The 257,643-nt window shown below is 39.6% G+C and overlaps 6 protein-coding genes and 1 non-coding gene across 19 annotated transcripts; 4 read left to right on the forward strand and 3 right to left on the reverse strand.

Moving 5' to 3' along the window:
* The first annotated feature begins 20,003 nt into the window (after positions 1 to 20,003).
* SNRPF (small nuclear ribonucleoprotein polypeptide F) lies at positions 20,004 to 21,655 on the forward strand. Its single transcript, XM_053979058.1, has 4 exons — positions 20,004 to 20,220; positions 20,400 to 20,525; positions 20,899 to 20,963; positions 21,540 to 21,655. Exons 1-4 carry the CDS (start codon positions 20,218 to 20,220, stop codon positions 21,604 to 21,606), a joined length of 261 nt encoding a protein of 86 aa, XP_053835033.1. The 5' UTR covers positions 20,004 to 20,217; the 3' UTR covers positions 21,607 to 21,655.
* Positions 21,656 to 26,146: 4,491 nt separating this feature from the next.
* AMDHD1 (amidohydrolase domain containing 1) lies at positions 26,147 to 33,887 on the forward strand. Its single transcript, XM_053977821.1, has 9 exons — positions 26,147 to 26,315; positions 26,850 to 26,956; positions 28,247 to 28,311; positions 28,908 to 29,185; positions 30,735 to 30,960; positions 31,625 to 31,749; positions 32,604 to 32,697; positions 33,095 to 33,255; positions 33,631 to 33,887. The coding sequence occupies exons 1-9, from the start codon at positions 26,173 to 26,175 to the stop codon at positions 33,743 to 33,745; spliced, it is 1,314 nt and encodes a 437-aa protein (XP_053833796.1). The 5' UTR covers positions 26,147 to 26,172; the 3' UTR covers positions 33,746 to 33,887.
* Positions 33,888 to 36,350: 2,463 nt separating this feature from the next.
* On the reverse strand, positions 36,351 to 47,654 carry HAL (histidine ammonia-lyase). Its single transcript, XM_053978805.1, has 20 exons — positions 47,320 to 47,654; positions 46,828 to 46,888; positions 46,631 to 46,658; positions 46,259 to 46,333; positions 46,088 to 46,160; positions 45,937 to 46,003; positions 45,733 to 45,770; positions 45,523 to 45,648; positions 45,101 to 45,240; positions 43,588 to 43,635; positions 42,837 to 42,984; positions 42,657 to 42,752; positions 42,483 to 42,541; positions 41,634 to 41,714; positions 40,872 to 40,937; positions 40,622 to 40,787; positions 38,395 to 38,529; positions 37,714 to 37,822; positions 37,551 to 37,620; positions 36,351 to 37,128 (listed from the first exon to the last, which is right to left on the reverse strand). The coding sequence occupies exons 1-20, from the start codon at positions 47,564 to 47,566 to the stop codon at positions 36,979 to 36,981; spliced, it is 1,983 nt and encodes a 660-aa protein (XP_053834780.1). The 5' UTR covers positions 47,567 to 47,654; the 3' UTR covers positions 36,351 to 36,978.
* A 2,078-nt stretch (positions 47,655 to 49,732) lies between these two features.
* On the reverse strand, positions 49,733 to 65,029 carry LTA4H (leukotriene A4 hydrolase). 2 transcript variants are annotated; one of them, XM_053978507.1, is made up of 19 exons: positions 64,658 to 65,029; positions 63,570 to 63,700; positions 61,366 to 61,486; positions 60,841 to 60,909; positions 60,059 to 60,163; positions 57,661 to 57,713; positions 57,053 to 57,125; positions 56,603 to 56,743; positions 56,358 to 56,381; positions 55,328 to 55,398; positions 55,103 to 55,214; positions 54,120 to 54,264; positions 53,939 to 54,042; positions 53,514 to 53,584; positions 53,227 to 53,281; positions 52,300 to 52,395; positions 51,703 to 51,785; positions 50,869 to 50,973; positions 49,733 to 50,556 (listed from the first exon to the last, which is right to left on the reverse strand). In XM_053978507.1, exons 1-19 carry the CDS (start codon positions 65,027 to 65,029, stop codon positions 50,436 to 50,438), a joined length of 2,052 nt encoding a protein of 683 aa, XP_053834482.1. In that variant the 3' UTR covers positions 49,733 to 50,435. The 2 variants fall into 2 exon arrangements, with proteins under 2 accessions (XP_053834482.1, XP_053834483.1); XM_053978508.1 differs by lacking the exon at positions 64,658 to 65,029 and adding an exon at positions 64,292 to 64,554.
* Positions 65,030 to 65,088: 59 nt separating this feature from the next.
* TRNAD-GUC (transfer RNA aspartic acid (anticodon GUC)) lies at positions 65,089 to 65,160 on the forward strand. The gene has a single exon. It is a non-coding gene; the product is annotated as a tRNA-Asp (tRNA).
* A 40,960-nt stretch (positions 65,161 to 106,120) lies between these two features.
* ELK3 (ETS transcription factor ELK3) lies at positions 106,121 to 143,316 on the forward strand. Of its 2 annotated transcripts, XM_053977036.1 has the most exons (5): positions 106,121 to 106,537; positions 123,447 to 123,655; positions 131,933 to 132,724; positions 137,688 to 137,810; positions 140,425 to 143,316. In XM_053977036.1, exons 2-5 carry the CDS (start codon positions 123,449 to 123,451, stop codon positions 140,521 to 140,523), a joined length of 1,221 nt encoding a protein of 406 aa, XP_053833011.1. In that variant the 5' UTR covers positions 106,121 to 106,537; positions 123,447 to 123,448; the 3' UTR covers positions 140,524 to 143,316. The 2 variants fall into 2 exon arrangements, with proteins under 2 accessions (XP_053833011.1, XP_053833012.1); XM_053977037.1 differs by lacking the exon at positions 131,933 to 132,724.
* On the reverse strand, positions 121,932 to 237,014 carry CDK17 (cyclin dependent kinase 17). 11 transcript variants are annotated; one of them, XM_053977025.1, is made up of 18 exons: positions 236,587 to 237,014; positions 200,506 to 200,654; positions 195,897 to 195,935; positions 187,111 to 187,275; positions 180,790 to 180,923; positions 164,008 to 164,133; positions 160,058 to 160,114; positions 157,989 to 158,103; positions 157,358 to 157,452; positions 156,640 to 156,702; positions 153,838 to 153,961; positions 152,739 to 152,859; positions 152,163 to 152,260; positions 151,789 to 151,894; positions 150,950 to 150,992; positions 149,990 to 150,080; positions 149,682 to 149,759; positions 121,932 to 122,123 (listed from the first exon to the last, which is right to left on the reverse strand). In XM_053977025.1, the coding sequence occupies exons 2-18, from the start codon at positions 200,621 to 200,623 to the stop codon at positions 121,954 to 121,956; spliced, it is 1,743 nt and encodes a 580-aa protein (XP_053833000.1). In that variant the 5' UTR covers positions 200,624 to 200,654; positions 236,587 to 237,014; the 3' UTR covers positions 121,932 to 121,953. The 11 variants fall into 11 exon arrangements, 10 of the variants coding, with proteins under 10 accessions (XP_053833000.1, XP_053833003.1, XP_053833002.1 ...); XM_053977028.1 differs by lacking the exon at positions 236,587 to 237,014 and adding an exon at positions 236,487 to 236,505; XM_053977027.1 differs by lacking the exon at positions 236,587 to 237,014 and adding an exon at positions 236,033 to 236,236.
* Positions 237,015 to 257,643: the final 20,629 nt, after the last annotated feature.

Genomic DNA, 257,643 nt, shown 5'->3' on the forward strand with positions numbered 1-257,643 from the left:
AGACTGAGCATTAAATTAGGAAATGTCTCATCTTGTACAAGAAGCAGAGCAGTGAAGGCTGAAGCTGATGAAGGAGATGGAATGACTGCCAGGCCAGAAAGGACGGAACAATTTGGGATTAGATAATTTCAATCTGGAAAGAAGATTATTCTCTGGAAATACAACCCACAGATGAACAATAGAGAAGGATGGGAAAAATCTATACCAAAAAGCACAGATTCTATGCCACAAACATATGTATTTACAGATGCTGACAGGCACCAGTAAACCAGTGTCTTCTACTGGGTCACCTTTTAATGCTAGGTTTATGCCAAAGCCCTGCACTTATTTCGTAGGGTTCCTTTTGGCATGCCAAGAGACAAAATGACCAAACCATACTTTGGACAATGTTCCTGCAAGAGCTGGGTACGTATCTGGCTTGTCTTCCAGCCCTTCCTTGCAAGCAGACACATTCAGTATATGTGAAGACAGACGTATTTCCCAGCATGGACTGGGAATGTTACTCAGAAATTTCCTTTGGTATATTCAAGCAGACATCAAATTAAACTATACTCAACCCAACACATGGCCTCACTTTTCCTTTCCCTTTTTTTGAAAGGGATTTAATCTAATGATAAATTCATTTAACTGTCAGGCAAAACCACAAATGGGAGAACATGACAGATTGATGTAGGCAGATGGAATAATGTTTGTTTTTATCCACAATCAGTGGGCACAGCAGTGACAGCCTTTTAATGCTGCTTTATAGGAATGAAGTGCTCTGAAACTTGACTGGAATTATGTCATGAGAAATAAATAGCCCAGCTGGAGCCAGAGATAACAGAGAGTGTAAGGTAATGGTGGTGCAAAATTGCTTAAGGGGAAAAAGGCATCCAGAAATCATTGAATGTAACAAACCCAAGGACTGAGAGGAATCAGCTGACCTGAGGGAATGTTTCGGCTGTCACTGACTGCTTGTAGGCCAGCAATGAGGTTTCTACCTATCATTCAGGAGCAGTGAAAAACACAGCAAGAGTTTTCTTAGCAAGTGCCACTTTTCCACTGCTACCTCCCCTGGCCTACTTTTCCTCCTCCTGCCTCACCATCAGCTCCAGATGCAGATCCCACAGGGACACGCACCCCACCATCCACGGCCCGTCTCCACTGCATGCACCCACTTGCTGGGGGCTATCCACTGACACACAGGGGCTTTGCCTTGGAGCAGGATTTTGTATCAGGGCAGAGATTTAATTATGTGACCTCTGTTTTATGGTTTGCTCACTGCCAGATTTGAAAAGAGGAATCTAGACCACTGATGAAGTTCTCCCCTCTCTCCCCACTGGAGCCCCTGACTCTTTTGTCACAAAAAGCCATAGCTGTTAGTGCTCTCCAAGAAAAGCAGCAGTGTTGTGCTAAATGTGCCGACTGGCAGCAGGTTGGCATTGGGTTTCTTTGTTAAAAGATAACAGAGCTTACGTTTTCCGGGAGAAAGAAAAGTCCTATTGATATAATAATATCATGCCAGGCAGACAGCCCTGCTTGTGTAATCCGCTTTGAGCACAATGCCGTGTTGTGGCTCGAGCATTGTTTCCAGCTGAAAAGTGGCTGTGATTTGCCTGGTCAAGGACGTTATCCTGACTGACGGCTCTACAAAAGGAGACAGCATGTGTGGCTGGTTCAGAGGCCAGGGGAGTCCACCTGAAGGGTGAAGGGATTGAGCAAGGATTGAGGCGCAGGGACCGCTCCATGTGTGCACCTCCTGTGGGTCAAAAGGGTGCCAGGGGCATTCCATGGAGCTGGGGGAATCCCACGGTGCTGGTGGCATCCCACAGAGATGGGCTGCAAGGGAAGCAGTGATATTTCTAAACCTGACAGCATTGTATAAATAGAATTAGACACCGTTTGCAAAACCTCTTGATTTTCACTTTGTAGTTTTTGCTGTTTACTGGCTATTGAAAGGCCAAGCTGGTTTACACTTTCAAAATGCATGATGAATGTGAGAATGTTTCTAAACAAAGAGTTAAAAGATGGTACTATGTTGTAGGCAGCAATCTGCCTTAGGTTTAAGCCTGTAAATTGCCCCTTCACCTTCTATCTCTTCTTGACAATTCATGTGAAATCAGAAAGACACCATCACTTCCAAGTATTGATCCCAGCTTGCTTTGGATTACACATGAGTTTTGTGGCAAATATGATGAACCTTGTGGGCACTTCTGTCACCTTATGGGTTAAGTTTTGTTTTTGCAATATAGCTATGAAGTTAAAGACTTTGTAGCAGAAAGTCTGCTGTGAAGCATTGCATGTATATCTAGTAACTCTCAAGTTGTAGAGCATTTGCCACTGGCAAAATTGTGTCTTCTATGTAAAGTGGTTTATTACGACCACTTGTGTCATAATGACCACCCCTAGGCTTTTGCAAAGCCTTCTTTAGGGCTAAACTCATCTCTCAGGTATATAATGATAAATCTGGCTGATACAGAAGTCTTACAGAAGTCATTCAGGAGTCCCATGCTAGACATTTAAACTGAGGGTGAGTTTCACTCATATGTGAAAAGTGTGGAACAGCAGCATGGCCAGATGAGTGTGGGAATCAGATGGATAAGCAGGACAAAGAATGCAGGAAAGAAGAGATTTGTTCTCCTCTTTGGCTCGTGATACTCAATCAGCATCCTCTCTCCAGCAAAAAGAAAAATTTCAGTATTTTACTGATGATAAATGAGCACCTGCAGGACTCCAGACCAAACCACCTCATTTTCATTACATATACTCAGGGAATGGCACTAGGAGATAGTGCCATGCCAATGGCCAGCACATGTGTTCTGCAGCATCAAAGTGCTTCTCTGTTCTCTGAATAGGAATTTCAGGATTCAAATGCCAAGTAGCTCTGTGCTGGCCTTCAAAATCAGGCTGGCTTTCTCTGTCCTCATGGAAAAATGGGTGTGAAATGCTATGCCTGTAATGAAATCAAACTTTGCTCTGGATGTTCCAGACTGACAAGCTAAGTGTGGCTGGGACAGTAGCTGATTACTGAGAGAAGTACATCACCTGCAGCCTCTGACACCACTCCTAAATAAGGCATATAATTTTTTGACAGCTTTCCATCTGGTACTGACCAGGCCTGAACATGCTTAATTAGTGAGATCTGATGAGTGCTAAGCCTGAGGTTGTATTAGTCTTGCTTCTAAATTTGGACACATGCTTTGAACTAGTAATACAGGAGTTAAAAGCATCATGTAAACAGGATTAGACTTGGCTCCCAAAACCTTGGCTTCTTCCTTGTTTGAGGGAATAAGAGACAGCAAGAAAGCATGCAGCAGAGCAGATGCTTCAGACAAAAATGGCTAGTGACTCTAAAACACACCTTTCAACATCTGTCTCTGAGCATGCAAGAACTTGGTATGCCTGGGGTCCTGTGATGGGCGTCAGCACTTGCAGGTGGGACGGTGTGCCTGGGAAAGCAGTGGCACTCAGCAGCAGCGGGGAGGGGAGTCTGCCTACAGCCCCACGAGCACACGCGGGCCTGGCTGTGCCGTCAGGAAACACATCCCATGGACGGCGCTGCACATCTGCGCTGACTGCACTGGAGCAGCCAGTGCTATGGAGCAGCCTGTGAAGGCACATCATGATCCAGCCTCCCTGCTGAGAGGGACATCGGGACATCCACGGCCCTTATGGGGAGCTGGCAAAAGCCATCTGAGCAAGACTTCCAGATGGAAAACAAAGAAACTCTCCAGGAAAAGAACCTTGTAAAGTTCACTCTGTGGTTGCAACACGGCACTTAGGTTGTTCCCTGGATCCAGGGAGTTCCTTCTATTGCTGAACTGCAGAGATCACGGACCAGGCAACCACTGCCTCCAGCCAGGGTACAGTGCTGACACAGTGAGCACTGAAGGAAATAAAATATGAAAGCCTTCCCCTCAGTGTTGTGGTGCAGGCATTTATCTGGGGATTTGCAGTCTCAGCAGGAGTGCACAAAGAATATATGGAGCTTGATATGTTTGAAAATATGTCAGATGGCACTGAAACCCTTGCACTGATGGATGTATGCAACTCAGCATGTTTCACATATCTGAAGTATAGCTCCATGAGGGGAATTCAAGCTCTAGGGAGCACGGTGATTTTCCAGACGAACATCTTCATGTGTGTAAATTCAGTCCAGAACACTGAAATACAGATTCTGGTCTGATCTCTCGACATTTCCCAATGTAATTATTAAACAATAATTTATTATGTCTTGTGAATATGACCATGAATGAACCCCAGTTTTGGAGCTCTAGGTAACATGAATGCTCTGAGAAATGTATGTTCATATTGTTCCCATCCAATATCCAGCGTCCCTGAGCAGGGATCTCCCAGGCTAGCTAAAATTCCTTAATTTGCATTTCTGTTTTAGAGAGAATTAAATCCCCTTTATGTGCTATTTTGCCCTCTTTTCTTTTTCTCATTTATGTGTAGATGTTTCAGAATTTGAGTAAATTGCTTAGGAAAAAGTCTCCCAGCTAATAAACAAAAGACAGCATTTAATTCAGTCACTTTCAAGTAAACCAGGCAAGCCATTCAGATGTTTGTAGCCTAACAAGATCATCAAGGCTAAGAGGCTCATGTTGTTCTGGTGAATTATTTGCCTCGTACTTAGAGCAGTCTGTGAACTGTTTCTCTCTATATAATGAGAAGGAATTTTACACATGTAAAGAATTCTCCATGCTTCAGTTTACAGATGTGATTTTACAGTCCTTGCCTTCAGAGAGCTTGATGAAGAAATATCTGAGGTATCTAAAATATTATAAGAGGGGTCAGAAATGGCACTGAGAACTCAGGACTGGCAGCTTTCTGGACTCATTTAGCCTGCTGCAGCAAAAGAGGTGCTTTGAGTTTTGGAAAGTGTATTTAGTGGGCTTGGAAAGAAGTGTACTAAAGCCAAAAACATCTTCTGGAGACTTTGAAAAACATCCTCTATTCTTCTTTATGTATTTGTTTTCCCATTGAAAAGTAGTTTCAGCGGAACATATCAAAATGGCTTGCTGTGAAGGTGTTCCAAACACTATGAAATACTTTATATATAGCCTCCATATCATAAAGTGGAAAACCTCATCTTCTGAAACCATTTTTCCTTGTCTTGACTATTTCCAAATGAACACGCACACAGAAAGTGGAGCTCTTCACACACTAGGAAGAGTAACATCAGCTCCTTCCTTTGCCCCAAGGAATATCAGATGAGCAGCTCTTTCTTCTATTCGAAGAGATGGTGGCCCTTAAGCATCAGTCTCCTCTAAGGGTTTCTCCACTCCTCTCTGAATTCCTCCTCACTCACCTTCTTCCAGACTCCTGCATTTTACCAGTCACTTTTATCTTCAAACATCAGACTTCACCTCACTTGCAAACCTGTGGTCTGGACCACAGAAGAATAATTAGTGCAGATAATTATTAGAAGAATATTTGGTGCAGATACTTTATTTGAGATTTTAAGACATGGGTCACTGGAGGCTATGACCAACACAGCTGCGTTAGCAGCTCTGAGATGCAACACTGAAATCTTTGCTCCTTTGGACTATGTCTCTTTTGGCGCAGTCCAGATTTATCTTCCTTTTTCCTTAGTCTTGCTGAGTCCAATTCAAATTCAGTGCTGAAAATGAATTTGGAAGAAAATAAAGAAAATAAATAGAATGTGCATTTTCACAGTCATGCTTTTTTTTTTTTTTGTTTTGTGTTTTTTTTTTTTTTTAGTTTTTTTTGCTTGTTTGTTTGTTTGTTTTTTGCATAAGCAATTTTTTTGTAGTAGAGGAAAGCTTCTTTAATATTAGTTTGGTAGGCCAGGGTTCCTTAAAAATAGATAATAAACCTTGTTCCCTGCTATGTACTGTGTTCTTAAAGCAATTCAGGAATATGAATCTGGTCCAAAAAACTGGGCACTGGTGTCACTGGTGAATCCCCCAGAGGAAGAGCCATATGTGGCTGCCTCCCTCCCAGGGTTGTTTTGCTGTATACAAAACCCCAGCTGCACTCCTCTCTACACCACCACTCATAACTCCTTCTTCATAAAGTCAGAGTTTCTCCCTCAGCAACAGAACTTTCCTTGTGGGAAGGACATAACACTTCTGTGGTTTATCCCAACAGCAGACTCTGATTCTCCTTGTCTTTGACAAAGCACACATCTACATCCATACCCATTTCATTCCTCTTCTGTTTTAGTCTCCCATGAAATTCGGCATTTAGGGATTTTTTTCACAAAATTCTCAAGACAGCTTGGGAACAAACAGGTGCCTTGTTTACTTAGCAGTATCTTACTGCAGCCTTAGACCATGTCAGACAGTCTTTTAATTTTGATTAATTTAGTTTCTTTCTCTCTCTTTGCACCTTTTCCTATCAATAGCTCTCTTTGAGGCCACTGGGACAGTACCAGCTGTCACTTGCCAGCAGATGATGTCACCGTCACTTACATCTGCTGGGCCTCTATTTTCACAACAGGTAAGTTCCTCTGGATCTCTAGACAAACCACATGGTTTAGACTGCATCTGAAACCTAGAGCAATATATTTGACCTTCTTTTCAACAGCTGTAGTTCCTGAAATTGACTGACTTACTCAATTCTGCCCAGATAATTTTAATCTTCACATTTGTCTTAGAACAATTTTTCTGCCTGCATCAGATCCAAACGTAACATTTTCTGCTAATGTCAATGACATGCTCTTACCTCCAGCTCATTGACAAAGCTGTTAGAAAACTTTTGTTGGTCCTCAGCATGATTTACTATGTGTTGCTGCTTCTCATGACTAAGCGGGGCTATTAGCAGGTCTGGAACATCGCCAGTGTGCCTGGAAATTTTCTGTGTCTCCATAGTTAAAGTCCTGCCTGCAAGACAAGCTTCTTAGAAGATAGAAACAATATAATAACATAGTTTTAGACCATGGCCATTTCCTCCCTTCTGAAACAGAAGTTGCTTCTTTGTGATTTTACATACTTCTCAATACTTTAGCAATAGCAGTGAGCTTTTCCTGACCACAACACTTGAGTACTTAGAGAGCTGTGGTTCAGAAAGTCTTTCTTATTTCTAAAGCAGCTGAGCTATGGGAACAGCACACTGTGATGATTCTTTTTATTTATTTACTTATGTATGCTCTGAGTTGTTTTTTCTTTCTTTGCTGTCACAATTAGGTCTTGCTGGCATTTGCTTTAGAGTGACTGTTTCCAGTCTTGATAGGTGGCATTTCTCTGCAGTAGTGCTGCAAATTGTTTCTCTTAATGAAACCATTTAATGTTTCTTATTAAAATTTGCAAAAAGACCTCATTAAATTTTCATTGTCTACCAGTATGCAACCAGTCAAATACCTTACAAATAAATGGTTTTGCTCTTTTTGAGTCAAATTATTAAACCTGAAAACATCACTTAGAGGACATACAGTTCAGGGCTTCAGTTTGCATAGAAAATTCTCTCAGATATCACACAAGATATATGAAATAAAAGTGAAATAAAATTCCCCAAGTCTTGCTCCTGTCTCATTAGAAGCAAGGGCATCTGTTGCCTGTAGCAACCAATCTACCCAACACTGCTCTTGTTGGGGGCTTTGGTTGAAGATCTCTTCTTTGTAAGCATCACTGTCCAAGCTGGAGATCAGGTAATAGCATTCCGTGACTGCCAGAAAAGAACAGCTCATCATGGACAGCCCTCCACACCCCTTCTGCCAAACCAAGCTGAAGAACTTCCAGTTGCTGATTTTCACACACAGACGAGTTACATCCAGAGCATTTCTGCCAGACTCAGAGGCTCCCTGTCTACCACTCCAGTGACATGGGGGAGTGGACAGGATTTCACGTGTAGTTCCTGACAGGCACAAAAGTCACAGGACAATTCAGTGCACCGGGATTTTAAAAGACAAACTGCAGAGAACAGTGAAAAGCAACAATTAAGAGTATTCCCAGTTCTTTTATTGATTTCTTTTCCCAGACTGATGCCTTGATCAAGATGTCATGAGGAAGCCAACAGAGAAAGAGAGACAGCACTTGAGAAATCAGACCAGGACCTCAGAGCTGAACTGCTGCCTCGAAATCAGCCGATGTGTGCATGCCTGAGCCCAGGGCTGCCTCCCATCTCGCTGAGCAGCTGTAGTTTCAATGTGGTATCATACGACCCCCTGCTGGCCTCATTTTTCTCCTCAGCACTTCTGGCATTCCAATTTTTCTGGTTTCTCTCTCCTCGAGGATCTCCAAGGTGTCACCTCCTGCAGGCACTCCTTTCTGAGGATGAAAGTAATGTTTTTTGGGAAAGGATGGCCTCGAAAGGGCCCGACCGGTGTTGCCCAGCATTGTCCTGCTCCCTCTGCAGCGGTGGTGACTGTCCCTGGCAGGAACCGACCGTATCTCAGGCTAATGAGTTGTCAGAAACCCGTCCCCGTGCCTCGCCTCCCGGGCAGGTTATTATTATGAAGGCTGTCAGTGGCGGGTGAGGATGGGGCAAGCAATCCATTTCTGCAGCCAGCGGGGAGCTGCGAATCTGTTCACAGGGGATCAGCGGGGTGCTGTGGGAACCGGCCTGCCCTGCAAGCGTCCACCAAGGGCTACCATTCAAGAGAGCACTGTGGGTTCATGGCGAGCGCAGCGAGCTTGCCTCTAATGTATGCCCTAATGAGTCAGCGGAGGGTGTTCTGCCTGCCTGAATGTCTTTAGTGTGGCAAAGCGGAGTGGACATTCCCATACAATAGTGGGCTTAAATTCAGCTTCTCACCGATGTCTAATTCATGGGCGGAACGGCTTTTGTAGTACCTATAGAAGAGAAGTACAGTAGGTCATTTCTTCACCTAATTGGAGTTGACAATCCCATATCTATCCATATCTCAGAGCCATTTGCACGCAGTTGGAAAGGGAGGCATTTCGTCTTTGCTCATGTGGTCAGCCACCGGGAAGAGAAAATAATGTATAATGTGTTTCTGCTTCAGGCAGTCACAGATTTGCAACAAAAACTAACATAACCTAGCAATCGCTTTTTCGCTTACTTAATGGCAGGTAGAGCAGTAAGGGTTATCTTTCTTACCTTCATTCTCCAGCTTTAAAACGATGCTTCCTTTCCCCTACCCATGGTGCGATATCTCTGCAGGGCACCCTTTTATGACTGTCAGCTGCCATGCAGCACAGAGACTCGATCGTGCACAAGTCTTCTGGGTGCCATCATAACCTCAAGGGCCAGAATAATACAGGAGTTTCACAACTTGCTAAAGGCTGCTTGCTGGACTCTTAGCAGGGGTAAGACTGATCCCTGACCCCAGGCCAAGAATGATAAAATGCATTTAAGATGTCACGTGTTTTAGTCTTTTCGAGCATGCATGAACTTCTGCTGCTATCAACACTTTATCCACTGCCTCGTTCAGATACAGTGTTTGAGTGTACACAGAGATTATTAATGCTTCCAATTTAATCTGGCACATAACACCTGAAGAAGAAAATTTCCCAAATTCTGTGAGGAAGCCAAATGGGTACTTTGCAGTGATGTGCCAGTTAAAATTGGATCCTCTCCTTTCTTCAGTAGACCATTTTCTCCTCAAATGCATCAGACACAGATCTAGGTCCCATCCCCTCCCCACCTATGGCAGTGTTTGGGAAGAATTAACAGTGGTTTGAACCAGCTTGGAGGATTTTTTTTTTTTTTTAATAAAAGCTTGGGTTTGTCCACTTGTCATGGTAAAACCTCCAGACTTGCTCAGTGGAATCCTCAACTCTGTTAACAGTATATGATGAAATCATATAACTGAATTACTTTTCCACTTACTAAAGGCTAATTCCACATGAGATCCAACATGTAGAACATGGTAATATTGCCTGGTTGGTACTTCATGCTGGGACTGAAAGAGACTGCAACACCACCAGGCTGGAGACAAATAAACTTTACACATCAATCCTCTTGACTTAGAGGTCATTTAGTTGTTCTTGATTTGACATGGAAGTTTTGTAAGATTCTATAGAGCTGGGAAGCAGAATAAAGCCACACAATAGATAAAAAAAGGATGAGATAAATTACCACTTTATTTTTCTAAATATGTTCATTAAGGATATTAATTTACTTATGAGGAGAAGCTTTACTATGTTTTTGCTTTTAAAAAATAATGATCTGCTGGAAGTGTGGGAAATATGTTTTAAAAAACCCAGTAAATGGAGCACACGTCAGTAAAGACAGCTCAATTTCGTTACGGTGGTGTGATCACAAAAACATTTTCTACCATGCAACTTTTAATTAGTCTCGCAAAAAATTATTCTGCTTCACTTATACAGAGTACAGTAAATGGCTACATAAATGCATAAGGAATGAAATAAATGTGCTTTGTTCAAATGTGGTGACCTTTGGGATATAAGATGATAAGAGAATGAAGTTTCTTTCAGTTTCCCCCTGTATTTATCCTGTGGCAAGTCAATGTTTCTCCATGAAATACAGTAATTATGATAAAAAAATAAACTGCAGTGAACTTCTTCACTTCACACTTCAACAGTCTTCCAGCCATACAGATGCATTCATGCATGTATGGCTGTCATTTCCAATCCAGACAATTTTTGATAAGCTTTAGCTATTCTGAGGTGCTGCCAGTTTGAGTGACAACCTTGATACCTGCAACTAAATGGTTAATCTGTTCACCATTGTGAATGTAATCAGTGCTCTCAGACACAGTGAAATCCCACATTTTTCTGATGTCTCAAATAAAGTGGTTGTTAGTAAATAATATAAAGCATATGTACATATAATGTCCAGCACATAAATACATATTAATATGAATGGTACTGTCTGCATGCATTCTGTGGTGTCACATATATATATACACACACATGTAGCAGTATTAACCACACAAAATATGGAAAGCAAAGCATATTTTTAAAAATATAAAAAATAGGTTTGCCTGTGCTATAAATAATAAAAAAAAAAGTGATGCTTTTCATTACAGCAACATTTCAGATGTGCAGCTCGGGTCTGAGTCATGTGTGCTCTATGACTGTTCGGTATAATTTAGCATCCAGTTCCCATGGAACTCAGGAGCATTCTGCCCTTGAAAGCACAGTCATTACTTCCATCCTGCTGCTATTTAAACACACTAGAGGATGATGTGTACTTCCAAACGTGAATAAGGCAAAACCAGTGAAGGCAAAGGTTATGCAGGCAAAGGGTATTCAGCTTCCCTCATTTGCTAAAGACATTAAAGCTCCAACCAATGTGCTGAACTTGCACCTCTTAGTCCATTATCTGAGGTTGGAGTCAACTTGACAACATCAAAAAAGGTGTATTTTTAATTGGTATAAACAATTATATATTAACATGTTTGCTCAGCACCAGAAACACTGGTCTGCAGTATTTTCCATCTATACTTAGCTTACTGATGTTGACTATTCATGGAAAAAAAATCCATTTTCATGCAAATTTTGAGAATAAACTCCCTGAAATTCTTATGTGACCCATAAAGAAAACATATTGTATGAATAGTGTATTAGAGGAATGGTGTTTCATACATATAGACTCTAAGGTACCTCACAAAACACAGGTTCTTAAATCTGGTAAATGTTGCCCTCCAAACGCCACAAAAAAAGTAGAGCTTTATAATAAAGATCTTTGCTGACATAGCCTGTGGGAAAGGCCCTTCAGAGGTCTAAATTCAGGTAATTATTAAATGGTGACAAAATATCATGGCATTCAGGTTTCCAGACACTCTTTCAGATGGGTAAAGTGTCTGCCAGGGTCTTCCAGTAGGAGCTGGTGTCTGGATGCTGGGACAGGAGCAGTGCCACACACTGCCACAATTGCACTTCACCTCAGACAGACCAGTTCAGGGGACAATGGGAATTGCCATCCACTTCACTCTACTGAGAATTATCTTATCAAACACTTAATGTAAAGTCATAGCTCCATTAAAATTCTTGGTGTCTCAACATGGCACTATTGTGAATCACGCTTAAACAAGACTGTTCAGCATTGAACTTTGTGCCTGTTTTTAAATAAATCTTTAATTGTATAATTTAATCCTCTAGATCTCCTTTCCCTGAGATAAAACATAGTAAGAGCTTCTTCCTGAGCATTTAAAGTAAAACCCCACAAAACCACAGATGAGCTGATGTGTTTTATGTCCAATGCACAGAAGTATGTAAATCCATAAAGTGTCACAGGAATGAACTAGCCCTTTCCCCCTTATAATTATGTATCTTTTACAGCCTGTCAAAACAAGTAGTCACTTGCCTTACTTGAAGTGTCATAGGAAAGGAACACCAATATCAGTCCATTGCAACCTGCAACTGATCAAACAACTTTCAGAATTGTTTTTAAAATGCATCATTTGCCAAAAAATACTCGACATTGTGTCAGGCTATGCTACATTGTGGCTTGCTGTGCAGAAAAAAAAAGGGTACAAAAGTTTAATGTCAAAGCTAGCATTTATTATACAAAATCCATATCAAATGCATCTGTTTATTAAGTGCAGTTGGCAATGCTATTATTAAGGTTTCAATGTTTTCCATTCTAAGCTCCTCTATCTTTGCTGCTTATAACTTTGGCAGTCTTTAATTGTTTGTATAAACATTTACAGGAGGCAGATCTCTAGAAAAGCTTTCCTGGAAGCAGGAAATATCTGCTCCAAGCTGATATGTTTCAAGAAAATTTAGAAGGTCATTTCCAAGAATGATGCTTGGGAAAAACATAGATTCCTTTCCCTCTACTTAAAAAAAAAATTAAATAAAACAAGAAAAAAAAAGTTTTGGAGCAAAGACTTGAGTGCTGCAGAAAATGGTCTTTGTTAAAGGTACACCTTTTGCTGTGTTTGCGAGATGTGGCCATGGTCTAACCCTTGAACATACCCTAATCCTCCAAATCACCCCAGTTTGCACGCAGTGGTTGGAGAGAGCCAGCTCAGACACCACAATATGTCTGCTGGCAGAGAAGCAGGCTTTTCCTGATTGTTTTTATCACCAAACGAGCTAAGTGTCTCTATCCTGCATTGCAGTAAACAGTGCAATCGGGGCACGATCATCCCTTTGCTGGCCTGGTCAGCACCCATCAGTGCAAGTGTGCTCCTCACCGCATTCCTGGGCACAAGAGGGGATCCCCTACTGACCACCCCTGGGTCCTACGACACGAACACGCACTGCTTCACCATCTGGGCCTTCCCATTGCCTGCAGTGCAAATTGCCACAGAGAAGACACTGCTCTGGAGAAGGAAGGCACCAAGTGGATGTGAATGCCTCTAAGAGACCATGCTATGCTGCTGAGGACACTCACTTGAGGCCAAGTGCAGACAGCAGCAGTGGCTGCTGTAAAGGATTCAAAGAACAGAAAAGGACTCGAAGGAAGCAGTGTGGCAGTAGGGCCAGGTTATCTGGGGCATGCAAGGAGCATCAGGAATTGTCAGTGCACTGTCAGAAGCACTGAAATTGTTCGTAGTATCTCTCCAGGGTCTTGGCCCAGGCAGGGAAACCCCGAGCACATCAGCTGCCTCCTCAGAAACACCTGCTGGGCAAAAAGAAGCCAGCTCTCATCTTCTGTGCACTTTGGAAAAAACCTAACAGTTGTATAATTGATCGAACAGAGTACTCAGCAAAACAAAAGCAGAAATGCCAAACTAAATGACAGCTTGCAGCTTTACAGGAAACAGTTGTGTCAAGGGAACACCAGCACATCAATGGACTCCTGACTAAAAATGAACCAGATAGAGCTGGTCTCTGTGAGCTGCCATTGACATAATGCAGTGGAAACTTCACTGGCCAAAACTCCAACTTACTGAGCTCTTAGACAATTCTCAAAAAAGGCATTTCTGTGATTCCACACTGCACCCAGCACATACAGCTGGGCACTGCCCCAAGAAGTATGAAAGTCAAGGCAGTGTTAATTTGGGGATGGTTGGCATATAACCAGTGTAAACAGCTATAGCCATGCTCTCTCTCCTGGATTTGTAACAGATGATGTGTGCTGAACCATGGGATTTTGAGTTATGAGCATACTGCAGTCTTTTGTGCTGCCTGCCTTGGCCATTTGGTCCTAATTAACTGACCATCCCCACAGTTAATTCCTGGTTCCTATAGCCCTTCCTTCTTGGGCAGGCTAAGTCTCTGGGGTTTGCAGGGTTTGAGAAAAGCCTGTCCACCTACACAAGCTCGGACTCCTGCTTGTTTCAGACAGGCAATGAGATACTCCAGGGTTCTGGTAGCTGACCACAAACGGGCTGCATGAAAGCTTCTCCTCCACTCTGCTCCACGCAGAAGGTCGTACACACACATTTGCCTTTACAGTGGACCTTGGCAGTCCCTCCCCAAGAGAGGCCCTAACAAAGGAACACAATTTAGCAGAGAGGCGGAAGCCACTGAAAGCCACTGGTCTCAGATGCAGGGCAGTGAGTGCTGCCTCCAAGATGAGATGTGGGCCTTGGGCTCAGGTACAAGTCAAACAGGAATTGCAGACGTCATCTCTGGCACATTTCCAGAGCACAGGAGGCTGGGTTTTTTTTCTGTCTGCAGCTCCTTCCTGGAAATGAGACTCTCTGGCCCATATAACTGCAAATAACCCAGCAGACTTTGCAGAGGCTCCAACCCCAAATCACTCTTCCTTCTGGCTATCAGAAGAGTAGATGTATCTGGCCAAATTAATAGAACCACGGCACATTAAAGCCTCGCTGTGTAACGAAAGGAGGTCCGGACATATTCATCCCTGCAGCTGCCTTGATCACTCAGGTTGGTTTCTTTGGGACCTGGGCTCCAATTTCTCTGCCTCATGTCTCCATAATATTGCTTGGCCTCAGACAGAGTTTTCTAAGAAATTCAGGAATCCTAGATTTAGCTGCTCCTTTTAACCCATCATCATTTATGTCTCTGATTTTCTCCTATCCAGCTAGTTTCCTTCTCTCTCTGAAATGGTGAGGGCAACCTATGTGCCTGTTGTGTAATAACTCCTTTCTCTTCTCCCTTCCCACAAGATTCACTGTTAAAAATGGCAGCAGACGAGGTCCTCTGATATGGCAGAGCTTGCCACAGAGAGCCTCCGACACCAGCCAGACTTTCTGAGCTCTGATCAGACAGATTTCTCAAAACACCAACCCTTAAACAACTTTTGGGATTTGGAGCCAGTTATTAATATCTATTAAGATGTTTATGTGAAAGCACAGTTTCCAAACTCCTTCTGCACAATACTTGATCTCCTTTTTTTTGACACACACGAGTACACCATTTTATTATTTGTACAGATCACTTTGTTTTTCTCAGTACAGAATTTCAATTCCAATTCATTAATGTCAAAGCACAAAAGAAGCAACCGCACATACAGCAACAAAAGTTTGCTAAACCCAGAAGATAACAGCTGATAATTAAGGAAATCCCATTATTTCTTGGCAAAGGAGACTGTGTTTTCAGAGACACATTCTTAAAGGGCCTCTCTTTAGTGTAGCTGCATAATTTGCATGAGCATTATCTGCACAGAAAAATAAAGGTTTTCAATATGGATAAAAGGAGGCTTTAATGTGCCCATAATTTCTGTACAATACCCATCCCATGCCCCTTCTTGTTGGCACAGCCTGGCCTTGTGACAGGTTCACAGAAGAGTCACTCTGGCAGATCTTTGATGGTGTGGACAAAAGATCTGGGCTTTTGTTAGCACATACCTGCCCCCCACCTCCACCCTCAGCCTCATTTTATACTGACATCATTGGAGAAAAAAGACATTGTACTGATCTGAAACTGCACATAAATCCTCTACCCAAGAAGAAACCCTTCATTTCTATCTTCCCAGGCTCACCTCTACCTCCTGCCCTGGGCGTTGTTCACAGCATGGTTTCCTGCTTACTGGGCAAGTCCATCCCAAACAGACTTTTGCATTTTGTTTGTGTTCCCTCACATTACTGTTGCTAACCACTGCCAGGCATGCAGGGCCAATGGAAAGTCTCCTGGTTTTTGTGGTTCCCCTGTGTCCTTCCCTTTGGCTGTTTCCAAGTGTTGTTCAGCAAGACTGAGCCTCTCTTCTGGGCTACAGTCTTACACTGAGATGAAAGTCTGCCAGCATGTGGAAAAAGGCATGTTGCTTGGATGAAGCCTGAAACAGGCTAACCACTTTTGTGCCTTCTAGTACTTGGATCCTGTATATCCACCCTTGTAGCACAGTGTGGCTTTGCTTCTGTTGATGAGAATCTCAGAGAGAAATTACAGCCCCCTGTTCTTCTTAAGTCTGATGTCACTACCTCCTGACTCCCAGTCACAATCGGTGGTGAAGGTCTGTGGTGGATGGTTATGGCCTCACATGGAGAGTTGATCAAAGATGGTGTAATTAAAATGACAATCAGCAGAGAGGAAAGGTGTTTCACTGGAAGACATTTCTGAAAAAATACTGCTTGAAGCAAAACTGTTTTACTCTGGCAAAGCCCCATAAAGTCAGGACTATACCTCAGGTGAAGGCTGTTGGCAGTCCACACAATACTGCTACAGCAATTCCCAAGTTACCAAGAGTTGATAAATGATACAGATTTCCTGCACGTAGAGAAAATCTTGTGTTACTTATTGCAAAAGATTTTTTAGACAAGGTACTCTCTACAGACAAATTGTGGGCAAGATCTGATTTTTCATTCCAGTATGATATCTAATGGAAAATCTTCCATTATGCCTATTCCTGAAGGAAAAATAAATGTTCTTCATGTCAATACTTGGCCTGAGTCCTAGGTCCTCTTCATATTTTAACAGCGTTGCTACAACAGCAGAACTCCCCAAGGGTGCACAGAGCTTCAAAATCCTCCTAAGTGCACAAGAGTCATAACCACTGCATCCCAAGAAGTTAGAACACAGAGCTTGTCAGGAATCTGCTACTGCTTTGCACAAGCCTACTTAACCACGGTCAACCTTAGACTGAGGTATCACATCACCTAACAGCTTCAAGAACCAGACCTGGCCTGGGAGTCTGGCAAGGGGGAGGAAGGAAGGTGGTATGTCTTTACCTGGGACAGGTTGTATGTGGAGAGCAACAGGTTCTTACCTGGCTTTGTCAGTTATGAACCCAACAGAAGCAGAAGTTCCTCTGCCACATAGCAGGGCTAATTCTGTGCTGCTACACTGGATCCTTCTTGATGCAAACCTGTCCTTTGAAGGTGCTGTCTTCTGATGGAGCTTCCAGTTTGTTAACTCAGCTCTGCCCACTTGCAGTTCAGGGCTGTGCTTTCATGGCTGCTTTAAGTCCTTTGACTGCAACTGGTGCCCATGACATGGTGATGGCAAAGCTGATGCTCTTACTGCTCTGTTGGACATGACTGCATGGTATCAGAAGTAGTTTGCCTGATGTGGAATAAGAATACAGCGGAGGAAACCCACACTGACACTGGCATATCACTAGGAAAAGGCATGGGATGGTCACTAAATGTACAGCCTAGAAACTGGAACATGAGGCAGCTCTGAAAGTTTCCTTAATAATGTGTTTATGGCAGGCAGAAACAGGTCATTGCAGGGAGTTCCTGTCCAGCAAACTCAGCTAAATCAGGAAGGAGCTCTGGGCCGCCGAGGTTTCTCTCAGCAGTGTGATGGCACAGGGGCCCTCTCAGCCTGATTTTATGGCAACACAGTGCATTAGTGATGTCAGTGAGCAAGTGCACCTACACAGACAATGCCATCTAACCAGCCCCTCCACCAGAAATGCTGCTGCCCTTGAAAGTCCAGCTGCTTGACGTGTTTCCTTAGGAACATAGGCATTTGTGTTACAATCCCCTCCCCCCCCCCCCACCCCCGAGCTGTAAGAGAAAATCCTATCCATCCACCCAGGAGCTAAGGCTTGGATTAATTTATTACAACAACTCTTTCCTGTTCATTTCCTGTTGAGCAACAGCCTAAATACCCTGACCCAAAGGCAGAAAAGAATGCAAATTATTACTTCCCCTATTACATGGGAAATACAAAGAGGACAAAAGGTGAACTTCACCCCTGTGCTGAAGGTCCAAAGATCAGCGTTAGAAGACTGTCTCGGAGTCAGAATGATTCAGTCAACAAGGTAAACAGCAAATTCCTCACAAGGGCCAAAGAAAAACATCAGCTATTTCGTTTCCTGATTAACTGACTTAGTTAACTACATCAGATGTAGTCACGCATTCTGTGCTTTCAGTACGCCTTCCTACCCTACCACCGCACAAAATTGCTGCAGACCCAGTCTCCAGCTGATGTGATTACTGACGTGTGAATTCATGGACCAATTGTGAAAGTAGAAGTCAAGCACTCTCTCTCTCTCTCTCTGACTTCTACACCAAGATCCATGACCCTGGGAAATGCTTGTTTTTTGTAACAACAGGGCTGGAATATTTACTCACCTGAAGAACAGAGTGTATTAAAAGAGAAATCTAAATGCTTCTATTTCTTGGTACGCAAAAAGTTTTCCCAACATGAGTAGGAGACATTGTGGTCAAAATTGGTTTCATATGTAAAAATAACTAGTGCTATTTACAGATAACATACCAAACCTTTCATATTGCCATTCACAGACATACATATTTATCCTTGTCAGAACAGTGCAAAAATTGCTCTTACAGTATGATTTTATTCAAGACACTCACTCTAACCTCATTGCATTCTGCAACATTATACACGGTATCATGTGAAATCAGCTATTCTGTACTGCAAATGGCATGAAAAAATTTATATATATACCATTTGCCATTGTGTTCATATTTTTCTTGCATAGTCTAACCACAGACTTTCTTACAAAACAAATCTTATAAGTTAGTTACTCTTTCAGCTGGCCCATAGTGAGTCCTGCTACCAGAAAGATAATTAGCATTATTTTGGTGTTGTTTCGGTTGTCCATCCACTACACCCTAAAATAAAATCACACTTATTTCTAACAGTCATGCAAATGTGCATCTAGATATCGTTTCACCTCAACACAAGGAAGAATTTCTTCATGTTGGAAGTGGCAGAGCACTGGAAGATGCTGCCCAGGGAGGTCATGGAGTTTCCCTTTCTGGAGACATTGCAAACCCACCTGGACACGTTCCTGTGTCACCTGCTGCTGGTGACCCTGCCTTGGCAGGAGGGTTTTCTGGATGATCTTTAGAGGTCCCTTCCAGCCCTAACAATTCTATGATTCTGTAACTGCACTTGTGATATATGCTAGTGAACAGGAACTACAATTTCATCTGTTTCACTGCTACACATCCACGGTGTGTAAGGACAGTCTGGACCTGGAGAAGATGGCTTATTGCATCAACAGCTTTAAATGTGCAGATTTGAGGAGGCAAGAATAGTTTTGCTTTCAATACCAGGGCACTAGAGTCACTTTTGGAAAGTGAAGTGCACGCAACCCGTAATAGTTCTGTTACTGAAAGATTACGTTTGCTGAATGTGTGTTTTCCACATTCAGCACCCAATACACTGAAGAGCAAGGGAATATGCTGTATGCAGGAACGGAAATACACATTGTGGCACGTGATTAATTTATCCATAGAGCAGTGGAAGGCATTAGTGAGGATGTGACAAACGGGTAAACGGTACAGGCGTTGGTGCAAGCCTGTCAAAGGTTAAGACATAAACTAGCACTGATGTTTCACGACTCTCTCTATACCCAAGAACATCTTTGCCTGGGAGTAAGAAGACACTGACAGGGAATTCGCGCTTAATGTGCCCGATAACCTCTTAGATTTTCTATCCTTGCGTGTGGAATCACGAAAAGGCGCTGGCCCGCGGATTTCTTCTCGCAGACGGATGGACGCCGCCAGGTTTCGCCGCCCGCGGCTCTCGCCGGCACCAGCAGCAGAGGCTGCCCGAGCCCTCCCGCCCGGCGCCACGGCCACCGCGCCGGGCGGGCGCTGCCACCTCGCGGGGACGCGTCCGTGCGGAGCAGCGAGGAGCCGCGCGCGGGGCGCGGGGCGGGCGCGGGGGCCGCGCAGCGCTGCCCCGCGGGCACGGGCACGGGCACGGGCACGGCGCACGGGGACGCGCACGGGGCACGCGCACAGCGCACGGGCTCACACCCCCGCACCGCCCACGGCCGCGCGGCCGCGGCGCGACTCGCGGCAACAGCGATTGGTTAGGACGGGGGTGGGGGGGGAACTGACTGGCCAATGAGACAGGCCCGCGGCACCGGCGAGCCAATGGGCAGCCGCGCCTGAGGCTCGGCGCGTCGGCGCCCCGCAGCCTATGGGAGCGCGGCGCGGGTGAGAGGTCGGAGGTGGGAGAGCGGCGCCCCCGGAACGGGAAGCGGAGCCGCTTCCCATCGCCTCCCGTTGTCCCGCGGCGCGCACGAGGGGTTCCCGCGTGGGCCCGCGCTTCTCCCGCCATGGTGAGCGGCAGCCGGGAGAGGCGGGAGCCGGGAGGCCCGGGAGCCGGGAGATCCGGGAGCCGGGAGGGGGCGGGAACCGGACGCTGCGGGGGGCGGGAGCCGCTCCGTTACCGGCCCCAGGCGGCCGGGCGAGGCGGAGCGGGAAGCGGGTGGCGTTGACCGTGTGCTTCCCCCGCCAGAGCCTGCCTCTCAACCCCAAGCCGTTCCTGAACGGGCTGACGGGGAAGCCGGTGATGGTGAAGCTCAAGTGGGGGATGGAGTACAAGGGCTACCTCGTCTCCGTGGACGGCTACATGAACATGCAGGTGAGGGGCCGCGGCGTGCCTGGGGCGGTGCCGGCCCCCGGCGTTGTGGATGACGAAATCGTGGATGCCCCATCCCTGGGAGCGTCCGAGGCCAGGCTGGATGGGGCTCTGAGCAGCCGGGTGTAGTGGGGGGTGTCTCTGGCCGTGACGGGGGCTCGCAAGGAGATGGTGCCTAAGGAAGGACCTTTCCCGGCCGCAGTCGCTGCGTGCTGGGCTGACGGGCGGTGGGGATGCGGCTCAGGGCGGGAGCGGGGCCGCTCGGCCACCCCCGGTCGCTGTAGCCGAGCCCTGGGCTGGGGCAGAGCCGTCTTGTGCTTTGCGGAGCCGCTTTTATTGCTGCCCTTCTGATTTTTTTTCTCATTTTCCTTTCAAGCTTGCAAACACAGAGGAGTACATAGACGGCGCGTTGTCTGGACACCTGGGTGAAGTTTTGATAAGGTAATTGGGGTATTTGTTTATGGTGGAGGAAGGCTCTAAATTGCCTCACCACTTGCATTAAAGCTTATACTGGTGGATGTTGTGTTTCTTGTCTAATTAAGATGCCAAGTGTAGCTCTTACAGGAAGTCTATGAATGTGTCTTCTATATCAAAGTCCCTTCTGAGAAGAGGAAAAATGATTCTTTGAATATATTTAGAGAAGTATTTACTATCCCCTTTGTGGTGACTAAATACTTTTCCACAATATTGTATATCTGGGAATCCTTTGGCATTGTAAACTAGTGCGCTGCAACTTGAAACATTTTGCATGCTTGGAAGCATTCAGCTTGTCTGTAACAGTTCACCCTAAAGTAAGAATTTTTTTTTGTACAGCATTGTCGAGCAGTTATTACATTTATGAAGTTGCACAATTTAATGTACCGTGTGGAAAAGGTGTACAAGGGCAACAGCAGCATTTTGTTCTGTAGAATTTGGCTGTTGCCAGGCTACATTCGAGCAGAAAAATGTTTAAAGCTTGTTTTATGTGGGGAAAATGATAATGTTTATAGCTAAGGGAACTCTTGGTTCTACTTACAGGTGCAATAATGTTTTGTACATCAGAGGTGTGGAAGAAGAGGAAGAAGATGGAGAAATGAGAGAATAGGTGTTTTGTATTTCTGAAAATAAACTTTTTTTCTTTTTTGTTTTTCATACTTTTGTAGTAAGATGTTTATTTCCGTTGTGTTTTAGTATGGGGAAAATTAATCCTTTAAAGGTCTTTAATATTTTACTGGTGTCTGAAAAACTAATGCTGGAGGAACAACAGGTATTTGGTTCAATTGAAAAGTTGAAAATATTGAAATGAAAAGTGAGGTATTAAAAAATACCTTAAAAGTTATCTTCCCATCTGAAATACAGGAAGACTTGGCAGTATCTATATTTTACAGTATGTACATCATGGCTATTTAAATACATTTCATCTTTAAATCTGTTTATAAAACATTTGGAATTAGCTGGGAAGACTTCACTGCAAGTGAGGTGTGGCGGTCTGTTATACCCCAGTTTCTCTCGGAAATATTCTCCTGCTTTGAGTCAGGAAGCTTGAAGTGTGGCTATATGGTCATTAAGGAAGAACAAACTTATATCAACTTAGCAGCCAACAAGCCACACAGACAGAAGCCTCCTGGCAGCTGCAGAGATCCACAGACTTCAGTGGCATTAAAAGAGTTGAGACAAGAGACTGCAGAATGGGAGTGAGCTTTGTGAGTCTCTGCTGAAGAATGGAAAGGATACCGCGGTCCTCCTCAGCGTGTTTTGAAGATGTTCTGCCTAAAAGCTGCACAGGTTGTGACTGCAGTAGGTGCCTGTGGAGTGCAGATCTCCAGCCCTGTTGCCTGGGATCACACATCCTTTCAGAGACAACCGCAGTGGGCAGTGCTGGGTGCTTGGGGCTGCGTTAGGATAGAACACAGGTTATGTGAACTGTGGGAAGGATACCAGCCTGTCAGGGTAGATCCTGCAGAGAAATACCTCCCTGTTTCTCTCTCATGTTGGAAGTCATCCCTGGAGCTATCCATGTGTTCCTTTAATATTTACATGTGTAAGTTTCCATAAAGAGTGAAAAATCATTTTGGATGTACTTGCGCAGGTGTTTCTTTGCTTAAACCAGACTCTCTTTGGCAGTGTGGAGGCTTCGCAGCTCTGCTGAAGTTCCCAGCAGTCCCATTGGGAAAGGGAAAAGAGCTATTTAAGCTAAAATCAGTACTATCACAAGGATAAATGAGTACTTTAAAATTGGTAATGAGCCTAGGAAACCTCAGAACAGCTAGATGTGTTCTGAGTGGTGGCGGGAATGAGAGGCAAAAAAGTGTCTCACCTGGTTTGCGATGCAGCACATCTTGTTAAGGACTTCATGATGCAGAACAGTGCCCTTCCCGTGCTGCCACTGATAGTGCTGTCAGCATAGGAGGAGGAACAGCTGTGATTGTCACCTTATTATCTAAGTCAATTGCAACGGGCTGGCACTGATCTGAAAGCTGCTCTTCTTCATGAGGAAGTGGGACTGGAGGTGAGTTTGTCATGTATTATCTGAATGCTGGATCAGCAGATAGGGCCATCACTATAACAACTCACCAAGACTGCAAAACCACTTATTAAATATGGTGAAAAGGTGGTCAAAAAGAGCCTAGAAGTAGTGAGGCATGACAGATACCACATGTAGTTTCGAGCTTCTTTTTGTGTTTCTCATTTGGGTATTAGGTTGTTTGCTGTTTATTTTTTTACTTGGAAACTTTTCCCATTCCTAGGGAATGGGAACCTACCTGAGAAGACTCTAAATCCTTATCATTGCTAGGAGAAAAGCTGCAAACTCAAGTTCTGTATTGTGCAGCTCACAGACTGCTCACAGAAGGACAAGCTTTGGCCATCAACCCAGATGCTGGAATTTTACCAGGTGCCCACATCCCACACAGGTACACACAAGCTCTCCTTTTCCTTTGCTGCAGTTTGTGTGAAAAGCAAACCAAGGCATGTAGGTTGGCAAGGTTGCACTGTGCTCAGGGAGAACCAAACTGTGTCCCCTGAGGCAAATTGTGGTGTTCCCCCGAAGGTCTCCCCCTCCCTGGGCCATTATGGAATTTGCCAAAGACAGATCTGGGAACAGAGGATTCAGAAAGCTCATCTGAGCAAATGCAATGTTTCCATGGTTTGGAGATGCAAAGTTCTTCTACACAGAAAAAAAAAAAAGCAGAATTCACTTTTGCAAAACTGGGCAAGAAGTATTTGTAAAGGTGATATTAAGGTCAATCCCACATGAGGGAAGTCAAAGGTATGTAGCAGATTTGCAATTTAGTTTGGATCCATTCCACATTTGCACGTCACTTTCATCCAAATGATGCATTTTCTGTGTTTGATCCTGAGGGTTTACTGACCTCTGCTGCTTTTGTAAACAGGGAAATAGCATTCAGTAAATTTCACTAGGAATTAACTTGTGTTGAGGCATGCATAGTGTCCTCTTTGAGGGCATTTCATCATGCTATGTGTATTATTGGAAAGGTCTGGTTAGTGGATGAAAAAAACTAATCTACAAATTTAAGGAAAATGTGACCAATATTTGATCTGAGACTCATCTCTAACTTTGGGCTTCTCATTTTTAATTACAAGTTGTTTACAAGAACAGACATTCTAATGTAGGTCTGACAGTGTCCTGGGGTCCTTGAGGAATAATCGTATCATATTCTCATGTAAAGCACAGCAAGAAGATATAAAATCCCTTAAATCAATAACCTGATACTCAACTTTTTATCTCTACTTTTCCTGGGATTTTTTTCTCTCATTGAAAATGCCCCATTTAAAGATTATTTTCAAAAAGAATTTTCACTGGAACTTTAAGGTGACTTAAAAGTTCTAAATTTAAGAAATTTGGGCAAGGTTCCTTTAGCACCCTAGAGTTCTCTGTTTACATCCAGTGAATTGTGTCAACATTTTAAAAATACAGCCAAGTATTTAGAATCTGTACTGTTTGAATCAAACTCTAGAATTTCCTAAGGATGCAACCTAGAAACCATTCCTGCACTTACCTTTCTGGGCAGTATTCTTAAAAATAGCATGTCAGAAACCTGACTGTAGTGGATTGACCTTTTTTCATACACTGATCTATTACAGAGAAAATTCTTCACCAGAAAAGAGCGAGGGCATATAGAAATACACAAGCACATCTGTAAATTTTCTGCAAACAGAATTTTAGTCTTAGAACAAAATACACTCCTAGCTTACTAAGCATAAAATCTTCACCGATCCTCAGGTTTTACATCAGGATCTGACCTTGAATCTCAGAGAAGCCTAGATCACAAAACTGATTTTTTCTTTTAAAGTGTAACAACACAGCTCACAAGTATGTTGATCTTTCCTTTTTTTCGCCGTCCACTGCAACATGCTGTGTTTCATTCCTGACACAACAGCTCTCAGCCCATCACCATTGTTTAAGCATCCCCCACAACAGGATGTCCTTCTGTGCTTGTTATGATGCTGTTGCCAGGTTCCTCATTGATTTCTGCTTTCAAACATGTTATGATACTGCTGGGGAGTGCCAAAGTCAGCAGCAGGAACTCCTGGGAGGGGTAAAACATCCTCTACCAGCTCTCCTGTCAATCTTCTGCATGCCTAGGTGAGAGTTCAGGGGGAAGGCAAAGGTTATGTCGTGGTGCAGCATTATGCCAGTGGAGAAGCATCACAAGGTAACACACAATTTTATTGTAGTTTTACTTACTTCTCAGGTTTGATATTAAATTCAAATTACTGGCTTTAGATTCAAATCTTGCCTCATTTCAAACAAGACTTCACCAGAAGGGCTCATTCAAAGAGCCAACATATCCAACTGTTTCTGCTGAACAGGAGTATGTATACGCATATAGATATGCTACCAGCATTTTAAATCAATTCTTCTAAAAGAAAAGAAGGTGTCTAAAGAAGATTGCCACCCCGGGAGTAGTGTTTGAGGAACCACTTGTTTAGAAAGTCACTCTATTTTCCAGCTGGGGAGTACTGGAGTCCTATATACGCTGTGAATATGTGAAGAGAGAAGAAAACCAAAAAATCCGTGTTGGGAGCAAATATTTGCTCCCTGATTCTCCCATCCCTCGTTCTGTAGGGGGCAGCAGAATCGCACAAACGTTTCGTTATTGGAATCGGATAAATTAATATCTGCCTGCATAAATGAATGTCTGCTTGAACATCTGGCGCGGTGGGAGGTGTTATGGTCCCTCGGGGGTTGTTGCTGAGATGCGGGCAAGGTGGTTGGCGCGGCCGGGCAAAATTATGGATGCTGGAGAGGTGAAGGATGCCGGAGAGGGGACACGTGGGCAAACAAACACTGCCAAATCAGAGGCTCCTATTTTCTTGGCAAGGGGAAATCTCCAGGTGGTGATGTGAGGACTGAGAGCTCCGGGAAGCCCCAGCTGGAAAACCCGGTGCTTCGGAGCTGGTCATGAACCAGCGCGATGCACAGATGTTGTCACGTTATCCTGGACCGAATCCAGCACAGCATCCCGCGCCTGGAGCGGGCTGCGGCAGAGTCAGGGCAGAGCAAGCCGGGCAGGGCCGAGGCCGGCTCCGGAGCCGGGGTCGGGCCGGTGCCGGGCGAGGCGGGGCAGCACGGGGGGCGGGAGGGCGGAGGCAGCGCCGCCCCGGGGGACTTTGAGCCGAGCGGCCCCGGCACTCGGTGGCCGCGGCCATGGCGGGCCGGCAGCGGCACCGGCTGCTGCTGGAGAACGCCGAGCAGCTGGTGCTGGTCTGCGGCCGGCGAGAGCCGTACCTGCGGCGGGACGGCGCCGCCAGCCTGGGCGTGCTGCGGGCCGCCAGCCTGGTGGTGGGGCTGTGAGTGCGGGGCCGGCGGGGCGCCACGGGCTCTGCCCTGGTGCGGGGCTCTGCTTCGGCCCGGCTGGGATCGGGGAGCAGGATGGAAGGCATCCCCCAGACGCAGTCCAGGCTTCCCGTTACCCTCCTCAGACTCCACTGGGAGAACCGTCCCAAAGGGGCTGTGTCTTCCTGGGGCATGATCCGGGTCCCGGCCATGGCAGTTTGATTTGAGTGAGGGGACGAGTGCCCTGCGGACAGATGCTGTGTGCTCGCTGATCCGCAGGAGGGAAACAGTGTTACCTAGCAGGAATTAGAGCGGGACAGTACCGAGGTGTCATCCAGAGGGATCTAAGCAGAGGACAGTGTTATGGCAAACAGCTTGAAACGCACGGCATTACCCCTGTGTTTGCTGTAAAATGAGCGAACCGCCTCCACATGTGCATCTTCAGTCCTCCTGAAGGTCCTGGCCCTGTTGTTCCAGGAGCTCTGTCGTCGAGCACTTGACTTTTAAACAGGCTCACACGTTCTTTGGTCGTTGCCTGTGTTTTGCAGGGATGGTTGTATCAAAGCTGTGGGCCAGGCGGATGTTATTCGCAATCAGTTTTCAGAAGCAACGTTTGAAAGGATAATTGACTGCTCCGGGAAGTGTGTGTTACCAGGTAGGTGTATTTTTATGATACAAAGGAACAGCACTGCCAGCGGTTCGAGGGACGCGATGCTGGTACTCTCTTCAGCCCTGGTGAGACACATCTGGAGTGCTGTGTCCACTTCTGGGCTCCACAGTACAAGAGAGACATGGAGCAGCTGGAGGGGGTCCAGTGGAGGGCTACAAAGATTATGAAGGGTTTGAAGCATCTCTCTTATGAGGAGAGACTGAGAGAGTTTGGTCTGTTCAACCTCAAGAAGAGACAACTGAAAGGGGACCTCATCAAAATCTGTAAGTATCTGAAGCAGGGGTTGCCCTGAGGATGTTTCCAGACTCTGCTCAGTGGTGCCAAGCAATAGGACAAGAGGGAATGGGCAGAAACTGATGCACACAGGAAGCTCCACCTGAATATGAGGAAAAACTTCTTTACTGTGCAGGTGACTGAACACTGGAACAAGCTGCCCAGAGAGGTAGTGGAATCTCCTTCACTGGAGATATTCAAGGGTTCTTTTGGGCTTCATGGTGGAGCTCTATCTCCTCTTGTTTTGTCTGTAGATCTGTTCCTCTGTATCATAGATCACAACAGAAATGTAGCTGACCCACAGAGTGGCTCTTAAGATCCACTGCTCTTTTCTGTACTCTCTCAGCCAGATCCATTCGGCCACAGAGCTCAGTCTGTCCATTCTGCCCACAGCTGTTCAGAGGCAAAAGGGATTTAAGTCACAAATTGTGCAACTTTGCCTGATAAAAAAATCCCCAAAAGATGGGCAAGTCTATTGCATGTTAAACTCTCCAAGTGGTGTTAGTACATGAGCTGTCAGACCTTTGTTTCTCTTGTAGTGGCCTTGCCATTCAGCAGTGCCAGTTTCAGAGCTTGTAGAAAAGGCTTCCACTGTAAGAAATGTTGCTAGAGGAAGTCTAGTGTGCTAAGCCCAGCCTAAGCAGTTTGCCTCTTTTTAAAGAGTACAGGCTTAAAGTCTAATGAACTCTTTCAAAGATTGCTATTTATCCTTTCTTCCATAGTTTGAAAACTTTATCAAAATAACATGACACACTCAGCAACTGATGCATTTACCTGGAGATATTTTGCCTAAGGTGTCAGACCTAAAAAAATTTGAAAGAAAATTAATAGCCTCTGAAGAAAATCCTAGATATTTGGCCGGTTGGATTTTTTTTTTCCCTCTAACTGATAGAGACGTTTTAGGGGAGCTTTCTCCTGTCTATTTAATTTGCTTGTATGTTCATAATATTTTCTCTTCCACAGTGAAGTAACTCAAGTGTACATTTACTTTGTTTTCTTTAGGCCTGGTAGATGCACATACACATCCAGTGTGGGCTGGTGATAGGGTTCATGAGTTTGCAATGAAGGTAACAGCATAATATTACAGAGATGGATTTTTCTTCATCCTTTTTTTTTTTTTATGAATAACTGTTTCTACTTCCTAGTGACTTTCATCTTTCTTTTATAGAAAAATACATAATTTCTGTCAGATAATCTACCTGAGGAAGGAGGGATGATTTTTGAATACTGATAGGCTGAGAGAGGAGTGTACCTGCATCCTTTGCAGCTACCTTTGGTATATTTTTGCATTAATTGAAGCAATACAGGAGTGCCACCTTCTATTACCATCTAAGTCTTGATTTTTTTTCCTTCCATTTTCTTTTCCAAATAAATGAATTTTGAGTTAGAGATCAGTTCTTCTGCTTGGACTCAGGGGAAAGCAAATCTTCAGAGTAATTCTCTTTATGCTGCTTCTTACAATATTTCTTCACTTAAGTGGAAGGGAGAGAGAAGAAAAGGGGGAGGGAGGAAGAATTAATGGGGATTTTTTTCCTCCTTTCTTTGTCTCTCTCACTGTAAAGAGACCTCAAGGCACTTTCCAGTATCTCTTGAATGGAAAACACACTTGTTCATAGCTAATCGTGTGGGGGGGTGGTTTTTGTTTTCTTTTCTTTAACCCAAGCTGGCAGGTGCATCCTATATGGAGATCCACCAGGCTGGGGGAGGAATCCATTTTACCGTGGAGCACACTCAGAAGGCCACAGAGGACGAGCTGTTCACCACCCTCCAGCACCGCCTTGGCCGCATGCTCAGAGCAGGATCCACGCTGGTGGAGTGCAAGAGTGGATACGGCTTGAACTTGGAAACGGAGCTCAAAATGCTCCGGGTGATCGAACGTGCTCAGAAATCCATGGATATCGGCATTTCCTCCACGTACTGCGGAGCTCATGCCGTGCCCAAGTAATAGCACTTGACTTCTCCTTCTCTTGTTAAGTACTGCTGCTTTGCACTGAAAATTGGTTTCTTCTGCTGCACTCCTAAAATACAACATACTTGTAAAACAACAGCCAATATTTATAGGAAGCTCTCCTAAATTTTAATTTGAAGGAAGGCAGGGCAGCATTTTTTAGTGACTCCTAAATGCCAGCATAGGCTTAGCACAGAACCCCTGCCTCCAGGGCTGATGCTCACACTGAACATAACACAGAAAGTTCTTCTGCTTGCATTTGCTGCTATCCTTCAAGCTTGGGTTGTCATTTTGACAAGGGGGAAATCTGCAGCTCTTCCATAGTCTCTCCAGTCATCATTTTGAATCAAACTCGTGATTTGGGGAATGTTTGATTTTTAAAAATCATTATAATTTTTTATTGGCAAGTGATTATTGGATCATTTTCAACTTCATAAAGAAAATTTTTAAGTGTTTTCCTGAGCAGAAATCGCATTAAAGCAACAGCAGTTTTGTTTTGCATTTTGGGTCATTATATCCCTCAAAAAGTGAAACCATTTCTTAGTGTTTCCTTCTGTTTTGTCTTGGCTCTGGCCCTAATCTTTCAGCCCAAATTCCTCCAAAGGCTGCTGAATAGAAAGAGAAAAGGGAGAAGCCTTGGCGCAGTCAGAGGCTGAACAACCCAGATGACTGTTTCAGTGAGAAGGGAATGGAAGAAGGGCTCTGCTTTATAACCTTGTTTATAAATTCAGGCAGAATTTGGCTTCTTGAGTTTATTCCATTGCATGGCTCCCAACTCAGCCTCGTGTGGCACTCCGTAGTGCCAGTGTCTGCGTGCTGTACAGTGCCTGAAATGAGCATTCGGATTCTCAGGCATTTAGCTGCAGCACATCCCTTGTCCTTAGGTATTAAAATTGGAAAATGCTACGTCAACTGCATATTTTTGGGATTATTTGCTCTTTGTAAGGCATTTAGTGATATCTCCTGGGTTATCTTTATGTAATAGAGGATTCATAAATGATTCTGACTTTGGCAAATCAAATCTTGGGAAGCACCTCTGATTAGAAACAGTTGTCTCTCCGTCACTCTGAATTGTGTAAAAGGAGGAGAGGTAAATTAAAAATAATGACCTATACTGCATATCCCCTTTGAGCTTTGATACTTGCATAAAAATATTGTATTAATACTATTTAACATATTTAAATGCTCATTTACATATATTAAATAGTTATATTTTAGAATACAGTATAAAGAGGTCAGAATATATGAATAGGAAAGCAGAAAAAAATATTTTAAAGTATCCCATATCTTTGTTAGCATCCAAGATGCCAACATTATTAAAAACATTCAGTAACACAATCTAATATTCTTTGAATGGAAAGTAACTCATGTTGGAGAATACATGAATTACAATGGGGCTTAATTTTTTAATTTGAAGTTTTTTTGAGGGATTCATATTTATATAATTTCCATAGTAATTCAGTAATTGCATGTATGACTTGAGTGTGTGCCAGACTTCAAGGATGTTACTCACAAGACTCTGTAACATTTTCTTTTTGTTAGAGGGAAAACTGCTACTGAAGCCACAGACGACATTATCAAAAACCACCTTCCTAAACTGAAAGCACTCAAACTAAGTGGTGAAATGCATGTTAACAATATAGATGTGTTCTGTGAGAAGGGAGTCTTTGATCTGGAGTCTACAAGGAGAATACTTCAAGCTGGAAAAGATATAGGGTTACAGATTAACTTCCATGGTGATGAACTGCATCCAATGAAATCTGCTGAGGTACGTCTTTCTTAACATTCATTTTTGCTCCTGTGAGAGCCCGATCTGTGAAAGAATTGCAGTTTTCAGAACTGAGATTATCTTTTCTGAGACTTTATGAAATAGACCATCTGATAGAAACGGGTGCCAGGAAGAGCAGTCCATGTGCAGCTTTGGAGGTAAGGACATGGGAGGAAGCCTTGACCTCTGGGACTAATGTGCATTGGCTAATCAAACATTGACTTTGCTTATCTTCCACATGAGATACAGATCGGGAAGGTGGATATTCATGCACCCAAGAATGACCCAAAATTATAGGTTTAAAAGCCTATTTGGCTTCCCCATGGAAAGCAGCATTCAGTTTTGTGAACTATTTTCTGATGGACGCTTTATGAACAGGAGTTGATAATATTTTCATCCACACATAGTTTGTGTGTTAGGCTGGTAAAAACACCGTTGAAGGTGTGCTTCTGCTCTGTGGGTGGGTAAAGTGATCAACTTTTCCTGCAGTAAATTAACAAATATTTTGTCTTTGTATTCTGATTGTTCTTTCAAGCATTCTTTACTATTTCTCTTCTGGTATATTTTGCATTACTAGTAAATTGTCTCTTCCAGTTGTTTAGAAACAACATTTTAAACTTAATTAATTGAGACTAGTGAGTAATTTGCTTGAAAATTTCCTTAGCTTGGAGCTGAACTAGGAGCCCGGGCCATCAGCCACCTGGAAGAAGTTAGTGATGAAGGTATTGTGGCAATGGCAAGAGCTAAGTGTGCTGCTGTCCTTCTGCCAACAACAGCCTACATGCTAAGGTAAGGCCACTAGATTGAAGGGAAACTTCTGTAACTGCAAATCCATGTGTGTAGTTTGAGGGTCTTTTAATCTAAAAGCATAAGTGTGTATCTATGCCTTAAGGATCAGTCTGGGTCAATGAAGGCAATCACACGTACTGAGATCTGAATGAGCCTCCATCCTTATGTCTTATTTCTGCTGGAAATCCTCAAAAATCTGTGAGATTGCTGAGAAATCTCACAGTAGATTTTGGAGTGGCTTTATGGCAGCTATGGCTAAAACTTTCTAGAGAGTATACTTCCAAGTGCCCACCCTGCAAACACCTACACAGATTAATCCAAGGGCTGAACAATTTTGAAATGGCTATTCCAGATATTGAAGTTACTGAAAACATCTTTTGCATTATAATTGCTAAGTGGAAAGATCTGTAATACATGCAGACTAAACTCACAGACTCAAAGATCGGGAAGGGACTATTGCATTGCATGTGCCACTGTTCATATTTTGGAGCCTGTCTTTGAAGCTGTAAGAACTAGAAAATTAGTTTTTTTCAGAAATGAAGATTTTCATCTTGTAAATTCTTAAGTGGCTGAGGTCTGGATAAATGCTAGAATTTCAGTGGTCTGGAGCCTGATGGTTGACACTAGCTGGTGCCACATGCAGTTACTGCAAAAGCCGTGGCTCACACTTCCCATTTATGTTGTCCATAGGGTGACAGGTAGGGATGCAAGAGGAGAATTTGAGCTTTCATCTCCATTAGGATCAGCATAACTGAATGCATGAATGTAACCAAACTGAGAGATGACTTTTGCCCTTGTAAATCATTGTATGATAACTAAGCAAATTGTACTGATAAGTTTATTTTTCCCACTAGACTGAAGCAACCTCAAGCTAGAAAAATGTTGGAAGAAGGTGTTATAGTTGCTCTTGGCAGTGACTTTAATCCTAATGCATACTGTTTTTCAATGGTAAGATAATCCTAACACTGAAACCATAGAATTATGAAATTTCTTACTAGTACAACTTGTGTGTAGGTCTTGCACACTTCAAACTGGTTTCATGTGCACAAGAAGAGCTGCATGTCCCATGCAGAGAGCTGTCTGTGTTTGTTTCTGTGTATTGATAGTTTTTGCCAGAAATTCTTGAAACCAGAATGGGTTCCATCCTTCATATGCACTGAGAGGCATATTCAAAATGCTCTCAAAGCTACTGATTTTAGAGTTCTCATTTTGGATTTGGCAAAATTTATGTTGTACAAAACAGCTCCTTCCGTTGTGCAAGGAAGAAGAAGAGTGCTTATGGATTTGAAGTATAAATAGCTTTGTGTTCCTGGTAACTCCCATTGTCCCCTTCCTTGCCTCATAGCCTATGGTGATGCATCTGGCCTGTGTAAACATGAAGATGTCAATGAACGAAGCACTGGCAGCTGCCACCATTAATGCAGCTTATGCTCTGGGCAAATCAGACACACATGGCTCCTTGGAGGTTGGCAAGCAGGGGGATCTTCTTATCATAAATTCATCAAGGTTTGTTCTTCAATTGGCATTTGAAATGTGCTTTAACCTTAGTTATCTTCACTGAATAAAGGGACACTGGTAGCATTTCAGACCCATTTTCATTTTCCTTAATTACTCCAGTGGAAAATAAAGCCTTAGATTTTGGGGCTGTTATTACAAGTAATCCATGCCTAACTACAAATTACCTAGAGATAATATGTATTTATTTTCTGGAATAAATTCTCTACTGATAGACTCACTGTATTCATGCAGCAAGAGACAACATGTAGACATGCAATAGTGTTTTGCCATTTTCAAGCAAGTCTTATAAAATTGCCAGGTATGCTGGGCATGTGACCTGCTCTTATGCAAGTTTACATATGCTTAAACATCTTGTCTTTTTAGGTGGGAGCACTTGATTTACCAGTTCGGTGGACATGAAGCATTGATCAACTATGTTATAGTTAAAGGAAAAGTCATCTATGAAAATGGGAGGTGTGAGACAATGAGCAGTTACTGAGAGAAGGCAGTAGTTTAGTGAGCTACTAAAATCAAATTAGCATGGAATATTTCAAAGCAACAGACAAATCAGATTTGTATTTACTGGTAAATTGTTTGCCTGCTCGCCTTACTCTTATTCAAATAAACCTTACCAAGCATTACCCATTTGGTGCATCTCCATGTCCATTGTCCTTCTCTCTAGCACAATAAAATAATTTCTAATTGTATTAATCTTAAATAAGACAGTTTCCAAAAATGTTTTTCTATTAAATTAATCTATAATCTTATAATATTTGAAAACAACCCAAACAAACTGGCAATGAATAAACAGAGACTGGATCCAGGTAAGATTTACTGGGGAGTGTGATAAGTAACCTGTGACAGAGGGCCAGGGGCTCAGGCATGGACATTTGGGATGGTCCTTGGATATGGTGGGAGAAGATCACATGCAGTGTCATACAGATGTTGCAGAAAAGACCTAATTTTATTTATTCTAGGCTGAATCTGAAATAACATTAGACTTATTTGTTCGTGGAAGTTTGAATGTGATTCTGGTAAGTTAAGTATGATAACTTTTACTCAAAGATGTGTTGAAACTTAGGAGCCTAACTTTTTAAAGGCACTCTTTCTCTTTCAACTAATGTTTTTTTCCCCAGCTTGTAACATCATTTAGGAATGCAGTATGTAGAAATGTTCTGGCTTGAAAGCAAAACCAGTGAAAGACTCCAAATCAGAAATACAATTTATTAGGAAAAGGAAAGAGAAACAAAATACATGCAATAATACAAAAGAAAAATCACTGACAGAGTCAGAAGACAGCCTGACACCCTTTTGGCCAGCGTGTTGGTAGCAGTCCAAATTGGAATGGCAGCAGTCCTCCTGGAGTGGCAGATGTGGTTCTGTTGGAGCAGTGATCCTGTAGAAGGGCACAGTCTTCCTCTGAGTGGAAAACCCCAGATGTTCCTCTTGGGAACCAGTGGAAAGGCTGCCTCTGATGTCCCCAAAACCCAGATTATATCCAGTTAGGAATGCTTGGCTCCTCCCTATGGGCGGAGCATCTCACAATGGGATGTTATAATTCCTATCAGTCACACAGTGACATTCAATAGCCTACTATCAGCAGATGTCTCCCCTGAGAGAGGATTGGTGAAAGAGATAAGGAAAACTGCTCACTTAGCAAAAGACAACTGCTACACAGATGGTAATGGAATACACCTTCTCAATCTGGGACAAGAAAAAAGGATGATACAGCTCTGGAGAGTTTAAACTGTTGCAGTATCTAAGCAGAGGGTCTGGAGTAGGAGGGTCTCTGAATACCCATGGTCTAAGTATTTTCTTCAAATTTTCAAATGGATGATGTCTGCAGAAGCAAAAGGGATTTACTTTCTGAAGGTGAAGTCATAAAATTGCACCTGACAAGCATGAAGAACTTCACATCAAAAGTAATTATTGATAAAAGCAAGTGACATAACCTGTGATACAGAGCAGAGTGTTTTAGTGAACCAGACCCTTGAGGAAGGACAATGGTCTCATTCTGATTAACAGGTATTTGAAAGCCATCACGAACATGTATGAGCATTATTATGACCTTCTGATCTCCCTGAGCCTTGGGCACATCTGTTAACACCCAAAATCTGCAAGCCATCCTCTGTAGTATCTTTCTTCATGCTTTATTTGATCCAGGCTAGCCAACCAAATCAGTTTTTAAAACAATGTAATAGCATTCCTGCCACCTGACGTGTTTTCCTGCAAGCAGATGTTGTACCAGATGTGGGTGTGGAACTTTGTTTTTATAAAGCTTGAAAGAACATCCCAAGTATATGATTGCACAGTCCATTCTGCCCAAGACAGCCTTCATAAATAATGTTTATACAAGGATTTGGGAAGGCTGTCAGGGAAGGAGCACAGGCATTTCTTAAGTGCAGGGTGCAGGCAGAGTGGTGCCTCTCAGCTCTGCACAGGCACGGTGCAAAACCTGAGTCCATGCTGCAGTGTGTGCTGGGGATCCCTTGGTCCCAGGCAGCCAAAAGCAGAGGTGAGTGGGAAGCAAGGCCCAGAGTCTCTGAACTCTCTGAATTCAGAATTCTCTGAATGTTCAAGGCATTTGGCAACCTGCTAGGTTGCCAGCAGGCGTGAGCACTCTCCTCAGGGCACAGTTTACCATGGCAGGTGTCAGACACTCAAAGGCAGCCCCACACTGATGCTTTGGCTGTCCCTTGCAGCATAGCCAATAGCCTGGGGATGCTTTCAGCTTGTGCTGAATGCCCTTCAGCCAGATCAGTACTGCCCTGTCATCACTGCAGCATGAGGTGAAATTCATGCCCTGACTCTTCCCTTGCAAAATAAAGCCTGTGCTGGAGGTCAGTGTTGTCAGACACAGAACACACTCAGTCATGATCCCATCTATGGGCACAGGGCCCCTGGCAGACAGGCAGAGACCTGGAGAGCCATGGGAGCGTGGGTCTTGGTGCTATCGCCTCAGCACTGGTTCACATTCACTAGTCCTACACCTCATTTCCCCCCTTTTCTAGCCCCTGTGTCACCTATTCTACTTACTTCAAAATTAAGCTTTTGCTTTACATTTTCATCATCACACAGATGACAGGAAAATAGATTGCTACAACTGTATGTTAAGCCTCAGTTTATTGATTGCAGGTGTGAGTCCACAGCTCTTGGAAAGCTGCATTAAACGTAGTCTATCACCAGAATATATTTGTTCTGGAGCAATGATCTCCATAGCACATTCCTGTGCACACAGCTTTCCTGATTTGTGAAGCACCTGCTCTAAAAATGCTCCTCTTATACAAGAGACTATACCTCACGTATGATCTGCAAAAGAGAAAAGAACTAAGTGTAAAGATAATCTTGCTTGTGGCAAAATGAAGGGGATCACAGCAGTTACCCAAAAGGGGAGAAAAAAGGTAAGAATATCAAACTTAGGTTGTTTGGTATCATTGGCACTGATGGAGATAAAACAAACAAAAAGTTGACAAAACAAATACTGGTTCTATCAGGAGTCTGAATGATTTGTATTCAGAAGTTCATGAAATTCAGTCAAAACCACACTATCATGACAAAGTTGTCTTTTACACATGAGGAAAGCAGTGAGACTTTTCTTTACTATCTATTTGTGCTTCTGAGCTAGACAGGTCCTCTAGGTTGCCTGGAGAAACCACATTGATTTTGAGTAGAACAGCCATGCTCAGGTAAGGTTCTGGAAAGGACCTGCTCTCTTCCAGAGGATCACAACTCTTAAAGTTCATTCTGATGCCTGTGGTCATGACTATCATCTGCACCCATTCTCAGCGATCCCAGGGAGAAAGCTGTAGGTGAAATGGGTCTTGATTCAGGGATGTGTTCCCTCCTGTACTTTTCAATGTAAGGTTTAGCCACTTCCCACACCTGTGGAACAAGAATGTGAAACAGCAGAGTCAGAGGCAAAGAAAAGGTCATCGAAGACATTAATGCATCAGTTCAGGAAACCCTGAAGAAAAGTTATTGTGTGGGATATGCTGTATGGGAGGAGCAGAACAAGAGAGGCAGGTATAGCAAGGTTTAGGGAAAAGCATGTGGTGGGAGTTGACAATGGATGGGAAAGAATAAAGCTCCAATGGGACAAGATGAAAGGATTCAAGGCAAAAATACCTTATCTTGTCTTGTTACCAGGCTAATGCTCTGTGTGCAATAGTTGGGAGAGAGTCACTGCCACTTGCTACAAAACTACTTGACCATGAAGAGGATTGGGCAGCAAAAACAGCAGCTAGCATGGACAAAGAAAAAGGGTTCTAGACAATCCTATGCACAAGCCAAAAGCCAGCACTCGCCTTCTGCTCCACGAGCAGCCTGTGAGCTGCTTCAATGTCTGGGGCCATGAAGCGATCCTTTATCCAGGGCCTGTAACGAGACATTGGGCAAACATTAACCCCCACTGGCAGCAGCTGCTCTCCAGGCAGGCAACCTCTGGGGAAAGTGTTTATCTGATCTTACCTCACCACGGAGCGCACAAGGTCGTAGACCTTCTCCAATGGGGTTGTCGTTCTCAGAGGGCGGAGGAATTCAATGCCCTGGCATGCGGCGAGCAGCTCAATAGCCAGAACTAGGAAACCAGAGCAGCCAAAGGGATGTTTGGCAGGTACAGCTCAAGGCGAGGTTTCCTGTCTAAAGCTATCCCTGGCCTTTGTTCTCACTAATATGATATGGTTCAGGCAACATGCAAAACCAGTGGATTCACACCCTCCAGAGAGCCAGCCCAGTGGCAGGATCATTTCATGGGTGATGCTGAGGGCAGTATCCAGCATTTCAGCAAGCAGATTTTGGGTGCGGTTGTACAGACCTTTCAAGTGTACCAGGAACTCCTGGTCACCAGAGTCTTAAATCCCTAGGAATCTCTTCCAGCGTAACTTGAATACTCAAATTAATGTCCATCATAAATCAGAAAGCTTCTTTTGCACTGAGAAAAGAGGGGCCTGGGCTAAAAATGAAAGTTCTCCCTCTAAGCTTGCCAGAGCCCACATGAAAACACCAGGAAAATGACAGCGCTTTGGAAGAGATTCTTCTGTCTGGAGAAGTTTGCATTGTATCTGCCTACCTTACACCTGATCATTATTGATATTAGCCCCTCATTTTCATGATTCAAAGTCTGTCTGGAAATCAGAATTTTAATTTTACCTTGTTCCACATGTTCAATAACTCTCAAAGCTTTTCTTGCAGCCCATCCTCCCATGGACACGTGATCCTCTGTAGCAGCACTGGTTGAGAGAGAATCCACAGAAGAGGGGTGGCACAAGGCTTTGTTCTCAGACACTGCAAAAACCCAACACAATGAATGAAGGACAGAATAGGCATGAGACAGCAGAAGCAATGGACAGCATGTAGATAAGGGCCTGTCCATCACCTTGGGTCCAACTACTGCTCCTCTTTCGAGGATGCATCAGCGTTTTACCTGGACTGAGTAATTTGCAATAACCACTTTGAAAACTACCATTTTTGCCTCTGAAAACACTAACCAACAGCAGTCTTTAGATGCAAATATTAACCAAATATGGAATGACAGCTCACTCTTCACTCCCTTATCTCCAGTTTGAGTAGCTGTGGCTCAAAGGCCTGGAGGAAACTGAAGAAGAAGAGCAGACAGCATAATTGAAACATAAGCCTGGTTCTGCCTGTTGCTCTGGGGCAACTCTCTGTAAAGAGCATTGGCTCCCTCTGCTTTTGGTCACGAAGATCACCCCTCCCCTGCTTTCAAGAATACAGCTAGAGATCAGCATCTGGTCTGTTCATTGCAGCTGAGGTACTTTCAGAACTTCCTCTAGAAAGATGGGGGAAAGCAATACAAACCCTCTCCCTCCCTCACCTCACTACAAGGCTGCCCATGTCCCTGGGGGTGACATACTCCAGCTTTGAAAGCCAGGTGTACAGTCTGGAGTAAATTCTCATTCTGCACCCAAAAACAACAGGCAAATGGTTGCAGGAGAGGCCTTAGGAACCATTCAATGACAATTTGAGGTTGAGAACTACTCTTTAAAAGAGAAAAAATGATGTCTGCATTCACAGCACTCTGGCTGCACTTGGCCTTTTCTTTCTGAAGCCCAGCGGGATGCCGTGTAATGCTCTCGCCAAATTAGCGGCTTCAGAAAAGCAACAGGAGCAACAGAGAGGTGGTGACACCAATTGCAAATAGGCTGGAGTGACAGTCTAGGACCAGAGCCCAGCTGGCACGTTCAGGCAGATGATGGCAGGTCCCAGAGAGGCTGCATGTGATCACTGCAAACAGCTCAGTCTGGCAGGCACAGAGCTGCTGGAGCGGGGGCAGACATACACATGCAGTGGTGTTGCAAAATATCTGCAATTTTTTTTCAGATTTATCTATTAACCCTGGGAGTGAAAAACATTAGCTGGTACACAAACAACCCAGAAACTGGTAGAGTGATTTGAAAAATATTGGTGATTAACAAAGTTAAGAAAAATAAAAGGAACTCAAACTTCAGATAAAATCCTGTCTGTATGGATCAGGATGAGATGATTTTGACCCATGGACTTCTAGTGTCAGCAGAGGCAGGGCTATAATTTTCATTTCCCACAGCAGAAATCACAGACACCCTAGAATCTGCCACCCCAGTTTGCAGAAGTGTGCAATGAAACCTGAAGCCATGCAACCAGCTGAAGCCTGAAGCCATCCTAAACTCTCCCCAGCCAAAGGTAAAGCTTCCAGCCCTTAAACAAGGGGATGAGCATTCAGCTCTCTTCCAGACCCACTTTCCAAACCAGCCTCTAAACAGGGTTCCTTTAGCCCGCTGATTTAGTTAATTCATTTGTTTTTCTGCAGAATGTTTATCTACACATTTAACTGATATCCTCTGTTCCTGTGTTTGTTTGTAACTTTTAAAATTTACTCTCTTCTCATAGCATGTTTATATTGGCTCATGCTTCCCTGAACCTGTGAACTGTAGTATGCCAGCTCTTGTTGCCTTAGCCATGAGTACTAGAGGAAAAACTGAAGTGATGTTTAATTTCAGTGTGCTCCCCTGCAAACTCCGGTCTTGTGAGGACTGTGGGGTCTGATACTGATGTGCAGACCAGGCTGTCAAATGGAGACAGCCCAGTACTGAAGGCATTAAGCCACCTTTGAGACAAGCCTTCATACCAAAGTCCACTAAGAGTTTGCATGCTCAGAGCACTGAACATGCCCAAGGGTTGGTGCAGAGTAAGGAAGTCTGAACTGAAATAATTGCAGCTACACCAACGCTCATACTTGACAAGACTGCACAGAACACATGGAGAAGAGAGAGAAAACAGGAGCCAGATACCTTTGTGTCTACTATCAGACTGCATCAGTCTTGAAAAAAAAATCAGTCTTTCTAGCTTGTTCTCTCTGTGGTATTGCTCAAACACTCACCCAGGGCAGCTGCTGTGCAGTGAGCAATCATGAAGCCTGAGTTCAGACCTCCTTCAGTGACTAAAAATGCAGGCAGTTCACTGAGAGAGGGGTTGCAGAGTCTCTCAATTCTTCTTTCACTAATTGCAGCGAGTTCATGCACACCAATTGCTAAATAGTCCAGAGCCTACAGAAGAAGATCTCATTAAAGCAGAAGAAAAAAAACAAACCAGAAAAAGATTTTTTTGCATTTCTTCAAATGCTGAATTACCTTTGCAGGATATTCACCATGAAAATTTCCTCCAGAAATGGTCTCTTCTCTTTCAGCAAACACCATCTTTAAGGAGAAGTTAAGGCCCACATGAGTGAAATACAGTTTACATGAGTGATATCTGCCAGTAATCAGAATATCTTAACTGAAGGAATGTTTGTGCCAATAGGCTTTTATTTGCAAGCACATGATATTTCATCCACACTTCCACTTTTCAGGAAATGAAGACACAATCTCAATTCTTCAAATTTGTAGGTACAATTTTGACATGTATTTTTTTCAAATAAGCTACATAAAATGAGGTCTTTGATCGAGGGTGCAAAAAAACCCAGCTGTTCAGATCCTAGCATAGATTTTCAGTTCCTTGATAGATTCTTTCCATGGCAGTTACAATTTTGACACTTAATTAGTCCAAATTAGAATTGGACTAATTCCAATTCAAAGAATTGGATTAGATTCTAATTAATGGTAAAAAGATGTTTAGAAGATTAAAAGCAATAATGCTTATCAGCAGTTGATATGATGCTATGTACAGCATCCTTGCAGTGCTGACAGAAATGCAGCCCTGCATTACAGAGCTGACAGAAATCCTTCAATGCAGTCATAGGGAAAGGAAGAGAGGTTGCTGTTGCAAATAATGGCAGTTATTGACCAAAGCCAGTTATGACATTTTTTGCCTCCAGTGTGAGTAACAATACAGAAGAAAAGAATAAAAAAGGCCAAGCAGAATTTTATATAGTAACAAATTAATCAAAAAGATACAGGGTTGTCTGTGGCACTGTTGATTTCCGTCGTCATTATGTCCTTCACAAAAGCAATTGTATCATTTACAATTCCATGGACCTAGAAAAAGGACATTGGTGTCTGAGCTTAGTATCTGCGCTTAGTTCACCTTCAGGATGCTGACTGCTCTGCAGGGACCCTCTTTCCCACTATCCCACTTGACTTTCACACATGGAAGACTGTCTTGGATTTGCTTTTAACATCAGGAACATCACTGCCAATCCTAGACACTTCATTATTATGGCAGTTTTGCCAAAAGAGTAATCTGAATATGACATTCTTTACATATTTGGGTTGGTTTACCTAAATGGAAGGTGTTTATTCAGTGGCAGAAGTGTTATGAGGGAAGAAGTAGCCTTACAAAGACTCACAGAAAACAAAACCTCTTATTAGATAATGAACTTTCATTAATTCCACTGGTTTAGTAGCTTTGCTCCTGTTAAAACCCATAGGACTGAGCTCTTCCAATATGTCTGAGATACTACATTCTGTTGGCTTTTGGAAGCACCCAGTTCATGTTATTAACAACAATGCAGAAGAAAATCCCTACAAAATCTGCAAGTATGGAAAGCAGCACTTTCCCTCTGCTTCCAACCTCTGGCCTCTCCCAGATCTGGACACAGCTTTGTTAGATGCTGCCTTATGTGTACATGCACATGATCAAAAAATTGCATGTCTCCATTAACACTACTGTGAAGCTAAGAAGAAGCAAAATAAAGCCACTTCGTCTAACAGTGTCAGACGGCACATAACTGACTGTATTTCTGAGGTGGAAATTTCCCCATCATTTATCTATTGTTACGGAAGGATCTAGAAGTCAGTCTTTACCTGAGGGCAGCAGCGCATTGTGTACGCGTCCTGAACTCGGTCACAGAATCTATGGCTCTCTAGAAGACACAAGGAGGGCAAAACCCAAATATTGCTTACACAAAAGAACTGTGTCCTGTTGAAGGACCCAGCCTGTCTTGGTAGTCTGAGAGGGTGAAGGTTAAGATTGTTCACCTGCTATTTCTGATGGATGATGGTCAGAATCTAGAAGGGACCTGAATCGAAAGGCCACTTCAGCCTGCCCTCGATGCGGGCGCACTGCATGTATATCTAGTAAGACAAGTTAGACTGTCAGGCTGTGCCTCTCTTGTCAGGAGCTGTTAAGCAAACAGAGAGGGAGAGCCCAGTACCCACCAGTGTCAAAGGCCCTCGTTGTACCCTTCAGGACTTCCAGTGTAAGGGCAGCAATGATGTCAGCTTGCCTCGCTATAGCTCTGGCTCTTTCAACCGCCTCACATCCCAGTGAGGTGATCATTTGTGTCCCGTTGATGAGGGCCAGACCCTTCAAAGGGAGAGCAGATGTTAAGCAAATTCATTGCAGCTATTCCACACGCTGTGACAATTCCCCATGTCTGTGACAATTCTCCTCCTCACATGAAGGAGTTAAAGACCTTTCCCTAGCTTTTTGGACCATCCTGAAATCATAAAATGCACAGCTTGCCTGAGCATCTTTGCTACATAAAGTTTTAATGCTCATGACCCCATTAAGTCACTGCAGACACCCTTGGAGCACCAGTAGTTCCAAGCCAGTCAGATACCCGCTTCAAGTCAGTCATCTGACCTCCTGTTATGGCCAAAGGGCAGATAAGGTACCTTGAGGTGCCTCTTAGACAGCTGTTTCAGGATGGTATAAAGTGCTTTCTGAAGAGGCCTGTCTGTCCCCACTGACCACAGAGCCAATCTGAACACCAAGCTTGGGTCTGTCATTTCAAGTCAGGTGACACTAAGAGTGGTGAATCCCACTCCTGACAACACTTCATCATTATCTTTCTAAAGTTTGATTTAAAATTATTATTAATTCATGTAATGCTTTTATTGTACATATAAAGCAGATAGTGATTGACTATGCTCTTTTTCATCAGCCGGCGTCATTATACTTTATTACCTCTTTTGGTTTCAAGGTAATTGGTTTTAGTCCATGGGCTTCCAGGACCTGTGAAGGAGTTAAATGCCAAGGCAGTTAATGAAAAATACTTTTCAGTCACTAAAGTCATAAAATTAAGTCACTAAAACTTAAATGTTTCCATGAACAGAAATATTAACAAATTTCTTAAGTGATGGAAGAAAAAGAGCTTTATATCACAAACATATCACATATTTTTTTCTGCTGGGCTAAATAAAGGGCTTCCAAAATAGCACCTCACTTCTAGTGCCAATACAAGAAGGTAACAGGAGTACTGAAGCAAGATATATGTCACTGTCACAGCCCATTAATATCTACCATGTTCTAGATGATGGGAGAGGGCAATAGGAAAGAAGGCTGGAAGCCTCTTGGGAAGGCAGTTCTGCCTACACCCTGCCTCATAGCATTTTGGCTTGGCATAAATTATTCCTTTTTAAATGATCCCTAATCCTTTCTATAGAAAATCTCTAATGACAGGAGTCGTCCCATCCAGTTCATTCTGTACATGTCTATTCTATAGGGCAATTACTCTTGCAGGAAGTGGAGAAACAGCATAACTTATTTCTCATTTAATCCTCTCACCCTGTCCAATAGAAGAGGTAATGCATCTCAGAAGTGTACAGCTATAACTTCTGGTCTTGAAGGTCCAGGACACCCTGGTCTGCTTCCTCCTTACTCCTCTCCCTGTGTAGTCCTCAATCTTTCTTCAGACTATAGCGATGTACACGTATCAATCCATCAATGAGTCTGGTGTTCAAATATTCATGGATAGGAGTTATAGGTGTAGCAGAACAAACTACCATGAAAGACTTTGGGGGGGCCAGACTTGGAGATACTTAACACAAGATCAATCTGCTGATGTGTTGGTGACAGAATAACAATGGATTAAAAATTAATTTCATTGTAACATTTCCATCTTGTGAAGGAGAATGATATAAAGGCTCCTTGTAATCCTAGTTAATTCATCAAAAATGAAATATCCAAGCCTGTGTATTTACTTAAAGCCACTATAAAATCAGTAGAAATTTTACTGCAAAGATCTTGCCTCCAGTAAATCTCCAGGTACACTCAGCATTTGAGAGGTGATCTTGGATTTTTTAGAAAAGTATTGATGCTCATGAAGCTGAAGATACAGTAATAGTTCTTTCATAGCTGGTATCATATCCTCTCCATTTCTCCAGTTCATATATTATGTCACTGTGGTATCTTGTATAGCAGTACTATGGCATGATATTTCTTTAGGGCTCAATAACAAATCTATGTCTGCTCCAGTGACATGTGGGTCAGTTCTTACATTTTCCATGGATCCACCTTACTCAAATTAGAGGATAAGTAGCTAAAGGCAACCTAGTCCGAATTCAAACTGGTAGAGAAAATCCAGACTTGTACATGTTACTAATCTGAGCAAAAGCTTTCTTTCTCTCAAAGCTACATGCAGTTTGAAAAATGAGTCAGCAAGCTAAAAAAAAGAAACTATCAGCTGCACAAATCTTACATATTTAGCATCAGCCCAGCCACTCTTCGGGGACCACATCTTTCCCTCTCCAATTAATCCCAGAGCAAGATGAGAGAGAGGGGCCAAGTCTCCGCTGGCTCCAACTGTCCCTTTCTCTGGGATATAAGGAAGGCAGGATGCTAGAAAGAAAACAAAAATCATTCCTTTTAGAGCCTTCCCTTGATAAACTCCTTGGAAAACAGAAAAGCTAGCTCATAAGTTTGGCCACAGTAACAGCCTACAATCATGGACAATGGCACCAACAGGACTACTCTTGTTGCAGCTCTAGTCCTGATCTCTCTCAACTACCAAGTTGAAAGACCAACAACATCTGCATCTTGACCCATTGAGCTACACCCTTTAACAAAACAGTTAAAAGGGAAAAAAAGGGAAAGGAAGATTTTCTTTAAGCATCTTTTTACCATTAAACACTTCAATAACTTGCTCGAGGGTTTCTAGGGATATTCCACTGTATCCTTTGGCTAGGACATTGATTCTCAGTGCCAACAGCATGCGAGTTCTCTCTGGGGTCAAAGGTTTCCCCACACCTGAAACAGTAACAGAACCCTCTCGGTTACTCACCCACTACCAACAAGCACAGAAAAGGGAAACACCAAGCAATCTCTCATTACCTGCAGAATGTGAACGAACCAAGTTCACTTGAAGCTCCCTACAGAGAAAAAGAAAATATGTTAAACCTCAAAAACGTCTCATCAGGTTTTATTTTGCACAAAACAGAAGGAATTTCTGAAGCAGTTCTCTCATTTAACCCCAACTACAGGGTCAAACTGCTCTCCTGAAAAGAAAGGACGGAGAAGGCTGCACACACAACATACCTCAGATTACTGTTTGGGATGACAGTCCTGGCAAACTTCCCAAAACCCGTGGTGATTCCATAAACAACTGCAAGAAATGTACACTGCTGGTTAAGGAGGGAACCTGATGAAGTCTTCTAAAAAATTAATAGTTAAAAGCAAAAATATTTACCCGTCTGTTCTTTTACAATCCTTTCAATCACTTCTCGTGATTTTTTGACTTTAGTTTCAGCTTCAGGTGTAAGCTAAAACATAAGTAGTTTAAATATAAGCTTATTTGTCATTATTTAGCCATAGAAAAATAAACATGTAATTTTTATCTGCATTTGTTCAGAATTTTTACCTTTATCTTGTAGAGTCCCTTTCCTAAATTGACCAAGTCCTTCGTTGTTAAGCTGTTGCCATCTAAAGAAATATACTACACCAAAGAACCATCTTTTAGTTTGGGATATGGATACATACAAAGTTGCTTAATAATCACTATAAATAAAAAATATGGTCACAACTCAGCAATGACAGGAAGCTTCTTCAGGCTTATTCATAAGACAGGAACCCGGGTAACAAAAACATAATAAGCACATTGTAGTTTAGTTTCCTAGACCCAGCCAATCTAATAGCTCCTGCTTTTGTGAATGCTGCACTGGCTGAACTCTCAGCATTTTCTGGTGAGTAGCAGGGTTTGCTATTGAGCTGTAAAATAATTGGTGATTCTTACCTGTTCTGGTTCTCTGTATTTGCTGTATCTGAAAAGTTTGTAAAGGTAAAAGGGCAGACAGGATTTCACAGGCAGTGACCACTCAATTACAGCTGGCAATGTGTTTTAAGAATGAAGGAACTCTAAAAAACCCAGGCAATCTAGAAAACTATAAATCTGTAATTGTAAAAACTTCACAAAGCACTCAAAAAGGATACAAATGAACTCCTTCTGGCTGAGATGGTATGAAATCTGGAGACATTATATCTCCTTCTATAACTAGAAGAAATATACAGAATAAACATGTACAGGATTAAATTGCATTATTCACATAAGTTAATTTGTTATTTATTACAATTCACAGCAATAAGAATTCTAATTTCCAGTTATCAGCCCTGAACATACTTGCATGCTTCTGGGAAAATAACAAGGAACTATGTATTTATTTAAGGTATTCCAAAGCTAAGACAGAACAGCTTACGCTATATATTACAGCAGATATAGAAGATGCATATAGAATCCTGTACTTTCTAGCTTTTATGTAGTTCTGTTCCTAAAATTTAAATATTCTTAAATTATTGGGCATTTTTCCATAAAAACTGTAGACAATCTCTCAGGTGCAATTCTAGATTAATCTAGATAAAGCACAGTTTTCCGGCTCAGATGACAACACAGTCACTCTACAACGCAATACTTCAGGCTTTGCTTACCAACTTCAACAAATTCATTGTCTTCTAGAGCATCCCCCACGGTATCATCAAGATCCAGCAAGCCGAGTCCCTTGCACCTTCGAATGTAAAACTTCACTTCTTCTGCTGAGGCAAATCCCCCATTGTCAGGTTTGTTTTTCATGTACCGTCTCACAGCTTCCTTTCCCAGCCACTCAATGGTGTTCGTGGAGCTCAGGCATGGCACTGCCAGCCATTCTCCTCGGACGTGCACCGTGTATCTTGGCATGCTTTCTCTCCAAAAATTGTTCCTTGACCAAGAAGGGCTGCAGCGTGCAGCAGCCTCACATTTACCATGTGATGATGGCCTGAAGAGCTGTGCCTATCTAGAGCCCAGTGTTGCAATCGGATAGAGGGAAAAACCAACCCTCAAAATCCTCACTTTTGTAAATAAATGAGATCAACGTGTTTGGCTACTTCGTCCAATCAAACCAAACCTAGGGAACACACCCTTTTCACAGAAATGGCACACCCCCCTAGCTATTGCCACAGGAATTTTATTCCAAAGATCACATCGGGAATATAGAAATTAAAAACCAGGAGCTGAAGCTTATGTACCAGGAATAGATAAATTGGACTAAGATGCAGTGCAACTGTTCTAAAAATGTAAGGGTTTAACAAGAGTTAACAGTTATCGCCCAGCACTAACAAAAACCAAGGGACAGGGCTGTAAGAGAGGCACCTTGGGAATATGGGCTGCTCATGGCTGCTAGGACTGAAAGAAGATTGTATTATACTTTTACAGCTCTATCCAGAGCAGGATAAAAGCAGGTAGTAGAGGCAGCAAGCCTGCTTTAATCAGTCCCATGCTCAAGTTGAAAACATTTTTTTTTATTGTAGGTAAGAAAAAGATTAATTAATTTCTACAACGTTTTTCCTTATACTCTGGAAGATGTTACAAGAACAGGTATCAACAAATACTAGGCCATAGCTGCACACTATCAAGCCTGGTGCTGCTGTGTCATGCTTCCTTTGCAGGCAGAAGATGCAAAGAGGAAAAGATACGGAGATAGCTGTTGAGATGGTGACAAAAAAAAGTTTAGCAATAATCATCTACACACAGAATTTGAAAATACCTCTTGTTTTAAAGGCAAAATGGTAACAACACTCATAGTCCATGCTTGCCACACTAGTGTTCCTAAACAAAGGGACTACCTAGGGTTTAATTATTGTAGGAATGTTATCTTGGGATCAATTAGTTGGAGACACTGTCCCAGCAGAGCTACCTAGGACCATGCCAGAGAAAGCCATGCCTGAATCAATTTTCTTTTTTCTGACTCTGACAGCGAGAAACCAGGATTATCTGGCAGCAGGAACTCTAACTGCCAAAGCATTGTACATGAGAAATGGGCTTTTACAACAAAATGCAAGTTACCCCGAAACTAGTAACATAAGGCATTTATAAACAAAGGACAGTTTTCATTGCAATCTGATAACCAGAGCCTGTTAACATTACATATCCCCTCCTCTGACCAGAGCTCATGCTCACATATGGAGCTGCGAGAAGAAGGAGGAAGCAGGGGGATTTTTGGGGTGATGGCATTTGTCTCCCCGAGTAACCCTGCTCTCCTGGAGATGGCTGAACACCTGCCTGCCTATGGGAAGCACTGAATTAATTCCTTGTTTGGCTTTGCCTGTGTGCAGCTTTTTCTTCATCTGTTAAACTGTCTTTCTTTATCTCAACCCATGACTTTCCTCAATTTTACTCTTCCAATTCTCTCCCCAACCCCATCCCATGGGGGAGAGTGAGCAGCTGCATGGGGATAAGTTACTGCCTGGGTTTAAACCACAAGTTGAAAGCATACATGGATCAAAACTTGGAAGGAAATTAGGTGACAGGCTCCCTGCTCATCCTAAGTGCTAGGATTAAACCAAACCTTTTGCCACAATTATATTGCCACTCTCCTCCCCTAAACCAGCACTTTTTGGTTTTGTGTGTCACTCCTTCATATGGGTTATCCCTATGCCAACAGATTTAACTCATGCAAATTGTTCTTATCAAACTCGCTGCAAGACTCAGCCTAGAGATGGCAGCATTTGCCACAGCATCATTTAACCATTGGCTGGAACTGCTGTAACAAATGCAGGAAAAACAGCTCTCCCATTGTTTTTGAACTTATCTCCAGTTGTTATATGAGCACGAGGGGTGGTGCCCAGAACTAGTTAAAAAATCCAAATATTAAAAGAATCAAACTGGGTAAGGAAAGACTTGGGCTTTAGCCCCCCCTACAATAATAAATTTTGAAAATAAATAGTGGGTTGAAAAAACATTTGGTCTTCGTTGTCCTCTTGGACTCAAAATAAAAATTTCTCCCACAACAAAGATGAATAAATAAAACAGAACTATTAAATCAAAACTTTTTGTACATATCAATATATAGACAAGACAGACAAATAGGGAATGAAAAGATTTATTTTTTATTCTTTAGGTACTTGAAGTTTCAACCACTGTGCTATGGAAAAGAATGCTGTGCACAAAGAGCCATACCATCCACCAATTAATTTTCCAAGTTCTTCAATTCTATCACTAACAAATGACCCCATCTCAGAGCAGTTTTTGTGTATTCTAAAAATTGCTTGCAATGAAAACATTCTCTCAATTCCAGAGATGTTGCCATTTTGCTGCTTTAGTTGGAAATGCAAAATAGAAAGTGTAGGAGAATGGATTGCAAGCAGCCTTGCCCCTGATGAATTACAGCTGTGCTAATTATCAAAGAGGAGGAACTGCCTTGCCCTTACTGGGACACGGCTGTGTCCAATGAGGACGGATGCTATAAAAGAGTAGCTTAGCTGGTTGAGGGGGAGAGACAGAAAGGGAAGAGTTTTTTTTGCTGGCCCTGCTGCGAGGGGCTGTTGTTGGAGCCTGCTGGCATCAGTCTACAAGGGAAGCCTGCAGTCAGTCTGGGAGTAGTTGGAGTCTGCTGGCAGTGCTATCTACTGCAACAGTACTGAACTTGATTTGGAAAATTAATTTTAAGTTACATAAGTACCAAAGCAGTAGAGCATTTTATGGCATAATCAAGCACGCATATCAACAGTTTGGGCAATCCGTCTCTTCTTTCAGCAACACAAAAATCTCAAAGAAATAAGTACATTTGTCACTGGTCCTGCTTCAAGTCTTTGCCCACAAGCATTGAAGTGACGGGGTGCATAGAGGCCCTATGCTCCAGAAACGTCTTGACAGCCAGATCTCGACTCTTGTCAAAATTGTAAAGGTCCCTGTAAAAGAAGGAGCGGGGGGAGGCATAATTACAAAAATCCAGGAAAATAATACAACATAGATTTTCCTAAGATTTCACTTTTCCCTCAAAAGCCTTGCCTTAATGTGCATCCTGGGACTAAGCTTTCTTCTATGCAAAAAAATGTCAGCAAGTGGAAAGAGCCTCTGAAGATAAGCTTGTTCACAGTACACAGAGAATTCTGTATTATGCCACTTGAACATGTACAATAAATGCATTTCAAGTATTATACATTCCATTATACTAGAAATGCCAACAGCATGAGCTCCTGCAATTTGGAGATTACTTTTACCTGAACAATGGTCGAGTAAACTTCATCCTGCCCTGATCTGTTGCCATTTTTAAAGCCAGAGGAATAGCTTCTTCCCACTTGGACCTGATACAGAGGCGCAGCCATCTGGAGGTGGAAGAAAAAATTTGCACTTATAATTTCATTTGTGGTAATGTGGTGGTTGGTTATGTAATGATTCTGTTCCCATAAATGCTTTGAGCACTGCTGTGTATCATGGGAATGAGATTCTAGCTGAACATAAGATATTTAGTGTTTTACTAGCACATTACATACATCAACTTTTTTGTACAACAGGAGAAGATTGCAGTCAAGTTCCTCCAAAATGGAGGATTATTTTCTGCAGCTATGTATTTTTTTATATTACAATAGTGTCCAGTTGCATCACTCAGAACTGAATTATACAGCACTTGTCCCATTTGACCAATGGATCAAACAACAAACCAACCAAATGAAATGTCACCATGGGTGCATGTGCTTATTTTGATTTAAAAAGAAATTGATCTTGTTACAAGAAGTAGAAACCATACAATATGTTTAAAATACTTTGTTATCAGGTCATCAGGTTCTTTTGTTAGCATGCCAGGTTAAAATAAAGAACAGCTTATCAGCTGTCCACTGAGTTATTCTACTAGACTGTATTTGCCCAATTCATGAATAACATGATACCACTCTAGTAAGCATGATGCCTGCACATGCATTTACAAAACCACAACAAGAAAAACCCCAAACCCAAACCCTGCCCCAGTTTTGTAAAACAGGATGTCTCAGGTGAAGTAGGACAACTTGTTTTATGAAAACATTTAGTATTTTAAAAGTGCCCATACTAGAACAAACCTGAATCTTATTTCAGAGTTGTTTATAGCATTGAAGTTATATACTTCCTGCATGCGTTGGACATGTGACAATGGAAGAGGTGCCTGAAAAAGAAATTGCAGTCAGAATAAGCCAGAGGAAGACTTCAAGCCAGACATTTCAATAATAAACAGAGTGATTCAAGAAGATAGATGCTACAAAGAAACTGAAGTCCTACCATGACAAATATTTTATTTATTCCTTTTATCTTTTCAGTGTATGGAAAGGGGCAAGGAATAAATATTACCTAATTCCCGCATTCTGTACTATTGAAACATTCAAGAAAAAGTATTTTTATTCAATTTTATTTATAGCTTATTTGCTATAACATCTGGTACAGACCGATTCAAACACCTCATGGTTTTGTTTTTAGCTTCCAATCCAAAACACTGTGTGCTGTTCATTAGCTGAAGAGCCAGACATATTAAGGGAGGCAAGGCTGAAGTTTTCAATAACTATGAGAGCAGATTAATTTAGCAAAACATAAAAGAAAAAGATTAACTTAATTTCAATGCACAGTAGAGCTTCTATGTCTGCTTTTGTGATATCAGAATCAAGTCATCCCAGGTGTGCATTTACCTCCAGAAGCAACAGTGCCAGGAACTCAATTAACTGATGAGATGACATTTCCTTCAGGTCTGCTGAGCTGAATGAACCCAAATCACTTTCTTTTGCCTAAAAGAGAACAGTTACTTAATTTTTAATAGGTATTTCAAAATACAATCAGGTGTAATTTTCTGTTTTGATATTCACACTGTTGAGCCATTTCACTTAAAGAAGATACTGATTTGTATCTGTGCAGGATGTTACAATAAGGGGAAGGGAGAGACTTAAGCTGCTGATGTTTGTACTCTTCACTTATTTTCTCTCCACTGATGTTTTTATCCCCACTGTCTTTCTGCTAGTTAAGTGAAAAATCAAATATTTTTTATAAAAATTAACATTCAGAAAAAGAGATAAAAGATAGGATGTAAGTACAGTGAAAAGCTACAGAGGTAACAAAAGGAGGGTATGCTGAATTCTTTATTAGTTGTATGACTTTTATGCTTCAAACTAGGAGAAAATTATGTGGTATTAATTAATATACTTTATGTACCAGTTTTTGATGAGAAATATACTAACTCCAGTATACCACAGACGAACTACTGCTAATACAATAATCAGTAATGTAGAGGTACCCTGGTATTTGTTTTTAAATCAAACCATAATATCAGGGTTTCAAAAATAGTATTTTCTGTTTGGTTACTACATATGTATAACAAAAAGTTGGCTCTGTACCTTATTAAAATATGGACTGCACTTCACAGACAGAAGTCACAGCTAATTCCCTGACTCTACAATGAAGGTCTAGTCTAGGAAATGCATAATCCATGGCAGCCATACTGTGACTATAAATACACACACTCTCAACAAATGAGAGATTTCAGAAGAGAATGGCTCTCTTTGTGTAACAAAAAATACTAGCTTTTCAAGACAGGGACACTTCAGCATTCTTTAACCACTCACTTGGATCCATCTTTGGCTCAAGGCAATGCAAGCATTTGATAGTGTCATGTCATACCTGTCAAATATTAAAAACAAAGGTTCACATAATGAAATAACTATAGAATAAAAGACTGAAAGCATTAACAGTGACTATTTTTACTGCTATATACACCTACATAGAACTAGGGCATTTTCCAATAAAACATTTATAAGACTTTCACCCTGTTTACAAACTGCTTTATCACTGTTAGGAAAATCACATGCAATCTGGAGAAGGAAAAGTTGAACTACAGAAGAGTGCAGCTTACGTAGGCTTCACTGGTGGCATTCCTGGAGCATGAAACCATGAGTTCCAGTCAACTTTATCAAGAATATCTACCTACAAAGCAACACAAAACCTTATTAAATTTTAAATCTGATTTTAGGATTTTTTTTGAGAAAATGAAATCTAGTTTCAATCTTTTTATTTGTTTTGATAACATTCTTCCAATTACCCCAAAGAATTCTACACAGATTACTTCAAAACAAAGCATTCCCCTCTTTGAAAAGAAAAAAAAAATAAAAGGCATCATAATGCAAACCCATCTTCATAAATGCCAGATTACATCATATTAACTTCTTGAAATAAAAAAAAAAGAAATATAAAGAATGGGTCTTTAAATAAGTTCTGACCTAAGTCAGAATTTCACATAATTAAAGGGTTTCAAGCAATCAGTTTTAAATATTACCCAACCTTATCCTTGAAGTAGGAGTACAAGAACTTCTTCCAGTCCTCCGTTACGATGCTCTTATAAGCAAACTTCTGAACATAAGCCTTCAAGAAGCCAATGAAGACATCTAACAGAAAAGAAAATGTTTTAGTGTTTGAAATTAAGGTGGAAAACAAAAACATATAAAATCTGACTAATGCTTACCTGGTCCTCCAAGGAGCTGTTCAAGGTAAAAAAGCAAAGCAAAGCCTTTCTCATATGGCACGGATGAATAGGCAACATCAGGATCTACTTCATCCAGATTAATGACGAGGTTGGTTACAGGATTTTTATCTCCAAGAGTATTTATCTGTGCCAAAGACAAAAGAACACATATCAGCCTAGGAAAACTGGCACTCCTGCAGATCTGTACTAATTCTATTTATAAATTCTATATATAAACCATCCAAAACTGAGACAGCTTCATTTCAAAGCATTTTCCTTCTTTTTCCTGAAGTTCTGAACCTGCACAAACCTTAAATTACTAAAATTTAGAATCAACCACCCTGTGCTCCAGATGTCTCAAAGCAGGTAATTACTATCATGCCTGTCTAATCATGAGCACCTATTAGTCTGGCTATATTTATCCCCTTATTAGCAAACTATTTGAACTACGTCATTAAGCCTTTGAATTTAAAATCTATGTTGACAGAAGGAGACGTGCCAGCAAAACTTCAGCTCTGGATATGGGCAGAACAGACTCTAGGCTGCTCAGGGAACTAGTAAGATATCACAGACTAGAAATCTGAAAAGTAAAGTTTGGTTATGCTACCAAAACACAGAACTAAACAACCCTCTTAGACAGTAAGAAATCAGTTGCTTGCATGAGGCACTGTAAATTCTGATGATCATGGCTGCAGATAATTTTGATAAACTTTCAGCTGCTTACCAGTATGCTAACAGGTAATACTGCAATTTAGTGATACCCAGAACAACCAGAAGAGTCTGTAAAGATGTTCATCCTCACAGAAAAGCTTAAAAAATTCAAAAAGCTTTATCTAATCTGAGTACATGAAGCAATCAAACACCTTGGGTAGCAATCAAACACCTTGGAATCAAAGTTGTTCATCCTCTAATAAGAAAGCATTAGGAAAGTGGATAAAACAAATTTTATTTGTGGGAAACCCATATGATGACTTTATATTTACCGTATTCTGCAGTTCTCGCCAACCTCCTAGGGCCTGAAAGTGCCTGAACTGCTCACCAAACAACCGACCACCGATCCTGCGTTCCAGGTACACAGTATGACCCTCATTCAGCCTGGAAAGACATTGATGAAGTCAGCACTGGTAGGATGGTAAAATGAATTTGGTTAGTCTCTTTGCAGATTAAATTTAAAATATGATTTGCATTGCACTGAACATCATACCCACCAAAAATGCTCCCATGTTTTGTTGGTTACTAAGTTTCCTGTCCAGCTATGAGATATTTCATGTGCAATAACCTAAAACAAAAACAGATCCACCATTTAGAATCCACCATTCTCCTCTGGAAAAAATGCATCAGATCCCAACAGAAGGAATAAAAAGTTGATGAGATCTCATTTGCTATGTTATGTTCACCAAGTTAGCATTCACAGTTCTGCAGATCTAGCCATATAAATTTTAAGCAGAGGACCAATGCTAACCTAGCTAACAGAAACAATTTTCAATGTCCAGCCTGCAAGCCATAGAGCCATACTGATCAATAGCTTGGTGTAGGTAACTTGTTTATGAAATCAGATCTCAGAATACAGAATAACAAGTGATGGACTAGTCCTGCTTTCTCACCTAAGCAACTTCTGTAGTGGGAAAGCTAACAATGCATGACACATTAAAAAGTACCCATGTCAAATATTTCAGTATTCTTCGTTTAAGACAATCTTTTTTTTTTTTTTTAAGTTTAGCAGTACATCAATCTAGTAAAAAGACATAGGCAATAAAATTGCATTCAGAGTATTCAACTTTGCAGAAAAAAAAGGATTTATTCAAAATTATACTCATTATTTCCACTTTGAAGAAATCTGTATATAATATGAGTTCTAGTGCACAGACACATAGAGGAAGAAGTTATCTCCAAATTATTTTGATGAGACCAATTCAGTTGTGATTTTTAATGAGATATCTATACACAGATGTTGTGGTTTAACAGGACAGGAAAAGAGTTATGGAGCAGCTAACCACAGTCAGCCTCCTGTGTATACAGGCACCCATGTTATTTCTATCTGTCCATTATACAAAATAGACACTTTACAGAGTTTACTTCAAATTAACACTCGCTTTTGTAAGAGTTCCTGAGTTACTGCCTTAACTTTTAATTTCCCCAATGAAAAGAGACCAAGTTTTCAGGTATTTATTATAAAGGAATTCAGATACATCTTCAAGTTGTGTTCTACTTGAAGAGATGAATCTATTTTTGACTTACGTTTGATAGAGATCGATCACCTGCCTAAAAAGAAAAGGGAAAGCCAAGTTAGTTGTTAGGTTCAAGTCAGCCTCAAAATAGATCACTTCATGCAGTTGCTTGTATGATCCCTAACTCCAAAGGAGGCAGGAACATTTACAGGTCTTTCTAGGAAGAAGACTAATCCAATTTGTGCATTACTATCCATCACCTGATTGACATGCAAGCCCTAAGGAAAAGCTGACTTTTATCATTGCTATACTTACCAGCAGTGTTGGAGTTACAAAAGTAAGACAAGGATTCTCCATACCACCATAAGGAAAAGAAGGTGGTAAGACTAACAAATCATACTGTCCCCACACATAAGGTCCTGCCAAATCTTCTGCTGTTTTCAGCATAGCTTCAGCCTGAAACAAGAATTCAAATTAGTTTCTAAGATGATTTCTGACTACAAACACTGAACTAAGCTACTGATCCCATATTTCATTCCCTTTCACCTTGCCAAGTCCCACATGTAAAACAAGTATGGGACTGTATCAATATGTATTTTCAGTACTAAGTTTGTATTGCAATAGAATAGCAGCATTTTGTGGGATGGGAGGTAGACAAAGGAGAGCTACAGATGATCAAAGCAATGAAATGTAGTCTGTTTCTTTTCCAATACTATGTGAAATAGTTATCTTACAATACTGTTTTTGTTGTTGTTAATTACTCACCTCAGAAAATTCATAGGCTGATTTATCCACCAGTTCCTTTTCAGCCCACACCAGTGTCCTTGGGCCAATCTTTCTGTTGAAAGTAAAAATACATGCCAAGAAGACAGTATGAACCAGAAGTAATCCTAAAACTAACACAGATAGCATATGTGTAACTGTAACCCATAGCTCTTGAGTAACATTGCAGAGGAAACTCATTAGAGAATCTTTGTCTGCTTTTCCTCTCTGTTGCTGAAGCAAAGCCTTAGAAAACAAAACAAACATGCAAGCATTATTCAGCAAAAAAGAACAGGAAAACCACTTACAGATTTTTAAAGCCTTTAACAGAAAAGGCTTATCTGTTAACTAGGAAAGAAGATCTATTCCCTGTGCTAAATTTTAACCACTAAGGGCTTTTTCAGGTCTGAACTCTTTATGCTTTCTCTAATTTACAGCACAAGTAAAAAAATTATTCAAGAGCAAATCAAGATACATGCAGTTTGATACAAATAAACAGGTTAACTGAATCTCTAAGACCCTTTAAATTTAGAAATAAGAAAGAGTTTTTTAAAAAGCTCAAAAGATTTATTGTGGTTATTAATATTCACACATTGCACAGATTCACTCACCTACTTTCTAAAGCTCCAACCACTAAAGCAAACAAGTAGCAAGGTACGGGAACCTGGTGAAGAACATAGGAAAAATAAAGAAATCTTACTTCTAATGTCAGTTATCAGACTACTGACTCAGAGAAGAACAAAAGTATATAAATAAAGAAGTTTTCCTCCAGAGTTTCCTGCCTTAAAGGCAGGCACTGTTTTTTCACAAACACTGTTCTTTCTCCCCAAATGATACTCCTTTATCTACAGGATGTACTTGCTTCACAGATGTTTCAGGCAAAACCCACAAAACTAAGTATTTGAAAAACTTACAAAACCCACAAAACTCTAAGTATTTTTCAAACTCTAAGTGTGAAAAAATCTGCATACAAAATTCCTGCTGGTTTGGTTTCTCTTCAAAAGAAAGTCAGTTTTCCATATTCATTTCAGTTCCACTAAATTTTATGGAAGGAGAAGTTAAGAGATATTGCTCAGATAAAGGGCAGTTTTATCACGCAGAAAGATGCAGGAAGAGCCTTAATGAACTAAACAAGAATATTTATGGATATAAATACATTAAAGAAAAAAGATTCAGGAAAAATCAAAATGTATATATTTGATTTCCATGTTTGGAATTTAAAAAACTCTAAATATTTATTATTTCAATGAGAAAAACTCCTGACTGAAGTATCTTTATAGAGAACTGCTTTCTCCAAGTGCTCTGGAAACAAAAGGGGATAATACAGCTATTCCTGTAAAAGGTCCACTTCGTCTGAATTTAAACAATGTTAAATAAGTAAGACTTAAAATCATAATTAGTTGGAGACACAATTTCAGAAAAATTTATTCCACTATTATCCACAAACCATTCAAATAGTGTTTATTAAAATACCCGTATCATTACCTGTGTTTTAATTTTACCTATTAACCTGCAGAATATACTATGGAAAAGAACAAAGTCCCTTAACTTATGTTATAGATAAGTTATGAAAAAACTATCAATACACCTCTACATTTTGATGTCCAATTTGCTAATCTGACATTTTGAAATTCAAATGTCAATGACTGTTGGGTTGTAAACTCATTTTTACAGAGGTTGCTCTCCACTACTCTTCTTTCCAGCCTGGCTATGCAGGAGCAGAAAAAGGAGTTTTAGGTAAGCCTCAGCACATATACATATCCAAGAGCTTGATGCATTTGCCTTTTTCATCTGAGGAAACAGACACCTCTTCTAACAAATCAGTGTCAGCATCAGGCGACATGCATGTGCTTTTCCATGTCTTTTTTCATTTGTGTATTTTGTGCTTAATGTGTTTTCTTTAAAGAAAAGCATGTCTCTGTAAAAAAAAGTAATGGTTTTATGTATTAGAAAGTGTAGTATAATTTCAATTACACTAAATGTTATTTCTGGTGTAGGTCCATCATGCTTATCAACAGTGTATTCCTAGATAACATTCATCTCTGGATTACACAGACAACATAGAAGACTTCTGTACTAGACTGAGAGTGGCAAATGTTTTGGCTCCACAGAGAGGGCAGAGCACTGCTTACTGATGTGCTCTCAGATAAGGGAACTGTTTTTGCCCCTCTCTCAGGTTTCACACAGCAGCCAAATCAAACCCGACAGCTGCTGCTGCTCAGAGTACTCTAAACCTCTCCTCTCCTCCAGTCACATCATGTCATTCCTCCTTGCAGTTATACAGTGTCAACAGTCCAGATTTATGTTCATTTTATCTGCTTGTTCAGCAAAATGAACTGGGATCACCAAAAGAGCTCATAAACACCAGAACTGTAATCCAAAAAACTGTGAGAACAAAAATGCCAGAAGAGTAAATCAGGACTGCTGCTTTATGAGCAGTGGAATCATTAGACTAGTTGCACCACTTAATAAAACTTCCAGAGAACAGTAATCTTTAATTGGCTGGAGATACTTTCCATAGAAACCAAAGTTTTCACATTCCAAAAAAAAATTTTAAATCTGTTGTCAGAATTTGCCTAACTTCAAGCTAAAAATTGCTTCTGACGCTGAGTTTCACTGCTTAGATGAAAGCTCTTGGTGAGCTTAAAATTTGCAGGGTCTGTTTTCCAAAACTTCCTCCCATATTATTTGCATCTTCACTATTTTCCAAAAATCAGTGCAGACAAAAAGTTGTGACAGGACTAGTTTTGAGTATTGAAACATTTTCAAAACTTGAATTTGGCTTTTCTGGGAATGCCAAAAACGACCAGTAAACACCAGCAGCACCAGCACTTACTGGCTGTCTTCTCAGAGCTGGAGTTCCATAATGCCTCACATTTCTAGAGTGGCAAAGACCTATATGAGTCACATGATTTATCCATGACATCAAAACCACACCTGAGGCGCTTCTGAGCTGCACAGGTGAGGAATAAGACCTCGTGCAGCCATTCCCTAGCCCGGAGCACTTACGTTCTGGCTGAAGCGGTAAATCTTGTGAGCGCTGTCCTCCGGGTCGGGCGCCTCTCCGTCGCGATTCGCGCTCATCAGAGCCACCAGCTCCCTTGGGACGGATATCTGCAAGGGCACCCAACCATAAGCAATGCAGCAGGCACTCAGCATTATACTCCATATTACAAGCAGCTGATAACAAAGAGTAGCCCAGATTTGTTCTGTCGTTAGGTCATCTCTGTCAAGTAGAACATAAGGCATATGGAAAATGTTGTCTTTAAGACAGGCAATATTGAATTAATCAGAGGAGTATCTCCAACAGAAGTAAAAGGCTCACTTTCTTCAGACAACTGAATTGTAATGTCACAGTGCACATCTATCTTACTTGTTGCTTCCTTAAAACTATTTACATCAGGACTACAAATATCCCCTAACTATATACCAGAATATATTACTTAAGGCCTTTTCAAGTGTTTTTTACTTTACAGCACTCTTTGCTGTCTTACTGTCAGCTTTTCCTTCATCTTTCCAGCATCTTTCTTTCTTACTACTGCATTTTTACTTCCTTTTGCAAATAGATACATAACAATGAAAAAGAGTTGACATATACAAAAAAGGAAGTGGTAAAGTTAGAGAACTGCCACAGGGAAGATCAGCTCTTTCCTCTCACGTTAAGCAGAAAGTCAATATTCTGGTTTTATATTAGGCCACATGCTGGCAGCTACCAAAAAACCCTGCCCAATATAAATTCACCCATTGTAGCAGCTGTTTTCAGTTAAGACACGTGACTTAGGTTCATCTACCTCTGCATAGTAGGTTAGTTTCACAGCAGGTGTGTCTTGGCATGGAAAAATGGCTCTGCAGTGGATAGCCTAGAGAGGGAGAAAGGAAAAGAAGATAAAACAAAACTGTCCTTCTAAGGCAGAGGACTAGAAATAAATCAATTAATACACTATAGTGCAAGTCTATACAGCTCCTCCAGAGAATTCATTATCTATAATCCAGTACTTCTATCCTTTAGAGCTTACAGGCCTTTGTAAAAGGAATAATAGTAGGTAAGGCAGATAAGCGACAAAAGTATTGGTTGTAAAGGACTATATGTTCTTCAACAAGGATACTGGAGTGGGTAAAACAGTTCCAGCATTACTAAATTGTAAACATATAATAAAATCTCAACAACACCCTAACATTAAGTGTTTTCATTTAGGACCTTTGACACACACAGCTAGAAGTTACAGGCTACTGCCCTTCCCCTTTCTCTCCAGTTCTTTAGAAACCAAGGGAAAGTACAGTGGTATGTCAACAAGTTTGGAAAAAATGAACTCAACCTGGCACTGGCTGAAGAGAAATGGGTATTTCTTTCCAGAAGTTTGCTCTGGAGTAAACCACTGGAGAGCTGAAGACTGTGGAGAGCTTTCAAAAGAGATTTCAACAATTGCTTCTTGTCCCCTGTATAATAAAGAACACAGTCAGACTGTTTTGACATAAATCCTGATCACACTGAAATTCCTCTGCAAAGATGTCTGAAAAACAGGTCTGCAGCACTGTCTCAAAAGCATTAAAAATGAGAACAAGTGTCATATTAAAAGCAATAATTCCCTTTCAATTGTGGTATTAAAAATGGTTAGCTTATTTCATTTTTACATCCCAAGGCACTTTTATTATTGTTTTTACTAACCAGAAACTTTTCCTCTTCTCTCTTCAAGGAGAGGACAGACTATTTGGGGCAGCTACATGTATATAGTTTTGTCACAGCTAAGTTACCTTGTACATGTAAGTGTAAAAACCCCTCTGCAATACACAAACAAAAAAAGACCCTACATAAGTGCAAAATCCTACATAAGAAGATACATGACTGAATAACATAGAAGTATTAAGTATTCTGTGCATTAAAAATTTAGATTTTGTGTCTGATGTTAATGTTCTGTATTATCCTTAAGAAGCAAAAAACACCCTGAAAATTATCATTAATTGTAGAATTAACTCCTATTAACAGTAGGGGTTAACAAGAAAAAGAAATAATTTTCAGATTTTATTTAGGGTTTCAGAACTGGTGTCAAGCAAAAACTAACAGTTATGTGTAAGACAGGAATCAGTTTGCTAATGAGGGAACACACACCAACCTGACACATTCATACTCTTATTTATTAAAAACATATCTTAACCATCACTGACACCCAAAGTACATGGAAGTACTTGCTTCTGTTCTCAGAAAGTTCCAGATTATACATGCAACTCTTGGAATAAACAATCCAGCCATAAATCAGAACAAACTTCAGCTAATCAGAGGAGTTGGACACTAGATAAGCTGACCAGGTGTACACATCTGGTTTATAACCAGTGTTCCAAAGTACATATTAGACAAGAAAAGAGAAAATAACTGGTATTACCATAAGGCATATTGCTTTCTGAACAATCAGACCTCCAGTTGTAACTCCCACCCTTTCCTATCACTGTTTCATTGATAGTTACATGGGGGACTATGTCTCACACTAGATGATGAATTCTTACGGTCACAACACATACCTCTGTCTTTTTTTTCTTACCAGGAAATTTAGAACTTAAAAAAAAAAAAAAGCAGCTGAAAGTCAAATAAAAGAAATGGGCCTATATTTCTGATGTGGCCTGTTTGCTCAAGTATTTAATTTCATAAGAGACCAGAAGTGTTTCTCCAGAAGGGACAACTATTTTATGACATTCCTTTCTCTTCCTCATTATTTGTGTTTCTTAACTGCACTAATTCAGAGTACAACATTAAAAAGAAAAAAAGCTTAAAAACCAGACTAAACTGAAAGAGTTTTTAGAGGTAGCAATGAGTTCTAAAAACCAAACAATAAGAAGTAGGAAGCAACTTAATATTCAATTGTATTCGAACAAGGGAACTTCCTTATACAATCACAGCTTTCAGCTTTGGCACCATGGAGGACTGAGATACCACTGAGTTACAACATACAAAGCAAACTGCCAAAAAACATACTGTAATTTGGCAACAGCTTTTTAATTCATATACTTTAAGAGGTAGACCATGGTTAGTTCACTCTCCATCATGCTGCTAACATGCGTTAGCGCAGTCAACAAAATAAAACTTTGATTATTTGAAAACATGCTCGAATCTAATCATAGTGGTAACCTGAAGTTCTACAGAAATGCAGAACCAGCCCTCGTATAAAAGAAGACCCAAAGGGGGCTGTATCTCCATGTGCTCTACACTGTAACAATTCTGAACCAGGTAGTTAAAGCAGAGACAATATTACTGATGAAGCACTGGAAAAATTGTGATACATTTCACATCATTTTGCTACTCAGTTCAGTGAGCAATTTTGTACCTGATACAAGGTCTGGGGACAGATGCAAACACTCTCAAAGTTTTGAGTAATGAAAGGCAAATATGACATTAATCTACAAGATCATACGAAAAGTACCCTGATTCTATTTTATAAGTCTCTTTGCAAGCTTTACTCAACAACCCTACAGGCAGACAAGCTACAGAGCATTTTGAAAACCATCCAAAGGAGCAGGGAAGAGTGTGTACCTTCTTAGTTCACTTGGAAATGTGATTTCTAGAGGGGTCCCCTTGAAACTGTGCTTTTCTCCAAAAGCAAATTGTGCATCCTGTCCATTTACAGTCACTTTAAATACCTTTACATCTTTTGTGTCCAGGACCTGTGATAAAGAACATGTTGGATACCAGTTAAATAGTGTAAAATAATAAATGCAGCACAATGAAATCTTAAACACAAGTCCCTCTGAAGGAAAAAGTATTTTCTAAATAAAACCAGAAAAGCTGACTGCGTTGACCACTGGGAACCAGCATTTTAAGAGAGCAGCACTGAACTAAGAAAGCTGGAGGGGAAAGAGGAAGAAAACCAACTTCTAACCATAGAAGTGATTTTATTAAGAAAAACCACAAAGGTAACAACTCCACAGTACTGCTATGAAGTGAGGAGAACGGTATAAAAGCCCCTACTAAGGCTTCTGTTGGAACACACCACTGCAAATCCAGACCTTCATGCAATGGAAGGTGAATTAAATAGTGCAGTACTCATTTTTTAGCACGAACGAGGCGTTACTCTTTTTACTAATAGGACTGGGCTTTTTCCCTAAAAAAATAAGCGCCAACCACAAAAGAATTTTATGGAGTCCGCATGAGAAAACCCCAGAACCCCCGAACTTCGAATATAATGCGAAGTTTAAGAGGTTCACACGCTTATTTGCAGAGATAACAGAGAAAGCAGCTGGCATAACGAAACACACAGGCGAAAAAGCCCTAAATCTAGATTTCCAGTGATTTATTCCCATCTTTTCGGCAGCATGCTCTTCGCCGCTTTAAAGGGAAGACATAGTCTTGCCCTTCCCTTGCGCCGGCTCTGGGGGGCTAAGAGAGAACCGGGGGCTGCGAGGCGCTGTCAGGCTCCAGCCGAGCAGCAAGCAGGGGCGGCGGGTCCGGGAAGGGCCGAGCGGCGGCAGGGAAGGAAGGAAGGACCCGGGACGACGGCCGAGGGGAGGACGGGGGAGACGGAAGGCGGCACCGGCGCGGGCTCCGGGCTCGCCCCTCACGGTCCGCGGGGTCCCCTCGCGCCCGCCGCCCTCACCGCCCCCCCCACCCCCCCCCGCCGTTACCAGGCAGCGCAGCGCCTCGCGCTCCGCGCGCGCGGTGAGGGCGGCCGTGCCCCGCAGCACGCGCGCCTCGAAGTCCGCGCGGCAGCGCAGGTGGAGGTGCCGCGTGAGGCAGCACGCGGGAGACGCGAACGAGCTCGGGTCCGCCATCGCTTCCGCGCCGCCTGCCCGCCCTGGCCGGCCCTGCCACCCCGTGCGGCACAGAGCCCGCCGCGGAGAGGGGAGGGGAGGCCCCTGGGAGGTGTAGTGCCGCCCTCCGCGCGGAGAGGGCGGGGGAACGGCGGGAGAAGTACAACACCCATGGTGCGTTGCGAGAGAAGGGGGGTGTGACTGTGGGTGAGTCAGGAAACTTGGTTGGCTCGAATTGGCTCTCATCGGGATGCGGGAGACTAAGCAGAATGTGGGCCCTACTGGAAGGGAATTGAATGTACAGTTCCTCGTTAGTATAGTGGTAAGTATCCCCGCCTGTCACGCGGGAGACCGGGGTTCGATTCCCCGACGGGGAGGTACAACTGTTTTTTCTTTCTCCCTAGCTGCTTCTACCGTAAAGGCAAAATCAATTTTTCGGGAAATCAAAGCTGTTCCCAGACAGCCGTAGTAAAACCGCTCCGACTCTAAAACAGAAAGAACAGAGCAAAAGCTATCCGAGTCTGGCTGCCTAGCTGCTCCAGGGCTGAGGTAGCGGCAGGGTCTCACAAGATCAGCTGCAAAACTGAGAGCAGGCACAGGGAAAGCATTTTCCTATTTTAATGGCTCAAACAGCTGAACAAAAGGGTTAAACCTTTCAAAAACATTCACCCTTTTTCTTAAACTGGGATGGAAAAAACTTAACCCAGCCTCACCTGAGTCAGAAACAATGGGAACGCAGACAGGTTAAACAGGCACAGGAGAAGAAGGAAGGTGGAAAGCCAGAGGCCATGTCCTGGCTTGCAGTAACACATCCTGGCATTTTTGTCCTCAAAATGAGAGCTTCAGCGATCAGAAAGCCCTGAGGCTTCACTGGATACTGCCCGGAGCACACTTAGCTATGTGCACCAGCTAAGAGTAGTTTGCAGAACAGCTGTGAGACTCCAGCATCCCTGCTTACCTTTACTTAGTATCACTGAAAGTGCTTTGTTAAGCACCCCCTCTTTTTTAATCCTTTTGCCAGAAATTTATTTGCCTATTTATTTATTTATTGCACAGTTCAGCACAAAGGTACTAGGAGAGATCTCCTGTCTGTGGGAGGTCAGCAGATGCTGAGCAGTAAATATGATTGCCCAAATTTCCATTTTTCCAAGTCAGGAAATAACTCCACGGCCAATTGCACATAAAAGGAGTAAGGAATTAAGACCCAAGGCAAAAGGCCAAGACACCCAGCGGTGAGAATGCATGTGTCTGGTGTTCAGAGCAGAAGGCTGGTGAGCCCTGCTCTGGCCCTGGCTTTGTGCACTCTGGCAGTTTCAGTAAAACTAATTTGATGCCTGAACTGCACACTGAAAGCAGACAGTTCTGTGCCATGAGCAACCTTGCATCAGCCACCCAACCAGCAGCAAGCACTCAAGTGAGAATATGCACAAGAGAAATTTTCTCTGTGTAATAAGAGCTAAGAGGCAACTTGACAGAAAAGTTTGGCAACAAAGGGCAATTACTCTTAACACAGCATTGCTGGAAACCATGGACATATAATGCCAAATCCAGAATCTAACCCCTGTCACCCTCAGAAATTTGTTTCTGAAGCAGCACACCTTCAGCCCAAGTGTGGACAGCCATGGGGGCAGCACACCAAGAGCTGTGGGGAGCTGAGACTACAGGAGGACTGCTAGGCTTGATGTACTGTGCAAGACCAAGAGATGCTTTCTGTGTGCTCATCAGCTGATGGCAAAGCACATAGGCCTCTCAAGAGCATCCCACCACCCCAGCTGTCCCATCTGGATGTGAATCTGAGATGGCAATGTGAGAAGTACATGAAGAAGAGGGGATGTGAGCACCACCCACAGTGATACCCTGGAGCTTTGTATAAGCTCCTAGACTGCTGCCACATGCCCAGACAAACTAGAGCAGGACTAGGAAGGAGTTTCAGTAGGTCTGTATTATAGAAGGGAGAAAAAATAACCATAACATTTTCCCTTTCGTGATTTCTGAATTTCCTGCCACACTCACTTCTCTTTCTCAAAATCCACATATATATGTCATCAGAAAATCAAGGGAACTTATTTTGCTTAGTAGGCAGTTTGTTTCAAAACAGAGGTCGGACCATAGTTGTTCATGTGTGTTGGCATCCAGTCAGGCAATTTCAGCTGTCATAAAACAATAAGGGATAAGAAAAGCAATTAATTCAAAACAGAACTCTGCTGACAGTGTTTTTAGTCATAAAAAAAGAGTCTTGTAAGCAATTTCATACCTGCTTAGTCGTGGTTCTTGTTTTCAGATTTAGCTTTCACAGTGCTCAAGCCACTACTCAAGAGGCAAAGTTTTGCTGTAAGCACACAGCTTCTGAAGTCTCAGAAAGGCATTCTCATTGGTGCATGGGCAAAGGTGAAAGGAAGAGGAACAAGGAGCTCAGGGCACTGAGCAGGGTTTTATAAGGTCAGCCTCTCTCCACCTGCAGCGTACTTTGTTCTCACCTAAGTCATCCAGCTCAACCTCTTTCCCTTCTCCTGTGCTACCAAACCCTTCCCACCCCACAGTGCTGTTGTTCCCCAGCTGGCAGTGTGGAGCCAGGACAGCTGGAATGCCAGCAAGCCCAGACACAGCACCCCACATGTTTCAGACCTTCCTGAGAATGCTAGTGCAGTTCAGGATGGCTTCCTCATGGGCAGTGTCCACAGGAGGCACAAGGTGAGGGATCCCTTAGCTGGAAGACTTCCTCAGTTTGCAGAAGCACAGTTTGAATGAGCACTAATGAAATCTGGAGATGCAAACAATTCAGTATTAATAGTAGAATTCTTTCTCAAATGCCTCTTTAATTATCCACACACAGCTTTAACCTTCCTCTATTTTGATGCTTCTATTCCTCCCACTTAGCTTGCCATCATGTGTGTGATTTATTACCCTCAATTTATCAAAAGCTCATGGAGAGCCAGTATTATGGCTGGTCTGTGGCCAAACCAGCAAGACAAGAGCAACTTGGAGAGCAAATTACCAGTTCCAGTCTTGCTGAATTCATAGGCTGGTACCAAAGCAACACTGTGGGGAGGTGTGGGCTGAAATATCAGAATAAGCATGTTAATGGCATCTTGCTAAAGCATCTGTTTTAAGTGGGTTCAAGTCCTGGGGACTGTGTAATTTCAAGCATTTTGTCCTCTGAGGGTTGTAGGTGTATTTATTACACCTATTTTGGTGTATTTAACTAAGTCCATTTTATGTACCCTTAACTCTGCCGAATGTTTCAATTAACCTTTTTCAAGGTGATTTTTGAAAAGCAAAATATTGCTTGCAAATGTTAAAAGACCACTTTATGTCATTAGCAAATGATGAAACACAAACTAACAAGAACTGAGTATCTTGGAAGTTTTATATTGGTGATTACTCTAAGGACAAGGAAAAGAAGCTAGGACCCCTTCTCAAACTTAATAACTTATGTTAATTGCATATCACTTGGAAGTAAACTAATCAGTAAGTAGGGAGATGAGGAAGAACATATTAGAAAATGTCTCTATAAATGGTCATCAAGGGGTAATAGCAGGAATAGACAATGACAAATTGTTCGCAAGCTTTCTTGCAGGTCAGACATCCAATGTAAACATGTTGAACTGGCCATTTAGGAGGATACAAGCCCTTTACTCCACCTTGGTTCTTCTACAGAGACTCCCAGTGCTAAACCTTTTGGCTGCTAGGAGAAGAGGGGTATCTTGGCCTGTCAGAAGGTGCTGAAACACTTTGCAGTAGTAGCTGCTGTTTGCTTCTGATCCCTGCACAGGGTGAACCGGGGATCATATAAATAAGATAAACAATGTAAAAGAATTTAATCTTCATTGGAGAAGTTTCGGCTTGTCATCATTAATATCCACAAACTTTTGGCCCCAATAAGCCCAATTTGTTCTGCAGTCTTCTCTCTCCACTGAGGAGTCTAGCTGCCAGCGGCCCTGGCCAGCTCTGTGATGCTGCCAGCCTTGGATCAGCTCCTAGGAAAAGAGCTGTGTGAGGGTGACAGCTGGGCCATGGCTGTCCCCAGTCTCTGCTGCCATCCCTGCCCCCCTCACCATATGCAGGTGCTGTGGTCTGTGCCCTTGCTGGAGGCAGCCTGGCCCAAATGCCCCCAAGGAGCAGCCCACTCCTGCAGCTCCCTGGCACACAAACAATCACAGAGCAGCATGTGGGCCTGTGAGCACAGAATGCCACCAAGGAGCTGGCAGTTGAGTCCTCTCATTGAGAATTTCCAACATCTTCACACAGGTCTGGGCATTCAGGTGCTGCGTGTTCCTGCAGCTCCAGTCGGGCCACTGGAACAACAGTAATATAAACTAGATGGGATGCTGACCTACCTGTCAATTAAAATATACCCAGGCCACCATCAGGCATTCAACTCCACTGCATTGTGGTTTTATAGCTCCTCCAGACTACCCTGGCATTTTTCCACATTCGCTTATAAGAAAGGTAAATTAGGTAAATTACTGGAGAAAGGTCCACTTTTTCTCCAGTAGCTCTTAACATCTTGAGCACTTAACACTTGAGCATAATGATGTACAAGGTGCTGTTCCATTTTGTACATGAATGACCATTAATGAATCCAGTCTCCTGGGACATATAAATGGAAAAATTTTTAAAGCAATATCTTACTAGTAGTTTGTTCTCCATTTATTTATTTTTTACACTGCTTGAGAATGTCCATTCCATTTATTTTATTTTTCCTGATCAAGACAGTTCCTTAGTGCTGTTTTCTTTGTAGAAGTGAACAAACACTTCATACAGTTCTATCTCTACCTGTCAGATGGTCTGTTAAATATAATTTTCATGTTGCTAAACATGCACACAGATTATACCACCAGAAAAATTAGCCTCTGCTTTTAGGCTATGTTTTTTAGGATATGTTTAAGCTACTAGAGAGACCTGATGATCAGATTCACTCATATTATTTCAAAATGAAAGCATCCAAAAATCACAATACTTATCTGATAACATTAACCTACAACTTTGGAATATACTATTTAAGAAACTAACTTTAAAATTGCTACTTGAACTGACTATATTTATATTTATACACAATTATGGCACAATTCCTTTTTACCACTTCAGGGTGTGCAGTGTGTTTTCTTCTCCAGAGGATGTTATTTAACTATGCATGGAGATCTGGCAGCCTCAGGATGTCCTCATGGCTGGCTCAAGTAAGGATAATTCCTGCCCCAAACCCAAAAATCTAGATGATGCACAGTTAACTCTTCTGCTAATTTGATGGTAAATTCCTATTACACTATTTTGCCTATTCAGGATTTTGCTTTGTCTCATATTTTTCCTTTGTTAAATATTTTGAAATACCATGGATGGCAACACTTCCTCTTTCTGGTCATGTTACTTTCATGTAGCAGCAGTGGGTTACAATATCCTTCTCTATCTGAAAACCCTAGCGCATACAAAAGTTTTTATACAGACAGCATTGTGGTATATGAAGAAATCATCTATGTTTTTCTATAGCTGTTACTAGCTTCACAGTCTTCTCAGTCATCAATTTTAAAAACTTCTGTTTCTGGGTGATTGGGTCCTTTTTGTTCCATGAGGTACCAAACAAAGAAGCTCATACTAACTTTTAAGCATCCAAGATCTAACGCTGAAACAAAAGAGATGGTATATAGGTTTCACACAAAGCATGCTCCCTTGAGTAGTTTGCAGATGCTCATCTTCATGCAGAATAAACTCAATGATCACAAAAAGGATGTTTTTTTTTTCTGTTGTTTAATATCTAAATCTTTCCAAGAGGAGATTTCATGCTTCTTTACTGAGGATTCAGCTTTGAGAGACCTTTACTCTGGAGATGGATATAAACTGGCCTCTGGATAAATTTGGGATATTGTTTTAGAGTTAGGAGCATTGAAGGATGCAAATTGTTGATAATTTTATTAGTTATTTTGCTAGTAGCTGGTACTGTGATGTGTTTTGTCTTTAGTATGAGAAGAATACTGGTAACACACTGATATTTTGGTTGTTGCTAAGTAATGTGTATCCTAAGTGTAGGACTTTTTTGTTTCTCATGCTCTGACAGTGAGCAGATGCCCCACAAGTGTAAACCACAAGATAAGGAGGCTACACCTCTCAGCAGAGGCCACAACTTGACAATATAAGAGCAGTGAATGGCCTGCCTGCATGGACACAGGGAAAGAATCCAGTAAAGTGTTAGAAGACCCCAGACCAAAAATTACAATTGGACCAAGAAAAGCATGTGATGAGCATGGGGGAGGGGGGCAGGAGGGTGTCTCTAAAGGCATTCAGCTCAGGCTGATCTGCTGCTGTACCACTCTATGAAATAGTTTATTTTTATAAATTCTGATGGCTGAGACTCTTCCATGAGAAATCTAGGGTCCAGCCCAGAGGAGGAAATGCATCTGAGAGTGGGGGGATATGTGAGCGATGAGTTGAAAGGGACACCCATTGCTCATGGAGCTTCTCACTGTCAGAGATTCCAGTCCCAGGAGTTACAAACTCAGGTGGTGTGTGCAGCCCCTGGAAAGGTGTGAGAGTGCTCAGGCAGTGGCTTCTCGTCTAACAGGAGTGCTATGGAGTTGCACCTAAATCTGGTGCTGACTTTCACCAGCAGATGCACAGAAAGGCATCCATCACCTCCTGCTTCTGCACCAGGCCATGCCATCTGGTGACTGTAACATGCAGCAATTGGGCTGCTCTTGAGTTCATTGTCAGGCCCACTTCTGTAGATCAGTATCTTGGACATCTCTTAATTACGCTTGATATTTTTTTGCTTTTAGGTTGACTTCTTGGAACCTTTCTTTGATTCTTCCAGGAAATGGTGCAAGTAATTATTTGGATATTTGTCCCTCATATCCATATTAAGAGCAGGAATGCAAACCAGAGCAAAAACACAAGCAGAAACAAAAGAATTGTGCAGAAAAAAATACTTCATTACTCAAAGACTTAATCAAAAAGCATAAGTCTTACACATCTCCATTAGAGATGTCTTTATTCAAGAGTGGGAGCAGAGTAGAAATAAACAAAACCAGCAAAAGTTTCTATTACAGTTTTGTAAGAAAAGTTCAGTCATATGCTTTCCTCTTTTCAGTTAGGGCAATAGTATCTCTGTAACTTTTGAGATTGCAGAGGCATTGCTTATTTCTTCTGCCTGGTTTACTACAGGCATACCATCTGCAGCATTCTGCTGTTGCTGCAGCACCAACCAATGGAAATTTTTGCAAACCATTTGATATTATATTTCTGCCCCTTCTTATGCATAGACTTGGAATGTGAGCTGAAGACGACTCATTAGAGCAATGTTTACATGACCATGCAGCCTTATGTGATGTTATCAGTCTCTCCAAATTTAAAAAGCTCTGTGTCAGATACATAAGAATTTAATATTTTTAAGCCTGAATTTCCCTCTGTGTCTTTTCTGCTAGGTTTTGCCTGGCAGCAGCATTGGCCTCAATTTGTAGAGTTAAAGCTGAAAAAATGGAGTTATTCTATGGCAGTACTTAGCAAACTCTGCTTTTTCACAATAAGCAATGAAAGATATTTAATCAAACAATATTATAGAGGAGAAGAAAGAAAAAGAAAAAAAAAGAGAAAGGAAGCAAAAGAATTATCAGAAGAATCAAACACAAATGCTTTCTCCAAAATCACTGAATGATAATGGGAATCTTTATGACTCCTCAGTGAAGCGCTGTAAGGTTGTGAACAGCAGCTGCTTGCTCTCAGTTCGTTGTCTTCCATTTCTCAAACCCAGGCAAGCCTTTCCTTAGCCTCATTTCAGTTGCTGGTCAATAAGTACCACTGTTTACTCTGCATGAGCTACTCCCTGCAATGCTCTTCATTACTTGTCTCTGCTTTTTCTTTGCTCCGGATATCTCAGCTCCTTTGCAGAAATACCCACAAAGCCCCCAGTGTTCTGGCCATAAAGTGAAGTGTCCCTAAATAGATGTACTTCCCCCTTTGTCTGTATGTGGATGCCCCATGTCTGAGAACAACTGGAGACCCTTACCACAGGCACAGCCAGCTGCTCACAACAGAGGAAGTAATTTCCATACTTCTTGCATAGTTATTTTTTGCCATGGTTATTTCACAAGGCAAAAGTGTCTTCCTACTTCTCCCACAATTTATTGCATAACATGGAACATAATACATGAACTGATTAAATGTGCTATTCAGGTGGAAGTCTCTCCCCTAAAAATCTGTGAAACATCCCATAAATCCAGGTTTCCACACATGTGGTGCTCTCAGTGGAGGCATTGATCTACTCTTTTTGGCCCACTTTGCATAACCTCAGCCATGTGACATTTCTACAGCGTGATCCCTGCAGCTCTCTCTGTGCACAAAGAGCTCCAGACCTGGGAAGCAGGACCTTCTTGGGAAAGGCCTCACACCAAGAGAAAAGGTCCTGTGCAGGTTTGATTCAGGGCCATGAACTGCAGACCTTTCCAATTCTCCTCCTTTCTGCTGAAATAGGTGGAGGATATCGCCGATGCAAGGGAAAACCTTGGAGCTACATCCTTACTCCCTGAGTCTGATTAAATTCAGATAACCAGGGGTGGATTTTTTACTTTACTCATCACATGACCTCAAGGAAAGTCTTTGCTGAGTTGTCCAAGGCCATCTTCAGCAGAGAAGGTTCAAGGGAGCCCAAGAGGCCCCAGCTGAAAAGTCTGCCTGAACAAGTATTGCACTGAGATATAGGCAGTCCCTCAGGCATGTCAAGAAATATTTCCTGTAACTGTTGGGGCTCCTTAGAGGTATGGGATCCTCTTGTCCTGAACACACACTGCAGTGCTTGGGCAAACACTGTGCAGCCTGGACTGAAGAAATAGCATAGGTAGCTCTCTTTGGCAGAAGCTGAAGTAATTTTGGCTCAAATAATCTTATTAAGGGGAAATAATAAGTCTGAAGTACTTGGGCAGAAGACATGTTCAAATACATTTATTTTGCAAGAGCCTGACCTCTGCAGGTTTCTGGCTGAAGTCCCAGGGAGCACCTTTAGCTGTCTGTGATGTTTTCAGGCACTCGGTGGTGGCCAAGGGGGCTGAATCCCCTTTGTAGTTCTGGGAATTGGCATTTTCCAGGATCAGTGGTAAGACTGATTCCTTCAGCCATGCCCTCTGTGAGCCAGGAGAGCCAACACTCAGGGATGCAGGATTTGTGATTTTGTGAGGAATGCAACACCCCAGCTTCCCCGACTGACACCTTTCACCCTCTTGCCCCCCATTAGCCAGGGCTGGGCTGTAAGGAGCACTGTGCAAGGCTGATGGGATAACCCAGCCACTTTCCAAGGAGCCCATGGACCCACTGAGTCTTGGCCATCCTCACCAACATGGTTCTCAGAAGCAGTGCAGACAGACCACATGTGGTCTGCTGCAGGTATAGCAGCTTAAATCTTCCCAGTATCCCTTCTCTCCTGCTTTTCACAAAGCACAGCATAAGGCCTTCTCCACATCACCCCACACACAGAATATGAAAAGTACCATTTCTACTAGGAATCAATAGATTTCTCTTTTCAGTTATGGGGTATTTATTTTTTTTTTTTTTTTAGCTTTTGTTTCCTGTGTGATTGCCCTCATTAACTTACCAGCATCTCCTGTCAGGGTAAATTTTACACCAGTGTATGGGCTGTCAGAAGTAGGCTAAAAGTGTGCCAAGCACCTCAAAGAAATGAACAAACAAGCAAGGACAGATGTGATGGGCAGTCTCTCTTCCCACTAGGGCAGGAATGGAATGGAATGGAATGGAATGGAATGGAATGGAATGGAATGGAATGGAATGGAATGGAATGGAAAAAGGAAAAAGGAAAAAGGAAAAAGGAAAAAGGAAAAAGGAAAGGAAAGGAAAGGAAAGGAAAGGAAAGGAAAGGAAAGGAAAGGAAATCCTGTGTATGACCTTTCACACTGCCCAGCCTCTCTCCCAGAATTTAAAGTAAGCAGCTACACCCGGTTTCGACCTCTGCTTGCATTTAATGCATAACTGCATGACATTCATATTCCCAGCTGACAGCAAACCTCAAACCATGGGATGAATCCCCATGCACACAAAGAGATACTGGAAGGTAAGTCACCCTTTGGGGACTTGTGCCCACTGACAGGTAATATTTTTAAGCCATCAGTCCAGCTCATGGGAAGTGCAGTGCTTGCCCTTCTTCCGCTGCCAGTATCCAGTGGGATTCCCCTGTCCCCCCGATTTTCCTCCAGTTGATCTCTGGAGTACCCTTAAGTGTCTGAGACAGTCCAATGAAGGATGTATTCATCCAGTTTGCTGTTAAATAAATACTTCCCACCAAACCCTAAAAGGGAGGAAACAGTATTGCCAGACAAATACACAAAACGATGCAAGAGGCTGAGCTGAACATATTTACTTTTGTTGCTAAAATATGTAGCTGGACAATAGCCACAGCAAGCTTCAACCCAAGTAATATGAAACAGGTTTTATATTTCTGTGAAGACACTGATGAAAGCTCAGGGAATGTATTTTTAAAATAGATGTCTATAAAATCGCAAGTGGTCTGGGGAAGATGAACTGGGAATGGTTATTTATTGTTCCTCATAAAAGGAGAACTAGGAGGCATACAATGAAATTTTTGGCAAGCAGGTAAGAAAAAAGAAAAAAGCAGTTTTCCCATGCAGTTCAGTTAAATGCATGGAAATGCATTTAAACTATGAAACTCATTGTCACAGGATGTTGTGGACACTAGGACTATAAACAGACTCAAAAGAGTTAAACAGTTGTGAAGTCTAGATCTAGCAGTGTTTACTTCTGAGTGGTTACAGCTTCCAACTCCTGAAATCTTTAAAGTGCAGGTTTCCATGGCCTGGGAGATTATGGCAGGGGTAAAAATCACTCCATACATCTTAAGCTGTTCTCCTTGAACAAGACGAAGGTACTGAGTGAGGTGAGCCTTTGGTTCAGCCTGCTTCTGGACTTTCTTAATCAATTTCTGTATCAACTGTATTCCTAATTAGATACATTGTTTTTGTCCCTGGCAAGCCATATATCCCACTCAGGAGTATAGCGTCTGACTGGAAGGATATGGGTCTGCTCAGTGCAGATCTTGTTGCAGACACTGACTGGGATTTCAGAGAACATTGTATCATGCTCATCTGGGCTCTGCCACAGGCTCTGTGTGTGACTCATTTCAAAAGTTTTGCTAAATGATAGTAGTTTCCCCTTCATCTCGCTTGTGATTTTGACTTCAAAGCTTTTTTTGGGAAGGCATATGATTGCAGGCCCTAGCATCACAGGGTCCCTGTAACCTCTTTGGATACCACTTAATAAAGGACCAAGAGAACATGGAAAGGAAAGAAATCCCTCTAGCTTTCTCCCCTGATGGGAGAAGGGTGAAAGGTAGGAAGAGAAGATTCCAAGAAATGGGGCTGCACAGTCTCCAGCCAAAATTAACTTGGCAGCGGCAGTCAGCGTGACAGAGCACTCACCTATCAGCAAGAATTACAAATAGTATTAATTTCACATTGTGACTCATGTTCTCTCATTCAGTCACTTGTTTATGTCGCTAGAGAAGTATCAGTTACAGGAAAAAATTGAACCTTCAATTTCAAAGAAAAAACTTGGTTTTTTTAAGATATCGAATAATTGGCAAGGTGTTGCTGGTTACAGTCAGGCAATTCATGCCCTGCTGTGGCCACTATGCTCAGGGGTCTGGAGCCTTCCCACTCTTCAAGGAGTGGGGTCAGGCAGCAGTTCTAGGAGCCAAAAACTTACTGTCTTTGCTTGAGAATTTGCTTGGAAGCCAAGTTTGCACATACCTAAACTGGTGGAACTAGACATTTCAGCCACTGTTAACAGTTTACTATGAAAACTTCTGCTTTAAGTGTTTAACTCCATTAGAACTTCAGTGAGGTTTACTGGCCATGCCTGTAATTGTGACCAGTTAACAAATAATTTTGGTATTTCCAAAATCTGTTTTGCCAAGCAGATGACACTTGTATGTCCCAGGAGTAGTGTTGTACCAGTGTTCAATCCCCTTTTGTACAATTTTTTCTTGTGGGGAAGGTGTAGGGCATTTTGATACGTGAGGCAGAGAGGAAAGAACACATTTCCAGCTCTGTTTTCCTCATGGAACACAATTAGCCACCTTAGCCCCATTGCCACTTTGGCTGCTGTGAACCCACAGACAGACTCTTGGCCTGTTGGACAAGCACGGGTGACGTGAAGCCCAGGTGCACCACGTGCAGATACAGTGGCCAAGGCTCAGATCAGCTCATTCCAGCCAAATGAGTCCTGAGCAAGGCAAGTGAGACATTGTGAAGGCCAGGTGGGAGCCTTGCTTTGCAGCGTTGAGGCTGAACCTACACAGAAGTTGCACCTCAATGTTAGGAGCCTGAAACCAAACCGTTCCAACAATGCCAGGGACTTCCAGGATCTGCTCAGTCTCATCCAGTGCCACTCTTGCTGTCTGCTGCAGTAACTCTGCTTGTTAGCCAGGAAAATCCTTTTGTAGGAGTAGAGGAACCCTTAAGAAAGAAAGACTGCATCTGTTATGTTAGATGAGAGTTTCTGTTTTACCTCCTCAGAAATCTGCTGCTGTGTAGTGGTGACACCTAATGGTAGTGACACAATGTAAGACAAGGACACAGCAGGGATGAAAATGAGGTAAAAGAACTGTGTCACTCTTCATGGATAGGAAGTCAATGTCAGGATACTTTATGCAATTTGCGCCTCCAACTGTGTAGAATTTTGATGCAATTTTAGCCTTGGCTACCTCAATGTAATGTATTTTTAAGATCTGCTCACAGAGACTTCATTTCTAGTTCTGATATTATACTAGCTTTTCCCCTCCTGTGTTATCCTCTGTTCTGCTAACCCTTTTTATTAAATCCTGCAATTTGTAGCTTGTCTCAGAGCAGCTTGTTCAGATTAAACTTGCCTAGGGGCTAGTTTAAATTGCTCACATGACTCCTCATAAGAAACATGACACACATGTTAAATTCATGAGCCAAAGAAGGCTTGTGTGTGGAGCACTTTCCATTTCCCTTTGCCCTTTCCAGGTGCCTTTTCCCTAATTTTTCATGCCTTTCCTGCATTCCCCTTTGCTTTCCCCCCCTGCCCTTCTGTGCCTTTGCATGAAAAAAAAAAAAAAATCTCATCTTTGCACAAAGATATACATCAATCCAGTCTGACTATTTAAATATTCAGGTCTGGAATCTGTCCCTATCAAATCCATTTTCAGGTAATTATAATACAAACTGCAAACATAGCTGAAATGTGGAAAGAGAGCAAAGGGAACTATCCACATACCCAGTGCATTTATGAAAGAAGGAGGCATTTTTGCCTCTTGTTCTGGAAACACAAAACAAAAGTGGTTGTTCCCACTAAAATTTTGTTTCAAATTGTCCTGTATTGTTCTTGGTGCAGAGAATAGCAGCTTTCCACAGTCTTACTCTCACTATGGCCCCAACATACTCTCCAGAGCTGAGAGTAGGACCCCCAGTATTCTGATTACTTGGGTACCTTTCCTGCAAAGAGCATCCTTAGAGGGTCACAAACACCTGCTTCCAGCTCTTGTTACTCAGCTATATCAGGAATACAGCTTTCTTCTAATTTTGGCTTCTTCTCTCTCTTTGCTGGAAGACTAGCACATGCTATGCTGGTGCAGGCAGACAGATTTATTTGTTTGTTTTGGAGGTGAGCATCTACAAGATGAAACCACTCTTAGTGTGTCTGAGGCTGGTCACAAGCAGGGGAGTAACAACCAACTATGCTTAGCCCAGTTGCTGTGAGTTGAAAAAATGGTGCTTAGTATAATTAAATGAAAATAAATAACTGGGGACGGAAGAAAAATCCTGCTAGTGCCTCTATTGAGGGCAAGGCTGTGACATTTTGCCCTCTTTAGGCATCATAGAAGAGAAACATTATGAACCATTTCGTCTCAAGTAGAGGAAAATCATTTACTGGAGTCCATGTCTCCTTAGATTCCGATAATTCAAACATACCAGACCTTCATAGTTCCACCTCACACAAAACTACTCCTCCTGCATTTAGTTACTGAACAGATCATGTCTGGTGCAAGTGTAAGTGACAATACAGCAAAGCCAGTCACCTGTTCCAGCAGCAGAGCATGAGCAGAGCATGTTTCCACAGTGGAGAGAACTGGCTGAAGGAATGGCACAGCCACACCATTTCCCCATCTGGATGTAATCTGAGCTGTTAGCACTGTATAAAACTGGATGGATGGTAAATGGTTTAGAGGCTGGTCTTGAAGGACCATGTCTTCCTCCACAGACCTCCATGGAAACTCAGAAAATTGGAAGTATTTTTCCTGAAAGTCTGTAAATGTTCATCCAGAACACGAGTAAATTTCAGCATGACTACAGCTGTGCAACACCACCCTCCCAGCAACCTGATGGTCCTTACTGGTGTGCAGTAACACATACCTAGCTGATATCATGCCTTGATTCCACGTTTGAATCAGCTGTCCTAAGCAGGCTAGGAAGTTGCTGTTGTGCTTTGTGCTCCTTTGATATAATGTTCTTCCAAAGTTAGAATCCAGCTATAAGAGTCCCCCACCCAGGAACCTTCCTGCCCATTCCTAAGACTGGAAGACCTCTGCCAGTGGCTCTTTGCTCTCCTGGCTCTCCCACTCCCACTGCTTTCTGCTTTAATGCACCTCTGCTTTTAAAAGAATTACTGAGAATTCCAGAAAGTTCTTTTTGAGACAGCCATCAAAGAACAAATTTGTCCCAAAACAACTTGCTATCAACTAGGCCCTCTTCATTCAGGACAGCAAAGGTTCTTCCTACACTTTTTTTGGTGCTGGGTTAAAGCATTAAAGTCATGAGGGCTTTCCTTAGAACATCCATGATGTCATTGGACAATGAGGATGCAAGTATGCACATAATTGCTGACAGTAAATATCTACTTACCTTTAGTGTGCCTATACATTTTTTATGTATTTTTCCTTGCTTGCACACCCATGGGGGTTCTGGAGTTCTTAGCCACAGCAGCAAGAGCACAGCAGTGGACTGGAGCAACTGCATGGTAGGTAGAGATCTACTGACATTGAAAGAGGGTAGCTTATCTTCTTCAGGGAAGACATTTGATTTACTGCTGATAATAATTTTAATTGAAACCATCCAAACCATATTCACATGGATTGGGATATAATTTGTTAGTGAATAGGAGTAAACAAAAATTTAATACAGACGGGGCAGTATAGCACATGCTGTTCCACATGCTTGGCTGCAAAAGCTGTCTGGTGTGTTGCATTGCAATATACTTGGAAATGTCTTTACTATTTATTGTTGTGTTAGTGGTTCTTTGTTTGGACTACACAAAGCTACTATACAAGCCTATACAGAGAATACCCATTATCTGCTAATATGCATCATGTTAGAAGAAGACCATTTCCATCTCCTGACACCCCGCCTGGTCCAGCCTCCAGTAACACTTCCTGATGATAGACATGTGATACCATGTAGACGTGGTACTTCCTGGCTACATTTGGTGTCAGATGGATGAATATTTCACAGAAAATGGTGACTGAATTTGCAAAGTGGCAGAAAGAATGTTTTGAGAATTTAGGCTTCTGGGTTATAGGCAAAAGCTCTCTGAGTATTCATGAATACTGTTGGCATCAACATGGAAAGAAGACAGTATTCAATGAGTCATAAATGATGTACTGAAATACAGGCAAAAGTATTCTTAATATTTTTACAATGTTATAATTAAATATCCCTTTAATTTATGTTCATAAATATGTGCAATGCAAGTTATTTTTATTATATTTTTATTTACCAGATGACTATTGCACAAATTGTAGACATACCCCTGAGACTGGACATACACTATTCCTTATGGATGTCTCCCCAGAGAGACAACAATCCAGTACATGTTGTTGTGTTCATTCAAAGATTTATATTTCAGTGACATTTTTATTGGTTCTACTGACTTATTTGATGCTGTAAATGTATTAAAAAAAAAAGAAGTATTTTATATTTTGATGTCCTGATGGTGGCAGCAAGAGGTTTTACAACAGAGCTTGCAGGAAGAAACAGTGACCCAGGAGTAAACAGCTTCATTATGTCTTCAAGAGGAAAAACTGCCTAACACATTATACTATTACTTATTTTGTTCTCTCTATTCAAACACAAGTGCTACATTCTAATTTACACAAACCAGATAAGTACACAAGGAATCATGAGCTCTTCCAGAAGCACTGATGGAAGTGAGCAGTTGCCTAATACATATATTTTCCTCTGTAAAGTTTTCTTATGAGGAGAAAGGAAGAGATGTAAAGAAAGAAGTGTAAAGGAAAGGGATAGCTGCAGAGAGGGCATCCCTATGTATGCCCTTCAGATAGAAGACCAACCATCTCCATGAACATTTTATTGCCCATGGCAGAGTATCCAAAGTTCTCCTCCTTGGGGAATAGAAGGAGTTTTCATCTATGAAGACCAGAGGCTGTTAGTGGCAGAGGGAAAACTGTCACCTACATGTGATTTGTGGAGGAGGCAGGAGCAAACCTGCTGTGCTGCAGACATGCGGCACCAATGTTCTCCCAGTGTTCTTACCCTCTTCACAGCTTGCTGCAGCCAGGCAGTTGAAGACAAGCCCTTTTTTCCCACCCATGTTCTCTGCTGCTTGTGTGTACTTTGTTCTCTGGCACTATATCTAACTTTGCTCACTTGACCCATGTTGGTCATGGTGGAGGCCTGGAGTATTGACATGCCACAGGCAGAGACAGAGACTCTTGATTTTGCAGACCTTATGGTTCCAGTGAGTCCATGATGCAATGGAAGCAGGGCTAAAGTGACAAAAAACCTGGTAAGAACAGGTACAAGCATACCACAGAGAGACATGTGGGTAGATGCCTGGTGCCTACCTCTGCTGCCCTCTTCTGCATTAAGCTCGCAGCTGATGCAAGCCGTGCTAACTTGGAGTGATTAATAAGAGACTTAAGCAGCTCAACCAGTCTGCCTTCTGTCCTTAAAAATTAAACAACAGTAACTAAAAGTAGTAATAGGGCTTTAAGAGAGATCAAAAAGGAAAGAAAACATTTATTTTCACTGAACTATCTTAAAAATTATATTACAGGAAATTAATGCCTGTGAGCAGAGCAGAATGGATATATTCATACCCATATCACAGAGGCAGACTCTGCTGCACAGTTCCTAGGGAATATAAATTGTAAATATGAATAGCCTGATCCTTATCCTGCACTTACCAAGGTGTAAAGGAGGAGCCATTACACATTGAGCTCAGAAGTTAAACCCACTCTAAAATTCATTTGCACGAGACCTGAATCACCCTGTGTTGTGGCCAGCACAGAACAGTGAGCTGAGATTGACAAAACTTGCCAAGTCTTGCTCAAAAAGCAACTTCACACAAAATAGAGATACTACTGAAAATTAAACAAAAAAAATGTAGGACTTTAATAACTGGAACATGCACCAGCTATTGTTTCACAGACTGAAATCATAAACCTGTATTAAGGCTATCAGAAAACGAATTTGGAGCATTAAAAATTTATAAAGCCTTTTGAATCCCTGGAAAGATCATTACTAGGCAACATATTGCTGTGGTTCCCATCACAAGACACAGAGACAGCACAAACCCGGCTTCATATCAGCCCAGCTCCTTCCACCCTCGTGGTGCAGAAGAGGGAGCCTTGTGAACTCTTTGGGGCCATAAAGTGCCTTTGTGAGAGAAGATCTTTGCTGCTGTGAGGAGCATCAAGTCAGCAGGAGTTTGCTGAGGCACACAGGGTGGGAGGACTGCGGTCTCCAGTTATCAACATTCCTTGGGTTGAGCTGTAGACAGCCTGGTTATTTTCCACATTTGCTACTCTGTGCAGTTTTGACCTTTCCCTTAATGTGAGTTAGCACTTTTCCCCTCTATTTAGCAGGCTGAATCGGACTCAAAATGCCTCATGAGAAGTACTTCAAATGAACAGGTTTCATAAAAATCCTTTGACTCTAAAATGGCTTAATATTTCAGAGGTACTGCTACTGACTTCATTCAGAGTGACTACGCTTTTTATGGTGCATGCAGTTTTCTCATCTACTGCTGGGTGGTTTTGTGGCAAAAGCACTCCAGGGACTCAACATCTCCTCAAGGCTCTGCCTTTCTCTTTCAGCCGTAACACCGAATGTGACACTTTCTCTGCAATAGCTCCTGTAGTTCTGAATAGGGAAAATAATACACTGTCTCTCAGAAGTATTAAAGGGCTCTGATCCTCCTACTTATGAAGTGCTTTCAGTTTTCAAGAGAAGGTGCTGTAAATGCAAATTATTTCTAGGTATTACTCAACCTTAATGAAAGAGAATATTTATTTTGCAGGTCTCAGATGAAGTGGAACAGTAATGTCAAATTTGCTGTGTTAGTAATAACTTGTGAAAGGAAAACCAAGACCCAAGATGTTGGGATTGCTATAAAATCTATACACAAATGTATTTTTAGAGGCCAGCGTTAGGACTAAGGCTCTGCCAAAAGTTAGATGGGATTTACTAGGTTGTTACTCTCCTGTCAAGATATATTGCCAAAAGGCTGATTTACTTTTACATCTTTATATCCATTGCTTTATATTGTGTTGGTTGTTTAAATATTTGTGTGCATTCAGGAGCAGCAATTTCATCTCTCTAACAGAAAAATGTTGCAGCTGGCAATGGCTCTGGGCCAATAATACACAGGATGTTTGAACAGCCCTGTGTTCAGTGTTCCTCTGCCCCAGCAATCTGGAATATGTTTTTGTGAATTTATTTGATCATAGCGCTCATGAAAATTACAAATTAATGTCAGTAAGTAGGAGCTAACGTGGTCTCAGTGTGTCTCGAGTACTCTTTGTCCTAGCTCTTCTCAGCTCGGCCCTGATTGCTGTGCTCCTTCCCTTCTCCAGGTTATGCTCCTTTCCAGACTGGCAGGGATGGTGCACTACAGAAACTACAGATACTACAAGAACTGAAGAATTACTTACTTTGTGTAATTTAAGGCAAGTGAACCCACTAGAGTTTCTTACAATGAAAGGAAAATGAAATAATAATACTTCATTGCTGTAATAACTGGCCAACAAGCAAGAATTTCATTAAAGCTGTAAGCATTTTAGAATATACTTAGGTACATCTCTACTTTGCAATGCATTCCTATGTTAGTTCAAGCCCCCTCATTCACACAACCATATTAATTGTTTATGCTTTAGGGAAATATGATTGTAAGATTCAGTCTTTAGGTGAAGGGTGTGTTAGTGACTGAAGACTGATACAAAGTGGCAAAATGAACCTGTTTAAGCCTGCAGTACTAATTTCTCCCACCTGCACACCCACATACACCCCCACCCCATCTTTAATTTTAACCACTTTAAAAAGTGACTCATTTCTGCATTTGGAAAAATATCAGTCATCATCATGGATTTTGGCAATACTGAAAGAAAATAAGAACGAAAACAAAGAGCAACAAAAATTCAGCATCACATAGTAAGCTATACACACTGTGCATGCACTCAGATGACATCCTAAACATGTCCCAAAGGAATGCAGTGAAACCATTTACATGAGCAAGTCATTACCTTACAGTGTTTATGTTTAGATGATGTTCATATATAGCTATCAGAAGGAAAACTGTCATTTGCCCACTGAGGAGCTGTCCAGTAGGTTAGAGCAAGAGAGATCAACAGAATCAGCTTTTGCCTTCATTTTCATCATGACCGCTTACAGGAAATTAAATTGGATTTAATGTAACCTGAAACACACCATACTGCCATTTAATTGAATGGTAATATATAATATAAAACACTCCCCAGATTTGACCTGCTAGTTCATTTGATTAATTGAACATATAGCACTTCTTCCCATGTCACCCTACCCTCTGTTCCCTCCTCTCCAAAAGAAAAATTGATCAATTCATTCATTATTGGCTCTTGCTACAGGATAATTCTCTGTCCTTTCCAATGCCAGAATACAAGTGTTCCCATCTGTTAAAAAAACCCAAATCAACGAACCAACAATAGGAAGATGAAAGATATTTTTAATGGAAATCACCAGCTAAGAACTGTAATGTTTGCAGAGACGAGTACACTTCAAATTTTAACATTATCCTCTCCTCCACTCCTGTGACAAGGCAAACAAATCCATGACATCCACATGGCCCACCTTTGTGGGTCAGGCTGACCTTCACTCTGCAATTGCTGTACCAGTGAGTTTAATGGGCAGGACAGTTTGCTTCATCACATCCACCTTTCCAGCAGCTGGGCAGGAAGACAATCTGCCAGCACACTCGCAGTTTGGGGCTGTTGCTGCCCTCTCCTGCCTTGGTATGAGTGCACTCAGCAGCATGCCGAGCAGCCCCGAGTGGGGCTGGCCTGTGTCCCTCCTCTGCACCCCTGCTGGCACCTCCCAGCCAGTTCTACCCAGTGACATGGGTGCCAGGCACTGCTCCTTCATCAGGAACAGCTTTAAACACTTCAATCCATTCCTGAGAAGTAAGCTGCTAGCCAGGTGTTCTACGAGGAATGAAATTTGAAAATGAAAATTGTAGTCAAGTCTGGGTCTTCTTTTTTATAAGAAGAATAGAAAATTTAGGAGTAATGAGGATTCACAGAAATGGATTTCCCCAGACACTTCCCTTTTCCTCTCAGAAATTATGCCTAAATAGATGTTAAGGCTTGTCTCAGATATCCAGATTGATAGCTATAATTGATTATGCACCGCTATGACAGAGCTTAAACTACTAGAAGATTTGACCATAATATTCGATTTTTACTTCACTATTAGAAGGTTGCTCTGTACCCTTCTGAGAGAGGTCATATGGGAATCAAGTGGAAAGCAGAAAGCATTGCAAAAAAAATTTCAATACCATAATAGTATTTTTGCTAATTATTTAAGGACACAAGCCCTCTAAGCCATGTCTACCACTTTTTGTAACTCAAAATGCTCAGGTAGCAGCAGACATCTGACCCTGGAGTAGCAAATAATTACTAGAATGTGATACAGGATTTTGCCTCAAATCTCTGCCTGCATAGCATTAAAAGCCTCATGAATTGGCAGAAAGTAAAGGACCCCATGCAGAGGAACTGTGACCATATTCAGTGGAGTGCTTTTGGCAGGTGACAAGATGGGGTAGTTGTTCAAGCTTCACAGAGCCCAATGCACAAGCGGTCTGATTTCCTGTGAGAGCACTGGTCCACGTAGTAAGTAAAGAAAGGCTGGTTTATGAAAAGACATTGCCATGTTGCTCCAGTGGCAGCTCAAGATGTGAACAGCAGCACTGTTTATTCTTTTCCTTGAAAGACCACCTGTCCTTCCTGAAATGTAAAAATTCGTTGTAACTTAGTTTTGGACTCTCTTGGGAGCCTTTGAGCAAGACTACTCTGTTTACACAAGGCAGAACAAAAACACGCAACTGACAAGTTGGAAGCTTTTCTTCCTCAGCTTGTAGAGAAAGCACTGAGCTCCTTTAGCTTTGCATTTAAAAATTTAGGTTTTCACTTTTCACAGTAGATCGTTCACATCACAAAGTCCTCCTGTGGGAACCCCATCCAGCTGTGCCCCCTCCAGGTGGGAATGGAAATGGGAGAGGAAACTGTCACCAGCATCATTGCAGAGGCTGCTGATGAGAGAGCCTGTGACACCAGGTTCAGGAAACTCTCCCCAGGATAAGGCAGGAGGAATACCAGCCTCCAGAAAAAAAAATTTGTCTGTCCTCCTACTCCCCTCACCCGTAGGACTAAGCTTTGGATTACTGCTTGAAACTCCCTGTTATATGCCTAAAATGCCACTAAAGGAATGCTGAGTTAAATAAATTAGATTTGCCTTTGGTTTCCTCCTGCAAACCCTGTAGTTGTTCCTGTCTTTGGTGTAGTAAGGGATATGGTATAATCTAGTCCTGGCTCTTTCCTCCTATTGGAAATAACACTGATGCTCCAAGAGGATGCAAATGTTAAAGCCAGGTGATGGTACAGACAGAAGGAATTACCTGGTCAGGAAGGACTGAAGGGACCTTTTTTACTAGTGTGCAAGTACAGCTACACCTACAACAAATTGCAACTACTGGATGAATTGCTGATGCTAAAGATGTTCTGACACTGTGTCCAGAAGTCCAGCTGGCACGATATTACAGGGTTGCAATTTTCTCATCAGCTACAAAGTGAACATGAAGTTTTAGCTGTCTTGAATATTGGGGTTATTCAGAAGCATCCAGGAGTCTAAATAGGTCAACATTCAATAATGAATACTTAGGTCATATGTATAGCATTTATCAAGATGGCATCAAGGCTTTATCACAAATTGGGAGATGATGCTGAATTTTTTGTGCTGCATATTCCAGAAAGATTGTGTGAATGTCACCATTCATGCATTGAGTTCAGTCGAAGATAGCCAATTTCTGCCATTTTTTCCTCACTCTGGAGCCTCCCGAAGGCGACCTGTACTGAACACCCTGGAGGCTTTCTGCAAGATGGGGCTGGATGGGGATGACCTGGAAGAGGACACTCACCAGCATTTCAAATGCTGTATCTACACCATGGCTCATAGAAATCCAGCAGTGAGGAGGGTGTGCTGGCACCTGGGTTTCAGTACCAGCAGACCTCCTAATGGCAAAGCCCTTTCAGTTGTAAACCAGAAAGGCAAGAGATTTTAGTTGTCTCTGAAGGAGACAGCATTCAATGCTCTCCTTCTGTCTAGGTCCCTTTTTCTGTGCAAATTGTGCATTTTTTTTCTAATGGGAAGAGGTGATATGCAATCACAACTTGTCTATTGCCATCTTTGTTAGCTTGTAGGAATAAAATTTAGACTTTCAGAAGGTAATAGTCAATAAATATCATTATCTATTTCACAGGAGTGAAGTACTCAAAAGAAAGAGGAAAAAAATACATAGTCTAAATCAAAGCTGATGATTGGAATAAAATAAACATCACAAATACAGCATGTACCAATGTTCAGATGTGTTGGCTCATTTGTCAGAACCAGTGGTTCTTGAATATAAAAATGACAGATTGAAGGGTTTGTAAATCAATGTTTAAAGGGCCTTTTATGGTGAACAGAATGCTGTGTAAACATCACCCAGTGCCAAAAGATTAAAATATGTGGTCACTAGAAGACCACATATGTACCACCATCATGGGAGCAATAAAATAAAGAGATGTAGGAGTACAGGTGGAGAGGAAAAAAAATTGCTTAGAGGAGTCAAAAAAAAGACTGACAACCAATGTGCAAATGCTGAGAAGTGATCAGACTAACAGCAAAGGACAATGAACTGCCTTCCCACTTAAGATGAAAATCCAGCCACAGAATCAGTGGAGATGCCAGCATGGCTGCTACCCTTGGCAAGTTACCTTAGTGACTCCAGAAAACATTTCAGCTACCTTCAGCTGGCTCACTTACCAGTAGATGACACTGCTGCAGTCGCTCACACACAATTATGATATGTGCAACAGAAAAAAAAAATACCTGTTGAAAAGAGCACTTACTGAATTTCACACTTTGGGCAGCTCATCTGCCACTGTAAGAAGATTAATTGCTTGCATGCTCGGTTATTATTTTTAATGTTCTTCAGGAGGGGAATTATTCAGGATTAGGAAACAAAAACTACTGGGCAATTTTGCAGCTCTGACTGCCTCTTCATAGTGATAACATTTTTCAAAATCTGCTGAAGTAAACGTCTCACCCACTGAATCCTGTGTCTAATCTAAAATGGTCCATAGTAAAACTTCCTGTAGCTTGAAAACAAAATGAAGAGGGAAAAAATAAAAGATGACCAAGAGGAGAAAAAGGAGAAAAACACAGCAGATATTTGAATTGCTGTTTTTGATTATAATTTTTTGAGAAAAAAATATTTTCTCAGGCCTATTTCTAGTATGTCTTACTGTCTCAGAAACCCATACTGAGGATTCAGATACCTGCAGGATAGGTACACAATAAAATACAAATGATCATGTCTTTGTGGCAGAAGAGATTAGGCCAAACATATTAAAGTAAATAAAAATCTGGTGTTTTCAACAGGCATTGAATTTGGCACAAAGAAGGTGGTGTGGAACTATGGGGTCTCTGCCACCTGTCCAACTCTACCACAGGACTTCCAAGTCATCCCAGCAATTAATTTATGCTTTATGCTTCAGTTTCCCTACTTTTCTGAGTCTGCTAAAGTTTCTGTCCAAAGGCATGGTCAGGCTTAATGGCTTATAAGGTGATTGTAAGATCCTAGGAAGTGCTGTAGGACTGCAAGGTACTCCCGCTACCCAGCAAAAATCTTCTTTTATGTCTGGTTACACACTTAATGTTTAAGATATGAGGGGCTGGTGAACACAAGGGTTAATTACAGGTTCCCACGGATTATGTTTTCTCTCGTGGGCCTACTTTGAACTTCACTCTCATGTTTATTTAGCTGTGCATATGTGTGTGCATGGCCCTGCATGTAGCAAAGGGCCAGAAGGGCCGAGCCCCTCCCTGAGGAAGCTCTGACAGAGGATCTGTGCAAATGTGCTTCCTCTTCCTTTCACTCCCCAACCTTAAGGTCAGAGGATCTGGAAAATCCTCCTCCACCCTGTGACTTGATCTGATGATTGTAAGAGAACTGCGGTTCCCCGGGCCTTCCTGCTCCTTCCGCTCCCCACCCTTCCCTCTCACAGCCTGGTAACCCTTTCAAGCCTTCTCCAGAGTGATGCCTGTCGATCCCAGGCACTGGAGAGGGACACAGGAGAGTTGGATTGTCGTGTTTTCACAGGATGAGCAGCCCTGGGCTATCCCAGTTTGAAGGCTGTTTCTGTAACCCCCATGGGCCAAGGTAACATATAAAAATTGAAGTTTTTCAGGGACATTCCTTCCTGTTCTCTGACAGACGAGACAAGCCTGGAAAATGCATCAATTATTAACTCAATTGCGAAGAGCTAACTGCTTTTAAAAATTTTTTTTCATTTTAAATCTCAGATTTTTGGATTCAGGACAAGTCAGGAATTCCTGCCTTTGGCTTCCAGCTTCACTGCAGCATGAAGGGCCCCCATTGTGGCTAGTGCTGGTGGCTGGCACAGATGGGAGCATCAGGGCTGCAAGGATCCTTCTTCCAGGCTTCCTGCTTTGAGTGGAATTCTCCCATCAAGGTGCTTTTCCACAGCTGCTGGTGCTGCTCTAAAACAACTGCTCTGAGGACTCTTAGGCTTTCAAGGTCCCCCATGTGGAAATCACAGGAAAAAGGACAGGTGGCCAGAGATGTGTCTCCATGCCCAAAATATGTGCCCAAATTGGATGCCAAACAAAACCATGAACAACCTCAGCTCCAGGCACGCCTCATTCCCAACAGGACAGCACACTTTGCACTGCCTGGATTGTGAATATCCCAGCACTTGGCTTTGGCTGCCATTTTTAGTGTAGCTGCAGTAAAACGGAGTGCCCAGCTTCCCAGCAGAGAGAAGCCACCGCCCCGTCCCACCGCAGCCCAGAGGGCTCTTGTTGCCCTGCTCTCTGGAGGAGGGGATCACATTCCTGCCTGTCTGCACGAACAGACCTCATGGTGGTGGTGTGATCACAGGTCACCTCTGTTGGCCAGTCAGCTGGGATGGCTCTTCCTGCACGCCTCTCCTTGCAACACCTGGAGGTGGAGGAAGGGACACAGGGAACAGGATGACTTGGTGTGTCTCTGATTCCACCCTTTGCAGCTCTGGTGTCATTTCAGCAAGCAAACGACCTGTCCTCTCTAGGATGGGACAAGGGAGGTGGCAATGTCTCACCTGCTGCTCGTATTTGTGGTGGACAGTCTAGCCAGCAATTTCCAGAGACACTAAATGCACTCTCAAACTTTAACACACACAAACCTGATTATTTTGTATTAATTTAAATTATTTTAAAGGAGTCATTTATTATCACTTGTTGCTTTTGTGTGCAGTCTGAATTTCTGATGCCATATGTAGATTTTGCCTCCTTAATAGGAGCTGAAGGTGCTCCCAAAGGGCACATTCAATGTGCTCCTTCGTTTCCCTGCTCAGTCTAGACTGAGCAAACATTTTAGGTTCTATCAGTGTTTGTGGTCTGCAATTAAGAAAGCTGAGACAGATACAGGTTAGTCTAGTTCTTCTGCAGATTGATTCATTACAGACCGACAGGTCAGGGCTGCAAACAGCAGCAATGCTGACCCACAGAATAAGTACTTTCTAACATTAGCATTGACCCAGGTATATTACAAAGATGCCTACGTAGTTATGCCTCATTGGAAGGCCTTTCAGTAAACATATCTATGTATAAAGCATCTTCAATTTAAAGAGCACAAAGTGCCTTGGGTTTTATTCCACTCTGTGTACAGTAAGGTGCTATTACTCTTCCATGGAGGTGAAACTATACTGGGCTTCAGCCTGAAGAAAACCACAGGTGTTTGTATCCTACAGCAAACATTTCTGGATTCCTATACTAGTGTTTGGACAGGTAACCATGAAAGGAGTTACCAGGGGGCCACAAAACTGGCTATAAATATATTCATAAATTTCACATTTCCTGAAGCAGGAACTGCTATTTATTTTGTACAGCACCTGACAGAATGTAATTGTGAGCTGATTAGGGTTTCTGTGCTGTCCTGCAGCAAAATGGTAAATAAAAGAGTGATAATGATGTCCTCTCCTTTCCTTCTGCACAGAATGATTGCTGTGGTGTTTTGGTTTAATGGGTCTAATTAGCAAACTTCTGGAGTTGCTCCTGAATGAAAAAGGATTTCAAGGAGAGCATAATTTGTCATTTGTGAATCCCATCTACTTTAAAACAGGGCATGGATTTCTTGAAATTTAAAAAGAAACATAACCATGGTTTTTACAATAGTAGTGAATTCTGTGCAGTGTAAAAGGTCATATGAAAAGCAGTAGGAGGACAGGATGCTGGGATAAAGCACTGAGCAGATTTACTTCCTAAATTAATATTTTTCTCTCTCTCCTTTTTTTTTTTCCCTACTCTCCCTGGGACTTTGTGGAATAACAGCATCTTGTGCTAGGCAAAGGAAATGAAAGAGCATTAAGTACAGGTATACTGGAAATGTGGTAGGCAAAATATTGTGACATTTCTAAAAAAAAAAAAATCAAAAGATTCCAAAAAGGAATTCAGATTTAAGTGGAAACATGCAATTCAGCTTATCAACAGCTTTACATCTTACTCATTTTCAGATGTACTGGAAAGATATTAAGAGGACAAGTGTATGTAAAAGTTGTCAAATACTATAAAGACAATGAAGTAATTAAATTTAAGAGAAACTCATGTACATCTCTCCATGCAAATATGAAGTAAGGCTATTGCACCCCCTATAGATCTCCTGATTTTGAAGAGACTCTACCAAATTATTTTCTGTCACAATTTCATCAGTCTTCAGACATTTATTATGCTCATATTTGCCTGGTGTAAGTGCCTGAAAATATAAGCTCCAATAACACTCAAACCCATCAGATGTAAGAATGTTTGTTTTAATAAATGTAAGGGTCACAAATTCAAATGTCCAGTATGTGTGGAATACATTTTAATTGGAGACAAGTTTTGCACTTTGCAGCACCTAATGATATGCTAGTACAAGGTGTTTGACATGTATCTATGGCAAAGCATAAAATGTCACAACATAGACTTTGAAAATATTGCCAAGTTTACGAGAAATGTCCATCTACATTTGCCCCTTTGCTTTGCTAGCTAGACCCTTCTGCCTGATCCAAGGTCCCAGGAGGATTCTGCATTCAGCTGCCCCAGGCCAGGAGGAGCACTGGGGCACAGTGACAGTGAGACTCATCTGCTTGGTTGTGGGAGTAATTTATCTCACCGTCCAGCTGTACATTTTGGCTTTTGCAACAGGGGGTCAGCGCAATTCTTTGCCTTTCCCCGTCCTTTGACATGCCAAAGAGATGTCAAATTTATAGTTCTGGCATCTCTGCCCATTCTTCTCTTTTAGCCTCCTTATCCACCGGACTGTTTCTAATTTCTTGCCTTGCTGTCACACTTACTAGGCACACCCATTTGTCCTCAGGTTTCTGTGGGATAAAAGGAGGATCAAGTTACCTCTTTTCTATTTCAAGCAAGAATTTCAGAGCTCTTTCCTTTCTTGAGTCCCCTGGACTCACTAAGGATAAACTCTTGCAGAAGAGAGGAAGCAAAGAAGACCACCATAGCAACAGCACTCCTTGCCCTATCTCTCTGAATCTCTCTGTGTAAAACCTCTGGATTTTCATCTGCAGAATGGAAAAAGATAAGCTTTGCCCCATTTTTCTTTCCAACAGGCACTCAAAAATTATGAGGAGGGCTGGGGGGCGTATAAAAGCATAAATATAAATAGTTTAGGAAAAACAGATTAAAAACAAAACATAAAAACCCGCAGGCCAGAGAAGAATGGGGGGGGGGGGCGGGAAGAAAAAAAAAAAGTATGAAATAAGAAAGAAAATAAACCAAAGGTACAGAAATGACTTCATGATCCCAAGTATTTGCATAACTGAGGCTTTCACTTCCACAGTACTATGCACTTCCTAGATTGGCAATACTATGCAGGAGTAATTGTCCTCATAAACACTGATTTCACACATAACCAGTTGAAAGGATCACAAAAACCCAGTCTTCTGTGAGATATCTGGAAATAGCTATATCCAAGTTACAATTCAAGAGAACAAGGAGAAAAAGTCAATACAGAGTGGTGCACTACATCGTGTTTCCATGTTCTGCCTGGAATTGCTCCCCATGTACCTCCTACTGGGATAATTTAAAACTTTTGACATCCATGACCAGTGCATACAAATTGTATTCTCCTTTGCTTTCTCTTTATCATCTTCCTCCCAACCTTCCTCTTAGTTCTTTGGGTCAAAAGGGCATAACTTCCTGTCTGCCTCCTAAAGCCATAGTCTTTTTTATTTTGAAAAAAATATTGAGTTGAAGACTAATTTTATTTTGCAGATAACGAAACATGAAAATATTTAAAATCTATAGGAACAGAATTGGAGATCTTTTTTAATGAAAAAAAATCAAGCAAAGTGGTTCCCTCAGAATACTTGCAAAAAAAGAAACATATGTAAAAAAACCTAAATGTGAATATAAAATAAAATCCAGACCTGTAAATAAGTTGTTTTTTTTTTTTACATATCCTCAAAATATGGAAACAACTTACTTGGAAAAGTGAAAAGTAAGGTGAAAATACAGCATTATAGGCCTAAAAAACAAAATCAATGAAAAGAACAAAGTGAGTGAGGATTTGGACAAGCCAAATAAATGCTGACAGGACTTGAGGAGAGCACAAAAAATAATCCTACCCAGGAAAAGATAGTCTCTGCATCATAGCTGAAAAAAAAATTGGAAAGATGACACTTCAAAAGATGATCCGTTATCTTCATCAGGAATTTCCTAAATTCTTACCCTAAACAGGCTGTAGTAAATAATTTCTGCAGCTGATCAGCATGCTACTTAAAAGGATGTTTGTTTATTTTCTATAAATCTGAGACCAAGGCTACTTTGAAGTTTCCAGACAGTAACACCGCATATACTCCCTTATGGTGTGTGGGTTGTTTCCAGGCTGAAAGGTTTAGAAAGATGTACAACTGAACTCCTAAAGAGAAAATTCATCCAGTCAGTTCTGTAAGTGAATCAATTTAATAGAATAACACAAACTGGTTTTTTTTCTCACTGTTTTGAGGAAGAACAGTAAAAGCCACACGTGAAAAATTGTGGGGTTAGAGGCTTCATCCATATATGTTGAACACTTAGCACAAACAGCTACAATCTTATTCCCTCTAGGAAATGAATCCTCATTCTCAGTGAATTTTAATGTTCAAAATTCAAAAATCCCAAGTATGTGTCTGACAGAAAACAGAGGTTTGGTTGATTTTCTTCTTCATAATTTTAAGGTATGTGAGATGTTGCACAAACGGGTACAGATTCTAGTTCTTCAAATTAATTTGGTTTATAATATGCAAAATGTCAACTGCCAAAAAATGGAAAAAAATGTGACAACGGTTACTGTTTTACTTGCAGAAATTTCATTAGTACCACTGACAAAAAAAACCCCCAAACTTTTAAAATTAGGACATCAGTGCAAGGTCTTTATGAAACTTCCTAAGCAATGATGACAGCCCAAAGCAGACACTTGTAAAATTTCTTCAGTTCATATCTCACAGACCAATAATTTTCTGCAGCCTCTGATGTTGGACCCAGTAATGCACTGTAATCTCATACAATAGCACAATCAGTACAGAGCAACCCAATACATTAGCATTAATGTTAGTGAACACATGGAATATCCACGGGGTGTATAACTCACAAATATTTGAGGGTATAACTCCTAAATTAGGATATTTGTATACATAATGTAAACTGTTAAATATAACAGAACATGGTTTGAATCTCTCCTCCCTTCCCTTCCCTTCCCTTCCCTTCCCTTCCCTTCCCTTCCCTTCCCTTCCCTTCCCTTCCCTTCCCTTCCCTTCCCTTCCCTTCCCTTCCCTTCCCTTCCCTTCCCTTCCCTTCCCTTCCCTTCCCTTCCCTTCCCTTCCCTTCCCTTCCCTTCCCTTCCCTTCCCTTCCCTTCCCTTCCCTTCCCTTCCCTTCCCTTCCCTTCCCTTCCCTTCCCTTCCCTTCCCTTCCCTTCCCTTCCCTTCCCTTCCCTTCCCTTCCCTTCCCTTCCCTTCCCTTCCCTTCCCTTCCCTTCCCTTCCCTTCCCTTCCCTTCCCTTCCCTTCCCTTCCCTTCCCTTCCCTTCCCTTCCCTTCCCTTCCCTTCCCTTCCCTTCCCTTCCCTTCCCTTCCCTTCCCTTCCCTCCCCTCCCCTCCCCTCCCCTCCCCTCCCCTCCCCTCCCCTCCCCTCCCCTCCCCTCCCCTCCCCTCTCCTATCTTCTTATTTTTTCTCTTCTATACCCTGGAAGAACCCCATCCTCATCTCACATACAAATGACTCCTTGTCATCTCCAGACAGATGACTCAGTGTAAGTCTTCCTTGGAGTCACTCAAATTGCAAATACCTGTTACAGAGTGACAGTGTGATTGATATCTTACCTGCAGAGTTTGCCTCCCCCTTTCTAAGCAATTTCACCCCCAAAAACGCCAGATAACGCCAGAAGCTTTAGCTTCAACATCTGGGGCTCTACCTTCTCAAACAGATATTTTCCAGGCAGATGACCTACCTTTTTCTCCAGACCTGAGAAGGCTGACAATACAAATCACTGCAAGGTAATATCCCCTGAAAGATAAAAAAATACTCTCACAATTCAGCAAAATCTTAAAACAACTAAGTTCTCCCTTCCTGAAGCAAAGGGCCATTATCAATAACTGTTCATCACTTCCTGGAACCCTTGCCAAGAGACCCAGAACATCTCAGTTTCCTGTTTCAACCCTCTCAAATGTTATGCAGAACTTTGAAGAGAGGCAATGAAAAAACAAGCATCTTGGAAAAAAGACACCAACTCTATTTCCATACAGTTCTATGGAAATTAAACAGTCTTGTGAGAGGAAAAAACTCATTAAGAAGGGCCAAAATGCTACAATTCCAGATTTGCTTTGAGCATAGACATCTCTAAGCTGCAAGTCTTACCTTAAAAGTAGCTGGCAAAGCTGCAATGAGGAAAGACAGAGGTGATTCTTGCTGGGAGAAAGACAGGCATCATAAAAGTTGCTGTTTTCTCTTCTATACCACACATCCTTGAGGGCATCTGTTTCTGCATTATTAAATTAATCTTCTGCCTGTGACTCATTTTTGTTTTTTCACAAACATAAACTCCCTTGGGAGCTGTTCTGCTCAAGTAGGGAAAGTATCAGGCCTCAAAGGAAGGTTTTTGCTGTGGGAGAGAAGTGAAGACTTCTTGAAGGGGCAGATGCAGCCCTACTCTAAATATGACTTAGAGCCATGATTTAATGATGTGGCACTTGAGTGCATGGAGGTCTTGCTGACCATACTAATTGGGAAAGCACAGGGAAGGGGAAAGAAACTTTATCAGCATCATGGTAAATGCCCAGCTTGGATACCTTGCACAGGTGACACAGGTCATGATTCTGACTTCACAGTTTTCAGAACTACACAGAGCACTCATCTGTTCTTTGTGTCTTTACCTCAATAAGCTCCTCATAGAAACACAAACTTTTTTTTTTTTTTTTTTTAATTGAATCAAATGATGAAACAGTTTTTCTGGGGTGAAGAAATAATTGGTCAGAATGGCTTATAATGAGGTTTAAACAAACACATGTGAAAATGTAGGCTCTGAAATAGCTATTAAACATTCAAGACGCTGTTCTTTACCTTTAGTGAGTCTTTCACTAGAGCAGTCCCTTTTTATTTCCATGGAGCCCAAGTCTTATCTAATCTAATAAAGCTGATCAGAAATGTAACTAATAAATTAGGGGAAAATACACATTTCTTTGAGTTTTCACCTTTTTTTTAATAAAACTTTTTCTTGTTAGAATCATGATTTTACACTGGTACTCTCAGGGAAAAAAGATGCCTGCAACCTCTAGGGGAAGGTATTGAACAGTTTGCACTGGTTTTGGGGTTAATCCAGGGAGCAGAACAAAATTACCTGAACCTTCTGATATGTGGTTTCCCGAGGCTCTGATAGGAAAACCAAGATTATCAAGACAACCAGAAAGACCAAAGAAGAAGGTGGTTAAAGACTGTCTATGTTTAACTGGTGTAACACTGGTCCTGAGGACAGTCTGGTCTTGCCTAGTAGCCTCTTTTGTGGGTTAGGCAAGAAGAGAGGAATTTATATCTCTGTGGAGCTCACAGCTGCTCTGTGGAGCAAAAAAACAAGTTGTTCCAGAAAGGAAGAGAAAGTGAAGTCTGGCTTCATATGGCTTTACCTTTTTTGACTGGGGTTCTCTGTTGCCTAAGTGCAAACTCCAGTTGACTCTAATGACATGATAAAGTCATTTATACCTTATCATCTTGTGGACTCATTAGTGTCTGTCACTTGTTGGGTTCAGTTACAATTCTTCCCTATTGTAGCATTAACAGGGTCTTCTTCCCAAGAGCTAATTTTCACAGATTTTTCACAGAGTTTAAAGTAATGTTCATCTCTGCGCAACCTGTAGGTGTGTTGAGGCAATCCCAGAAAAACCTGCAGGCTGGGTGGAGAAATGATTGAAACCAGCCCTGCAGAGAAAGACTTGGGGTGATGGCTGCCAAAAAACTCAGCATTTGACTGGGCATTGTGAGCCTGCAGCCCAGAAAGCCAGTGGAATCCTGGACTGCATCAAAGGAGCATGGGCAGCAGGTCAAGGAAGGTGATTCTGCCCCTCTGCTCCACGCTGGTGAGACTATGCTGACTGCTCAGGAACATCATCCATTAGCATTGCCTACACTTTTAAAGTCCTGTTCCTCTATTTTATATATTGTAAACATTAACTTTTAGTGTGAATTTAAAGTGGAATTTGGATGAAGGCCTTTACTAATTTCTTTATTTATTACTGGGAGCTAGGAAGTTCCCCTACAATTCCCACAAGGATGCAGACAGAGTCTGGACAGACAGACAAGTGAAAAGTGGGAGCTAATGAATATTGCTCCATTGTCAGACAGGTAAAGCACTCCCCCCTTCCTGTTAATTCAGTCGAAACAATGAAGAGAAAAACCCAGCCCACCCTTGTCTTGTTTGGCTTAGACATGAACCCTTGATAAGACTCTGGAAAACAAGAAACTTTGTAATAGATTTTAGCTACCTTTGGCTGGCAAATTCATATGTCATAAAAACATAAAAATAGCGGTGCACTTCTGCCACTCAACTTAATATGTTGAAGATTACAGAAAATTACTGAGATAAATTTTTACTTGAATATTACATACTTTACATTTCTCTACAGAAAGGATATCCCAGCAGGAAAGAGAAAGGTGGAGCACAATCCCTGTAGCATTTCTTGTTCTGCATTGTACAAAACTTTGTAGGGACACAGGAAGAGGATACGGAAGTTTCTACAGGAAAACAGAGAAAAGTTCAAACATAAACAGCATCCAAAAAATTTACCAACACTTTATAACATTTCCTTCTTCTTTTTAAATGTTTAAGGACAGTTACATAGTTTACTACACATTTCTATGTGTAAGTATTTTTACAATTTCTCTTACAATATTAATTGCAATAATATCTCAAAGCAATTTTTAAGATGAATTGTGAAAGATTTATGAGAGTAATGTATGCAATTATCTGTTTGGGGTAGCATCCTCCTTTTAACAGAATGAGCAAGTGTCAGACTAACAAGTTTATACTACAATCTATGCAAAACTTTGACGAAACTTGGTATTTAACCAAAGTTCCCCTGAAGACCACTTCCTCAGCGGACCCCTGACTGGAATGCACCACAGTCAAAAGAAACCTAACATAACTTCAACACCTTTTACAGAAGGATGGAAGACCTCGCTTCAGCAAAGCTTAGAGCATGCTTCAATCTAGTGTTGCAGGCAGCTGAAGTAAGTATGAGAGGGTTTAGCCAAAGACCTGTCCTATCACCTGGAGCAGCCATGGTGCCAGTGGTGCAATATATCCATGTTAGATGTTCCCATAGGCTTGCATGTAAAGGGAACGTCCCTCTCTGACCATCCAGGAGCCACCCTGGCAGTCATGCTCGTACCTCCTGAGCTGAGACTGAAGTCCCTTCCCAGCCACACTCTCCACATACACACCGGCACGACTCCAGGTTTCCTTTAGCAGTCTCAGATGAGCCTTCAAATAATTTAATCTTGGTGCAATAACTAATTAAGAAAACACCAACTTGAGCTGGCGTCTCTGAGGAGGGACCCTGAAAAAGGATCCCCTTTGCTTTTATCCCCTCACAGCCCAAGCACTGGGAAGTCTGAGGGTCCTCGGCTCCTGCCGCATCTCTGAGCGTCTGGTCCCCTGGTCGGCACCACAGGTGCATGGGCCCTTTGTAATGCACTTCACAGCCCCTGCCTGGGGCTCCAGCCACCCAGAGCTCAACCCACAGCTTGAACTGCAGCTGCACCCTGAGCCACCTGCATTATATGCATTCCTCAACATGTTGTTGCTTGAATACATTTTGTGTTAAGCAAAACAAGAGCACATGGTTAGCTCTGAAGAATTTGTTTAGTAATTATGGACTTCAGCTTGGGTTTATGGCCTTTTGCTAGGTCTGGCTATGAAGGAGCCGATGGTTTGAATCAAAAGAACTTTCCATACAAATGGGGCATCTTTTGACAGTGCCTAGTCAGGAGCACACAACAAGAGCCAAAACAATATTCATACAACTGTAGATTTGGCTGCACATCCTCAGTTCTCTTAGAACTGCAACTACCACAAGCATGTGATGATAGGGTATCAGCTGGGATATTGGGCATCAGCTTTTCAGTGTGCCTGTTTCAGGTACAGGTAGGACAGTAGTCGTGTTCTATTACAGAGTAAGTATATGAAAGATGTATAAACTGGGAATTGTTTTGGGGAACAAGATCAAGCTTGCATTGCAAGCCTACATTACCTGAGTTTTTAGAAGGAACAAAAAGTTGTCATTTTAAAATTACTTAGATATGAGTTTGTCTACACTGAAAACCTTTCATACTTGTAGTTAAAATGTATAGCAAATAAAATCTCCTCATTAGCAGTAAAAAGTGGATTCCACATTTCAGCTGTACAGAAGGCAGAATATGAATCAAAGATATACCTATGTCTTCTAACCCTTAGCATGTAGTTAGAGTGGCTGAGTTATCTAGAGAAGCTTCCCAGGATCCCTGCCTGGTCAGCAGGGAGAAGCAGGCACCTCGGAAGCATTCATACCAGGGTCCTAAATTACATGCCTTGAATTATTTTCCAAAATCTTTTCTTACCATTCAAGAAAAAGGAGTGCACATGAACATGCAACGTAAAGGTATTAAGATACATTAATTTTTAAACTTTTTTGTGTAACATGACTTAGAAAAAAGGATTTTCTAGCAAGCAGAGTGGAGCTACTATTATGCTAATAGCTGTCATTTCCCATAAGAAACACATAATCTGTGTACTTTATGGTCTGCACCAATGACTGGTTAAAGGGTTAGTTTTGACTTCTAAAAACTGAACATTTTGAAGACTTTGCTTTTCCAAAGTGTCTTTTATATGAGGTTTGTAATTATGGCTATGGAGTAGGAGAACAGGAAGGGCTTTAAGAAAACATCAGTTAGTATATTAGAAAATGCACATCACCAAGAATATGCATAATTAACTTTGTAACTATAAAATACAAAAATACATTAATTGGAACATTATAATAAAATACACAGTAATTAGAAGAGAAAAAAATATTGTCATTTTCACCTATTTGAAAAATTTTAAGTAGACCTGTGTCCCAAAGTGTGTATCATACTGGGAACATAAAACTATAAAATAACATGTTGAAGGTAAAATATGTTCAATTTCATTAATCATTTAAACATTTTAGAATTAGTGTGGGCTGAACAGAAATGGCAGTGAGTTGTGCTCCATTGGACCAAAAGCATTTGAGAACAGTAAAAGCAGTTTAATTATGTTCAGATGCTATGGTGATATTTGTCAGTAGACAAAGACAATTACCTTGGATCACTTATCTTTACAGATTAGGTTAGGATAAAATAGACAGATTCGAAATGGTGGGGGAGGGGAAGAGATCAATAAAATGCAACTAAAGTTCTAGCTGAGACCTTTAATTAATTAGCCTGGAAAAGAAATTGCTGTACAACAGATTGGAAGATTTAAGAGAAACCTGAAATAGTTAATCTTTGCCGTTAGATTAGACTTCATGGTTAGTCAGAGATTCATGGAATCCTCTTTGCCTGTTTTCATGGGTTGCTCATTAGATGCTCTAGGTTCCTTCAATACAGACTGACACCACATTCCTTTAATGACAAACAAATCATAGGCAATTACACTGTACACAGGATGTAATTCCTTATAAACCTTTCACTGAGAAGGCAACCTAATGAAATTGTACAGGCAATGATGCTTTTACTTGAAACATGTTGGGTCATGTGCTTTCTTCCACAGCACACAGGGAAAGCAAAACATTCAGGAAAGCAAAATGTGCCAGAGGAAGAGGAGTGTAAAAGCAGTCATTTGCCTCAAACACTCCTTCCTGATCAAGCACCACAGCCTTCCGGGGGTGGATAGGGGAGAAGAGGAAAACCTTGGGGTCTCTAAAACATCATTCTTTTAAGACTGAAGGCAGATTTCTAACTGCAACTCAACAACAAATCTCATTCACAGACAGTCACGAGGGACTAGAACATGCTCCCTAAGGGAAAAAGATGTCCCTGGGAAGGCAGAAGAGGCTCCTGCTTCCCTGCCAAAGTCCTACCATCTGTACAGTATACTTGTTTCATGGTGTGAAGAAGCACTTAGCCCTTCTCCTGCCTCTGACAGGAAATATTTTAGGTTAAAACTTGCAGGATTTATTTGTTTCAGAAAATGTGACATTAAGTTTAGAAGCTTTTGTGGCAACATGCAATTTTTTCCCACTAATCTGAACCAACTTTGAACAAGAGGTTTCTCAAGAACAAACACAGTTCTGTGATCTGACAGAAGGATCATCAGAGGTGATGTCTGCCATTACCTCTTCTAAAGTTCACAATTTTACTCTAGATAGCTCAGCAAAAAGCCCAGGAAGAAATGCTTTTGGGAAACACTGTGCAACCTTGTCCCTTGAGTTTCCGTGGATTTAGAGTCAGTGTTATGTGCTGGAGTTGTGGTATTGGACACAGCACTTTTCTTGCCAGTGAAGCTGCCAGTGAGATGAGATAAAACTGAGGACTTGACCACTTTGTGAGCAGTGTGGATCCCCCAGGGCTGTTTGCAATAATGAAGTTGTTGGCTCTAAAGCCTGTGCTGGTTCAGCTACAGGAGAGTGTGAAAGAAAAAGCCAAACCTCCTAGAGCAACATTCATCAGTATGGATGCAATATTTGCAGGACATTTAAATAATATGTTGTGATTGGCAACCAAGAATCTTACATGAATTAGACTGTCATTTCAGCTCAGGTAATTAGTTTTTATTTACCCAGTTCCCAAAATTCCCTGGAAATCCTCCTGTAACCTGTCAGGCAGTTATTCAAGTGAGAATTCTTAGAAAATAAGAAAGAAGAATGGTTAGGAGTGTTTCTCCCACAGAACTATTGTACTCGTTGTCCTAAAGGCAGACACAAATCTGAAGCCTCTTCACTGCACAGCCTGTAATCTAGAAAGAAATAAAAATTATTAGAGAAGATGAAACAATGTATATATTCATTAAATATATTAGCACTTAAAATATTAAATGAAACAACAATTATTTCCAACTGCTTTCAACTTTGTTCTTGATAATTACATGCGATTATAACCATCTATGTACACTTAAGGAAAATTGTAAACCACAAAGTGACATTACAATTGTATAATTTAATTTAATAATTTAATTACGGAGGGACTCAAGGCTCAGAGTGAAATTAGACTAAAGCCTAGACCAACCCATTTATGAGTCTCAGCCTGAAGAGCTTTAAACAGAGATCTAGATGACAGCAAATCTACCTTTACTTTTTTGTTTCCTTCTCTTAGATTGTTTAATTACAGCAGCACATGAGATTTATGAACAGTTTAAAAATGCAGGAGAAACAATCTGAAAAGACAGACAAAGCCTGGTTTCTTAATTGATGTAATCTAATAAAATGAGGCAGAATTATAGTCACTATTCTTAGGAATGCTTTGGGGCAATTTTTTCAGCAGGAGTGGTTTATAAATACAGGCTCTTTTACAAATCTCACTGTCTCCAGGTAAACAGAGGCATCCTGGGTGCATATGTTTGTTCAAGGATTTCCTGAACCCATCAGATTAGGACTTTCAGCAGCAGTAACCTGCCTTACTGGTCCAAGGGGAGCTGTCTCAGTTAAACTTAGTCCTTTATGAGTACAACAGCTGTTGTCTGGACCAAATCTGAGCAAGGAACAACAATTTCCAAAGCTAAACCCTCAGGTCTTCATAGCTTGAGGACAGAACTAAGTCTTCACAGTTAACAGTTGTAATGATATCATGTGCTGATGAATGGATGTGAAATGAGACACAGAAGCTAACTAGTGACTGTGCTAAAAATATAACCAGCATTTTAATAACTATGTTAACTGACAGGATTTTTAAAAACAGAAGAAGAAAGCTCCTACACGACACAAGCACACTGTTTTCCTCATAAATCATCTTGTGTTTTTGCATCAGATAATTCTTAAGGTTAACCCAAAGTGTAAATTAATCAAGTCAGGCAGATATTGCAGAGGAGAGTTTCAGCAATCATTCTGTAAAGCACAGTGTTTTTATCAAGACATAGATGTAGTTTCCAAAAATACTGTTCCTATGACATCCATAGTGCTACAAACAGTAGCTCTGGCCAAAAGCTCCTATTTTCTTCCACTTCCTGTAGAGCTTTCTGAATTGATTGTGTTTCCAACACATCCTGGTGTCTTCATTCTGTTAAACGAGTTCTACACTTTTTACTCCAGCTTTTGTAGGGTAATTATGAAGAGCCCTCATCCAGTAATCATCTGACTTTCAGCATGGCAGCCTTATTTAGGTTTCCACCTTACTAGACAGAAAAATGATTGGTGTTGTAAAATAACACAAAAAAAAAAAAAAAAAAAGGTGCTGCAAACAGGTACAGCATAGGAAATTGAAGAAAAGTTTTAGACATATTTTAGAGACATACTGTTATATGCAGAAGAAAAGAACTTGCACTGTTTTTGGGAGTTTGTTCTCTCAGATCTCCGCAGCAATAGCTGGTCAAGGCAACTGTGGTATATCTGCTTCATGTCTTGGTCAGAAAGACAATCAAAGACAAATGTAGATGAAAACTGGTATTCCCAGCTGTCAGTCCAGCGTTTCATTTTGATACCATAAAAACTTCTCTGACTGCTCTGTTTGCAAAACTGGGTCTTCAGCTTATAATCCTCATAACTTAAACTAGTGCTAACAGCAAGGACTTGATCCACTGTACATTTAATCTAGGAAAAATACTATCCAAAATTAAAGATTGTATTTCTTCTTTATTTAGAAAACACAAAATGAGGATTTATCAGACCTCATATCTCTATTCTGGAATTCAGACTGACTCCTAAAAAGGAATGATTTAAGAAAAATAACAAAGTTCCATTATTTGGTGTGCTGGTACCAAATTATTCTTGCTCCTCTATGGCATGTTAGAAGACAAAAAGGAAGAAACCTGATGGACTTCCTCAAGAGACTGAATTTGATTCTATACTTCCGTTCAGATGCTATTGACTGATGCTTAGTGGCCAACTGTGACAATCTCTAACTCCATTAAAACATACTTTTGTTCTCAATGACATTGCAAGCAACAAACCAATAGAGAGATAAAAATAATCAAGGCTTCTATGTCAGTGCTCATCAAAAACAGTCTGAATAGCAGTTACAGTGCTGGGATGATAAATCTCATTGCTATTAAAAGAAATAATAGTATTGGTTTTGAAGTATTATGCCTTGAACGTCATTGATGTTCTAGGCAGACAGAAGATAATGTCACTCACTCTGAACGTTTCCAAATAAAATTAGAAATGCTGATATATGAGACACAAGAATATACAAAATTTATGTAAACTCCCAATACTGGAAATGTGTCCCTTTTAATAAATCTAAACCAACAGCTTATATCTGAGGTCTACAGCTTGAAGGCCAAAACCTAAACCTCAATCAGCTAACTACCACTGGTCTGACTCTTGAGATGTGATGTGGAGCTGCACGATCCAGCTTGTATTTGATGATTTGCAATAGGAAAAGGGGAAATAATTTTAAACTAAAAGAGGATAGGTTCAGACTGGATATAAGGAAGATGTTTTTTACAATAATAGTGGTAAGGCACTGGCACAGGTTGTCCAGAGACGTGGAGGTGCTCCATTCCTGGAAACGTTCAAGGCCAGGATGGAGCAGTAGCTCTGAACAACCTGATCAAATTGATGATGTCCCTGCTCATTGCTAGGGAATTGGACAGGACGACTGTCAAAGGTCCCTTCCAAACCAAATAAAACCATTATTCCATGATGCTATGATTTGAGTGTTCCTTGATTTTTAACATGTTATTTCCCTCGATTTATGTTGTACTGTGTTCCACCACTTCTGTACTTTGCTGTCCCTGCACGGTTCAGCTTGGGAAGGTGGCCACGAGCGTCCAGTGAGCTACTGCATCCCACCAGCCCCTCAGCCCCCAATGACCCCACCACCGGTGCCCAATGCTCCCCTCCACGGTGACCTCAGCCCCAGCACGGTGGGACGAAGGCGGCCGTCTCTCCAGGGGCCAAAGCCGTCACCATCCTCCGGGATGGCGAAGCACCGCTCGTAAGGGGTTCATAAGCATCTCCCCGGTGTCCCCCGGGGAAACGCGGGCGCATTTTGGCCCAAGCAGCCGGCTCGGCCTGCGGGAAGCTCCTCCCTGGGGGTGTAGCACAGGAAGGGGTGGCGGTCGGGGGAGTCGCGGAGCTCCCTGCGAGCCGGCGGAGTCACCGCTGCCCGCTGTACTATGCGTGTGTCTTGTGTTACAGCCATGCTGCACATCGGCGGCCAGAGCGAGGGGCGCGGGGAGGAAAAGGCTGTTTACACAGACTGCAAACCGCCCGGGGAATAGTGCGGGAGAGGAAGTGAGCCGGGCCGCTGTCTGACTGCCCCGGCTTCCTGCTCGCTCCCTCTCACGGGCAGGCGCTCACACACACACACACACACACACACACACACACACAGACACCGGCCCAAGGGAAAAAAAAAAAAAAAAAAAAAGGAAAAAGGGAAAACAAAATCAGGATCTCATTACTAGAGCAACAGAGCAACAGAGAGCCTGCAGAAGACTGTCAGCATGGAGAATCAGGGAATTTTACTCAGCTCCCTCTAGACTACCAGGAGAGAGCGGAAAAGTCCCTCAGCCGCTGGGTAGGTACAAGTGCTGCTGCGCCCGCCCCGGCTCCCGCAAAGTTTCGGGGGGCTGCGGGCAGGAGAAGGGGAGGCCGGCGGCTGCGGCCGCGCTCCGCTCGCTGCTGGGGTGGCAGGGGGGACAGCCCGCGGGAGGGAGGTGAGGCTGCCGGGCACCGCGGGGAGGGGGCTCGGAGCCCCGCACGGCGCCGGGGAGCCCAGGGGTCCTGCCCCGGGGTCGGGCCCGGGCAGCGCGGCGGTAACGAGGCGGGGGGCGGCGGTCGGGGGGGCGGGATGCCCGAGGAGGCTCCCGCGACCGCGGGGGCCCCCGCCCCGGTGGAGGGTTTCCCCGGGGGCCCTACCGCCCCCCGGGAGCTGCGGGTGCAGGTGAGGGGACGGACCGTGAGTGTGTGTGTGGAGGGGGGCAGATGCGGGAGAAGGAGCCGGAGGGTGAGGGAGCGGCAGGGCCGGGAAAGAGGCACCGGGGGTGGCGGGGAGCCCCGGGACCCCGCTCTGCGCGCAGCCCCTCGGCGGTGGCGGGGCGTTTCGTGTCCCGCTGCCCGGCGGTGCCGGCTGGCGGTGCGGGGGCTGTCCCCTCCCAGCGGCATCCCGGTTACGGCGGTCGGGGCGGCGGGGGCCGCCCGGTGCCTGTCAGGGCGGCGGGGGCGCCGCGGGGTCCCCGGCGGCGCTGCGAGGCCGAGCGGGGCCGTGGAGGGCGCGGGGGGAGGGAAGGGAAGGCTCCTGCAGAAACTGCAGAAGGGGCTTTAAAAAAAGGGGAAAAAAAAAAAAAAAAGTGTCGGGAGAGTTTCTGGCTTGTCTGGAAACAGCAAGACTAATTGCCATGCGCTTCCGGTTTGAAACTGGCAGCAGACAACATCTTGAAAATGAGTCACTGCAGCTCACAAAGAAACTCTGTGGTTTTCTCCCTCTCAGGTTTATGTATTTGCTCCTTTTTACAGTTTCCTTTGTAGTCTTCTGCCTTCTCTCCGGACCTCCCCCCACCCCATTCTCTTAGCTACCCCCTGCCCCCAGACCCCCTTGGCCGACGTGGATAGTTTCCACCACCAACTGAAAAAAAGAAAAACACAAAAAATGTTTGTAAGGGAAGGGAAAAAAAAAAAAAAAAGAGAGAGGGAGAAAGGGAGAGAAAGTGGAGAGTTGTTGTTGGATCTGGCTTTGCTGAAGGTTAGAGGGACTCTGATGCTGCAGGGGGAAAAAGTTCCCTGAATTTTCCACTGGCTGCAGGAAGAGAGCCCATTTAGTCATGGCTAAGTAATGTCTGCACACACACCAACTAATCTCATTAGGAGTTTCCGTTCCCTAACACAGGAGGGTTTTGTGAAGCCCTGTCAGCCTTTCTAACGTTGCAGTTGAAAGGGAGACAAGTTACATCTTTATTTACTTAGGAGTGTAGTGCTATGACAATTTTATATAATGTAGCATCTTTTAGGTCATGGGGACTCCAAAAGTCAATCGTTGCATTTCATTTCAAGCCAAACGTTGTGATTCATCTCGTATTTTGCTCATACAGACTTTTCAATTATTTCAGATTAATTTATGCATAAATATTTCCATAGGGTGAAGCATATAAATAGGGTAGCAAGATGTCTCTGTTATGATAAAGATGTTCTATGCAGGTTTGACAATTGCATGTAATTGCAAAGTTAAAAAATTTTGAGCCAGGATACTGAGGTGATGGCCATATTTGAAAAATATATTCACCCACATAGCCTTCCTGTGGTGGTGCTTTATGTATGTAGTTTTCAAGTGATTTTGTACATACCAGTTTTGATTTAGTGGTTTGTGTAATTGCTTTATGATGATTTGCTTTCATAATGGTCATGAAAGAAGTCTATGTTCAGAATTACAAAGATTTTTGCCATGCCCACCAATCTTAAAAGCAGAAGTAACAACTTTTTGTGGGAAAAAAAAAAGTCTGGAGCAAACAAAGAAAATGAATTCTTGCTTGCAAGTGGATTTTAGCTAAAGGAATTGTCAATAAATGCAAATAAAATTGTATGCATTAGGAAGGAACACTTAGCTACTTACTTGAATTATCATGTGATAGCATTAAACTAATCTGCAAATATTATACAAAAAAACCCAGTGCTTGCAGTATATCACGTGTTTACCTCTGAGGATCTGCAGTGTTTCCTGCACTTCCTATGTCCAAGTGGCACAGAAAAGTTCTTCATTAACATCACTTCACAGAGGACTTCTATTAGTGGATTAGTGACACAATCTCCAGACGCAGATGTCTCTCGATTTTCTAGCCGGGCAGTGAAGAATTTTTAGAATAGTGTACAAACCAGACAATGCCTAATCTCTGTCTCAATCAAACGCAGCCATCAGGAAGTGAGGGATTATTTCTCAGTTTTGGAGGTTTATTTCTTTTGTAAAATCCTCAGTTTTAGAGAAAGAAGTGCAATACTGGACATAGTGTTCAAAAACCTGTTGAATATGTTATGGAGCAGTTAGTGTGGTGTACAACACCAAAAGTAACTGAGGAGTGTTTCCTGGCTCTTACTGTCTCTCGCTGAAATATGGACGTTAAATTGTTCACTTATTGTGTTAAATATTGCTGGAATTTCAGTGTGCCGTCTATTGAATCAGAGCAGATTAATCACACACGTTCATGCATACAAACTTACACACACACATATATATATATATATGTAGTCTATCCACACTATATAAATGTTGTATGTTGTGTTCATTCGAGATAAGTGTAAAACATCTTGATGTCCTCAGGAAAACAGATATAGTAGTAGTGTACTTGGTGTTGTGTGTTCTGTGAATTTGAAAGGCTGAATGAGAAGCAATCCACAGATGTGTTAAAAATACAACAGTTCTGTCTGGAATAGAAAAAAAATCCAGATATCATGTAATGCATGATAGTTTCCACTCAAATAATAAAAAAAGTATTAAAGATACTTTTATTGTAAGTATAATTTTATTCTTCTCCTGTCTAAAAATGCGTTAGGAATATATATTATCTGCTAAGTATTACAATAATTGCTTGCATCCTTGCATCTTGATTTTTCCTAATCAACTCTGTGAGTTGTTCCTAAAAAGAAAAAACCCACAGGCTTATATCCTTTTTGATATCACTGACTCCACCTAGATGCAACAGCTGAAATGAGCAACTCCGTCTCAGGGGAGAAACTCAGATACAGCCTTCCTTGTAACTGCAACTTCCTTGTAACTTCCTTGTAACACCACACACATGGACAATTTCATATGTAGAAACAAAAGTGTATTTTGTTTTATTCATTGGCAGTTCTCAGTGCTTACTGATTCACAGTGGTTCTTTGCTCCTGTTACTTAATGTTATTGCATTAAACTTAAGCCATGGGAAGAAATCAAGTATATCACTCCAAAGACTGAAGTATTTCCCCTTTGCTGAGCATAAAATCCAATTATGTAAACTTTGCCTTCTTCTTGTAGTGCCCTTCTTGGGATGGAGGTATTCATGACAGAGTTATTCTTAGGGGCAGCTATTATTGGTCAAGTGAACAAAAATATTGGTCAAAAACTGGTTCTGAAACACTTAGCACAGAATGAAAGTCAATTTTCAGGTTCACCAAGGTGCACAGAGCTTGTTGCTTGTTCTGAGGCTCGTAAGTTTACATGTAGGAAGGTAGCTGTGTGCAACACAGACATAGAGGTCCATGAGCTGTACAGAAAAGACAAATCTTAGCCTTGGGAATGCAATCACATGATAACATGTTGCGTCAGAAGAAAGAAATAGGTATTAAAATGAACAGACATTTGGCTACTAAAGATAAGGGAGTGCGGGATAAGGGTGGGAACACCAACACATAGTTGTGATGCATGTATTTATTAAAAAGGATTTCAACTAGCATGTTTTGGTGACATCATAGAAAACTTGTAAGTTCATGTAGTTACTATTATCTCTCTGAGTGGTTCTCTGCCATAATGCTAAATAATCTAAGATAATAAAGAACTGACAAATTAGCTAGTACTTCCCATAAAGATATGGCAGGTTTGACTCCTTTTGCAGTGAGGTGATTTATCAGTCCATGGCTTTCTTCTGGTGGAGGTGGCTCCAGTGCATGGCATGCCTGGATGCTGCTGCTGGAATCCAATTTGGAGCTGTGTCACTGATTATAGGACAGTTATCCTGGGCCAGTTTCAAAGAGCACTGTTGGTTTTGAGCTGCTGTCTGTGCTTGGTAACCACACCCAGTGGCTCATGCCACAGGCTGTCACTGACGGGCCTGTGGAAGTCGTGTTGTGCTGTGTATCCTTGGATTGATTCACCGTGGCTTGCTCCTCGATGTTTCCCACAATAGGGAATCTCATCGTCTTGAATCATTAGACAGATGTTTACTTCATCTGTGGCTTGTTAAATGAATCAATGAGTATTCTGGAGGCTGTCGAGAGCTCTTGAAAGACCGAATATGTCCGTTCTCATGTTGAAGTATTTTGTTGAATAATGAATGATTAAAGATTTAGTCATGATTTTGAGGAGAATGTCAAGGTGTAGGCACAGGAAGTCTATCTCATTGCACCGCAAAAAACAAGGCTGCATGGATGGAAACAAAGATAAAGCACAAAGTGCCTCTCAGCTGTGCACTTCAGAAAAAGAAATTCATCGTTGTCCTTAAAACTTTAACGATTTTATGTGCCAGCAATTATATCACATTTCAGGTTCTTATGAGTTTGTTGTTAAGAGTGGATTTTAATTCAAAAGCTCTTTGAAGGAGACTTTCTGCTTTTCTAAAAGCAAGAACACCTGCCAACAAGCATGGATACAAAAATATCACAAAGACACTACTTGGCAGCTAATTCAGTGCCAGTTAATAACTGTATAGTCAGTTCTGCATTTTTATTTTTTTATGAATACTGTGGTAGTTTTTTTGCACTACCAAAATGTACCCTGAAGCTGTCGATCTGTTTGCTAGGTGCAATTCCTGGGCAGTATCTCATATTATACCAGACAACTCTATATTTAAGTAATATTTTAAAGTTATATGGCAGCGAAGAATATAGGAGGCAAATTTTGCCATGCCCTAGGTAGGTACAACTCAGCTGAAAAATTAATAGGGTTTTTTTACTGTCGTAGAGTTCTCAACACCATGTCTAACTTCCGGCTGCTTGCTCAAGTAGCTTTGCTGTGATTTTCTACAGCAGTGGGGTTTGTCCTTCTTGTATCTGTGGATCCATAATTATTTCTGAGCAGTCGTGCCCACAGTAGTTGGTGCTGCAGTGCCCTGTCTCACTGTCAGGAGGAAGGTCCACTGACCCCTGCGTGCAAGGGCCAAGTGTTGAAAACTGTTCGACTGTATGATGACAGTTATAGACATGACACCTATGGACTTTTAAGATAAGTATCAATCAGCTATGTAAAGAAAGGTTTTTGAAGACTATAGCATGTGATCTGTCCATATCTGAACAGTTAGATATAGCTCAGGATCTTCAGGACAAGAGTCTCTGAAGGAAGCCAAAAACTTACTTTGTTTTGATCTTTTAAAGCACTTAGGCATGTATTTACTTTTGAGTGTGTCAGCATTTCTGTTAATGCAGTGAGACTAGCTGCATGTTAAATGTAACTAAGGCACTGCAGTGGCTCTTGCTTGTTCTGTGAAGGGTCCTTCTAGTCTTCCACAGCTCTAAATTTTGCAGTGTCAGGATGTACTGTGTGAATGATACTGCCCATTCCATGGCTTCCCCCAGACCTGTTTCAGAGAGTCATTTCAGTCACATGTGTGTCTCTGCTTACCAATTTACTACCCAATATTTGAAGATTCAGAATGTAACTTGGATGATCTTTGCAAATACCAGTTTACTACATGTTAATGTGTTTTGGCTCTTGTGCAAGCAGTACTGTCTTAGATTTTTGAGCTTTAAAGTATACAATTTTCTTGTGGCTCCTAACTTGAAGGTCATTTGAAGTACTATGAGGGGAAAACTCATGTCTTATACACTGTCTTTTATTTTTCATTGTTATTAAATTATATAATGAATAATACATAACTTTTATGACCTTTACCGATCATGCAAAACTGGTAAAAGCTTTCTAGGTTCTAACCTAAGTATTAAGTCCAAAGTCCCATTAATACTATTTTACATGATGGGTTTTTTTCTGAAAACATTGGTGAACAAGGAAAAATATTTGTGTAAAACATGCTTTTGCAGTTGTACATAAAAGCGTAGACTTGGATTATATACTTCATCTAAAGGATCTAAATGTTTTTAATCAAATGTCTTATAAGTTTCCCATCCTTATTTTGCAACACAGCTGATAGTTCATCTGGGAAACAGATTTCTATTCCACATCCATTTGCTTCTAATGTGGTGACAGCACCTCGTTACTACGTCTCTGTATATTTCTTCTTTTTTGTTGTTGTTTTTTTTAATGAAGATTGATCAGATGTTTTGGCTTTAGACTTGTTTCAGTTTAGGCTTTTTGAGAAGGATGCTAATGTGTGTTATTGTTTTTAAATGTTTATGTTGTGGTAGTGTTGAGTGGCCTTTGCTGTATCAAGCAAACAACACAAAAAAATTTATATACTGAAGTACCACCATTATCTCTTCCCAGCAATTAACAGTAATTAATGTGAAGAAACAATTTAAAAAAGCATTTAGAAAATAAGAACAAATTCCTTTTGCAGCTTGGTTAGTGAAATCTGGAGAAAGTTGACTACCTTCAGAGAATTTCTTCTATGCTACTCTGACATAGCTGAGATGGGAATGTGGGTTTAGATTCTGGATATAGACCTCTGTGAAGTCTGGTGACTCAGAGCAGACTCAGAGCAAGTGGCATGTGTGGTCAGTTTAGCAAACTGAGTGTGGAATAGGGCTGGCATAGAAAGTATGACTGCAGCACTCCTTCAGTACTGACACTTCAGTGATAAAAAACCCGTACAGAACAGAGCACTTTGATTCCCTGGGAGCAGGGCACAATAATGCTGACTATGCAGTCTTATCCAAGTGAGAAGAGTCTTTGCATTTTATTTAAACATGTAATTTTATACAGAATTCAATAGGATACAGTATTCAATAGGACAGGATACAAGTCAAAACAGCGGCTGTTACATATCCTGAGCAGCAGAGACATTGACAAACCAATCGGTGCATTGATGTCACTTCTAAACATGTGCAATCTGAGCACTCTGCATACAACAAAGTTTGCTGTAGTCATTGAAATAGTGTCTCATTTGTCTCTCATTCATAATTTGCAGCAGCTGTGGGAATTAGTTTAAGCACACAGGACACAGTACAGGAGAGTGACAACCAGATCTTCTCCTGGCTGAGATCTCATGTATTCTACGATACATTCTGTGGGGTATTCCAGTGTTTAACGAATGAGGTGAGGTGAAACATGTAGGTGTGACCTGCAGGTCCTTGTTGGTGTAGCAGGAAAGTGAGTAATATCAGAAGATTAAAATATTTTAGTTGGGTTTTGGTTTAGCTTAGTGCACGATAAACACATAGAACTTTGATTAGCACTGAGAAGAATAGCAGATCTTTGAGATTTTTATGTGTAAGAATAGTTCTTAATTTATGTTTTTGCTATGAGATATTAAAAATACAGACCTTGACTAGTGCTGTGACTTGTTGCTTATTTTTTATGGCTAAGGGACTTATACTCTGGCTTGTGCTCCAAAACCTACTGCAATAGAGCTAATGTTTTGGGAAGAAACTGTCCAAATAAAATGATTCCATATTTGTAGGTTACCATCTGCTGAATTGTTTTACATCATTTTTGGTATAATGCTATAACTGACTCTCCTTGCAACATGACAATATGCAGGTAAGCCTGAATGTTATTTAATAGTTCAATGGCTCCTTTTGCTAATCCAACAAATTCTGAAAATCCAGTTTGCGTGGTGAGGCAAGTCTGACTACCAGTCTATGCTACAATGATCTTGCTGTGCTTTGGGTTTCATGAAAATTGCCAGCCACCTTGGTTTTCCTTAACAGAACTCCAAGGACTGTTTCCTGTCCTTTTGGCCAATTTCCTCTCTGCTCACAGCATGAAAAAGACCTGCTTTTTTATCTGAGTTTTAGTCTAGGAAAAATCAGTGGCAAGGGGAAGGTTAGTTTAAACATCTGAATATGAAATGTATTAAAGCAGCATTTGAGACAGCAGATAATAATAGTACACAATTTAACATATTAGAGCCACTGAACAAGTTAGAAAGCATTCGGTCTGTTGTTGCAAAATTGAAAATTTTAATACTTTGTTTAAAGAAGGGAGTACAGATAAAGCATTTACATTTGGGAGTAATCATCTCTTGCTGTATTAAGTAAACTTTCAGAATAGCTGCTATTCCTGGAGGTTGGAACCTCTGCCTTCTTCAGCTCTAGAAACATCAGAAATTTTATATAGGATGGTCAAGTAATCATGATCTGTGTCCTACTGATGCCGACAAATATATAAGAGGAAGTCATATGGGAAAAATAAATATATAGGACTGGTTTTGAAAGCAGGAGTCCCTCAGATTGAAGCATAGCATGTTGCCAGCGTGCCACAGATGTGCACCACATGAGCAGACAGAAAGCAGTGTGAGGAGTCTGCACTCATTTTATGTCTGTCCCAAGGTGAAGGGTTGGAGCCATTACAGATTTATGTAGTTTTGCTTATGGCTAGCTTTAGAAATAATTGAGCAGGTTATTTTTTAAGTCTTCACAGGGAAGCAACTAGCCATTTTTCCTCCTGCTAAGGGCTTTTACTCCAGTGGGATTAAAACTGTTTCTTGAACTGCATCCTTACAGAAAATGTGAAAACACTTGTGTTGTAGAGGCGGTGTCATCACACCTCTGCTTGGCAGGCAGCCAGTCCTTTGTTTTATTAGTTTGGAGATTGCAGAACTTTCTTCCTTTGGACATCTGCCTCCGCTTTTCTTTGACTTAGGTAAAAAAAATTAAAAACTGCAAACACCGTATTACCAAACGTACCTACTTGAAGCATTACTGGACATATGTGTGAGTGCTTTCTTCTCTATGGTGGAACTTGATGTTATCCCTTAATCTTTTGCGAGATTTTGCTGCTGTCTCTTTTGTGTGGCTCTTAACCACAGGAGCCTGTTTATTTTTTTTAAACGTGCTGGGCCATAACAGTGGGTATACTTGCTTGAGAAGGAGACCTTATAAATTTTTACTGTAAATAGTCTTTTGAATTGTTATTTAAAGTAAAAAGACGACTGTTGTGCTGGAGTAGCAGAGTAGTCATACCTTGTATGACTCTGTTAAGTAGATTGTCCAGCAAAACCCTCTGTGTTTTTTTGGCTCATCCTTAAATCAGGCTGTGTTTTTAGTTTTGTAGTAAATAGGAACTTATGCTCTGGGGCACCCCTGTGGCTTTCTCTAATGTTTCCACTGGGTGGTGCTGCAGGAATTCCTTTTTTTTTTTTTTTTTTTTTTTTTTTCACTTGAATCTGCATTTCCCAGAAAGACGCCTATAAAATATAATAGGAGGAAGTCCTGATTTAGAAAGTTTTTGCAGTTTCAACACAATGGAAGGACTTGGAGGATGCTCTGACAGGAAATGTCCTGGTTGCTGGATGTGGAAAAATTACCAGCATTCTGTATCATACATACAGTCGGTTCCCTAAAGTGTCCTGGGTATGGATTGCACCACTAGTTTGATTTATTACCTTTAATAGAGAAAGTTCTGCATCAAATGAAACCAGGTATATTTACACACTTAGTTCAGAGCTTATTTTTTCAAACCAAATTAAATTAGCAGTAAGATCTCCTTTGATGATTATATGAAAGCTTTCTGAGTAAACAAATTGATATTTGTTTTTTCTCTTTTCTGGCAGAATCACCAACCACATCCTATTTATCACCCTTGAAGCATCTCTGTTGAGAAATAAAGTGTTAGGACTGACTCAGCTTTTTCTTTCAAACAGTTCTGAGCAAACATTTGGGCAGATTTGGCAATTGTCTTTAACCTCTCATGATATAGTCATAGTTACACAGATGAATTTTCAGTGAAAAATGTTATGGCTGACTAATTTTTAAATTATTTTAGGAAAGTTGCTTTTGTTGATAGACACTCTTGCTTCTGTAATTAGATGAAAAACAAGTGTACTTCAATTTTTTTATAGAAACTAAAATGAAAAATAGAAAAATTGTCCTAGAGGATTTATAAGCTCTTCAACTTTTCATATGGACATTCACTTTAGAACTGTGTTTAGGATGTATATAGACACTATCTTGTTTCATATTTTTCTCTATATATACTCTTTGATATTTTATACAGCATGGAATTTATATATAGAATTGTTTTGGTAATTTCCAGCAAGAATTTTTTTTAAAAACCCATGTAGCTATGTATTTTCTATGTATTAATGGACTTTAAAATTAATTCAGTTAAGTAAAAAAATCTCCATTTCTAGTATTGAGAAATGGTGGTTAAAAATAATGGCAAAACAGTCACATTCTTGCACATGGTATTGCAGCAGTCATTTCAAGGGTTAAAATGAACCTGAGACACTTAGAAAAATAAAACCAGAGCTGCTATTACAAACTGGGACAGATGTAGGAGGCCAGGTTTCCTGTGGCCCATTTTCCAGTTTCCTGGCTGCAACCTGCAGAAATAAAGGAAGCCAAATGCTAACGTGAATGAGAAACTAACAATGCCCCGCGTCACGCTGCTGGGAGAAACGTGCTGGACAGAATTAGGATACAAAAGCAGAAAATGGATGTACAAAAAATGTACACACGTTTTCCAGAGTAGCTGAAATGGTAAAAATAGGCATCTATTACTGAGAAATACTGTGTGCTTGCAAAAGCACACACGTGCCTGTAAGGGAAAAGTAAGTTGGAGGTGTGTGCCTGCTGTGATGGGGCATACAAAAAGGAGCTGGATCTTTTGCAGCTGCTTTGGCTACAGAAGGAATCAGCAGTTTCTTCAAATGCTAAGGGAAATTAATTTCCCTGCCCTGACTCAGCCTCTTAATCCTTTTCATGTACATGTCTGATCACCATCTTTCTGTGACTACCTACATGGCATAATGCTGGCTAACACCTTTTATGTCTTCCTGATTTAATTGGTCACCAGCTGGTTTTTTTCAGCCTCTGGGCGCCCCAGCCAGTCTGTCCCACTCAGTTATCCCTCCTCTGCCCCAAGTCCCCCGACCTGGTTTATAGCTCAGGCTCCCAGATGTTGTTCCTTTGCAGACCCTCTAAAGCAAAAGGGACTGGTTTTGATCCCGACGCCTGGAGGGATTCCTAGTTTTAGCCTTCAAAACTTGTTCAATCAATGTTGATTGTCCAGGATCAGCAGTTTCTCTCTATTTCAGAAAGGCTGTAGGGGAGCTATCATGGAGAAAAAATCCAAGTAGGAAAGTTGGACTACTTGGGAGAGCAGAGCTGTGTTACAGCTGCAACATAGTTGTGTGGACACTAAGGACCTCTGCAGAAGTCCTGAATGGCTACAGAGCTGCTTTCCAGCTTTTTGCCTTTTATATGTAGCTTTTCCTATGCAAGAGTCCTACAAAACTTAATGCTTCAAGGACTATCCTGCTTATCTCACAGTTCATGTCATAAATCTTTCTGATACTGAGATTTTGGTTAGCTAGATTTGTCTCTGAACCTCCTGGTTTTCTACCGCTTCGATGTAAGATGCCTTGCTTGTTTGTTTTATTTTGCCCAGCAGGTTAATAACGTATTAACGTTATTATCAACGTATTTTTGAATATTAATGCCGCCTTACTGACTGGCATTTTATCACATGGAATTTCATATATATTGTCTTGTTAAAAAAAGAAAAAGCCTATGCAGCTCATCAGCACATATATGATCACATGTTAACTATTTCCAGTGTAATTTGCATAATGTTCTCATAGTGGTTTTTTCATGCTGGTTGAAGCCAGTCTTCATATGCTAAAGAGAGAGAGAATATTTGGCATGTAGGCCCCTAAGTGAGGAGTTTGGGTAGACCCTTTACAGGAATATCATCTCTCAGATGGGACACTTTGCTCTATGGATGTCTCTGTCCATTTCCATTATCCTCTTCAGGGATAGCTTATGGTGTTGACTCTGCTGCTGCTCCAACTTTAGGCATTTCTGTTAGTCCCTCAGTTTGGTTGAAATAGGAGCAGAATTATCAGCACTGATACTCTGATTTTCTGCCTTCTGGCATCAGACCTAAACTTAAAATTTGGTGTGTGGAAGGCATGTTGTATCACACTGATCATGCAGTTGCTAGGGTTTGTATGGGGGGAAGCACATTGCAAGGAATGTAAATTGCTAATGCAGATGGTGTCGGTGTGGTTCCCTGTCACAGCTGCCAGAGAAATGGATTTTCAGAAAACTCACTCCTGAAATACCATTTTGCTGTCTAACACAGCATTTCCAAGTATAATTTCTTATAACTATGCCCGTGATTATTTGCATCAGCAGTAGTGGAAGTGATCACAAAGTAAAATTACTACCTAGGCTATCTAGGTCAGGTCAAACTAGCAAATTTTGTTTCATGGCTTAGAAAGCATCTTTGACTGTCAAATGCATTGTATAAATACTTTAAAAATGGTAAGATGGCAAAATCAGATATGTCAGAGTTAATGGATTAAAAAATCAACTATTTTGTCTGTGTGAATTTTGATTAGGCTTTGCATGACACAGGATATATGTTTCTAACATAGGTTGTATTTCTCATTCTGTACCATTGATACATGTGACTATCTAAATAAGGTTTTTTTTTAAACTATTTTTTCTGCTAATCCATGGAATTCAGTGTGTGGTTCCATGTATTATTTATTGCTCTGTATTCAAATCTTGTATTGAGCACAGAAGTAAGAGGAATATTTATTATGACTACTTAATATTAATAAAGAGTTGAATGAAATGTGGTCACTGTAGGAAGTGACCACATCCTAACAACCCTTTCTGTCTAAGTAAGGCAAGACACTGAATTCCCTTTGAGTCAGTAAAAATTCAAAAGAGTTAGAAAATACACAAATGAAATAGAATGTTTTCTGAAGATCTCCCACTCCTCACAGTCATAATTTATTATGACTTTTAATACAGGCACCAGATTTTTGGTTGAATTACATGTCTTCTGATAAATTCAATACATCTGTCGTAATTCTCTTGCTTGACCACTCAAATGAGGGACAAGTTAAGCCCTGTGTGGCCATTCTGTCCTCCCAAAGGGACAGTTAGTGCCTTGTGGAATCCAAAACAGTTCCCATAGAGAAAGGCAGGTTAATACTTCTGTTGACCTGTTTGGAAATTAAATATTTTGTATCAGTTAAAAAATCCTGTCACTGCAGAATCTTAGATTTTTCTGTTGTTGTGGGCAGAATGGGAATTTGCCATGGGCAGAATGGGAGCTTCAGATGAAGTTTATTAGAGAAGCCTTCCCTCTGAGTCATGGGGTGCAGAAGGGCCCCCTTTGCTTTCCAAACTCCTTCTCAGAGAGGAGGCCAGGCAGACCATACTCCTACAATGATTCCCCTGCAAATCACATTTTACAGAATGGAAATGAGATTAACACCAGTTTACCAAATTAAAGAAATCTGAGATTTTACTTCATATATACTTAGACCAAGGCTTGTGTTATAGGTAGTTACAGCTGTGAGTATTCAGTGTGACTCAGACCTGAACACCTCAAGTTTCGTGGTTAGAAGAGTAGGACCATACAATTAATGATCAGCTGAAAATGTAATTAGCATGATTTGCCTCATGTAGGAATCATACATACAGTTGCTGTACGAGCAATATGGGAAGCTTTATACAGGAACTCAGTGGCAGATGGAGGGATGAAGCATAATGCAGCATTGAGCTGTTTTAATCTCATTTCTATAGGGCAGACTTGGGTCATACCAGTAGAAGATTTATGCATGTACCAACTGAGCACATTGATGCTGAAATCTGAGGTACACAGGTCCTTTATAAAGCCTGTTCAGAGCCACAGGCTTGGTAGAGTTTATGGTCAGGCAAGATAGGGTTGTGAGGAGCTGCCTAAATCTAATCCCACCACTGCCATCTGCCCTGGGTCCAGCACCTGAATTGACTCCCAGAGATTATCCATGGATCTCAGCTGGAATAACTGAGCCACTTCCAAAAAGGTGGCAGTAACCTTTTATGTAATAACCCGATGGGAGTCACCTCTCCTTGCTCTCCTGGATGTACGGTTTGTGGAGTGAGCGTTCCTGTAGGATTCTCTCGCCAGGCTTGTGCTGTTCATGCACTTTACATTATGCCTATGGCTGAGTCACCTTGAGCGCCACATTCAGTAGGTAAAAAGGAATCCAAAACTGTTTACATTTTACAGATGATAAGCATCAGAAAACAGGTTCATAATGGAAGGTGTAGTACAAAGCTGGCTGGAGATTACCCTGTGAGTTTTCATGGGCAGAGGTGAATGGGGATGGAGCATGCTGCAGCAAAATGTTCTTAGCTTGGCATTCAGTTCCACCTAACCTCTCTTCAGAGCCATGAGTGCTGAACTTGTCATTTAAGAACTGGATGAGAGAATTGTGTCTTTGAGGTATTACACTGTTTTGGGTGATGATATGGTGAAGTTTGTATTGGTTCTTCTATAATTCTCATCCCTCTTTACTTTCCTCAGCTGAAGGTCTGCTGACAGGTCTTTGTAGCATGGGACACATTTTAGTATAATTTTGAAGAAAGATATTTATACAGTACTTAAAATTTTCCAGAGCAGCAAAAGTTCTGTTTGTGATTTCTTGTTAGGAAGAGTTGTATGATGCAAGTTGAAATCATGCAGGGTATGGCTGCAAAATATGTGATGTACAGAAAATAAAATTATTTAAGAGGAATATGATTATATATAAATGCACCTTTTTAGCAAAATAAATTGCAAAACTTACAAGTAATAGAAAGTATATACATATATGATGTGTATCTGTATATTTATGATACCAGATTAATAGGGACACTTTATTATCTATGAAGTTATAGATAAATAATATGTTAAAGATGCTAATATCTGTGAAGAGAGTGTAGTTTAAAGGAACTTTTAAAGGCTGTAAAGTGAGTAACTGTCAGGTATATTTAATCCTAGCTATGAATTTTTTTTCTTGCCTTATTTTATGTGGAAAAGGATTTGTATAAAACTCCAATGAAGCAAATGCAGATGTTTGAATGTACCAGACCTTCCATATAGGCTGTTCTGTTTCCAGGATCCCTAACAGTCCTAGGAGCCTCAAATGACCTTTGAAAGTGCTGCACAGTTATGGTGTCACTCATCTGGGCATCGGTGGTTTTGTCTTTGTCATTCAGATGGGACTCTCAGTTAATTAGAGAAATGAGGATTTTGAAGAGATAGTAAAATCGTCATTGATTCTGCCAACCCTTGTTTGGCCAGCTTACTTAGAAATGATTTGGACCAAAACATAGCTCCAAACCCTGTTTTTCCACAGAAATATTGACGGCGTTTTCTAGTATCACTAACTTGCTCATGCAATTTATTTTTCTTTATACTCGTGAACCTTATGCACGGTGATTTCCTTCCTGCGGGGGCAGACCTGAAGAGGCAGCTGTTCCCGCAGCGTCCCGCCGTCCTGTTCCCTGCCGGGGATAGCTGGAAGTCTTGTGCCCTCTTGTGGTACGCACATCCCGGGAAGCGGCAGGCAGCAAGCCTGGCATCCTGTCCGTGTCATCTGCTAGGGCACGAACAACAATGTATTTATTGGGAAACAAAATGAACGAGGGCGCTAAAAATCGTGAGCTTGTCTAGATAAAGACAAAAATACCTATTGTTTCATGCACAGATGTAAGTCAGGTAATAATTAGCCCCATTAGCACCATAGTCAATTAATCAGTACTAGCAATAAATCTGTGTGACACAACATATCCAAGTTAAGTTTCAGAAGAGACCAAGAAAAAATTATGTGATCCAGTGTTAACATGCTAAGACTGGGAATGTTTTGGAAAGTGGGTGAAAATCTCATTTAATGATTCTGTAGTTTAAGAGGTCAACTTTAGCTGTGTCTTCATTAAAATGATAAGTTGATAGCAGCAATAACACTCAAAGTTTTTAAGTTGTGTATATACCTGTGCTGAGTTGGAATATAGCCAGCCTTCAGTTTATCCTTTTATTGCAGTGCCTGAACAAAAGGTTTGTTCTAGGGAGGGCTCAGTAGCACAGGGGAGTTAGCAGAGGAAAATGATACTCAATCAACCTTTAGCAGAGAAAAAAAATATTCAAACAACCTCACTTGTGAGACTCAGACACTGTTAAAAATACTCCTAATTTTCAGTAGTATGCATGATAATGAAAGAAAAGGTCCCTGTTAAAGAGAGGTTCTGGGTAAACATCACTTACTTTACTGTGCTTAAGTGTATTGAACTTCCAGCTTTTCTAAAAAATAAAGAATGTCTTTTGAGCTATTTGAATGGGCAAACAGAAGCAGCAAAAGTAATTTCAGGCCCTGGAAAAAAACAAAATAGGCAAAGGCTGTCTGTTGGTGGGAGGGGGAAGCGATGTAGCTTCTGGTCCTGTAATCAAAGGCAATTGCTCTGTCTTCCCTCGTCCTTCCCCTTTTTCACAGTGACATATCTGAACAAGTCCAGTAAACTCCTCCTGACAGTAAACAGCAGGTTTTTAATATCATTTCCATGGATAGTCATATTAAGTCCTGTTCTCCCTGCCTTATGTGTTCCTTTGAAGAGTGATTGCTTACAATGAATGGAAGACACCAACTGGCGGTGACCTTGTAGAATGTGAATTTTGTGGGAAGTGCTTTTCTAAATACTTCCTCTATTTTATGTGACCCTTCAGATAACAGCAGTGGGAAAAATACTGGAAAAGCAGTGGAAGACCTGTAGGTCTTGTGGATGTTTGGTTGTGAATGATGTGGTAGCTTCCTTTTCTCAATTATGTAGGATGACTCCTGCACAGTGCTTATTAATGAAACGAGCATTGGGTGGAACACCTGCTCCCAAATGTTTTTCACACTCTTGCTCTCCTTTGTCCCTTCCAGGTATGGAGAGTGCAATCACACTGTGGCAGTTCCTTTTGCAGTTGCTGCTAGACCAGAAACACGAGCACCTCATTTGTTGGACGTCTAATGATGGCGAATTCAAGCTACTCAAGGCAGAAGAAGTGGCTAAGCTGTGGGGACTCAGAAAAAACAAAACTAATATGAATTATGACAAGCTGAGCCGGGCGCTCAGATACTATTATGACAAGGTAAATTTTGTTATTCTCATGCAGACTAAGAAAACAGAAATGCTATGAGTTAATATTTCTCCTCTCTGTTGAAGCTATGCAGAAGTTCCTCTAACAAGTCAAGATACTAGAAGGAAAAGATTGTAGAACACAAATATACAAATATTGTAGAACAGAAATTTTGCATATTCACATTTTTCAATTTTAGACTCCAGTAAATTCAAGGAGTTTCCAAATTGTTTCCACACCATTTTTTTGGATGAATATTATATTATTTTTACTAATAGATATTAAATCTTCTCAGGATTAGTTCTCCTTAAATGGATATTTTTGAATAAGATATATAAACTCCAAGATATTAGGTTTTACTATTTCCTATATTCTTGAAGATTAAATATTAATAAAAAATTGTTATAGATTTTGTATATTAAAAAGGAAAACTTCATAGCTGTGCTCAGTGGCCTGTTTTCATCTTGATTTTCAGAAAAGGGGGTGAGATGAGATTATACAGTGAGTAATGCCAGTGTTCAGCACAATTAGGATATGTTTGCTGCCTGCACAAGGCAGAGGAAAGTAGATACTGTTCTGGACTGACCTTAGACTACTGTTGTCATGTATTATTTGTAGTGCACTAATTCTTGCAGGGCACAGTACTATGCAGTCAATCTAACACAAAGATCAAAAAACATGTTGACTGCGTATTAACAATGAACAATTGGATGATCAGACTTTCCATGACCCACAGGGGCTCCTTCTCCTGAAAAAAGTTTTTAGTTTCAGATTTAGAGATGTTAGTGTTTTGTCCACTAGAAGACAGATTTTCCCACTTAATACGTTTCAAAGGTGGCCTGACTGAGAAGGCATGAAAGGATTCGGTGAGGACAGTACAGCGGCTGTTCCGAGCAGTTGGTGTGGTGAATCCCCTTCACTAAGTGCTAAAAAGGCTTCTGCTCTGCATGGGGAAGCTTGCTTCATTACATGCCTCCAACCCCTCTGGTTATAAACTTGACTGGGATCAAAGGAGACAGAGTGCCTGCTGGTGCATGAAGAGCATAGCTGGGCAGAGCCCAAATATGCTGTTAGTGACTGAACAGACATTGCTTAAAAACAAGGAACAAGATATTTGTAGCACTTACGCTTTGAGGTCTGTCTGATCTCTTTCAAGTAATGGAATATAATGGCTCCTTACCTGAGACTCTCTTGCTTCTATTATCCCTTAACCCTTTTTTTTAAAATCTGTTTTCAGTCCCCTGCCTCCAGCATGCACACACCTTTGTCATCTGTTTTGTCTCTGCTCAAGCAGCATCTGCCAGAGTTTCTTCATCAGGGTTCTGGCTAAGGCAACTGCTTGCTGTTTGTAGAGATGGTCTTCTGTCAGACAGTTTTATCTAAGTGTGGCACAAGGATTTTGGCTGTTTTTTCAGGTGTTCTGTGGTCCAGTGGAGGCCATAGCTCCTAGATGGAAAGAAGGATAAGTTCTTTCTTTCCCATGTACTGCAATCAGGGTTTGAACCCCAACCCAAACCTATGGCTATTTCTATTTAAATTAAAAGAGTAACATCTTTAGAATGAAACAGTGGGAGCTTCTTACTCTGTGGGTATAGTGTTTTGTGACCTGTAGGTTCCCAGACAGTGGAGAAAGGTGGATTATTGGGAGAGTGCTGAAGGACAGAGCAACTTGCTGCAGGTTTTGAATTGTGAGAGATAATGGCATAAGACAGCAGATAGTGAATCCTTATAGAGTGGCAGGGTGTGCTCAGCAGTCCTAAACACTTCTTCTGCCTTCAGTTCAGTCTATGCTGCATAGCACAGAAGGGAAAAAGTCAAGAAAGGGAAGAAAGGCTCCTTGATATTCTTCCTTCTCCCATGCAGAACAAAAGGGGAAGGACTGGGGAGGTGAAAGAGCCTCTCTCAGACTTTAATGATCTTTTCATTTAGACCACCAATTTGTGAGATAAACCTAAAAGCAGTCAAGACTCTGAGGTAGCCTTAAGGAACCTTCTGACATACTTGTCCCCTCCCTGTGTGTGTGCAATGATGGATGTGTTGGCAGCTGGGGGTGCTGGGGCAAATGGGATGCATGCTGAACAAATGTGACAAACACTGAGCTGCAGGTGGGGTAGTGGCAGCAGGAAAGATGAGGCAGAACTCTGGACAAGACTTCACTTGCACTATGGAATTATTGACAGGAATGTCTCTTCCTATAACCTAAGCGATCTGGCAGCATGTGAGTTTGACACAAGGGTCAGTGATTTTTTAGAAATTATGGTAGCACATGGGCTGGACCTTTCTTTCTTGGACTGCCCTCTGCTCCTACTACATACAGTTGACACTGAACTAATGTTTCATGGTCTATCTTTGAAATTATTCACCATGGAGAAATAAAACCTGATTGCTGGATAAATGGGGGTTTATGAGCTCTGCCTTTTGCTTGGGGGGAACACTTGCTTGTTAAAATTCATAATCTGATTCATCTGAACTTAAAAATAAATTAATTTCAGTACTGGAGAAAAATAACACAATTAGGACAAGTTCCTTAGCCTGGCTTTTAAAGCAAGCATGACATGCTGTTGAGGCTGATGGCTAGATTTATGTTAAATTCACATAAAAATCACCCCAGGAAATGTAGAGTATGGCATGTCTTGATTGTAATTTGTTGCCATGATTATAGTTGCTAAATGTTTGTCGATAATCTGAAGACTCCATTTCCCTTTTCGTTTGTTCCCCTAATTCTTCCCCCCCAGCACCCACTCTTATTTTTATTTAATGCATTTCCCCTATTGCCTCAACAGAGCAGCAGCACAGATAACAGCACTGAGGAAAGGCATCCTACACTCTACCTACAGCTTGTGTCTGCCATGTCACACACTTTTGCCGGTTGGAAATCTCTTGTAATGCTTTCAGGCTAGGAGATGCTTCAGCACTATTCCCACACAGAGCACTTCAGCTTGAAGTAAAATACCTATAAAAATAGGGTTAATAAGTTTGTTTTTTTCCCTCAGGTTACTCAGTTATTTTGTTTCTATGGTAGCTGTAATGGCACATGTCTTTTGGAAGTCACGGGGGGGTGGGGGGGGGGGGGTTTCAAGACTACTGAAAGTCCCTATGAATATTTCACGACGACACCACAAGAGAGAAGCTAGTGAGGTTCCCATGAGGTTTTTTTCTGAGGGAAGAGGGTGAATCCAGGAAATTACATGATGATACTGACATTAATAGGATGTAGAAGTTGTGGAATTTAAGTCCTCAGAAGTTAGGAAATAAAAGAATCACAGTTCCCTGGATAACCCTAATGTTTGCATGAGTTATGCTGCATCTTTAATTACATAGTCACATAATGTTGTGATGAGCAGCTATTCAATATTTTTGCATCTTCTCTGAACAGTATGTGGCCCGAGGCTTTACTCAGTGAGTCTTATTCAGTCTGTTTCAGTTTTAGTTTCAGTTAATGGCTGCCCACTTGATTAGATGGCTTGGCAGTATGATTTATAATATTAAAATAATATGGGCTGCTTTTTGCTTATTGCAGTGCAGGGACAGGGCTTCTCAGGTGCTCTCAGGATTCAGAGGTGCCAATGCATTCACTCCCCTCCCATAACAGGTCAAACCCTGTAACCTGGTTACTAGTTCGTATTTTTAATGTCCAAGTGTGGGTGGAAGCATGGAAGAATTGTTTTGGGTGAGGGTCCCTTGCTTGGGTGCTTTCTGAACTTCAGGATATAAATGAGGATATACTTCAGGATAATGAAAAATATTATTTTACTTTTGGGAAGGTCTTCTCATAAGACATCTCAGGGGAAATAGAATCCTACAGTGAAACAACAGCAGTGTGGTTTGCTGGAGTACCAACTATACATTATGTAGTGGTGCAGGTAAGAGGTGTTACAAGGAAATACTTTAAGGGGCATTAGAAAGTACCTTTGTAGAAAACTGGAAGGAGCTTCACCCAAGAGTGATTTGTGGAAGTCAAGAAAATGCTTGGCTGAAATAGCATAAATGGTTATATGGTGCTATCCATATGGAAAGATGGGATTGAAGGATTTGATACTCAGTAAGAGGTGATGGGTAGAGGAGAAAGCCCAAGAACACCTGCCTCAAAAAGACACATAAAATAGTTCACGTTTGACGTGAGAGGAAAGGGATGTCTAGTGACCTGCAGTAGAGAGAGCGGAGAGCCTGGTCATAGGTGCTAGCCAGAGAAATAGCCTTTATCTTCCGGGTGGGGGTGAGTGAAGAAAGACTGAAATCCAGCTAAATGAGAGCCTTAATCTTCCAAAGGACAGGACAGGTGCACAGTGTAGTAGCACCTGTGCCTGCATCAAAAATGTTACAAAATCTGGCTTCTACACACATAGTGTAAAAAGCATTACTGCATAACCTGTGATGCTAGCAGAATCTGCCTGCCTGCACATGCTGATGCAAACACACTCCCATTTTTCAGAGCAGACCATCCTGCCACAGGTGCCTCTTGCCAGCATATGTACTTCAGACCCTGGAGTGTGAGCAGCCCTCTGTCTGGCTAGGGGTCCCAATAGCTGGAAGCAGCCTGGATAGAGTTCTGGGAGGGATTCGTAACCTGTGTTCCTACATGTGTTGTACCCTTCAGTACTCTTAGAGCCAGGGAACTTGCAACAAATCCAAGTGGAACTTAGGAGCAGCAGCTACAGCTCTGGTCTTTCTTCTTTACTGACCAGGGATGTTTAGTACCTACAGACAAGTTAATTCTGCTCTGTCATAAATTTTGATATCTCGGGCATCCTGATTATAGGTCACTTCCTGGAAAGAGGGAAAAATAGTCTTCCTGCTCCTGAGATCCTTCATTAGTCTGAAGTTTGACTAGGAAGTGGATCCCCTATCCTAGCTCAGTCTCCCAAGTGGCTCCTGCAGCCAGCAAACTTGCTAGTTAACAGGTTTGGGCCAAGCCACTAAAATGCTTCAGTCACGCTCATAGTGTAGTTACACATTTGCTCTAAATGGCTCAAACATGGAGCAAGAATCAGAGCTGATAAAAATAAAACACAAACATGATGGATTTCAGTGGTGCACATGCATAGTTAACACAAGCCCTCCCAGTACAGTCTAGTTGAAGCTGCAGGGAGAACCAGTCCACCGGGCCTTTGGCATCCATCAGCCTTTGGCATCCATCAGCCAGCTGCTCTGTGGAGGACAGGGGCAGAGGATACCCATCCCTGCAGCTGGTGATTCAGAGCTCTTGGGTGAGGCTGGCTTGGAAGGGCTCACGAAGTGAGTTCCTGAAGTGCTGGGGTGTGAATAAGCCTGAGCTCACTTGCATGGCCGATGTGCTGGAGCAGGCAGCAGGCACTGCAGCTTTCCAAGCACTTCTCAGCAGGGTGGGGTGGGCATGTTTGCTGTAGTCACTGTTTTGCACACTGGGGGCAGAGGAGGGGAAATGTAAAGTGTTCTAGAAGCCAACAGAAGAGGGGCATTCCCTGCTGCCTGCCCTCTCTCTGAGTGTCAGAGAGTGCTGTCTATTGATATTTTTTTTAAGCTGTTTGACTGGAGCCCCTGGTCTTGTCCCTGTTGCTCATTTCTTCTCTACAGCAGCTGCATGGACCCAGCAGTCCTACCCTGCCTCCCTGCAGCCCTGGCCAGCAGCCACTAGCACTCATTGCAAGCCTGTTCATGAGGGAATTTACACAGACAATTCAAACAACAACAATAAAATAGGGCTAAATGTTCACACACAATTACTGTCCTGCAAGTGATCTACTCTTCCTGCAGATGCAGGAAGGCACAATTCTTTGCCCTTTCAAACTGCTTGTTGTGGTGCCTGTCACTGTCTTCTGTGGTTTGAACTGTCATAACTCAGAATGATTCTGACAGATCACTGAGGTGATGGTAAAAATATGCCGCTTTTTACCTTCAATTATTTGTCAAAAGAATATGGAAAAGTCAGTGCCTTTCCGAGGCACTTCATTAATTTGTGTCCTTATTTTCTCTTGCACGCCGATGGAGATTTCCTCAGGCTACGCATTTAAGAGAAGCCTGCAAAGTGCTTGAGGGATCTGCACTTGAATCTTTTCATCTCCAGCCATCGTTAAGTGGGCCTTTGCTGCAGGCTGACAGAGTTGGAGGAGCAGCACTGCAATGTTCTTAAAATATAACTGTATTTAATAATAACAAAGGAAGTATAAACTCACCAGTCCGTTCAGTTGCTTTTTATAGCAATGTTCCCCCATTTCAAGCCTGCATCAGTATAAAAGTGCAATCCTTAAATACATTTAATCTTGTTCTGCTGACAGTCACATTTTCCAAGGAGAATCTCTGTTGCTAGTTCTTGATTTAACAATAATTCAAAGTTGCCAGGAGCAGAGGGCAGGCATTATTTTAAATTAAAATATAAATTTAAATATATATATATTAAAGAAAGAAAACAATAATCCAATTGGGATGGGTTTTTTTCTTATGTGAGTAGTTTGGAGATTTTGCTCTTTGGAAAGAGAATGCAATATTAAGAGTGCAGAAAAAGTGCAATCATCCAATGTTGCACCTAATTAGCAGTGAAAAAAAAATCTAGGCCAAGCCCAAAGCCACGGAAATTAAAGCTCATGCAGATTGAGATTTTGTGGGCTAACTCTTTGTCCTGAACCTCTGGAGGGCAAAAAAAGACACTGCAGCATCTGCCAGGTGGGTAGATGTGTGTACAATTCAGCATGGAAGAGGGCAGTTTGTACCTTTTGTTGAATTAAATTCTTCTCTTTGCTACAGATCCCTGTTATCAACTTGGGAAGCAACATCCTCTATTTGTGCCACAGCTCCTGACCTGTGATGCAAAGCTGCATCCCAGAGTTCTTTGTAGGGTTAGTTTTGTATTCAAGAAGGTGCCTGAATGAAATGCCAGGACATTCAGACAGATGAATTACAGAGTGCAGTAGCTCAGCTGAAAGACAGAAGAGGTTCTGATACTCAAGATCATCTTTCACAAAATGATCCTTGCTTTTGTGACTGAAAAAGGTGTAGTGCAGGCAATACAAGCACCCAACACTACATGTTGTCTATATATAGAGGAAGATGACGTCTCTTTTCCTTAATTTTCTGTTAAATTTTCAGTCAGTTTAACAAATGTTTCCACTACTGGTGTCAGAAGCTGTGGTAGAATGAAAAACCAATTAGATTTTTAGGAAATCTGTAAATATTTACATTCCCATATGTACAGCAAAGCAGATGTCTGCAGAATACCAGCTGGAGGTGCAGCAGATGTGCTGGACTAAAGGGAAGCCTCTTGGAAGGGGGTTTTCAGAGGCAACTTAACAAATTCTCTACCAAAGGTTTCAACAAGAGAGAAATTAGCACAGAAATCTCAGGATGTATTTCTACTTTTGTTCTGCACACTTGGCTTAGGGTGATAAATGTTCAGTCCCTATGCCAGGCCTGTGCCATAAAGTGCCTTTGTGGAGGAGCTCTTTTATCCTTGGGAATCGTGTTAGAGCAGGCAGCCAACCTGGGTTTGCAGGAGGAGCACTAGGACTAGAAACAGGATGCTCATAAAAAGTCTCAAAAGGAATCAGTTCTTTACATAAAGGGGACATTTCAAGAAAAAAAAAAAAAAATGGTTCTACAAACCTGTGAGAGGTATGGGGCTTTTTCAATAATTAATTTCCATAGTCAGTTTAGACTGATGAAAACCTTCTGCCTGCACCAGTGAGCATCCTGAGCCTAATGCAGGCCTGGAGATGGTGCAGGGGATATTGCAGGACACAAGTACTTTTCCAGCCCATGCAAGGGGTTGCGTTTTTCACAGACGTAAGTTCATCATCATTGACAGAAAGACAGTCACTGTAAGTTTAGCTCAATCCTTTCCTTATGTGGTAAGGAATAGAGGGTAAATAGCTGGGGCCAAGAGACTGAGCTGGTTTTGTCCTTTGCAGACATTCTGAGAGTACTTCATCCTCAGTTTTAGGAGGCATGAATGAAGGAGTTAGGATTTATTGTGGAATGCAAGTGGTGGCATGGCTTGAATCCACAAGGCAGCAGAATTGCTTTTACTGGCAAGAAAATATTCCCAAGCTGCTTCAGAGGAAGCAGAAGTCAAACAGGCCACCAGTTGGTCTTTGTCACCAAGTGATTGTGGAGTTGTTGGAAACCATGAGGAGCCAGGAGTGGACTCGCTGGCTGAGCAGAGAGAGGTATTGGAATAAGCCAAGGGTGACCAGCATTTGGAGCCCCACAAAAGGACCTGCATAGCTTTATGAGGGAGCAGTGCCCCCTGCCCTTGTGTGTGCAGTACTGGCTGCCTCTGAAATGCTGATCTTTCTAGCACCTTCTTTGTATTTGCAGAACATCATCAAGAAAGTGATCGGACAAAAATTTGTATACAAGTTTGTCTCCTTTCCTGAGATTTTAAAAATGGATCCACATGCCGTGGAAATCAGCAGAGAGAGCCTTTTGCTGCAGGACAGCGACTGTAAGATGCCTTCGGAGAGCAGGGATCAGCACAAGCACAGCTTGTCAGCACTGAAAAGCACAAGCCGTAATGAGTATATCCACTCTGGCCTGTACTCCTCTTTCACTATCAACTCTCTGCAGAACCAGCCAGACCCTTACAAGACCATCAAAACAGAAAAACTGGAGAAGTCAGAAGGAAACACACCAGTTGAAGAAGTCCGGACTGTTATCAGATTTGTGACAAATAAAACAGACAAACAAGTTACAAGGCCCATGGTGTCGTTGCCTTCTACTTCTGAAACAGCAGCTGCCTCTGCTTTCCTCAACTCTTCAGTATCAGCTAAAATATCTTCCTTAATGCTACCCAACAGTGCTAGCATTTCATCTCCATCATCATCCTCCTCCAGGTCACCATCTCTGTCTCCCACCTCCCCCCTCCCTACAGAACACAAGAGCTTCTTCCTTGACTCCAGTTGCCACGACTCAGATTCCCTTGAGCCTCTGAACCTCTCCTCAGGCTCCAAGGCCAAATCCCCATCTCTTCCCCCAAAGGCTAAAAAACCCAAAGGCTTGGAAATCTCTGCCCCACCTATGATTCTCTCCAGCACCGACATTGGTTCCATTGCCCTCAACAGCCCTGCGCTTCCTTCGGGATCCCTGACTCCAGCTTTTTTCACTGCACAGGTAAGACCTGCCTGTCTCCAGGCATTCCCTCCATGTGGCTAACAGTGTTAGTTCTGTGGGTCTGTCACCATCTGATGGGAAAAAAACCCCAACATAAAGGAAAGAGGGAAACACAGCAGTGCTCTGAACAAGAGGTGGGAAGTGGGTTTCTCCTGGGGTTTGTTCCTAATTGAGTGTGGGAAAAGCCGTCATGGTTCACAAACTGCCTGAAAGAATAAGGAGATGGGCAGCCATTAGTGAATTGTTTATCAGTTCAAACCAGCCTCCAGATCTACAAAACAAACAGGAAAAAGCCAAAAAGAAAAAACCACAGGGGTTTTGTAGGTCACAACTTGAGCATGTGGGGTGCTTGGTTAGATTTCTCTACTAGATGTTGCATCCATTCAAACAGTGTGACCTTTTTGTTAATTTCTGAATACAGAGCAAATTAAGTGGTTTCTAAGACAGGCTCTGAAGTCAGTTTAAATTTCTGAAGTTGTACAGATTCACAGAGTACTTGCCAGAGCTTCCTTTCAGCAGAGAACTACTGAATAACTAGAAGGTTATTTTGTTCTTTTTAATAACATATTTGTGGTGATGTCAACAGCGAGTTCTCATTTTCAAGCTAGTCTATGAAAAAAAGTCTAGGAGTTCAGAACAGAAGAGGAAAATAATACAGATATGACTCAGTATGTTCATTGGTGAGTTTTGTCTTACAATACCACCTCAAAATTAGACCAAAGAAAATTCCAATAATAAAATTATCCCAATGTGGTAATATTATCCCCCATGATCCCTAGCCCTGAAGTACCAGTTGATGCAAATACTAGCATTGAATGTAGCAAACTGGACAGTAAATAAACAAGGACAAAGGTGTGTTACAAGCCCTCCCTCACTTCAGAGTGCCTAGAAGACCCATGGTATCCAGAATCCCATCACCTCTTCCCTGTTTGAAGGTGTTGGAGGTGTTTGATGTGGGCAGTGTTGTGTGCCTGCATGGCACAAGGGCCTGGCAGAAGTGAGTGTTGGCAAGTGCTCTCAGCCAGCACAGCACTTGCTCTCAGCTGGCTGCAGAGTGAGTTTGTGCAGCTCAGGCACACCTGTAAGCCACCGAGATACAAAGTTGTGCCACCAAGAAGAGCTGTGGGCTGACACCTGTCATTTTTGACATCATAAAGCCTTTAAGTGAAGTTATGTTTGGCAGGAAGAACAGAAGTGTGGCAAACCAAAACTGAGATGCATTGACAAACTTACAACCTCTAACTGTGGTATAACCACAGTATTTTTTTTGTAGGGAGCAAATCTGACAACATCAGATGCCAACCAGACACAATGACAGTGTGAGTTATTTCAAACCCACTTTAATCTGCTGCTGCCCCCAAACCACAGGATGAACAGAGATTTTGTTTCCTGGTTTTGTAATTATTTCTTTGAATATTTAACCTTCCCATGCACCTATGAACTGGTGTACTTACTGCCCTGAAAAGGAATTATGTTGAGGTTTGTGGCACTGCTTTAGCTGGGAGGATACCTAAGGGTGTGATGAGTGTTACCCAACTTAAAGCTATCACAAATCCTTTTTACAGGTTGTCCTATCACAGAAGAGGCATATGGCATCTGTGTAGGGTAGTTCCTGGGTCTAATTATTTAAACTTTTGGCTATACAGCAACATAGCTTTTATCCTCTCCTTTAGCCTTCTTTTTCTATTGTTGATAAGAAGTACCCTGCATCCTAAACACTCGTCCTAGTGAATATAGAATGAAAACTACATAGCAGCTGTATTCAGATTACGGTAATATCACAATTCAGAATAACTAAAGCCATAATTTAGACAGGAAATCTGCTGTTCATCCCATTATCCAAGGAACATGCATCATATCTCAAACGTTCTCTGATTTATCAGATCCCAGTGTGAAACACCTGCTGCCAGGGGCAGGTGCAGAAAAGGATGTCTGCTCCAGGAGTGATGTATGTTCTGAGAAGGTCCTGCTGCCTGAGAGGATATTTCACATGGCTTTCTACTGTATCTGCGGGTCATGAGGAATACCCTCAGGTGGAATGCTGTGAAAGGGCACATGATACACACAATAAATATTAGAACAGAAATGAATGTGTGACAGCACTTGTGTGCTTTCTAACAGCTGGAAGTGACAAGATTATATGTACACACATTGTCACAGAAGTCAGGAGCCATGACCATCATTGCTTAACAAATCCCCTCTGTGCAATGAATTATTTCTATTTAAACTGTTCCTGTGCTTAGATTACAATGACGTTTCACAAGTAGGAACTTCCCAATGGGTTCAACATCTAATGCCAGATGCATGGCTGCATGTGGGCAGAAAATGAAGTGACACATCAATTTTTGCGTGTAATTTAGGGATAGGCTGTCCTGTGGTGTTGTTTACACTTAGATTTCCTCTGGTGGTTTTGATACTTGGCTGATGGCAATATTGAGAACAAGCCTGGGAGGCCCTGTGCTCTTTTTGCATTAAATATTAAACAGATTTGGAGGCTTCCTTTGGCTGGCTCTTGGTTCTGTCAGAACTTGCAGACATTAGTGCTCTGCTCATCATAGGATATGAGCTTTTGCTTAGCACTGTTTTAGGCATGTTAGTGTGCTTCGAGAGATAAATGGAAGGCAACTCAGTTTTTCAGATCTCTGTGAAGACTTGCTTTGGCTGCATCTAGGAACATCTAGAATAAACATCTCTAAGTCTTCCTCATTATTTTCAGAAGGCCCCCTCAAGAACTGCACTTTGAGTTCTGGATATCTGCAGCTTCTTAAAGAAAAAATAAAGAATGGAGGCTAACTGCGGGAGTTCTTGGTATAGCTGCCACAGCATGGTGTCCTTAGTTTAATGTTGTTGAGTCTAGCTACTTACATCTTTGGTTTTAAGGTTAGTAGGCTCTTCTGTAAGTAGATCTGAGTATTTATCCTGACCTAATTCAGTGTGCTGTCTGTCTCATAAATCTCCACCGGTAACTGCCTGCCAATGGAGCACCAGCTTGAAACGTGGCACAGGAAAGGGGCTCTTGCTGGTGCTGCTGATTTCCTGCTCCTGGGAAGAGAGTGTTTGCAAAGGGCTCTTGAGAAGTGCATGCTTGTCAAATGGTGGTGGTTTTATTTTTTTTGGGTTTTTTTTTGGTTTTTTGTTTTGTTTTGTTTTTTTTTTTTTTTTTTTTTTTTTTTTTTTTTGACAAGAGCTGTCACTTGATGAGATCAAGACTGATGTCTTCTCCTTGCCAGGCCTCCACCCACTCTTTGCCCCTTTTGTTGGCATGCAGATATATCCCAGCCCTGACTGGTACTCTATGACTTCCTGATATATGAATCAATACCTTTTGCTTTCTCAGTGATAGCACAGGTTTATTACTCCGTGGGACAAACATATTTTCTTCCATGGGGTTTGGTTGTTTCTGATCCACCTTCTTTATCACAATGAAGGTGGCAGGGTCCTTTCCCTGCACATTTCTCCACAAACCCCACTTCATCTGAGATTCCTTAGCAAAACCATTCAAGAGCAGCCAAGGTCTTTGTATGAAACAGCCTTTCATAATCTCCAGGATAACTTTAATATTTGCTGCTCCTTGTCTTTCCCATCTCTTCTACTGGTGCCAAACTAACTGTTTGACCCTATTGTGAACTGCAGTGCAAGCACGTCACAGCAGGTCTGTGTTCCCGTGCGCCTGCACAGAGCCCCAAACACCGCAACCGATGCCTCGGGCACTGCTTGCCAGATGAATCTGACACTCAAAATGCATGTGAGCCATGGCAGTGCCTGTGTGAGCCTGCTGTCTGCAGGGTCTGGCAGAGGGCAGGTGTGATGGGCCCTGGTGTCAACAGCTGCTAAGGGAGACCCCCGGCTGCAATTGCCCTATGTGGGAAGTTTGTATTTCTGGCCTGGTGGGGAGCACCAGAATATATGACCTGCTGGTTACTACAGGGAGATGCAGGTACTCTCTATCTTCTGTCTTCTCTTTACATATTTTAAACTCTGGACAAAAGGATGCCCCAGTTCAGCAGAGCACTGAGACAGTTGTTCGACACAGCAAAGCACATGCTTGCTTGCTAAGTGTGTACATTCCATTAAGTGCTTTGCTAAATAGGACTGATTTTGATAATTAGCATCAAAATTACTGGTGAGATGAATTCATTATGCCAAATACTTTTTTCAAAAGTGTCACGTTATTTTTCGGCATGATAAAAGTTTTTCTGGATACAGAATAATTCACATAATTCTTCATTTGAATGAAGATTTGCATGTGCTCTGACTCTACCTCCCCTCCAATTGTGGTTTAAGAATGCTGAGGGCAATCCCAGCAACTCTTGTGCATTGTGGCACTGGAAGGAGGCACCTCTGAGATGGGAAAAGCCTTGGATTCTAAGTTCTTGCCATTTTGGTTCTTTCCAAACAATTAGCTGTGCTCTCTGCTGTGCCCCTGTGCCCCCAGCCCATACACCTGTCTCTCCCTGCTCAGCCCATGTATTGCCAGCTTCTTGAACCCTCTTCCATTACAAAGAGGTGCCATCAGGGGAGTAAATGTCAAAGGTCAGCAGTGACTTTCAGCTCCACACACAATTGTAGTAATGCCTCAAAAGCTGCAGTCAGGTCATGGAATTGCTGCCCTTTAAAAGGTAAAAACTGACTCTGAAGGAGACTAGGTGGTGTTGGCAGGCACTGGGGCACACGTGGTATTATTCTGTATGTTACACAGTTGCATGAGTGTGCTTCAAATAAACAATAACTGTGCATCTCATTAAGCAAACAGAAATTAAATCAATTTGCATATGAAAGAATATGAAATGTGCAGGTATCCAGAGACAAGATGCAGGGCTGGATGGGCAGCTGTTGCTGACCATGCTGTATATCTGAATTCACTGGAAAACAGAGCCAGTAGATGCTGTGTAAGGCTTTAGGGGTGATGAGTGCTGCATGGAGCAGTGCTGAATGTGCATCATGTGTGTTTTTTGTCTTGCAGACCCCCAATGGATTATTGCTGACCCCCAGCCCACTGCTGTCCAGCATTCACTTCTGGAGCAGCCTCAGTCCTGTTGCTCCTCTGAGTCCTGCCAGGCTGCAGGGACCAAACACTCTGTTCCAGGTAGGTCTTCCCAATGCACAGGTTTCATTGCTAAATGCACGCATATGGAAGAGATATTGTGGGAACATCTCTTTGTATCAGTCTGGAGCTTTTCAAACAGATCAAGAAAATACAGGCATTAACAGGCACTTTTAAAGAGAGGCCTACTTACATGTACCCTCTTCCAATCCTTGGCAGCACAGTCAGAACCTACAGGGCAGTGTCTGCTGCAGAAAGCACACGTATATTGTGTGAAGGAAAGAAATAAATGCTGGACTCCAGAGAGAGCAGGTAACAGAGCTCTCAGAGCTGCAGGAAGAAAGTGCAGACCAGTCAGTGACCTGCAGGAGAGGGCTGGAACACGGACTCTGGGAAAACCAAGACAGTTTGGGTCTCACCCAGTGAGGTGGGTGTAGGTTTATCCTTTATCCTAATGAGCTGCTTCTCACTCAGAAAGACAAGGCTCTCTGAAACCAAAGGCTCCATTTCCACTTCTCTTGCAATTGTCCATGTGTCTTCAACCAAGGACACACCTCTGAGCATGACCTTGTTGTATATAACAGCAGAAAGGCAGCATTGTGCCAACTTTTTCCTGAGTATTGGCAGAGTAAAATTCTAAAAGTTTTATAGAGGTGTGGTAAAGACAAAAGTTATTAAATAACCCACAATGACCGCAGCACTCAGCTGCAGCATTTGCCTGAGGCTCAGGAAGAAGATAGTGGGCATGGTATTTGCAGCTCCAGCTGTAACTGCTGCAGAACAGCTGATTCATTAAGTCACAGAAGAAATTATGTTGACCTGTTGATTGGCAAGGAGCCCAGTGGCCATCTGCACAGCTGAAGGTGCACCCCTGGAATGAACACCCGTGGAGGCTGTGGAGGGCCAGCACTAACAGAGGTGAAGGCTACTGCTAGACAGGGACCCTGTGTTAGTCTCTGAACCTTCAGGAAGGCTGACTGCCCAGAGCCAGGGCTGGGCTTCAGCTCAAGTAGTTGCTCAGGTACTGGGACAGTCAGTCTTTCTACCTCCAGCTGCATATGGAGCTCCTGACTCCTTATTTGTGTTTCAGATAAACTCATTAATCCCTACTGGACCTTAGTTTCGCACACATGGTTAGAAACAGCCAGACATTTCACCTGAGAAGTGCCTGTGCCGAGACCTGGAATGAGCTTGTACAAACATATGTTGGCCATTCTTTGGGGGAACTGAAAGTGAGGAGTGGCCTTGGCTTTCCCTGCTGAGAGACCCAAAGGGCCTTATAAATGATGTTTGATTCAAACAAAGGTCATGATGACAAGTTGTAGAGCACAAAGCCTTATTTTAACAGCAAATAATAAACGAAAACCACAGCTGGATTCCAGCCAAGCCCACCTAGAATTTATGGGTCAGCCAGTGTAGGCATCAGGGTAAAGCTCTCCTCAGGCTGCCTGCACAGGCCAGCCCACGCTCCATGCATACCCAGGGAAGAGCTTGTGATCAGGTTCTGCATTTTAATGAAACTTGGAAGAAGTGATGGAAGCATTTCCTGAGGTTTGGTGTGGTTAAAGCAGAGGCATCAGCCAGTTTGGGCCACAGCAGGAGCATGGTGCCCTGCATGCACCGCGCTGCTCGGCCCAGCTTTACGCGAGTGGTGGAAGACAGGTATCACCAACTACCATCTGAGTGGAAGAGGAAACTTGTTACAAGCACGTTATTATATGCATGTGGAGGGTGTGGTTACCCCACAGTTGGCTGTCCAAGGACTGATCTGATAAGGGGTAAAAATACACCAGATGCTTGAAGTTGTTCAGCTCTGTCTCCCTCAAGCCAACAGAAATCCAGCACAGCTCATGGAGCTGGGCCTCGAGGCCAGATCAGTATCTACCACTGGGATAATTCCTGCCTCATGCTGCAGCAAGTTTATTCCACCTACCTGCTTTACTTTTTCTCAGGTCAGATGTTAAGTATTAGTCAATACCCACCCTGCAGGCAAGGTGCAGTCACAATGCTGCCATGAACTAGGAATATACGGCTTCTGTATTGGGTAAGTTTCTTGCACAGCACTTCTGAAGCAGCAGGTGACAATCAATGAATATAAGTTCTGCTTCACATTCTGAATGGTGTAGCTAATTTGTAGTTTCTGAGTTAATACAGAAACTGTAATTACTTGAGAGTAATTTCCCCCAAACTTTGTATCACCAGTTGTACTTTTTCTGCCCTAAAACTACATCTGAAATTTCACTTTTGCCAAACTCTTTCCTGCAGAAAAGAAAGACTGAAAGGATGTATTATAACTAGTAATGTGTCGACTGAAAAAATATTTTTGGAAATAGAATGGATGGCAAAGATTGCTCTGTAGTGATTGCTCTGTAGTGTTCACTTTTTCAGGATGATGATAAATGTATTATGTGAATTTTTATATAAAAAATAGCCAGTAACAGATTTTTATATCCTCGTGCATTTACAAATGATTCAGGTTTTGTCCTCTATCTTGTATTCCTAATGGCTGATGTAGGCAATTGGTAGATGTGTCTTACTGTATAAACATCACACCTCTTGAAAGCATCTGGAGCCAGTTGCTAATGCTAAATCCATGTGCTTCTTGGGCTGAATGTTTTGAGATGAAGAGTAATTTCTACCTTTTGGCCTCTTACAGTTTCCAACTCTGCTAAATGGTCACATACCAGTGCCACTCCCCAGTCTGGACAGAGCCTCTTCACCAATACTGCTTTCTCCAAATGCTCAGAAATCCTGATGATGCCTCATCACACCAAGGATGTATTGGTGGATTTAACACTTCATTCCTATGGGCTAGTTTTTCCTGTGTCATGAGAAGGACATTGTAAAACCCTTTATTACTTTGGTTTGCACTTTTCATTACATGGATAATCTACTTTTATTATGTTAGCATTTTTCAACAGTGTTTATATATAAAAGTATATATAAATCTGTTATGCATTAAATGAATTATAATTTTTTTATATCATAGCTCTCAAGTGTTGAACACTTCTGTTGTGGATGAAGTACTTTTCTTAATGGATTGCAACAATGTATCTATTAGGGATGTGAAGCTTCTTTTTAATCCCTTTTTCTGCATATTATGCATTGCGCTTGTGTAAACTATAACCGGCTGTGCCTTCTTTTGCATAAAGTCAAGTAAATGATTTCTATATTTTCTAGTTTTAAGATAAAAAGTTGGAAGAAAAAAAACTAGTATTGAACAGCCCTATGGTAGTATTTCAGTATTTTCTCCACTGATAGGCCATACAATGCAGTGTATTAATATAACTTTGTATTAAGTGCTTTCAAATTGTATTAAAATAGCCTTATAATTTTCCTTTGCTCAAGTGGAAAATATAATCCTTGCTACAGCCAGGGGATGTAGTTCAGAGTAACAAAGCCACATTTACACATTTATGCCCAAGCTCTTCTGTCAAATTGCAACAAGGAGGAACTGGGCTGTGTATGTTCATGAGAGGTTTCCAACCTTTGAGAGTGCTTCTGTAGAAAAGGAGACATTGCTCAGAATTTATTTGGCCTATAGTTCTTATGAACTGTCAACATTATGGCTGGAAAGAGTGCAGGTAATCTTTGTCCTCCCAAGGAATGAGGATAATTCCTGATAATTTCCAGGTGCTTTGTTCAGCTGTGCCAAGTGCCTTCTACTACTTCCCTGGAAAGACTATTGTAGCTACTCTGGAGGCCACATTTCCCCTTCCCCCAAAGCTAAAAGTTACAGGTCTATAAATTGATGCCTGGTGCTTGCAAAGAGGCAGAGACTCTACATGTGGGATGTTTATGTATAAACAGCTGAATTCTGGATGAAAAAAACAGCACTGTGCTACCATATACTTGCAACTTGAATTTACTGGGTATGTCCTCTACCTTGAGGGGATGGTTTAGTCATCTAAATGTCAGGTTAGGATTAGGCCAGACTCCCTGGCACCACAGACTCTAATCCTGGCAGGGTTGATGCAAATTTTCAGTTTCCTGATGTGGCTAAATTGGCTTGAATACAGCTTTACTGTGTCAGTTTTTCAGATGAGACCTTAAAAGCCGACCCCAAATCCGATCCCTGTTTGTGACAGGTCATTCGAACCTCAACTTTGCTTTCTGGCCAAGCAGCTGGCCACGGTCTGTTCTTTTTGAAATGTATGCAGTGAGTTGTCTGCTGATTTTCTGCTTGGATGCATTTCAGTGATGATGTGTGTAGTTATTTGTAAAGTGCTTTTGGATCCTTCAACCTGAAAGGTGCTAAATAAACATTTTATTAATGCAGTTCTGATGTTGAAAAGCCATTTTTGGGGCAGAGGTGGTTGACAAAAGACAGCAGGAATTCTCCTCAGGCTCCTGGGTTGCACAACCAAAAGCTACTCGACAGTTCCACTTGCACTGATAAAAACCTGCTGTAGCCATGTAGGTACCAGCTGATAAAGACAGCAATTGAATGCCAAACATGAGGAGAACAAAAGAAGCACTTGGGACGTCATTTGCTCGACTCAGCATTTCAAGAGCTCAAGATGTCCACCCCACTGAGTCAAAAAGAGAAGATGAACCTACACAAAATTTATGAGTGAATGCAAATTTTATACAAAGTAAAATCAGAATAGGTTGGAAGAAAGGGCAGTGTGTAACTGATGAGATTGACAAGGTTAGTGGAGATAAATCACAAGGGCTTGCAGACTGAACATTTATCTTCCAATGCATTCCTCCTAGGTACATGAAATATTTCTTAACAAGTTACAGAGAGGCAATTATTTCACACAGAGAGCTGACTCCTGCCTCATTTTTAAAAACCCATGAATATCTAGTTACACCTATAAGGCATGAACAGCAGCATAGAGACTTGTCTTGTATGTGCCACTGTACCTAACAGGAGAACCCAACATCGAGACAGTGTTTCTCACTATGAGTTTAAAAAGATGAAAACATACTAGTATGGAATATTACACTGCAAAAAAACCAGATGACCATGAGAGGAGGGACTATGTGACAGAGAAGAGATTCTTAGAAGTACCCAGATTCCCATTATTTTATTTCTTCCAAGGTTTTACTATTAATAAGGCAGATTTCTTTCTTCTCAAAAGGCTCAACACACCCTCCATCCCTTAAATGATTTTGGACTTTTTTTAATGATAGCAGAAAACAACAATTCTGGGACAAAGTCCTTTTTGAAAAAATTACTGGAAAGGATCTGAGAGAATCCAGTAAACAATGGAAGACAGAAAGTGGGAAGAGGTGATGTCTTCTCATCTTTGAGAGAATAAAAATAGCAAGAAAATACATCTGCTAGTTGTCGTTTCAGCTGAAATAAGTAGGCTGTTAAAATCTGCCTTCTAAATCAGTCAATAATGTGGAATAAAAAATTTTTGCTGTTGGGAAGTATTTATACAAATAGAGTCCAGCCTCTCAAGTCTAACACTTATATGAAACACTTGACTGTTATGCCTTATGCTTTGAAGAAAATATTCTATCGGTAATCTACTGAATTTTATTAACAGGTATCTTTTAATTGTAGAGAAAAATCAAATAAATGTTTTTAAGTAAATACTGTGGAAGTGTCAGTATTTCTGTGGCAGAGAGAGCTCCAGGTCAACAATCCTGGGGAACAAAATGGGAGTTATTCTCTCTTCAGTATTCTTGGTAATTGATGATACTTGGGGGATTTATTACAAGATTTGTACTTTATTCATGCTTCAGCAATACACAAGAAGGTCCCAGTTACTATACAGGCTGGGTGCACAGTTAGGGTATGTTTGGCTTACCTGCACCTTGTTTCTTCAGGAAAGCAAGTATCCTCCAGAAGGGCCACAGCTACAGGGCAGCTTTGCCAAGAGCTTGTGCACACCTCTGCCCTGGCACAGGTAAGCAGCTTCAGTTCTAAAGAAAACTTCCAAGGTGGGGAAAACAGTGATAGGTGATAAACTATGGCAAAAGACCTGACACACATCCACACTGTCAAGAAAGAACGATTTGTTTTGTCTGACTAAAACTGGTCTCATAAGACAGGCTTGTTACCCATCTGGAAATACCTATCAAAGAAGTGAGGAACTGTCAATAAGCTTTCTGTTTAAAGGGAAGGTGGTCCTTTCCAACAAGACTACAGGGTTAATTTTAACAGAACAACCCTCTGCATTAAAAGGCTGTGTGATCTCGTGCCTACGGGAAACATCTTCAGAAGCCATCATGACACGCAAATGAATTTAGTAAAGGCACAGTAAATACAGGTAGTCTTTTATGTAAGGGCATTTCTATTCCCTTCTGATCTTCAGACTGTCTGTATATCCTGTAGGATAAACAAACAGAGACCTCAGATTTAAGCATAACCCTCCAAAGTCCTCAGAAAACTACAACTTTTAAAATCCATTTTAGCCCCAAACTATAACTGCTCTTACCAATTAATGCATGAGTGCTCTGCACAGATGGAGTACAAACCTATTTCTTGAGGGCAAAGAGACTGACAGCACGAGTGAGAAGCAGTATGAATTTATTTAAATGAAAAAAGCAGAATGAACCTCCAGCAAGGACTCTGGAGCAATCAGCATCATGGCCTGCTTTGGGTAGGGGCTGGTATTTGAAGAAAGCATCCTCAGAGAGAGAATTCTAGGATGTGCTGGAGTTCTTTTGTAAAAGATTTCCATCAGTTCACATTCACTCTGCAAGAAGTGCAAATGCATAAATGTAAACTTAATTATTCCTAACATGGCTCCAGGCCAGCTACCCCCTCCTGCAAATCAAATTACAAGACAGTGAAGAAAGGAAAGAAGAGTCTTTGAAAAAACAAGCTCAGAGTGTGAAAGAGGAGGGGCAGGTGACAGCGCAGATGCTACCATGCAAGGCCTGAAGGGAGGTGCTCTACAGGAACATATTGGAGAAGACACAGGGAAGAGCATTTTCCCTGGTTAGCAATCCATAGCCATAGTAATTCCATCAGCAGAAAGATCCCACTGCAACAAATGAAGGAACTTCACAGCACTCTGGGGAAAAATGTATTTCAAGGCAGGGCATCTGAGCCAAGTAAGACTGATATTTCATTAGGAGGACCGTGAAAGTGATGCGCTCAGGCAGGCCTGCTTCTTGAGTGAGCCTGAAGGATGCAGCCAGAACAATAAATTAAGCAGTGCTTTATCACAGTAGCACATGTGTATGTGTGTATTCACAGTTTAAGTTTGCTCTAAAGTTACAGAACTTAAGAGTTAAGGGATTTTAGAAAACATGCAAAAGTAATCAGAAATTGTTCACATTTTCCGCTGCCATCAATTTTATCAGTTAGAGAGGGACTGCCCAGTCAAAGTCACATACAAGAGATTAAAAAACCTATCTAGAATATATGAACTCTAATCCCAATTCTGAAAACAGGATCCCACCATGGCTGAGAACGGGACTATGATTTTTGTGCAGCTGAACTCCATTGATGAAAGAAGGTACATGGTAGAAATTCCAAAGCCCATGTACCTGCTTGGCTTTTATACTTTTCACGATCATCCCACCTGTACAGTCAGAGCTTACCTACAATGTTCCAACTGCTACATACTTCCTTTATGTTTCATAATTGTACTTGTCATCTTGCCAGTCTCCTAAATTGGTATCGGATACTGGTGACATACATGGATGTACACAAAGGCCAAATGACAGCATTAAATCTTTAACAGACCAATCTCTGAAAATATAAAAACCCCTGAACTGCATAAAATGAGCATTCAAGTTCCTTCCCAAAATTAAGGCATTTCATAGAGATGTTACATTTGTTTTAAAGCCAAAATTTCTGAAATGTGCTAACAAGGTGCATGAATTATTTCAACTCTGCTCATGAGACAAAATGATCATGTCACAGACAAGGTAAGTTCTGATTTCTCTATAGTGTCATCATGTGCTGTAGCTCTCTGTATTTCCATACCCTGATTCGTTTGGATTTCTTTAAAGTCTGACCTTAATTCTGAGTATTTCCTGGGTTTATGATACTTAGCCTGCAGCTATTTACAACATACCTTTCATATATTTTGTCCTCAATAACAGAATGTATTTTTAACCTTAATTCCATTTTAACATTGCAGAACAGAAACAATGAACTTTTATTATACTGAAAAACTCATGCACAAACAACAAGCAAGCAGCCCAAAGAATACTACCTTGCAGTTTTTCAAATGATTTGCAAATACAAAGTATGTTGATTCTTTTAATAATTGTTTATTTTAACTTTTATTGCCCAGTTCAGGGATACACTCTGGCTACTTAATGCTGTGGTAAAGCAGCACAAAAATAACACAGCCATGTTGAGAAGCATGTTCCACTAGAGCATTGCTGAGCTGTTTGTTTGCCCCTTCCATCTCCCACCCTGTCCTTTCAATTCCCATCCTCCACACACCCTCTCTCCTCTTCAACCTTCACCTGCATGTGAATGCAACCACATCACCAGCACCTGCCTCTGTCCTGGCTTCCAGCCCACCCGACTCTGACACACACCTACACCCACACCTTGCCAGCCCGACCCTGGGCTAGGTGGGACACACCAGTTATCTCCTAAAGATAACTACCTAAAATCAGCCATGACATGCAGGCCATTTCTCATTAACTGATCACTCATCGTCAAGCAAAGGTGGTCACACCAAACTGAAAGTCATCCATTTTTAGCGACTCTCTGCTTGTTTTTTTACACTCCTGTGGTCTTCTCCCAAAAAGGCCAACACTTCTATGCTTTTTGGGGACAGTGAAACCAAGTCTGTAGTACCTGACTCTGCCAGATGGGAGGCAGAGCACAGAATTCCACAGAAAGAATGTCAGAGATGCCCAGCAACTTCAGACTTGCTGACTACTGCCCCAAACAGACAACTGCCACAGAACTGTCTCTGCTGATGCAGGAACTTCAGTAACACACAATTTAAAAAGCCCCAAACTGGCTTGACAACAGATTCCAAGTTTCTTAAATATGTTCTTTAAAGCTACCTCCTAATGAAGAACACAGATTCACTTGTAGATCCTTAGAAAAAATTTATTTATGAACAGACTGCTTTAATTTTATGGAGGATCTTTTCATCTGTAACAAAAAAGCTGAATTCCTACTTAAAATGGAACATCCTTTTGTTAGCTGTGGCTGATCCCTTTCTAAGTTTATTAATGCACTTCATTTTACCAGGTAAACCTTTAAGTCCTTTACTCATTAGTGTCACATTATTACTTTTTCTTTTATGACCTATGAAGTACTACTGTTCTAGAAATGCTAAATCCCACATTTATCCACAGTGAACATTCAGTCTATCTTCACTACTTCTGTAAAAAAAGATGTTTTTCTGACACCTCTTTCTTCAACACTGTCACATCTACAACGTATTTCCTACAAAGTTCGTTGGTATAAAATCTAGATCAGATCCATAGCAACTATAAAAATATATATAACAACTATTTCAGGACAAGGTTTTTCATCAGTGCCAAATGTGCCTCTGCCACACCCATAGCGCTTGCACCGGGATCAGGGGAGCCCAACCCGCGTCTGAGCCTCACGTTACGCTCCCAGGCCGTGTGACACGCAGGGCTGGATCACCAGCAGGGAGACTGGACCATGCTACTGAGAAGGTCCTGAGCAGCCTCAGCCATGGGTGAGCCACATCACTGCCACTGCCACTGCCTCTGCACTGAAAGAACTAAAGGAGAAGCCAAAGGTGACCCTGGGGGCTCCCACAACACACAGACCTCGCTAAACGCTGCCAACAATGCCCCAAGAACCGCAAGTTCACTTAGTCTGTATTTTTAACAACACAGGGCTTTTGTTATTATAAATTTCAAAACAAAACCAAAGAATTCCACATAATATTTATACTTTCAAAAGTACAATATTAATACAGGTCGGTCAGTTAGAAATAACAGCAGTTTGTTAGGTCTACAAGATGTAATGTAAAACCGGTTTACAAATGCTGAAAAGCAGTAGTGGTCCAATAGTCACCGTTACACATGAATTTCTCTCTTCCAGAAAATAAAATTAAAAAAAAAAAAAATCCCAATTCAGATTTACTAGTATCAATGAAATATTAATAAAACACCCCCAAACATGCCACAATCACTATTCACAAATAAAGTTAAAATGAAATATACAAAAATTCACTTAATACTGTTAAATAACAATAAACTACAAGATTTCCTGAACAGAAATGGTAGGACCCCTGAACGTTTTACAGTGAATGTCAGGAAAAATTAAGTTACCTATGACTATTTTCATGATATACCAGCCAAAGATTTACATGACCATTTCAAAATATACCAATAAAGATTTACAGTCTCTTTAAGATGCACTAAACAAATAGGTTCATAAAGGTGAACACAAATGCTTAAAAATACTGTAACCATCACCAAGGGTGTACTTATGATACTCACTGAGATGCATAAGCATAGTAGTAATATGTTTACTATCTCTGGAAAACAGGTAACATCTAAGATCTGAAAAACTCTCTAAGTTCCCATTGTAAAAGCTCTGTAGCATAGTGAGTTCTTCTCAAGTACAAACTTGCATCTTTCCAGTTGATTTCAAGTGAATAATGCACAAATGGGAGAGGAACAAAGTGGGGAAAGTGTGACATTATTCCCATATTTGTGTAATTAGTTGTCCTGTTCCTCTGTAATGAAAAGTAAGCCAGGGTCCAACATATATGAATTGTCCTTTTACTATTTGTATTTCCAAGTTAAAAACAAGGTAAAAAAGTTATTGTTTCTGCAGGCCCCATATGCACAACAATGTGCAAATATGTTATGCTGGAGTAAGCCTGACAAAATGTCCAGCCTCCATGCTCCAATTTATCAATAACTAACATAGGATCTGAGAGCAAATTAAAGTTACTTTTCACTTGTTTGAATCAACCTTCACACCATGTGCTTTTCAAAAACATAATACGCATTATAATTTTTCAACTATTTCAACACATACTTCCAATGTTAAATAAGGAATTAAGTGCCAAGAACTTAGAGCATTAAAGATGGCTCACCTATAGCCAAGCAAAGCTATGCTTACATTCCAGGAAACACTGCAGTTTAAGAAATACAAAAAAAACCCCGCAGCAGTAGAACATTTTATCAAGAGAAACAGATGCATTCACATATTATAAAGCCATTGCAACTTCTTCAGGCATGGAACTGTTGTGTTAACTATACAGACAGTAGTTATTTAGCAGCAATGATTCCGCAATAAATAATGCACTGTGTTTCTCAGTCCTGCACAAAAATTGCAGCTACAGTTACATCAACAGCTGTAACCTACTGGCTCTAGTGGCAGAGGAGACCTTAAAACCAACTGTACAAAAAATTGTCACACTGTGACAACAAATATAAAAACATAATTTGCAGGTTGGAAATAAAAAGACTCCACTGTTAAGAGGACAGTGTAGACAAACTGCGATTCCAAGTCCACCAACAGAAAGCACTGCCTTTGGATCCGAGTCCTTGATCAACAGGATAGGCTTGGGCTTGACTCTGCACTGCCCCCTTTAGAAAAGCATGCTCTGCCTTCTGTTCTTCCCATGTCCTGCAACACAACACGGACCATGGTAAGAAACTGAAGCATTTGCACAATGCGGTATTAAGTTATTATCCAGATCTTCATCCTTCTTCAAGGCGACACCCCTTGCGCTTCAATCAGCATCAGCATCTTTCTTTTAACTGCACTCACTGCATTGGTTTTTCACTTTGTCACCTCTAACCCCCCATAGAGTACCAGTTTGAAACTCCAAAATGTTCTTACCTGCCCAGTAAAACTCACATCTTTCTGTGCACTTAGCTTATGTGTCTGTACAGGAATCTCAGTAAATCATTCTGGATTTTTTTTTTCTCAGTAGATTCACACAAACCATTTAACAAAGCATTTTTCAATTCCAAATGCCTCTGGCACAGCATTCTTTTAGCAAGCATGAGAAAATATAAAGCTTTCCGTACCGGTCTCTGGGTAAGTGGAATTTCGAAAGCCAGGGTCTTTTTGCAATTGAATCTCTTTTAGACTGAATATTGAAACACCTGGAATGTAACAAAGAAATTAATTCATGTACAAATGTAAAACTGTGTTTTACTGACCAAAATTATATTCTTAATCATATAGTTTAGATAAAAAAAAATTCCAATTCACAAATATTTAAGTCACTAGATATCAGACTTCTTTAATACATTAGAGAGATTTTCCTTACACAATGTACTTAGCTTTAATGCACTATCTTAACAATACTCTGCTACTTTCCTACTTCTCTTACTTTCAGGCAGAGTGTGTATTCTTGTTCCGAGACTTCTGAAGTACGCATGTTTCATGGCCTCTTCTGCTGAAATTCTCTTCTTTGATTCATACTATTAATATAAAAGCATACAAGTGTGTTGTTTTCCATTAAAAATCTCTTTGCATCAAGTGATTTCATCAAAGGGAGAAAGAGTTCTGTCTGCTCAACATTTCCCATAATTCACTAGGACAATTTTTTTTTCATTACTTTCATTTCACACATGACTATCTAATGGTTTATCAAAATCAGTACTGTCAACACATAACAAGATTGCTAAAATAGTAAAAATAACTTCTGTAAATGGATACAGGTCAAAACTACACCTAATATTCATTTATAGATGGTACAATGATTAGGTACCTCCTGCTTGGCCTCTGTGCAATTCTAGGCAAGGATGCAGATGTTTCTAGGCAAGCTGCACACAAATAAGTTACAGTGCTGCATCTACTCAAAGATGCAGGAGTTGGCCTTCCATCTTGCTTCCAGCTCATTTTTAATACAGATTCAAAGATTAAACCTACATACCACTTCAGCTTTTGAATACAGTTGCAGCATCAAATAGTAATATTACACCGTAGTAACTCCTTCTCTAGTACTAAGCTCAGTTAATCATTAAAGAAATTTAGCACTTGTATTTAAAAGTTCTAGTTTAATACCGTATTTCACAAGAGATTTAGTGTTTTCAGGGCTAACACAGAATAATTCTATTTTTATGAAAGGTCATAAGACAAGAAATTAGTTCTGGGGGAAAAAAAAACAAGCATCAATTAATTCTCACACTACAGACTTCTTCTCACATCTGTCATCCACTACAGACTCAGCTGCACATTCCATTTTGAGACAGAACTAAATACTTTGGCTTCTAATACGTTTTGTATGTAATATATTAGAACTCAAAACTTGCGCTTTTATATAGGAAAGCCACAAAACACATCTTACTTGAAGGAACTTCGCTATCAATTCAATTCCTTCCGTGTCTAGCCTAAAAATAAAGATATTTTTAAAAATTAAAACAGTTATTGAATTGTATTTACAGAAGTAAAACTGCAGAGGAACTGACTTAATTAAATGATATCAAACCTGAAAATTGTATCTAAATATGGAAATTAGTTCACCTAAACAACATTAATTCATGTTAATGTGAATACATATGAGTCCTAATATCTCAGAACAAGACTATTTGGAAAACACTGGAGACACAGAAATCCTAAGTTTGGATTGTCATTTACTAGGTTGACCTGGATCATTTATTTGAATATTTTAAATTATTTATTTTAAGATTAATACTACTCATTTACTAGATGGATACAATGTTAGATCTTCAAGGCAGACAACGAATGTCTTTGTTATTAAGTTTATTTAGAATAAATAAACTGTGCAGTTGCACAGACCCTTCATCTTCCTCTTTATGGTTTTAAAATGATTACAAGAAACTGCTCAAGGAAACCATTTTAACAAATGGCCTGGGTCTAGTATATAACCAGAAGAGAATTTCTGTCCTTTAGGAAATGCTGTGTCAATTCTCCTGCTATGGAGACATTATTAATTGGAGTTTATCATTCCACAGGTCATTAAGGAGCTGTGATACCAAGAATGATATTAGAGAAAGTAATCACATAGTAACAGGTTCTGCTTTGCATTATCATCTGCCCACAGTAACACAACTGATGAAGAGTTTTACACCATTCAGTGGCAGATTATACTTGGAAATGCATTCCCACTTAGGAATATGCAAAGCCACAGGGATGCATATTTTCTATTAATAAAACACAAAGTACCTTGGTGCATGGCTGATGAGAGGTTGTGGTTTATACTTAGGAAAGTTGTAGTTTCTAAATTCATCACTGGAAGAAATGCCTGGCCATGTTTCTTGACATGGAGTTCCTGCATTTAGAAGCAGCAACAAATTCAACTTAAAAAATATAAACAAGCAACTTTGACATAAAAAAGCATTTAACCCTGTAATTTAAAGGAAAAAGGGAAAAAACATTCAATATGCCCTATGTTGTGCAAACTCAGCTGTACAGTCAGCTGAATCATTTTCGTAACTTTGATTATAATGAAATATATAATACTGTTCCGAGATAAAGATCCACAGTTCTCATACAAATACGGTGAGTTAACATTAACATTACTAAAAGTATCCATTTACCAAGAAGTCTGAAAATTAAGTGCAGTTCATCTTCAACAGTTGAACCAGGAAAAAGAGGCCTTCCTGATGCCATTTCAAAAAATATGCATCCGACACCCCTTTATAAAGACAGAGAAAAAGATAAAGCAGAAATAATCTTTTAATTTCAGCTTGTAAAGACTTCCAGGATTTCTCTTCAATTAAAACAAATTACTGGTTGTTAGCCACACATTACTATTAAAATATTTAATATTTTAATTTAGAAAGATTTTAATTTAGAAAGATTTGTAGTAACAGAAGTAACAGAAGTTCTGTCAAAGACTAAACAAAACCTGTGTCATAGTTATATTATATCCTCTTCCTTCAGATGTTGAATTAATCAATTTTGTTAAAGTTCATGGTAAAATACCATGTTACCCTGTCATTAGGAGAAGCAAACTTGCTTTTTTTCCTAAATACAAAAACTCAAAGGCTGTGTATCTGAATGTTACGTATTTATGTATTTATTTATATATATGTTACTTATTTAACAACCAAGCTGACATTTTTTCAACTTGACTCAAAACAAAACTTTGAACTAGACAAAGCTATACAAACCACATGTCAATTTGAGTTGAATACTCTGAAGATCCAAGAAGAACATCAGGTGGTCTGTACCATAATGTGACAACTTCATTAGAATAAGTCTTTGTAGGAACAGACTTCGCTCTTGCCAATCCTTGATAAAAAGGGAAATGAAGAGTCATGTACAGCTTGCTAAAATCCTTTTTGTATGAAACTGACAAACTATTTTTAGGACCCTGTTATATTTGCTAAATACCATCACTATTATACTTGCCATCTCTTAATGTTATTTAATGCCCTAATAAAGAGATTTCTATTGCCTTTTAGTATTTATGGCAATCTCACGGTCAGCATTTTTAAGCACAGAAGAAAGGTAAACAGATCAAAACCTGGACTAATCCTTTAAATTTCATAAAATAGCATTAGATTGATATGACACCTACCTGCTGCGAAAACCTTCTGCACTGTTTCTGGAAAATTACATTGTAAAAGGCAGAAGGCAACAAACCATTAACTAAGTGGTGGAAGCAGACCAAATCAGTGTTGGATCAGCAGGGCTTTTCCATCCTAACATTGTCAATTTGTCAGCAATATCTTCAATATAATTCAGGTCTATCAGGTTAGATGCAATCTTCTGAGCAACTTTCATTCACACAGAAGGGGTAAAATCAGAGGCACAGACCACAACTTTCAAAGGATCTTCCAGGCACAGAAGGTAACAGGGAAATGTGGATGCCCTACTCTACTGTACATCTCAAGGCATTTGGTGTATCAGTGATAGTGCAACACTTGACAATTTAGCACATGAACAAACCCTTCCTCTCTCCTGTCATGGTTACCTTGCTTTAAAGTGACTGCAGTGTTAGGAGAAGCAAGGTGAGCTCCACCTTAAGGATTTGACTAAGTATCAATTTCACAGGAAGCTACTACTACTGAAAGTAGTAAGACTACTTTCAAATTGCAAGTGGAGTGACAGTGTTACCTATAGAGGTATTACACTGATTACTTATGCCCTGTAAAAGGCTGACTTTCATTTTCCATTTGAGAACACCCAAATTCACTACAGACCCAATGTACTCATTTCTCCTTTTAAGGAAAAGAATAGTTATTACAGAGTAATTTCAGGCCGTACCAAAGTCTGCAAGCTTCAGTTCTCCTTTCTCATTAATTAGTAGATTTTGTGGCTTCAAATCTCGATGTAACACCTTTCTCCTATGACAGTATGCCAAACCACGAAGAATCTGATATAAAAATAGCTACAAAAGAGAACATACATATAAATTAAGACAAAAAATTGTATCCTACACATTGCATGACTAGTTGGGCACTGGAAAGTTAAGCACTGTAAGCAGGACAAAATTACTTTTCTGAAAAGCGAGTTACTTTCCTTACAAGCAAATTCTGGACATCATCATTATCATCCAAAGATTTAAAATAATTTTACGCTAATGCACTGCTTTAACACCATACTTTATAACAAAGACTTTCAGAGTAATTTCCTCTGTTTAACTGCAGAGAAACACAGGGCTGTTTATTTTTAAAGTAAGCATTTACCATTGCTCTTCCCCAAACTAATGTCTTTAAAGATAACTGTCTCTGACTATATACTCCAGTGGCCACAGAGACCCTTCTGGAAATGCAGCTCAGCAGTGTTTCCATCCAACTGTGCTGAACTAAGCAAAGAATGTCTTGGCATGCTACTGGAAAAACACATGTAGATTCACAAGCTTAGGGAAGATGGAGAAATGGGCAAATGAGGATTATTAAAGCAGCCCAACTGCCTCTGGTATTTACATTCATCCCCTCACCTTGACACACACAGGTTTATTATAATCCTTTGGAAGAGCAAGCCAAGCAAACAACTTCAGTCATGCATATCAATGGTGCACATACATAGCTATATAAGTAGCATAGGGCAAAGAAAGGTTTAGTAGTAGGCAGCCAAGCAAGTTTAATGTATCACTGCATTAAGAACTAATACTTGGCAATTTCTGTATGTATAAAGATCTCAAACATGGGACTTTTGGGTATCTATTGCTGGCATTTACCACACAGCAGTATCAGTCAGCATAGGTAATCAAATGTACAAGGAAAAAATACGAAGCATTACAGAAAGCAATGTGACAAATTCATCATGTGACAAATTCATCATGTTTTTATATGACCATATTCTAATCCACCAATTTATTTTTGCACCAAGTGACACTACCAAACTCTTTTTCACAAACTGGACAAATACACAGCAGGTGTAGTTGCATCCATCTGTTCTCAGTATGCTGACATGAGATTCATCTGTGCTAGAAAAACAGGAATTGGGATTCATTTCTTTCTCTTTGCTTTCCTTTCTGCAGAGCAGAATGAGAAGCAAGAAGTCTTGTTCCATCTACTCAGGCTCATACTGTTGCAGAGGTAGTCAGTCCCAAGTTTATTAGCATGACTTCAATAGAAGTAAATGGCTCTCCCTAATGAACACTGGGACTGCAAGGATTAGTCAAGAATGCAAAGCAGATTACTCTACAGAAATTGTGAAACTTCACCACAGTTGGCAGGGATCCTTTTGGAAATGCACAGGACGCCATATATTAGCTCAAAATTTTGGTTAAAACACTAATACCTGCAGAGATCACACATACCTTCTTTTTGGGAAACATAATAACCTAAAATTAGCTGAGGAGTGTGAGGAAGTGATGTCAGGGAGGTCTCTCAAATATTAATGATGACTCAAACCCCCACAGTTATCAGAAGGTAAGCACCTACAGCTACCACAGCTAAGCAGCTGTTCTGGTTTCCCAGTGCCAAAGGTACTGACCATATAAATTTGCTCCCTGAGCACAGCTTAAACCATAGGCAAACAAGGAAAAACAATTCCTCTGCTTAGCTCAGATTACCACAAGCAGATTCTGGCGTGTTTGCTAACTGCACTTTTATATAAGAGTCAGATTCACACTTACAGCTTTCCCTTATTTTTTTAAGCTTAAAGCACTGCTTATTAACTTGCAGATTATTAAAAACACAAATATAAATATGATTTTTGGTTGTTTCTCTGAAGTAGAAACAAATGAAAGAATTTCCCTTTGCAGACTCTCAGAGGAAGCAACAGAGCAGGTTGATGGGCAGATGTCTTTCCCTGGAGATACTTACAGTAATGTGACAACAGAATGAAAGGAAAAGCTCACCAAACAGTAATCAATATCTAGCCTGTGTGCCAAATCACTTCACTCATTTCATGACAGTACTCTACTCTGTTTGGAAGCTGGTAAAGCCCTAAGCATTAAAGACCACTAAGAGCTCTGCCAGTTTTCCAAATAAAAGCCTGCTTTTTACAAGAGAAATAACACCTGACCCTGACTTAGTTTCAGCAGGCCAGATTGGAAATTAAGTCACTTGACCTGGCCACAACCATAACTAGAAGAAAAAGCAAATTAGGCCCTAAGGAAAATTTTATTTCCATTTTCTTACTAATGGAAAGATGAAAATTACTCATTCTTAAATACATATTTTTGATTTTTTACTTGTGTGGTGGGCAGTGGCACCCAAAACCACATTCATGATTGAGGCCACATTTTCCTCAGTGCCCATATCTAAATCTGAGGATATATCGAACTACAGACTTAGTAGATGAGTATAAAATAATGGAAGGACAAGAAGTCAAAGGAGTTATGAATGTATTCTTTTTTAGGAATTTTAAAATTTTAGAGATGTAACTTCAAAGAGAATGAAAACACATGAAATTATATAACCTCTTCTTTTCAATGTTTTAAACACTCATCTGATCAGACACCATCTGATGTCAAATGTAGCTAAGTCAGGCCAAAAAGGAAGTTAAGTTCTTTATTTTATTTTTAAAGAGACTAAACCATCTAGCTCCTGATTATAAAGCTCTCTGAAATTCTTAGGACAAAGCTGGAAGGCGGCTGTCACTAAAAACACTCACCTTTACATTGTGCATACTCATGATGTTACCACAGTCATCCATGTACTGCTTCAGGTCCTTGTCCTATCAAAACACCATCATCATGGTTCAGTAAAATTGTGCACAACAAATCACATAAATCATATAAATTATTGCTGGAACTGAAATTATTCATTCAAAAAAAGAGGTTTCTGCAGAAGATATTAAATGATAAAAACCCGAAAAGCCTGGACACAAATACCTATGGTTTTCCAGAGGATAGAAATACCCTTTTCCCAGCAAGCTGTACTGTCTCAGGCAACATTATTTGCCATTGTCTTCTCCTCTATCTATATGAGGCACAGTATTTTATAGAACTGATATATTCACCAATTACACTGGAAGTCAGCTATGTCACAACAGAAAAATATCATTGGAACAATAGTGTGATTACCATTTTATACAGGTAATGATTGTAATGGTAATGACTTGTCCAGATTTAAGACAAGTAGACAGTTTGATCAGGCAGACCACCACTATCTGCTATTAATAAAACTCTAAAATGATCACAACAGTATTTACTAATTTACAGCCATTGAAGAACTGAATACATGTTCTCATTTTTAGCTGAATGACTGTAAGCGCAGGAGAAAACTCAAATAGTCCTAGTATTTTAAAAAAGAGTACAAAATTTTGCTGTGTTTCTGTTTCTTAGAAATGTAAATCAAATGTAAAGCTCACTAATTGTTTAAGCACTTACCAGGTATTCAAAAACAAGAGTCAAAGACTTGTCTGTATGCACAATATCATGTAACGTAACAATATTTGCATGTTTCAGATCTTTTAATAATGACACTGCAAGAGAGAACAGGAATAACAAAATAAGTGCAAAACACATGAGGAATAAATGCAATTTCTAGTTAAGATCATCCATATGAGCTATCTGGGTTTTTTAAATTAAAAAGCTATTTTTAAGAACACAAAACCCATATAGATCACGTTAATATAAAAGGTATTTAATTGAAACAACAAACACACACTTGAGTAACAAGCTTGTATTTCTTAAACTGTACATTTCAGACAGACTGTAAAATGTATTCTGAGTTCCTGAAAGTTACTAACAGAAGTCTAATGCATGCAGTATTTAATCATCCACTTATAATACTGCATTTGAGATCACAATCACAATCAAATTTGAGATCACAATAAAGTAAATAAATTTAAAACAAAACTCTGAACATATCCGGACTATAATTTTCCTCATCAATATTAATAGCAATTTCATTAATGCCCCATGTAGCCTATGGATTTCCATGTACTGCTGGTGCTTTGGTCAAAAAGAAATCCAGAAGTATCTGAAATTCTAAGAACTAAGAAAAGAAAGTCACCACCTTCTCTTATGGCTGTGCATGGTGCTCCCTCTTCATGTTCCAGGCGGATTTCTTTTAGAGCTACCAGATTCTCTGTCAATTTACTTCTCCCCTTATAAACTGTGGCATAAGTACCCTATAAAATGGAAAAAGAATTTTTACAAGTTGTTCCTTTATCAAAACATTAGTTAAATACGAAAATATTAACTTCTGTCTGAGGATCTAATAGATTTCATTTTGGATATGAATAGTTTTTACATTATATTCTTTTGACATATGTAAAAGTACAGAAGTATTCTTTTAAGCACAGGACTAAACTCACAGAAGCCACAAGGGATGTATATGCCTAACAGCTCTGAAAATTGCATGGAAACCTAAATACCAAAGAGCTACCAAAGAAGTCAGATCAGGTAGCATTAAGTTCACTAAGTTCACTGCTGGGATCATTTACACTCCTGAAAGTCTCTATCTGACAACAGATACCTAGCTTGGGTATCTCTACACTATGCTGCAGTTATGTTTCCAAAGGCTGCAGACATACTCTTCCACAAACTCAAAGAAAGTATGTAACTCCTTTGGATAGCTTCTTGTCTTCATCATTTATTTTTAGACAGCAAGAGATACAAAACTCTAGAGGTATATTAAATTAAGAAAATATTCTGACAAAACAGTAGGCAAAACTAATTCCTGCAAATGCCAGGAAAACACAACAAAGGTACAGAAACTGCCCTAGATCACTACAGTACTGTAAGACTCTGCAGAGGATCGGGACAGGTTAGATCCATGGGCTGAATACAATTTGATGAGGATTAACAAGACTGAGCACCAGGTTCTGCATTTGGGTCACAACAACCCCATGCAGTGCTATAGGGAAGTGACTGGGAAGATGATCTGAAGAAAAAGATCTGGGGCTGCTGGTTGACAGCAGCTGAACATGAGCCAGCGTGTGCTCTGGTGGCCAAAAAGGCCAATGGCACCCTGGCCTGTGTCAACAACAGTGCGGCCAGCAGGGCCAGGGAAGTGGTCGTGCTCAGTACTTGTGAGGTGACACCTCGAACGAATCCTGTGCCCAGTTCTGGGCCCCTCACTGCAGGAAGGACTTTGAGGTGCTGGAGTGTCCAGGGAAGGGTAATGGGGCTGGTGAAGGGTCTGGAGCACAAGTCCTATGAGGAGAAGCTGAGGGAGCTGGGGGCGTTTAGCCTGAACAAAAGGAAGTTCCAGGGGATCTTACTGCTCTCTACAAATGCCTGGAAGGAGGTTATACCCAAGTGGGCATCAGCCTTTCCTCTCAGGTAACAAGTGAAGGACAACAGGAATAGGCTTCAAGCTGCATCAGGCAGCTCAGATTTAATAACAGGAAATTAAAATGTTTTAAATGGAGGACTGACTGCAATATTCACAGCAGAGATGCTGACCAGCCCTGCTTCCTTCTTCAATGTTTACTGCATCCTATTTCAGTACTCCTTTTCCTTTTTCGATCCTGTTGGTGAACCTCAATCAAACTGGGCAGGAATGACACTTGGCCCCTCCTGAATTGAACTGTTTCTCTGGAAGTCAGAGGCTGACTGGAGGGGAAAAGCTGCTGCCCCCTCCAAGTGTTATGTACTTCCCTTGGCAGCACCTGGCTGGCTGCCCAGCTCAGGCATGCAGGCTTCTTTACCAGAACATGCACACAGCAATTGCCTGCACCTGGCAAGCACTGGTCTCTAATCCATCGTGAATGTTCCAACACCTAAGCCATGGCAAGAGGACACCAGACTAAGTGTTATCATCAAAAACACAGCGTTACCATCAACAGAATGATTTTGTCTATCTGGAAAAAGAGCCAGCCAACAGAAGAAGGTCACAGCATATTTACTAATGGACTCTTACTCTTCCCCAGCTCTGACAGTTTTCCTGCCTTTTTTTTTGCTTATTATTTATGCATAAACATTTGTGTACTTGTGACATTGTTACATATGTTGAATATGCTTGGTTTACTGAAAAAGTAAATTCAATGGGTATTTTCAGGGATATGGAAAATATCAGTTAAACTTACACAAAATTTTACATAGGACATCGTCATCATTCCAAAAGAAAGCTATACGTACCTCTCCAAGCTTTTCTAACTTGATATAGGTTTCCATTTTTCCAAATCCAATTTCTGACTGCAATGAAAAGAAATGGCAAATTGATCACTAAAACCAAACACTTTAGTTGTACATCATTTAATGAACAAGCTAAACTTCATTTCAGAAAATTACCTGACAATACTTGACTAACACTGCACAATTCTGGTATTTTAAAAACACATTAGGATAGAAATGCATCCCAGCATCCAAGCCCAGTGCTCAGCCTGTTGGCCAGTCTACTGTGTATCCTGAAGGGACTGTGAGCTGAGTTATACTTAGACCAAAACCTCACTTTAACCTACCTCCTACTTAGGTTTTCTCCACTCTTCTGATCTGATTACTGCTGCTGAGGTTGTTATAGCTTAAAGCATAGTAGTAATCTCAAACTAGTCCATCCTTTCTCTAGCTCAGCATAACCATATGCTGCTGCTTTTTTCAAAGTAATCTTATTTGTTTGCTGTGTTCAACATCTTAGCTCCAAGTTTCCTCTTCCATTCTGATTTCTCAATGCCTTCTAGACTGAAACTTTAGCAAGAAAATCCCTAACCATCATTCCTCAGCAAGCTTCAGCTTTGTCTTAGAAGTTTGCATTTCATACCCCTTAACTCCAAATCTTTGTGTGTTTTTTACTTGGACCTATTTACTCATCTTCTCTTTTTTTCTCACCAACTTAGCTCTTCAATGCAAGCCTGAAGGGTGTGCCTGCCTATGTAACATATTTACTTCTGAACACTGTAAGATCATTGCTCTTTTCCTGTTCAAATCCACTGCTACTCTCATATAACACGGTTATCTCTTACAATTATTTTCTCCTAAGACCACTGTGAATTACACCAAAGCTTCCTATTGTTCTTGCAGTGCTGAAACTATTGTTCGTAAATGCTGAAAGTAAACATGTAAACGTGAATTCTTGAAGCAATTTACAGAATGCATATAGCCTGTACCCTGTCAAACCCCCAAATTTATAGGCTTCATGGGGTTATGCTTTACTGACAACTGAACATACACTGCAACAAAAGAGCCAGGTTTTCTCCCCAGCACCACCCCCTCCTTTAATTTCCAAACATAGCTCTTCACTGGCTATTTCTTTCCAAGGAACAATCCTTTGACCCTAAGCTGTCTTCAGCACCTAGATCCACACATCACATGCTGATTTGCTTCTAAAAATCTGATGGATTTAAAAAATTTCTACTCTTTCATGGTAACACAAGGTAACATAAATACCGTTGACTGTATTAAGATTTGACAACAATATAATATGAAGGGAAGAAAAGTCTGATTAATGCTTAGCTTTCAGAACATACGTACGGTATGGAAATACATCTGAACTAAGGGTAAGATCTTGTCTGCAAACATATTTCATATATTTATGGAAAAAATGGGTGTATAATTACATTAATATAACATTAAGAGCAATTCTGCTTTATTAAACTAGTGTTAGAACTGAAATGTTTTAGAACTGTATAAGGAGACTTCAGCATCATGCACATTTAGGAGCTTGTCAAACTCTTTATCTCAAAATACAAGCAAAGTTGATATTTGCTATCCTTGTAGCTCCAGTGAGATTTTAAACATACCACTGATATAGGTGCAATGTTAGCAAAATAAATATTATATCTCCAAAGTGCATTTTGACCTAGTTAAACAAACATATCTTGAAGTGAGTATTAGATGGTATTAGAATTAAAAAGATAGGCTGCTTAGCTTATTGGAGAAACTAAAGAAGAACTCAGAGCTATTGGTCTTGCTATCACCAGACAGTCTGTAATTTAAAAGCCTGATTTCTAAGAAACCTCAGTGTTTTTCATTAAGACTCATAAACTTAGTATCTGTTTAATACCAAAAAACCATACAATATTTCCTACATACAGAAGAAATATATTCTTCAAGATCTGCTTTACAAGGTGTTTAAATTTTTGATCACATCTTGGTTCCTTGTCACTCCTAAGAAAAAATAAGTTTTAAATTCCTCAAACTAAGATCAGTTTCATTTGTAGTTCAAAACAATTTTTGAACTTTTTCACCTTTTGCTGCAATATGCATCTATCTTGCCTTACACAGAAACACTGATGCACAGTATTTATGGTTTTTTTACTTCTAATGACTGTAGATACAATACTGTACATGTATACACAAAATGCAATCACTGTAAAAACTAAAGTATAACAAGTCCTCACCTGGTACTTTTGATAGCCTTTTCCCTTTGATCCCTATTAAGTCTTGAAAAGAGACATGCCTTTGAAGCAGAGCACAATACTCACCTATTGTAAGTAAAAGTCGGCAAGCAGGCAGTAACAATTTAAGAACATTGAGTCCTTGGGCTTCTTTTTTTGAAAGCTTAGTTTGAAATCATAGCAAATGCATGCCTGCATACCACAGCAGTGCTGGCAGGTTCCATTTTGGACTTTAAAGCCCTTTAAAAATGAAAGCATTTTAAAAGGCAAAATAATACATCCTTGTGATGGGAAGCTGATTCCAGGCACACAGCCACATTCATTAGAGGGCACTATTTTTCTTTCAGTCTTCTCAGAGGTAAAGAGAACTTCAACTGCTCTCAGAGGTCACTGCTAAATGAGCAAGGGAATTCAGATTTACCGGAAAAATTCCCCCTGATCCCAAATACTTAACTGCACTGGCAAGGTTTTACTGAAAAGGTATTTTGCCAGCATCTGAAGAGAGGTTTGGGGAAATCTGTTCCTCAGTTCCATGCTACAGCAGCAACTAAGTGGTGAATGAGCTACGGAATTCTGGCACAAGTATTTAAGCCTGATACATTATCATTACTTCCAGAGATTCACTCAAATATTTTCTCTTTTTTAATATTGTTTTTGCAAAAGGTGGCATGCAGAGCAGAGCTTTATTAGTCCAGCACACTAATTTTATTTTTTAGGGTAAAAATACTCAAGCACTGCTTTGTTATAGAGCTTATTCATAATGAATAAAATAAAGGTATTTGACAGTAAATAAACCTATTTCACTATATGTATTTTTCTATTTATTTTTCAGTAAATAAGTAATTAAATCAAGAAACAACAATGTGCTAAATAAATAAACCTATTCAGAATTTCTCTGTGACAAATTTCTCACCAATGAATTTACCCAGGATGTCAGTAACAGTCTAGCAATTCTTTAAGACCTCAACACTAAAGAACACTGATAGCCGAAACTGTGAGTAAAACATATCCATTTTTTAAAAAATAAGACAATAATATTTTTTATTATTCCAGGGATGTGCATGATTAATATGTACAAATATCCAAGTTTTCTAGCACTTATAGTCTGATTATAGTATAGGAATACTTATTCAATCATCTCTAAGAAAAAGATTTATTTTTTAGAGTAACCAATAATCCAGAAAGGTATATGTGAATTTATTCCTTCATTCTTTTACGAAATAACATGTGCTTTAAAAAAAAAAAAAAAGAAAATAAAAAAAACCCAAAAAAACCCCCAAAAAAACCCCACAAAACACTATTGTCTTCACAGCAATTCTGAGAAAAAATTGTTATCAAATACAAAAAGAGCAGTGAGGAGGACCTGCCTTCATATTATGCTGCTTTAGGGCCTTCCTACTAAATCACGAGGGGACCCAGCCTTGACCTAAGACTGTGTGGCCTATTTGCTGAAACAGATCATCCCTGCTCTAAAAAGCAGAAGTATTTAACTGGACTTCCGGAGTCCAGTTTAGCCACTGATTTCAGTAGGTCAAGACCTTCCCTGAGAAATACGACAGCACCAAGTTAGCAGAAGAAAAATGAAACAAAGTGTGTAGTTCTTCATTGGATTTTGACAAGTACATGCTGATGTTTAGGAATAAAAAGTCCAAGTGGAAAAGAAGCTGAAATATACCTATGGAATAGTGGTCTGTGTGTTCGATGGATTCTGAAGGCCTGAGAGGTTGGTTAGAAAGGCAGGTGCATTACACTTACTAGGGATGCTCGACGAGAACGCCGACTCATTGGCTGGTCAAAGGGCGGGCTGTTAATCTGCAGCTTCTCCAGGTAGCCATCGGGTATCCTGATGTCAGCGGGCAGGGACAAGCGCTTGTTCAAATCCTGCAGCAAATCATATTAAAAGAGAAGGGACAAGTAGAATTTAGAATTTTCTAAAACATCTTTCAACATCTGCAGTGCTACTATATAAAACTGAAATAATTTTTACAATGAAAAATAATCTCACAGAAATGGTTTAAAAAGCATATTCTCTTCTTAAAATACCTCAACTTGCTTATATAACAGGTAAAAAAACCTGTGCAAAATTATTACTCTGACAAATGTAATTAAATATTAAAATGCAAATAAATACATTGTGGATAAATGTATTGAGTTTACTCAAATACTTATAGAGACCTGGAATACCAGAAACTGAGAATTCAGAGACTTGTGGATGCATTGCTTCTCATATAGCAGTTACTTTAGTATAAGAAGAGATTTCCATAATTCAAAATATATCACCCTCTCTTTCAACTACAAAAAGCTACAACCTTAGTCCATTTTTTCCAGTCTCACAAAACAAAATCAATTCATTATTAGAGCCAACTATTACAAATACTATTACATTTCTTTTATTTGTAACTCTTTACTACAGGATCTTTCAAAAATGAAAATGCCATTACATGAAAGCATTTTCTCTGCATCAGATTCTGTTTTTCCCCAGTAAATTTTTCCAACAACAACATGCATTATTTCTAAGATGAGAAGGAAACAAAATCACTTCATTTTTTACTAAATGGGAGGGGGGAAAGACGATTTATTTCTGCACATTCTTGTTGTTTTTATTTTCAGTTTGGCTTTAATCTCAAACATGCCAAGAAACAAAAATATTAAATATTGTCTCAAAATTGCCAGTCTCCATCTCACAAGATAAAAGGACATCATAGCCAGGCTCACAATAAATGGGAAGTCACTTCTGAAACAGCAGGAATTGTTTTTCAGTGTAGGTAGTTTATCCAAGTAAAGAAAGTCATGCTCAACACCAAAGTGCACAATCCGCCCCCAGAGATTCTACCCTGAAGTTGAGGACATGTCTGGAAGCACCACTGTTTTCACACTTTTCTCCAGCACAAGAGGTAACTCTGTATTTCTGCTGGTAGACCTGAGATTTAATCAATACTGACCTGAGGGCAGTAAACCCTTCTTGAAGGTACTCTTTTCTGTCTTACCTATCACCTCCAGCTGGGCATCCTGAGCTAACCCAGATGTTGGCAGCTACATCCCTGTTCAGTTCCCCTCAGGCTTGACCATGTGCTTCTACTCATGTCTGCAGCAGCTTTGAACTATTTCAGCATGCTAAATAATCAAGAAACTCTCAGGCAAAGTGCATAGCTTCCTGCCAGCTTTGTGCTCCAAACAGGTTCAGTGTAAGGTCAGACAAGCTCACAGCCTGAATGCAGGGCAAGAGAGGCACAGCAGGGCAAGTCCGGGAAGGCAGCAGCCAAATTGGCTTAGGCTGACAAAGAACGGGATCATCAGACTTTTCAAGACTTGAGATCTTGGGGAAAAACTTGCTAAGCTTTCAGTGATGAGAATGTATTTGAACCGTGTATATATATGACCTGTACACATACCTGGAGCAAAAGCTAAGCAGAAAATACCAGTTAAAGACATATACTTTGAAAAACCTATGTAATTTGGGAATTAATTGAATCTCAGGTAGGACTGAAGTGCTAATATATCCCCCTGGATGATTTACATATGCGATTCACTATGGCTATCCCATACAGGCAGAAATTTTTGGAGAGAGGCCAGCAAAGCTCTAATTTCTGGCAGCTGATCCTCCTGTTCTCCTTTTGCTTCTCACACCTCCTTAGGTACAGAGCACAAAGCCTGTTACCTTCTGCTTTGCTGCCCAACATGAGCTTCTTTGCACAACTGGAAAAATCAGTGTCAATTTTTTATCTAGTACAGGATTTTCAAACTGTCTTTAAACAACAAAAGTGCTGTTCACAGAATGGCAGCTTTGACCAACATTTTGAAACTAAATTAAAAGAAAACAGAAAGTATGGCTCCATTCTGGCATACTTTCTATTTTATTAACTCATTTTCAACTTGCATATTTTAAATTTTTTAAAACATTGGCAATTGTAAAACTGCCTGTGTGGTTTTTGGGAGAGTGGTAGAACCAACAAATTGTAACAGGACCTACAAGTATTCCCTAGAGTAAAATAGTATTTTCCACTACAGTATTTTCCTTCTTTTCGCCAGGCTCTGCTAATGCCTCTCTCCCACTAAGGAGGGTTTCAGATTATGAAAAAAAAAAAAAAATTCATCCTGTAATTTACTGCATTCCTCAGAAAATGCTGGTAGCTGTTCACAACAGTTGAGCATAAAACAAGGCATGCCATGTTGACTTGAAGAAAGCAGCTTTGACATCTCACTGCAGAGTAAAACCACAAAACTGCTGGAATAAGACAGGGATGACAAGAAAAGGATCAGCATCAGTCTCTACCTCACCTTCCTAATATAATCAATCCCACATCAGCACTGGGCCAATATAGTTGCTTTTTGCTTTTTCTGATGGCTCAAGAACAATTTGACAAATACCAAAAGAACAAAAGAAAATATTAGTGAGTTGATTTTTTCAATGTAACTTCCTGAACACAAGAGATACCACCACTATCCTATAAACTCTTTGACAAAATAGCTTTTTCCTACTCTTACCTATTAACTCTTGTGGCACAGAAACCTGTTGTAGTGCTCTTACTGTCCCATAGTGCTTGTTTAACAGGTGTGTTTATAGGGATTTTAACAGAAAATCTTTACAGGGATATTGAAGCTATGGACCTCAACTCAAAGGCCTCAAGAAATACTGACCTGATTGTACCCCAAAGCTCTCCATATGCATGCTTTCTCCCCTCACAGTTGTGCCAGCCATAAGTGCTGAAGTGGTGCTGCAAACCCACCTCTACAGCCTCCAAGAAGCATTCCCAAGCATACAAAGTTGATGGGTATATACGAAGAAGGAAGCAAAGGCAGCCTTTAGGGTTGCAAAGGCAATTTGAAAACTATGCCATTAAGTGTGCACTGTGCCTGCCATCAGTGAACACGCACCTTTTTACATGGAGTGCAAGGGAACAAGTCTAAGATTCTACACAGGTACAAAGAATCCCTAACTTTGAAGCCCAGCTACCATAGAAACAAGATAAAAATATTTTAGACACTGAAAATATGATAATGTGCGGTAGATGTAATTCTATTACAGAATTCCTATTCCTTCATTCTCAAAACCTCCACCTATGCCATTTTTGCAACAGGTCCCATGACTTTACTTCAGAGATTCACATGACACCCTCAGTTATAAACCAAGACCTTCAACTGTACACTTCCATTTGGTGCTCCATGGTAGGTAGTACAGCCTGAGTGCAAGTACTTACTGCTGCAAAGGCCAAAATCTGCTCCAATTTGGGTAACCCCCCCAAAAAACAGTAATCCACTTTTACCTAAAACAACAACCTTCATCTCCACCCCCTGCAATGTCTTTCTTTAAAAAAACCTTTATCAACACACCCCAACCTGAAGAGAAAAGGAGACTTTCTTTTAGAATTAGAATACCTGATGTTAGTAACATTTCTTTCCCTACATTTATAATGTAGTAGACAATAAGTGACAGCAATTGCTCTTTTTCTCCCCTCAGGAAAAGAAAAATAAGTGCTGAAAGCCTAAATTTTTGCCATGTCATAAATAAAATCAAAACAGTATCTATTCTCCTTAACTTTCTTGAGCTGAAGAAAGATTCTTTTCTGTGAGAAAACCATAATGATTTCATGGAAACTGCAGTAGGTAGTTTATAGATTTTTCCTCCTAATGATTTACACTACAATACTTCCAAAAGTCATGCTTATTTGGCTATGTTAGAATGTCAAACAAGTCAAGACTTCCTTTTTAAAATCATAAACCTTTTATGACACTAATATCTGAAAGATTATAGAATTATATATATACCAAGTCTTTGCATTACAATTTTCCTTTACCTAACTCCCTAAAATAGACAAAATGGAAGAAAGTAATTTAGACTACAAACCCAAATATCTGAAAGAAGGAAATTATTACGTTGAATTTGTCTGTACCACCTTAATTTCTCCCAATTTTTGCAATAATTGAAGAACCACCTCTTGGGAAAAGCAAGAAATTATAATTAAATGCTATACAGTAACACGAAAGGGGATTCATTAGATGTGCATGGGAGGAATAAGCAGAATGTTTCCTAGTGGCTAAATAGAAAAACTGGAAACTAAAATTACATCTGTCTGACACAGCTGAAAAACCCAGTTAATTTAACTGAGATAGTGTTAAAAGAAAAGCAAGAACCTACCAATTTTGAGCCTTAACTGCTCAAGACCAGGCAGTCTGCTGACACTCGGGCGGCCTGGTCATCTGATGGCAGCAGGACACTTGTTCTCCCACTGTGGGCTGACCCTGGTGAACAGTCAAGTCTTCACTCAGTGGAGCTCACTTTCTGCTCCCACAAAATGCAGAGAAGACTGAAGGATGGCGAGGAGACTTATGGGTGTAGGTAACAGCAGTTTAACAGGGAAAGCAAAAGCTGCATGCCCTAGCAGAATGGGAAAAGGAACTGATTCACAGCTTCCTCTCAGCACGCAGGTGTCCAAGGGCTTCCCGGAAAGCTGGGCTTCAGCAGGCACGTGGCTCAGGAAGTGCAAGACAAATGCCACAGCCACAAATGTCCTCCTTCCTCCCTCCTGCTCCAGCTTTTACTGCTGAGTGCCCTGCCAGATGGCACAGAATAGCCCTTTGGCCAGCTGGGCCAGCTGTCAAGCCCAGGGCAATCAACCTGTTTTCCCTGCTGGTGCTGGCCAGCCTTTAGGGCGAGTCTGGTCTGGTGTAGGAAGCCTGGACCTGCCCGTTCTATGCCACTGCCATCTCTGCCCCCTCTGCTGCTCCTGCAGCCATCCCACTGTAACCCTGCTATGGCTGCTTCACCAGCAGCAAAACCTGCTCTTCTAAAGCATATGGCTTGCTGCTGTTTTGGTATGACACCAGGCTGGAGGGTCAGCAACAGTAGGAAACAGATTTTGAAGAATTTCTAATTGTCTTAAATCTCTGTGCAATTCTGTGAAGCAATGAGAGACTTTCTGGTCAGAGGACTTTGTTCACACTTATTTCAATTACCAACTGAATAGAATGACCTGCTAGCACTTCTCATAGAAAAGAAAGAAACTAAAAAACTTAAAACCAAGGTATAAAATATCTTGCTACAATGCTGTTTAAAGAAGTCATACGGCAACATGCAAAATTAATGGCAGGACTAAATTTTCCCTATGCTCTTTGAGACTGTCAACACTACAAAGTTAAATGTCCTTTTTTAACACTAATTTTGCATCCCTTCATAAATCTTCTAAATTTTTGAAGGTAGTAAATTAGAGCAATTCCCTATGCTATTTTAGATATCCTTTTTTAAACATAACAGATCTGTAAGTGGTGTACACAGACCCTCAACTCTAAGAGAGAATCTCAGTACATTCCTTATAACTCTTAAGAAGCAAGGGTTTACTGGAATGCAAAACCTTAGCTTTTACGGGCAACAAAATACTTCAGGTAAAACAAATAATCTTTTAGAGAATTGAAACTATATTATTTTCTTGTATTTCACTTAAGATTTATTTTTCCAAATGACGTCTAATTTATGAAAAAGCTTTTGTCAATTCATAGCATTTACTAGTTAATTCTTTTGTAGTTAGCTTTAGGGTCAACTTGCAACAAAATGTATCAGTATTCAATAAACGTGGTACTCTAAATGATCAAATGCCTACAGTTGACTGTATGTTATTTAATGAGTTATTTTTTGATCCAGTTCCACATTATACTCTGGAGAACATATTCAGCCACATTTGATTTGTTAGAGAAACTGGAATGCTTGTGGCATTTTCCTCCTCCTTCTACAACTTAAAAACACTTTTTCTACCCTCATATGCAATGCTTATTCTCAGTTTTCCTTTACTACTGGTATTACTGGCAGAGAAATGCATTTATTTTTATAATTTGTCTGAAATGAATTTCACATTTGTCCTACTGAGCTTCATGGCAGATAAACATGTAAGCACTTGTGACAATAACACCACTTTGTTTTCCGTTGGAGATAAACTACCCTAACTTGTGCTTATCTTTGTCATCTATTTCTAATGCCAGCTACAGCAAATGCTCTAAGAAGAGCTACACTTTGTCCAGCCTTTTCTTTCATCTGGCTAACATCCAACTGTGTCGCTGTAACTTGATGTGGAAGTTCTGTCTACCACTGACTACTTACACTTGGGCACAAGAAAAGGAGGCAGGAATTCTAACTTAAATTCTGCAGGTTCTGTGAGCTAAGGAATTTGACATTGTACGTAAACAAACATGTCTTCTAAATGAAAAACAAACAAACAAAACACAACCTTGCCCCCACACTTGGCCTGTTTTTCACACATATAAGTAAATTCCAAAAATCCTAACTTTTTTTATTTCATTACCTCTGGTCCTCTTCTGGATGGCCTAAAATACTACTGCAAACATCAGCTTCTTCACTTGCCACCCATAGTAAATCATTGTTAACACATTCTGTTTTTCATCTCTGACTGTCAACTTTTTCCTTAGCTACCTATCCTTTTGTCATCTCCTATTTCCATAATACAAACTTACCAGCTATTCCCTTTTATAATTGCCTGACTTGACTAATTTAATACTACATAGTGCCACACTGTGACACTTTTCAGGAAGTCTCATTCCTGACCAACAGGTAATTTTCACTCCTCTTCAACCCTGATAAAAAATCTATTTTTATTTGTGGAAAGAACACTGATAACATTTTCCACTTTAAATCAAGTATCATAACAAAAAAATGTATGGATTTCGTTAATTCACTATTTTTTTTCCGGCCAGGATGCACTATACACTTCAGTTAATTTCACTGAAGTTGACAAAGATGATTCTAACTCAGGATAGACAATGTATGAACACTATGTATTGAAACTGCTCTAAAAAGAAGCAACTTGAAACATTCCCATTTTTTATGTGAAGTTTGTCTGTCTTCTATCAACTCAAGTCATTATGTCTTTGACTAACACAGCACATTTGGAAAATAAACACTAATATTTATGATGAAACAGAAAAAACTTCATTAAGCACAAAAAGTACATAACCAGAAAACTGACCCAGGGAAGGTTTTGTTGAGGTCTTCCAAGTCCAATTTTAACTACACTACAAAAAGCAAAAATGAAAACCAGACTACTTTTATTTTTAACCTGCAACAAATGTGCCAATTTGCAGAGTGCTCCATTCTTGCTCTGACAATAAGTGTCTCTTGTACCTACTGGACTACTAGTGCTGCTGATCTTTGAACTGATTGGTCATTTCAGACTGTTACCACACTCACAACTGCAACTGCAGCGAGAGAAGGACGAAAGAAAACTTGAAGGGAAAACCCTGATAAACATCAGCTTCTTCACGCTTACTGAATGTTCCATTTAGCAAACCTAACAGCTGAGTAACTCCTAAGCCAGTATTACATTGCCTGCGGCCAGATGTTCCCATTGCTTTTGGAGGAGAAAGGGCTGGTGTAAGAAAGTCTCCTAACTACCCCTTCCAAACAAAGGAACTGATAATCCACTGATACAAGGCTAGGAGCCAAGGGGAGTAAGAAGCTGTCTCTGTCAGTGGATGACACAAGCTATACTGCCAAGCTACATCATTATAATACCAATCCTTATTGCTTTGGCTATTCTGTTTATTGGTGAGTTACATTTCCAGACCAACCATTACTTAAGGTATGTACTTACTATATGGCAACAGACAACTTGCTGGTCACCTCTCCCTTAAATTTAGGTTATCTTTTAAGAGTAGATTCTGCTAAATTCCATCCATGGAATTTTGTTACAGCCTCACAAAGGAAAAAGAATTGTTCCTCGAAGTCTATAAACATCAGTCTGACAGCCCAAACAATCCACTATGGATCAAATGAAAATGCTCTTGTGTAAGCATTGGTCTGAATTAGCCTTCTCACCAGCTTTAGTGAGCACCAGTGAGACATCTCAGCTGCAACTACAGGCTGTTCACTAGTAAGTCACTGTGCTTTTGTTCACTGGAGAATGCTTAATGACATCTAAAATACTGCATCATATAACCCTCAGTGCAACACAATTCAATTTCATTATATGCTTACTGTAAAAGAACCTACCAAACCAACCAAATTTTTACACTATTCTTTCCTTGAATATTTTAACTAAGAATGCGTGTTATGTCCTACCTCATGACACACAACACAAACAAATTAATTTTAAGACATTACCTTGTGTCAGTAAGAATTTAAACATTCTCATACACAACTTTTAAGCATGTATTTACTGTATCATTTTAGTATCAGATACCATGTGGAGGTTTTTTCTGAAAGTTGCCTTATCAAATCTCAGTGCATTTTTGTCATATGACAGTTAGCACAGTTGAAGCCAACTGGATCCTCTACAGAATTATCAAATAAAACAAGACTGCTAGAGGCAAAAATAAATATATATAAAAAAAAAACCCCAAAACCAACCCCAAACTAGAGAACATATTTGTAAAAAGCTATACTTTGGTTACAGCTCTGTAGACCTTCAAGGTCTCGAAGAAAAACACCAGCATACACATGCACTAGAAGAAACCTATAGCATCCTTGCAGCACACTATTTTAATACTTTTAAAAATAGGCTTCAATTGCTGTAACCAAAAAGACTATTTTAACAGCTGGGATGAGTTATCTATACTGGTCTTCCTTATATGTATATAAAGCCATCATCATTCCCCCACACAACTGACAGGTTTAGCTAAAATTTCATTATGATGCATAAAGTGCATTTTTTTTCAGTGTTAGCAGTGTGGTTTATATCGGAATATGATGTTTTTACTTTATACTTGAATGTTGTTATTGTTACTATTTTACTGAAAACATTACATCACAATTATTCAATTACTATTCTGCTAAATTTAAGGAAAGGGTCATCAAAAACCTCTTCTGTTAGCAGCAATAATGAAAATACAATCCTAAGATCCATCTACAAAGGATCGCTGCTAGATCTCGCACCGTAAATCTGTGCTGGTTTTCAGCAAGTCTGTTGAAATCTGACACGATTTGAGAAAGTGTCAATTTTGAGTACTGAATCAAGGGGCTTTTTTACATTTGGGATAGAATTGACCCTAAATACAGTGGAATTAATTCATCAATTAAATCAGAAGGTTTTTTCCAAATATGCTAATCAAGTACAGAAAGCACTTTCAGGGATTTTATCATGAGATTGAGCCCACGGGCCATTTCAGACTCAGAAGAAATACCAGTGACCACAGACAATGCATGTTCTCTGCCTCCTGCCCAACACAAACACAGCTTGTCAGATTGGACTTTGACATGCCAGGCAAAGACAAGGAGCCAAGTGTAATCAGTGAAATATTATTTTTGCAAATTATAGGGTTAAATCTCTGGTTTGGGACTAGGTGTCACATTTTCCCAGCACATCTACTATCATTAATCAACAAAGCAAGGACTTTACCGCCAGTAGCTGAAGAACGTTATTGCCAGTATCTACAGTAGCTATAGCCCTCAAATAAGAATGTAAAATACTTAGAAATAATATAAAAATTAAAAGCACAGAAACCAGCACTGCAAGCAGGTATCTTTGTTTTTATTTACTTTAGTACCATGAAAAACTTAGAAAATGTGCTAACCATCTTTTCAGTAGTATTTGCAACAATTAGTATTTTTGAAGGCACAAAATTAGAATTACAGGCCAATAGGTTTTTTTAAGCAGGCAAAAATATGAATTCTAACCACTTTCTTTTTCAAAATACTTTTAGTGAGAATTTTCATTTCATGGATATGCTGCTTAGGCTACCAACTAGCTGAAAAAAACCTGCTCTTTCACACATTTTTCAAACAAACCACAGGCTGTTGTTTTATTTACTTCATTTCTCCCATTAGTTTTCAAGAGAAAGGTTTAAACTGTTCAGCACAAATACAGTTTTCACAAATTGCATTCCAGGAGCTTTTATTCACATCCAATGAAACCAGACAAAACAAATACATGTGTCAGAAAACCAGTTTTGAAAAATATGAGAAAGGAGAAATGAAAATCAAATATGAGACATTAACTGTCCTTTCAGCAAGTATATAAATACACAGGAAATCTGTGACATATTATACCAGAAACACTTGAAAATTCTTCTTCTGATTTTCTTTTGGTTGGTTTTTTGACTTTGTTTTGGTTTTTGTTTGTTCTTTGTTTTGGTTTTTGTTTTTTTTATTATTTTATTGTTTCAGAAAACTTGTCACAAAGTAAACTTAGAGAATATACGGAAGAATATAAAAATAATAACAACCATAAAGATATCTGTTTCATCATGTCTGATTTTGTTTGCCTCCTAAATTATCACCTGTCAAGATACCACTCTGTAGCATTAGCCGCAATATAAACCCTGCTAAGTTCAGGCTCTATGGCTGTGTGACTCAGCTGGAGGTGCTGGGCAGGAACAGAAACTAATAAAGCAAGTCCTGCCTCACTTACTACTACACCTTCCTGATTTTTAAACACGGATTTCTGTATGTTTTCATCAGTTTCTGTAACGTAATAACAAAAGAAACTGCCCTGAAAGGAAAAAGGTAGCATAGGTTACTAGCTTGTAAGAAAAATGAAGCCGAGAGGAAGGAAAAAGAGAAACAGAACACACCACTGCAAAAACACAAACTTGGACCTTTAAAACAGTTCTGTGTTATATTAATTACTAATACTAGCATTTACATTATCAACAACACTTAAACTACCAAAAGGTAAGTCCCATGAAAAAAGTGGCTAATTAAAAATAAACCAACTTCTTGAATATGAAAATGGGAAATCTGACCTTCCCAGACTAAAGTGTGGCTGGAGTACTGGGTATGAAACTGCATCCCATTACTGACTTTTCAACTGATGCACTTCTGTGATCATGAGAGATGTTTTACAGATGACTGAACACATCCAATGTGATACTAGACTACTCCTAAATGGAACTCAATGGAAATCCAAGACATCAAGACACAAAACCAAAAAAGCATATATTTCATCCTTATAGAAAGAACATTGCCTAGTGCAGTAACTTTTCTAAAGGAGCGTTTGCAAGTGGAATTCAAGAACTTTAGCACCAGAATGACCAAAGGTTCCCAACAGAATGGCAAAAAAAGTGTTAATTGCTGGTAACAAAGGCAGTTACCCTTTAAAAAGTCTAGTAAAAGGTGCATTAAAGTCATCTGGCATCTAAGCTGAAATTCTTTTTCTAGTTGTAGTGTCAGTGTTCTGTAGAAGAAATGAGTCTGCCAATCAAACAGATCAAAAGGAGGTCCATCAGCTTAATCAAAACCATACTAGTAATTTAGACCATGCACTTGGGTTTTTAGAAGGGGGCTTCTGAAATCACCAAGGGTCAGGGAAACATGAAAGTGGGAGTTTATAAAAAGGGAGTTTATTTTCTAGTGTAACCTTGGAAAAGGTTGAGAAAGATTATACAAGCTTGACTAAATGGAGATAGTACAGTGACCACTGAAAATCAAGCGAAGTCTTAATTGTATTCAGCTTCAAATTTTCTTCTGTCTAGTACTGAAGTCCTCTGGTAGGTGACCATATACTTAGATTCATAGAAGTGACAATCAGAAGAAAAGTTACTGCTTTCTCAGGAGTCAGAGAGAAGCAAGTTAGACAAAAGCCAGTAAATATGGCACAGATAGTTCTGCAGCTGCAAAGCACAGAAGGAAGGGGGAAGGAAGAAACTTTGCTCAGAGAAGGCCCCAAGTAGTAATGCCTGCTTGGTATACAAGGAAGCCTCCTGGATGGCAGGATACCTAGGGCTGAATGCTTAGGCTATCTTGGATAAAGTGGCTTTCTGCTTCCAAAACTAATGGCAGAAGAAAATACTTTATTGCCCACGACCAAACTGCATCCAGTCTGCTATTCAAGCATTTAAACAATTGAACAGAGCTGAGAGTGAGTGCCCTATTTGCACTTGAGAATGGGGACCTACAAACAACATTCTAATCTGAAGCCTATGAACAAACTCTTAACACTTTTATCAGCTGAAACATCAATTAATTTCATGTATTTTTCTTAGGAGAAGGTACACTTGCCCAGGTGGACCAACAGCATGTTGAGTTACTCAGGCTGTGTGTCAAGACCCCCTAAGCAGTTATACGCTGGTAAAGAGTGAAGCTCAAAGAAACCTTATTTCTCATCTACATTCTTACTTTTGGAAGGTGATCATCACAACACACACCTGCCTACAGCATCAATTTGTAGCCTTTGTATTTCCTTCTGTTCAGCTACAAGGACTAACCCTGCAGCTAATCCCCTCAGGAGAGAATTATCCCCTATAGCAGTGTGGTAGGAGCAGTCTGATCTGGAACCCACTTCTGTCACTAATGTGACAGTCGGATGGATAAGAACTGTTTCTCAGGATAAAATATCTGGGAAACAGGCTGGTGAACAGTGGGTTATGGCCCTCTGCCAGTTCACATGCTACGACAGCTAACAGACCTTGGACTTCTGGGAAAGGGAAACCGATGTTTCAATTTGCACAGACTGCTTCTCCTTATTTTTTATCCACCACAGCTCTAAATGATGCACTCACTATCACCTGCATGGGCACAGGGCCCCCAGAGAACACTTACAGCTTGTAACATGTATTTATATTACTGCATTACTTCTTTATTTATCTTAATGCATTATTTCTTTTCCAGCAAAATCAAACTGAAAATGCTTTAAGCTATAGTTCCATGATCTGGAGAAATGTTTCTCATTGCATGATCAAAGCACCTGCACTTAAAATAGGGATATAAGTGTAGACATTCTTAAGATGTATCACTGACACTTGAAAAAATTAATCCATTTTGTTTGATAAACAATTCTACTGACTTAGTACATAATCATTAATATTAGCTTGAGAGTAGAAGACATTTTAATTACAACCTAACAGCTGTTTGAAGCCAAATTCTTCACACAATAGATGCTCACACCTACTGTCAGCATGGTTTCTGCTTGAACGAGTGGAAGGAAGGAGAAAGAAAAAGAAAAAGCAACTGCTTTACCGACAGTTTGTAGCCTGTGGATTACAAGCAAAATAAACTTTATCTAGGCAACACAATGAGCCTCTGGTATTTTCTCTTTGTCTTCTAAGCACATGATAACAAGGAACAATCATTAAAAAAACTCAATCTCGAACCACAATTGCAGCGCTGTCAAATTCAGAAGCAACCACATTATCATCTCCCTGTCACGCTGGCCTAAATTATAACTGATGGGGGAATGGGAGATGGATATAACAGACTGAAAGCTGGTATTTCCATGGCTGCTACTGTGCATGGAAAGTTTTTACCCCAGCAGACTTTTCACTGCAGAGCAGGGTTCTTTCTCATTGCACTATCACCACTTCATATTTAAAATGTTTCATATTTAGGTTACATTGCAGTACAATGATCTACTGTCTAAAGCAGGACAATTTAAGATTATAAAATTTCTGCTTTCTATTGCTATGGAGATTCTGCTGTAATAAATATGCTTTTCATTTCTCTCTCCACTGTCTATTCTGTATTTCTCTATATTAAAATTTTAGAAAGATCAAGTTTTACTTCCCAACAGAATCTTTCATATAATCTGCAGCAGAGAATTTGTCTGCTCTTTGTCAACATTTTATTTGTAGCTATGCATTATTTAACTGCAGTGGGGATGGGCACTAAAAATCAGAATGCATATTCTAATGGACAAAATGTGTAAGGAATTATTTTTTTTTTCTTTTTTTTTTTGCTAATTAGCACTTTGAGTACAGTATGCATTTTTTAGGCAGCATTTAATAAAATCTGGTTGGGTTGCTAATTTTCAGAATTCTAGAGGAAGTTCAAGCTGAGCATAAAAGATTTGGTTATATATACAAAATTCCTGCAACTAAAAATGATGTGTCAAGGTTTCAACTTTACCTGATTAGGCACCTTCAAAACAAATTAGGACTTCTGTCAATTCAGCAGAAAGAGCCAAACATATATAACCAAGAAATTATGTACAAAACCATTATAAATACAGCAAATGGTCAAACTGAACACAAGAAAGGACACAGCCATGGTGTGACAGGCACATTCATCTTAGTGAGGAGGATCAAGGAATATTGCTTTGTTGCGTTATCCAACTGTGTATGTTTAATCAAATACATCAAATACAATGGATTTCAGCTGGGGCTAATGACTTCAGCAGACTACAGCAAAAACATTCTGTCACACATGTACTAATTGACTCCAACCTGCAATGTACAGCATACACCTATAACTCATCCTAAGTGGCTATAAAGGGAGTATGTCCTCAGGCTACGCAGTGTCTAGAGACAACAGATCGCCACCAGCCATCAAAATAAAACTGAAATAATAGAAACTTACTTCCCAACACAGATTGCTTGTCTTTATATAATCACATTGCTCCTACTGAATCAGCCAGCTCCATGGCACAAATCCCACAAGGCATACAGCCACAACTCTTTACAAGAGGAAAGAAACCTTGCTTTAGCTCCCTCAAAGGTCAAGGAAGCAAATGATCCCATTCCACAAAGAAGAAAATGAGTAAAACTGGGTCTTCTGTGGATTTACATCTCGCAACTCAACTCTTATACGTATATTGTGGTTTTTAACTAGCAGTGGATACATTAGCAATGTCTCCCAATGCAAAGCTTTTTTTCACAGAAATTAACAGAGAATTAGAATCTGAGATTTCTAGCCCTCTTTCAAAACTGGCAGAAAATGACCCATGGGATAAGTAGAAGGAGGAAAATGTAATCACTTCAAGCCTTTTCACTTAGGAAATGACAAAGTTGACTGAAAAGATTATCATTAGAAAGGTATTTTAACCAAAGCTATGAGATTATTGCATTTTCCTCCCTCTGGAATGCACAAATGTCAAATTTAATCTGCTACGAAGTACTTCTAAAAGGCAAACTTAAGTCCACCAAAAACATCTCTCATTCTTAAAATTCAGAACTGAGACTGTCTGCACACATCAGCATGGAATCTTACAGGAAAAGTCACTGTATCAATACTACAGTGATTTCAGGGAAACATTACAGTTCTCACAGAATATACATGAATAGATGCCAAAAAACCATTTGTTCTCTTGTTGGCTGAGCAAGTCAATGAAGAAATAATGCTAATTTCAACAGTCAGAAGCAAGCATTTGGAATTTAGAGGAAAGTGAGAAAATTAGCATTGCATAAACAAAACTTAAAGCCTCTTAAACAGTAATATTAGAATTGTTTTACAACTGAAGAGGCAAAGGAAACAATGCTTTTATTTGAAAAAGAAAACCTTCTAAAAAATTACACAGGAATTTCCTGACCTTCACTATTCCTGAGTTCTTTACTAATTTCTTTTGGAGTTTTTGAATTCCAATAGAAAAAAGAGAATCCTTTAATGGTTCTTAGCCCTCTCTGGAAGACTTGATGGATTTCCATTTCAGTTTGTTAATTTTATTATGAATCATTAATTTCTTTTTTTCTTTCCTGTTCTAAATATGCATTTCAAAATGGAGAAGAAACAGACAATGAACAAAAAGTAAATAATAATTTTAAGTAATTACCTTGATTTTGAGTTTCTACAGCATACATTCTGATAAGCAGGTTGTCACAATGACTTTTTTCCCCAATTTAAGTATCCTGTATAAACCAATAAACCCACCTTTCCTCTATCAAGTAAACTTCAGCAAGCAAAGCCAGGAGAACAAAGGTCTTAGATCAAATAACAGAAATTTAAGAATTTGAATACAAAACCTCCCATGTGCTAGAAACTATCTAAATAATACAACTAATTCACACATTTTTGAAATCATATGTGCACTATATGCTTGGAGCCTTGGAATTCCAAGAATAACAGAATGCCTCACAAATAAAAAAAATTTGGCATGTACACTCTACTGTAACTTATCCAAATCAGTTTCCCAATCCAGTATTTGATATGAGCCTTGAATGAAGATTCAAAATCTTACAGCCATGCTTATTGCTATGTATACTATAAAGCAGCAACTGCAAAATTCTACACACTTCTGTAAAAAAGACATTATTATAACTGTAACTTTTATACACTCTAGAAAAAGGGAAGTGTTCTGTTTTAGTTCACCAAGGGAAATGACAACAAAGCAAGCACAAGGGTGGCTAGTATTCATAATGAGACCCATAAATAAAGGAAATTATGTGCACAGTTATTCATAAGGTACTTTTCCTCCTTTTGTTTACCATCCTGTAAAGTTCCGTTCATGAAAAAAAACAGGAAGAGAGAAAAAGGCTGAAGCAGTCAGGACCATCGCTGCTGCTGTAGCATTAGTTTTGCAAAGACTAGAAAACAGGGTTAAGTAAAAAATATCTAAACCATGTATCTTCTTGAATACATTCAGTGGCTTGCACACAATGCAACAGAAAGCTATTCAAATGTTACACTTAAGAAATTCCTCCCAAAAATTCAAGTTTCAAAACATATTTAGATTTTCAAAATTAACAGTCCATAAAAAATGCAAGATAACCATTGTTTTGTGTGATAAAAGAAGACATTTAAATAGCATGAAAATAATGCTCTCCCCATGAAATATATGGCAGAATGGTTGGTTACAGTTAATTGAGAAGACAACCAGTTACAACAAACAATTAAAGCAATCCCCAAGTCTCCTGTCAATTTAAATGATCCTTATATGAAAAGTGAATTACCTCCATTGAGATTCGTCTGTGTATCCGGTTTCTCAGACAAACTCCTGTGGGAGACTGAACTTCATCAGATGATGTTCCAGAAGCTTGGTCACTTTCCCCATCCGACCCCATTTTCAAATTTTCATGAACAATATCTTAAAAATAATCCAAAGAATTGAAAATAGTTAAACAGAAAAGCATCAAACAGCTCTTTTGTACAGATGGAAAAGAACTGAATCATTACTGTGCACTGAGTTACACAGCAGAGTCAAAGACTCATCACAGACATGACACTCTTGATACATACTTTTTATGCCTCAGAAATAACCACAAAATGAACAGGATTACTTTATAGGAATTCTATGCAAACTTATCTGATCTGCGGCAGAACTCAATTCTCCAAAACGAAAGACAGACATTCCAATCCCAGCTGTAATTCCAAAAAGCCAACTCCCCCTCCCTGCTTCAGTTCCTAAAATCCCTCAGTACCACTTCTCTTTTAGCAACTCTTGGATATACAACACTGCTGAGAACAATTAACATTTTCAAATCAGACTACCTAATGATGGTAACCTAAAAGAATCTTCAGAAAGCTTTAAAGTCCTACCAAGGGATATAGTTGTATTTTCAGAAATGGCAAATACAGAAGCTTCAAACAGAAAATCCCCTGGCATCCATGTGTAAAGTCAGGGAATGTATTATAACCATCTAAATCAAGACCCACAACATACAAGTGCATTCAGTAGACGACTTGACTTTTAAGAGCCATTAAGTTAAATTTGTGACCTTATGGAGGAATTTACCTAACTGCTTGAGTTATGTGATGCAGGACCTTCATGTCAACTGAAATTGTTAATCTTTAAACAGTCCCTAAGATTCATGCACATAAAAGCTTGTGTATATTGTATGTACACATACATATATACATTGCTTTTAAGAACCAAAGGATTTTTCAGACCTTGGAGACAAACACCGTAGTGAACAAAAGAAAATCAAGGCAGTGTCACTGTAACATAAAGAGCCAAATGATTTGCAAAAGGACATGTGGGAAATTGGTCATACAAGTAATTCACTACGAATAATGTTCCATCGTCAACCTTGAAATACCTGAACTCCAAAATTACTCCAGAAATTAAGTACATATATACATAAGGTAGGATCTTCAAAAGACACCAGTTTCCCTGCTGTCTCCTGATCCTTGTTAGAAATCATTATCTTCTACAAGGTGTAAAAGAACTCAAGGAACAACTAAAAATCCCAGAACTCTATCCCTAAAAGGTGGTAATATTAGCTAATCACACAGAGATCAATTCAGCCTTACCGCCAACACACCTGGAAGTATTTAACATTTGCAAAGCAGTATAGCAAATTTAAAAAGCCCCCAAAAACCAAAAGAGAAGCTGCAAGTTCCACCACCATCAACAAGCAAGAAAATTGAATTTTCTGGGGGAAAAAACACCATAATGGCTATGCTTCATTATCTGCACATCTTCTAAAATATTTGTCAAGCTTGGCTCACATAGAGAAGCATGCATACTTCAAAGGAACAAATTCTTTCTCAGTACAAACAATTTCCCTTTACGGAAAACTGAATGGATATAAAGATTAATTTTTAAGTTACTAGCAACACATATTTTAACTCAGAATACTGTAATTAAACACAAACAAAGCATGCATCTCACGCACAAAGCAAATTTTCCAGCAATGATGCAGATTTATATTGGCCTTCTATTAAAAATCCACACTGAATCAGAATTTTCCCTGCAAGTCATGCTCAGATTTGGACTAAATTAAAAAACAAACAAATTAACCTGCACTCCTTATATCTCCCTATATAATAAGCAATCTTCTGGTTTCAAACAAGCTAAATACTTTTCAATGCTTCTAAAAGCATGACAATTTGAACCACAGGAAAAGATTATCAGAACGCAGTTCCTAAAGATCAGCCTTAGTTTTGAAGCTAAGCAGAAAAAATGTGACTCTTTTGCTAAGTCGCTAAGAAATGTCTTATTCTCTGTAGTGACTTGACAGTTATCTTTTTAAAAAATCTCTAAAAAACTGTGGAAACTTAATTTTACCAATATAAAAGCATTATTGAAAACAATACTTGCAGTAAAGCTGTTATGCCAGCACTGTTATATCTGGTATAATAGCACACTCAGCATATCTTTTCTTTAATAGAAACCCTCTTTTAAAATACTTTTCTGAGAGGTCATGTAATCCAATTTAGCAATTGCAGCTCTTTAGATTCTGTTAGTAAAATGAAGTGTAGCAGCTACTGACAATTGTGCCCCAATCTATTTATCCTCATGTTAAAACAAGCCCATCGGTTGGGACCCAAAGTCTACTTTCTTTATGGAAGCTAGGCAAAGGACATTTATCGCAGCAATCTCACAAAATAAAAACCAACAAAATTAAAGCAATACTGCATTTTAAGCCATGGTGCAATTACATAATTTCTTTTTTAGAGAGACTGATACTTTAAATAAAGTAATTATGGGACTGATACGGTCATATTTTTCACATTTAATTCATAAAAGCATTTGTATTATGAAATTACTAGTAAAAAAAGACAATTGGAGATGCAATGCTCAGAACTACATAGAGCACCCTAGTTGACAAAGATAATTCATCTACTAAGAAGATCACCCATGTAATAACACTCAACTAAGCACTATTTCAAGAACTAGTACCACAAACCCATATATTTGGGACAGAAAATGTAGCTGCAAGTTCTTTATAAATCAGGAATGTGAAGACAAAGAGGGTCTGTACCATTCAAGTCTAAAAATGCAGTATTTCAGACTTATATAAGATGATAATTTGAATACCACTGTGATATGATTAATTCTGGTAAGTCTGGTTAAGCTACATACCCAGAACCAATAAGGTTTATGCAGGATACTGGCTGGAGCAAGCAAAAATGTATCATTAAGAACATGCATTTCCAATGGGCTAAATACCCAACTGCTCCTATCTGTAAGGGTTTGCAGATGTTTTAAGTATTTTCTAAATAGATATAATTTTAAGCTTTTTAAAAATAACTTGACTGTGCTGTCATCTGATATAAATGCATCCTTTTATTTGATTCAATTAAAAAGGCATTAGTCGAGCCTTATGTTCATTATTTTAATGGCATAAACCCCAGACTAAGGCATTAACCCAGACATTTAAATCATTTTTACACAGGTGCACAATGATGTTTAAATAAGCAATAATGAAAACCATGTAAATATTTCCCTAATTTCTCTAAGCCTTTCTATAGACAAGTTTACCTGCATGAAAGCTTGCTTACATAGTCTTCAGAGATTTTAATCATTCAATAATGTATTGAATTGCTTTCACTGCAATACCAAGCCATTCTCTTACATAGATATTTGTTTTAATGTACTCTACATATCTTATTAAATATCCAAAATGGCCATGTAATGAAAGCTAGGTGTAGATGACTACAATATAACAGGGAAACTATAGAAGAACATTTAAAGGAAAAGGCTGTCCTCATTTCTGCTGTCAGGAACACACCACAGAAGAAATTAATAGAGGGAACCTGTGGTGCAGCAAATGAGAACTCCTCCTAGTGAGCCATAATCAAAGTCACTAATTAGTACTGAGTCAGACTTCATGATCTTTCCACCTTATTTCAAATTATTGCAAAAATGATCATGTGACTTGTATAACGGATTTCTTCCAAGGTGCACTTTTCCAAAGCTTACTTTTCTATGAAATAGCTACACTGTATGATTAATTTCAGTGATAATATAATTCAAACTGAGGAAGACCATAGTGAGAAATTGCCTTTGCCATTACCATTACTGAACTATGAATGCTGTATGGAAACATCATTCCTTTCAAATAATATTTATGACAATGAAACAAAACTTCTCCATAACTGTATCAACACAACTGGCAAAAGGAAGGATTAACTCTCTCCTGGCTGTTACTGCAGTTCACCAGCAGGGCCAGCTTCAGTTAGCTCTGCACATTCCAAGAGCGTCTCTAGAGGTGATGTTAATATAAATATGGAACAAGGACAGCTGGATTCGTTCTGCCTTAGGTCACATCAGGTCCAAAAAGGGTTTATTAGCTGTGGCTTCATCATGAACTGCAGCAGCTAAATGTTTCCAGAGGTACAAGACTGCAGAAGCTGTACAGATACAAATGAACTAAAAAACAAAAAAAAATCTATCAGATAAACCCTCATTCAGTAGTTTCACAATCTGGTCTGAAATCACCTCTATTATTTAAAAACATCCTGGTAACTGAATACTGAATTTAAAAATTGCTAATTTTTTTTTTTAAAAAAGGCACAGCTCAAAATTTTTTCCCTTAACACAGCATTTTATAAAACATAAAGCTAACAGAGAATTTCCAAGTAGAAATTATTTTTAAAGTATTTTGGCATTTTATACATTATCACAACTACAGAAACTCAAGTTCAACACTCAAACAGCAAACGGAAGTCCAAAACCCTCCTGGGCTACTCAGTCAATTTTTATAGTGATAGTCTCATTCAAACACAGGCAGCTTGAAGATGCATTTGTGGCACGTCTCGATTTAATCTCGTTTTCTTTAAGGACATAAACATCCTCTACCTCCCATGATTTTGTGGTATTTCAAGGCTATCTTTCTGATATCACTTTCCTAACTATGAAATAGAAGAAAAACTGTAGAGAAAAGAGGGTGGATGAAGAAAGCAAAGGAAAGTCTCATGCAGTGTAGCATATTTGACTATTTTGTTTCTGATGTCATTATCCCAACAGGGAAAACCTCAGCTTCCTGAGGTTTAATAACAATTCTCATATGGCAGGAACAAAAGAAAGAAAGATGTGAAAAAGGAGCAGAAAGAGGAATTATGATTGCATATACTTGTACTTCTGTTTTTTACCACTAGATAACATGCACAAGTAGCTTGTATTTCCATCAAATAAGGACTTAAAAAAGGCATTATTATATCCAAAGCAAAAAGATGTGCTTAATACAGATATACAGAGCAACCAGGCCCAGTGGAAAGTGTCCTTGCCCACGGCAGAGAGGCTGGAACTAGGTGATCTTTGAGGTCCCTTCCAACCCAAACCATTCTGTGATTCCACGATACACTCTGTACATACATCTATTCCACACTACTTAAAAAAATTACAAACTGTTGTTAAAGGCAATACAAGTGAGAGAGTACAAGCATCTCTGTACTCAAACATGTTTGCTGCTCCAGTTCTTACTTAGTTTACATATATCTAGTTTGACAAATAACCCATAAAGACTACATATTCAGATAAACACAGATTTCTCTAACTACACTTTTTTTTTAAAACTCTCTCTTCCTGTTAAGATTCTTGGCAACTCAACTAAATCTTGGTTTGGCAAAAGTGAAAAAGTAAATACTGTGTACAGGACTTGAGTGAAATCAGAAACTGATACAGTAGTCAAACTGTGCAGACTAAAACCCATTTTTTTTGTGTGATAGCAACAGTTGCTAGAGTAAATTCAAAAGCATATATGTCTTTTTTCAGTTGGAATGGTAACTAATGCAGCAGAAAGGGATTTTTTTGAACATGATGAGTGGTATTACACCAAAGGAGATATAAGTGGTTTGACTACTATCTTGAAGAATCATAGCTTAATCTCAAAGATCAGTTTATCACACTTCTAAAGGAGGGCAGGAGATTGAAAAAATAATAAAAACTCTAATTAAGCTGTGAATTGCTCTCATTTTCTAGTATCAATTAATTAAGCATAATTTAAAATAACATAAAAGCAGGACAAAACATTAGTGATGACTGGAGGCAGCAACATGATAAATTACTTGAAGAAGAAAAAATATTTCAGAACTTATTTACTTCATGGAAGCACAAATATAGCTCAGGACCACAACAAAAATATAATTATAGTTGAGTTGCCTTAATTTGTCACTGAAAAAAACATTTTTTTTTCTCTAGAATAAGGAGATGTAATACAGTAGTTCTTATAAAATTCCACATATAGGATGATTATCCTCTGTTTTTTTCATCGTACATTTATTGTACTTCTTGCCAATGCTTAACTGAGGTGGATACATGGGTTCCTTGCGAAGTATTAAGAAAGAGTATTTTGTTACTTTTGTAACATTTAAAGTTGTAAACAATTCATGAGTGTTTTCTCTATGCTCTTCTAATTGCTTTCTGCCTGAAAACCTTAAGAGACATTCAGTGCCTTAAGAATAAATTTCTTGAACTCCAGAAAAAATTACTGCATACTCAGGGATTTATTAAAGCAGTAAGAGTATCTGTACCTCATGCTATGAATCAATACCAACATTATTTTTTCACAGAAAAATTAATTGAAACAAACAATGAAGGAAATTACCTAATCTGCTCCCATTTCTGGGCATTGCCATGAAAGAGCCGAGGCTGCCCCCTATGACGCTGTGTGGTCTCCGTAAAGGGGGCTTCTTGAAAGATCCCGTGTATTGGTGGAGAAATGAGTGCATGCTGTGAGACGTTGGAGGCCTGCCATTCTTCACAATAGGCTCTACAGTTCACAAGGGTCAAAATATTCATTGCCACAAGCAAGGAGGATTGTCAGGAACATGCCAGAAGAAAAAAAAAAGAAAGAAGAAAAAGAGTTAGTAAACAGGAAATCACCAATCTGGTAAAATTATCTTTCATGCTAACAGCAGACCACCATACTTAACAAACAAGTTCAAAACATGGCATTAAGTGCTACCCAAACTTAATTTTACTAAATCCTGTCACTCTGCTGGACAAGCCCTGAATATACAGTCTTAGAATATCAATAAAACCACAACACTGTAATTATTTTCTTCTGTCTTACTGCACAATGTTTCAACTTTACTTTTAAACAGGACAGCTGTTAAATCAACTATGATGAGCAAATTCAACTATAAGCCTTCAAAAATATTCTCCCTCTCAAAATTCTTGTGGGTCACTAACACCAAAGCCTTGCCATTGGAGATCTTTAGAAGTAACCATACCTGTCTATACCTCCCAGAGCTGTCATGCCATAATTAAGATTATTAACTTACAGGGTATCAGAAGAATTAAGCATTCAATTTTTTATTCTGGCTTTCTACTGGATTGTATTTCAGATGGTTCAGACATTTTTAAGAAAAACTTATTGTCATTGATAAGCACTTTCTAAAAGAATGAAGTGCTAGAAATTTTTAAATCTCATTTACAACTGTGAGCAGTATTTGGGTATTCATGTTCCCTCAGCAACTTGATTCCTCATATATGGACTAGCCCTCAAGGATAGACATGGTCCTAAAAGCAGGCTAACTCTGAAAACACGAGGGTTTTTTTTACCCCCAAAAGAAGCAGAAGAGATGCCCACTTGCATTGACTGTCATGACAGTGGACTTAGCAGAAAATAAAGACAAAATACTCTCACTTCAAAAAACGAGATCAGAGTCATCTGGCAGCTACATCCAAGTATTCTCCCTATACTAGAAAAAGCTAGGCCCAAAGAACAGTTGAGATTCAAGTAATTCTGTTTTTCCATTATTTGATTCTTATTAACATTACAGGTAAGTATTTGGTATTATTCAGAAGACAGAAAAGGCAGCAGCCATGCACTGAGCAACCACAGTGTGAGTGTTACTGAATGGAGCAGCACCCACTGGAGCCACTGCTCCCAGGGTGTGCTCAGAGCTTCACTCGTGCCTCTTGGCACTGGAAGCAGTATGGGATGCTATTTTATCACTCCACCTTATATACCTACATGCAGGGATCCCAAAATCTTGTTCTCCCTTCCAAAAAAAGGGAGCAAGAATAATATAGCTAGAAGAACATATTTTATGGAAAGCAGAATTTCAATGGTAAAGGAAAGGAACAGCAACAAATGCCTAATAACCTAAGGAAAACAGGACCCTGAAGGGAACACCTTCTCTCCCCACATATACAAAAACCTTCTAGATACATTATTATGGTAAGTCTGAAGCAGAGACAGAAGTACACAGACAGGATTACCCACAGACAGGTCAATGACCCTAAGAAATAATTATGCAAGGAATTTTTGCATATAAACGTGAATAACACAGTGAGACAAAAAACCAAAAAACATTAACTCAGCTGCTGCAGGGAAAAAAAATAAAAGCCCTGGGGAAAAAAATATGCTGCAGACCATAAACAGAAAGGACATGTCAGCACTGTTACAAACCTGCCTACATCCTTTCATTAGCATCCTTCATAAACACAGCATCAGAGTGGGTGAACATGAGGAAAAATACACCCTACATCTGTGTATATGTTTGTAAACTATGACCAGGTTCTTCAAACCTCTGCATATCTCTGTCCCAAATGCTCATTTCTGTTCTAATAGTTTGCATCACCCTTTTGACTTAAGAGTGGTACCAGCTTCCTTGTTGCAAGCCTTTAACAGCAGATTTACCCTAGGGCAGCAGGCAGCAAATTCCTCATCAATTTTTAATAGAATCTATTACTAATTCCACATGACAGGACACAGGTTCACATTCAGCACAACTACTGCTTTTGGTAAGTTAACATCTGCTTTTTGCTTTCCAACTTTCTTGCTAATTTAATTTGAATTTGATTAAGTTTCTAGTCTAAACACTTCACATCAGTTTACATGCAGTGGTGAACAGATGAATAGTACCCTGTATGTTATGGCTTTTGTCTACTCATGCAAAAGCAATCTACTTTCATGAACTGCGCAGTATGTAACAGAGGCTAGAATTTATGAACACACTGAATGTCTACATAGAGAATGTGTTTTATGTTCATTACTAACATGACAGCATGATGCGCAGAGATGATTACTGAAAAAATCTGTTTTCCTTATGGCACTGGTAAATTTGTGTGTATTTTACAGTTTAAAACAAAATTCCTAAAATATCCGAACATATGCAAAGTTCAGCTCAAGTACAAGGATAAATACATATCACATAAATAAATAAATTTATATAAAAATGAAAGATAAATGGTTGATATGGTAAGATCCAATTATACAGAAATAACTTTTGCCATCATAGGCAACTATTAGCTTCCTTTACTGTCCTAAGTACTGTACTAAATTGTGGAGCCCATTACAAAACTTTGCAACAATAATTTAGGTCAAGTAGTAGGACAGGTATAACTACTGGCAGACAATGAAGTGAAGGTTACAGAAACACTCACATGACCACTGTATTTCTGACTAAGACAAGTATTAATACTATTGTTTATAAGCTGGGGTTTAAAATCCTAATACTGGTTAATATACAAAAAGGAGGGACTGCACTGCATATGATGGTGTAACACATGGGCTTATGTTTTGGAAAGTATATTTGTTATAAACAATTCAGTGTGCGTTGCTGTATGCTAGGAGCTTCTAAAGAAATGGTTGCATGAATCCTGCATTATGTTACCTCCTCCCTGCAAATGCGACAGTAACAGTCAAGAGCTGGAACAAATCTTGAAAATGATCAAGCAAACCTTTGCTGAAAATTAATTTACAAGACTGTTTATTACAGTTTTCATGCATTTATGAGATCCAAGAGTTAACTAAAGTGCTTTTGAAAAAATTACTCAACTCTCTCTCTCTCCAAAAACTCACAAGTACTTCTTTTGAAGTTACAATTTCATTTAATTCACATCCATTTTTTCCAGAATTATTAATACACTGAATCACTATATTTAAAGTACAACATGGCAGTTTTAAGATTCAAGTTTAGTCAGCTGTCTGGCCTTGAATAAAATGCATCTAAATTGTAAAAGTTATATGCCTTTACTACATATATCTATAAAAACTGCTTTGCGTAGTTTTATTTCTGTGATTATAGTTTGTCTTTAAAAAATGTTTCCCCTATATCAAATTCATAAACATACCTTACTTTAGTGCCACTGTATTTGGTAAATATAACTCAGTAACCACATGCTGCTGTTGGTTTGATACTCAGATACAGGCAAAATGAATGATGGAAATTAAAAGGTGAGTAAAAAAACACTAAAAAATTCACTGTCAAGTGTGTGGATCTACATCTGCATTTTGAGATCATGCACAAATCTGCTATTCCCCTCTCACGTAGATTACAGCATTAGAAGTATGACACAACCCACAGACTCACTGAAGGGCTGAAGAGGGCACCTGGGAATCCACTGCATCCACCACCTCCTTCAGCACCAGAGTGAAAAAGCCAACCATGGCAGGTTGCATACTGCATACAAAATAATTCTTCTGCGGAAACTCCCTGCCACAGGATGCTAAAACTACCAAACTTGCAAGACTTAAGGGGAGACGGAATAAGCAATCTGTTCAGGGTTACTAACCACACTGAGACTTGCCTAGTTCAGTAAGCCTCTGAGCTAGAAACATACAGTACACTGGGGAAATTATGCTGTACTTTGCGCTCTAATCTTGGACTTGTCCTCAAATGTCATCCTCAGAGACTGGAGAACAGACAGGCAGAACTCCAGCTGTCCTTACAGCACAAGACTTCTGCAGCACCTGGGCACTTCACTTGTGTTGGCTGTTGCTGGCACAACCATTCCAGTAAGGGTCTTACAAGCATTTATGTCCAGCTCTCTTTCCTCACACTACTCTATAATCTATTAACTCCAAACTGACAAAACAAACTGATATGGAAAACAAGCTGAAACAGAGACTTCTCAGTGGCTCTTCTTAAATTGTATTTTTCATTTGTTATTATATTCTCTTCTTATTTTGGCTACAACATCATGGAATCTTAGACTCATCTTCCAAGGAATGCTATTTCAACACTTTCATTTCTTAGGCAGCCTACTAAACTATCATGCAAATCTACTCTTTAAGTGTGAAAGAAGTTAAAAAACATTCTCAATGAGAATATTTATAAAGATACTAATGAACAGGATGACCACACAGTTTTCTTCTCATTGTCCCTGAACAATTTGTGCAATAGACACCCTTTAAAAAAAGTATATTTACATATGCACATTAGTTTTATATCTAAAAAAATGCACATCCCTTATTTTAAATGCCACATCCATGTTATCTTGGTTAAGTGTGCAGCTTCAGCAAGGTTTAAAATTGAGCAGTGGTGACTGTGCACTGTTGTATTACTCATGTTCAAGTTTGGTGAGTGCTGAGCTAACCCTTTATATAATTTGGAACATTTTCTTGTACTTCTCACATTCTGTCGTTCAAACCTCTGTTGCTATTGGCATAATCCAAAATAAATATAACAGCACCATTCAAAGAAAATACTGTTCAAAACACAATCAGCCTGGCTTAATAATGATTTAAGAGTTGCTAGATCATGAAATGTTTTGGAATACACACACGTATTTTAAGAAAACATTATACTTAGTGAGGTATCACTGCTTTACTAAGTTTGAAAAAATGCCAACACCAATGCTAACAAACATACACAACCAGAAAACAACACAAATGAACCACTGAAATAATTCAATTGTGAAGTGGCATAAATATATATTTGAACATAAGTGGAACTGAATATTTTAAACTTCATAATTATGAAAACTGGCAGAGTCAAGTAGAACAGCAGTGTATATAACCAAGAAACCTGTCAGAGGAATTAACTAAACCCAACAATTTTACAAAGATGCCTCCTCTTCTTCCTTTAGTTGCAATTTAAATTAACCACAAACCTTGACCTGAAATTATTTCTGAGTTAAGCCATTTTTCAATTAATCCACAATGCTTCTTTTCCTCATCCATCTATGGTAACAAAGACCCACACTACCACTTTCTTTCCTGTGCTGGATTTACTTAACTGGATTTACTTAAGCTGAGCTCCAAAGAGCCTGCAGAACTGCTTGGCATTTCTTGCACAGCCTCAGCAACTGACATACTGTCACACGTCAGTCAGCTGGTGGATTAAAGAGAGAAAGTGTTTTCATCAGGAATGTAAATACATTTTAAAACACTTTTTATGAATATATATTATCACATACTCAACTAAGTCTTTTTTTTTTTTTTTTTATGTCCCATGAGTATCTCTATTATGTGACAAAGAGACCAAGCTGTTTTTCAGATTTCACTGCCTAAATTTTGTAATGGTATTTTCTTCAACTAGCTTTAATAAAGAATTAAATCACCAGCCATACAAGGTGACATTTTCCCCTTAAATCAAAAATCTCTGACAGAGCTGAGTATGTCTGCAAAAAAATGTTTGATTCCACAACCACTATCCATTCTGGACACGTAAATCATACAAATATGTATTTTAAATTGATATAAATAAAGTAAGTAAAAATACACAAGTGGAGATTTTCTAATCAAAGTAAGAGATACTGGACACTTAGCATTTATGATTAGTGATTTGGGTATAGAATGGGGATTGAATCCAGGCATGTTCCATACTCTAAGTAAGGATGAATCTTTGTGCCTGCCACAATTCACTGCTTCTACCAAAAATGTGGCTCAAGGTTCTTCCCCCTGCCCCCAACAAAAAAGTAATGTAATTTTGATTTAGGTTTTTGAACTAGATCACTATGGGGTATACAGAGCACAATTGCTGGCAGAAGGATGGAGGCAAACCCTCACTTGACACTTTTATCTGCAACTTGACTTTGGACTGGCTTAAGTGTAACAAAATCTCACTAAGTGTCTTGAGAATCCACAACTGGATTTTATAGGACAGGACTCAATGCAGTTTCTTTTCCATCACCTTGACCTCACCCTTGCTCCAGAAAACTTCCAAGGCTTTTTTTTTTAATAATTTCCAATTTGATAAGGAATGAAAGTCTCAAAAATCTGCATTTGTGAAATTAAATGCTCATTCTCTGAACAACTTTGCATTCATGAAGCTTGCAATGCATCATCACAACCTTTTAAAACTATTTACGTATGCTTCTCAAACACCACTGTCACGTAACTTAGTCATATTTCAGGATCATCTACTACACATTCATTTAGCTGATCTGAATGTTAGGCTCTGCTACTGATTATTCAGTTTTTACATAATAAAACCTGATTTTTTTTTGGACTTAAAATATAAAATATTTTGAACAAACTGCTGAAGAAGCTGTTGTCAAGAAGCCCTTTTTTTCTTCAGAATAGCTAGAAAGTAAGCAGGTGAATTTCTGATATTATAGAATTGGCATGCTGCACTGTATAATATTTAATTACACTGCTGTAAGGCAGTCAGACCCACTCAGTAAAATTAGTTGATTGCAGGTGACAGCTTCCACAGAAGATACATTTAAATAACCCAAAGCAGCAATACACTTGCTATATATGTACTCTCCAGGAGCTGGATGAGGAACACTATGAAATACTTTGTATTTATAGATTATTTTATGGGGTTGTTTCCTTGGATTCTGTTATGTGATACCCAGGAAAACATTAAGTCACTCTAAAAACAGAGCAACCACTCAACACCATTTAAACTAGTATTTTTCATTAAACAATAAGATGTAAGCCTCAAACTATTAAATATTACAATTTTAAGAACTTGGCAAAACTTCAAGGGATTACTCCCATTGCTCAAATTAATCCATTTGAGTACAGCAGTCATTCCAGAGCAAATGTTCTTCACCTGCACAACACAAGGCAAAAAATATTGGTAAAACATTTGAAAAAATATGCTAATATAACCCTGAAGAAACACAATTGTCAAATTCCTCTGAGAAATGAAGTACCTCGATTATTAAAATGGCAGCGTAAAGTCCTATGAATCTTTTTTTTTTTTAATTTAGGACAGAAAGGACAGAATTTTTCTGTCTGTCTGAACTACAAAAACAAACAACAAATACACAAGGCAAAGAATGAGATCAAGACATCTAAAAAACACTATAAAAAGCATTTCGAAGTTACTTCGTGCAGAGTGAGGTTTTTTCCTCCAGTCTGGGTATGAAAACAATAAAGATCACAATCAAGTGAAATATATTCAAAACCAAAACCCTGCCTTTAAGATTTATTTATTTCTTACTGCTCAGAAGATAATTCTCAGATAATATTTTTGGTCATCAGAACCTGTACTGGAACAGAAGCATGGTAAATTCTGCACCTCAAATCATATTAAGCATAACATACCATCAGTTTAAAACTATAACTGCAAAAGGCATCACACTACACCAAATCCTTCAGAAAAACAATTTAATTCAATGTGAGTCAATACCACAGCTAAGATACAGGTATCCCTGGCCTCTATCCTTGCATTCACATTAGACAACTCCCAATGCAAACATCTGTGAGACCAAGCTGCCAACCAAACCAGAGAACAGAGCATCTGACTCCTTTTTGCCCTACTTTCAGAAACAGTGTTGGCTAGTTATGTGTATTTTGCTTTTCTGTACTTAACGACTCCACTGAATACCATTTGAAAAACATCACTGCATATTCATCAGTGAGTCTGCACTAACAGAAATCTGCTGTATTTAGAGAGTCCACTTCTGCATCTAAACATTATGTTCCCTGCCAAGCTTGTATTCTACTTCTAAGGAAACACTTATGAGTGGACAAAGCCCCCACACAGCCCTCCAAGACTATGGGTCTCTGCAGCATGCTTTCAGGCACTGAATTTTCATGCTCATTTCACTTTATAAGCACTTCCACATATGAACAGAGCCTCTAGGTATTGTGGGAAGAAGCAAATTAAAACAGAAGGGAAGAAAGAACACTATGTTGTGCAGCATACGTGGGATGGAGAAACCATACTGAACAGTAATAACAAAAACGGATGCAGACCACAGCACAGAAGGGTACATACAGACTGTAATAAAAACATTGCCAGTACAGTGTAAGGGACAGTACAAGGATCAGTGTTTGGCTGTGACAGCTACCAATTACTCACAGTAATCTGTAGCTCTAGAATGAGCTCTAGGAATTCTGGGGATTTCTTCTCCCTCTACCCACCCACATTTTCATACTGATACTTTCCTCCAACATCAACAGAGAAATTTTACCAATTTATCACCAGTAAGCATTTCTGTGCTCATATTTTCAATTCAAGAACACTGTCTTGAAAATATGTTGCAACACACTGTTTTCCTTCCACACTCAAGGAATTACACATAGCAGATGGAATGGGAATTTCTCAGCTCTGTTGAAGATGACATGAAATGATTAAAACTACAAAGGCGTTTGGATGTTCTGAGACAGTATCGCAATGTGTTAATTTTTATAAACATTCATCCCTCTTATCAGAGTATTAACTAGTCATTAATGCCTTAAACCTAAAAAACACTTACGCACTTTACCGTAGCTGATCCTTCCATTATTACTCACACCTGTAAAATTACAAAAAAATTATGCAAGTGTTCATGAGACTGGATCCTATGATCACATCACTGCGCTAAAAGAGACCAAACGGAGATAAGTATTATTTTACAAATTCATGTAGCCATTTCTATCAGAATGTCACCATTTTTTGTTTATTATGTACATGTGTATTTATCTGTATCAAAAAAACCCAACAAAATAAAATGCTTTCAAATTTACTTATAAATTAATGCAAGAGCTGTGGCTGTATTTTGGAATGCGTCTTGCAATTATTCTTAAAAGCATGCTTGGAGTTTGTGATAGTGGATTTCATAATATTAGACAATACAGCCACATTTTTTGCTTTCACTACAGATCATATGTGCTTGAAGTATTTGCATAAATTTTACACTTAATTAGGCATTAAATATGCATGATTTGGATGTTACTTCTAGCCAAATTTCATTAGTATGTCATTGCCAAAGAAAAATTTCATGGGCAAATTTAGTTGTCAACTCCTACAAATTATCATTTAGTATTGTTAATATTGATCGAAATACATATATTAAGGTAAAATCTAGAATTAAAAAAGCAAGCATTGTTAGTATGAAAAATTAAAAATAAACAACAAATCCACCTAATTGGTTTTATATGTTGAAACACCAGAGACCAAGAAAAGCTTTTGTCCTTAGATGAAAGACTAGCCCGAAGTATACTTCATACAGTCCACAGTTCATAAGGCTTCAGATATATTATTAGGTATTTCACTGGTCCCTCTGTTTTTATGGTTTATGACCTGATTTGGCAGTGCTTCCTCACCCAGAAGCCAATTGTGATGAACATAATTTGTATGAAAGATTAAATTATATATATGTTTCTGGTTACTAAGTAATTTGATGGTGCTCCAAAAAACCCAAACCTGATGGTTATTCTATATTCAGTGCAACAGCTCTGTGCTACTGCATTGAACAATATGGGTTGATCCCTGCTAATCCCATTTTGCTGCTCATGGATGAGTGATGCATACTGAGATTGTACTGACATCACACGATGAAGGAGGCTGTGTATTAAATGAGACTGCATACAAAACGGGAGCTGATTCAGTGGTACCAATGCACTGCAAAGAAATCAAAAGTTACAGATCTATTTTTATGGCCGTGAACTACAAATGGGACAATTTGTTCTACATTAGGAGTACTGTTCTTTGAATCTTGAAACAACCCACTCAAAGCTGGAGCTAATGACAAGTGGGCCTCTGGATGGGAGCTGCAGTTAACTTGAAATCAGAGGCAATTGTTTTGTGAGAAAAAACATTTGGCAGGGGACTGAACAACACAGGTTATTGCAAAAAGGTGAACATAAGGAAAGGTCCCTAATACTATGCACAAGTGGTCTACATCTGGAATGGTAGTGCTGAACTATAACTTATAATAAAAATTTTGACAGAATATATCTATCTATATATATACATATCTGTATAAATATTTATTTATACAAGTATTTCATAGGATATAAATCAGATGGAGATAAGTCTGGATTCTAGGTCAGCACAGATGTGGTTTTCTATGGACACAGTCTCTACAGTCTCTATAACCCAGTAACATAGCTATTTCCCAGGAAGGAAAAAAACTAGCATGTATAAAATTATAACCCTCAGTGAACACAGCCATCAGCATGGAATGACAGGAGACAAGATGAGCAATTTGCTAGAAAGAAAAAGTTAAAACAAAAGAATTGGACAGTAACAATGAATTAAATTCTGCTGTAAAGGCTTTCAGCATTCAGGATCTAGTCTTGCCTTCTGACCTGAAACACACAGTTTCAATGCCCTTCAACTCTTATTTCTCAAGTTCATGATGTAATGCTTGAAAATAAAGCACATATGAAGAATCACTTTCTGAAGATTATTTGTATCCCTGACTCTGATTCTCTGTAGATTAATACATTGGCATGTCTTTGATATACTAGACAGTGTTTTTTAGGTTTCTTTAGGAACAGATTCAAAGCCTTTTAACTGGGCACGTTTGTTTCTCTGTTCCACAGGGTAAAGGAGCTGTTTATTCTTAAAAGCAGAACTAAGGAGATGGTTACTTCTGCCTCCTGAGATCAGCACCATCACAGTAAAGGATGCACTTTCAAGAGCTTAATGCAGCTATCACTTACAAAATATTCTTCAAGAGACTACATCCTCTCATGTGTCTCAGTTGGATATTTACAGTTAGTGCAGGGTTTTTAGCACTGTTATTTTCTAAGACACCAAGGAAAACCTTTTTCATTAAAGCACTCCTTTGTAAGCGAATTTTTTTAAATGCCCACTGAAGGATTTTTTCCAGGCAATGTTCTTTACTAAACTTGTCTTTCACCAAAAGAGAAAAATAATTTCTTGGCTGTTTTTTCAACAATTGTTGTTACCCAAAGCCCAATCCCTGTGGTCTGTCTGAAAAATACTCTTTCCAAAATATCTTCATCAGCGGGAAAGCTAGAGTGTCCTTTAAAAAAGCAAGACTAGCTAGAGCAGCAAGCATTTTCCAACCCTACTTTCCAAGAAAAGTAGGGTTGGAAAGGAAAAACAAAGGAAAACAAAAATCCACAATGTAGTATCCTGTTCACGTCTGCAAGATCAAAGATAGCACAAGTACTAATAACTGCATTCTGGAAGAATATGAAAAAAGTAGCAAGTGTCAAGTAAAACTTTTTTTAATGACATGAAATGATGAGTTAAAGATTAGGCACAGCAAAGTACAATTTATATTCTTTGTCTTCTTTCAAGACATTCCCAACACCTTAAGTGTATCCAAGAAGACTGTACTAAGGCATCAACAATGTTCTGCATGTATAAGCACAGCATATATCATAATCACAATTTTAATGTGCAAGATTCCCTTTGGCCAATGAATTGCCATGGAAAGTAAAATAAAAAGAGTACTAAAAGCTAGGTAAGTAATTTAAAATCAGGAACATATTCTTGAATTTTTTACTTATTTTAACACTTTAAATATCTACTGACAAGATAAGCTTGTCACAGTTCAGTGACAAGCATGCAGACATCCAAGTATTGCTGTTTGGGATTATTCTCAGATAAATATTACAAACTGCAAATGGTTTTATAGATGGTTTAAGACGGCATAAGCTTATGCTTCTCTAAACAAGTTATTGTATTCTCTGTCCCTTGAACTGATACCCAGCACATGGTCCAGTTTAAGGTAAAATCTTTTTATTCCTCTGGATTCAGTTTCAATGAATCCATTCAGCAACCCTGTTCAGTACACTCACTGATGCTGGTAACGATTTTTTCATGCTCATTTCTCAGCGTGAAAGTAACATTCTTTGCACTTATTTACATAATGAAATCAATCTTGCAGAAGTATATACAGGTCTGAAAAAATATGCATCAGTAACAAAGGCGAATACAAGTGAAATCATGGGGGACAACTCAAATCATGTGGGACAAACTCAGTGTCTCAAAAAAGACGTAATAGGTATCACTGCAAAAATACTGCAACTGTTGCTGCAGAGTACACCTGTTATATCAACATATCAAAAGCTGTAAAAAACCCTGTCTCTCAAAGTAGTGGGCATGGCCCATATTAAAAACAGGACAACAGCAATGAATATACCAGGGATTAAAGGTAGAAATTAAAAACATTATTAGTTCGTTTTGCCAAAGATAAATTCTGCTTCCAAAATCTTGGTATGCAATATATCTTGAATAGAGTTTTAAAAATCTGCAGGGCAAATTCCATTGTCTCTACCTCTGCTCAAACTTCCTGGCCCTGGTCAGTTTTCAACGGGAAAATTCAGAATCCTTTATTGTTGTGAAGTGGGGCAAAAATAAAATTCAGATCTCTTGATAAACGAAAAAATCTTAATGTCAGCAAAGCAAAAAAGAACACTATTCAGCACTGAAGATGAAATATGACTTAAATGCTGCAGCCCGGGAAACAGAACAAGCAACAAAACCTCTTCCAGTCATTATTATTGCAGATTGCATCCAAAAGTGGCATCATCACTAATGTGGACTTTACAGCAGCCAACACATTTATGGGATCAGCCAAAGACTTATGTAAGAATACAGACACAAGTTGGTTATCCTGAACATTTCTAGTCACCTACATATTGGTGAAGTATTTCTGAGACATGAAGAGATGAATTTAGGCTACTGCACTGCATCACCAATGTAAGGTAAACAGTTTTAAATGGAATGTTTAAGCAATTAGTCAATCATATTACTAAATAATGATTTTGAGAACAGACTGAATTTGAAGCCATATGAAACTGATGTGAGACCCACTAAATTCATACAATGGATTGCAATATACTGCAAGAGCATCTATAAGCCTTGCTGCACACGAGGTAAAAAGAGAAACTTAGGTAGTTTTTGATAAATAGCTGTATAACAGTTCAATACCAAAGCAAACCAAACCAATATGTAGTAACATATCAACACGTTGAAAGAACTAGGGTAGTGGAATATAAGAACAAAAAAGGTTAGAGAGAAAATCCCTGCAACTGTGAAAATTGAAATAAAACCCAGCAATGCTCACTTGAATAGGGCCTGACAAAATTCCTACATTTTCTAGAAGTGAAAGTTATGCTTACCGTTATCTTTGCTGCTGTTTTCTTCAATTGTCATTTGTTCTGCTAGCTCAGACAGCGATTCATCGATGGTCTGGCTTCCTCGCAAGGTTAAGGAAAGTCTTCTCTTAAATTTTTTCATTCTATCAATATTGAGTCTGGCTTAAGGAAGCCTGAAAACAAAAATAAATAACAAAAAGTGAGAAAAAAATCAGTTAATCAGAAAATTAACTTTAATTGACTAACATAAAAATGCAGGAAGGGTTACAGAAAACTTGGGCAATATGCAAGTTATACTTAAAACAATATCCTTAAAGAAAGATTACTCTACTGGACTGAAGAAGAATGTTTTGAGATGTTGATGCCCATACACTTTTGCAATATGTATTTCTATTTGGGAAAAAAAGTACCTTTGGGTTTGTTTGGGTTTTTTTTTTTTTAGAAAAACAGCTAATTTCATCACCAATTTTACAGTTCAATAATAAAGAAATAGTCATCTGAAAACTAGCTGAGTGTGTGCTCTGCGGCCTCCTCCACAGTGTCTTCCACTAATCCCACTAAGCAGAAGGAGACTGTAACCTTTTCTCTTTTTCAGCCAAATTTTTTATGATGAAAACTTACCAAACTCCTCTATATTCAACCCTTTTCACAAATTGAAGAAGGGGACAATGCTGAAAGGCTTAAACACAAAAGCAGTTCTCCAACACCATCCCTCCTAGGGAAATAGGACAGCCAGGATCTAGTAACAATGGCTAGAATGGAGGCTTCTCTTAAGAGTCAAGCAGCAGGATGGAACTGGGAACAAAGTAGAAGGCACTTTGTCCCTGGAAAGTTGTAAACAAATAAACCATAATAACAAAGGTCCAGGTCAATAAACATGCTGCCACAAGTCCGAGCTGGTAAGTGAACTTTGTGGTGTGCCATGTGTGCCCTCGCATAACGAGGCACAGTTAAGTCTTTCCTTACTCCAGATGGACAGCTCACCCTTGATGTTATTTCTCAGTAACTTGTTCATCTGCTCATGGACTCCAAGAATCACATAAGCAGTGTTCAACACAAGCACAGCATAGTAAGTCTGAAATGCTCACGTATTTCCCCCCCCATGAGCTTCTCTGCCTTTCAAAATTCTTAATTCACACACAAAATCAAATTTTCCTCAATGTTCTCATTTAAACAGAGAAATACAACAAGTAGTATGCCAAATATCCACATTTAAGAACAAATTGTGAATACAATTACTTTTATATTGACCGCGTCCCTTTATACACATTTCAATGAACTTACTCTTTTTTAAGCTGCTTCATAATAAAAAGTAGAACAAATTGGTAGAACAAATCTGAAAGTGGCTGCTGGTCGTAGCAGAATGCATACATAGGCTAAACTTTCACAAGATTAGATTGTTTAGGACAGCAAGTAACACATTAGGGATGGATAAAAGAAGACCTTTGGGATATGAGTTCCAAAGTCTGAGACAAACAGTAAAATCACTGGCAAAGCAACAGCTGCATCCAAGAGGAAAGAGGTGGATTACAAAACAGGGTAACTAACATCTTAGACAATCACAGCTACTATAAAGCAGAATTAGGCACTAGGTAGAGATACACAGGAAGTAAAATATACTGCTGTAGATACGGTTAAGCCAGCAGTTTCTAAACTGCCCCTTTAATGCATTGCTGTATGTGCAATAAAGCCACACCTTAGTATGAATAATTTTACTCTCTCGAAGTCAAATGCAGGATATTCCTATTGCTAAGAAACTGCATTCAGACAGCAATCCAAAGGGAGCATTTAGTTTTCCTGTTCAGGACCAGGCTACAAAGATCTTACTTGATTGAAACTGTTTTATTTCTGCATTCAAACTTTTTCAAAAGAAACTGCCCATGTTTCTGTAAAAAGGCCAATTTTGTAAAAAAAATTGGAAGGACACATTCATTTATGTGTAGTTTTACTCAATTCCCCCATGATGTTTTTTGAAACCTGCATCTTCCTACATGTATTATTCTCAAAAAAGGATACGTGCAATTTTTAGCTATGTAATGCCCTAAAGCTACCTGACAGCACAACAATTTCTTTCAAATTTTCCACTTGGGTAGCAACTGAAAAAACAGGTGCGTTTAGAGGGAAACAGGCTGTTCTTGGCTTTTGATCCTGCAATTACTTAAGCCTACACAATTTTTTAATCAAAAAGAAGGTCTACTGCTGAAGAATATTACATATAAATTAACAGATATATGGATTAGAAAATCCAGGAAACATTCTAAATCACAAGGTAATAAAAAAGTCCCAAAGTATTTTGTTAACTATAATTACAACATTTCTCCTGTTATGGCAGGGTTTCATGGAGTAATGAAGTACTGTTTTTACATTCAGAATTAATTCATGGCTTGATTTTCAAATAATTTAACAGTAAAAAGGAATGAGGAGTGGGAATCCACATGTGACAGAATGTTTTCTTCTACTGAAATATGACAACTTTTTAAAGGAAAAGATGCTCACTGATATGAAACCAAATTTTTCTCCCTTAAGGCATCAGTATTCTTGCTAGTTCAGAGTTGTAAAGAAGGAAAAAAAAAAAAAAAGGGAAGAATTGACTAGTATCTAGTGCTTAGAAATGTCCTCTTTTCTACTTCTTTATCCTCATGGCCAAATTGCAGAACCTGCTCAATCTTGGAAGTTTAAGACACGACATCAGTGACCAGAGCTTTGAAAAGATGATCTATACAATCCAAAACTAACACTGGTTCTCTAATATGACAGCACTTTCACAGAAAAGTCTAAATTGTCTGATATTCATTTTTGCCAGTTAATAGCAGATGCATACTTCTTATCTCCTTTTAACAGTAAATCTAGTTTAAATACAAAATGGAGTTACTTGATTAGAATAATTGCTTTAGTAGAAGCAATTGCTTAGTACAAGCAATGTTTCCCCAAATTCTTAATGACTGTGAAAAGAATACAGTTATTTCTATTTTTAGTTTTAGAACAGAGCCCACAGGCTTGACTATTCTATTCTGTAAAATTCTCTAGTCTGAGTAAGTCATACCCAAATCAAGTATTTCAGATGTCACAGTAGATAGATGCATACACTTGAATGCAACTAATGCAAATTCTAGTCTTCTGCAGACAGAATTAGGACAAGCAATCTGATATGACACCATCTGATACAACTTACAAAGCTGGCAGAGACATATTTATTCAATCCTTATACTGATATGAAATAAAGGAAGCAATACTGTATTAAAGGAACTGCTGCTCCCTACAAACAATCTGCAATCTAACCCTGAAAAACTGTTCTTTTTGTTTTTAAAAGTAATGTAAGTTCATCTTTGAAAACAATGCTAAAAATTACCTTTTCTATTTTCCAACATTCACTGTCATTAACTCAGTTCACTTCACTAGTCTTAAACCCCTGTCTTGAATCCAACATCTTTTAAAAGTGATCTTTATCATACAGTTCTGAAAACAAACTCTATTTTTTAAAATGATCCAGGTAAGATTAGATTTAAACAGGTGTGCTTTGGTTCACTTTCTCTGATTCACACCAGTCCTTCCCATGATGCCTGAAGGACAGCACTTCCCATTTAGCACATATGTTCACAATACCCAGGCTGTACTGCAGACAGACATGAAAGCACTTTGATTCCAAAGCAGCAACTCAGCTAGATTCTGCACTCATCCAGTCACCAAAATTCAGAGGTCTTACACTGCCAGTGGCTAACATTCTCAAAAGCCCATCCACTTCCTTCAATTTCCCAGACTCTTAGTTTCTTGGAAGTTAAAAAAGTAAGGCATTAAGATCTTCATACACAATTACTATGTGTGCTTAATCCTCGTAAGTGTAAACAAATTCAGTTAAAAATTTCAAAACCAATAAAGCAATTTAACACCTTAAATTTTAGTCAGTTTATTTCACAAGGGTGACAAATACCAAAACTCACTATGATTTTGCTGATTCAAAGCCTTCTGAAGTCAAAGGGAACCTGTCCTTCAACTTCAATTAGCTTTGGATAAGTCTAAGTGCTGGCTATTCTGTTTCCCTAAATTATATTGCATCAAGATCCATTTACATAGAGATTAAGCATTTTAAAACTGCTTTTCCACTTAGATACTGAAGTTGCAGCCAGACTGTTTTTACAGGCTGCTTTACAAGGCAGAGGGTATTTTCAAAACATCTGAAGGCAGTTCTTGTTCTGGAAAGCTCACCTGTAAGACAACAGCTGAAGTGGGAGGAAATGAGAGGATCAGAAACCCTAACACTATGAGCAACAGTATGGATGCAGCACGGCTCTTAAACAGGGGTTAGCAAACTATAGCCCAGGCACAAGACATCAAAGAAAACAGGTAAAAGCACTATATATGAACTCCTTGTGTCAGAAAGGGAGGCCTGAAAAACTCAAGAATGCTGCAAACAGTATTAATTACAAACAGAAATAAGAAACGCCTGTTAAGGATATTGTCCCCTTATTCTAAAAAGAAAACCATCCTTCCCCTATATTAAACTGTTCTCAAGCTACCTGAATTTAAAAAATAAACACAGCCATTGACATCAGTATGTTGTACATCAAATATAGAGGAAACTATTAATTACACTAATGAGAAATATATGGATAATTTATCCAAGATAATGAACAACCAGTTTGAGCGCTCATAAAATTCACATATAGTACAGATGTACCTCCTTACAATAACAGTTCTACTTACAAGAATGTATTACAAACATGGAATTTTAGTCATTGCATCTATTTTTTGTATTTGTCTCAACTGACACTTGTTCACATTAGTGAAAAAAAAATTCTACTGCATTTTTCCACACTTGGCCTTTGGAAGCAACACTAGACTGGTCAACTAGACTCCCTTGTCAGGAGCACAGCTACTAAAAGAAAATTACTTGCTTTATGCTGCATTGGGTCAAAGAACTGACATTGTACAAATATAAGCGACACCTGACAAACAAGGCCTTTATTACTGATGAAAGAAAACTATGAAGTTAAATACCTCAGCTTAGTTTGACCTCTCCAGTGCAAAAAGGGCAAAAGGACCCTCACAGCTTTTTCCTTTATGAACAATATTCAATATGGAACTAAACTTTCCTAGTGAAGCCCTTTTTTATGTACTTACAAAATCACAGCCAAACAATTACTCAAAATTGGAGGTACAAAGGTATTTACGAAGGTTAACTTCTTATCTGAGGATAGTCTTACTAGTTAATATAGGCAAATAGGCTCCTCTCTAAGTGAATGAGAGCATCTATATTCAGCTCCTGATCTAGATCATCAACTGGAAGAACCACTCCAAAGAGAGAAATATATGGAAATTACCCTGTCCTAATTTAATTTTGAATATGAATACCTTTCCTTATTTTCATGCCCCTCCCCCCCAATCCCTTTGCCTTTAAAGAATAAATGAAGGACACAAATTAGCACAAGGGGTTTGTAGTTGTTTTTTTTTAAATAAATCTTTTAAGTAAAAAAGAAATGTTGAACATTACTACAGGCATATTTAACTATGCTACTGGTACTGAATTGAGAACACTGAAAGCCACCAAATTTGCCCAAAAGATCGAATTTTGCAGTCCTTCTTTCATATCCTATGCTTATCTTCTTTCTCTGGACTCAAAAAAGCTTTACTTAGGTAACCACAGCAAATTTACATTCCTTAAAATGTAGACATGTATTTGCTCCCACCTAGATTCAAGCAGTATCAAACAGCAAAATCAAAAGAGATGTACTATTTGATAGCTCTCCCTGGCTTAGATATGTCGCACTGATTAATAACTCCATGTTAATTATCAAAGGCTCTGTCCTCTCAACTGCCAAGTGAAAAAACACAGCATGAGTCTGGTTAAATTGGCTGACATTTAAGCCAACAAAACAAATGAGCTGAATGGCAAAGCTTCTACACTTGCTGTCAGACCTATAAACTGAAAGCCTCTTTTCTATTGAAGGGAAGGAAAATACTAAAAGTCTACATGGATGTAACATAAATACTACCAGACAGTCACAGAACTTCAGATGTCGAAAGATGTAATGAGCGCTGGAAACCGAAAGCAATGTCTGTAATTTTTTAAGCTTTGATTAATAATCATAAAGCCTTAATAGAGCATTCAGGAAAAATATTTTTTTTAAAGTTGTGCACACAAAGCTTGCTGCTCCCTAATACTCAGATTATTTTAGCAATAGATTGACAACGTTGCACTATCACTTCTGAGACAATCTTCCTCAGTCTTGCAAACAAGCAAGTCTTTGGAAGTACCTTGAGGAGAAAATTCCTTCTAGGTTCAAGAAGACAATGTTGGTTCTAAGACAGAAAAGCATCTGCAATCTTTTGTGAGCCTGAGCAATTATGTTAATAAAAGTCACAGTTTTCAAGGCTGCTTTGTTTTTTTTTCCATCAGAGTTAAGGCATCAAATCAAACAATGTCACACCAAAGAACCTTCTCCCAAACTCCAGTAGCTCTCAGGCCAGAATCACCAGTCCTCTAAGCACCTGAACTCCCACACCAGAGCCTTCAATATCTGCTTCTTATTGTGCTGACAAAAAAGTTTTATTTATAGCCCAAGACCTAAGGCAATGAAAGGCTTTCAATTAATTTCAAGGTTCTTGAATCAAGCACTAAGAGACGAAGTCATCAGAGCAATATAAATTGAGATTAAAACTAAAGACACACCTGTTTGGATGAACAAAGAACAAGGCTACAAGTTTCTAAGCAAGACAAAAAAGTCTGGCCTTTTTCTCTTAGAACAGAAATTAACTGCACTGAGGAAGGTGTTGAGGAAACCTTATGATGGAAATTAACCACCAAGTGAGAACTCATCCCAGGAAAAAAAAATTGTAATTGTTAAGACTGCACACAAAATGAAGACTGTTATAAAAAATTAATTTTCTAGCTCACAACTTTTCTTCATAATGTCCACTTTTTTATTACTTGTTGAACCTCTATACACGTTCTGTATAGTGTGAACACCAAAAAAAGCCCCATCAAGCAACCCAGAAAATCCTGACAGTAAAGCCAATCAGGCAAATGTAAAACCAAACCCTTTCATAATTACTGCATGTACAGCACTGTGCCTAAGAATAATATCAAAGAGCCATGAACGGTTAAAAATCATACAACTTTGGATGCATTTCTCTTACACTTCTGTGTACATGCAGAAGACAAAAAAAAAACAAGCTAGGAAAAACAAACTCTTTCACAGTAATTGACTGTTTTAGAATATTTTTTCTTAAGGAAGAATGATATAGCAAAAGAGGAAGAATTTTCACTTAGTGAATTAAGAGACCAATAAGCATCATGGTAAAGAACACATTCTACAGTATTCATTACATATATGCATATTTTTTCTAACAGATAACGGGCCACATTGAAGATCTGATACACTGAAGCCATTATACAGAGGCACAAAACAAGACATTAAGAAAAAAAAACCAGTATGATAAAACTGACATTTTTGAGACATTTAATGCCTAAGATTTATCAGTCTCTTCTGTACTCTGTTCTTCTAGAGATTTCTTATGATAATAATACTGCCAATGGTATAACTACTTGTCCTGAAATAACAGAGAAATAGAATAACTTTGCCACAACTAAGAAAGTAACTACTGACAGAAGCAACAGCCTAAACCAGTTTCTTATAGTCAGGCTGAGTAAGTTTAACAGCTCCACTGAGATATTTCAAAGGATCAGTAAATAAAACTCATTCTTGCAATAAATAATCTTTGAACTATGGTTCAAAAATTTGTTTGAATACATGAACATCTTTTACCCAAAATTATAAACTTCTCTGATTCAGTATTTTTTTAAAAACTTATGAATTATTGTCTTTTCTTCCCTTCTCCAATCCTGTCATTGGTACAACTTCAGAGATTCCTCAGTAACAGAAAATCTCTGAACAGTAAGTCAATTACAGTATTTCCCTGCTGTATTAATTTTTACATAGCAGTCAAGATTGTCCCAGCATGGCACCAATTTGTTCTGTTATAGCATTCAGACAAATGTCTGTCTGAAGTGTTCATGCTGCCATTTAATGGTCAACCGATTATGCACACATGGATCATTTCAGTATTCATTGCCAAGGATACTAAACACGTAAGACACTATTCCTAATGCAATTGATTACTGAGCTGACAACCTGGGAAAAAAAGAAGAGTTTTAACATATGTTTTGTCAAGCAGCTTTGCAAATAGCTGTGTTGGCAACAAGGTGGTGGCAGTATGCCCTACAAAGCAGAAAGGAAAGCATGAGGCTGCTTAAGCCAATTTAGTACCTCCACAGAAGCAGAGTACTGATCATTAGCGCACATCAAATCCAAGGTAAGACTGTCCTTACAGGGAGCACTATGATAGAACTGTTGTGTACCAGAAAAATAGCCTGAAAAACTGCAGTTTTACCAAAAGCCTATTTAGCTTAGCTAAACAAAACCTGGGATCTGAAATATCTGTGCACAAAATAAAGGACAGCAGCAAATGCTGTTAAGGGAAGATGACTGGAAAATAACAAATGGATAGGAAATAAAGTAAAGCAGAAGTGCCTTCTTCCACTGCAACAAGTTCTGGCCACTATGATTCCCACCACAGTAACTACGTGCAGACTCTTTTTCTGTCTTACTCCTCCACCAACATCCTGTTCCCAAATTAAGTCTCAAGAGGTGACAGCCTCACAACAGGTATTTTTCAGGGTTCAAGAAGCCAGGGAAAAGAAAAAAAGGTATGACTTAATTTAAAAATACAAAAAAGGCAACTGCTATACATCAAGCTCTCAGAATTGTCACCGTTGACTCAAGAATAAGAATTCTACATGGAGAATAACAGATATTAAGATTAAAGATCTCTGGGTATCACTCGATGTTCCTTTTCTTTGCCTGAGCAGATCATTCTTCCCTGCATGGCTTTTACACACAATCTTACATATTCCTCTTCCTCCAAGTAACTGAGGCTGTCCAGGAAAAGGTTCCCAGATTCTGAAACTAAGCAGAACAATGAAATTACCACTACGTAATCTGGGCGACTCCAGTTAATCAGTTTGAGAGGCCACTCCCCTTCCAGACTGAGCAAACAGCAGCACATCAAAGGACGCTTGCTCAAACTTCACATTACCTCCTTTTACTATAAACAATTCTCTACCTGAAGGGATCCAAGCAAGTCTTCTGGACCTTGAACAGAGACCAGAGGAAGATAAAGAAACAACAACAAAAGGTTATATAGAACTGAGTCAGTGATAATACTTCCATCTTGACTCAGTAGAAGAGACAAACATAAACTACTAAAAAAGAAAACTGTGTATCTGCAAGTAAATGTCAGATCAGTACGACAGCATTAGTATACAGGAAACCTTGGAAAGTAACACGTATTAATGTCAGTCAAACATTAAACCAGACAGGAATAACTAGGAAACACAAACTGAAGGACATGTAGTCTTCAAATTTATTTTTAATAGAATTATAAAAAGGTAAAATAACTGTGACTAATGCCAGGCAAGCAACACTGATACCATCAACAAAAGCAGAAATTCTGTAGGATCCTCCTCCAAGCCACATTTTGAAGGCAGAGTAAGGGCAGATGGATATTTTACTACAAAATTTCTGTTAAGAAACAGTCAAAGAATCAAACAGGATGTACAGAATACTGTTTCCAAATATATATTTCTGCTGGACAGACACATTTGCCCTCTTTTGTTTCTCAGGCAGAAGAAAGAAGTGAAATTTTATATTCATCTTCAAAATAATTACCTCCAAACTATAAACACTATCATTCTTCTGCTGTTAGAGCCTAATGCTTACACAGTCTCAAGCTGGCAAGGACAAACAGTGAGCCAAACACTTGCACAGCAAGCTACTTTCCATTCTGTGTGTTAATTGTGTTGCAGAGGCTGATACTGCTATTACTGTCAATGATCTGGATAAAGATTCCAAACTCTAAGATTTGTCTCACCAACAGAAAATGTTTTATAAAAAGGTAAATTTAAATTTTTGCCTCTACATAGACTCAAACTCCCTACAGAATCTTACTTCAGCATCATATAATTTTATACTCTATAAAGATCAGTACTGAAAACAAATTTTTTCACTTGGAGAAGTACTGGAGCAGTTTTGTTGTAAAACTCCATGGGAGGAAAAAAGAACCCTGTTATTATAATGTCCCCAGATGACATAACTCTCAAAACTAGTCCAGTTGAGCGAGAATCACTGAATGGCTTGGGTTGGAAGAGACCCTCAAAGGTCACCTAGTCTAACATCCCTGCAATAAACAGAGACATTTGCAATTAGACCATGCTGCTCAGAGCCCTGACCAACCTGACTGTGCATTTCCAGGGATGGAGCACCTACCACCTCCCAGGCAAACTGCTCCAGTGTTTAACCACTCTCAGCATAAAAAATTTCTTCCTTTTATCTACTCTGAATCTACTTTCTTTTAATTTAAAACCATTATCTGTTGTCCTATCACAACAGGCTCAAGGACAATTTGGACCACAACCACTGTTCAATGAGAGATGGCCAATTCCTTCCCCCCTCTCCTACTACATTCCTTCAGCAATTTTGTTCCCATAATGCTTTTTTCTTTCTGGAATCTATGTGCTGGAAAGAAGAGACACAAAGACAATCCACGCCAGAGCAGCACTAACATTCAAAACTAATAAGCCAAGTTTAAGAGCAACAGATGTTACCTTAGTACTTTTTTTTTTTTTATCTACTTGGTTCTTTGTTCCTTAGCTTCCTTTCTAACACCCTTGTTGGTTTTTCCCCCTGTATTCAACCCTTAAATATATAGTACTTACCCTCAATATACGAAGTCCAACTGATGCCATTTGTCATCTCATAGAGTAAAAGATCATGTTTTGACTGATACAACAGAAGGCCTGCTGCTTTAAAAGTTTGGAACATGCTACTCTTTCACCAAACTACTGTTTCTAAGTCCAGTACTTGATCTGATCTTGAATTACACAGTTCAACAGCCTTGGAAAACAGTATCCTTTTGCCAAAATATTCTTTAAAATAATATTACATGCATTCTAAGGGAAGCTTGTATTTGCGTTACCACCCAGGTATGCTGCCTTTCAACATAGCAAAGCACGCTGAAGAGTAACCAGAAATCTTCCCAGTGCAGTTTATTTCCTTTTGGTAGCTAGGATCCATAAGCCTGAAATTAAACAGTCCAAGAAGCTTCTAGTTTTCTCTTGCAGTACTTGTAATTCAGATTTATAGCTTTACTTTCTTTAAAATTAGTCTACATTACTATTTAATAAAAGGGAACCCAAGAAAAGATCTTCAAAAGAACCAGCCATCTGTCTTGTTAGTAAAGCATAAAATAATCAGGTATTACCATACTGAAATTTAAGTTGTACATCTTGAATACAGTTTCAGCACAACACTTGGTAACCACATCTATCTTTAAAGTAAATAAAGCAAGCTATGTGTTTTTATTAAGAAAAATTAACTACACTTGCTCTTAAAGAAGGTTTCTTAACTAAAAAACCCCAAACCTTTAAGATTCTAGTTATGCAATTATTTCACTCTTACATTATGATGAAAAGAATAAAAATCTGCCAGACTATTGCCATGAAGAGAGTTTAAATTTTTTATCTCCCTGGACTCTATCTTTTTAATACACTTTTGTAACAAGACTTGAGAATGGAACTTCTCATCAGCTGAGTGGTAAACAAGAATGGCAGAGGCTTCCATTAGTAGAGGTACTACAACTGTTTACTGAAGTAAACTATAGGTTTGCTTCACAGAGAAACAAGATATACATGCATAATTATGAAATTTCATACTTATATTTAGTAACAGTAAACAAACCTTGCTATTTACAAAGAAATAGTGGTTTTAAGGAAGGCCGGCTCATAGCAACCATGCAACAGAGAAATAAAAAACTGAATTTTCTGTCCACTGAACTGTGCACGCTTCCTTCTGTTGAACTGTTCACATGCACTCTCCTTTCTGCCATTTCTGATTTTAATCATATGAAATAAAACCGTTGGATTGCAGTCCAACCAATATGCCACCTAAAGGTATTCATGTATTCATAGAGCAAACAAACTCAACTTTTTATTCCCAACGTGGTTCATGTTATAGAGGTACTATCTCTAACAACAATCCTCTAAGCATTACCATTTCTTGCATCAGAATGACTCGTTGGAACAAGCCATATCCTTTCACCAAATTTACTGGAATTGAGCACAAATCTGAGGTTCTATTTCCAGATCTTGTTACTTTAAATGTATTGAATGTAGAAATTTCACTTAAAAAATAGTCAGGTATGAGCTGTCTGGATTAATCTCATGGAATAATTAAAAAAAAAAAATATTATTATTGCAATTTCAAACAATTGTATTATTGTAATATTGTAATTGTATTATTGTAATTTCAAACAATTGGGACAATCTCATTCTAAATTTATTGGGATATTTGTGTCTTTTATTCCACACCACTGCTGAAGCTTTCAACAAAGGTCCATCTCTGAACACAGTATGTCCCTAGCACAGGGTACAAGGAACACTTGAGGGAATTTTTACCAGGCTATTTAAATAAGCTTTAGATTATAATCTGGGGGGTTCCTAGCTCTTCAAAAGGATTGTTGTTGTCTTTACAGCTCAGATTCTTCTTCCACTATGACGCTATGGTGACTACAGATTGTAAGACATCTACTTTTAGGTTTTTTAATTTAGTTGGGAATAGAATTCACCACAGAACAGAAAAAACATCCTAATACAGTAAAATAAAAATCCTTTCAGAAATTCTGAATAGTTGTTTTTAGAGCAGCCATGAGGGGAAGGACTTGGGGGTGTGAGTGAATGAGAGTCTCAATGAGTCTTGTCAATGTGCACTTGCAGTCCAGAAAGCCAAGTGTACCCTGAGATGTATCCAAAGCAACATGGCCGGCAAGGCAAGGCAAGGGATTCTCCCCCTCTGCTCTGCTCTGGTGAGACCTCACCTGGAGTGCTGCATCCAGTTATGAGGCCCCTACCACAAGGAAGATGTGCACCTATTGGAACAAGTCCAGTGGAGGGTCATCAGATGACAGAAGGCTGAAAATGACCAGAGGGCTGAAACACCTCTCCTACAAGGGAAGGCTGAGAGAAGAGAAGGCTCTGGAGAGGCCTTCTAGTGCCTTCCAGTACATATAAGTGGCCTACAGGAGAGTGACTTTTAACAGTGGCATGTATTGATAGAACAAGGGAGAATGGCCTTATAGCTGAAGGAGGGTAGATTTAGATCAAACAGTCCAAAGAAGTTCAAGGGTGGTGAGGAAGTGGAACTGGATGTCCAGAGAACTTGTGGACCACCTCTGGAAGGTGGGATGGGGCCTTGAGTAATCTGGTCTAGTAGAAGGTGTTCCTGCCCACGGCAGATGGGCTGGAACTAGATGATACTTAAGGTCCCTTCCAACCCAAACCATTCTAGGATCCTACAGAATCAAGAGAGCTTTGGATCTTCACAACTTAGCTATCTCTACTGTTGGAAGTAGGGTCCAAAATGAAGCTATTTATCATGAATAAAGATAAAATAGACTCAAATTGTTATGTAGTTATGAAGTATTTCCCTTCTGAATTAATTAGCTTTATTAAGGAAAGAGCAGTAGGAGAAACTTGATGATGGCAGCACATGTGGCAGGCATTCATTCTGTCTGATGAATTGCAGTAGAAGCATAATCACCTTTGCTTTATACAAAAAATACAAAACATACTCAAGTTCATGAAAGTGAAGATGATTCCCAAGAAACAAGACCAGGTTTGCTAAATTAAACAGGGCTATCCAATAAAAAAAAAAAAAAAATTAAAAAAAATTTCCAGAGCAATAGTATGTTACTATATATATATATATAATCTTCATATACTGTTACTGAAACCAACCAAACAAAAGAAATTGAGCAAAATCTCAAACAAAAATCTTTGAGGGTGGCAAGCAACCAAGTAAACATAAAAGAACTGAAGAACTGCACAGATTATAATGATCTAAACACAATCCTAACCTCATTGTGATGTCCACTTTAAAGTACAGCTCAACCTGTACTTCACAGTCCATATATAATTTATATAAAAGCTACTTCAATTGTCTCTTCAGCTTATCAATCTTCAATTCCATTATGGCATATAAGCTACCAAAGAGAAATTATGTCCTATCACTATGCAGTCTTAGGGAAAAGAAAAAAAGAATGCCCTATTTTCATCGTTAGTATCATACCAATAGTTAAATATTTACTAAAAAAGACTGTGAAGCAGTACATATGAATTTTTTCTTGTTAGGAAAGTTACTCTGGAATCTACAATTTAAAAAATTGCAATAAAACAAGTTCTAAAGATAAACATATACTGATGCTTCCATGATAAAGCAACTATAGCACTGGAGAATGAAGTTTGAGCAAGGAACTGCAATGGGCAATGAACGACAGACAGATGCAAACTGAAATGACAAGCGAGGAGAAAGTGGAGAGAAGACTCATAAGGTATTGAAAAGCAGCGGGAGAAAGAACTAGAGTAAGCTGTACGCAACAAGTTCTCTCACCAATAAAGATGGAAAATGACAGAGATTTGATCTACATTTCAACACAGCAAACTGGGTGTTAGGCTGCTTAATTATCAGATCAAAAGCCCACATATTCACATGATGCATAGCACTAGAGTTTTCCAGCTTTTCTGTATGAATTTGTTCAAAACACTCTAAGCGTAACTCTGTTTCAAACCTACACTGAACAGAGGATCAACTGTGCTACCACAGCCACCACAAAGCTCAAAAGCAGCATTGTTGCATGTTCTGATCGAGTCAACAGAAGTGTTATTATTTCCTTACACTTGATCTGGATCAAGTTTGCACCGATGGGTGATCCTGCAGGGAGAGTAATGAACAAATGCACTATTGCTGGAGGTGCAGCTGTGAGCTGAGGTACAGGAGCCCACAGAGAGCTGTACTGACAGCTTTCCGGAGTACAGCAGCAACCACAAAACCCTATGGCTCCCTAAGCAGCCTTATTCCACATATCAAAGAAACAAGGATTTGCAATCAGTCCACTTATGGGTTAACATTCTTATTTTGTATGTTGTTTTAAAAAATCTTTTCCACCACTGAGTAAAATTTTTTCCTCTTTTTTATTTCTATTGTTGACTTAATTACTCTCCCACTGAAGTCATTAAAACTCCCATTAACTTCCCTAAGAACAATTAGACCAACCTAATACATCTCGGACTAAAAGCCTTGCTTTAAATTTCATTTGCGAATGGAACTTTTCAAAAGTTTCTATCACCTCATGAAATTTTATAGTAAAATATGAAATTCTGTTTTCCAGATATTTACTTCCCATTTCTCAAGTGTTTTCAAGAAGAAAGAAAAGTTCAAGAATCACTTCTCAGTTTAAGAACCAAGATAATCTTGAAACTAAGCCTCTCTCTTGCACAGGAACAAGAATTGTTCAGTCAAGATACCATCCTCCTCTTTACTCAGCATCATGGTTTTTGCGTTTTATTTAACTTTACAAAATTAGTCAGAGCTCTATGAAGTGTCCAGCCTCAAGAGGTTGTTCCTTCAGAAATCACTCTCAAAAAAGGCACAAAAGACTCAAGGACTAGGCTAGTTTGTAGCTGTGAAGTCTTCTTAAAAAAATAATGCAAGAAAGAATAAAAGTGGTAATATATCTTCATGCTATTGAAAAATATGTTAATGATTTACCTCATCTAGTTAGTGAACCCTTAAGTGCCTATGCCAGGTTTTAATCTTTAAAAGGGAACAGCACACAAGATCTCCAGTACTTTAAAGATCTCTGGTTTTCTTTACTGTGCACAAGAAGCCTTAAGTCAGTCCAGTGTTACTATCTCCTAAAAATAGTTTGAACATTTAGTCAAAAGAATGATGACTACTGATACCACAGAAATTGATCTCATTCCTAAGAGACACAAATATATTAAGCAAGCTCCAGTACGCTCTTCATTTATTCCGTCCTCAAAAATGGTGGAAAGCCCAAAAGTGTGATGAAACAAGAAGTCAGGCCTTGGGAAACTGAAGTAAAGAATAAAGTCTAAAAAGATTTATCAAAAGTCTTCAAAACCCAAAGAGGAATTTTGTTTATTCAGAAATAAGGTAATATTCAAACCAGTTTTTTAACAAATTGTAACTCATCCCCTGCAGGTAAACCAACAACAATTTATTTCATTTTCAGAAAGAGCAAAAGACAGAACTGTGATTTATGAGGATGCCAGCACAAAACCAAAAGCCAACCCTTACACAGAGTAAGAAACACAGGAGTATGCAAACCTCTTACTTACACTGTCTAGGTTAAATTTTCCGTGTGTACTGCAAATACATTTACTGGTTTTGGTAAGTCAGATATATTTTAAAGCAAAGGCATAGCAAAGTGAAAATTAATCAGTTTAATATAATGTATTCTTTTGCTCTTAAACTGTATGCTCTAAAAAATTAATTCTTCTAGTCTGTTTTTAAAACTAGACTTCCTTGCCTGTAAAATTAAAGTACTCCTTTAAACTATGAAGTAGCTCACTAGCCAGACATTACTCTGCCATCTGTGTCCAGTCCTTTACCTTAGATAGTCAACTTAAATTTTATGTAGTAGAAACTATTCAAAGAAAAAATACTGAAGTGTGTTATTATTTCTAATTGTCTTGTGTGCTGCAAAACAGTTCCTTAAATTTGAAATAATAAAAAAAGTTGAGAGAAATATATGACTCAGCCAATTTGACAGGAACATTTGATATTTTACATAATTTCAGCATTGTCCCGATGCATATTTATAACTGGTTTTGAAGCAACTACAACTAAGATTTCTGATACAATAAGATACTAACCTGCAAAGAATTTTTGTTTGACTCCATAAAATATGACAACCATATGAAATAACAGCTGTAGAACAGCACACTGCTTAAGCATACATACTGGAACTAATTTATTGGAAGCAAGATTGATTCTTCTTAACTATGAAAAGTAACACACTACAGCAAACAGCTGTATGGCCATCACTGACGATTTTTCTGTTTATTTTTTCAATGCATCACGTTTTTGTAACATATTTTAACTTCAGCAAAGGAACAAGACTACTTGAAAATAAATGCCTTATTACTACTGAAGGTACAGTTACTTGAAACATTTGCAGTATTTGATCCTAATATATAACAGCAGATATGGCTAAACAATAGGTGGAAAAATTACGTAGCAGTATAAACACATTAATCAACTACTTGATCCCTGGAAGTGGACAGTCTCACCACCACAAATGGATAAATTTAACAAGAAAAATATTAATATGAAAAAAATTTGTAACTTCACTGTATTTAGATGCCCACTATTGAAAAGTATGCCATCAAAAACAGTACTTCTGGAAAGAAAATAATGTAAACAATGTATCCATAAACTAATCTTCAAAGAAGGATTTGCTCTGGATAAATGTATGTATCAATCCTCAGTTCCCTGTAGGGATCATTTAAGTCATCCAGTAAACAAATTGGGATTCAATGCTAGGATCGAAGGTTTCAAGGAACTGCAACACGAAACATGTTCAAAATAGTTACAGATCAAAATCAAACAAACAACAGTATAAAGTGGTCAATAAGTCAACACTACAAAAACATACCCATTTTTCCGGACAATTTTCAGGATTGCTTACCTAGCTACATATTCAGCTACTAGCCAGACATCAAAGCATAAAATGTGAATGTCCTTTTATGCTTTTTTTTTCATCTTTTCCCCCATTATCTAATTCATTATTATTTTATCTTTTTTAATAGCATCAACAAATATTAAAGCCGTATTTAGAATTACAGAACAGGCCATTCTATGATTCTGTGAATCTTAGAATTGTTTGGGTTGGAAGAGACCTTAAAAATTATCTAGTTCCAACTCCTCTGCTATAGGAAGGGATACCTTTCACTAGACCAGGTTGCTCAAAACCTCATTCAGCCTGACTTTGAACGTTTCTAGGAATGGGGCATTCACAGCTGCTCTGGGCAACCTGTTCCAGTACCTCACCATCCTCACAGTAAAGAATTTCATCCCAATATCTCATCTCTCTCTATTTTAATCCACTCCCCCTTGACCTGTCACTACATGCCCTTGGAAACATCTCTCCATCTTTCTGGATGTCTCCCTTCAGGCACTGGAAGGCTGCTAATAAGTCACCTCAGAACCTCTTTTCCAGGCTGAACAAACCCAATTCTCTCAGCCTTTCCTCGTAGGAGAGGTGCTCCATCCCTTTAATCACCTCAGTGTCCTTCCTCTGGACTCTCTCCAACAGGTCCATGTTCTTCCTGTGCTGGGACCCCAGAGCTGGATGCAGCACTGCAGGGGAAGTCTCACCAGAGCACAGCAGAGGCAGAATCCCCTTCCTTGTCCTGCTGGCCACACTCCTTTGGATGCAGCCTAGGACACAGCTGAAGTTCACATCTTGCTATTATAACAACAGAAGAAAGTAAATGCATTTTACAGGTGCTCCTAGTCTGATCCACATTCCATTATGATGGACAGTGCTCAGAAAAGCATTTTCAGAATCTTGAGTATGCCTTAGAGGTAGCAAAGTTTTTGTGTGTATTCATCTTTTTCCCTCATTTTAATAAAAGCATCAAAAAAGGAAATTGTGAAGGCTCTTGAAACTTGTGTGAAAGTTGAATCTGGCTGTGAAGTACAAACTACAACAAAAACCCCCATGAACAAGCCTCCAACCTTTCAAGCAAAATGAGGAAGAACATTGGCAATGGATTTAGTCTCTCCATGATCTCTACAGAAAAATTTTCATGCTTAAGACAGTCTTGTTTTTAAACTGCATGTGTTTACAGTACCATGAGTGCCTTTACAAAATCCACACCATTAAGCCAGCATAATTTAAAAATATCCTCCTTATGTAAGAGTACTTTAATATGCATTTCTGCTGTTTAGCTTACTCTTCCTTGTGTGTCAAAGCTTATTTCTGATTGCACTAGATAGGCGAGGGATTAAGTTCTCCTGAACTGCTGAAGGTAAACTTTCTGGATATAAAGAAATATATGTAGCCAAATAAGCAAAGCTACAATGAAGATTTGAAATAAAAAGAACAAAACGCTAATCTGTGAGAGGCTCTTACTGAAAGCATCAGAAATTGCCTACTCTCTCTCTACTGCTTAAATCTTGATTAATACTTTTAGCCTTTCTCCCCCTTTTAGCTTTGATTTTTAAAATTCCCACTTTCATGCTAGTCTAGTTTGTTTAAACATCAGCTAGAATTTTTTATTAGAATTAAAAGTAACCGAAATAGCACAATTACAAATGAAAAACTGCCAAAAAATGGGAAGAATTTCACAGATCTATTTTTAACATTGAAAGATGCTAACTGAATTACGTAGGAAATCCTACCCTTTTCAGGATACGCAGGAAACACGTAAGAAATCATATCATTATTCTGAAGTTCCCAAACTTCAGTCAGGTAAGTTACTGTAAAGAAGAGCTGAAGAAAATAACAGAGATCCTAGCAAAGATATACACAATCAAATTATTTTGAAAAATAAAGATCACATTTGATTTAGTTTTTCTGGTGAAAATATGTAACTTGTAAATCTAACAAATTGTAACTTAGCAAATCTGAAATACTGAATCAATTTATCAACCAACAAAATGTTCAGCCCAAGTCCTCATTCCCAAGAATCAATAATTATCATATAGACTGGAAAAATAAACAGAAATGTGTTAATATTTCACCTTAACCTTAAAAATATGAGTTTTCTGAATCTAAATAAATAAAAAAAAAACAAAAAAAAAACCCACAAAAAAACCCAAAAAAAACCAAAAAAAAACCCAAAACAAAACAAAACAAAACCAAAACAACCAAAAGGAGTAATTTTTCTTCCCTCTCTATTTTTGGTATTATTTGTCTTTTCTATGTAAACTTACATCTAAATCTTGCCATTAGACTGCCAATATGAAAGTCAACTAAAGCTAAGACTCATTATGCTTGCGGACACTGTTGTCTAGAGAAAAACAAAATAACCAAGCTAACAAATAAATAAAGAAGAAAAAGGTAAAAGTGGCTTCCTGAAAGCCAATTACTTGGCTTTCCAGATGGGGGGGGGGGGGGAGTGGGGGCAGGGGGTGGAAGAAAAAAAAAAATATTTGGTTTACAGGCAACAAGTTGTAAGCAATTTTTTCATTTGGTAGAATAAAGTGTCAGCAATGCCACACTACCTGTTTTCTAACATAACTCTTACCAATGATTCAAGTGGAGATTGTGACCACTTAAGCTCATACACTTCCCTAATAAGGATGTTTTAAGCAGTCTATCCCCACAAGAAAAAAAGCCCTACTAGCATAACAACAGTGGAGAGAAAGATGTATCAAAAGGATTGTCCAATATTTCTCTCCATGTAACATTTTGATACTGCATATTTCAGGACTGACAGTGGAATACTTTCATTTTAGATTTGAAAACTTTGAATATGATAGCAGGTGAGGACAATCCAACAAAATACACAGTTTTCACACAAGCCCTTGCTTTGCACAGCTTCAGCAAACATCTTAACATGACGACATGGACTATTTTTATTGTGTGTATTTAGACTGTATTTCAAATCATATAACAAATTGTTGGGGTGGGGGGGAAATAAACATTCACTGACCACTTGCTGTCACAGACAATGAAACAGATTGTTGAAAAAAACCACTGACTACAGTCTCCAAATGTTGAAGTTAAATGGAACATTGAAAAGTGAAAGTTTTTTAACCTGCAGGGAATAAAAAACTTCAAGTCATGGAGGAAGACTTCAAGAAGACTTCTTAGAAAGTTCTGTAACGTTTTCTGCAACCACTTCCAATGAAAGGCTTCTGCCAGTAGCAATGTGCATACCAATTACTCCACAGCCAGCTCAGGTATCACTGCTACAGTGACTGCAGTACACAGAAAACAATGAAAAATATGTACAATCCACCACAAACTATTTCCCTTCGTGCTTTTGTTTAAGTTGTCACCACCTATACTGCCCTCACAATTATGCTGAGGCACAAATAGAATTATAAGCTTTCACAGTTTAGGATTTTACTGAGTTTTTAAGTGCCTTAGCCTCTTGCAATGAAGCAACCAAGGTATCAGGTGCTTCAGAACTGCAGGTAGTTTTCCATTCTGCCTTAATCAAATGTGTTACATCAATACATGCACGAACCCTCCACCCGGCAACATAGGTGTTTGCCTGGCCCCCTGAAGATAGCACTACCAAGAAAAGAGTAATTTTCTCACCTAAAGAAAGAATTGCTGTCTTACAGAATCGGTGATTAATCTGGCCTATTTCTTCTCACATTTATTTTGATTTTAGCTTCTATTGCTTTCTAATTTTCTCTTTCCTCCCTGGGTGTAGGAGGAACTCCTACCCTCTGCTGACAAAAGAGATAGTAGGATGTAGCCATTACTCATGAACTAACAAGACAAGCTCCACTTCATAAAGCAAGAATTTGAGAGAACCTCACCAAGGAGAAATACACACACTTTGCTTTAGTGGCAGTAGGGATGAAAATACATTTTGGACTCCCCATGAGCTGTCACTACATTGTCAATGATGCCTCTGCCATCACACATCTCACATGCTGGAAATCTGGATAAGAAAGCACAAATGCTTTACGTGTATTCACTGCATGTTTCCTAGACTCATCCCAATTAGTTCCTTCCCTTCTGTTTCCTATCACTTGAATAAAAACATTGGGAAAGATCCAAATAATGACATTTTGACAGCATAAAAGCAAAGACAGTTAAACATGACCAAAGTAAATCTGAAACAAACCAAGCATAGAGGGACCTCTTTTCCCAACACCTAATTCCCCATTATACGCTTCCATGAACTTTACTCAGGTCCTTATAACAAAGATAGTATGATACATAAAACAAATTCTGTAGGTACAGATCAATTACCTTCCCGAGAATTAATCTGTACCTGTAACAAGCTCAAAGAACTTTATTAAGTATGAGAGACTAGGAAAAAAGAAAAAAAAGAACATGTAAACCCAACTACATACAGCTTACAGATCTCAGATGCATGTAGAGGACAGTACTCATGCAAATACATTTATACTGCAGCTGATAAAGCTACGCCTGAAAAGCAACTTCCCCTTTCAACAAGGAACAGTTAACCAAGTCACATAGTTAATTTCGGAAATAAAGTAACTAAACATACAACAACCTGATAACCTGCTAGAAAAACCTTTAAGCTTTAGATTTAAAAAAATAAATAAATTAGCTACTTGTCTCAAATTAGCTATCAGTGGAAAAAAAATGGCAGAGTCCACATGCTGAATGTCAGTGACACACACAGAGCCATGATGCTCTAGGAATAAGACTGATTGATCTATATGAGCTGTCCTTTCCCCCATATCCACCTTCCACACTTCTTTATCACTCTAACCTGACTTTAAAATGAAAAACTCGATAATTCTATCAAAGAATCTCCCCTCCACAATTACCATTAACACAATTACCATTGATTTGCTTTTGAAATATATATTTACCATTAAATTTGAATTTTAATTATTCAGATCTGATTTACAAAGTAAAGTTGGGACCAACTCTTTTTAAGCCTATTTTTGCTACACATACTGTCTCCATGCTGCGGAAATCTATTACAACAGAGTTACACAAACCAGGTATCCTGCATATTTCCACACTAGATTAGCTCTTGCTTACTACTGAAATATGACAGAGTTATAAACAAGTACAAATGTCAAGCAGAAAATACCTTTACTTGATTAGAAATTCCAATATAAAGAAAATTAACCTTATTAAAGGCTCATGAGTATCCCAGCAAGATGATATAAAATACCAAAATGCAGTAGTAAACTTTCATTTGGTAGAAGACTTTTGAGATAAAAACCCCAAATCCAAAGATTAATAAACTAAGCTACACATATGTGGCATCCCGCTGCAGTTAGTATATGCAGAGACCAAGAAAATTTTGTAAGCCAAACCTGAGGATTTATAAACACTTGAAATATCATGTATCAACCCTTTGAAATAAACATTACTATATTTTCTTCACAGTTTAGGGGTGGGAAAGAATTGAAACAGACACTGCCTGTCGTACATACTAGCAAGACACCTAAAGCTAAACTTTCCATTCCCAGGTGTAACAAACAAATCCAGTTGTAAATACTATGCTGAACCCCTTGTACTTCACAATAAAATAAAAGCAAGAAGAGGGATCAGAGTCTGCTACTAGCAAAACAGTATTACTTTATCTACAGCTCAATACACTTCTGAAGCTTAATTTCTTGTGCAATTCATGCTATAGAAACCACCAGCAAAAATTCTCATTGACTGTATTTCCTTAAGACAGCACAATAAGCCCAAAAAGGAGCTTTTGTTTTTGATATGACTTAAAGGATTGACATAGTTTATTTCACAATTTATTATGATAATTGAGAAATGGTTCAAAACAGTTTAATTATGTATTACACTAGCTGACATTTATTAAAACAAGATGAGGTTATGCATGAAGTGTAAAGGTAGAATAAATGTTTCTTATTAATAAGGCTTGTAATGAACAGGTTTTCACTTCATTTATGACCAGAGTCAAAGCATCCTCTATGAGAATTGCCTAATTTAATCACCAAGTCAACTAAAAGACCTAAGGATCTCCCTTTGTTTTGCAGTACACTACATACACTTTGCAGAGCATCTTGGAGGACAAATTGAAAACGTGCCATTTTTTGGAATGTATAGGTCTGATGAATAGTATAGTCTGACACATTAGTGCTTAGGTTAATGAGCATATACAGGAAAGAGCTTTGCAGCAAATAACTCATGTAACAAAATGAGCTAGATGACAGAAGGGAAGCCACGTTTGCCAGATCACTCTCCAAGGCACAGCCAGGCTATAAGGAGCCCGGTCCCCACCATGCCCTGACTCAATCTCATACCCTCCAGGACAGGAATATGACTCCCAGATACCTATACTCCTAGAGAGGCACGACCTCTTGTGAATAAGACTCAAACTTGGATTTTAATTCAGATAATTTATGTTGATCTGATCGTATAAATAAAAACACCTAGAAGGCATTGCTATTCTCTCAAACAATACCAAATTAAGGTGCATCATTTAGTTAAACAGTACATCACATGCTACAGATTAGGTTAATTTTAGCATTGTTCAAAATTTCATAAAAAGAAAGTTCACTTCCCCCTTTAAAATAAACAATTAATTTTGAATAATGACCAGAAGTTGTTTAAAAGCAACTTTCTCTTTAACCCAACCAGATGGTTAATACTGCTGTTTTGAGACCACAGATCTAAATTTGAGACATCAGTTTCTTTCAGAAAAAAACCAGTATTTTTAATTTATTTAGTGCTTGTATTAAACTTCTACTTTAGCATGACAAAGACTTTAATATTTTTTATTCGCACAGCAGGTAATTTCAAAAAGTGGTCCATGCAGCTGAGAATGTAAACATGGAGATACTGCTGATGACAGCATTTAGGTCTTAGGAGAATTCATTTACTCTCTCAAGTGCTGCTAGACAATTCCTGGGTAACGAGCAGCAAAAATACTGAATGAAGTATTTATGATTTACACAATATAAATCATATTCTGATATGCCAGACATGCATTTATAACATGCCCAACACGCATTAACTAATCATGAGGGGTGCAACAAAAGTAACTGCAGAAACTGCTGACAGAACATGCTCTTGCATGTGTGAAGAATATGTGGTTGCCTTTCTTTACATCTCATTTGCTATATAAAAATTTCACCCAGGCATAAAATCACAATCTTAAACTCCTCCTCTCAATATACATGAAAATTTCACTAAGGAAACTTTCCTTGCACCTTTCAAGTAAGAAGACTTCCAAATACATCATAAACAGGATTTTTAATAGTCCAAAATCTAGAAATAGGTCACATTTATTGGAGTTACTTTCAGACTCCTTAAGTGAAACATACACCATTTAAAAAAACAAAATTCAAGATAAAACCTCCTTCAATATAATAGATAGACTGTCCCTAAGTAGCACTTCAAAATGACACAGAATTAAGTAATTCTACAGGACAATCTTGTACTGCTTTCCCACATAGCTTTCCCTGATCAGAAGGTACAAGTTTCCATCATTACTATAACAGTGCAAATTCATACGCTAATCTCATGGATTTATTTAAGTAAAAAAAAATTCTGCACAGCATATTTAGCAAAACCTAGAAAAGAGTAAGGAAAACCTGGGCGAACACACTCCAGTAATATCCAATTCTGGATGAGTGCACAGAATACCATGCCCTACCTAAAAAGATCTCTTTTGGTCCCAGTTATGCACTCCTTCCCCCATTTCTGACACCTTCTGTCCCCTCTGCTACCCAACAAAACCACTAATAACCCTAAGGTTTGGTTCAAAAATACAACAGAGCTACTTGTCCAAAGAGGGCAAGGAGACATTTTTAAAAATAAAGATGTATCTCTATGCTGTAAAACAGTGCAGCTTTTCTGTATTTCAGACTGCTTAATCAAAAAGCTTCCCAGACCTTCTGATAAAGAGCCACGATAAGTCAATTCAACTGGAATATTACTACCTAGCAGAAAAAGCAGGGCTTGTGCACACTGTGGAAGGAGCTTTGACAGGAGTTAAATGAGAAGACCATCATAAATGTCTCTCACTTCTGAACAAAACAGAAGATGTTATTTTTCCACAGCCTCTTATGATCACAGGGAGGCAAACATTTATAAACTAGAACATAGCAAAAGTAACACAGCAAAATACCACCAAAAAATTGGAAGAATATTAACCCACGTAATTTTCTTTATCCCTTTCAAACACTTGAATACAAGAGAAAAAAAATCTATTATGTCATGAGGATCCACTAACAGTTAAATATATTACCTTTGGGGAGTGGCACGTCTCATAAAAGTGACTATACAGAAAAGGAATTTTCTCTGTCAACAATTTTGCTTCCTGTGCTTTATCAGACGTTTCAGGCTTTTTTCCTCCTTCAGTGACAAAGACCTTTGTGGGGGGGGGGTTTAACAGCCTACTGTTGGAAGCCTTGCATATCAAATGTTGCTAAGAGGAAACATTCTCTATATAAAACAGTTAATGGGGCTATTTTCCAAGTCTGTGTTTCAGATCAGGCTGGAAGCAGCAAGGTTACACATTATATGAGATATGACTGAAGAGGCCCCATGCAATTAACTACACTGAGACATAAAGCATCAATGTAGATGAAATAATCCAGGTTAGATTCATTTACAATGGTATAAACAGACTGAGAGCAAGATAACATCTAGACATAGAAACAGGAAAAACTAGGCCATTCTGTTAGTATAAAGGTGGCTTAGCAGTATTTTATGCATACACTGTCTATGCTCCTCCTGCAGTTTTTTCTTAGAAATATTTACTAAAATCTATGCCACTTGGTTTTCAGACACTGTCAGGGTATTATTTCTATTGACAGGTCTCTGCAGACAACTCCACTAAGGCTGATTTTCAAAGCATTCTCAGCACCTATGACCTTAAGATCAGTATCTTAAAGAAGCCTCAAATTAAACAACCAAAAATTGACATAACCCATCCCTACGTACTTTTTTAGCTAGTGATGCACTACTTTCCATGAGAAGTGACTAATGTCACTACACAAAACCTGTTGCAGTTACATTTTAAAATATCTTCAACAAGTTATCTAAACTAGCATAGAACCTGGCAAATAATGTTAACCAATTCAAGGAAAACTTGCAAATAATGTCAGCCAATCCAAGGAAATCATTCTCAAAATTTAAGTAGAAGAAAATTTCACATACTGTCTTTCAAGTAAAAACACAAAACTAAGGTACAATTCCAGTTACCAAAAGCAAATATGACAATCCAATTATGTAAAGATGTAAATTTACCATTTACTTAATGCAGTACAGAATCATAAAAAGTCAAGAATGAACATCAACTGCAGGTGTAAGATATGCTCAAATCTTCACTTGTCTTACTTTATCACAGAGCACACATATTCAAAGAACGAGGTTCTACTACAAAAAAAAAGATCACTTTTATTTCTCCTTGCAGTCCTAGCTTCTGAAATTGCCAGAAGACATAACATGAACACAGTTCATTCAGGAACCTATTTCAGTATTAAAATATACTATCACTACTACTCACATGACTAGAATTTTAAAATGCTAAACACTTGCAAGCAGGAGTGATGAATAAAGAAAAATCTGCATGTTTTATTGCTTACATAGTGAAATACCTAAATGCAGAAGTGGGGGAGGTGGAAGGGGGTGGGAATTGACACTGATCGTCTTTAGGCACCTGAGGCACTTAAGAGATCACACCAGTGCTGGACACACCTTACAGTTTCCCACCACCAGTAAGAAAATGCTTGGCTCCATCCCCCAGCCAGTGTCTGTCTTCTTTCTTCACCATCAACTTTGTAATGCAGACAGGTGTGAAAACCTCTTCAGTTAACTGATGCAACAGAAACGATTTGGAAATAAAGTGCTTCATTCAACTCAAACTGTAATGCTGCAATACAAAAACAATGGTTCTGATGGGCTCCCTCCAAGATAAATGTGGAAAGAGAGACGGCTCTGTATTAAGATCTTGGGATTACCCTCTGAACCTATTTCTCTCTACTGGTTACAGAGATACACATTTTTTAAAAAGGCACAATGTAAATCATTCAATCTGGCATAATTTGTATTTTAGATGTAAATAATTTATTTACTGAAAAAAAAAATAATCAGATTTTATCTACCCACTGCCAGAAACAGATGATTAAGAGGAATATAGGTATTTTATTAAGATGCAGCTACAGGTGAAAATGATCACTAGCTATCCATATATACCCAAATTAACTTTTAAGAGTGATAAACAACTAATGACTTAAATCCTTCAACTAATGTCTACCTCTTCCACTACCAGAAATATTCACAAATACCAGGAAGCCAAAAGTTATTATGTAAGACCACCAGGAACAATTAAAAAAAAAAAAAAAAAAAGAAAAACTGCTTTTAAAGAAAGCAGGTTCGGAACACTTAATTAACAGCACTGAACACTTTATATTTTACACACAAACCATACTCAAACACATTTTAAAATATTAAGTATTAGTAATTAAGCTGACTACCAAAGCATATAAAATCCGTATCTTCAGAACTCAAGATCTGCTTTGGATTGCTTCTAAAATACTAAAATTGCATAATTCAAGAAGAAAGGCATCTAACTACTGAAGAAACTATTTACTAAACACCATTATGTTGTATCTCCCCTGCAGCCCTCAAGGGAAAAAGAAAAAAAACAAACTATGCTTAATAACCAAAGGCCACCATCTGACTAAATACATTTTAAAGCTATTTTTTGGCTTATGGATCAAACATTTTTGATTTGCAGAATTATAGTGAGATGTATCAGAAACAAACCACCCAAAGACATTTAGGTTAACTGCATTCCCTGATAAACAACCCAGAATTACGAGCAGCAGGTTTAAAAATACTGTGACTTGTGCAAATGGGAACACTGTTAAGCTGTTTATCTTGTTTAATCCTGAAGGTAAATAGCATAAGCTTCAAAATATTCTTCTTCTTTGCCATAACCGACTGAATCACATTTACAGAGGTAATGAAACATTATGGAAAATCTCATGTTTTTGGAATTGCCTCTGAAATTGCTTTATTATTATACAGGTCATTATTTTCAAGACCACTGTGTCTGTAAATTTCACTATAAACTTCAGTGATTTAAATCCAAACTGTAGCTTCAGTGAAGCCAATGTTCTCCACTCTCCCGAGGTTCGAATCTGCAGAAAAAAAAACAAGAACCTGCACAACTCCACTACTAGCTATTGTATTCATATTTTAAAATGGACCTAAGTAATTTTTTTATTGTTGCATCTTCCAAATATTTTCAGATTCCTACTGTAGTTCATTTTCAGCTTATTTAGTTGAGTTTTTAAATACTATTTGCAAGAAAAAAAGTTTAACTTCTAGTTTCTTTAGATGTCTTTCATCCAACATTAAAGATTTCCACATCAAAAATCCTATTTAATTACATAACTCTCACCTCAAACATGTACTCATACTAAAAATTAAGAAAATATTTTATAAGATATATCAGTAATTGTTTCCACACTGTGTCTTCTTACACAGTACCAAAGTAAGTTTCTGAGCTGCTGTTTTAAACATGATTTTTAAAAGGCATTAATGCAGCATATATGATTGATATATTTAGCAGCTGAGCACCTCCTTTCCTCTCTGGACACAGGAAGTTTCCCCTCCCATCTGCTCAGGATATTTAAAAAAATAAATAATTACAAACTGCTGTTTTTCCATCGATACTGCAGAAAGTGACTATTATTTACCTGTAAACATGAAAATAAAGTTGAACCCAAACACACAATGTAACCTGCACCAGCTCCCTGACAGAGTCACAAGACACCTACTGGTACAAAGGCAGGAATGTGGGGATGAGAGCAGCAGCCAGCAAAGAGGAAAATCACTGCAGCTTTGAGTGATAGTGCCACAGTTATGCCAGGCTAAACTCTTCCGTGGAGCAAGTAAGTTATTCACAGGCAGCAGCAGCCCAAGCTTTGTCTCTCATAGTCATATAAGAAGTCTTTAGTTTTATATTTGGGTTTCAGAGCAAACATAAATAAGGAGAATTATGAATTAAACCCATGCTTTACAAGCAGACGCTTGAACCATTTTGTACGATATTTATGAGACAGCTTTAAGACTAAATAGCAGCTAAGCAGGCAACAAGCCCCCTGCACACACAGGTACTCTACTGCTGTTTATGACAGCTAGATCTCCACAACGAGACAGGACAGAGGAAGATGCACTGGCAATAAACCAATGACAGACCGAAAAAAAGCCTTTTAATTTTCCCCAGTTGAATTATATACAGCCACATCATTTTTGGCCTACAGAGAATATTTATGAATGCTACACTGAGAAACGCAACTTCAATTTCCAGACATAGAGAAAACTGATGGAAATATAACATGCAATCTATTATTTAATAACTGTTTTTCCTCCTCCTGTGTACCACTGATTATATTATTGATTACTATATTTTCAAAATAAAAGCTCTCCCTAAACCCCACATACCGAATGCAGATCAACACTTAATATTTGTTCTGTATTATACATGAGGAACTATTCCAAACCTTTACAGAAAAAATACCCAAACTAAAAGCTAATATTAACAGCTGCATATATTTAATTTAGTTATCAAATATAAGTAATTTATTTTAAAAGTCAATACACTGTATTCAATTTTTTAAAGCTGATATAAAATACTGCATAAAGTAAACAAACAGGAAGCTGCCATTTTTCCAATCATCCATCCTGCGGTAATGACCCATTCTTCAGTATCTATTGTTTTCCCAATTTTCTGGAGCTACACAAATAACAGGCAATTTTCACTGACTTTCACTTTATTAGTGGTAATGCCCAACAGCTGACACTGAGCATGTTTCCCAGGGCTTCTTCACAAATGAACTTTGATGATGAGGAGCCCTCATCACACACGGTTACATAACAGCAACTATTTATAGGTAACCACTTGATTCACATTATCCACTGGGTTTTAAACCATTTCATATATTGTCACTTGATCTCTCATTTTAGTTCCATAATCAAAATGCCACGTAAGAGCCAAGTAAGAAGTTTCAGTGACGCCTGTCTGCAATATCAACAACATACCACATGAAGTATTTAATCTTATCAAGAGAACCAGACGTTAGTTTCACAAGATTGGTCCTCTATAAATATATGCTGAGCAACAGTTGTTTTCTTTGCTTAATCTCCTGCTCTACCAATATCCATTACTATGCATATAACTAGCTCCTAAAACCACTGAAAGAAACCTTAGTTGTGCTAAAATCACAATTTTTCAGTGTTCTGAGACATACTGAGAGATATGACCAGCATTTCCACTACAGAAAAGTGCCCTACCAACTTGTACAACTCTTACCTCATAACTTCAGTGACAGCTGTTTAATACCTTCAGGTTCTCTTAGGAAATGCCTCAGAGAACCACAAATGACTATCAGCTGGTTTACTTATGAATATAACAGTATTTCAGAAACATCAACTTATTCTAAGAACATCAAAAATGCTTACATTTTCTTCAGCTTTTCTAACTGGCTAATGAACACAATTCTTAGAATACAATTTCATCCTAAAATACACCTAATTGTAATAGTTGGTGACAGCATGAGATTTCCTCATGACAAACTTTGGCCTTTCTTATCAATCATATTAATTGACCTCAGCGACAGTTTCTTTACATTTTTGTAAACTGGCTTCTTTACATTTTTTATAAACTAACCTATAGACCGTAACTTTTTAATCCAAACAGTTTTCTCTCAATTACAGGACAATGGTTTTGCTGATGACTATTATCCTTTGATAATTCTTAGTAGTCCATATTTTGCAAAGATACTTATTTCAGTGAACACCAAGCAACTGCAAACATTACAAAATATTAATTTTAATGACTGCTGTATAAAGACACGCACATACCTGAACAACATCCAAACAAAGACACTTCCACATCATAAGAACAGAAGTCAGAAATACTTCAGGAAAGACATTTCTGAAAGACTATACAGGTTATGACAGTTGACTACGATAGTTACTGTCTCAGTACAGCTACATGCCTGCAAAATGCTCTAATCCAGTAAGCAAAGAAGAGAATGACATGATTCTGACAACTTTAACACAAACTGAAAGCATCCAAGTATCCTTACTGAAGCTGACAAAATGCAGATGTTAAAAATCAGAGACCATTGTGAAACTCTACCAAACCTTTAAAAACAGCAGCAGTCAGAGAAGGGAGTACAATTACGAGGTACAGATAATTATTAAATGAAGTATGATTAGAGGGCACAGAGTAACATTCACTTACGCAAAATACCTAAGAAGTTCAACCTAAAATCAAAGATAGGCAAGAACTGTAGCCAGGAGTGCAACTGAAACACACGTCATTTCTTTGTTCTGATATAATAACACAGCTCTGATCATCATAATATATGCAAAACTAGCTGTTCCAGAGAAGATAAATAAAAAAAACAAAAAGGTCATAATCAAAACATAAGATACAACTGCCCTTCAGCTTACTGTATTACTGAAATAAACAAGCAGAAAATTTTCCTGAAATTCAGAGAAGCCTTTCAGTATTTAGTTAAAAATGTTATAAAGTTGGTATTTTTCAGTCTTCTTAAAATCATTTTGCCTAATTCTTTCTTACTACATGAAAAATTAAAATGTGACTCGACAGCTGTTTCTTCTGCTGCTGCATTGACAATGCTGCTCTATCACATTTCTTTTTTTTCTGACATTCGTGCTTAGGCACAGCACCCCTGATAAACTGATCTTTCCTAGTGAATGACATTTCTAATCCTTTAAAAGCAAGCACTATACCACAAAAGCCCAAATTACCCGTAAAGTATGGTTAGAATGATTCCCAGTATCAGTGTGTCCATGGTATTTTAGAACACAGCCAGGTACAGGGTATAATGGTCTCCAAGGATGTGCCTAAAGCCTTACTGTCCAAGGACTGATATATCAAAAGCTGATCCAATACAAATTATCTGATTTATGCACATATTATGTTCACTGTTTTCCATATAATGTGATCACAGAACTAAAGAACTCTTTTCCTTTCCCAATGTTCTCATGCTCCAAGTTGGCAAATCAGCTCAAGTACAGGTCTTGTTTGTTCCTCGTGACTATCAGTGGTTTAAACTGCTGTTTGTACATGTTCTAATTAGCCAGTTCTACTACACTCTTGAAAGTTGACATCACTGCTCAAAGAAGTCCAGGAAACCAACAACACTAGAAGAATTGGCAATCCATTGAGTTAGTAAAGAATGAGTATCTGTGAATTTGTATTCAATACAGAATTATAAAAAGTCATTTTTCCAAACAAGCATTAACTTTCACTCTTTTTCAGATAAAAGCTGTCAAAAGTGCATCATGACTCTTCACAAAATACACAGGCAAAAAACCCGTCCCACACCACTAGTGGGTGTTCCTGGAGAAAGCCTTGTTACATGGGGAAAAATATTACCAGGGCCCAAAAGGAATAAATAACAGGATATAAAATATTCAGAAAGTTTTAAAAGGCCCCTAGGCCTAGATTTATTTTTAAAAAGCAAATTGTTGTCTAGTGATTAAAATAAGTAAATATAAAATGCTTTTACCTCTATCATCCAAGCTGCTACATCAGTATGTGGACAGGCACAAAAAAAAAAAACCAAATCCCAGTTCTTACACTCAGAAGACCAAAGCCATTGCTACAATTATGTGCATTGCAAAATGAGGCAATGATTGCTAACAATACACTGATTTAGTCTGTTCTTTAGATGTGAACCATAACTGTCATATAAACACTTGGCATTTTAAAAGCATTTTTACATGCTAAAGTTGCAGTGTATTATATAAAATTCTGAACTGCTACGATTACAGTGGTGTCCAGCTGCCTCAATAGCTATACAAGGCTTGCTGCAGAAATAAAAAAAGAGTAAGCATTAGAAAGCATGCAGCTAAAAAGTTAAGATATCTGTAACTTAAGAACTGTAAGCCACATTTATCGAGTTTATGCTAGAAAAGCTTTATAATAATTGTGCTTGATTTTTAGATATGATCTTGTTCATTTTCACTTTGTAACATATAATGCATTCAATAAATACACAATTAGTATATACAACTTTTTAAAATACAGGTCATTAGCTTTCTTGGACAAAAAGTAAAAACTGATTTGTGCTTGGAATATCAACAGCTTGGAATATCAACAGCTTCTAGCACGAAAAGAGGGTCAAGAGCAGACTCATAGGAAGATTTTAATGTAGACTGTTCAATGAACCAGACTTCAACAAAGCCTTTCCCAACTGCACTTTTTAGGTGCAATTACTCAAATATACTGCTGGACAGAAACTTATTAAGATGAGTATAACATTCTTTTTTTTTTTTTTTTTCCTAGCAGCAGGTAGCAATTTAAGAAATTACAAGACTTGTATGTTACTAGGCCATTCAAAAAATTCTGCATCATTTTACTGTAAGAGCTCCACATCGTAACAGTAACATATACAGACTGAGCATCTCAACATCCCTGTCATAAGCTATACCATATTTACACACTGCAGTGTTAGGCAGAAATTGAAGCCAGAGCCATTCAGGGGAAATATGCAGTCATGATATGTTTCTCAATTTAAATTATATTTGCAATTATAAATTAGGTATTGCACTACACGCTAGTGGCATTTTACATATTAAAAAGATCAATTAACGCACTACATTCTTAGCCAAGCCTAAAATAAATGACTCCCCATATTCAAACTATAATTTGCTTCAGACAACACGGGCTTTAATTTGCAAACTCTTCAGTACGGATGTAGGCAGAACCCACCTCATGATTTGTGTAGAGCTCCATCCTGGGTAAACACACAGCTACACAGCACAATATGCAAATAAAAGGTATGAACCTCATTGCGTTATCCTTCCTAAAGATTTTTGTAAGTCAGACTCATTATTGTCAAAGCAGTATTTAAATTATGCCAGCAAAAAAAAAAAAAAAAAAAAAAGCTTTCATCTTTCCAATTTAAGTGGCTCTTTTAATGCCAAGTTAACATTATAATGGTTTATCTATGTTGGAGAATTAAATTCAGTTTGTTCTTTCAAGCACAAACGATTTTAAAGGAAATTTTCACCATGTATTCAAACATGTGATTTTATGTTTTCATATCTGTTACTTCTACATTAATTATTCAAAACAAGCCTCTCTTATGTCACTTACGGAAGTGCAGATGTAAATAACAAGAGCTCTGCGCGAATATACAGAATTCTTATAACAAAGCAATATGGCAATTTCTTTAACATCTTAAGCACATAAAATAGCAGATCACCTATTTCCTTTTTCCGCCAATTCTAATAAGAAAAACAAATCTGAATTTGGTACTAATTTCATAAATGTTTTCTTCTCAGTATTTAACCTTTGGTGATATAGTTTCCAGTTCAATTAATACAATAAAAAAGTGGGGAGGAGAGAAGTAATGGAAGAACATCAAACCAGGCTTGCTCTTGTATGTGTACCGTGATACCTACAAGAATGTTGTATTGATCTTCTGTTAAATTACAAAAGAACAGAAAATTTTCACCAATATATATATTAAAAAGAAGGAAATTGATGTTTTTTAAATCACTGAGTTTGGATTATGAGTCAGCCCCGTTTTGCTTATAACACCCATAATGCTGTTAGCAACCATTAGCAAAGTGCCAAAGACAGCAATGAGTTTAGAACAACTAGAGCCAGCTACCAAAATTGTTGCAGGAGAGACAAAGGGGATCAAGGTCAGCACTCTTCTAGCGCAACAGCTAATCCACTCATATGAACATCGTATTGGCACGGGTGGGCGTAATAAATTTGCAAGAAATATAAAATATACATGATCCCACCTGATTTTCCCCGTCTTTTCGAGAGCACCATTTTGCTCTCACTGGTCTCAAGCCATTACATATCTGAGCGAGGAAGGGGAGGGAGGAGTTAACAGAAGTTCAGGGTCAGACAATGTTCACGTATCCTGTCACCTTCTAACTCAAAGCTCAGAGCAGAACTCTCATGCCACGCACTGAAACCTACATATTTTGGGTGTGCGTGTGGGGGGAGACCTGCAATAGGAGCGATGTGTCATACGTGCGGAGGCTGCGAGGATCAGAGCTGTCAGGAATACGCTGCCTCGCTTGAAGAGGAGGAGGCGGTGGGGAAAGGACGGTGACGAACACAGGATCACCAAAAAATCCGGCAGTGCTCAGGGGCTGCCATCCCCGGCTCACCCCTCCGGCCCCGCTGGGCCTTCGCTGGGCTCCCCTCGCAGAGGGCTCAGCCTCTCGGAGCTGCCCCCTAGCCCCCGCGGAGCCGCTCCCAGCCGCCACCGGGCAGCGGAAATCCCCCGCAGCCCGGCCCGACCCTGCCCGGGGGCGCCGAGCGGCGCTCCCCGCGCCCGGGGCTCTCCGGGCAGTCCCCGGCCCTCTCGCGGGGCGCTCTCCCACGACCATCACTTCCCCTCTGCTCCGGGGCCGCGCTGTCACCTCACCCCCCGCGACGTCCCACGCACCGCAGGCCGAGAGCCAACACCCCGCCGCGAGCCGGACCCGCACCCGTGGGCCGGGAGACAATGAGCAGCCACAACTCACCAGCAGCGCCGGAGCTTCGCGGGTCCGGGGGCGGTTCCTTTGCCCCTTCTCCTTCCCCTTCTCCTCCGCCTAGGAGCGGTATCCGGCCGCCGGGAGCCGAAACCCCCCTCCCCTCGCCGCCCGAGAGCCTTCGCCGGACCGCCGGTCACGCTCCCTTCCCGAGGAAAGTCACTTTATTCCCCGCTCCAACATGGCTGCTCCCCCCGCTGCCGCCGCCGCAGCAGCAGCTTTCTCCTCGCCGCGGCTCCCCGCCGCCGCCACCGGAGAGCGGCCGCAGGCCGTGCTCGGGAGCCCCCCGGCCGGCCGCTGGCGGTGCCGAGAGCGTCAGCCGAGCCGGGCCGCGGGGGTGTGCGAGAAAGGGGCAAGCCGAGGCGAGCCGGGCTGGGCTGCGCGTCCCCGCTGCGGGCTGACGCCTCCGCCCGCTCGCACTGAGCCAGCCCCGCCGGCTCCGGGCGCAGGAGGGGCCGCGGGGACGCCCGTGCGCCGGCGACACCTGGCGGCCGAGGCGGCCCCGGCTGAGCCGGCGGCTGCGCGGGGAGCGGGGGGGGGGGTCAGGGCGGAGCGCGGGGAATGCCCCGAGCGGCGGCGCGGGGAGCGGGGGCTGCCGCAGCGCTTTTCTGGGCCGCCCTCCCCGCTGCGGGGGAGCCCGGCCGCGCCGAGCCGAGCGGGGCGCTGCTGCCGTTCGCCGATCCTCTAGCGGCCCTGCGCGCCCGCCTCCTCCCGCGGGAGGAAGTGGGTCTCAGCGGCAGAGGCTCCCAGGAAGCCGCCCCGGGGCCCTGCGTGCTGCTGGCCGTCCGAGGGGTCTCCCCGAGCCGTTTCGTCTAGGGCAGGGTAGAAAAGGGGCGTTTGCTCTCTTCATTTTACCGGTTCCTTGGCAGCGTTTCCTCTCGGGTTTGCAGGGCGATTTAGCTCATCTTTGAGGCATCCCCCTGCTCCCCCTTCATACGACTGGCACATTAGTAACCGAACTTAAGGGAAGCCGGGTGTCTCTTTAGATCAATTTCTAATTCATGTTTCCCGTATTTATTCTTGTGGTGTTTTCTTTCCTTTGTCTCTTGCATTAGACGGTGACTGTACCATCCCCCATGTCCTCCTTGTGATCGCTCTGACAGCGCCAACTGCGCTGCCTTCCTGCGCTTAGAATCTTTTTTCCCTCAAAGTGATCCAGTCTGTGTTTCCTCACTTCTCAGCCCTTTCCAGCCCTAAATTTCTTAGGCTTTGTGTGTCACTGAACGAGACCTAGAAGGTGAAAGCTAGCTAGGTGAGAGCCAGCTGTTCTGTACTATGTTTTTTCATATTTCCATCACACAAAGAAAAAGATCTGTCAGGAAGGCCAAATCGGAGCTCATTTTAGTGACATGGTTTTGAACTTGAAGTACCAGGGCATAGGTCACTTGGGCCAGAATTTGGAAAATGGATTGCTTTTTTTCCCTTTGGCCATCTGCTTATCCTTGCTGCTTAGCTGCTCTCTTGCTTTTGTCTGTTCAAATTCGGTGTCACGGGGCCTTTTCCCATCTTCATGCAGACCAGGGTTATGGGTCTTAGCTTCGCCACACTCCTGTGGATACTGATGAGGCCAAAACTGCTTCGTTCTGCAGGCAGGTCTGTACTTTGCTGTGTCTAGGTGGAGACGAGTACATTCTCATTTGCAGCAGCAAGCCCCTGATCTTGAGGAACTCTGTGTGCAGCTTATTCGAGCCAGGCCTTCTCCACAGTAGGGCCAAGTGGGAGCTGCCTTCACAGGAGCAGTGCCAGCTGAAAATTCCCCTGCTTCCAGCTCTGTTGACCCTTCCAACAGTACAAGCAAACTAGAACACAGACAAGTATGTTTCCCAGTAAACAGAAGTCAATTGCTCTTGCCTAAAAAAGGAGTGCAAGCATGAAACCACTTCTTAAATGCACAGAAATTCACTTTGCTCATGCTGATGTAAATTTCTAGTGAAATCAATTTACAATAAAAAGAAGTAAATGTGACTCAGAAACAAACGTTCTGTTTATACAGACTAAACATGATTACCACGGGTTTTTTTGCATGTTTTCAAGATGTAGGCTAGCTACATTTGCAAAACTTGTGGGATTTTTAATAACACAGAGAAAGCAGACACTCAAGCTTTGAACTTTCTGGTAATGCAAAGATACCTCTTACAGATCTTCTTTAAAGCTCAGGACCTACCAGTTCCTGCTAGACCTACCAGTTCTCCTGATCTTTGAATGCTAACTAGATGATGTATGTTTTGTTTTATCTTATTCAATTTGAAGGCTATTTTGGGTATGTAGTAACATTAGAAATGATAGTGTGCAAGTTTATTATGTGCATGATTTGTAAAACAAGTTTCTGAGACAGCACAGTAAGGAGTGCAGCATGTCCATTTATTGCAGCACATCCAAGTAAATGCTGTTCCACCTATGAAGTACAGAGAGAACGTGGGTTGGAAGTTTATGAAGCTGTGTTTTTATATATTAAAATATATATGTAAAATATGTTCATTTTATTTGATTCATAAGTCTGCTGTTGATACTTCTGTTATTACAGGAAAAGAAATTATGGCAAATAAAGGAAGAAACTAAAAAAATGAGGAATTAGGATGAGTCACCCAAGAAATAAGGGGTCAACACTGATTGCAGTGTAATTAGAGTATTTTAGGGTTTTCCACTTGTAATGGGGAGAATAATGAATTTTTAAGAGGGAAGAACACTTGATATCCATTTGGCCTTTGTATCTGCCACTACCTCATGACCTCAAATGAAGATTTTCACATCTGGGCAAAAAACAGTGGCGAAGGAAGACAGAGTGACAGACTTAAGTTTGAAATGTAGGCACTGGTTTTGATTGATTTATCCCATGAGTCTAGTTTTATAACTATAGCTATTGATTTGTTTTATTATTTAGAGGATTATGTAGCAATCAATCATATTTCCATCTAGCTAAACATGATTATTAATATTTTAAACTAGTTTTAAGATGGATTGGCTGGTGAGTGCAATAGGTCTTCTCTCTAATCCAGCAAGAATGGAATACACCCAGGTTACATGGAATGAATTATTGCCACTGGACAATCTGATGAAATCTACATCAGCCATTAGAATCTAAATCCAGCAGTAGGAATGCAGAGCTGTCAGGGGACTGAGACTGATGGAAACCCTACAGAAACATGCATTTTTAACACAATGTATGTGGAAAGCAGTTACTTCCCTGCCAAGAGGCAAGCTCAGGATTCTGTGTCACTGCATCAGGAGTCAGCGACCTTGCAATCAGCAGCAGTGTGGGAAAGCATTGTGCTAAACGACAAGGGATGTGTTCGTTTGCAGGGGAAGGACTGAAAGCCTTGGCAGGTTATTAAAAGAGGAAATAATTTCCAAATACAATATTCTGTTTTGAAATGCAATTGTTATTTTCTATTGGATGCCAAAAATTTCTGAAGAATGCAATATCCTCTAACTAATTGTATCTGTGCTCTGAGAAATGAAACAGGGCTATTGTTCTCCTCACAGCATGAGCTATTTATATGTTAGTCTGTGTAGCACTCCTTTCTGTAATGATTGTCTTCCACCTACGCAAAACTCCAATCCATTTAAAATAATCAAATTAAGACAGTTTCTTGCTTTCTTACATCAAGCTGCTATTCATATAAAGCGTTTTCTAGGTTACTTGGATTTAGTACAAGGCCTCTAGGCTAAATACAATACAATTCTATTACCTCACTGGACGACCAAACCCCTTCCTTTCTGATGAATGAAAGCAGGAAGTAGTAACACGAAGGAGGTACCCCTTGAAAGAAGCAAAAAGGGTGTACTTTTGCTAGGAAGAACTGTAGCCATTTCTACCATGATTTCTGTAACTGGGAGCTGGTTATTGTTTTAGTTGCACTTTGCTTTAGCTGTGTATATTTCACACAGGCACATTGTGGAAAGTTACTATTTGTTCTTGTAAACCTTGTTTTTGGCAAGCAGGAAAGAGTTATCAAAGTGAAAATAGTGGGGATTATCTACATTATCTACAGTTGAGATTTTCATTTGCACAGCTATACAGGTGTTTCGAGACTGATTAACTGCTGCAGAAATTACCAGAAGACTAAGCACATTATCTGTGCTTAGTTCCTATCTCTATATTATAATTTTTAGCATATAAATATTTGTAATATATTACATGATATATACGTATGATATATTGTCACTGTTTGCTTCCTTTATATTGCTAAACCGTTTAGTTCCTATATGTAACATCACAATATCCTGTCAGAATGCTACTTAAATATTGTTTCTCATTTCCTCACATCTTGCATCTCTAAATTTTGAAGAATATTTATCAGTCATGTAGATAATGATTTCAGTATCTCTACAATATCAGAATTGATGCTTTTATTTATACCTGGCATTTGTGGTATTTGTACATACAAAGTATCTACCAGTTGTGTATTTTTTTTTAATCTGGAGCACTGTTTAAGTGGAAAATCTAGTTTCATTGCTTGTTTTTTCTTTACTGTTTTCTTCTTCCAGATGGAGATTCCTCCAGCTAATGTAAATGAAGTCTTTCCATTGACTTCAGCAAGAGTCAGTTTAGTCCTTGTAGAAGGAAGTTAGTAGCATGTAGACAGACTCTTTTTGTACAGTTCTACAGTGTTTGCAAACAAACACTAAACACTCCTTTATTTCTCTACTACTGCTCTGAAAGACAGGACATCCTGCTTTTCAAAAACAAAAGATATTAAGCCTACTTCAGCTAGTTCAATTACCATACTCAGATAGAAAATGGTGAGGTATTTTCTGTAAATTGTCTAAAAATTAGGTTTGTGCCTTGGACAGTACATCACTATAAAACTCTAGCCTAGTGAAATAAAGATTTTTTTTTTATTCTTTTTTTTTTTCATATTTTGTTTATATTTTGTTTGGAGACTAAAGGTGGTGAAAAGAATTCGAGCAAAACAATGAAGATCTTCAGGTAATGAAAACTGGTCACTTGTATGTGCACACCTCTGCTGCTTGTCCCTTTCAGGTACCATTCAGGGGTACAATTCTCTCTTTATGAAACAGAAATCTGAAATGGCAGGGGAAGAGGCTCCTATCTTCTCTATTTCTTTTATGCAGGTTCAATGTCTCAGACAGAATAGCTTCTTCATGGCAAGTAAATTGCTTCATAGAAATTTGCAGTCATTATTCACTGAATTGATTAGAAATGCCATCAGTGAGTCCCAGAACATTTGTATCATTGCCAATTCGAACTACTTAGTGGATTTGAAATTAAAGCACAAAATACACAGAGACTCCTGCAGTTACAAGACTATAGGTGTCAAACATCTTGGTTTTTCCTTATTGTAAGGTTGCTCTCTCCAGAGTGTTTCGGGACTTAAATGAAATTGCTTTCAGTCATGACAGCTGGTTACTTTCCTGTAATACTGTTACATAAAACTTAAGTTTGCTTTAGCAAAGATGGTAGCTGTTCCAGTGAAGATGAAACCGGATCATTCTCAAATTTCTCTTTTTAATGCTGGACAGGAAGGTGTAGAGAGACATGGGAATAAAAGAAGTGGGAGCAGAACTAAGATCCGATGTAGAGTATCAGAAAAGGCACATGAAAACAGAACCAGTGTGCATAGTGAATGCTGGAAATAAAATGAGACATGGGAAATCTGGGGATAGAATGAAATGAGCTGAGGGAAACATAGACTACCTCAGCAAGAACTGAGTACTGCACCCATTGTTTTCTGTATGCCACAGGTCAAGTGTATATGATCTATTGTTCATGTGCAGAGACTTTCTTATATATTCTAGAGATCCCTGTGCATGCTCAGATCAACTACATTTTGGAGTTTTTTTGTGCACTGGCAGCTGGTTGGCTGACTGCTTTGAAATTTATAATGGCAGCTTTTGAGATGTCAGTAGGAGATAGCCTTTGCAAAACAAGCACTACAGATAGAGAAGGGGGACGGGAGGAGAGCTGGGATGGATGAAAGAGAATGCAAGAGCGAAGATATGGAAAACAAATTCAGGAAATTAGGAAGTAAGTAGATGTAGGGCTTTATCTGTGAGTCTAGGCCAAAGGCTTTTACCATTTTGTAATCTTAACAACACTAACTATGCTGGGGAGATAGGTAGAATTGAGATGTTATTTTTTAACTGCCCCAGCTAGTTGCCCTACCCTTCTGCAGAAAGTTGTTACACCCCAAGGGAAAGGAGACAGAACCATACCTATTTCCCTGTATAGTGTGGCAAGTAGCTTTAACCACCAGTGAGGACATAGAGGCAGGTGAGTCAGATGCCTGTAGTTTCTTCTGACACACCTCCTAGGGAGGGTACCCTCTGGCACATGGGAGGGACAAAGTGCTGAGGTCTGTAATAAGTTTTTTAATTGCAACAGCTAGTCAGGCTCTTCTTAACTAATTTTTGCTGTCCTATGAATCTTGCTTTAGGCAGCCATGTGTGTATTTATATGTTGGTGCTAGATTTGGAAGACTCCATCCAAGTAAGAGAGGAAAAAGGGTGGCATAAAACCAGAAGAATATAGATAGCAGCTCCTATCTGCTCATTGAAAGAAATGCTTCCTCTTAGGTACCGGTGAGAAATTTTACATAGCTACATGTGCATTAAAGGTTGAATAAGACAATTGATTAAACTGATATGGAACCTATAGAATTTTTCTGACACTGAAAATATCAAAGTGCATCTTCAAATGAGGTTAACAATTTCTGTAGATGTAAGGATAAAAAAAAAAAGAAGAGGTCACTCATAAATTCCAAGTGATTTAAATGTGGAATTCCTCACCAATTTCTTTTTGTGTAGCTGCTTGCTTTGCCAAATTGCTGATTGATCAACTAAACTATTCTCTAAGTCAAGCACAGAATTTTTCAAGTTCTGTTTCAGCACGGTATAAAATAATTAGAGCGGTAAACAAAAAAGAAGGAGGAATGCCACCGTCCCCCACATATCTATTAGTTGTCATCTGTAGAGTCTAGCTATTACACAGAAGCATGTTAAAATTAAATGGTGAGCTTTATTTAACATACATACTTGTTCTTTCCTTCTTTACTTTGCCATTCTTCATTTCAAAGCTCTTTTCTTCACTTCACAACATGGCATATTCCTGGCCATGCAGATACTTACACTCCACAGTAAATTGCTGCACAATTATACTTACTTTTTAAAAACAAACAAAAATTCAGTTGGAGCTTCTGTAGCCACTACATGCATGGCTTTAGAATTAGTTAAGTATTTTGCAGGACAGATAGCAATTTATATCAGAACATGCAGAATTTAGGATAAAGGTCTACTAGAAATTAAAAAAAAAAAAAAAAAGAGGAGGTAACTATGTACTTGAAAGTCTGTATTGGTGTGATTTAATCTCATTAGCTTCATTCATTCAATATTTTGTTTTGAAAAATTAATTTACCTTTTTTATAATTCATCAAAACAGTTTATTTTGCCCACCAATAAGCTCACCATAGAAACAGTTGTATCCTAGTAACATACCAAGAATAGAGTTCAGGGAATGCACTGCATCTCTATATTCTGCCCTTAAAGAGCCATTTCTAGTTGTTATAAAGGAAGGTGAGAGTTTCCTTTCTGCAATTGTAGCAAGCACAGCACTGCAGTACAACATCTCGGTGCTTCTTAGGTTGATCTCCTTACATATGAGATAAAGGTCATTTCTGCCTCTCATTCCTTGCCTTTCATAGGTTCATGTCAGCAAAGATGTCAGACACCTGTCCCTTACAGCTGGGGGTTTGTTTTTTTGGTTTTGTTTTAATTGGATGCTAGTTGATGAAGTGTGTGAACACTTCTTGCTTTTGGCCCTTGTCAGCTAAATTCAAAACTGTTTTTACTACTGCTCCTGTTTGTTTGTTTGTTTGTTTGTCCCAGGTCCTTCTACATAGAAAAATTTTGAAAATTGTTTTGCTGTTATCACCTTGTGTGGATCTGTAGCTGCTCTGTAGGGCAATACTTTTCTACACTCCAGATGACTCTAGCTTTTCCAGCTCTCTTCTCATTGTGTTGCCTCTCTCCTTTCTGCTCTTCCATGCCTGCTGTAGGGTGCCTGTTTGTCCTCTGGCCCTGTTTGTTCTCTCTATCCCTCACAAAGCTGAAGTGATCCAAGGGAATGGTTACGATGACATTTGAGCTTCTCTGCAGCAATGTGTTGATATTTACACTTAGCTGATTATTAGCAAGTGGAGCACATGACTACATTGTAAAATCTGCTTAGGTTAACCAGCGCTTCAGGGGAAAAGAAGCGGGAAGTAGAGTGACGCAGGGGCTGTGTGTCACTCCTTACATGGTTGGTGGGGGCTGTGCCAGTAATTTGTCTGGGTGGTAAGGGATGAAGCGTGCTTTTCAGCTGATTCTTACACTGCTTTGTAGTTGTTATTTGCTGCATATTCCCTAGCTTGACTGGTTCTCTGCTTCAAAATAAACCAGGCCCTTTAACGCTAGGGTAGAGTGGAGGGTGTCCTAACCCCAGCCCTCCACAAGAAGCTTTTAAGATGTCAAGCAAAGAACATCCCATCCCAGGTTTTGATTAAGGAGAAGAGTAGTTATCAGCTTTGGTCTCAGGCACAGACTAACTGAGGGAATGAAGGCAGAGGCAAGATACCTCTTGTCTCAGCACACAGTTATTAAAAGAACATGTCTGGAGGCAAAAAAGAGGCCCAGGAACCCAGAGAAACCAGACAGATTTAACAAGAATTTCTCTTACCCTCTGTGTGGGGAGGCAGAGGGAAAGCATCTTGCTGAAACATGGTTTCAGAAATTTTGTATTTGTGTGGTTAGTCTAAATTTGCAGCAGTAGCAAGTGAACTATTTCAGAATACAAAATGGGGACACTGGGAGGGGGCGCTGCTTTTTTTTTTTTTTGTGTGTGTTTCAGGGAAATGTTAGAGTACTGTGAACTGCCAATTATTTTTTAGGAGGCTGAAGTATAAAAAACAAGCAGCAGAGCTTTGGAAGTCATGGGGGCTTTGACACCCCTCTCTACCAACCTGTATATGCCCACCTAACCCTAGAGATACTCTTTTCTCACTTCTTTTTGGCTATGGTATCTCCATGCTTGTGTCTCAGGCAGCTGTTGGTCCTCATTCTACAGCTTGCATAATTTTTGCAGCCACAGGTCACTTCCTGTACCTTCCACATGGGTGGAAATGGGGCAGGCCAGGGACCTTTTCCAAGATGGGAATGGGTGGGAAAAAGAATAACACAGAGTGCTGATAGAAGAGCAAGAAGGCCTGCAGTGATATTGAAAGGTGGTTTGTATGGAGGGAAGAGATTCAGCCTAAAGCAGCTGATCTTGTCTCCTAGGCCCTAGCAGAACCTGCAGATTGCTCCCTCATTAGCTGTCAAAGAAGGCTGTGTCCACATTAGCGATTAGTTTCAAAGTAACAGTGTGGTTTGGAGGAAAATCTTGTCATTGTCTCCACTTAGCATGTGGTGTTTCAGTTCCCGAAGTGGTTTTGGTGCATACAAACCAAATTCCTTCAGGAGGAAACGAAAACAGAAGCTCTGCTTCCAGTCTGCTCCACATGCACCCTAGTGCTAATGGGGACAAGAGGTTCCAAAATAGCATGTAAGCTGCATCATCACAAGGTCCTCTAGCACATACCTAACACTTCTTCTCAGAAAGCTTTGAAACACATGTATAGCGGAGGTGTTTGGCTCCAGTGACCAGGCTAAATATAATCTAGAATAAACCCCCAAAACACATATCATGGAAAAATGAGGTGCCTTAGTATCAACTATTTCATTCTACCAATCCAGTCCTTATGTGCTGAATTAATTTCTTCTGAAAATACTGCTTACTTTTTCCTATACCTTGAGCTGGCTTTGGGAAATGCCAAATTTAACCTAAAAATGTACCTAGAATTTTTCTTATATCTGGCAATGGGGATGACCACACAATTATATATGTTAGCCCTTTAATCACTAAAGACAGCTCTCTAATCACTATTAAAGAGCTAATGTTGCTCATCTTAACTTGAATGAAAGACATAAAGCCAGCAAGCAATCACAATAGTAGGTATGCTGGTACTGTAGCTAAAGATACAGGGAGAGCTGTGGAATTGTATCCCAGGGTGGGTAAAGGCACATAGGCTGAAAACTGCACTCAGTAAGATGCCTACTCACCAAAACAAAAAAAGGCAGACATAGTTGGGTGAATAACAGTGACAATTTCATTCTCTCCTGAATGGAAACTACTATGTGCCTGATATGAGGGTAGAAGAAACCAGTGTTTAAGCCAGAGTCATGAAAGATGTAACAGTATACATTTACCAATATAATTACAAAATTATATAAATTCTTAACTGTTGTATTGTCTTTTTTCCCCCCACTTTTCCTATGATTTCCATTTATTTATGAGCTTCTTTATTTGCATAGCTCAGTGGCAGCACTGATGTAAGCGTCTGCAAGTACCCGGTGCTCTGTGCTGCTATTGTCACTTACAGTCGAGATTTAGTTACAGCTGCTCCCAGAAGCCATAATGTGCCCTCATCCCTCACATATCCTACTGTGAATTGAAAACATGTTCTAACAAAATGTTATGAAACAACATGCAAGATTATGGAGGTATTTTTTCATATGGAAAATTTTAGTGTTCTTTAAGAATCTGTAATTTGTACAGTTTAATCTTTATTTTTTTGCCATGTCAGATAAACCTAGACATTCTGCTCTCAGATGATAGCACGTTTGGAGATATGAGAGAAACAGGGAGCTGCTGGAACATATTGCAGAAGCCTAAAGCACTTAGCAACAGAGAAAGTGTGGGCTGCAACGACAGAAGCCGGAATGTGGAAACAAGTGACATCGAGGCGGCTGTTTGGGAAAGAAGAGCTTTTACTTTGTTTATAATTTCAGTAATTCTAAAGAACTTGGCAGTGTGGGAGGTCACTGCAGTCTCTGACTCTGCACATATCCTTTTCTGTGTGCCTGTTTTTCAAATGCCTATGATAATTATTACCAAGAGTGCTGGATGTTCTAATTGCCTTTTGTATTTCCCGTTTCTCAAAAACTAGAGAAGTAAAATTAAGGTATTTGTTTTGCATCAGTTTATTCTATTAAGACATACTCATGTGGCAGGCACTGAATAGTTTTTTAAATGATAGTGATAATGTCTTCTGGAGTGATGCAATCATTTACCATGATGCTTTTCAGTGCTTTGCACTAGAACATCCTGATAGTTTGCACTAATGATAGTGTGGATGTCAAATAACTGCTAAAGAAAAGATGCCTGAGGTGTTGAACAGGGTAAATTGAGTTGAGATAAAATAAAACTTTTTCTGACATCACAGTGACTTTTACAAGGGCATTCAAAAATCAGTGCAGTTCTAAGTCCTGCAGGTCCTACTGAGGTAGAAATTATCTGGAGAACTTTACTCACCACTTACTGGGGATTGTTTTACCTAATGCATATGTACCTGTAAATGTCAAAATCTCCTTTCCTCTGAAAAGTTATTGTGCACATTAAATGCAGGGGCTGCACAGCTCTAGGGTTGAAAAAAAAGGCCTTAGGCAACACAGGACACTTAAGGAACTTGGAAAACTTACCATAATTGTTACATTTTGTATTTAATGAAGGTTGAACAAGCCATTAGCTTGTATTTTCTTTTTTCCTCTCTGTAAATATCTCTTGTGGTTTGCATTATTCAGTAATCTAATTGTGTCTACTTTTGAGGTATTACCACTTGAAAATAACAGTCAAAGTAAATGATAGAGATGTACCAAATTATTATAACAGAGGTGCTACAGGAACTCATAGATCAGAAAAAACCACAAGGAGTAAATTTGTATAATAATGATGCCTGAGAAACTATTAGTATTGAAGTCTAACAAATTTATCTACTCACTGAATACTACAATGTTGAATAACTTCAGGCTACTGTTGATATTTTTTGACTCCACAGGTGACCTGTCATTGGGTAACTGGCCTTTTAAAGGGAATTGGATTCAGCTTAACTACTGATATCAACTGTTTACTTCCAAAATGCTATAGTGATTTCAGTTATTAAAATGTAGTAATCACCTCACATTAGATGGCAAATTAAAAAAAAATAGGAAAGTTAAATAAAATAATTTTTTAAAAATTAACACAAAATGCAGTCACCAGGCCAAAGCTGGGTAACAAATATATTACTGACAAAGTTAATAAAGTACGGAGACATCCCTGGGCTGTAAGAGAAGTGTAGTGTAGGTGTTACCAAATCATCCAGGCTCCAACAGGGTGAACCTGAAAAGTCATCCTATGACACAAACAGCAACATCTTTAAGCCTTCCAAAACACATTGGGACCTCTTGCAGCTCACTTATGGAGAGAAGATCATTCTGGTCTGAACCTCCCAAGGTCCCTTTGCTTAGGAACAACCCTGAAAATATGTTCCACCACTTGTAGCCTCAGGGCAAAGCACTTTTCCTTGAGGAAGTTTCCCACAGCTCCCTGTCTGCAAACTTCTCAGGGTCTAAGCGCCAGACTGTCTCTCTCCTTTTTAATGTCTCGCTTCCATATTAATAGCTACGGAGTCCCAGGGAGGAGGTATCACCTGTCGAAGGAGTTTAAAGACCTGAAATTCCAGCACCATTGCTAAAATATATGCCTTGACCTACTCCCACTTAATGTTTTTCCTTTCTTCTTGCTTTCTTCTTCTATTGCTCTCAGCTGCTGCCTTTCTCTTATTATAAGCAGGACCATTATCTCTTTATCTCAGATCTCTGTTGTACCCAGCGTACATAATTGCCACCATCAACCCTTAATTCTCTGACTCAGAAAATGTAAGTCAGAGGCTTGAGGGAGCTCCACCTGCACTGCAGAAATCTGCCAGGGCCCTTCACCTTCCCATTCAGCACTCCCACTCTCTGCCTTCTATTTCAGTTAGTGCTCCAAAGAACAGCTCGGATAATGGAAACTGTAGGAGCAGGAAGGTTAGCCACCACACTTGCCTCTGCTAGAAGTCTTAATTTTTTATTTTTAAGCAGTGCAAAAGCTTTTCCAAAGATAAGAAAAAAAAATCCCTAAACCAATCAACCAGCCCCTTCCCAGCTCCCCCTCCCCACCAAAACACCAAAAAACTGCCTTAAGAATTAAGGCTGTTTTCTCTAGAAAATGAGCCTGGAACTCCCCTTTTAATGTCTGAAGACAGCCAGCATCACTATCAGGCATGGAGCTGGAGCTACATACTAGTCAGTGTTGCTGTTATCAAAGGTAAGTTTATTCAACTTTAGATCTGGGAAATAGAGGCTAGGGACTAAAGTTGCCACAGCTAACTTTATCCTTTTCTTTGCCCAAAACCCCTGACCACAACAAACATATATGAAAGTGAAAGTATCTCTTTTAGGATTCTGAAGAATGTATTATTTTTAATTTTTCATGTATTTTCATCTTCTGTCCAGACTGTCACTATCCTGAGCAACTTCTGGAGATGTACTTGAGAGACCTAATTCTACCAGTGTTAAAGGCATGATTTTTTTTTCCTCCTAAGGGAAGACTGGCCTCCTGAGTACTCTACTCTTAAACATCACAGGCACTTAGGGTGCCACAGACCATTTTCCTTTCCTCTCATGTCCTTTGTTCTGTCTTTGCCTTCTTGTCCAGTGCTTTCTGTGAATATCTGTATTCTGTCTGGGCTCCCTCCTTTTCTGCCCTGAAAAGTGAGTACCAGTCACATGCTCTTTTCCATCCTGTACAACTATAACAGAAGTTGTACTATCATCTACTATGCTTCCATTCCCTGTATGCCAAATACCACATCTTACAACCCTTGAGCTTTCCAAGGCAAATCACAGTTTCTGCATCCCATTAACAATAGTCTCTCCCCTTTTGTCATCTCCATGCCTGTACATTCCCAGATCCTTCACTCTGTGCACCTGTGGTACTGTGAATTCTGGCCATTAAATGTGCACCCACACTATGCAAAGTAGCACCTGATCAGAAATACACAGCGTGGTCCCAGATACACTGAGTCTGGAGACAGACTGTGCTGGTACATCCTTCTGCTGTGCTTACATTGTTTTGGTATTTCCACACTGATCAGTGCTATGCCAAGTGGCTAAGCCTGATTAGAGCTGGCTCAGATGCTGCATCTGGTGTCAGGTCAGAACTGGCAACAGAGTCATCTGACCTCTCACTGAAATGGGAATTTGGCATTATGGCTCTGATCAAGTAATTTCCTTTTCTTCTTATGTTTCCTGAAAATACACCAATTTTCACTGTCCCTGAATGATCAGACTTCTACAAACTATAGATAATGTAAATGCTGAAAAGGGCTAGGTGGGTATTGCTGGGACAGCTGAACAAACAGAAGGAACACTATTACAGTAGGATAAACATTACTCTCAGACATGCATCTTATATGTGTTTTAAGGAAATTATTATGGGTTTTCTGGAGGGACCGTGCATATCTGCTGCATGGTAAGGGCAGGCTTTCTATTCTCTCAGCCCCTGAAAATGATTGTAATGAAACAGTGTGAACAGAGCCATTACACTGAGTCCTACAGTCAGTGACTGATCAGCTGCCTACCAGCTGAGCCACACAGACACAGTGGTCTCTGGCTGAGGGACAGCATTTCCATGTAGATGGCCTATGGAGGGTAGCCTAGAAAACATGGAGGCTCCTAGGAAAGTATATGATCCATTAAATTTATCATTTTAAGGAAATAAACCAAAGATATAAAGAAAAGGATGTTGTTATTCTAGAGCTGGAGAACATTTTTTGTAACAAAGCTTAATGAAGAGTTCCTTTTTTTCTTAACTAAAATCATGAGATGAACAAAATAGGGCAAAGGCCCTATTTATAAATTTTAACCTGATATGATACCATAGACAATGCACTGGCATATTTTGTTAGGTATTTGTAATCACTGCAGTTTTGTCCTCTATGTTAATTTTACTGAGGAGACACTAAAAATCTTCACCTCTTGAAGACAAACAGAAGATATAGTTCTGCAACAAGTAAAAGATGTTTAACTTGTGGCTTAAAGTTTGTAAGCATTTCCCTCTCCTTTGTCTGCAAAGTGGAGATAGCAGTGGTGTCTTAGGCTGTCTTCAAGTATAGATATTTTAAAAAACAATTCTCCAGGAATGGCATCATTAGTTTCCATCATGCTTCAAAAGAAATTTTTTTCCCAATTACCAAAGTAGTCTATGGCTACGTTAACAAGAAAAACAACATAATCAGAGGAGATCTGTACTGTGAAACAACTAGTCATGAGGACCAGATATTCACATAATGCACATTTTGGGGGTTTTACCTAGTCTGTTCCTGGAGACTGAATGTCTGGTATCAGATGGAGGATGTCAGATGTGCTTGTGGAGTGCAAGCTCATTCAGAGGGAGTCCAGCCCATGCACTCAAGATCATTCGGTAGCATACAATAATACTACAAAAGTGTGCTCTTGATCACAACCAAACTACTAATGTAGATGAACCTCCAAATTATCATGGAATATTTTTATTCATGTTTTAAACCTAGTGATTATGTTTCTGATGACATAATTACATCTAAGTTGTTTTTTTGTGCTAACTCAGATGGATGTATAATGCTTTACTTCAGAAAAGTTCTGTCTGCCTTCTTCAAGGAACCATTCTGTCAGCCTTATAATAGAATTATATCAGTACAGCATAACAGAATTTTCTTCTTTAAGGATAATTTATGAAGCAAGTCTATTGCTAGCAATACAGAAGAAGGAATACAATCTACCCATTTACTTTGATTCTACAAAAGTAAATACCACAGTTTTGTCTCTAAATGTAATAAATATGCCAGAGTATATGAAGTGGAACCAGCTGTTTTAATGAATCCATATCTAACAAACGAAGAGCCATGTGTCCACCTGAAAGCATTTTAGTAAAATTTTCAAAATTTGCTACCAAGGTTTCATCTACATTTGTGAGGCCAAGATCTAACCACTTTTTATTATTGCATCAGTTAAACATGGTAAAGTGTAAATAGAAATTTCTGTTTTCCCTACAGTGTCATCATCTAGAGAAAAAACAATTGATCACTTTTGTTAATTTGAAATTCTGAGGGAGCAAAGGGTAAAGATTGCAGTTTTATTTTTCTTTTCACATGTTTGTAATATGCAAAACAATTACTTGTTCTTAATTTTCTAAAATTCTAAAGTATTAAGATAAAAGTTCACAATTACATAATTACATACATCATTATTAGAAATAATACATATAAAAATATCAGAATGTTTTATATTATTAAAAATTAACTAGAAAATATAATTACATAGAATATTTTTTTTAAATATTGGAAAATATGAAAAATTCAAATAACTATGTGAAAAGAAAGGGTTTTTTTTCCTACTTCCTTGAATAAGCAATGCTTAATAACAAAAAAAAATAACTACTCTTCCACATTGTCTCATTTTCTACTGCTGACCTCCAGTCTGCTAAATCCCCTACTCCAAGGTCAGGCTATTGTCCAAAACAATTTCTGTCAGCTGCTTGAAAAAACCACAATCAGCAGATACTTTGACCTTGGAGTGAAATATTCTTGCAAGCAAGTGCGAAACTAGTAAGAATGGAAAATGGAAGCAATGGTTTCACAAAGTTTCAAAATTCATACTGTAATGCAGTAAGAAAAGGCCTGAACAGAAATACATTTATCTAAAAATATTGGAGGGCATCACCAGGTTATTTTAGGTGTCCTTTTGTTGCCAATAGTTTATTCCTAGAAGAGTCTATTTTGATCCTGTGAGTACTCCCAGACCAAATGCACAACAGAGAAAGAGTCATGATAAGGATGCATTCGGCTACTCAGGAGTTACATATACAAACAATAGTGTAATTTCCCCAGGATCATTTCTATCTACAGCATTTGCAGCAGCTCAGAATTATAAACAGCAAATGTGCGTCAGGAGAATAGAAATAAAAATGCACTGTCGTACTTGGCTTCAGGAGAATTTGGGAAGATCTTCAGAACTCATTTATTTCTTGGATTAGGTTATACTTTCCCTCCTTTAATGTTTCGCTTGAGGATATTTATGAAACGAAGAAAATGTATTTTAAACAAAACACGCCACCAATTTTTTTTCCAAAATCAAATCTAACTATTAGATGCCTACCTAGCAATCAGTTTAAGCTGAATGTAGCTTAAAGAGAAATAATTTACACGCTCCATCTCTGCTACTTCACATTTCATGGCAAAAAACTACCTTGGCCATCTCCGCTCAATAAATTGGATGATGTCTTTAGCTAAGGACTCTCTCTAGCTTTTTTATACATACATGTAAGTGTTCTATGTTTTTAGAGTGTTTCTAAGATGCAGCTTCCATGCACATCACTAAAAGTCTTGTGCATACTTTCACTTTTTTATGATTGCATGGGATTTACAGGGCTTTTTTTGCAAAATATCTTTACAGCTGCTCTAAACTAGCCTTAGGTGTAGCTTCTTCTTTAGAAGAACCCCTACAGCTTCCTGAGATTTGAGACAAGATCTTTAAGTGAGACAGGAACTTTCCTCCATAGTCTGTCTAGTGAACTGAAAATAGTACATTCTCAGATGAAATATTTGCAGGTTCCTAGAAACCTTTGCAAAATAATTGCATCATCAGTTGATGTCTACTTGAGTAGAATTTACTTGTAAGCTGGAATGAAATATATCTTATAAAAATTAAGAGAATAACATGAACTGTAGGCAAGCCCTATCCTTGAAGCAATATTTCCATTTTTTGGAGAGTTGCTCACAGACTTTCATATTTCCAACTGCTACCTTTGGCACTTAAGTCCATGATGAAGATCTCAGACCTGTTAAAAACTCAAGCATCTATATAAAACCCCTACTGTAGCTCTCTCCCCAAAGACTGCTTAACCCACTCAATGCATAACAATACAACTTGAGTGGGTGAGTCAAATCTCACAGATTGTTCACACAAATATTACACACTCCTACACTTTCTTTGCAGTGGGGGGAAAAATCAGCTGAACAAGATCACTTCTCCCAGATTTCTCCCAAGTCAACTGAGATTAATTTATATGCCTAAGAAAATTTTCCTAATCATAAAAGGAAACTTAGAAAACCTTTTTGTGAGCATTCAACTTAGATTTTAAAAGAAAAAAAACCCCACTTTAATATACCACTTTAATATACTATAACCTTGAAAGCTCTCCCGTCATCTTTAGAGTTTGGCACTGAAGCCTTTCATAGAATACAATGAAAACACAGAGACAACTGTCACCCCAAGCTTGAACACAGCTCTGTAAGAACCTGGCACTGGCATAGTTCTCAGTCACTGCAGTTCTTTCTTGTGTTGATTACTCTTTTCCCTTCCTCGTACAACACTGACAAACTAGATCAGAAAGGAAGCCAAGAACTGTTTTCAAGTAAAAGCTTAGTGTTTTCCTTCTCTTAGCATTTACTTGCATTAGAACTGTTCCAGATCTGCTTTTATTATATATTAAAAGATCATCAATTGCTTGTCAAAAGACACACATGCCTCAGCTATTGTTAATCTATGTCCCAGAGTTCAGAGACCATGCCATTGTCTGACAAACTTTGTATACTGCTCACTGACAGGAAAAGCACCAAAATATTTTACAAATATGTGTCACTATCTCAGTAAAGGACTTGAACTGCTGCATTGTTTTAAAAGCTGTATGGTGTCCTAAGTAAGCCACTCCCACCATCTTTCCACATTTCCCTACCTTTGCAATCAAGCATGTAGCTTCCTAGTTCAGGACATGTTTCTTTGTGGTAGAGCAAAAAAATACAAATGCTGTCAAAACAGGACGGTGTATCTCTTAGCTCCTTGATAAGTTTCCTATGGGAAGGTAGTAAGTAGCCCTTAGATAAGGGTGGGAATTCACAAATTTTGAATGAATGTAAACGCAGATTTAAGTAAGGCATCTGAGTCTAAAGACACTTTCAGTAAGCCACATGCAGCTTTACCAAAACCAGCCCAGAAGCAAGGAGGTGGGAAGGAAATGCTGACTATAATCTCTCATAGCTGCCCATAAAGGTCCAGGATTCCCATGTATCTCATTAGCTACAAGTGCCACAGGAGGTGATAGCAAGAAGCCTGCAGGTCTGCTTCCTGTACAGTTAGTTATTTGGAAGGTACATTAATTCCAGCATGTGTTTTGCCTCTTGTAAGCTCAGCACAAGTTCTTATTTTACCCCCTGCCATCAGACAACTTCTTCATATCTATAAAGTGCCAGTGCTCCTGGCATTCAACAGCTTAGTTCACTTCTTCCAGCTGTATAATGGCTTTTTATGGAGCTTTATCAGGTAACTTAGAGCCATTACTTTGTATTTTATATGATTCCCCTATAGCATATGAATAGCAAATGTTGTACTGTCATATAAGGTGTTGTGTTTCCTTGACCTTGTTTTGCTTGACTAACTCATGAAGTGAATTTCTCCGTAAGAATCACTGCACACATGCTATTGCTTCTTTCTCTAGATTTTCTTCTATTTTTTGAATCCAAAATTCACTCCTACTCAAAGGGGAATACCCTACCCAAAGTAGATTTCCACTGGCTCTTCGGACCAGGCAGACATACTGCAAGTACAGTAAATGCAGATCCCAGTTCTGAATATGTAGCACATAAGCATTATTTTAAATTCTCATGTCTTCATGTAGTACATAAGCATTATTTTAAATTCTCATGTCTTCATTTGCCTATCAGCCTGAGATACTAAGTGATGGCACAGAATCATTTCAGCTCAGACTATTTTTCCTGAAAGCATCAAGGAAGAGATGACATAAATGTAGTTCTTTCACACCTCTGGGGACTGTCAAGTTACCCTGCAGAAGTCTAGTAATACAGCATCCATGACTGCCTCTTTTCTATAAATATCAAAGAGCAAAGTCTATAGGCGCCATAATTCAGGTGTATATTTGCTACAAGCATCCTAGAAAGGGATCTGAACATGCATCTCAGAATTATCCATAGGAAACAAACTTTGATTGATGTACTAGGTAGGACTCAGCAGACGTTACCTCAGCCCCTGTACCCAGATATCACTGAACACTCTTCCTGCCCAACTCTGCTGTGATCATGCAGTGTTTCCCCCCTTTGTTTGCTCTTCATAACCACTGCTGTTCACACAAGTGGAACAGACACAAGAGAAATAATCAGGCAGCTTGATGAGTTAACAGCAAGGTTTTCCTCCTTTACAGCTCAAGCATACTCTTGGCCCCATAGCCATGAGAGCAGACACTCCCTATATGGGTTTTTACTAAGTTAACTCTTTGTGGGTGCTTCTATTTCTGAGGCAGCTTCCTTCTATCTGACCTGGTGGTATTAAAGCACAGATTGCTATACCCTCTCTATTTGGGTCAGGGGATTTACCTAAGTTCCATTTCTTGGGATCCTGTCTGTGCCAATGCTCCATAATCTATCCTACTTTCTCCCTAATGTTAATATAGTTCAAATTACTATCTAAATGTTCACCTACCAATGATGAATAAATCATTAGCCTTCCAATCAACAGATCACATATTTTTAGGGTGTAGGGGCCCTAATGTAATGTAATTCAAAAAATTGCTATAAACTTTCCAAGTCATACAGGTATGCTCTATCTTTTGATGAAATTATCCTATCATGGTTAAAACTTCAGTGGCCATCACTCTTACTGTTTTCCATACATCAAACTATTCTCTGTAAAGATCAGGTTATATGAGCTGAATGCTTCTGAAGAATCTACACTCCTGAAGAAGAAGTTCTAATCATTTATCTATAAGCCTTTTTGACTTTTGGACCCAATTAAGTGTCCAACACACTAAATGTTAGATGGAGACTATCTGAAGTTTAAACTCCAGTCTTCCCCAGAACAGTATAATAGGAATCAATATTGTAAGCATCCAAAATTGAAATAACACACACATTATAGTGTTTGTAGTAGTGTAGTTCCTTGCTATGGTCCATCTTGGGTGCTGAGAGGGTCAGAACTGCATTCCATATATTAAACCTCCACCTAGCAGGGAATGCATATTTTGATCCTGTCAAACTCTGACCCAGGAATTTTAGACTAAACAATCTTCATGAGCTGGCTGACCAACTATGCCCTGGTTAACCTCCCAGGGGTTAAAGCTTTATCTTTACATAGTTCTGCAATCTTGCCCTCTGGGGAATG

Source organism: Vidua macroura, chromosome 5 (assembly GCF_024509145.1).
Source record: "Vidua macroura isolate BioBank_ID:100142 chromosome 5, ASM2450914v1, whole genome shotgun sequence".
Lineage (NCBI taxonomy): Eukaryota > Metazoa > Chordata > Aves > Passeriformes > Viduidae > Vidua > Vidua macroura.

What these genes read in the sequence shown, in the direction of transcription:
- AMDHD1 (XM_053977821.1), top strand. Translation starts at nt 26,173, where the DNA reads ATGGCGGGCCGGCAGCGGCACCGGCTGCTGCTGGAGAACGCCGAGCAG. An exon ending in GCCAGCCTGGTGGTGGGGCT is followed by an intron (nt 26,316 to 26,849) that starts GTGAGTGCGGGG and finishes TGTGTTTTGCAG; the next exon opens with GGATGGTTGTATCAAAGCTG. An exon ending in GGAGCTCATGCCGTGCCCAA is followed by an intron (nt 29,186 to 30,734) that starts GTAATAGCACTT and finishes TCTTTTTGTTAG; the next exon opens with AGGGAAAACTGCTACTGAAG.
- SNRPF (XM_053979058.1), top strand. An exon ending in ACGGCTACATGAACATGCAG is followed by an intron (nt 20,526 to 20,898) that starts GTGAGGGGCCGC and finishes TTTCCTTTCAAG; the next exon opens with CTTGCAAACACAGAGGAGTA. An exon ending in CTGGGTGAAGTTTTGATAAG is followed by an intron (nt 20,964 to 21,539) that starts GTAATTGGGGTA and finishes TTCTACTTACAG; the next exon opens with GTGCAATAATGTTTTGTACA.
- CDK17 (XM_053977025.1), bottom strand. Translation starts at nt 200,623, where the DNA reads ATGAAAAAATTTAAGAGAAGACTTTCCTTAACCTTGCGAGGAAGCCAG. An exon ending in GTTCTCGTCGAGCATCCCTA is followed by an intron (nt 160,115 to 164,007) that starts GTAAGTGTAATG and finishes TTTTCATTGCAG; the next exon opens with TCAGAAATTGGATTTGGAAA. An exon ending in ACTGAAGCTTGCAGACTTTG is followed by an intron (nt 152,860 to 153,837) that starts GTACGGCCTGAA and finishes CTTTTTATCAAG; the next exon opens with GATTGGCAAGAGCGAAGTCT.
- LTA4H (XM_053978507.1), bottom strand. Translation starts at nt 65,029, where the DNA reads ATGAGAGCCAATTCGAGCCAACCAAGTTTCCTGACTCACCCACAGTCA. An exon ending in AACTAACCTACTATGCAGAG is followed by an intron (nt 60,164 to 60,840) that starts GTAGATGAACCT and finishes GTGCCCTTGCAG; the next exon opens with ATATCCGTCCCAAGGGAGCT. An exon ending in AACTCTGAAATAAGATTCAG is followed by an intron (nt 50,974 to 51,702) that starts GTTTGTTCTAGT and finishes TTCCACCTCCAG; the next exon opens with ATGGCTGCGCCTCTGTATCA.
- HAL (XM_053978805.1), bottom strand. Translation starts at nt 47,566, where the DNA reads ATGCCAAGATACACGGTGCACGTCCGAGGAGAATGGCTGGCAGTGCCA. An exon ending in TTACCTTGAAACCAAAAGAG is followed by an intron (nt 42,985 to 43,587) that starts GTAATAAAGTAT and finishes CTCCCTTTGAAG; the next exon opens with GGTCTGGCCCTCATCAACGG. An exon ending in CAATGCGCTGCTGCCCTCAG is followed by an intron (nt 41,715 to 42,482) that starts GTAAAGACTGAC and finishes TCCTTTTTCTAG; the next exon opens with GTCCATGGAATTGTAAATGA.
- ELK3 (XM_053977036.1), top strand. Translation starts at nt 123,449, where the DNA reads ATGGAGAGTGCAATCACACTGTGGCAGTTCCTTTTGCAGTTGCTGCTA. An exon ending in TCAGATACTATTATGACAAG is followed by an intron (nt 123,656 to 131,932) that starts GTAAATTTTGTT and finishes TTGTATTTGCAG; the next exon opens with AACATCATCAAGAAAGTGAT. An exon ending in GACCAAACACTCTGTTCCAG is followed by an intron (nt 137,811 to 140,424) that starts GTAGGTCTTCCC and finishes GGCCTCTTACAG; the next exon opens with TTTCCAACTCTGCTAAATGG.